This window comes from Neolamprologus multifasciatus, chromosome 19, assembly GCF_963576455.1.
Source record: "Neolamprologus multifasciatus chromosome 19, fNeoMul1.2, whole genome shotgun sequence".
Classification (NCBI taxonomy): Eukaryota; Metazoa; Chordata; class Actinopteri; order Cichliformes; family Cichlidae; genus Neolamprologus; species Neolamprologus multifasciatus.
The window spans coordinates 29,100,559-29,388,916 of record NC_140457.1 but is presented as its reverse complement, the minus strand read 5'-3'; the positions used below and the strand labels follow the sequence as shown (position 1 = coordinate 29,388,916).

General features: G+C 41.4%; 12 protein-coding genes, 1 long non-coding RNA gene and 1 pseudogene across 20 annotated transcripts in view; 5 read left to right on the top strand and 9 right to left on the bottom strand.

Moving 5' to 3' along the window:
* Positions 1 to 6,734: 6,734 nt before the first annotated feature.
* Positions 6,735 to 41,141, bottom strand: dapp1 (dual adaptor of phosphotyrosine and 3-phosphoinositides). The gene is made up of 9 exons (XM_085143572.1): positions 40,810 to 41,141; positions 37,497 to 37,619; positions 36,662 to 36,795; positions 36,359 to 36,489; positions 35,776 to 35,823; positions 35,516 to 35,578; positions 26,401 to 26,486; positions 17,119 to 17,206; positions 6,735 to 13,751 (listed from the first exon to the last, which is right to left on the bottom strand). Exons 1-9 carry the CDS (start codon positions 40,866 to 40,868, stop codon positions 13,728 to 13,730), a joined length of 756 nt encoding a protein of 251 aa, XP_084999698.1. The 5' UTR covers positions 40,869 to 41,141; the 3' UTR covers positions 6,735 to 13,727.
* Positions 41,142 to 44,589: 3,448 nt separating this feature from the next.
* atp10d (ATPase phospholipid transporting 10D) lies at positions 44,590 to 90,536 on the bottom strand. 3 transcript variants are annotated; one of them, XM_085143415.1, is made up of 24 exons: positions 90,047 to 90,536; positions 86,195 to 86,366; positions 84,885 to 85,228; positions 84,589 to 84,783; positions 78,137 to 78,341; positions 77,041 to 77,126; positions 76,589 to 76,695; positions 69,205 to 69,336; positions 69,002 to 69,114; positions 68,564 to 68,816; positions 65,543 to 65,757; positions 63,962 to 64,135; positions 60,602 to 61,256; positions 60,383 to 60,480; positions 57,501 to 57,627; positions 57,211 to 57,395; positions 54,653 to 54,932; positions 54,410 to 54,486; positions 54,004 to 54,129; positions 53,544 to 53,744; positions 52,949 to 53,029; positions 52,725 to 52,829; positions 50,840 to 51,027; positions 44,596 to 45,284 (listed from the first exon to the last, which is right to left on the bottom strand). In XM_085143415.1, the coding sequence occupies exons 3-24, from the start codon at positions 85,163 to 85,165 to the stop codon at positions 45,101 to 45,103; spliced, it is 4,068 nt and encodes a 1,355-aa protein (XP_084999541.1). In that variant the 5' UTR covers positions 85,166 to 85,228; positions 86,195 to 86,366; positions 90,047 to 90,536; the 3' UTR covers positions 44,596 to 45,100. The 3 variants fall into 3 exon arrangements, with proteins under 3 accessions (XP_084999542.1, XP_084999541.1, XP_084999540.1); XM_085143414.1 differs by lacking the exon at positions 86,195 to 86,366; XM_085143416.1 differs by lacking the exons at positions 84,589 to 84,783; positions 84,885 to 85,228; positions 86,195 to 86,366; positions 90,047 to 90,536 and adding an exon at positions 80,643 to 81,593 and having other exon boundaries at positions 44,590 to 45,284.
* An 18-nt stretch (positions 90,537 to 90,554) lies between these two features.
* Positions 90,555 to 97,527, top strand: commd8 (COMM domain containing 8). Its single transcript, XM_085143417.1, has 5 exons — positions 90,555 to 90,687; positions 92,190 to 92,345; positions 93,008 to 93,160; positions 94,900 to 95,055; positions 95,445 to 97,527. Exons 1-5 carry the CDS (start codon positions 90,622 to 90,624, stop codon positions 95,463 to 95,465), a joined length of 552 nt encoding a protein of 183 aa, XP_084999543.1. The 5' UTR covers positions 90,555 to 90,621; the 3' UTR covers positions 95,466 to 97,527.
* Positions 97,528 to 117,686: 20,159 nt separating this feature from the next.
* On the top strand, positions 117,687 to 138,180 carry gabrg1 (gamma-aminobutyric acid type A receptor subunit gamma1). The gene is made up of 9 exons (XM_085144503.1): positions 117,687 to 118,488; positions 124,760 to 124,920; positions 126,234 to 126,301; positions 126,816 to 127,036; positions 127,232 to 127,314; positions 128,022 to 128,159; positions 128,301 to 128,453; positions 130,962 to 131,161; positions 131,245 to 138,180. Exons 1-9 carry the CDS (start codon positions 118,451 to 118,453, stop codon positions 131,524 to 131,526), a joined length of 1,344 nt encoding a protein of 447 aa, XP_085000629.1. The 5' UTR covers positions 117,687 to 118,450; the 3' UTR covers positions 131,527 to 138,180.
* Positions 122,416 to 124,657, bottom strand: LOC146496801 (uncharacterized). The gene is made up of 2 exons (XR_014871335.1): positions 123,316 to 124,657; positions 122,416 to 123,074 (listed from the first exon to the last, which is right to left on the bottom strand). It is a non-coding gene; the product is annotated as an uncharacterized LOC146496801 (long non-coding RNA).
* Positions 138,181 to 140,016: 1,836 nt separating the features above from the next.
* Positions 140,017 to 149,176, bottom strand: LOC146496799 (glucosamine-6-phosphate deaminase 2). Of its 2 annotated transcripts, XM_085144511.1 has the most exons (7): positions 149,055 to 149,176; positions 148,566 to 148,704; positions 148,375 to 148,476; positions 145,788 to 145,970; positions 143,334 to 143,518; positions 141,737 to 141,911; positions 140,017 to 140,721 (listed from the first exon to the last, which is right to left on the bottom strand). In XM_085144511.1, exons 2-7 carry the CDS (start codon positions 148,687 to 148,689, stop codon positions 140,663 to 140,665), a joined length of 828 nt encoding a protein of 275 aa, XP_085000637.1. In that variant the 5' UTR covers positions 148,690 to 148,704; positions 149,055 to 149,176; the 3' UTR covers positions 140,017 to 140,662. The 2 variants fall into 2 exon arrangements, with proteins under 2 accessions (XP_085000637.1, XP_085000636.1); XM_085144510.1 differs by lacking the exon at positions 149,055 to 149,176 and having other exon boundaries at positions 148,566 to 149,048.
* A 4,305-nt stretch (positions 149,177 to 153,481) lies between these two features.
* On the bottom strand, positions 153,482 to 158,418 carry cox8a (cytochrome c oxidase subunit 8A). Its single transcript, XM_085144516.1, has 2 exons — positions 158,212 to 158,418; positions 153,482 to 153,814 (listed from the first exon to the last, which is right to left on the bottom strand). Exons 1-2 carry the CDS (start codon positions 158,326 to 158,328, stop codon positions 153,719 to 153,721), a joined length of 213 nt encoding a protein of 70 aa, XP_085000642.1. The 5' UTR covers positions 158,329 to 158,418; the 3' UTR covers positions 153,482 to 153,718.
* Positions 158,419 to 166,750: 8,332 nt separating this feature from the next.
* rrh (retinal pigment epithelium-derived rhodopsin homolog) lies at positions 166,751 to 187,410 on the top strand. The gene is made up of 7 exons (XM_085143807.1): positions 166,751 to 167,149; positions 169,043 to 169,233; positions 174,838 to 174,937; positions 178,462 to 178,615; positions 185,954 to 186,122; positions 186,509 to 186,687; positions 186,884 to 187,410. Exons 1-7 carry the CDS (start codon positions 167,038 to 167,040, stop codon positions 186,987 to 186,989), a joined length of 1,011 nt encoding a protein of 336 aa, XP_084999933.1. The 5' UTR covers positions 166,751 to 167,037; the 3' UTR covers positions 186,990 to 187,410.
* A 10,096-nt stretch (positions 187,411 to 197,506) lies between these two features.
* LOC146496796 (oxygen-dependent coproporphyrinogen-III oxidase, mitochondrial pseudogene) lies at positions 197,507 to 198,698 on the bottom strand (annotated as a pseudogene).
* On the bottom strand, positions 198,058 to 236,562 carry enpep (glutamyl aminopeptidase). Its single transcript, XM_085144500.1, has 20 exons — positions 234,202 to 236,562; positions 232,795 to 232,936; positions 231,751 to 231,885; positions 231,520 to 231,640; positions 227,854 to 228,008; positions 218,406 to 218,519; positions 218,178 to 218,312; positions 217,581 to 217,646; positions 217,396 to 217,461; positions 216,203 to 216,363; positions 212,776 to 212,858; positions 211,099 to 211,235; positions 210,856 to 210,911; positions 210,605 to 210,755; positions 204,742 to 204,815; positions 201,717 to 201,821; positions 200,965 to 201,138; positions 200,316 to 200,456; positions 199,676 to 199,757; positions 198,058 to 199,518 (listed from the first exon to the last, which is right to left on the bottom strand). Exons 1-20 carry the CDS (start codon positions 234,837 to 234,839, stop codon positions 199,372 to 199,374), a joined length of 2,883 nt encoding a protein of 960 aa, XP_085000626.1. The 5' UTR covers positions 234,840 to 236,562; the 3' UTR covers positions 198,058 to 199,371.
* Positions 236,563 to 236,685: 123 nt separating this feature from the next.
* On the bottom strand, positions 236,686 to 251,759 carry lrit3b (leucine-rich repeat, immunoglobulin-like and transmembrane domains 3b). 2 transcript variants are annotated; one of them, XM_085144504.1, is made up of 6 exons: positions 251,528 to 251,759; positions 247,444 to 247,818; positions 247,285 to 247,370; positions 244,465 to 244,758; positions 244,324 to 244,383; positions 236,686 to 238,945 (listed from the first exon to the last, which is right to left on the bottom strand). In XM_085144504.1, the coding sequence occupies exons 1-6, from the start codon at positions 251,635 to 251,637 to the stop codon at positions 238,575 to 238,577; spliced, it is 1,296 nt and encodes a 431-aa protein (XP_085000630.1). In that variant the 5' UTR covers positions 251,638 to 251,759; the 3' UTR covers positions 236,686 to 238,574. The 2 variants fall into 2 exon arrangements, with proteins under 2 accessions (XP_085000630.1, XP_085000631.1); XM_085144505.1 differs by having other exon boundaries at positions 238,750 to 238,945; positions 244,314 to 244,383.
* A 1,790-nt stretch (positions 251,760 to 253,549) lies between these two features.
* fam241a (family with sequence similarity 241 member A) lies at positions 253,550 to 258,319 on the top strand. Its single transcript, XM_085144515.1, has 2 exons — positions 253,550 to 253,897; positions 256,597 to 258,319. The coding sequence occupies exons 1-2, from the start codon at positions 253,748 to 253,750 to the stop codon at positions 256,885 to 256,887; spliced, it is 441 nt and encodes a 146-aa protein (XP_085000641.1). The 5' UTR covers positions 253,550 to 253,747; the 3' UTR covers positions 256,888 to 258,319.
* A 3,349-nt stretch (positions 258,320 to 261,668) lies between these two features.
* On the bottom strand, positions 261,669 to 271,703 carry jkamp (jnk1/mapk8 associated membrane protein). Of its 2 annotated transcripts, XM_085144509.1 has the most exons (7): positions 271,550 to 271,703; positions 269,261 to 269,340; positions 267,980 to 268,134; positions 265,361 to 265,567; positions 263,330 to 263,511; positions 263,128 to 263,204; positions 261,669 to 262,841 (listed from the first exon to the last, which is right to left on the bottom strand). In XM_085144509.1, exons 1-7 carry the CDS (start codon positions 271,551 to 271,553, stop codon positions 262,623 to 262,625), a joined length of 924 nt encoding a protein of 307 aa, XP_085000635.1. In that variant the 5' UTR covers positions 271,554 to 271,703; the 3' UTR covers positions 261,669 to 262,622. The 2 variants fall into 2 exon arrangements, with proteins under 2 accessions (XP_085000635.1, XP_085000634.1); XM_085144508.1 differs by lacking the exon at positions 271,550 to 271,703 and having other exon boundaries at positions 269,261 to 269,350.
* A 7,646-nt stretch (positions 271,704 to 279,349) lies between these two features.
* Positions 279,350 to 288,358, top strand: part of baz1a (bromodomain adjacent to zinc finger domain, 1A) — a 38,155-nt gene continuing 29,146 nt past the window's right edge. The window contains exons 1-7 of one of the 3 annotated variants that reach the window (XM_085144495.1): positions 279,350 to 279,479; positions 279,791 to 279,930; positions 283,892 to 284,170; positions 284,292 to 284,453; positions 284,537 to 284,635; positions 287,230 to 287,317; positions 287,404 to 287,526. In XM_085144495.1, the coding sequence (XP_085000621.1) occupies positions 279,818 to 279,930; positions 283,892 to 284,170; positions 284,292 to 284,453; positions 284,537 to 284,635; positions 287,230 to 287,317; positions 287,404 to 287,526 (864 nt within the window). In that variant the 5' untranslated portion in view covers positions 279,350 to 279,479; positions 279,791 to 279,817. Of the gene's footprint in view, positions 279,931 to 283,891; positions 284,171 to 284,291; positions 284,454 to 284,536; positions 284,636 to 287,229; positions 287,318 to 287,403; positions 287,527 to 288,358 lie in introns of all 3 variants that reach the window. The other 2 variants (XM_085144496.1, XM_085144494.1) reach the window with 2 other exon arrangements.

Sequence of the window (288,358 nt, the reverse complement as noted above, 5' to 3'; positions counted from 1 at the left end):
GTAAACAATGAATAGTTAAATTTGTCCTGTGAGCAAACACTGAGTGACAGTGGGAAGAAAAAACTCCCTTTTAACAATAAGAAACCTCAGGCTCAGGGAGGGGCGGCCATTCTCTACAACCAGTTCGGGGTGAAGGGAAAAAGGGAAAGAAGAGAGTAAAGAGAGACAGAATCAAAGGCAAACCAGAGAAATAATTACTAATGATTAAATGCACTAGAGGTGTATAAACACAAAGAGATTGAAAAGAGATGAATAAAAAAGAAATGCTCATAAAGGAACAGTGCTCTTTAATGAATTCAGCACAGACTTTACATTGTAGAGGTAACAGGGAGACACAACAAGTTATCAGTTAGCCATCTAACTATACTGTAACTCTAAAACTTTACCAACTCCACTTTACTCTTAGTTCACGACACCACCCTCTAGTGGTGCAATATGGTACGATCATTACAGGACACAACATCTCTCTCTTTATGAAAAGAGTTCCCCAAATAGCGTAGTACAAAAATAAAGTAATAATAATGGATTGGATTTATATAGCGCTTTTTAAGGCACCCAAAGCGCTTTACAATGCTACTATTCATTCACTCTCACATTCACACACTGGTGGAGGCAGCTACAGTTGTAGCCACAGCTGCCCTGGGAGACTGACAGAGGCCATATCGCGCCTTTGCGGTAGGGTAAAGTGTCTTGCCCAAGGACACAACGACCAGGACAGAGAGCCCAGGGATCGAACCGGCGACCTTCCGGTTACAGATACGCTTCCCAACCCCCTGAGCCACGGTCGCCAATTCACTGTTTAGCAAGTCACACATACACTTGTAAACTTAAATGTCGCAATAGTTATAACATCAGAATACTACAACTAGCAAAGCTTAATAAGCCTGAAACTATGGCCGTGTCCAAATTCATGGGCTGCATCCTCCTGAGGACCCGGCCTTCGCGGTCTACGTGGGCCGGGTCCTCAGAAGGTCGGGTAGGCCGCAAGTAAACGGCTGTGGAATTGGACGGTCCAGCCTTCAGATTAGCGTCACCGCTGTCTGGGTGGAGTTTAATAAACTCGGCCGTCTGCTCCTTGCTATCTAAAATATAACAGGACACTGGAGGAAATTCTCGACTGTCACATACTTCTGTTTAATGTTTAGTCAGCTGTGTAAAAACCACCCGGGGGATTAATAAAGTTTTATTTTATCTAATCTAATAACTTTAATCTCCGCCAAACCGATTTACTCACAAACAAATAAAACACTGAAAAAGCCCAACAATAACATTTTTAGGTTGTCTAAGTGACTTATATATCATGTTTAACCTGAGTAGCAAAACTCCGCGGTGATCTGAAAATGATGTGCCGGGAGTTGTGCCGTTCTCGGCTTCAGTGACCCTCGAGCTTCCGGCGAGCTATCGAGCTGGTGGGTAGCAGACGTCTCCGAAAACGTCGGAGCACTTTTGCAAATATGCGATATCTTGATAAACCGAGCAGATATTTGATGTTTACACAGCTACTTTCTCACCTGAAAATATGTTAAAAGTTTATTTTGTGACCCACAAAGATTAGTAAGAGTAATTTTAAAACTTAGTAGCTGCCGCCATTGTTGGAAACTGGAGCTTGGCTGGGCCGCGCTATGAATTCTGGGATATGGTGGGCCACGAAGGACACACCCGACCCATCCTTCAAATTCAGAGAAAAGGAGGACGCATTTGTCGGCTGCATTCGGAGGAGTCTACGAATTTGGACAGCCTTCGGCGCGTCGCTGTGACGTAATCGGTCTACAAATGCGGCCTCAGGAGGAAGCAGCCCATGAATTTGGACACGACCTATATTGCACTCCAAAATAAAATGAAAAGAAATTATTATTCCAGTTTTTCCATGACAATTTTTTCTTAGTGCATTGGTGGCAGAAAATCAATTCTTTTCAAACCCAAGATAGAACAAGTAATAACATTTCTCTAATGTTCTTTTTCCAAGCAACCTATAGTCTTTGTGCCAGCGAGGCTTGTACTTGACGCGTGGCAGTCTTCTGGCAGTAGGTGAGCCAGTCTGAGTGTGGTGCAGCCTCGCAGTGTCAGCGTTCTTTTCAGTCACTGGGCGACAGCGTGCTCGATGAGTCCAAATCTTTCCATCACTCAGCAAGAAGGCATTCGAGCCTTTGGCTTTTGTTACTGTTACAGGAGGGGTAAATCTGGGATGTCCTTTAGGGACATGGTGGGGTTTGCTTATCCTCACAATCTCTCCTGGTAGAAAAGAAGGTTTCCGTGCGTGACGCCTACCATCAGTGTAACGTTGCATTTTCAACTGATAAGTGACGTGCAACGTCATCCAGTGGAGACACAACAGGAGGCAAAAGGAGGACATCCAGTTTAGTACGCATCTTCCTGCCATACAGGAGTTCATAGGGAGAGAGGGAAGTAGTTGCATGCGGTGTTGCACGGTAAACTTGAAGCCAATCCAGCACAGTCGCCTTCCATGGTTTTGACTGCTGGATTGCTGTCTGGATACAGGTGCGGAGGGCACGAAGAAACCGTTCGATTGCTCCGTTTGCAGCTGGGTAGTAGACAGATGTTCTGCTGTGGGAGATGCCTCTATTCTGGAGGAATGAGGTGAACATTACAGAGGTGAACTGTGTAGCATTGTCAGTTACGATGTTCTCTGGGTTGCCATGACGACTAAAGACAGATGAGAGGAACTGAATGACATCATCAGTAGTAGCAGAAGGTGAAAAGGCAAGCTCAGGCCATTTGGAGTAGTAGTCAGTCAATGTTATGACGTATCTACAAGCAGGTATTGCAGTATCAAAAGGCCCAACAATGTCAAGACCAAGTTTTTTCCACGGTCCATCAGGCAGTGGGACGGGTTGGAGAGGAGCAGGATTAGTATGTGCAGTTTGGTGATTGGACTGGCAAAGGAGGCATGAGGTTATGGCAGACTGAACTTGTGAGTCCATTTTTGGCCACCAGTAGAGATCTCGTAATCTTTGTTTTGTGCGCACAATCCCTTGGTGACTTTCATGTGCCAGTGCAATCAGATGAGCATCAGATGGGGGAGGGGCTCTCAAAACAGCATCAATATGATCCAGGTAGTTTTGAACACCTGGGAGGTCTTTACGGATTACAGCCATCATTTTCTGAAAAGCTGAGGGGACAGAGGCCAGTCCATAAGGTACTCTGCAGAATCTGAAGAGTCCATCATGAGTAATGAATGCTGTCTAATCTCTGCTATCTTTATGCAGGGGCAGCTGGTATTATGCATTTGCAAGATCAATTGTAGAAAACATTTTCGCACCCTAAGTGCGAAAATGGACATTGAGATGTAAGCTGGCAAACAATTCATCTACATGTGGTAAGGGGTAGCAATCAGTGATCACAGCTTTGTTTGTTTCACGGAGGTCTGCACACAGCCTTATTCCACCCGTTTTCCGTCCTGTCACAACAATTGGGGATGCCCATGCTGATGCATCAATCCGTTCAATGACACCAGCTTTGAGTAAACGATCCAGTTCTGCTGAAACTGAAGCCCTCACAGCAAACGGGAGACGTCGCAGCTTCTGACGGACAGGTTTGACTGTTGGGTCAACTTTCACTTTATGCACAAAGGCACGCACACAGCCAATATCTGGGGCAGCAGGGATGCAAGAAGCAGGTGATGGGTTTGTAGACATCACAGAAGCAGTAGGATCAGTACATGGAGGTAGAACAGCCTGCAATGCTGACATTCAGCGCTTCCATCAGATCTCTTCCAAGAAGAGGAGTTCCTTTCCTTACAACAAAGAACACAGCTGAGGCAGATGCATTTCCTCTGCTCACTGTGACTTGCACGCAGCCTAACACAGGGATTGTTTTCTTTGTGTATGTAACTAGTTGAAGGTCAGGTGGTTTTAGTGGCGTATCACTGAAGTGCTCTTCGTAGATGTGGTTAGGCAGGATAGAAACTGCAGAACCTGTGTCCACAATCAGTTCAATGTCCTTAGCTGATGAGGTAGGTGTGCTCACATTTATGCTGCATTGCAATCCTTTTGATGCATGAGAAGGATCTGTTAAGTAAAGGACTGTGAGTTTTGGTAAATGGACTTCCCGTACATCTCTTGTCTTGGATGAACAGCAGACACGAGCAAAATGTCCAATTTTATGACACAGTTTACAAGTAGCTTTGGCAGCAGGACACTGATGACAGTTGGCTAAATGACTGTTTGAACCACATCTAAAACAGTTCTTAGATGTTTTTGTTGCATGAGATGGCTTTGCAGGGTGAGCACTGTATTTATGTTTCCTCTGCATGGAGTGCGAGTGAGACTGCACAGCTTGGACTGGAGTACTGCTGTCTGCAGCTATGGATTTAGCTTGTTGAACTGCAGATTCCATTTGTGTTGCCAGTGTAACAGCTTTATCTAGTGTCAAATCAGGTTCAAGCAAGAGTCTTTCTCTTATGCTGGGGCTAGACACATGTTCAACTAGCTGATCACGGAGCATTTCTTCTGTCCTGTCATCAAACTCACATTTAGAAGCAAGGTCACGCAAGCTGGCCACATACTGGATAACAGTCTCATGTGAAGCTTGTGTTCGCTTTCTGAAGGCATATCTTTCCACAACAACATTTACCTTGGATGAAAAGTGTTGTTCTAGGGCAGTAACAGCAGAGGCAAAAGTATCACCTGTATTTGGCAGTGAGTAGAAAATCCTTTGTCCCTCTGTTCCCAAGCAGTGAAGTAAAGTAGCTCTTCTTCGTGCTTCAGGCCAAGCATTCCCTGTTGCATTGATCACAAGCAAATAATTGTTGAACATACGCATCCACATGTTGAATGGCAAAGCAGGATCTCCAGGGCAAGGCATAAACATTGGCGGCGGATGGACGTTTGCAGCCATGATGACTCAGCAAAAAACTAAGCAGAAATACGGCTGTATAAATGTCTCGCAGCCGCTGGCGTGCGCACTCACAACCATGGCTGAGCGTAAATGGAGTCATGTGCCGACGTATTTTACCTCCACAAACAGCTGAGACGTGGTTTGCGATACATGTGGCAAAAAAGTGAGGTGTTGTGGCCACTTACCAACCTTGAGACCTCAGAATTAGGGAGATATTCAAAAGGGCTGTTGGGGTGGGTGGTGATGGTGGGGGGTTATAAATACATTTTACAGTGTTTATTTATCGGATAAAATACGTTAAATGTCACCGTTATTATTGGCCGGCCCGGAAACAGTGGGGGTGTCCAAATTCAGAGGCTGCTTCCACCTGAGGACCCGGCCTTCGCGGTCTAAAGAATCCGGGTAGTACGTCACGAGCTCCCTCGGTGGAGTGAAACTCTGCCGTCTGCTCCTTGCTGTCTAAAATATAACCGGGCGCTGACGTAAACTCTCCACCGTCTCACACTTTGTTTAATTAGTTTTCTGTTTGACGTTTATTCAGCTGTGTGAAAACCCCGGAGGAACCCTCCCGAGGGATTAATAAAGTTAAATTTAATTTAATCTAATAACTTTAATCTCAGCCAAAACGATTTACTCACGAACAAATAAAACACTGAAAAAGCCAAACAAGAACATTTTTAAGTTATCTAAGTGACTTATATACCGCGGGGGTTTGAAAACGATGTGTCGGTCAGCTCAGATATGTGAAGTTTACGCAGCTACATTCTCACCTGAAAATATGTTAAAATGTTTTTTTCGACCCAGAAAGAGAAATAAGAGAAATATTAAACTAAGTAGCTGCCGCCATTGTTAGAGACTGGAAATGGCTGGGCCGCCCTATGAATTCTGCGATATGGTTTTTCAATTTTGTTGTCCTGGAAAATCGGGAGAAATTCGGGGAAATGGTGGCTCCGGGAGATTTTCGGGAGGGGCTGAAATTCGGGATTCTCCTGGAAAAATCGGGAGGGTTGGCATGTATGGTTGTGGCAACATCACTAACTTTGTCAAATACCTCAGAGTAAATCATATCACAATATATGACGAGCGTATGTTGAGACGAACTGAAGAGGAGGAGAGGGACAGGGTCTGCTGGGGCGAGACAAACGTCTCTCGGAGTCCTTTAGTGCTGCAGGCAGGCAACATGTTCAAATAGCACAACTTCAGATTTTTTATTTCTATATGATGAACTCTGCATTGTTAAGTGATAAGAACAAGTAATCTGATGTCCTGTAATCATTAGGATGCTGTAATTTGAGATACAATAAATAAAATAAGTTTTTGTACAAAGTATCGGATCAGTATCGTCGATACGACCCTGGATATTACCTGGTATGGGATCGGAAAGGAAATCAGTGGTATCGCACGTCACTAACTCTAACTCTAAAACTTTACCAACTCCACTTTACTCTTATTTCACGACACCACCCTCTAGTGGTGCAATATGGTACGATCATTACAGGACACAACACACACGTAACCCTGCAGTCTGAAAGCAAAGTTTGGATAATGAGGTATGCAGTCTCTAAGACACAGTGGGGCATAATTATTCAAGATTTTGAATTCTCTCTGCTGCAGCTGAAGGCTTCTCAAGCACCTCACAGAGTGACCTGATGGAAGTCTCTGACTAACTGTGTGAAGACGTGATTAAAGCCACTTTTTTGCAGTTACTTTAATACCACCGGTTTGTATCTCTGAAGTAAAATACTGTGCTCAATAGTAGTGAATGTTGCATTGAGCATCTTGCAGATGCTGAGTCTAGCAGAACAAGCACAGGGATGAGTCAACTGTCAGAGGCCATAAGAAGTCAATTCTAGTGCTGTTTCTGTGCGATCACGCACTCTAAATCCTGACTGAAACCCCTGAAACCGTTCCTATGCAAATGATCAGTGAACTTGACTACTACTCTTTCAAGAATTAAAAAAATAAATAAACCAGATGCGTCAGCCTACGGTTTGGGGAACAGGTAAGCCATCACCCTTTTACCTGTTGCCACAAGGAAACTGAGACTCTCTCTTTCTCCTATTCTCTCTGCACAATAAAGGGAAGGTCTGTATGTAAAAGCAGTCGTCTGACCAGACTGCTTCTTGTGTATGGCGTGGCAGTGTGATTTTCTGCTGTCTTTAATGAAGAATGGTACTTTTGTCATGGTACTGCGTCTGTGACCCAGTGTTTTGCGTGTTTCCGTTTTCTTCTTTGGTTAGTGTTATTTTCTCAGTGTTTCCTGGTTTATTTTGAAAGAGTCTTTGTCACTGTGTTTAGTTTCACTTCCCCTGTCTAGTCAGCTGTTTCCCCGTGTGTTTTCACTTCCCCTGATCCTGTGTGTATTTAAGTCCTCGGTCTTTGTTCATTGTCAGGTCGTCTGTTTTCCCTCCACGTCTCATCACAGTACTCATAGTCCTCACAGTATTCACAGTCGTCATAGTTGATTCATAGTTCTACAGTCTTGTCACAGTTTTCATAGTTTTTTAGTTTTCCTAGTTTAGGTTTCAGTCTAGTTGTCGCTCCTTGTTTTGCCTTTGCTCGAATTTTATGTCCATGTCCACCAGCCAAAATAAACGGCTCGCTTTTCTTTATGATGGGGAGCTGAGGTCCCCTGAAACTCTGAACCTAGATTTGCCCCTGACTACTTATACGTGATCTAAATTACATTTTCATCTAGGTCCAGGAAAAGAGGTTAGGAATAGAAGATAGGAAGTACCTTTAGATAGTGATGGGATGCACTGTGCCAAGGCTTTGGAGTGTGTGTCGAGAAATCCAGGAAGTATTTAATGAAGCGCAAATTGAGGCTTGCTTCTTTAAGAGTAAGTGATGTCACTGATGACGTCTGAAGCCTGGCTGGTTCAGAAAGTGGTGGTGTGATTTTTGCTCATATATGAAAAGCCGTGGATTCTTGTAAACTTTGTGTGTTAGTGTTTGTGCTTGGGATCAAGAACTGGTTCCTTGGAATCGTTAGTCTGCCTGTCTATCAGTGCCGCTGATCGATTCTTGCATTCTCACTACGATCATATGGACATTACTTTTATTTTTATTGTAAAAAAGGATTTAGACAGAAGAACGGAGACGGAGCTTGGTTTATAATGGAACGTGTATTCAGCAGTAGTTAGCCATCCAAAACATACCACAATACTCTTTTCTTCTTCTATCCTTCTATCACTATCAGTCACAGAGACCCCTACTGGTAACTGAGTATATGTTCATATTCAATCCCCCTGTAAAACAACCCTTCACCATCTTAGCAGTGTATGTAAACATAACACATCCCACAGATCTAATATTATCTACAGCTACTCTTAGTACCATTGATGTTAAGTTAGACTCTTTTTCTCCAATCGATCTTTCTGAGTTAACTTCAATAATTACTTCCTCCAAACCATCAACGTGTCTTTTAGACCCCATTCCTACAAAACTGCTCAAAGAAGTCCTGCCATTGATTAATTAATTCTTCGATCTTATATATGATCAACCTATCTCTAATAATCGGCTATGTACCACAGGCCTTCAAGGTGGCTGCAGTTAAACCTTTACTCAAAAAGCATCTCTAGACCCAGCAGTCTTAGCTAATTATAGGCCAATCTCCAACCTTCCTTTCATATCAAAAATCCTTGAAAGAGTAGTTGTCAAACAGCTAACTGATCATCTGCAGAGGAATGGTTTATTTGAAGAGTTTCAGTCAGGTTTCAGAGTTCATCACAGCACAGAAACAGCTTTAGTGAAGGTTACAAATGATCTTCTTATGGCCTCTGACAGTGGACTCATCTCTGTGCTTGTCCTTCTTGACCTTAGTGCAGCATTCGATACTGTTGACCATAATATCCTATTAGAGCGATTAGAACATGCTGTAGGTATTACAGGTACTGCACTGCAGTGGTTTGTATCATATCTATCTAATAGACTCCAATTTGTGCATGTAAATGTAGAGTCCTCTTCACACACTGAGGTTAATTATGGAGTTCCACAGGGTTCAGTGCTAGGACCAATTCTGTTTACATTATACATGCTTCCCTTAGGCAGCATCATTAGAAGACATAGCATACATTTTCACTGCTATGCAGATGACACCCAGCTCTATCTGTCCATGAAGCCAGATAACACACACCAATTAGTTAAACTGCAGGAATGTCTTAAAGACATAAAGACCTGGATGGCCACTAACTTTCTGCTTCTTAATTCAGATCAAACTGAGGTCATTGTACTCGGCGCTGAAAAGCTTAGAAATATGGTATCTAACCAGATTCTTACTCTGGATGGCATTACCTTGGCCTCCAGTAACACTGTGAGGAACCTTGGAGTCATTTTTGACCAGGATATGTCCTTCAATGCACATATTAAATAAATATGTAAGACTGTGTTCTTCCATTTGTGCAACATCTCTAAAGTTAGAAATATCCTGTCTCAGAGTGACGCTGAAAAACTAGTTCATGCATTTATTACTTCCAGGCTGGACGACTGCAATTCATTATTATCAGGATGTCCAAAAAACTCACTGAAAAGCCTTCAGTTAATCCAAAATGCTGCAGCAAGAGTACTGACAGGGACTAGAAAGAGAGAGCATATTTCTCCTGTTTTGGCTTCCCTTCATTGGCTTCCTGTTAAATCCAGAATTGAATTCAAAATCCTGCTCCTCACATACAAGGTCTTAAATAATCAGGCCCCATCTTATCTTAATGACCTTGTAGTACCATATCACCCTATTAGAGCACTTCGCTCTCGCACTGCAGGCCTACTTGTTGTTCCTAGAGTATTTAAAAGTAGAATGGGAGGCAGAGCCTTCAGTTTTCAGGCCCCTCTTCTGTGGAACCAGCTTCCAGTTTGGATTCAGGAGACAGACACTATCTCTACTTTCAAGATTAGGCTTAAAACTTTCCTTTTTGCTAAAGCATATAGTTAGGGCTGGACCAGGTGACCCTGAATCCTCCTTTAGTTATGCTGCAATAGATGTAGGCTGCCGGGGGATTCCCATGATGCATTGAGTTTTTCCTTTCCAGTCACCTTTCTCACTCACTATGTGTTAACAGACCTCTCTGTATTGAATCATATCTGTTATTAATCTCTGTCTCTCTTCCACAGCATGTCTTTATCCTGTCTTCCTTCTCTCACACCAACCGGTCGCAGCAGATGGCCCCGCCCCTCCCTGAGCCTGGTTCTGTTGGAGGTTTCTTCCTGTTAAAAGGGAGTTTTTCCTTCCCACTGTCACCAAAGTGCTGCTCATAGGGGGTCATATGATTGTTGGGCTTTTCTCTGTATCTATGAAGCGCCTTGAGGCGACTTTTGTTGTGATTTGCCGCTTTAAAAATAGAATTGAATTGAATTGAAATACAAGCACACACACAGATGAATCGACAGAGACATGCACCCCCACCTGTACTGATACCTCCACATTCACACAAATCTAGGCTCAGCATATGGTTCTGGTATTCATAAAGTAGGTCTAATGTGCACAGTTCAATGTTGTTATAATATGTGAACATACGTGTTGACATATGTGTGATCTGTGACCTTTGGAGTGTGCACGGCGTCTAGATGTCTGCCGTATATGGACAAGGGAGCCTTCCCTTCCAGAGGGGCACCTTAAGTACGAACAGATGTGGGAGCTGTGACATACAAATGGAGTCAAGAGTGTTGTTCTTCTTGTTGAGGATGGACATCAGCCAACTGCAAACATCTACTTAAATTCAGTTGTGTAAATCCACAAAGAGGAGCAGGTCAGCTGATCGCAGCCTGCACACAAAGCAAACCCAGTGGAGCTTATTATGAGAAGTGACTGTGAGTTGTGATTCTTTTCTCTAAGCTGAGCCACTGTACAGAACTTATGGTTCCCTAACCTGCTGACTCCTACTGTGACCCCTGACTGAACTCATTAACTGTTTATGTGTGGAGGCAAAGGCCCCTCTGAAACGCAGGCAACAGAAAACAGTTATTTTAAAAATGATCTTTTGCTGCATGTCTCCTACATAACAGATGACTGAGTACTTTCATTAGAATAAGAGTAATATTTGTACTATCGTCAATTTTACTTCATTATTATATTAATGTAGCACAAGGTTCAGTTACCCTTGTAACATATGGTTAGTAGATTGTCCTTCCTGAGAAGAAGGGACAATTGATATGCTGGACAAAGGATGTTGAATATGGAGCTGTCAGGCAGGAGGAGAAGAGGAAGGGCCCGAAGGGAGCAGGCAAAAAAAGGGTTGCTTTCTGATCGACTGTGCTCGGCAGACTTCTGCAGCAGCTCCTGGAGTTTCTGGTACTTTGTGTTTTTCTTAATAGTTTGTTTTTTAAGATTTTCTTTTTTACATTTTTCATGGTTGTGGGTCATGCTAGGCAGTCGCTCTGTACTTACATACACTTGGGACCAGCTGCTGCTCTGCAAAACAAGCTGCTGTCCGGAGCCAGACTGGTCATCTAGCAGAAACTCAAGAGGAGACATTGCAGGGTGGAGCAAGAGTTAAAGCAACGAGAAGGACATGTAAACTCCGTTTCACTGGGTATCGTGGGGAACATGAGGTCTTTGCTAATAAGATGGATAAATTTTGGGCACTGATTATGCTTAACGGAGACGTGGGTGCACCCTGACTTCAGTGCCCAGCTTTTTCAGTGTTCGGGTTGACGGAGATGCCAAGATGAATGGTAAGAAAAAGACTGGAGGGATTGAAGTATTTGTTGAAGAAAGGTGGTGCAGTTCAATCCATGTTACCATGAAGGAACAGCTTCCCTCGCCTGACATTGAACAAACTAATCCATAAGGCTGGAACCATCACTGGTCAGAGTTTGGAGGCGTTTGAGTCAGTGAGGGATCGGAGCTCACTAAACAGACTTCTTTCCATCATGGATAATCCATCTCACCTGCTCCACTCCATGCTTCTGAGGCAGCAGAGCTACTTTTACCTTACACTGATTCGACCCTACTACCAAAAAGAATGCAGGAAATCATTCCTACTGTTCTATTCAATTCAATTTTATTTATATAGCGCCAAATCACAACAAAAGTCGCCTCAAGGCGCTTCATAGATACAGAGAAAAACCCAACAATCATATGACCCCCTATGAGCAGCACTTTGGCGACAGTGGGAAGGAAAAACTCCCTTTTAACAGGAAGAAACCTCCAGCAGAACCAGGCTCAGGGAGGGGCGGGGCCATCTGCTGTGATTGGTTGGGGTGAGAGAAGGAAGACAGGATAAAGACATGCTGTGGAAGAGAGACAGAGATTAATAACAGATATGATTCAATACAGAGAGGTCTGTTAATACATAGTGAGTGAGAAAGGTGACTGGAAAGGAAAAACTCAATGCATCATGGGAATCCCCCGGCAGCCTACATCTATTGCAGCATAACTAAGGGAGGATTCAGGGTCACCTGGTCCAGCCCTAACTATATGCTTTAGCAAAAAGGAAAGTTTGAAGCCTAATCTTAAAAGTAGAGATAGTGTCTGTCTCCTGAATCCAAACTGGAAGCTGGTTCCACAGAAGAGGGGCCTGAAAACTGAAGGCTCTGCCTCCCATTCTACTTTTAAATACTCTAGGAACAACAAGTAGGCCTGCAGAGCAGGAGCGAAGTGCTCTAATAGGGTGATATGGTACTACAAGGTCATTAAGATAAGATGGGGCCTGATTATTTAAGACCTTGTATGTGAGGAGCAGGATTTTGAATTCTGGATTTAACAGGAAGCCAATGAAGGGAAGCCAAAACAGGAGAAATATGCTCTCTCTTTCTAGTCTATATCAAACTGCATAATAACTCTGTATACCGTCAGCCCGAGACTTCGAGGACACCAGAACGCAGGAGCATCTTGATCGTGTCAAACCTGAACCACCAGCATCCTGTGAGCCCTGTACTGGCCTGGCCTTTGCTACGAGCCTCCTGCTCTGCTCTAACATATGGATGGATGGGAGTTAACTTTAAACTAGATTTTACTCCAATACACACATGGACAGCTGGAGACCCAATAGCTGAGTTGACATTCCTGTTATACTCCTTTGATATTCTCAACCTGGGGAACCTGCATAGTTGGAGCATTGTCATGTAAGTTCTCTGAGGAGGAATCACTGGCTGATAGCAAACTTTACATTACCAGGTCCCAAGCAGACTCACAGATGCAGAACGTATAATCCCTGCTTTAGAATGAACTCCAGACTTTTTACTGATCTAATTTAAGAAGAAATTTACACTAAACGAACAGACTGTGGCTTTTCAAGTGGTTTTAATATATCATATTAAATTATTGTACTAAACAAATTAGGTACACCAGTTAAATTGCTTGTTAACACAAATGGCAATCACAAGACAGCAACTCAGTGCATTCAGACACGATCAAAGCAACCTGCTGAAGTTCAAGCTGAGTTCAATCAGAATAAGGAATAAAATGGTTAAAGTGTCTCCTATAGTGGTATGGATGATGGTGCCACACAGACTGGTCAAAGTATTTCAGAAACTTCTGATCTACTGGGAGTTTTTCTCACATCTGTCTGTACGAATTACAGATAATGATCATAAAAAGAGAACATATTCTGAGTGGCAGTCCTGTGGGTGAAAATGTGTTGTTGATGGTACAGTGGAGCCACACTGCTGATGTGAAAAACACAACTTCCAAGATTCAGTTATCTGAGTGAATGAGTGACCATGTTACCCATCAGCAGGTACTGGTCTGTATTTGATTAACCCATACAATCTATAGATACACCTTGCTATCCAGGTTAGCTAATTCAATTCAAATTTAAATTAGCTCAGTGATTGTTTTCCTTCTGTTTGTCCTGTTGTTCATTATTGTGCATCCTGTTGATCTCAGTCCTTCACTGCAGGTTGGTCTTCCTTCCACCTTGTTTCAGTGACAGCCATCATCTGCCTTTTCTTATCTGGGACTGAAAAAAAAAATCAAAATGAAACTAAAGAGACACAAAAAATTGAAACATTAATTATAATTCAATTCAATTCAATTCAATTTTATTTATATAGCGCCAAATCACAACAAAAGTCGCCTCAAGGCGCTTCATAGATACAGAGAAAAGCCCAACAATCATATGACCCCCTATGAGCAGCACTTTGGCGACAGTGGGAAGGAAAAACTCCCTTTTAACAGGAAGAAACCTCCAGCAGAACCAGGCTCAGGGAGGGGCGGGGCCATCTGCTGTGATTGGTTGGGGTGAGAGAAGGAAGACAGGATAAAAGACATGCTGTGGAAGAGAGACAGAGGTTAATAACAGATACGATTCAACACAGAGAGGTCTGTTAATACATAGTGAGTGAGAAAGGTGACTGGAAAGGAAAAACTCAATGCATCATGGGAATCCCCCGGCAGCCTACGTCTATTGCAGCATAACTAAGGGAGGATTCAGGGTCACCTGGTCCAGCCCTAACTATATGCTTTAGCAAAAAGGAAAGTTTGAAGCCTAATCTTAAAAGTAGAGATAGTGTCTGTCTCCTGAATCCAAACTGGAAGCTGGTTCCACAGAAGAGGGGCCTGAAAACTGAAGGCTCTGCCTCCCATTCTACTTTTAAATACTCTAGGAACAACAAGTAGGCCTGCAGAGCAGGAGCGAAGTGCTCTAATAGGGTGATATGGTACTACAAGGTCATTAAGATAAGATGGGGCCTGATTATTTAAGACCTTGTATGTGAGCAGCAGGATTTTGAATTCAATTCTGGATTTAACAGGAAGCCAATGAAGGGAAGCCAAAACAGGAGAAATCTGCTCTCTTTCTAGTCCCTGTCAGGACTCTTGCTGCAGCATTTTGGATTAACTGAAGGCTTTTCAGTGAGTTTTTTGGACATCCTGATAATAATGAATTACAGTCGTCCAGCCTGGAAGTAATAAATGCATGAACTAGTTTTTCAGCGTCACTCTGAGACAGGATATTTCTAATTTTAGAGATGTTGCGCAAATGGAAGAACGCAGTCTTACATATTTGTTTAATATGTGCGTTGAAGGACATATCCTGGTCAAAAATGACTCCAAGGTTCCTCACAGTGTTACTGGAGGCCAAGGTAATGCCATCCAGAGTAAGAATCTGGTTAGATACCATATTTCTAAGCTTTTCAGCGCCGAGTACAATAACCTCAGTTTTATCCGAGTTAAGAAGCAGAAAGTTAGTGGCCATCCAAGTCTTTATGTCTTTAAGACATTCCTGCAGTTTAACTAATTGGTATAAGTTTATTCATTTTAAGATTACCTACAAATTTAGCTTGTTGGCTAACACTTTATACCCAACACTGTATAATAATGACAAACTATTAAGGTATTAAGCATTAGTACAGTATAAGTGCTTAATTCATTGTTTAAAGAACATTACTCCTCAGTATGTAATTTATAAATGTTTATGTTTAGGCTGTGTAAAATGCTCAGGAGACAATTCAGCACATAACAGCAGCGTGCAAGGTGCTAGCAGGCACGGCATAAATCGAATGCCATAACCAAGCAGCCAGCATAGTGTACAGGGACATCTGTGCTGAGGACGGTTTGCAAGTACCAAGGTCAAAATGAGACACGCCCCCTAGAGTGGTTTAAAATGACCGAGCTAATATCCTGAGAGAGAGAGAGAGAGAGAGAGAGAGAGAGAGAGAGAGAGAGATAGATAAACTGACCATGACAAGGGGCTCCCTCAAGATTTCAGTCAGAGAAGTGAAAAGAATGATCAGAAAAGTTGTCCAAGAACAAGGAGCGCTACAGAAAGAACTGGAATCAAGAAGAAGACATGTTGAAGCTTTCATCACTCATAAAGGCTTTTGTACAAATGTTTCCCTGTGATATTTCTAAATATTACACATAATTTGATTTGTGGATATCTATGGTTGATTTTTTTGCATGTGTGGAATCGATTGGTTATTACTGACATCTGGTGTCATGTCAAAAGCACCTTTAGAAATATGTTTATTTTGAAAGTTGGTGACGTGCTTATTTAACCCACTGTATCAATGTACATCTAAATTGTTTGTGAAATATTTCTAAACAATACCATGAACAAGTTATAAACAATTCTAATCAAGAATCAACTTTTATATCTGTATTTATAAATTATGAACCACGGAGCTTTTCAAAGGATAGACTTAGTACTTAATAATCTCTTACTTATGCTTAATAGCGTGTCAATATTATAAAATCTTACCACTTGTTTAAACTTTCCAGTATGTACAATGTTGTGAAAAACGTTTTCACAGGATTGTGTCCTGTGGTAAAGACCATGTGATTCAGTAGCTTATTGAACCACCGTTAGCAGCAATACTCTGACATAATAAGGGTATTCTTCATTTTTCAAAGGACCACAGCGTCCTGTAATAACTTTCTTCTCATATGACTGTACGCTCCGGCAAACACTCCAGAAATACTTTTCCCCTCTGAACTCCTGTTACGTTATGAATAGTTGTCTCCTTTTTAATATACATGCAGATACACCCTGCATCTCTACGTGTATGGAACTTTCATAGTATTTTATAAATAGTCAATTAAGAGTATATGTTCAAACAACCATGAGAAAAGGGGACAATCACAGTTACCAACACTGACACTACACACAAATGTCCACAAATAGTGAAAACATTATGAACCAAACAGCAGTAGCAGTAAATTCTCCCAAACAGTGAGGCAACAACAGCAATATAACAGTAATTATCAGTGTTTGTTGGCTCTGTTAAATGGACCAATATGAAAAACAGAAAAGGAAACAACGGCTTTCACCGGATTTTGAAGCCTGGGTTGTGCAACTAACACAGATTAGTCTGTCACTGGTACACTGCTTCAGGGAAATTTTGCAACCACAGCGCTTGAACCGTTTGAAAAACGTTCACTGGTAACTGCTGTAATGCTCGTCTTTATGATGAGAGAGATATAGTTAAGGTATTCTCTAATACTAGTAGTATCAGGATTGTTCCTCATTTTTTGTCTGGTATAAAAACCTTTTCTTGCATTTAACAGATCACTGTGCAGTTGTCTCAAGGCTCTTTAAATAACTTGGATTTGAAGAAATGTTGTGTTTGTCAGTAATAAGGAAGTGGCCTAATGTTACACAAGCTATTACAACACTTCACACAATGCTGGTACTGCTTAAAGTACAAATCCTCCTTCACAGCCAATTCCACTGAGCTGTGACCTCAGCCTTATAAATATTAATGTCCCCTCAACATGTTGAACCTTCTACTGCAACATCCCATTTTCAGAAAATGTTTGATTTTAATTATTTTAGTTGATGACAAAAACATTCCTTCATGTAAAACATGCAGTTTGGACAAACTCACCAGTTTCCACCTCAAGATCTTGATCCACTCGTCTGCCTCCACACCCGTCTTAGCACAAAGGTAAAATGTTCGATCTGGAAACACGAGACTGTGGACACAGAGAGCAGAAGGATGAGTTTTACAACATCCTGTGACTGTGTACATGTGTGCGTGTGTTTGTGCATGTAAGAAAAAACATCCATCCATCTTCTTCTGTCTGTTGAGGCGTCCCATTCAACTGACTGACTCACTATCTTACGGTAAAAAAGACCTGTAGGGCCAGATTTACTACAATGGATGAACTAAGAGACACGGCACTTTATATAACTCATTCATTCACACAAGCACTTTTTCTAAGCTGCTAAGCGCTTACTATCTAGCATTCATACACGCAAACTGGAAGAGGATTGAACCACCAACCTTCCAGTTGGTAGCTGACCTGCTCTACCACCTGAGCTACAGCCAAACGTATCAAATCAAATCAAAATGTATTTATATAGCACATATTAAAACAACAGTGTTGACCATAGTGCTTCACAGGCAGTAAAAGCATGAGACAATTAAAACAAACAATAAAAGAGGACAACAAACAATAGGTAACAACACAACAAGCTAGAACAGCAACTAGTTAGAATCAAAGACCAAAGTAAAAAGATAAGTTTTAAGACGGATTTAAAAGACTGTGTTGACTCAGCAGTACGAATATGAACAGGGAGGTTATTCCAGAGTCTGGGTGCCACGGATGCAAAGGCCCGGTCTCCTCTCGACTTCATTCGAGTCCTAGGTTGTGCTAGGAGCCTGTGATTGGATGATCTAAGTGCTCTGTTGGGATTGTATAAGTGGAGTAGTTCAGAGAGATAGCTGGGCGCTAAATTATTCAGAATTTTAAAAGTGAACAAAAGAATTTTGAAATCTATGCAATATTTAACAGGGAGCCAATGTAGTTTGGCTAAAATTGAAGTTATGTGTTCATAGATTCTCGTACCTGCTAAAAGACAGGAGAGGAGTGTTGGAGGCCCGAGTAGAGGGAGTTACAGTCGTCCAATCTGGATGTGATAAATGCGTGGACAAGCTTTTCAAGGTCCTTTAAAGGAAGGAACGGCTTTGCTTTGTAAATACATTCCTTCACAATGCAACCCAACAACAGCAGTGCAAGTCAGTGTAACGTTACAAACAAGCAGGCCTGCTGAAGGTATAAAAATGTGTAGCGATACAGTTGCAGCTTAAAACTTGTAACGTGCTTATTTTAAGTGTGATTGGTGCTGCTTTTCTCCCCCTGAAGGGAGTATGTACACAGCTGTGTTTGTCTGTTTGCAGGTCCAGCATCCACAGTTTTCAAGATATGTTCAATTTTGTGTGGTGGTCGATACAAATAACAGTTCGAGCTGATTTAATTTTGGTGAAAAGTAAAAGTCAAGTCAAGTAAAAGTTAAGGTTCAGGGTTGTGCTCTATGAGTCTTGTAGTTTTTTTGTTGTTGTTTGTTTATTTTTTGCTAGAGCTGGAGCAGCACAAGCCACATATTTGGATCTGGATTTTTAAAGTTACTGTCATGGTCTGCAGTGGGTGGCTGGAATTTCCATAAGGCTCCTGAACCTACCTGGGATCCGCCCCTGGGCAGGGCCAACTCCTCCAGCTCCTGCACACCTGGAGCCTATTGCAGGCAATCAAGCCAGAGGGATTTAAGCCACACGTTGATGTTCATTCACTGCCAGTTTGTCATCAACACATGTTGGTAACAGGCCTTATACTTCAAGTTCTTGCTGTGATTTATCTTGTTAACCAGACTCTCTTGTGCTGCAGTTGCTGTATTCACCTTGGCTCACGCTCCACCTCCGGACTCAGGATACTAGTGATGGTGAGATGAAGCCTCATGATGAACTGAAGCTTTCCACCCAATTGGTCGACTCATGGTTCGAAGCATTGTGATGATTCATTTGCTCTACTGCGCCATCAAGTGGACAATTCAAGTGAAGCGGGCTCTGTGATTATAATGATGTGTAAACCTCTAAACTGAATAAATAAATTGTTTTCTTGGTTATTTATCCTGAATATTGTCTCAGTATGTGTGATACAAAAGAGAAAGTGGAAACTATCAGGACAGAGTTTTGGTATGATTGTGTAACTGTTAGCCTCAGACAGTCAGTCAATAGTATAATTCAGATCATAGATCAGTACATTTGCATATTTTTATAACTATAAAAAGAAAGCTGACACTTTCGAGACTTTATCTAATGTGTAAGCATCACAGCAGATGCCTTAGATTAGAATCAGTGAGCTGTCGGCTTTCAGCCCCGACCGTGTCCACGCTGTCTGGTGAGAAAGGCGACATCTCACTGATTCTGATGCGTCAGCGCTTTGTGTTTACGTCTTTGTGCAGAATCGGTGTACCTGCTCTCATTTACTGTTTTAGCTGTTTGGTGGTGGTTGAAATGTAGTAATATTTATATTAAAAATCGATTCAGGATTTTAATGAATCGATATCACGTTATCCAAGCTAGAATCGATTTTAATCGATAATCAAAACCCGCTAGTACCTGTGTAATCATGCTTATGTACATCTGGACAATGACACAAACTAGTATTTGGCGCTTCACTTTTTAATAAACTAAAAGACAGAAATCAGATTATAGGATCTGTAGTGTTGTTTATTTATATTATGGTGCTTATCATTTGTGATATTTATTACTGTGTGCATACTTTATTAGGAGAGATAAAATAAAAAATCTCTTCCTTCCTGGTTCCATCGATTAAGGAAATGCTCAAGTAACCATGTAACACGTACGTAATCCAATTCCACAACACAGTGTGACGGGAAATCAGCTGTGTTTTTCTGCCCATTTTATTTCGAATCTGGCGCGAACCGGTGAACCAGTCCCTGAATCAGTCACGTGGTACGGACTGCCCGCGAGGCCTCGAACGTCACTGCTACGTAATCAAAGCAAGCCTCGACACGCGCTTCACAGAAACGCCCCCGAGATTACCCGACACACGATTCGACGCTTCGACACACAGGACACATCACTACAGGATACCAAGCAATCATTTTGAAAATCTCTCTGTGCCTCACCTGCCTGCCCTCCTGCCATCACACTCCATCTGAAGCCCCGGATCTCAGGTCAGCCTTTCCACGCCACTCAGCCCCCCCTGGATTCTCATCACCCCCCTCTCAACACTCCATGTCCCCTACTGCAAGTAAGAATTGCTACTCTTACAACTTGCCACTTCAGAGCTGCCTCCACCACCTCCCTAACTCCACTATCTTCTCTCTTCAGTGCTCAGCTCCACTCTGCATCTCAGGCCTCATTCCCTCGCCCTAGCCACGTTTCCCAGGCCACGCCTCGTCAAACTCCACGTCTTATTGTTTTGTCTTTGCTACGTTTTTTGCACTTACGCCTAATAAATTGTCACATCATCTGCTGTCTCAGCTCTGGGTTTCTGCACCTGAGTCCTGTTCAGTACAGGCCACTCTGCCCCGTGACAGTTACAGTGCATCATTATTGCAACCTGTGTAACTATCCAGCTTCAAAAGGTACACTGATCACATTCCATTCAGCCAAAGAAGTGTGTCTACTAAACAAATTAATGTAACAAATGTTTCAGGAAAATGGTCAAATTAATGGACCAAAGATGTGTTGTTGGCTTGCCCAATTATTTTTCCACAATGGCCTGTGTGGCAAACAAAATTTTGCAGGGGGAAAACAGAGGTTTGTTTTTTTTGTTTTTTCTTTTCATATCCATCATAAAATTTTGCTTGTAATGTTCAGGTTACTTTATTTGTCCCAATAGGTTGATTTGTTCTGCAGTCATGAGTCATCCATTCTCACATGCACACTGTCAGTACGACCATAACAGACAACAAATGAAGCTAATGCATAACTTATGCATTATCTTTCGACCCCATCACAATCCCAAACCGTGAAGCTCTCCTGTGTATAACTGGAGTAAAAGTTCCTGCATTGCATTCTGTGAGGCCTGCAGTCTATTCTCCTCTCAGCAGTTCTTGTTGCAGCATTCAGCCTCAGTGCTGTGCAATCTTAAGAGTTGTTAAAAACCTGTCTGGCAGTTCTCATTCCAGACATTCCAGCGCTCCCAAGGTGAGCACCAAACTGGCCTATGTTTTCATTGGCCTCTGCAAAATCGCTCTCTCCCTGGGCCACTCTTACTTCCCCAACTTCAAATGCATCAAGTCCAATTTCAGTTACTAGAATTGCTACTGTTGTGATTTTTAGGGGAAAAAAAGTTCTCAAATCCTATGATTTACTATGCAACAGCATCACAAACAGCAGACAACAGGAAACAATAGCGAACAAGCTGTTAATCGTGACAAAGAAGACAAGGAGATCGAGGTTTTAAATACACACAAGATAATGAAGGAAGGGAGAACAAACACAGCTGAAACTAATAATGGTGGATGAGAGAGACGAAGTATAACTAAAAACAAAACACAAGTGTCAAAAACCACCCCAAAAAACATGGGAAGTAACATAAACATGAAAATATCTGACCCAGAGATGGGAACCTAATAAAGAATGGGGACAGAAAAGGGAACTAAGGTTATCTGTAACTAAAAAAAAAAAAAGCTGAGGGGATAAAGAACAAAACAATAAGGAACCAATAAAAGGAGTGAAGGATTAACAGAAACTACAATTCAGTTCAATTCAGTTTTGTTTGTGTAGTGCCAAATCACAACAACAGCTGCTTCAAGGAACTTTACATTCTAAGCGATTTGGCAACAGTGGGAAGAAAAAAGTCCCTTTTAACAAGTGGAAACAGGTGGCAGAACCAGGCTGAGGGAGGGGCGGGGCCATCTGCTGTCACTGGTTGGGGTTGAGGGGACAAAGACAGAAATAAGACATGCAGTGGAAGAGAGATAAATAATAACTAATGATTAAATGCAGAGTGGTGTACAAACACATAGTGAGTAAGAAAGGCGAGTGAAGAAGAAACACTCAGTGCATCATGGGAATCCCCCAGCAGCCTAGACCTGTCCGGTCTTTAAGTCTGACGTTATCAGCCATGTCTGGGTCCAAACACCGCTTCAGGTCCCAAAGTCAAACAAACACTGCAGCATCACTGAGAGTTAAAAACTGTCTAAATTCTTTCATCTTTAATAAAACGATCAGCATTGCTGCTTTACCAGGTGTAACAATTAAGTTTAACATCCAGGCATCCATGAAAACAAGATTTATTACATTTAACAGAGTTAGAAGTTAGCAGGAAGTTAGCTCGCTAGTTTCCACCTAAGCATGATATACCATGTTCTGACTGAGAGATTTCTGAAAAATTAAAACGTACAGCTCTGCTATCACTTCCAACATAAATGAAGTGGGGGCGACTGTGGCTCAGGGGATTGGGAAGCTCATCTGTAACTGGAAGGTTACCGATTCAATCCCCCTGCTCTCTCTGTCCTGGTCGTTGTGTCCTTGGGCAAGACACTTTACCCTACTGCCTACTGGTGTTGGTCAGAAGGGTTGATGGCGCGATATGGCAGCCTCGCTTCTGTCAGTCTGCCCCAGGGCAGCTGTGGCTACAACTGTAGCTGCCTCCACCAGTGTGTGAATGTGAGAGTGAATGAATAGTGGAATTGTAAAGCGCTTTGGGTGCCTAGAAAAGCGCTATAAAAATCCAATCCATTAATTAATTAATTAAATGAGACAGAAAACTAAACAGCAGTGATGTTTGTAGGGTTACTGAAGTTTGGCTAGCTGGTATATAATGATGTGCTACGTGATCGCTAGCGACACAGCTATGTTAGCATAGCATAAACACATGGAGCTGAAGCTGGAGGATGAACGCTAACTTTTTTCCACTCAATAAAAGTTAACGTGAGGGTTCCCGATGGTTAGGTAAAAGGCAGGATGCTGTAAACGGACCAAACTTCAGTCAGGAGACGAACTAAGACACTCCACAGTCATCCCCAAAAGAAACAACCCAAAGTCTCTGAATGGTCTTCGTCCTGTGGCCCTCACCTCCCTGGTGATGAAGGCCATGGAGAAGATCATAAAACAGCACAGCAGTAAGTGCAACTGACCCGCTGATGGACCCACTCCAGTTTGCTTACCGTGCACGCAGAGGTGTCGATGACGCAAAAATCTTCATCTTGGACTCCATCCACAAACATCTGGAGCTTCCTGACTCCTCCGCCAGACTTCTGTTTGCTGGTTTCTCATCAGCCTTCAACACTCTGCAGCCTCATATCCTGGCCACTAAACTTTCCTCCCAATTTCACGTGGATGATCAGCTGATCCTGTGGATATTGGACTTTTTGACCAACAGGACTCAGAGAGTTCAGGTCAACAACTCTCTCTCCGGTCTCCATTCCACCTCCACTGGCTCCCCCCAGGGCTGTGTGCTCTCCCCCCTGCTCTTCATCCTCTACACTGATGACTGCAGATCCACACAGCCCAACTGTCACCTGGTGAAATATGCTGACGACACAGTTCTCCTCTCACTGCTGTCAGGACCCTCACAACACCACGGGCCCACTCGGCAGGAGTTTGTAGAGGGTGTGACAGCTCCAAACTTGAACTGAACGTGAGCAAAACCAAAGAGATGGTGGTGACCTTCTCCAGTAGGCAGAGGGATCTGGCTGCTTCAGTCACCACCACCATCCACGGGAAGCCAGTGGAGGGAGATGAGGAGTACAAATACCTGGGAACCATCTTTGACAACCTCCTGAAATTCTCTGCCCACACAGAGGAGATTCTCAGGAGGTGCCACCAACGGCTATACCTCCTTATAACTCAACTCCTTTGGAGTCAGCACAGCCATCATGATGACTTTTTACTATGCCTTCCTGGAAAGCATCATGACCTTCTCCCCACTCTGCTTTTTAACTCCAGCCAATAAAACCATTTCCCACACCAGAAACATAAACTACACTCTTTTTATACTGCCGACACTTTACTCACTTTTACTCACTTACAGTTATTTATTCATCTTTCAGTCACTTTAATTTTAAAACGGTGTAGTTTTGAAACTGTGTATATAATGTATATTCTGTGTGTTTATTATCTCACTCTTACTGCCTGTCTATGCCCTGTCCTTATCTTTAAAATCATGCTGCTCTGGTGTATGTTAATTGACCCTTGGGAATAAATAAAGTCTTTCTGATTCTGATTCTGAGATAATCCATCCACAATACAAAGTTAGTCATGAATACATTGCTGCATGGGCTGTAGTTACATCGTGTTGTTTTAAAAACTGAGCTTTAAAATCAATAGCAGCAATAAAAACCGAGAGAAGCCGACAGTGATCACTGACTGTTTTTAGGGGCTTGTTCGCATTAATGAGAACAAGATACAAAGCATAAAAACATGTTAAAAAAAACAACAACAGCCTTATTAGACGCAGAGTAGTTTGGACCCCGAAGCAGGGTTCACCACGTCATCACGTAACCTCCTAGGACCTGGCGTCCACATATGTGGACATCACATTTCGGGTTGTCTAGACCAAAATACAAAATTTGGCTCTACAAGGGCCTGATATCCATTTATGAGGACATCGTACTGCCACTCTTCTATCGAAATTTAAAGCAAATGTCATCATACGTGGATCTCATTTATCTCAGAAACAAAAATCAGGTAAAAAAAACAATTTTACATTCATCTGGTCTCAATCAGCCCAAATGGCAAAGAGAAATGAAAAATGCATGCCATGAAAGAGTTCTGGTCTTAGGAGGTTAAAGACTGGATTTCAGCATAAATAAGGGAGGATTCAGGGTCAGAGTAAACAACTCCATTCACACAGTCATGACATGCATGTTGCTCATTATGTGGAGAAGCTGTGCAAAGGAGGGCTGAAGATGGATGTTGACTCAAACGTATTAGTTTGCATGTAGACAGCTATGCAGACAGAAAAACACCGAGAAAAGACCAGGACAGACTTGACACAAAAGGGTAGACACACATCATAAATACAAGAAATCAAAAGCTAGAAATATAAATCATGTAATATCAGAGGCACTAGGAAAACAGAGCCTCAGATTAACTAATACAGAAAACTAATACAGCACAAGAACACAAGTTAGCCTATCTTAATGATTTTAATCAAACCCAGGACTATGACACCATCCGCTGCAGGGTTTTTTGTTGTTTTTAGATCTACTGTCTCCCACCATGCCAACATATGTTAAATGTAGGCCAATAGAGTCTTTGGATATTGTTTATGCAAAAATATTATTTTATACTGTCAAACTATGTTGTATTTGGCATTTTTCACAGATTCAACTGAAAAAAAAACAGAAACACATAAGGTGTTGCTGTGACAACCTGTTTCCTTGAAGGTCTTTTGAGATTTAAAACTGGTTCTTTGTTGTCTTTTATGGACACTGGTTCACCCATTGACTTAGTTGAATTAGTTGCCTTTTGCTTGAGTGATTGATTGGTCCATGATAAGTGGTTAAACAAAAGAAGAAAAACACATGATCAGCTAGACTGGACTGAAAATGACTGAAATGGCAGCCAATGACAAACAAAAACATTGAAAGACCTCCAAAAAGCCTGGAGAACTACTCCTCAAAACCATTCAAAGAAATTACGAGCAAATCTGACTGCTTGGTAATAAAATATAAAGAAAATCATGGAAAACTGAAGCTATAATATTTGGCCCCAAACACAGAAACACTCTGCATCCAAACATGGATTTCACACTTCTGTGAGAAGTCATTTTTAACTCCTCTTTATAACCTTGTGTTTGTCTGTTCATAATACCTATTTATAAACTGAGTGTTCTCACCTGTAGATGGACAGATTTAGGACTCTTTCATGCTAAATATTCTTTAGAAGTTATTTTGACATTTTGCTAAAACACATTAGACCCCCCCCCCTTTTTTTTTTTTTTTTAATAACCATGCAATAGTTTTCACTGTCACAGGTACAATTTGTGCTTTCCATTTTGGCTCAATATCTCTTAAATCAACTTTTTAACTTGTGGTGGCTCCGAGTGTTACTGAGCCTAGCCAGCAATTTACGTGTACTTTGCCTTGTTCCTTCCATACAGAGATTTCTCCATATTTTCCTAATGTTATATTTTTATTTTGGGTTCCAGATTTTAACCAAAGTTCAAAGCTTGTAAATCCTCCAAAATGATTATTAATTATGATTATTAATAACAATATCTGAATATGAGCGTGGGTTAATAATTTGGTAAAATTGTACCAAATCAGGCTGAGAGGTAAGGCAGTGAGAGTTCATGTGTTGGCCACATCTACAAAACGCTGTGTTGTGTTTCAGTTAACTTTCCAATATCCACCTTAAAGTAAATGATCACTTTCTCTTTATTCTAGTTGTTGGGTCACTTACCAAAAACAGTTGACTTTATCCTGAGAGTAGTCAAACTGGACTGCCGAGCAGGACCTCAGATCTAAGGTTCGAATGGGCTCCTCACACTGCAACAGAAAAATGATACTACATACTTACTGTGCACATAAACAGGTACATTAAAAAAACCTTCCCTGACATAAATGTAGCAAAGCCTTATTTTTGTAGGACAATTTTTAACTGCAGCTGCTATTTATTTTTACCTCTTCCAGTAAAAGTCTAGCTATGTCCTCATTCCAGCTTCTGTACATCGAAACAGCTTTGTATGTTACATTACATCAGTAATACAGGTTACTGTGTTTGTTTACATTTTGTTACTGCTTTTTATGTTTTAATGTGTAAGTTCAATAAAGAAGATGTGTATACACTCATCTGCCTGCATTGCTAGGTGTCGGGCAGCTTGTGTATTCTTTATATCACTAATATTTTTAGTGGTGTGCAGCTCAGTGCTGAAATATCAATTCCTCCAGTACAAGATATTTGTGTTCTAGAATAGTCTCATATTAAAGTATCAATATTTTAGTTACTTGGGGAAAATTGGACTTTATCATTACCAGGAACATGGTAGAAAGTACTGTAACTATATTTTTGGAATAGTATAAACAATTTGTAGGAACTACTTCTTCTTCCGCCTGTCATAATACTATATATACATAATATATATATATATATATATATATATATATATATATATATATATATATATATATATATATTATGTATATATATATACATAATACAATACTGGCTGATCGTAAGCGGAGTCATGTAAATAGTGAAGATGCATTTTGTGACACATGCAGCAAGGCCACAAACCTTGTCAAACACAATAAAAATAAATCGTAACACAGAATATGATGAGTTTATGATAACAAACTGAAACTGAAGAGGAGATCAGGTTCTTCACTTCCATTCAGTTGTCTTAGATTTTAGCCAGGTAAGGAGTAGAGCATTTAAAGTGGATTACAGAGGCTATTATTCAAATATACAGCGCACTTGTAGTAAAACAGCCAAAAATAAAAATGTAACTCAAAATATTTCATACATAAGACAGATAGATAATAACACGTATCTATAAATGTTTTCTCAGCTTTATTATTATTTACAGTCACATTTGTTTTTGATTATAAAGTGAATATTTTCAAATGTAGGTATTTCATGTGTTTCATGTGTGCGTTGCATGTCGTATTGTCTAGCTCGCGTTGTCACAGTCTGCGTCTCACTTATGTTTCCTGATTTATTTTGTCAAACCCATGTTTGTGTTCGGTGTGTTTAGTTTTAGACCCGCCGTGTTCCCCACGAGGGAACAAGCATCGAAGGCGTTTGGAAAGGGAGGGGGGATGACTCACTCATACACGTATCAGTGTGTGTGTGTGTGCGTGTCCATAGTTCAGCTGAGACAGTGTCCTTCGCCCTGCCAGGCTAAGTAAACAGTCTTCCAGCCAACCCAGGTGGGCTTGCATGGAATGGGAAGAACAGACTAAACACAGTCGTTATCAGGGTGTTGTTGTTCAGCTCCAGCCTTGAGCTCACAGCTGGCGCCGAAGGGATAGCCGCATTATGATGGTCATGAGAATTTCAAAGCTGTTCTTAACACTCCAACACTGGTCTCTCAATCTCCTGTTGGAGAGCCGCGAGTTTCTCCATGATGTTATCAAACTTGCGCTCCGTGGTCTTGTCATTCGCTCAGAGGTCTTATTCTGAGCCTTCACAGCAGCCGTAAGCTTCTCCAAGATCTTATCCATGCTGCACTCAGTGAGCCCATTCTGAGAAGCCGCGCCTCGTCCCATCGTTTCAGTCCCAGCGGGCAGCCTTGTGGGGTTTGAACAGCCGGTTCCGCTTTCTTAAATCTTCGATAAGTCAGGGCCAAGCCAGCTCCAATCAGCAATAGGATAGAATAGGTAGATATCTTCAGCGTCCTCGATCGACAGTCCCGCCAGGCACACCATCCTCCATGTCTGCCACCCGTCCATCGTGTATCCGGCAGGGAAAGTCCCTCCAGGACACTCGGGCTCTCCGAGCCCAGACTTCTCATTGAGAAAAGGGTGTCAATAGCATTCAGAGACCAGTTGATCAAATCCATAATTCTCTTTTAGGTTTTAGAGAACAGACAGTGAGAGACTGTTCCAGGGAAAAGAATAATGCACATGAGACAGACAAGGACAGAGAGGCTAAGCAGGGAAGATAAGGGTAAGGAGGAGAGGAGAAAAATGCGACCGCCTCCGCTGAGAGCCAAAAGAGAAGGCAGTAGTAGCTTAAAAAGTTTACATAATTAGACATATGCTATGTAGTAGCATTGTGGTATTTAAATGCATATTATGCTGCACATATGCATGTCATGACTGTATTTTTTGTCTTGTTTTTAGTTTTACCCTTTTGAATGTCAGTAAACCTGTTGACAACGCTCATCGGTCTTCAGAGTGGTGATATAAGAAAGGTGTTAATGCCCCTGCATCAGACATGCACCCATAACGGCACACACACATATTAGCTGCCTAGATTAATCGATTCTGACTATTAAGGACCCTCAAATGTACTTGCTATGTTTTTTGCTCACTACTGACTTCGCGGCTTTAAAGACATTATCTCCCTCTGCTGGTAATGCAATTTCTGCATGCAGGAATGGATTACCATTTCATGTTTTGGAGAAACAAAGCATGAAAAGGAGACGGTGGAGCTGCGCGTCTATGCCGGTTGATGTTTAAGAGTATACCAGATAAAAAACATGGAGAAAACATAACCTTTCTTGCTCAAGAGGGGTAGGGAGAATGGATGGAACAGTAGGGTTGGCAGAAATTGCGCTATTTTTTGGCACATAAGGCAAGAGTATTAATGGAAGTAGTCTCCTAGTTACTGCCACTCCTATGTTCATTAGGGAACCACTGGCTAGCACTGTAATGCCCCAGATCTGTCATAATGATGAATATAGTTATGTGATTGCAATCTGTCTTACAGGCCTCCATGTTGCACTGAGGCATGTAATACAACATGAATGTTGTACTGTACTGAAATGCTTTTGTAAGGAAATACAGCATGTATACAACAAAACCAATCAGTATTTGCAGTTGTCTCTTTGTTGTCGTGGCAACCAACACCCATGAGCATGTCTGAACTTTGTCATTGAATTGTTTTTTTTGTTTGTTTGTTTGTTGTTTAATTAAAATATAGGCACATAGTGTGGAGTTGATTTATATATATATATGTGTGTGCGTGAATGCGTGTATATAATTCCCCACTTGCCCTGTAGTCGGTCGGTCTTTAACCTTCAAGCTCGGGTACTCTCCCTCTGGAGAGGCTGTACTCATGGATCTTTGTTGTTTAATCCTGGATAGTGGTTGTGACATTCACTAGTTTTAAGCCTCCTTCCTTCTGCTTAGCGTATAGTCTCAGGGTGCTGGACTTGGGGTGAAACCCTCCATGCATGGTAAGGAGCTTCTGTGTCTTGATGTCAGTGGCTTCTGTTTCCTCCTTTGGACACTTTGTTATCCCAGTGATTTCCTGGATCTTGTTTTTCCCATTCAGCTGACTCCTCAAAACTTGCCTTACTCTCTGCAGCTATTTGGTGGGTGCCCACATAGCAAAATTGGTATGGCCTGGATCTGGCCCACAAAATGTGCTTACACATGGCCCACATACTGCAAAGAATGACGGCCCTTTGGTGGCCCAGATCTGGTTTGCCAGAGGTGGCCCACACATGGGCCAGCACAAGGCCAGTTGCAGACAGACTGTTGGTCCTGTGCTGGCCCATATGTGGATCACATGTGCAGCCACGGGCCAGTTGCAGACACGCTGCTGGCCCAGAACAGTTTCAGCTCTGTTCCCAAATGTCAGCCTAATGTTTACCTTAATCAAGCCATGTAATAACAACATGTGCGGAACATAATAGTGCAAAACTAACATAAAGAAACTCTGTTCAGACAGTGAATGGACTGATTCTTATATAGCGCTTTTCTACTACAACATGCCACATTCACACACACTTTCTCTAAACTGAGTGCTTCCTAACTTGTTCCTACACATTTACACTCTTGACATGCAGACTGGAGGAGCTAGGGATCAAACCACTAACCTTCCGATCAGTAGGTGACCTGCTCTACCTCCTGAGCTACAGCTACCCAGTGGTAAACATGAGTAAACTCTCACTAGCTTTTGGATAAAGCATACACTCACGAACCTGTCAAACCTGCATTTGAAAATTTGGCTACCATAGCAGTATAGTACTGCAACATGGCATTTGGGTCTTCTAACTAAAATAGGAAAATAGGAACATAAACAGTGCCATCATAGCCAGACCTGGCCCACATGTGGTTGACACCAGTCAACCACATGTGGGCCTGCCATGACACTAGTCAATCAGAAGTGCCAGCTTGATGGTGGATCCAGGGAAGACCTGTTTTCTATGAGCCTGGGCCACATAAACCAAGCCATAATCGGGCCAGATATGGCATGCCATCACATAAACAGTGCCATCATTGCCAGACCTGGCCCACATCTGGTTGACATACCACTTACCATGCCAGAAGTCAGCCAGCCAGCAAAGCTGGCTTGACACCAGATCCGGGCTAGACCTGTCTGCTATGTGGGTGGTTGTGACTTCCCTAGTGGCCTCTTGACAGTTTCTATTTTCCTGTGGGATTCCCAGGTGCCTGTCACTGTCCTCAATGTCTGCAAGGTTGCCTTCCGGTAGTACAATCCCTTTCAGTACTGACTACCTTCCCTCTCTTTGTTATAATATGACACCACTTCTCCAGTCCAAATGACATGCCAATGTTGCTGTAGATTCTAGTGGTATGCATCAGTAAATTGATATCTTGGCCACTCCTGGCATACAGCTTGGTGTCATCGATGTAGAGGAGGTGGCTGATGATTGCACTATTCCATAGACAATATCCATAGCCGGTCTTGTTAATGATCTCAATGAGGGGGTTGATTAGAATTAGTGAACCTTTGACTGCTGTTAGCCAATCTATTAGCCGCAAGTAACAAAGCCACTCACATACTGGTGCAATGATGAAAGTCCTCATAATTAAACTAAGCACTAAAATACTTTTAGATATCTAAAGGTGAACTTAATCTAACTTCAGACCAACGTAAAACAGTCTCAACCACTAATATTCTTTTTTCTCCTCTTCTTCTTTTTACATTTTTTTCTTTTCTTTTCAGCTTTCAATATTGTTTTCATTTCTTGACTTCCTTTCAGTGTAGATAAGCATTGGCAACACTTTTTAAGCAACTTTTCCTCCAGAAGTTTCCTCCATTGAGTTACTGAGGGATAAGGTTAAATAGCCCCAAAAGTTACCTCCTGTCTCCTAACCACGTTTCACAGACTTTATTAACAGGGGCGACCGTGGCTCAGGGGGTTGGGAAGCGCATCTGTAACCGGAAGGTCGCCGGTTTGTACCCTGGGCTCTCTGTCCTGGTCATTGTGTTCTTGGGCAAGACACTTCACCTACCGCCTACTGGTGTTGGCCAGAGGGGCCGATGGCGCGATATGGCAGCCTCCCTTCTGTCAGTCTGCCCCAGGACAGCTGTGGCTACAACTGTAGCTGCCTCCACCAGTGAATGAATAGTGGCATTGTAAAGCACTTTGGGTGCCTTGAAAAGTGCTATATAAATCCAATCCATTATTATTATTATTTTTAAAGGGAAATTTCATGACAACTTCTATTTGTAAGAGTGACAACAACTGGTATAAATGGACATGAGAAAAAGAGAAGTGCGATGTTCTGAGAACCTAAAAACATTTACACAAGACACAACAGAGTGCAGTGGATGTCTGCAGTACTGACATTGTAATTCTTCTTTTTACTATTCATGTACAAGTATTGAGTATATTGATCACAATATACTTCTGATGGTAAATCATACAGTTTATGGTCAGACATTCTTTTTAGATTAGTGGCTACTCTCTCTCTCTCTCTCTCTCTCTCTCTCTCTCTCTCACTCACGCTCTCACACACACACACACACACACACACACACACACACAAACAGATTCTTCAGTGAGATTTCTTATATTCAAAATCATGAATAATGATGGGTTAGAAACACATTTTTTTAAACTTTCCACATTCCTGCAGCCAGACACAGACACTAATCTGCCAAGGTCATGTCGGTGCACACAAAATCCCTTAAAGCATTAAAACAGACACTGTCATTATTTAAAATGCATTTCTCGTTCAAAATATTAATCAGACTTCTACTTTCATTATATTGTTAACTAAGAATAAAGATGATTTATTATTAGCAAGAGCATGTATAGATAAACGCTGTTTTAGCACTCTGTATTTTAACCTAAAAGGCTGGATGTTGAGACCTTTTACCTTCTCTGAAGATGTGATGACAGGTAATACACTTTCCCACCTATCTCAACAATAGAGAGCTGTAGACGATGCTAGCTCACAATAGACTTATACTATACGCATACCATTATACATACATTTTACTGAACAAGCACATACACACACCAACATAGAGTAAACGTATACATTTTGTAACGGTGTCAAAAACCCTGCCCATCACATTCACACTTAACAACTCTAAAGTAAACCTAATGCAAAAGAGTTGAAGGATGAATAACAGTAAGAAGTAAAGGGATCCAGACAAGAATGAGTAAATCAGAAATGTGAAAAAATAACCATGACAGTGGTTGATTGGTCACTTATGGGGCACAATTATCAGCTCACAATATCTAACTCCCAACTGTTATGTGCCATCTCCTTTTTCTTCTTTTACTATGAGGAAGAGTGTTGTAATTGATCTCTTCCAGTTTCATAAGCACTCTGTGACCAAATTAATAGATTTATTATGTATTATAAGTTTAAAGCTACTAAATATTACATCAGCCCGTGTGTACATATAATACACTGTTCTTGGTCTCATTGTTTTTCAGCCACACGACTTGGACACGTTGAAGTAACTGAGCTGACCATGAACTCCTGTAGTATTCTAGTCAAATGTGATGTTAAAAGTTGTCTGAAATTAGTGGATATAATAGGATGATGATCTGCACTCCGTCGTTACAGTTGTTACATCAATTTGGAAAATTTATTTTTTCTTTGGAAAAATGTTTTATTTACATAGTGCTGTTAGTGTCCCCCTGTACTCTGTGATTCTTATGCCAGTGTTTGTCCTATAGCAAAGAATATAGTTTGTAAGTGCCCTTCAATTATAGCACTTGGTATTTTCAGCAAACCTTATGCAGTAGTTGGAGATGTGTAATATAGTACAATTGTGTACTGTGGTGTGTGATCACTTTTCTACATATCTCTAAAAACACAGATTTACTCAAAAAAACAGGCCACATTTCAACTGAAATAAGTGCATCCGGAAAGTAAAAACAGTGCTCCAGTTGTTTTATAGGCCTTACCTGACGTTATACTGTAGTGACACACATTAGATGACCCCACACAGTCATGCAAGTGCTTTCCTGAGGCCTCTGGCTATCATTACTGCGAGAGAGTGTTCCAGGGAAAAGTAAAAACACAAGACAAGACAAGGACATAAGAAGCTAAGCAGGGAAGATAAGGGAGAAGAGAGGATAGAAAAGTGTGACCGCCTTCGCCGAGAGCCAAACGAGAAGAGGGAGAGGGAGGCTTCGTTAAGCGAAACAGGACGGGAGCAACTCAGGTCAAAAATAGGACAGATTTTGTGGGTTACCAAACAAACGAGGCCAGATGTGATGTTTGACACATGCAGCCTGGCATCTAATATTAAAGATGTAACTGTGCAGTCCATTCAAGTGAACAAAGTTATCTGTAAACCTAAGGCAGAGAAAGTGACTCTTAAGTTTCAGCACTTGGGTAACAGTGAGGATTTGGCATTGGTTGTTTTCAGTGACGCTTCTTTTGGTAACCTTCCTGATGGCGGTACTCAAGGAGGGGCATTAATCGTCCTTATGGGTAAAGGGGGAAAGTTTTGTCAGGTGTGTGGTCAGAAGTACACTGGCAGGAGAAACTCTTGCCATGTCAGATGGAATAGACACTGCAGTCTTCCTGGCAGCACGTTTTTCTGAGCTTACAACTGGTAACACTGGTCTGAACGCTGTTCTGTGGATCTGTGTGACTGACAATCATTCCTTGTTTGATGCACTCAAGTCCACTAAGCAGTTTACAGAGAAGAGACTGAGGCTAGAAATGAGCAGCACTAAAGAGCTCATACAAGCCAACAAAATCAGACAAACCCGTCTGATTTTGTTGGCTTGTTGGTCAGATTCCAAATCTCAACTTGCTGATTGTCTGACGAAAAAGGGAGTTTCACCTTTAATCCTTCTACAAGCACTAGACTCTGGATACTGTGATCCTTTGTTTATTAAGGTTTTTTGCATTAAAATGCACTGTTATTTATTTTGTGTAGTTATAGTATGCTTTAGTTAAAGTGAAGCACATCTGAATTTCTTGAATGTTCATCAATGTTGACAAGTTGTTGTTTTTTGTAGATATATATGTATCTATATAATAATGGATTGGATTTATATAGCGCTTTTCAAGGCACCCAAAGCACTTTACAATTCCACTATTCATTCACTCTCGCATTCACACACTGGTGGAGGCAGCTACAGTTGTAGCCACAGCTGCCCTGGGGCAGACTGACAGAAGCGAGGCTGCCATATCGCGCCATCGGCCCCTCTGTCCGTCACCAGTAGGCAGTAGGTGAAGTGTCTTGCCCAAGGACACAACGACCAGGACAGAGAGCCCAGGGATCGAACTGGCAACCTTCCGGTTACAGATACGCTTCCCAACCCCCTGAGCCACGGTCAATATATATTTGTGTATATATATATATACATACACAAATGTTTTAAACCTGTATGTTTATATCTTTGTTTTAAAAGAAAGAGAGAGATTGTTAACTTGTTATTTTCTGTTATATCGCGAGAGTGCGGTAGCCTGCGGTGAATTGTGGTTTGTGTGCGTGTGCGGGAAAACGTGGTGTGGAAATGAAAAGCTTGTGTTGAGGCTACGACGTCGTGTCTTTTGAGTTTACACCAGAACCAGTTTGGAATCAGTGAGAAGATAAGATGTACATCCTTGGACTATGAGAGGAAACATAAGCTTTCTGAAAGATGGCAGTGCACCACGGAGCTGAGCAGACTTACCACTTTGTCTTTGAAGTATTTGAGTTCATATCTGTTGAGCGTGAACCACCTTTGCTTCCAGTTCTGCAGAAAAGATTGACAGTATATATAAAATCAAAATCAAATCAATTACTTCAGTGTTACTTCATCTCAAACTCTGAAGCCATGTTTCTGAATTATTCTTGTTTCACAGTTACATAAGATTTCTGTCTGCAACGAAACACAAACAGAAGTATTTGTGATGAGAATCTGTTAAGTTCTTGCATGTCAACTGCTGTTACCTTCACAATTGCCCCTTGCTTCACCAGGAAACCTTCCTTTGTCCCCAGCTGAAAAAATAGAAAATACATTTTAAATTGTAAACATTTCAAGAATAACTGTGGTTTATTCCAGTTTAAGCTGCATACTGTGAACAAGTCTTGGTTATATAATCTTTAAGTTAAAATAACTTGTATGAATACCCATTACAATAATGCAACATATTTAGATTTTATTTAAAGTAATGTGACGTACAATACAGAGTAAAGGTCACCTAGAAAATGAAAGTTTATCACACCAAAGGTTGCTGTGGTCAGATAATCATTGTCCGTACATAAAGACTGAGGGAGAAATCTGAACTTATTGCAGTTGTTGAATCCAAACGTGCTCATCACAACTGCAGCGCCTGATCATTTGAGCACAAAAAAGTCTCCATAATAAAAAAAGACTTTACGAATTGTTCAGGCATCATCAGAGCACACTACTTAATATCTAAACATGTGAGAGCTGCGAGCTTGTATTTATGACGAAAAAAAGCCCCTCCCACGAGATTCGTCAGATGTTGCTCACATGAGGCTACGTGGGTGTTTGCAATGGTTGTCGTACCGAAGGTGCATTTGCTACCAGATCGTTTTCTGTGCGTCCTGTCTGTATGGCAGTGTGAACTCGCACAGATTCATAAATAGATGGCTCCTCCACACGCCATGGATACGGACACTTCAAAACAATGAGGGTTCCTGGTTAAGAGACAAAGGTTGGTTATATGCCCGTGACTTTAAAACACGGAAGAAATAAAGATGGACGTACATTTCTGTTTGTCAGTATACTTCGTGGGTGTGTTTTAATGCAGTCTTTATGTGTGCATCATAGCTAGCATTACGTTTTTGATGAAGATCATGGTCTGCATACCTGTGTCGCTGCCCAGCAGAGGTTGGTTAGCGAAGTGGTTGACAAAGTCTTGAAGGGTTGGAAACTCATTAAAACCAAACACATAGCCACTGCTGTTTCGTGTCACCTGAAAATGCTTCACTGAATCCTTTGCCCTACGTCAGACGACAAACAGCATAAATGTTTCACTTTAAAAGTCATTCACAAGTAGAAGTACACTAACCACAGACCTTCAAAACATAGCAAGTACGTGTTTCCTTTCTTCATTGTTGTTAAGATTCACATACTTGCTTTTAACAAAGTGTTTCTAGGTGGTTCACTATCACCTCTCTGTCTCCCCACACACATGTGTGTGTATTTATATCCTTGTGGGGACATCTCATTGACATAATGCTAGCCCTAGCCGCTTACCCTAACCATCTAAAATGAATGCCTAACCGTGACCCTGAATCTAAGCATAACCTAATTGTAATCCTGACACTAAAACCACATTTTGAGTCTCAGAAATGCTTCAAACTCGTGGGGACTGTTTGTCCCCACAAGTACAGTAAACTACCAATTTTTGGTCCCCATGAAGATGTTAATACCCGTCCACACACACACACGCTTTGTGTGACTAATACTAGAATACTTGGTGAAAACTACAATGAAAAACTTAAACCTTTAACCTCGACATTAAGGGGATCTGGTGACTGTTATTACTAAACACACCAGTGAGAAACCAAACAAGACATGGGGAGCAAGGCAAATGTAACTAAAAGTAAACAATAAAGCTATAATCAGGTAAGATAACTCTGCATCTGTTGTGACATCATTGTTTTGTCACTGATTGTCTGCACTTCCCTCGTTCACTCACCTAACGGACAGGGCGAAGCAGTCGGATCCCTCATTACTGTTTCTCAGGAGGTAACTTCCATCTGTCCCATTGGACAAGAGAAGGGCCTCTGCAGCATGGCGAGACAGGTCATAGTGGTACCACCTTCAAGGCAATAGTAATATGATTGTTTTATTTTTAAAATATGAAATAAAACCATTGTTAGATTACGGAGCCCCGCAGGGGACATGGGAGAAAAAAAAATTAAGACGGACTTTTGCGAGATTGCAAACGTTTTAGCCGCATTCTTCGGACGCTGGCTCGAAGCCGACCGGGAGGTCGAGGCACGATGTGCCGGGAAAGCGGTGTTCCTCCCGGCTGTAGTAGGTCTCGACCTCCCATTAGCTTCAAGCTAATGGGAAGAATGCGGCTAAAACTTTTGCGAGATCTCGCAAAACTTTTGCGAGATCCCGCAAAAGTCTGTCTTAATTATTTTTTCTCCCATGTCCCCTGCGGGGCTCCGTATTAGATAAATGATATAAAAGGTCTAATTTTATCTACATTTTGACACGCGGCCCATCTTTTAGCTACAGTTCATTCTGTGTCAAATCGATTTCTAATATTTCAACAGAAACAACGTCTTTATACAACAGCATGGACAAATCACAGTAATCATCTGAGCTTGTGCTCAATTTACAAAGACTTGGAAAAACTTATTTGGGACCTAAAGCTGCTTGCTCAGTGTGACATGCTGAAACTTTTACATACAACACTGTACAGCAATGTTATTTCTCCATTTCACAACCATAAGCAACATTGGTGAGTGTTAAAATGTGACGATTTTGGACTTTAACAGAGAGTGAAGCTGGAATTAATCCTGGTCTAAAAAATGCAGATTTAAATAATCTGCCGTGGGCTTCATCTAATGTTTTTCCTGAAGACCAGGTCGGAATTAAAATGCTGACTTTTATAAGGAAAGTGTACTGCTGGGACTTCTGTCTCTTATGCAGAACCTGTATGCTTTTTACACTGTTATGCAAAATTACGTGAAAGAACAGGTTTACGTGATGATTCAAGGTCATCTCTGCAGTACTGTGAGCCTCAGACTGTATGAAAATATAAAGGGAACTGGTAAAAGGATGTGAAAGTTCTTAATTTGCATTAAAAGTTGCTGGGACTGTTTAAAAATATCACTGAAGGCAACAGCTCAAGAAAAACCGCTAGATTCAAAAGGTTCTGATCGTATTTTAAAACCAGCTGCAGGATTATCAGTTTCCACACTGAACATTAAGTTTTTCCATGTCTTGTTTGCAGAGTGGCAGTCCTGAGTGTAAATGCACCATCTGGCCTTTCTGTGTGGAGTTTGCATGTTCTCTCTGGGTACTCTGGCTTCCTCCCACAGTCTAAAGATGTGTGATAGTGTGGTTAACTGTTAAAGGGCGTTTAAGTGGTTGTCTGTTTCTCTGGTAGCCCTCTGCCTCCCTGACAAGGATAAGTGGAAGAGAATGGATGGATGTTTGCAGGTTATTGAGTTATCATATAAGACTGTTCCAGAAACTCCACCCTGACTTTATTCAGTGCATTTATAGTAAGACCTTGTTTGTCAGAGCAGTCTGTGGATACATCCTGAGGATTGTGGAATTTGTTGCGTTTACAGAAAGCTTCTCTAACAATTCGTGAAATATATAAGCGCACGAAACGTTCAGTCATCATGTGTGCAGCATCCTTGGTTTAACATTATATTTGTCCTTCCTCAAAAAAACAAAGTATCAACAACGTTAGAACAGACCATCGGTATGATCGAGTCATAAGTTATTAGGCCAGTATGACGTAACCGTTAAATACCAGCTGCGTGTTTTCACTGGTGTCAAGCCAGCCTCCACTTTGTTTTACGTTCCCTGTGTATTCAAAGTATTATGGCAAAAGACGTGGAAACCTGATTTCAAAATAAAAGATCCTGAAGCATGACTTCAGAAGAGCACATTCATAAATATCAATTAGTCTTGTTTGCACACTCTAATGTTGGATACAAATGACATACCCTAGTATTCTAGTAGCAACATGTCAATATTAAAGCCATCTCCTTTTGGATTTCAAAGTAAAAGCCCTCTAAATGTTTATTTTTTAACTACCTTTTCAATTAGTTCAGAATGGAAAATTCACGTTTCCACAGACTAGTTGCAGTCTATCTTGACAGTATACAACCCCATAGTGATACCATGTCAATATCAATCATTCTTATTTTCCCTTTCAAAATAATGACCCTTTCAAATTGACCATATATCGGTGTGCGTTTTCAATGACTTCAGAAAGCTATAAAATGGAAAATTGCTGTTTCCACAGAATAATTACTATCTATATTGACAGTATTCCATCCCACAGTGTTACCAGGTTAATCTCACGTCATTATGATTTCGCCTTTCAAAATAAGAGCCCTTTCAAATGACACATATGGGAAATAATCTTTCAATGAATTCTGATTTCTCTAAAAGGACAAATTCTTGTTTCCACAGGAGAATTTTAATCTGGGTCAAGAGTATGCAAACCCACAATGATACCATATCAATATCAAGTCAGTCTGATTTTGCCTCCCAAATTCGGAGTTGAATCTCGGGCGCAGTTTTAAAGCTTTAAATCGAAGCGATTTTGTCGGCACCCGACTTCCGTAAATCAAACAAACAAACAAACAAACTGCTTCAGGGAGCGGAGCGGGCAGTCCTGGACATCTCTGAAACGCGCCACGGCGCTTCTTTTGGAATTGCAAATATTGTCCTGAGTGGGTCTGATATGTGCAGGAGGGACCAGAACACGACAGGAAACTCCACAAAACATTACACGGAGAGAATTTAAAGCTGAGCGAAGTGTTAATAGACTGCACAGTGAGTCGGTACTGGAACTTGTTTTCGGCATGTTACCACTGACAACATTCCCCTCGTGCAAAGTGAATTAGAAGTGTCCACATAACTGACGTAACAACCTGTTAACGCGGAACTCAGCTGTTTAATTTTTGCTTTTAGAAAACGTTATATGATAATCATTTCTGTTAGTAAGTTACAATTCTTGTAGATTTCAATCTCACACTGTTTTAAACACTGATTTAAGAAGCGCATCCTGTCATTGCTAACAAAATACACAACAGAGACAGAGACGATGAAACATGTCACAATATGGTCTAAAGATAAACGAGTTAGCTCTTTGTCAACTTTACTGTGTAACAACAGTGGTATAAAGCTATGGTCTTGCTTTTTATCCTGCTCATAAAATTGGTGCGCGCTGGTGAAGAATCGCGTAAAGTTCGCTTTTAGCAGTTTAATGTTTTCCAACAGGTGAAAGGTGTTTATCAACCTGGCCTTACCCAAGACTCGCTAACTCGTCACTCAAGTCCTCGAAAGACGCATCACTGAAAGAACTCATCTCTCCAGCAGATTTCAGTTAACCTTAGTTCGGTGTTGGTCTAACTGTGGAGCGGCCAAATAGAGAAGTAAAAACTGCTCAGATCAGTCACGCCTACAGGAAATACACGCGCTCACCAACCACTGAATTAGGCACACGAGATACTCCTCAGGGATATTGGTCTGTATCGACGCCGTGCAGCTGCCGCAGATTTGTCACCTGCACACCTGTCACCTGGAATCTCCTGTTCCACCCACATCCCAAAAGTGCGTTAATGGTTTGAGGTCTGACGATTGTGGAACCCCCATTTGCGTTTAGTGAACTCGCTGCCTTGTTCAAGAAATCAGTCTGAGATAGTCTGAAGTTTGTGAAATTGTCCAGCAATCAGAAGATGATAAAGGGATGGACACAGCAGACTGTGGTGTTCAGTGGCGGTCCTAGCCTGTTTGGGCGAACACTCCCTCTGGCGCTTCCCCCCCCCCCCCCCCCCCCCATACACACGCACACACATAAAACAGATTAAGGATTGTAAATGAACATAAAACTGTTGTCGGAACCACACTGAATTTCACCAGAGAAACACACACAGACACACACTTATGAAGAGAGAGAGAGAGAGTATGCATTACATGCAAACAGCTACCAAACAGCCATCATAATTCATCATACAATGAGAACAGGACAAATCAACAACTGACAATGACTAATTAATATTAAAATCTGTAATGTAATCTGTAAATCTGTATTGTTTGGAGTTTAGTCTGTTACTGTTGCTATTTTTACCATTTCTTCTTGAAGCAACTGTAACCCACATTATTTCCTTAGGGATTAATAAAGTATTCTGATTCTGATTGGTTCAGGATGAGCTGCCATTATCCAATCACACATCTGCTTACCTGTATCTTTTGCTCGTTTCTCCTCCTCTTCTTTTCTCTTTTTTCTAAACTGAGCACCTGATGGCTTTGAGCTTTTCTTGTCCATCTTCCATTGGTTTTAATTTTGCACTCCAGTATGAACACAAATCCCCCAACCCGAGGATCAGCACAACATAACCTAACACACCTACACCTAGTTCACAGATTCACTTTGTCTAGGGTGTATTTCTGGGATTTCACACAACCCTGGATTCAAATCATGAATACATGATGGGCTTGGATTTACAACATTATGAATGAAATGTGCTCTATTTGGAAGCAGCCGGTGTTGTGCCAGAAAGTGATTGCCGTCCGCGGGAGCGCACGCAGCTGCTTAAAGCTGCAGCGCCCGGATTACTTGAGTTGCCAGCTACTTCTGTGCAACTGATATAACGGGGGGGGGGGGGGGACCTCAAACACTTTTATGCCTTTGTTATTAGGCAAAGGTATGCATTTATGGAACTTTAACGTTTCTTGTAACCGAATTCTGACGCTTATCAGAAGGTTGCTTTCAGTGTGTAGCGCAGTCACGAATGACTACACGCATCACGATGGAATAATTAATGCCTACAGGTTCAGTATGTCTGCTCTCGTTGTTCATGTTTGTTATAAGACTGTCGAATAGTAGTTAAAACAATAAATACCTATTGTGCCAGTATCACCATGACTCTTTCTTGTTTGTTCAGAATAACGACTGAGAACATGGCATTTTAGCGCTACCAAAAAGTGATTGTGGCCTATAACTCGTCACTGAAACAATATTTCGGCTTCAAACTTGTTGGATATATTCCAGAAGGGTTACATGTGATATATTATATCCCACAAACTCTCCAAGAACTGCTGAATAACTTTTACAGGAACAATAAAACTGATAATATGCAATTTCCAACCTGCCAAAAAGTGATTGTGGACTATAACTTGTCACTGAAACAATGTTTCTGCTTCAAACTTGTTGGGTATCATCAAGAAGGGTTAAATGTGACACACAAGAGCCCAAATATTCCCTTAGAACGGCTGAAAAACTTTAAAAATAACATTAATACCGATAATATGTCATTTTCAACCTGCCAAAAAGTGATTATGGTCTATAACTTGTCACTGAAATACTATTTCTGCTTCAAACTTGGCGGATGTCATTCAGAAGGGTCATAAGTCAAATATTACATCTCAAACAGTCCCTCAGAACTGCTAAATAACCATTAAGGGGAAAATAAAACTGATAATATGCAATTTCCAACCTGCCAAAAAGTGATTGTGGTCTATATCTTGTCACTGAAACAATATTTGTGCTTCAAACTTGTTGGGTATCATCCAAAAGGATGATATGTGGCACATCATATCCCAAACAGTCTCTAAGAAATGCTGAATAACTTTTAAAGGAACATTAATACCCATAATATGCCATTTTAAGCCTGCCAAAAAGTGATTGCCGCCTATAACTTGTCACTGAAACACTATTTCTTCTTCAAACCTGCTGTATGTCATTCAGATGGGTCATATGTCAAATATTATATCTCAAACAGTCCCTTAGAACTGCTGGATTATCTTTAAGGGGAAAATAAAACTGATAATATGCAATTTCCAACCTGCCAAAAAGTGATTGCTGCCTGTAACTTGTCACTGAAACAATATTTCTATTTCAAACTAGCAGGATTTCATTCAGAAGTGTTAAATGTGACACATTATATTCCAAACAGTCTCTAAGAAATGCTGAATAACTTTTAAAGGAACATTAATACCCATAATATGCCATTTTAAGCCTGCCAAAAAGTGATTGTGGCCTATATCTTGTCACTGAAATACTATTTTTGTTACCAGTGTAATTGTATTATTGTTTTACTCACAGTAACTTCACCACAATCCTAATGCAACATTGCACAGTGACTGGAATACTACTCTAAACTGTATAAATTATGTAATTCCATAGTTTACAGTAATTTGTTCAATACATTTCTGGTCATATTTAGTATCACAACATTCCACTAGTCCTCTCCAGTCAGCAGAAGCACGACAGCAAACATGTATGTGTATGAGAGGCAAACAGGTGTAGCAGTGAAGATGCAAGGAGCAGAAGTAGTGAAGGCAGGTGACTTTAAATACCTGAATGCATCCAACGTGAAGAGGAGAGGTGAAGAGGAGAGGTGAAGAGGAGAGTGTGTATTTAAACTGGATCTGCCTTTTAATCTTATTTAGTATAATAATTGTTTTATCTATGTCTTATTTTGACTTCTGTGTTTGCTTGTTTTATATTTTATTTTTATCTATAATAAAATATAAAAATTTATTTTTATATTATTTTTTTAAGTTATTTATCATTTTATATGTAAGTTACTATGTGTGTGTGTGTGTGTGTGTGTGTGTGTGTTTATCTGGTTAAATTCAGTTTGGTTCAGACAAGTCTTCATGATAAAAATCTTTAATATGTTTTTGAAAACATTTGTTTTGAAACATGTAAATAAATTATTTTGTTTCCAGGTTGTGCATCTGTTCATTTAGTGGCGCAGCAATTACTGACATCAATACTTTGACTTTAAATGAGAGCTTCTGTTCAAACTGCAGGACAGATGAAAACCTGGTTGGATTCACTACAAACATAAAAACAAGGAGCTGAAAGCTTTGAAGAAAAAATAGAATAAATGTTTAAATATTGATTTTGGCTGATTTCCTGTTCATCCTCACTGGTTTGCCAGTTAGTTACTAGTTTAGTTATGCTGGTATTGATCAGTCAAACCTGAGAAACTGATCAGCTTCTGTGTTTGTCTTACTGTCAGAGCTGATTAGAGCATCATAAGACATTTATCTTGACAGATAGATGCTTCACGCTCTGCTGCAACTGAAGCAGCTGTCAGTAATTTTTCCAGACCATGGTCAAATTTGCTTACACACCTAACTTCTTACGTCAAATCGCCGCACAGGTTCACAGGATTCTCACTCTGCCAAATCTCATCAGAATCCAACTGACGTACAAGAAAACGCATCACCACAGCTGACACATGAACTGTGTGTGAGCTTGACACCAGAGCGTTTGTTCAAGAAAAATTATATAAAGAGAAACATTTTTAAACAGACACTGAATGAATCACATGGATGGATACTTTCACATACTTTATTCATAAAATCGCAGATACAAACTTCACATTCATACAAAACGCAGCCAATTATATTCAGTGTTCTTTGGAGTCAAAATCGTTTATTGAACAAAACTTCAGTTCTGGCTCTGATACACGTCAATGCGGCACATTAACAGAAACCTTTCCTTCAGCTTCAGGTACACTGTTCTCAGGGGAGATTGTGCATCAGTAGAGGTATCACGTGCAGCTCTCTGCATGTGCGCAGCTCTCACGCTAAGCTGGGCTCCAGGCCGGGGTTGTCGGCACCCGCCGAGAGCCTGTTGCTTCTGGAGTGGGTCGTGTTCCAGCGCTGCATTCTCCTGCGGTAATTTTCAGAGTCCACTGTATCCATGTGAGCTGATTTCAGAACTGTAGATGGCTGCAGTGTGTTGTGTAAAGCTTGAATAAACAGCCTGTAGAGAAGAGCACATCAGTCAGTCCTCTGAACTGTGGCTGCACGTGATTCAAACTTCACTGATTTTGCCTTTTTTTCAACTCTAAAGCAGTGGCTCGGGTTAGACTCTGCTTTATGCTGAGAAAAGTCCTAATTTAGAAAACAACATGTAATGTGACATTTTGTGCGGCCAAGTCTCACTCCTGACATACATGATGGTGTTACAGGTTTGTTGCCTTACGATTCAGTAATGTCAAACCTTACACCCTCAACATTGACTGAAAACAGCTCAGTTAGTTTGTGAGTAAAGAACGATACTGAAGACAACAACACATCACAACAACACATCACAACAACACATCACAACAACACATCACAACAACACGTCACCTCAAGGTCCTCTCACTCACTGATAAGGGAAAATAAAACTAACCCACTCTGAGTTTGATCATTTCATTCCAGTCAGTTTTAGGAACACACACACACACACACACACACACACACACACACACACACACACACACACACACACACACACACACACACACACACACACACACACACACACACACAAACCCCTCTGGGTTTTTTAAAAATGTGGACCAAAAGAAGGAAGTTTGGCCCCTCCAAACAAAATATGCACAATATGACATTTTATTACTTCTTCTTTAAACAAATAGACCAGGCCGTTCGAGGTAGTCCACTCCTGGTATGAACTCCTGATTCAGCCGCTTGTTTTCTTCCAGTTCAAAGGGAAGTTTCGCCTGCCCTCAGACTTACTAAGTGAGGAGGATATAATATGTTTGTGTGAATGGGCTGAGCCCTACTGAAACCCCAAAACCATGAAACCCAGCTGGTTAGCTGGGCTTGGACTAATAATAAAAACAAATAAAAACAGAATAGGGCTGGCTATCAGTGTAAAATCATGCATATGTTACTTACTACACACACTATGTAAAGTATGTTTTTAATCATATAAAGTTAAAATAGTTTTATGTGCTCCTGTGAAAAACTGAGTACAACTCATGATTCAGTGGCTTATAGCAGAGGTCTCCAACCTTTTTTGCGCCACGGACCGGTTTATGCCCGACAATATTTTCACGGACCGGCCTTTAAGGTGTCGCGGATAAATACAACAAAATAAAACTAGTACCGGTACCAAAAAAAAGAAGATTTATTCATAACACACGTGAAAAGACCCAGGAAAACCGAGTAAACGATAAAAACGATAACAAAATAACGCTGAAAACCGATAAAAACCCTGAAAACTATACATTTCACACCTGAGCCTCAACTCTCGCGGCCCGGTACCAAACGACTCACGGACCGGTACCAGTCCGAGGCCCGGGGGTTGGGGACCGCTGGCTTATAGAAAGTCCTTCAGCATCAACTTTAACATCTGTATCATCACTGGGGAGGAATTCTGCTCCACTCTTCTCTTTGTTTCTTCAGTTGTTGAGATTTCCAGGCATTTGTTTCTGCAGCGCTCTCTCAACATCCAACCGCAGCATTTCAATTTCAGTTCCTTGTTTCTTTTCTTTTTGATGATGATGTTACTGATAGTGAACTTTATTTTATTCATAAGGTTAGTTAGTAGAGTTTCCAACCGTCCTGTAAAAAACTGAATCGTCTCGTATTCAGAGAAAATATTACGCGTTTCGTGTTGAGGTGAAAAGGAACAGTTTGTCCTGAACTTCAGCTACAATGAAAAAGACACAAAGCTGGAGTTTTTCTGTCTTTGCTGCACAGCTGCCTCTTCTTCTTTCATTCTCCCCCTCCCTCTCCTGTTTCTACTTCAAACATGAAAACTGATCAATGATCAGCTGATCGTCTCTCTTGTTTATTTATCGCCCACTTTGCGCCAGAAAGAGGAAACCAGCCGATGTCGCGCTAAACAACAGCAGCATGTTTAAGCTTGATCAGCTGTTGTTAGAATTTATTTAATATTAATTTCTAGTATCAGCTGATGTTTGCTGGAGCCACAGCTGTAAAGCTGCTGGTCATGATGGTTTGGACATGTGGTGAGAGGGAAACATGAAGATGAAACCAGGAGACGTCCTTACTGAATCATCAGAGCTGAACAGCTGATGGAGAAACAGGTTTACCTTTTAGGTGACATGAATGAGTTGAAGGGAAGTTAGAAAAGGATCCTGGTGTTATTTGTCTCTCAGAAACAGTTCATAAGTAGCTGACAGCTGGTAACTGTGCAGGGGTGGATCTAGGAAAGTTTTGCCAGGGGGGCAGGTAGGGCATTAACAGGGAAAGGGGGGCACAAAGATATACTTTCTTATTCTCATTTAAAATGTCTCACTTTAATGAATAATTATCTGAGTCTTACAACCAAAGTTTTTATCTGACGTAAAATGTATAGAAATCATACATATACCAACAAGACAGTACATCACTGTCACCACAGCATCTGTTTTCATTCAAAGGATTTATGGCTTTAATACCTGGGGGGCCGGTCTCTAGTCAAAATGCCCGGGCTGATTTTCTGTCCCAGTCCAACCCTGGCCCAATCTGACAACAAGTTTAATGGCATGTGTAAAAAAATTTGGCTTATGAAAAAAAGCTCTTATTTTCATATTTTTAAATTCTAATGAAACTGAATTAACACAATGTTTAACATTAGAATCTGTAATTCATGCTTTTACTACATCACGCCTGGATTACTGTAATTCCATTTTAAGAGGAGCTGAGCACTTTGTCACGCTTACAGTTAGTGCACAAAGCTGCGGCTCGATTTTTAACTGGTAGAAGGAAATCCGACCGCATCACTCCGGTTTTGGCCTCTCTACATCAGCTTCCAATCAAATTTGGGATCCGTTTTAAAGTTTTTTTTATTGGTTTTTAAATCTTTAAATGGTTTGGCACCTGTTTATATGTCTGATTTGTTGAAGCCTTATGTTCCCACTCGTTCCCTCTGGTCAGCTGAGCAACTGCTGGCTTCAGTCACTAATTCAGGCTGAAACTCAGAGGAGAGCGGCGTCCTCTGCTGTGGCCTCGTTGCTTTGGAACAATCTTCCTCTTCATATGAGACAGGCTACATCAGTGCTGTTCTTTAAGTCCAGATTAAAAACCTATTTTTATTCTCTGGCTTTTAACTCTTTGGTCACTGACATTTTTATTAATTTTATTGTTTTGTTCGGTTCTTATATTATTATTATTATTAATAGTTGTATTGTTCAGCACTTTGGTGTGTCTTTAAAGTGCTGTATAAATATATATATAAATAAACGACGCTGGTGATGATGATGATATTACTTCAATTTCAATCTGAAAAATGTTATGAAAGTTCTGTTCACCCCGTGCCGCCCTTAGACTCACCCCAAATATGACGGCTGTCGTCAGCCTTCAGCTGTATAATTTAACCAGTCTGGTATCAGACTAAGTTAACTGGTCATCTGCATAACTTCTGAGGCTTCCTGCAGAAAACTCTCTGTGTGTGAATGGAGCAGCGACAAAGTTCGTTTTTCTTCCCGTTGGAGTTGATCAGGTGCTTTGATGAAGGACTCGCCACTCTAGATTTTTCCCAGTAAAGGTTTTACTGGTCATCACTGGAACTGTGCTCCTGTTTGGACGCCAGAAACACGTTTTCTTTCACTCAACCTGAGCTCGGTTTCTCGGTAACGCCTCTGCCTCTTCGTGGTGTGTAAACTACGGAGCCCCTCTGATGACATGGTCCAAAAAATAAATAAATTGTGGCCACAAAATAGCATAACGTGCCCACGAAATACTTTTTGTGGCCACAAATTGGGTATAATGTGGCAGCAACTTACGCATTTGTGGCAACGAAATAGATAACGTGCGCAGATCATATTGATACAATTCCTGGACAGCTGTGTAGAGACATGAGCATGAGAGTAGGCTAAACCTATAGACCGTGGACAGAGACGGTATGATGAAGTTTTATTTTAGGCTGGGGATGAGCTACAAATGCTGAAAAACCTGCAATGGAACCATTATTACGGAGAGACATTTAAACAGGATACTGCGAGCCCAGTTGCTTTACAGACTTAAGTACGACCTGGACGCCGGGATCGATTTTATTGTCAGGACCTGGGAAGGATCACGGTTATCGGTCAAGTGTTTCATGGGCACAAATTAGCATTTCGTGCCCTTGAAATAGTATTTTGTGGCCTCAATATATTTATTCTCCGTAGTAAACAGACCGGTGATCTGGGAATCCATCCTACCAGGAAAAACATTCTACCCAATGTTTCTGCGCAGACGCGGCGCATGCGCGCAACACCAACGCCGAATTAACTTCTTTTTCTCTCACCCATCTGGAATACTTCTTAAGGTTATGGTTATGGTTAGGCGTAGGGTTAGTCGCATGTCACCGTGAAATTATAATACGGGTAGGACGTTTTGTCGGAGTAGGATGTTCCTCAGAACCCCGGCTCCATGTTAAACTCCATCATCACTGCGATCAGCGTTTCTGTTCCAAACTGAAGGCTGTGTTTATAGTGCAGGTCTGTTTCTGTAGCAAATGCGGGTAAAGCACTCGCGGTTACTTCGTTTAACACGTCGACACACTACACGGCCTCGTGGGAAACGAAACATTGTAGCAAAGAATTTTTTGTGACTTTATTACTCAATGAATTGTTGTCGCCCTATTTCAGTCTTTGCCTAATTTTACTGTAACGAACTTTAATATTAAAAGGTGAACTGCGTCTAGCTGTCGGGCTTTTCCCCGAGCATCGCACAGAACTGTGCACACCTGAATGTGCCAAAACCAACAAACTGCCAAAACCAGACCTGTGAGAATCTTATTTACAACTGTAGTTATGTGTGTAGGGGTGTGTACTCTTTACACACATATATAATACATGAAACTGTATGATTTCAGTTTTCAAACAACCATATAATTAAAGGTTAATACTTAAAGTGCTGTTGGCACTGATTTATTTTTGTAAATAATTGCCTACAGCTTATTATAATATGTTTATACTGGAATATTTTATTTATGTATTAATTTTGATTGGTCCAATTAAAATTAGTGTTTCCAAAAATAGAAATTTGGAGACTCCAAAAGACCACTGGAAACCATGGTAACCAACATTATTTTAACTGAAGCATATGTCTGGTTATAAACCAATTAAAATATTTGTATTTAAAAACGATCCTGGATATCTGGTGATGTTTTAGCAATGAAAGTGACGTCAGCTTTCCTGGGTTGTTGACTTTGTCTGTGTTTATTTTCCACGTGCTTCCGGTTTTCTCGTGTTCGCCTCTGTCTGTGTGCGTTATGTTCAGTCAGCCAGTCGTCTCATGTTCATCCTGCCTTCACAATAAACATCCTCAACCAGCCTGCGAGTCCTGCGTTTGAGTCCACTCTTCTCCACATCCACACAGCGAACGTGATGCCACATTGTTTAATTGAAATATGGAAACCACTGAGTGACAAAACAAATTCAGTGTATAGCTGTGACGGTGATGACGACATCGGCACCTCCAGGTGTCATTAGAGCAAAGCTTCCCAAAGGAAATACACTACCTGTACATGAGTTTTTGTGTGTGTGTGTGTGTGTGTGTGTGTGTGTGTGTGTGTGTGTGTGTGTGTGTGTGTACCTGGGTAACAGAGCTGCCACAGTAGTGAGAACACATGTGATGTAGAAAAGAGAGTGGGACATTTGGAGCAGCTCGATGCTCAGAGGGTTGACAGGAGGGCTGCAGGTCACACAGAAGCCACTGAGGAGCAGTACAAAAGCAAAGTAGGAAGTGCAGCTGAGCACCAACACGACCACGTGAATCCATGTCTGCAAAGAAGAAAAAGATTCAAAACTGCAGAGCACAACTAAAGAGCGAGAGCTGCTCCTGAATCTCTCCATGTTCAGTTCTGACTTGGATCACATTTTTCCTCACGCTGTACACCAAAGATCTCCAACCTAAATGAGCTGAGGGCCACTTTAGTGTTCAAGTCGTACAAAAAACAAAACACCCACAAATATTTCCAAAAATGTAGTTATTCTTTTGTTTTTTAAATTTCAAACATTGTATAACAAACTGCAAACGTGAGTGCAGATTCTTTCTCGCACTCGTAACTAACTGAAGCCTTTCATTGAACCACCAGATAAACACACCGGTCCTCTCTTTGTGGACACGTGCAGCACTAATTGTGTTCGTATGTAACAAATCAAAGTGCAGACATAAGTGTACACATTAGTGTGCGACTCTCACTGAACTAACAGCCGATCCTCTGCATGTTTGTGCTCTCTGCTCATGTTGCCTTCATATTAAATCACTTAAAGAATTTATTTTAAGATTGCACACAACAACAAACAAATCTTCAAGGGACAAACTGCATTCGATTTCTTCACGTCAACAAGTAGGGGTGACCTGTGCCGTGAGCAGAGATGGGTAATCTGATTACTTTTTCAGGTAACGAGTAAAGTAGGGGATTACTATTGGAAAAACGGTAATTAGATTACTGTTACTTTCCCGTAGGAACGCTGCGTTACTGCGTTACTAAAACCGTGATTTTTTTGCGAGAATGTCTCATGACAGTGACGGAAGCGAGTGCGACGTTCGTGACAACAGCTGTGTGCAGATCAACAATGGATCATATATCGAGTGCAGAGAGAGTATGAGCGTGCAGCGTTTAAAGCGTGGAAGTACTGACCTTACTTTGAGTTTGATTCCATAAAAAGTGACAAAAACATTAGTGTCCGTTGTGCGTGGGAAGAAAACTTATTTTTACAGCGAAAAAAACCCTAAACTTCCAAACAAGCACCGAGTAGCTACGACGTAATGGGAAACTCACAGAGAAACTCACGGATTCTTCCACTGACCGCTGCACACCTGCACCAGGGTAACCCTCCGCCTACCCCACTCCTGCTTACAGGTGAAAATAGAGCAACAGGACCGCTAGTCTTTGACTTTATTTATTTTCTGCTGTGTTTTACTTGCATCTATTTAAAAGACTGAGTGTAAACACAAACAAATATATTATTTTATGTGCTGGAATGTGCAGAAAATAGGTTTAAATGTTAAACTAATTTCTTCCAGTCAGTGAATGTTGCAGATAATTAAATGTTTGCTTGATGCATAAAGTTAAAAGATTAAAACTAATAAAACAAGTTTTAAAAAGAGACTTTTCCATTTGATTACATTTTGTATGATGATTATGCAGAAAAAGTAGAATTGGGCTGAAAGATCTATCACTTTATCACCTATTCAGGTTGTAAATCGTGTTTTTAAAAAGTAACTAAATAATTAATTACTTTTGAAAATAAGTAATCAGTAGAGTAACGGGATTACTTTTTTGGGGAAGTAATCGGTAATTAGTTACCGATTACTTTTTTCAAGTAACTTGACCAACACTGGCCGTAAGTTTGAGACCCCTGCTGTACACACTAACATAACACACATAACCTTTAAGCTACACACTTGTTATTGTAACGGCAAAGTAACTGAGACACAATCCAGCTGAAGTATAAATGGTTGTGAGTCTGACCAGTGTGTTGCTCTCGATCACTTGGTGCAGCAGAATAATGAAAAGTGCTGATGCGTTGATCGGTGAGCCAAAGGACAGCACCCCAACATCTGACCCTGCGTATGCCTGTGAAGACAGAAAAAAGTCTCACATGAAAATCTTAGAACATTAGGAGAAGACAGACAGACACACATGCATGTAAATAGAAGAAATGTGATAAGTGACGATTTGCACGGTGTACTTACAAAGTAAGGCACAAAAAAGCAAACGAGGCTTTGGTAAAAAGCATCCAGGACCGTGATCCAGAACATGTACGGAACAAACGTCTGTGAACACATCACAACCATCTGTTACACTTTCAACAAATATGAGTGTTACTGACGTCACACATGCAATACTTGTTTGGCCACAACGTGAATGAAACACAAAGGAGCCGTGCTTAATGATAATGAGGTAATGAGCAAGGCCAGAGGTGAAACCAGCATGATCATATGAACCAGCAGGGGGCGCCGGTCTTTTTGTGCATTTTGATTTTTCTACTATATGTAATGTACACATGTATGGCTATGATATGCCCTATCTTCTGTTTCCTCTTTCTGTGTAAAATGATCACAGAAATGTAACTGTTGACATATTAAAGTGAATTTATGTGTTTTTCTGTTATACAGGACTGTTGTGATCATGTTGATGCACATTATGAGTTAACAGTGTTAGTGTGAAGCCTGCATTAGTAGGTATCAGAGTTTCATCACAGCAAGTGTAGAACCAGTTTACATTCAGTGATTTAAATACTTTGAAAGCCAAATAAATGTAGCAATCAATGTGTGTGTTTGCAGTAACCTTGGACGTTTGTGCATCCTGGTAGAGCTCGGGCAGCTCCATCAGAGTGTCAGCAGGTAAATCTTGGTTGAGGATGCCGTAAATGAGCGGAGGAGCTGATGTAAAGATTAGATTGAAGAGGATGAGCACCCAGGAGTTGGTCATGACACTCCCAGAAAACCCACAGAAGAACTGATACCAGAACAGCAGGTTCACATACATCTGCAGGTAAGAAACACACAGTCAGCAGTGAGGAATGTCCTTAAACAAATAAACAAAGAAACAAATATTTGGATGCAGCAACATAACAGAGACAAAACTGCTGTAAGACTAAAAAAATGATTTGCTGTTGTTTTCTTGTGAATTACATCAGCTGATTTTAGGGATGACAGTGTAACTGCTGTGAGTTCAACACCTGCCTTAATTTTAAACGTCAGTCAAGCAGTTTATAACCTTTTTTATAAAGCTGTCAGACTCTTACCACATTCTTATAGATGAAGTATTGTATCATGTTTGCAAGACGAGAGTAACACCAGTGGCCATGAACCAGCAGCAGCTTGCTGAGGTGTTTAAACCGTGAAATAGCAAAATCACTGGACATCACAGCCTGGAGACAGATTCAAAACAACAAAAAATGACCACGGAGCAAAAGAATGAAAGAAGAAGAAGAAAAACAAGCGTTAACCTCATTTAGCGCCTACTGCTGAGTGAAAGCAGACGATACGGGCTAATGCAACATCACACTGACTCTAATAGAACCACAGAAAGCTCTCTGTCATAGTGTTGGATGGGAGGCTGAATAAACCTGTACTAACAAAGAGCAGCTTCATAGTAACTGTAAAGACCTCAGTTTGACAGTATCATTGTTATTGTTTTCTTTGTTATACCTGCATTCCCTCCTGTCCAGATATCCCAATGCCCACATCAGCCACCTGAATCATGCTCACATCATTGGCTCCATCACCTGAAACAGCAGCATTGTTTTCCACTAGTTCAAGCAGTGATTTGATAAATGAAGCTGACAGTACTCATGCAATGACAATGGAAAAGATCATCTGTATTTAAATGTTTAACAGAAAAGGGTTATGAAATGTCTTTATGGAATAATAAACAATCAGCTGAGTTCTTACCCACAGCCAGGGTCATGACACCGAGATGGTCCCGGATCAGCTGGACCACTTGGCTTTTCTGCAGTGGAGTGGAGCGGCAGCAGATCACCGCCTTGCATCGCCGGCTCAGCTCCAGGAAGTTGCTCCTCAATTCGTCCTCCAAGGCCCAACCCAGCGTCCGGCCATCTATGACCAGAATGAAGCTGCTGGACACGGATTCCCCATTTCCAGTAAGGGCAGTGAAACTCTCACCACCCTGGACTTCCAGTATGAGAGCCTCAAATAAAGCTGCACAAGCATCCTGAAGGAAAAGAAAGGACTGTTGTACCTGAGCAGAGCGTAGCTGAGTTTATTGCAGTCATTATAAACTGTTTCTTGGTGAGCTGCTTCCTGCGAGTGAGTTCACACATGGCTTCTCCTGCCCAGTGTTTTATTGGACTTGACTGATTGTTGGTGTTCAGGATTTTTATCCTGTGTAGGTGTTTTTTAATAAGGGGGGAAAATCCAAACCTACATGGCTCTGTGTGAAAAAGTGAATACCCCCTAAACCCAATAACTGGTTGGGCCACGCTTAGCAGCAACAACTACAATCAAGCACTTACGATAACTGGCCACGAGTCTTTCACAGCTCTGTGGAGGAATTTTGGCCCACTTGTCTTTGTAGAATTGTTGCAATTCAGTGACACTGGAGGGTTTCTGAGCATGAACCGCCTTCTTAAGGTCCCGCTAGAGCATCTCAGTCTTGTGAGACTTCACCAGAGGTGCAAGCATCACATTTATGTCAAAAACAGTGAAGATAAAACACAGAAAAATATGAAGGAGATTTTCCTGGGCTGGATTTTTATAGTAGATGAAGTAGTGAAGTGAAGCAGAGCATCGTTACAGAGGTTTTGTTAGAGACACAGCTAAGCGTTTTGTAATTTGGCATAAAATGTAAAAGTTGAAATTCACCTGCTCTTTAATCTTTTGCTCTTTTAGCTGTTTGGTGGTTGTTGAAATAGTTTTGTGAGCTTTAAGCTTTAACCTCTTAAGCCCCAACGCCCCCTGATACGGGGGCAAAAGGTAGGAGATCAGGTAGGCTTGGGGCTTAAGAGGTTAAGGTGTTTCTGGCAAAATACATTTATATTGAAAAATCGATGTCAGGATTTAATGAATCGATATCGCTTTATTCAATATAAAATCAATTTGAATCTGGAAATTGATGTTTTTAAACCCACCAAGTGTCTTGCTTTTGCTGTGTAGTAAATTGTCTTGAACGTTCCAGCGAATATGTTTATGCTACAAACCTATCACTGAGCAAGCCCTCAGGCATGGATAATTTGAATCTTTCAGCAGCTCCAATGATTGGCTAACTATCTGAGTTGCAGAAAGCAGTTTCTGCTGCGTATTGGTACTTTTTTTTTAGATTTTTATTATTTTATGCAGTAAAATAAGCATTTTCTTTCCTAAAACAATGAATAACAATATAAATAAAAGTAGAACACATTCATTAGCACTGGTCTACAAATGTCTATAGAAACCTTGTCCAGAAGAAACAACCCATCACGATGTACCAACAAAAAGAAAGAAGACATGCTCTAAGGCTCTTCTTTGCTGTACACTACATTCATCTCACGCACAGTTGATAGTGTATCAATCAGCTGACAGTGTAGACAGGATTTATAAGAAAGGTTTTTGAGGGTTTTATGACTTAAAATATATAAAAATAATAAAATAATCATATAAAAAGTTTCCCTGTGGGTGGTCTATCCTTCAAGCTCGGCTCCTCTACCAGAGGCCTGGGAGCTTGAGGGTCCTGCGCAGTATCTTAGCTGTTCCCAGGACTGCGCTCTTCTGGACAGAGATCTCCGATGTTGTTCCCGGGATCTGCTGGAGCCACTCGCCTAGCTTGGGAGTCACCGCACCTAGTGCTCCGATTACCACGGGGACCACCGTTACCTTCACCCTCCACATCTTCTCGAGCTCTTCTCTCAGCCCTTGGCACTTTTCCAGCTTCTGGTTTTCCTTCTTCCTGATGTTTCTGTCACTTGGTACAGCTACAGCTCTCACTACAGTACAGCTGGTTTACTCTCCTGCCTTCTGTCTCTGTGGATGCTTCTTCGAGTTCTGGCCAAGGCTGTAAGTCTTTATTTGGGAGTTTCCAAGGCACGAGCAGCTCTTAGGTACCTCTTTCTTCAACTTTCAACTTCCCTCCGTGCTACCTTGATCTTGGCCTCTCGACTCTCCATGAACTGCACTGCTCCTTTGGGCTGTTCATCATTGAAGCATCTCTGTGATCACTGCTGCTGTGGTGTAGATCAGCTGGTTGCAGTACGGACTCTCCATCATGGTGCATTTACATCTTCTAGTAGACCTTCAGAGGGTACTTAACATATTCTTGGTAACCACTACGGAGCTTTTCCATGATCCCATCTTTCAGGTCAGTTTCTGATGAGCCAAACGCACCTGAATGACACAGGAAATCATTCCTCCATCTCCCTGTACAACTCCTCCATCTAATGCAGAGTGCACAGTGAAGAAGACCTTACACCCTTGTGCACATGCTCTACAGTAAAATAAAGACTTTTTCACTCACTGACCTTGCTTCCACAGTTAGCTGTCAGCAGTTTGTCACTGGCACACAGAAGTTTGCAGGCATAAGCGATGTTGATGGCTGTTTCCTGTTTGTCTCCAGTGAGAACCCAAACTTTAATCCTAGCCCTCTGAAGAGCAGCAATGGTCTCTGGAACCTCCTCCTGGAGTCTGTCTACAATCCCTGTGGTACCTGAAAACACACGCATACATATAATATTATAAATTATATTATGATATAAGTACTGGTATTTCAGCTCTGATATCGAATGATTCAAGTCTGAGCTGCAGTGACTACCCAGCAGAGTGAGGTTGGTCTCAAGCCTCTGAGCTGACTCCAGAAGAAGCTCCTCTCTGTTCTCTATGCTGCTCTCTGCCAGCATGTGTGCTTTCAGCCACAAGTCATACTCGTCCTCCTTCAGAACCTGCAGGTAATCAATAACAGATCAAGCAGATATTAGTAACTACAAAGTCAGTAGTTGGCTGTCTGTCATGTATTCAAACTGACTGTGGGATCTTTCAACATGAACGGGAAATGAGGCCAAGAAGCAACAGTGGGGAACAGAATCACAAAGCTCCAGTTGAGACAGTTCAGTTGGGTCACACATTTTTCTGCTGGAGCTCATTTTTAAGGCCTCTGGCGGTGCTATCATCCTGTTCCTCCTTGCACGAGGGAACAGCTTGTGCAAGGAGGCCCTGCCCTTCAGACTGTGCAGTGACACAGAGCAAACCTTTTGTACTGTGCTCAGGTTTTCTGGATTTTAGTGTCATTTTTTGGAGGGCTATATACTTTTAATGTACAGCAATTTGGTGAACGCTGTTGTTTTAAATGTGCCATATAAATAAACTTAGCCTTCGTCTTGTGTTAGCTTAGTTAAAATCATTAGTGTTACAGGAAAGTTTTAACCCGGTTATATTTACTTCAAGAGAAAAATTATAAGATCATCATTTAGCCTGGAGAAATAGTTTGTTGCTTTATAAGAAAGCCCTCCGCAAAGCCAGAACAGCTTACTACTCATCACTGATTGAAGAAAATAAGAACAACCCCAGGTTTCTCTTCAGCACTGTAGCCAGGCTGACAAAAAGTCAGAGCTCTATCGAGCCAACCATCCCTTTAACGTTAACTAGTGATGACTTCATGAACTTCTTCACAAATAAAATTTTTATCATTAGAGAAAAAATTACCAATAATCATCCCACAGATGTAATATTATCTACAGCTACTCTTAGTTTCATTGATGTTAAGTTAGACTCTTTTTCTCCAATCGATCTTTCTGAGTTAACTTCAATAATTACTTCCTCCAAACCATCAACGTGTCTTTTAGACCCCATTCCTACAAAACTGCTCAAAGAAGTCCTGCCATTGATTAATTCTTCGATCTTATATATGATCAACCTATCTCTAATAATCAGCTATGTACCACAGGCCTTCAAGGTGGCTGCAGTTAAACCTTTACTCAAAAAGCATCTCTAGACCCAGCAGTCTTAGCTAATTATAGGCCAATCTCCAACCTTCCTTTCATATCAAAAATCCTTGAAAGAGTAGTTGTCAAACAGCTAACAGATCATCTGCAGAGGAATGGTTTATTTGAAGAGTTTCAGTCAGGTTTCAGAGTTCATCACAGCACAGAAACAGCTTTAGTGAAGGTTACAAATGATCTTCTTATGGCCTCTGACAGTGGACTCATCTCTGTGCTTGTCCTTCTTGACCTTAGTGCAGCATTCGATACTGTTGACCATAATATCCTATTAGAGCGATTAGAACATGCTGTAGGTATTACAGGTATTGCACTGCAGTGGTTTGTATCATATCTATCTAATAGACTCCAGTTTGTGCATGTAAATGGAGAGTCCTCTTCACACACTGAGGTTAATTATGGAGTTCCACAGGGTTCGGTGCTAGGACCAATTCTGTTTACATTATACATGCTTCCCCTAGGCAGCATCATTAGAAGACATAGCATACATTTTCACTGCTATGCAGATGACACCCAGCTCTATCTGTCCATGAAGCCAGATAACACACATTTGACCAGGACATGTCCTTCAACGCACATATTAAACAAATATGTAAGACTGCGTTCTTCCATTTGTACAACATCTCTAAAATTAGAAATATCCTGTCTCAGAGTGACGCTGAAAAACTAGTTCATGCATTTATTACTTCCAGGCTGGACGACTGTCATTTGTTAAAAACTTTCCTTTTTGCTAAAGCATATAGTTAGGGCTGGACCAGGTGACCCTGAATCCTCCCTTAGTTATGCTGCAATAGACGTAGGCTGCCGGGGATTCCCATGATGCATTGAGTTTTTCCTTTCCAGTCACCTTTCTCACTCACTATGTATTAACAGACCTCTCTGTATTGAATCATATCTGTTATTAACCTCTGTCTCTCTTCCACAGCATGTCTTTATCCTGTCTTCCTTCTCTCACCCCAACCAATCACAGCAGATGGCCCCGCCCCTCCCTGAGCCTGGTTCTGCTGGAGGTTTCTTCCTGTTAAAAGGGAGTTTTTCCTTCCCACTGTCGCCAAAGTGCTGCTCATAGGGGGTCATATGATTGTTGGGTTTTTCTCTGTATGTATTATTGTAGGGTCTACCTGACAATATAAAGCACCTTGAGGCGACTGTTGTTGCGATTTGATGCTATATAAATAAAATATAATTGAAATGAAAACTTCAGTTACACTGAAGGATCAGATATTAAGTTATGACTGGACAAGATTAGTAACAAATTTAAATGCTAAATTTAAAAGCATTTACCTTCCCTTCTCACAAGTCTCTTTTATGTGACCTGCTTCAAACAACAAGAATGCACGGGCCAACGTATCCAATGTTTTTTTGCGTTCTGATGTCCAAAACACAGTTTCAGCAGAGCCATGTTAAAAATCTCAACATCACATGTGTAGTAAGTTTAACTGGATTCTCTAAGCACTGCAATTCTCTTTTGCTTCATCAGTTCTCCATCATGTCTTTCCTTGATAATTTACAAGCAGCTTGAGGACAAAAGATCATGAAAGTGTTAAATCTTCAAACTGATTTTATGGCTGTCTGGAGTGCATCAAAGATCTTTGCATCCAGCTAAAGTGAGAAACCATTAAATGATATACTACATTGTGAAAGAGTGTATTCATGGACATTCTGTACAAAGCTATTTTATTTCACTTCTCAGAGATGTTACCTTTTTAGCGATGCAGAGTGTGCGGAGGCCTTCTCTGGCGTAAGCATCCAAATGTTTTTGGGTTTTTTCTTTGATGTGACTGTACACCTCCGTCTGATCTGCACCGGAGAACAACAAACACACATATACAACACAAAGGAGCTCTGATGAAAGACATTGCTCTTATTATAAATTTCATTTATTCTAAAAGCATCAATCTTAAATACTCATTTTAATTACCTGTGGGGCTTTCAGCCAGGTCCATGATGACTGAGTCCGCACCCTTGGTGAAAACCACCACCTGCCCCGTCAGAGGGTGGCGAACCACTACGGACATCCTTTTCCTGTTGGAGTCAAAGGGCAGGATGTGGAGCAGCTGGATAGCCAGGGAGCCGATTCCTGGCAGATCCACGAGCAGGCTCTCTGCAGAGCGACCCCTCAGGGTACAGCGGTACGCTCGTGCTGCGTGGACCAGAGCTGCCTCGTCTGGACTCTCTGCCTCATACACCAGCTCATCAGTTACCTCTTCAACACATTCCTCTTGTCTGGTCAGGTCTTGCATGCTTTGTCTTTCCTCATCAGGGTTTGTCTGTGTGTCCTTTGAGTCATCCTCTGTCTCTTGGTCCTCCACATCTTGTTCTTCCTCCTCTCTGGCAGATAAGTCTGGTTTAGAGTCATTTTCCTGGCTTGAGCCTGACATGTCTGTGGTGTTGCTCCCGGGAGTGGAGAGAGTGAGAGAGCCTCTCTTCCCCCTAATAAATAGCCTGCTTTTGAAGCTGTGAGGGCTGCCTTTGATTTGGGAAGGGGAGAGAGCGGAGAAGGGAGAGAAGCTGAAACGCTGAAACATCAACTTAACTTCTTCCAGAGACTTCAGAGGTGTCCGTTCTTCAGGTATCTGTAGGAACAAGAAAACAGTCAGCTTCTAAAAAAAGTCAGGACGGTTTCCCCTGAAATTATTCTTTGAGTTTTTACACCACTGAACACTTTACTGGATTTTTAATTAAAATGTAAACGAATCAAGTCAGAATCTTTGCCATTAGTCGAATCTCTGCACAAAGTGAAAACCAGCTACAGCTTTGTTACTGTGGAGTATTTTGTGACGAGGAATAAACATCCATTAGACTCAATAATAGATATCGTGGTGATGGAAAGTGGAAAATCATGTCTCGTGATTTTCATGTTCAAAATAATGTTCAACCATTAAATTTTTAAGCATTTAGGCTCTTTGAGTTATTTATATGATGATTAAGAGAAAGTAATATGCAAACATATTTCAGCGTGCCGTATTGTCAGAACACGTCCGAAAAATCATGTTGAACCACTTTGAGTCTGGACTCTGAAGTCATTTCCAGGCCATGGACAGGTTGTAGATGATTTTGTGAATTGGTGTGATGAGTCCTTCCTTTCACTTAATGTGTCAAAAACTAAAGACATGATTGTAGATTTTAGGAAGTCCTCTTATAGCTCATCACCTACTATCATTAAAACTGCTGATATTGGGATCGTTGAGAGTTATAAATATCTAGCTGTGGTACTTGACCATAAACTGTGTTTTGAATCTCATGCTGATGCCACTACGAAAAAAGTTCAACAAAGACTTTTCTTTTTAAGGAAAATGAGATCTTTTAATGTCTCATCTGAGATGTTGTCCTTGTTTTATAGAAGTTTTATCGAATCTGTGACGTCTTTTTGTATCGCTGCCTGGTTTGGTAACCTGACGGTGAAGAATAAGAATCGGTTGGGACTTCTGGTAAAAACTGCAAAATTTCAGGGCACTGGCAAGATGGACTTTTGGCCATTTACAATAGAAATGTGCTTAGAAAGGCTCATTCTATTATTAACTGTGTGAACCATCCACTTCACAGTGAGTTTGAGTTGTTGCCTTCCGGCCGCCGTTTTAGAGTACGAGGAGGACTAAAAGACTCCAGGTCTCTTTTATCCCTACTGCGTCTTGTCTCCTTAATGGCAAATATTTGTCCTTGAACTTTCTATCACTATTATTGTTATTATTATTTTATTGTTCTGTTTATTTTTATCCTGCTGCTAAACTAATTTCCCCTTGTGGGACAATAAAGAAATTGAATTGAATTGAATTTCCACACTCGTCTTCAGTCAAATCAACAAGGAGATGTTACTCAGAGTTATCATTCCATTATTGATGTAACTTATATATTTGATTCCTTATCAGTTCTCGCTGTCTCTGTTTGAGGGTCACCATCATCTGTAAGCAGCGTATCAAAGACTTCACAACCGTGAATATTAACATCGTCAAATGTTTGTTATGGTCAGTGTTTGGGTCATTACTCAGAAAACATAATGTGTTACGCAGAACACCTTTCTTAAACGGGATGGAAGTAATCTGTTACACTACTTGTAACATTATTTTTGCATTTTTCCATAAAATGGTGAAACGCATCGTCTCATATATACATGCAGGACACACATATGATCTTTCTCTTAGCAGTGGCATGCAGCGACTTTTACAGAACAAAGATGCTGCTGACCCTGCACCTGCTCAACTTGGTCGGAGCCACAGCCTTCAGCTTCTTCCTGTTCAAATGGAGTTTTTCCTCCCCACAGTCGCCAAAGTGTTTGCTCATAGGGCTCGTCTGATTGTTGGTCTTTCTCTGGATTATTGGTCTTTATGTTACAATATTAAGCCCCTTGAGGCGACTGCTGTTGTGATTTGGCGCTGTATAAATAACTGCAGCCAGTAATGTTAATGATGGATACACATACTAATCGACAGGCGAGGAGCTTTATGGCAGCGCTGTTTGACATGAAAGAGAGAAATCACTTTACTTTGGTACATTTTAAATATTGTCAACATTGTTTATATTTGACACGTCCTGATGGAAAGCCACTGGTATTTAGATATGAACACAAAGCCAGCAGCACAAAGCAAAGATGAAAACAAAGAGCCTTTAACTGCCACAATGACTCTACTGTAGAAACATGAACAGGTGGAAACAGAGGCTGCAGCCTGACTGCTCATCCGTTTATTACCTTTATTACCTGTTTAACACCAGCGTCTGGCAGCCTGACTGTTGGTCTTTGTTCAGCTTTAACAGAAATCTGGTTCTTGGCTAGCTTAGGTTTAGTCTGTGCAGGTGTGCAGGGACTTGTGTAGAGCTGAAGCTGTGTTAGCAGCGTAATGCAGTTGTTTCTGTCGTGGATGCAGTTTCATGTCTATATCTACACTGTAGAGCGAGCCACTGTTTTCCTCCTCTAGCATACAATCTGAAATCAGCTGATTGTAGCACAAGTGCAAGTGGAATGGATAAACGGCTTCAATAGGCAGGCAGACAACAGTCATCACAGTCCTGACACACATTTGTTTTTCTATCCAAAATGTCTGAACAACATTTTAATCCTAGTCAGGAAATATCAAGTCCTTTCACACTAATATTCTAAAGATTATGACGACCTATAAACATCACACTGAACGACATCACTCTACAGACTAAACTAAGCAGAATATTTAAATAGGCTCGTCAGTACAGACAAAAGAGCAAATTGTTCCAACAAAACCATGTAAGTCATTTCATTGTAAATCAAAACAAATGTTGGAAACACATCTTTTATGTGTTGTTTACTCACCACATGTCGCGGCTGGTTGGGCGAAGAAACCACCACACTGTTACAGATGGCCAGAGCCAGGAAGAAGTCCGTTATGTACGTGAGCTCCATGCTGGATGGAGTCTCGGACGAGGAGTGATTCGTCAGCCAGTTCAGCTTCCTGCCAAGTGCGGGGTCTGGTACCACCTCCTTTGCCTGAACACAGGAGCAACAGGTGCTTACCCAACATGCCAACAATAGGAGTAATATGTAAAAGCAGTGGAGTAAATGTAGTGTGAGAAATATGCAAAAAACTAAGAATTCAAAAAGGGGGCAAAAACAGCCAGTAATTAATACAACTTTTTATAAGGTCTATGAAGTGAAGTCAGCATACCAAGGGAATCCTTTGATTATCAGGATTCACTTACAGTAATATTTGCAGGAGAAATGATCCCACAGAGCTGATTATTACAGATTTACTCAGGGATTCTCCCACATTCAAATGAAATAACTGCCACTTCCAACATCTGACCAATCACAAGACATCAGCAGAGCAACTGAATTTAAAATGACGATAAACTGTTCTCAGTTAAACACTCTGCTCTGTTTTAACTGCAGCAACATAACAGCTACAGAGTGTAAATTAAAGTCTATCTGAAGACGGGAAGGAAAGCTGGCAAAGGTGCTGATTGTGTAACAGACTTATCAAAATGTAATATTTGTCTTTCACAAACAGGATGTGATGCGATCAGTATTTCATTAAAAGAATGTTTAAAGGACTTGTGGTGTTTTTAAGAGTTTGAAAGTAAAGAAGTAATATAAGCACAAAGACAGGACTAGACTATGTTTTATTGTATTTTAGGTCAACAAGTACAAATAGGTGTCCAATCCTAGATTTGTATATTAATACCGACAGAAGAATAAAACTGCAGCCAGTAGGAAAAAAGAATTTAAGGAATAAAGCTAAGGATCCAGATTTTGTAGATTATATAACACAAAGACATTAGATTTAGACATTTTCTGGTAAGTGATCAGTCAGACGGTGATGATGTCATACCTGCTAATCTCTAATCTGGACCATGACCATGAGTTAGCCTTGCAGCATAAGGAGATGGTCTCATATACATGGACCAGGCATGAAATTCCACCAGTTTGACTTTGAGGCTCGTCTTTTAATTAGAGGTCATTTCAGGTAACAACACCGTTTGACCACATGCACCACTGTCACCACATCTGTAAGCTGTTTGTCTTCTCTGTGACAGCAGAGGATGTTGGTGTCGTTGGGTAGTGAACCCCAAAACATGAGGGGATCCTCATGCACCTGGTTAAGCAGTGTGCCAATGTGTGTTGTTATAGCAAACAGTAACTACTATAACACAAGTCTCAACATGTGCCATTTAAAGTATTGATAACGTCACAGTTAAAGAAGGACTGACGAGATTTGTTCAGACTTTTAGCTGTGTTGTGTTTGGAGACATGGCCTCTGATTATATACACCAGAGTCTATAAATGATAAAATTACAAAATGTTTGTTTTATAAAAACATCTTTTAACATGAGTATTATTCTAACAATACAAAGATGCAATTTTGCATCAAACATCTGATGTGTGTGAGAATCTGACCATGCGGCTGCAGAAGGCACCGGTCCTGGGCTGGACGTGACCCGACAGTTGATCCTCCTCCATTGGCTCAGCAGTAAGCGTGTGGAGAGACACAGAGCTGCGGTTGCAGCTGAGAGAGCGACAGCTCAGAGATTTCCCGCTGCAGCCTGACTTCAGAGTCACAGAGCAAACAGCCGTCTCCGTGTTTTCTGATTCGTACACCTCAAGCCTTCGAGCTGACACACATAACAACACATCAACAATGATACCGTGCAGGCTGTCACTAGCATACCTGTAGTTTAAGGATAATGTGCTGTACTGTCTAAAATCTAATAAATCTTTATGCATTTATGATCAGATGTCAGAATGTTTTATTTACTGGATGTTATTCTCCAGTTCAAGCATTTTTATGTTAATTTAATTAAATTAAGTTTTTTTTTTTAGTTTAGTTTCATTATAGTGCCAAAAAACAACAACTGTCACCTCAAAGTGCTTCAAATCTCTGCTGATACCATTTAGACCCTCTTTCTTTCACTGTATTAAACAATAATAGAGCATAGACCATGGAGCAACAGCAGCAGACTGAAACTTGACTATGTCGTTAAATTAGAAGAAGAGCTCTATTTAATGCTTAACTGAAATGGCCAATAAATTATTAATGAATATCCGTCCATCCATCCCGGCCACTAGGGGGAGTAGCTCATAAACCAACAACCCGAGATGTCCTCAGCTACCTCCTCCTCAGAATGTCGAGGCTTTTCCAGGTCGGCTGAGAGAGATAATCTCCAGTGAGTCTCGGGTCTACCTCCTCTCACTGATAAAAATGATCAACTCAATCAATGGTGAAGTCCAAAACCCACAACAAGTCAGAAATATTACCAGCAATGTAGACCAAGTTGTCAGTGTGATTGTACGGATGTGGAAGGTGCATTAGGAGAGTGGGATTCCCCATATACCCACAGTACTTTCCACAGGACATAATAATAATAATAATAATAATAATAATAATAATAATAATAATAATAATGGATTGCATTTATAAAGCGCTTTTCGGGGCCCTCAAAGCGCTTTACAATTCCACTATTCATTCACTCTCACATTCACACACTGGTGGAGGCAGCTACAGTTGTAGCCACAGCTGCCCTGGGGCAGACTGACAGAAGCGAGGCTGCCATATCGCGCCATCGGCCCCTCTGGCCATCACCAGTAGGCGGTACGTGAAGTGTCTTGCCCAAGGACACAACGACCGAGACTGTCCGAGCCGGGGCTCGAACTGGCAACCTTCCGGTTACAAGACGAACTGCCAACTCTTTGAGCCACGATTGCCCCACATGGTCATATGCTTTCTCTAGGACCACAAAGTGTAACTCCTAACTAAATACCTTTGAGAGGATAAAGGTCTGGTCTAGTGTTCTACAAGACTGTTGCCCTGAATCTGAAGTTAGAGTAACAGGCTCTCTTCTCCAGTATCCTGGCATAGGTCCCCAAAGTCAGTTTCTTCTATAGAAGGTTGTCTGTGGGACTGAGGATATGTTCAAACTCGTCTTTCCACTGCCTGACTTTATCCTCAGTTGAAGTTGGCAGGACCTTAACTGCATTATGCTTGTTTGAGCAGAGCACTGCTTTCGCCTCCTCAGTCACCTCAAAGAACTGCTTTGAGGTGACTGTCTGTGAAGGTTCTCAGTCATCCAGGTCATCGTAGTCAAAGGAGCTTGCAAAGAAAAGCTTCTGGACTTCTTTAAGTTGCTTGAAGACGTTTCACCTCTCATCCAAGAAGCTTCTTCAGTTCTAAGGTCAAATGGTGGTTTTGAGTTCCCTCCCCAGACGCCTTAACGCCCACTCACACCCTGGGCCATCTGACCTCAGGAATTCGCATGATAAGGTGGGGCCAGGTTTCACAATGAACTCACCCGAAACTCTGGCTGATTGGGACCCACACCCAGTTTCACACCTTGGCTCAGGCGATTAGAGGATCATCAGGGGGTCCTTTTGTCCCTCTGTGGGGGGAAACTCCCACTAGGTTTAAATCTGGGACTCTCCACCATTTGACCTTAGAACTGAAGAAGCTTCTCGGATGAAGGTGAAACGTCTTCAAGCAACTTAAAGAAGTCCAGACGCTTTTCTTTGCAAGCTCCTTTGACTTTGAGGTGACTGGTAACTACTCCCACACCTGAGTTCAGCAATTTCAGCCATTGCCAAACCTGGCCTGCTTTTAATTGTTAGCTGCCTCCAGAGTCTCACAGGCTAACCAAGCTCAATAGGACTCCTTGTTCAGCACATAAGTGCAAATGACAGTCTGCTCCCATTCAACAACCCAAGGGTGCCGGAAAGCAACCCTCTTGTCCTCTGGGAAAACCAGGCAGCAGGCCGGGGGGATAGACAGACCCTTGTTGTTTCCTCAGGCTACACCTGACCGGGCCCCACAGGCTAAAGGCCGCCTACCAGGCACTCTCCCTGGGCCCCCAACCCAAACTTGGCCTCAGGGTGGGGGTGTGGCAACTGTATCCTGGCCAGGGTGAACTAATTGCTTGGTTTTCTTCATTTCACAGGAGTCACTGACTTGCTTTTCACCTGGCCTTCACCCAGGACAACTTTGCCTAGTGAGACCTTACAGAAAACAAAGCCCCTGACAACACAGCTCCAAGACACACAGTCCTCTACGACAGTAAGGTGGTTTTCACAGAGGGATCAAAAACAAATACACTACGGAGAAGCAAAAACATTCAGATGAAAATGTTTTTGTTTCGTGGTGTTCTTTGTTTTACTCCTTTGTGTCTGTGGAATTTCATGAAGAAGTTTAGTTTGTGATATTGAGTGACAACGATATTCTAGACAATGACATCAACTAAAGACAACATTGTACAAAGTTTAAGGCACTAAAGACAAGGTGAGCATCTTGTTTGTATGAATGCTGTTGTGTACGCACTCATCGTCCTAGCTGCATTCCTACTGTAATTACAGAATCCCCTTCAACGCTGAAACTATGTTAACAACAGAAGTCAATGAAAGTCAAAGCATTCTAGCAATAATAGCGGTTTCTACCATTTTCCTCATGAGGATATTCAACTCCAAAGATACTGCAGCGGCGAAACACCATCTTATTTTCTGTCAGCGTTCCTGTTTTATCAGAGAACAGGTACTGAATCTGACCGAGGTCCTCGGTAATGTTGAGAGCACGGCACTGGATCCTAGAGTCCAGCTGATTGTTGTACAAGGACAGGTCGTTGTGGATGAAGTAGATCTGGCCTAGTTTCACAATCTCAATGGACACGTATAGAGAAATTGGGATCAGCACCTGTTGAACAAAAAGCATTAATCCTTCTAACGTGTTAACGAGTAAACAATTCAAGCACAGGTTCCTGTGATTTTACACCATCAGGTTTGTGTCATTTTAAAGTTGTTTTGGTTATCCTAGAAAAGACCACGATAGCAGCAAATGAGAGGCTTTGATAAATGTGCCCAAGTCTGAAGTTAGCATACCTGCAACACAATGACCATAGTCCAGAATATGTAGAATCCAGCCAGGGCAGGAGGCGTCTCAGTGTCGACCTGGAAGATGGATCCTTTAAAGCTGTTCATCCAGAGGCCGTGGCCTGGACACAACATACAATGTGCACTATTACAAAGTTTCAGAAGAATACTGTGACCAGTCAAAGCTGAGATACAACAGTGTCAGTACAGACCTATAGCAGCAGTCAGGCACATAATGAAGAGTAGGACCACACACCAAAGGATGTCTGTGTTCAGGTGCTTCTCCAGCTTACTGCGCTTATACCTCGGCCCGCTGTTGTTCATCATGGCTTTAGTCTCATGACCTGAGTCCATAACAAGAGAAGAACACAGCCATCTTTGAAGACTTTATCTGTTGAAATTACATAAGCAAGACGGGAACAGCACTCTTTATTCATACACGAGTCAACGTGTTTTACAGCCTGTAAATCTTTTAACGCAGCTTCCTCAGTCGGTTTGGTCAAACTCTGCAAAGTAATAAGTGATAAGTGTGTACAACTAATAACATTGTTTTTGCTGTAAATAGCTAATGGAGCTTGGAAAGTTTTTAATATTGAGACACGGCAGCTTTTTATTAACTAAAATTCATGAAATTCTAAAGTGGGAAATCAGGTAATTTGTGTTTTTAAAAACCATTAATAAGGACGTTTTGAGGAGCTTTTGGTCTACTACACTTTGTCAGGTCCTATTTAAGCGATTTCTTGATTGAGACTGGCTGTAATCAGGCCTTACAGTTATTACTGTAGGTTTTTACACAGGGCCATGTAGGTAATAATAAACATGTCCATTCAAGTGTAAGAAACATGTAAAAAAAACAAAACAAAACAGGAACTCGGGAAGCGGGCAAACATTTTTTCACACAACTGTAAATGTCTTCACTTCCTTTTACTCTACAAGACAGAGCAACTTCCAACAGTCAAGATTTAATCGAGTCATTACAAGTGGACATTTTAGCCAAATCTTTGGCAAAGATTTTCTGGTCTCTGGCTTTTCTTTGATCATGTATGACATCGAGAAGCCAAGATTAGACTTATTATGAACAGTGGCTATTTATAATTGTCTTTTCCTGGAACAGTTTAAGAACACAGACCCTACCCAACTGTTGGTTGGGGATATTTCACAAAGTAATAAACAGTGATGATTCCTGGGAGTGGGGTTACCATGGACAATAAGTATGAAAAGACAGATGGAGGCACTAGTATGGTTCCCATATAAAGCCTCGAGCTGGGCGTTTTCTCTGTCCCAGTCTTGTTTTAAAGCTGAATGTGATGAGCCAGGGATGGGTCTGATATTGAAACTGCAGTCTCATGGATAACAACTTGTAAGTGGGAAATTCTCCATTTAGAATGAGCGTAACTTAATGTTCTGTTTAGTGTGACTTCGAGCCCATAAGGTTCAAGTAAAAGAGATAGCTAAACTGCTTTTACCACATAAAAACTTACTATAACTAAACATACAAGTTTTTCAAATAAAAAGAGTTTATGATATTATGCCTGAAATCTGCTCGAGCCACACTTCTCCAGTTTTCCATCGTCAGGACCTTAGCCCTGTTGTTCTCAACTACCTTTGGTGTTGACTCTCAGTGGGAAACTTAGTGCATACGAGGTGCAGATGTTCCTGTATACTGTTGCAGCCAATTGGTTGTGTATTATTGGTCTCCTGTGGCTGGAAGTACACCCTGGATGGATCTTGAATTTGGCCACAATCTTCATCCTCATCTGTCACTGCAGGTGGCTGGGCATCATCGAATGCCGTTCCACTGCTCTTGTCTACTACGGCTGGATTATCATATTCATACAGCTCACTAAAGCTTCAGTAATATATCTCTTCTAAGTTAATACAGCTACTATACAATACTGTGACAAAGGCACCATAAATAAAGCAACAAAGTAAGAGGCCGGGGGGTCACGTGGCCAAGCCTTGAGATGGCAGCTTAGTGGGGTCGCTCTCAAGACCGTGTACAAACTTTCCATAAAAAACCCTTGTATATGCTGTTAGTGTGGTCTGGAATATACGGCACTGACATGTCAAACGCTTCATCTGTGAAACAGTGTGAAGTCTTTACCCGAAGACGCAAGACAGGCGCTACACCATCAACGTCCAACACAGATGCTAACATGGCTAGCATAGCCGAAGTTTTGGATGAACTCAAATCACTCCGGTTGGATTTTGGAGCCAAGTTGGACAGCATCGATATAAGACTGACTGGGATGGCGAGCGCAGTGACTGCACTGGAGGGTAAAGTCTCGGAGGTAAAGCAAGACATATTGAACCAGGGGGCTCATATCGAGGAGGCCGAAACCCGCATTGCTGAAGTTGAAAGCACACTTGAGAAAACAGAAATGTCACTGAACTCGGCTATCAAACGAATCGCACTTCTTGAAGCCAAAACAGATGATTTGGAAAACCGCGGACGACGAAAGAACCTGCACATCTTCGGCATAAAAGAGGCAGCAGAGGGGCAACAATCCCTCTTCGACTTTATTAACATTGTGCTAAGTGGCTGGGCCTAGCGACAAGTCATTCACACTGGAGCGAGTGCATCGCACGCTCCGGGAAACCAAACCAGAGCAGAGCGGTGCTTGTTCATTTCTTAAAATTCCAAGAGAAGGAACTGGTATATCGGGAAGCAAGAAAATAACAAATTACACATGATGGGGCCAAGATCACATTTGTGCAGGATCTGTCTGCGGAGACGGTTCGGATCCGACGGGGATTTCACCCGGTTGTCAAACTGTTTATTGATATCAATGCCTTCTGTGGATTCCAGCACAACCCCTGCAGACTCGGGATCCTGTACGGTGGAAAGATCCACCTCTTCTCAACACCTCAAGAAGCCGAAATATTCTACAAGAATCTGCCGAAGGAAACAGCAGAGGATGCTCATCACCAGTGAGTCGGTTAAACAACAGGTTCACCATTAAGACACTCCATAAGACGGCCTCTGCTTCAACATAACCGACCAGTAATTGAGTCACTGATAAGAGACAGATAAAAGAGCTCGAATTTATGTGGGACTTATGTTAACACAGACCTTCCCAAAGTGTGGGGCCCGCCCCCGAGGGGGGGGCGCAGAGCCATTGCAGGGGGGGCGCTGTATGAAAAGGGGGGAAAAAACAAAACACTTGGACACTGCTAGCACGGGGCGCCCACAAAAACGCAAAGCAGGAGATGAAGCATCGCTGAATATGTTTCCAAACCAACTTCATTCTGAGCCAAAGACTAGAAAATATGGTGAAGCAAATCTGCCCTTTGGCTTCACCTGCACAAGTGCTGAGGTAGGTCTCCCTGCAGGATTGGTTTTCCCTGCGTCAGGAGCAGCGCTGGGCTGTTTAAATCACGGACAAACAGGATCCCACAGCTGTTTATGTTTTTAAACCCATTTTGCACAGAGAGGCATTTTTTGAAAAATGTATTGATATCAATGTTGAATATTATTACACGGGAAAAAAAGACTACACGTAAAATAATCACAGCGTGACGCCTCTGCCTTTGTAAATGGAGGGACAGTAACTGCGTGTAAAACCTGCAGACAGTCAGATTAACAGTATTTTGTCTCTATCATTCTGCAGTTCATCTCATGTAAACAATAACGTGGCGCACAGCGCGACGTGAAAAAAGGCACATACCTTTGACGTTGCGTGACAAACTCTGTATTCCTCGTCCACACGTGAACGCAAAAAAGGAGTTTAAAAAAATCTCAGTTTTCGGTGATTCGAAACGCCGTTTACGTTTTCAAAAATACCCGTGTAGGTGCTGATGTAGCGTAAAAGAGTTAGTAGTTTATTTTATTACTACCTGTCATTTATTGCAGATTACTTGTATTTGCTTAATTGGTTACTAACGAACCTTTTTCCTGTAAAACAAAGGGGGGCCCAGCAAAAAAAGTTTGGGAACCACTGTGTTAACATAACTGGGCGTTTTTAAGCGCATATTCGTTCTAAGTTTAATCGCAATCGTTTTTGGGTTATATATTAACAGCTGAACCTTAACTATACCGTATCTCCATGTTAGAAATAAACCTGATGAATATCTATGGCCCCAACGAGGATAACCCATCCTTCTATGGAAATCTATTTCTCACAATATCAACCTTGGAGAGCCTTTATATCATAGAGGGGACGTCAATTGCGCCCTGGACCCTAACCTGGAAAGGTCGTCTCAAACTGACACTAATCATACACAGACTAGAAAAATACTTGTTAACTATATGAAAGAATCCAAACAACAGGGAATTTTCATGTTATTCTAGTTCGTATCGAAGTCATTCGCAGATAGACTACTTTCTTATCTCTACAGAGTTACTACCTTGTGTTGAGAACTGTTGGTATAACAGTATTGTGATTAGTGATCAGGCAGCAGTATGTCTATCAGTTAGATTGGGTGAAGTTGATCAAGGTGTAAAGCGATGGAGGATGCAAACATTTTTGTTAAAGGACCCATCATTTGTGAAATTTATAGAAACTTGCATTGATCAATATTTTCAAATAAATAAAGATGAAACCACAGCTAGTATTAGGTGGGAAGCATTTAAAGCTTACATAAGAGGGGAAATTATAAGCTACAGTAGCAACAAGAGTAAGCAATATAACCAAGAATTAAAATCGTTAGAAAGGCAAATTGAATCTAATGAAACAGAATTTTACCAGAGCAATGATCCCACTAAACTAAACAATCTGACTATTCTAAGAGCCAGGTATGATAAATTAACAGCAGAGAAAGTGGCAAAAAGTTTAATGTGGACCAAACAATTATTTTATGACCAAGGAGAGAAGGCAGGAAAATTATTGGCCTGGAGGATAAAAAAGATGCAAGCAGAAAAAGCCATCACCCACATAAAGTCCAAATCGGGTATAATAACAACACATCCTTTAGAAATAAACGAAAATTTCAGAGAGTTTTTATCAATCTTTATACCAATCTGAATATACAGGAAACAGAGAAACACGAGATGCATTTCTTGATCAGTTAAAATTTCAAACCCTCTCAGAAGAGGATAAAACAGCCCTTGATAGTCCTTTAACGATAAAAGACCTCAGAAGCCATAGACGGCCTGAATAGCGGTAAAACGCCTGGTCCTGATGGACTTCCAATGGGACTCTATAAGACATTTAAAAATAAATTAATGCAGCCACTTCTTAACATGTATGAGGAGTCATAGAAGTCCGGGATACTCCCAGACTCACTGAGATTAGCTACAGTAACCCTTTTATTGAACCAAATAAGCCTCCGACTGAACGCTCCTCTTATAGGGGAATTAGTCTTATGGGATGTGATACACAGATTTTGTGTAAAGCACTCTCTAGGAGACTAGATAAATATGTGCCTAATTTGATAACAGACGAACAACAAGGTTTTGTTAAAACGAGACAAGACTATCATAATATAAGACGTGTCCTCAATGTACTTTATGAGAAAAACAATAGAATAGAATTGATAGAACTTTATTGTCATTGCACATGCACAGGTACAGGGAAACGAAATGCAGTTTGCATCCATCCAGAAGTACTTTAGCCATGATATAGATATATTACTATATCTATTAGCAATAGGGAGGAGACTGTGCTGCTATCACTAGATGCGTGCAAAGCCTTCGATAGAATAGAATGGAATTATCTCTTACAAGTGCTCCCCAGATATGGACTAGGTGAAACATTCCTGAAATGGATCCGATTATTGTATACACATCCAACAGCACAAGTTTTAACTAATAATAACGTATCAAAACCCTTTAATTTACAGCGATCAACCAGGCAGGGCTGCCCTCTGTCACCAACAGAACCTCTGGCCATAGCTGTGAGAGCAAATGCAGGAATATCAGGGACAAGAATTGGAGGAAGAGACCATCTAATTTCTTTATATGCAGATGATATTATATTTTTTTGACTAATCTGAAAGATAGTATCCCTAATTTAGTAACATTAATAAAAACATTTGGAGAATTTTCAGGATACAAAATTAACAACTCTAAATCAGAATTAATGTTTCTTAATGAAGAAGAAAGAAGAAGCCCTGTGGTGGCCACCCCATTTAAAACAACTACAACAGGCTTTAAATATTTAGGCATTAGGATCACCCCAAGCCTCACGGACATAACCTCAATAAATTATGATCCCCGTGTAGAAGAGGTCATGGAAATGCTAAACCGTTGGACAAACCTGCCTGTATCTATGATAGGCCGGATAAATATCCTAAAAATGACAATTTTACCCAAATTTTTATATTACTTCCAAACACTTCCGTTGCCTCTACCAACTTCATTTTTTGACAGTTTAAACAAACTATTTAACCAATTTATTTGGAATAATAAGAAGGCAAGGCTCCGCTTACAACTACTTTACTTGCCCTATGAAAGAGGAGGTCTCCAAGTCCCCAACCTCAGATGGTATTATATGGCTGCCCAACAACACCTCCAGCCTGGGTTGACATTGAGCAAAAATCTGTTCCAGATCTTCCCTTACACACTTTTCTATATTCTTCAGACACTAAGACATTAAGAAAAAATACAGGGAACCCTTTGTTGAAAAATACAATTATAATTTGGCATGCAGCTCATAAATATGTGGGCGATCCTCCATCGCTTTCGCAATTTACTCAGCAGCAGATAAGCTGGATGCCTGGAGAAGCGAGATCCAAGAGGACATAGATGAAAATGACTGGAACCAGGCTTGCTTAAAAGCATAAAAACAAACAATAAACACACGCTTTAAACTACTGCAATATAAATTTCTCATGAGAACCTATATAACACCTGTCAAGCTTCATCATATGTCCAATGATATTCCGGATCTGTACTAAATGTTTAGTTGAAAAAGGAACTCTTCTTCATTGTCTATGGGAGTGTCCTAAAATCCAGGACTTTTGGAAAGATGTTATCAAATATCTGTCCGAAGTGTTTAAGGTAAAAATCCCTTTAAAAGGAAAACTCTGTGTACTTGGAATATATCCAAGGGAATTTAAGCAATCGGAAAAAAAACCCCTAAATTACTGGACTATGGACTACTTCAAGCCATTGCGCTATATTGGAAGAGTATGGATGCTCCCTCCATGGGACTCTGGAAGAAGGAAATTGCAGTCTCTCTAGGCCTGGAAAGACTAACATATATTGCCAATCACTGGGACTTTGTGAGTATGTGGAAGCCATATATGGATATTTTAGGGAGTGGAGGTGAAGGACATTTATGAAAAAGAAGGGAAAGAAGAAGGGAAGGAAGGGAAAATGTTGTCTATCCTAACCCATTGTATTTTTGCATTACTGTGAGAACGATGCTCATTTCTACATTTGAATGTGATGTAGGCAGGTTTGATGTATGGATGGGTGTGTGAATGTGAGGGTGTTCAACATTTGTTTGTATTGTACTATAAAAAACAAAAACAAAGTAAGAGGCCAATATGCGCAAATTAACGAGTAAAATGTTGTGTTGAAACAACATTTTCAGTTTTTCTTATGAAAAGAAATTCCATTTCTTTCATGGATGTGATTTGTTTTAAACTTTGGAAAAATGCCAGAGTAACTGTTAATGTTCAGATGTGACAAAAGTAAAACTGCAAGCTTACCAGCATAGACTACGATGCCTACCACCGTCTCAGTGTTGCGTATGGTGCAGCTCCTGAGCAACAGGTTGCCACTATGGAGGCCTGCACGAACCCCATTTGAGTGCTCCCTGTGAAACAAAATACACACAAACTCATACAAAGACAAAAACAGTTGAATACCAGCCTCTCTATAAGCAGTGCTCATTCTGACCACTTGAACTGGAAACTAAAAGCCGGTCTGAGGGAATCCCTGAGACATGGATATGGACTCTGGGAAAAGTAAAAAGGGCTGACATCCAATAATAAAAAAAGACACTCACTTGTCAAACTCACTTGTGTTCCTAAATAATCCATCCAGGCAGCTGAAAAAAGTCTATTTTTGATCATCACCGTGTTTCCATGACAAGGTGACGTCAACTCCAAACAGACAAATAAACAAATGTGTTAAAACTCTAAAATAAAACGAGACTCACATGTAACCTCGAAACCTGCTGAGGTCGTTGTTGGGGTTCTCACACTCAATATGACTGTGGAAACTCTCAGGAGTGAACTCTTCTCCCTGCAACACAGACACTTTCTATCAAACATGCAAATGAATACATGTAGAAAGTCAAGCAAAGACACAAACACACAAAAGAAAAGACTAGCACACACTGTTGTGTAAGAGTCCCTCTTATTAGTGGCATTGCTGCAAAGCAACAGCTCCTTTGTGTGCTGCAGCTTCTATTCAGACTGTTGGAATTTGATGCAGTTTCTGAAATGTTCCACTTTTTCTATTGATAGAGTCACATTGACTTTGAATGGAGAGAACAGCCTCTCTTCCCTTTAGGCTGAATTTCTCCATTTGTCCTACAGACATTGTTGTCACACCAAACTGAGCATGAGTGTGCCTACACAACCACCTTCTGTCACGATCCTGGGTCATCCAGCATTTTGAGTTTTTTGTTTTTATGTTTATGGTTTGTGTTTAAGTTCATTAGGTTATCTAAGTTCATTTGTTCATTCCCCTTGTGTCTTCTACCCCTGTGTTTAGCCTCCCTTTGCCCTTTGTGTTTCATGCTGCTTGTCTTATGTTGTCAAGTTTGTATTGTCATGTCTGCGTCTCATGTTTCCTCTTTTATTTTGAAGGTCCATGTCCTACATCAGTGTAGTCAGCTTTGCTTCCTTTGTCTCGTTAGTGTCAGCTGTTTCCCCATGTGTTTCCACTTCCCCTAATCACCCTTGTGTGTATTTAGTCTGTGTGTTTCGGTTCATTCTTTGTCAGGTTGTCTGTTATTCACGCCATGTTTCTAGGTTTCATGTTGTTTGTTTAGTTCTCCCAGATTAGGTTAATGTTAGTTTTATTTCAGTTTGCCCTTTGTTTGTACCTTTTTTTATCAGCCTCATTAAGCGGCTCGTTGTTCATTCAAGTTTTGTTCCATGTTTCATTTTGTCTGCATTTTGGGTCCTCTACATCACTCCATACGGTCTGCCTCCACCAGACTGTGACACCTTCTACAGTTTTTCAGTTATTTTAAAACAATTTCACCAAAAAAAAAAAAAGTATGTCAGACGTGTCAAATGTATTACCTGCAGCGGGAAGTCTGAAACGACTTGTCTCTGTTTCAGGTTGGTCTCCCCATCTAGGTTGGCAGTTTCAATGTAACAAACCCCATGAGGGTCAGAGGAATACAGCAGCAACATGTCAGCTGGGATGATTTCATTACAGGACAAATGAACAAAGTCCCCAACTTGCACATTTTTCCAGCACTGGTCAACGTAGCATTTCTGTGTGCTATGGGACAAAGAGAGAGAGAGAATTAAGAATCAATCAAAGAAAACATAAGTTTGTTGGCACCTCTTGTGGCTGTAATCCCAGAACCAGGTGGTGGACACCGGAGATTAAAGAAGCCGTGCCAATGAGCACCCAGAGGCTCCAGCACCCTGCTGACAGGTACCAGCAGGCCAAGAGAGCATCTCTGGCAAAAACCTTCAGCCAGATGATGGCAGAAGACTTTTTGGTTGGCTTAAAGCCGTTCTGCCAAACTGTCAGTCAAGTCAGGAGGGGTATTCTAAACACAACACACCATTGAACCGTTCGATACAGTGCTTTGGGTTCCGTACGCATATGTATCGAACAATACAAAATTTTTAATTTATTTTATCAACTTTTCTTCTGACTGTCTGTGTTGAGAGCTCAGTGGATCTGCGTTCAACTACTGCGTCTAGGCTGCACAGGATCTCATTCAGATCTGGCCTTTGGAACTATTTTGGTTTTCATGTGAAGTATGACCCTGAAGGTAAGCGCGTCATGGACAAAAGTAAAACAGTATGTCGGATGTGCCAGCAATGCTCAATTGGTGGAAACTAGTGCGTTAGCACAGTTAGCTCGTTAACGTGTTGGCCGTCCAGCCCCACACACGGGGCGATCCGCGGTAACTTGTTAACGGAGATTTGCCGTGTTGTGGCGTTAACGTCATTTCAGATTAACACTGACAGCACTAGTGGGAACACAACGAATATGACTGCACATTTACTCCGACATCATCCTCGTGCAAAGAACCAAAAATTTTGTGTATCGTTGCACCCCTAAAAAATAAAAAAATAAAAAAAAAAAAAAATATATATATATATATATATATATATATATATAGTAATTTATTTATTTAGTAATTATTAGACAAAGACATTAGACAAAGACACGAGTAAACACTTTCTAAATGAAGGTGATTAATTTCAATTTCTTTGATGATTTGATACATATAAGTGTGAGAAACAGTCAAAGGAGAAGCACTACCAAAAACTGATTCAGCTTGATTCACTAATGGCTCACTGCACTGCGGTCGCCAGCTGTGCACTAGTATGACAGTGTTTTAATGTTAATTCACCACTGCCAGCTGTTCTGTTTATCCTGCAACAAACTATTTTAATACAAAATTTGAATAACACAAATTAGTTTGTTTTAGTTTGTTTTGCAGGACGTTTCACAATATAAACATATATAATCTATTAAAACACATTATATATGGTTCAATATGTAATGAAAAATGATTATTTTACATGCACTCTTTATATCTGCGGTTTATTAATTGTCACTGAGCAGCCGTTAGCTTTAAATCTGATCTCTCTTCTTTCCTCCGATGTCTTTCTTGCAACTTTGTCCATCTGTTAGTGAAGTAAACCCTCTTCTCTCCTTAGAAATACAGCAGCTAGACCTTTAGCTGGCAACACACTGTGCAGCAAACTGCACACAGACAATTCGTCGTTTGGTGATGTTGAGCTAATATTAGAAACGTTGCATTTAAAATGTTAAAAAACAAAAAACAAAAAGTTACTCCCTCCAAGCTCACTCTTCTTCTGTGGGGCTAGAAGTGCAGCAATCACAACTTTTTTATTTATTTTTTTAGACGAGTACTTCTGACTACAACACTATCGGCCCACTTTAACCCCCGAGTATAAACTATAAATGACACAGCTGAACTTAAAGTAATGACTTGTTTTGTAAGTGTGAGGAGTAGAAATGTGGGGAGTGAAAGTAAAAAGTTGTCAGAAAAATAAATACTCAAGTAAAGTGCAAATACTTAAATTAGTATTAGTACTTAGTATTAGCAGAAGTGAGTAACAAAGTTTATTTGTGATTACTGTAAACACTGCTTTCTGTAAAACCCGCTGTTGTGTTTTTTGTCAAAGTTACATTGTTAGAAGTTACTTATGAATATTTCTGAAAAGTTAAACATCCAAAGAGTCGTTGGACTTGTCAGTTCCTGTTTTGTGGAACCTGCTTTAGTGGAAGTCGACCCACCTTTGACCACATCTGGTTTAACAGCACAGAACAGGGCGAAATACACTAATGCATAATTTCCCTGTAGACTACAACATAGTTGATATGTGCATGTTTTTAGCCAATGCTGTGATATTTCAAGGTTCATCCGTGACCATAGGAACTGTAAAAAAAATTAATTAATACTATATTACCTGCGAATATATTACAGCTAAGTGCTTGAAATGACAAATACCATCTTTAAAGGGAGCAGTATATTCAGTATATTCAGTATATTCAGTATATTTAGGGCCATTATAATAAAATTGACCCTACCTGCTGTAAACACGACACTGAAGCCCATTGATCAAACAATCAGTCTTAAACCTGCGGTAGTCTTCACAGATATCCTTCAGAGCTGTTAACGACAGCACCAGTACAACAGGAACCAGAGCGATCTCTGGCTGAAAGGCTTCCACAACAGGGACAAAGTTTAGTGCAGCAAGGAAAATGAAGTAGACGTTAGCGAATCGGTGGAGCTGCTCAAAAACATTCTTGGGCAGAAAGGACAGAAAGGAATACTTTGTTGTCCGGATCTTGTTGCTTGTACACAGCTGCAGGAGCTCCTTCAGTTCCTCGTTCTCTGTGAAGGAAGGTACCACAGTCCTCTTCATCCGGTGGTGCTCCTTGGTAGCATGAGGGCAGGATGGCTGCTCCGTGCTGTTCATGAGTCCACTGATCCAGCCGATAATGTTTCTCAATTTGTCCGTAAGCCTTAATTTTCCATGACTGCATACAGCTCTAATCTTTTATTCTGTTCTTTCTTCTTACTCATCCTGCTGTGGAACTGTTTTCCTTTTCCTATCATACCGATCACAGCTGTGGAAGCCAAGGTGGGAATGATCAAAAGACAACTGACAGAACTCACTGCCACTCCTCTAAAGGGAAGCAATGCTGTAAAGAAACTCAAAGTTCAAGTTTCACAACTGCCAGAACAGACCGATCAGATACATCAGACAGCAGAGTCACAAAGCAAAGATTGTTTCCTGACAGTTAAGATCAGATGAGTCCTTCTCCACTGAGCAGTTTTATATTGTTTTTCTGTTTGATTGTAAAATGTGAACTCTACAGTGCAGTCACTGGAAGCCCCCATGCCCCCATTGGCAGAGGTTACAGAAACCATCTATGTAATGAACCGCTGATCTGTACCATAAGTCATCCTTGCGGGTTGTCGAACTATATGCGCAGTCGCACTATTACAGATGTGCTCAGAGGCCCCGTAACGTGGATGGAGCGGTCTGTCGCGGCAGGAATAAGTTGTACAAAGTCCATGTAAGTTACGATAATACTTTGATAAGTATGATAAGTGTGTTTCTAATGTAAGGTATGTTGCTGCGTTTGTATTGTGAGCTGTCTGAAAACCTTTTTATTCTTTACTTACGTTACTTACTTATGTGCTATTTTTTAGCTTAGACATGTGTGTCATGCAAGCTAGCAGCAAACGGGCCGAAGTGTTTAAGTGTTTACCGGAGTTTGCACCCTTGGCAAGCGGACTGAGGTATGTGATGAGAGGTGATCTGTTGTTAGATTTTATTTAACCGAACTGTGTAACCCCTTGATGCTGTTTGAAGTAACCCCTTTGTTTTATTTAATCTGTGACTGTATATCTCAGAATTACTTGTTTGAACTTACCTGAAATAACTTAAGCTCATTGTTGTTATTGCTCATTGTTATAGTTCAAAAGGACTGTACGGTTATCAATTTTTTCTTATTTTATAGTTTTCACGGTGCTCAATGTCCAGAGAATGAGCCGTATGTGGTGAGGAAATAAATGGCTGGTTAGAGACTCTTCTGCCGTTCTTGATGCCAAGGGCTGCTACAATCTACTTTTTAAATGTATATTGTGACTGACAGCTGAGCATGTCTTCATTTGACTGATGAGAGTGAAAGTTGAACTATGGTTGCCATGAGCACAGGATTAAGAAAGCAGTCAGAGGGCTTGAGCACTGTCACTGCTTAGCTTTATAAGATTTGCACAGAAAATCAATACTGCTGCAAAAACAGCTGATTGTGAGCAGAGCAAACATGCAAACTCCACACAGGAAGGCTCGATCAGATGGGGATTAAAATACAGAAAGCTTCACTTCCTGCCCAGCCCACACCTTTACAGGCAGCACTTCAACAAGTTCATTCATTTAGTATAGCTGAAGGTCCTTAAAACAAAAGAGCTCATAATAGACTTCAGGAGGCACAGACAGGTGGGAAGTAACAAAGTATAAGTACTTGGTTACTGTACGTACATAAAATTTGAGCCATCTGTACTTTACTTTTTTCTGCTAGCTTTTTACTTTTACTGTCTACATTTTGAAACAAATATCTGAACTTTCTACTTCAAAACAAACTGGTTACTTTTGGTTCAGCTGCATCACTCACAGCGTTTATACCCTGGAGTTAGAGAGGACCAGAATGAGTGCAGGTGTCCTGTTGTGTTTGCGGAACTACAAAATCTAGCTAGCGGGACAGAAGAGGAAGAAGTACGAGGGGAGTGATGTGTTTTTTAAGTGTCAGGTCACTTTAAATTCACCGTTTCTATCAGCTCAACAAACATCAGCAAACACACAAACTGTCTGCAGTTGTCACAGTGTGTTGCTAGGTAAAGGTACGGTTGCTGTATTTGACAGGGAGAGAAAAGAAAGAGCGCTAACTTCACTCAGAGATGGATCACACGTGGGATTTGTTTATTATCTGTTTTGATCATTCTTCATATTGTGAAATGTCCTGCATACCAAAATATACAAACTTGTGTTATTGAAATGTTGCATGAAAGTACTCAGAAGTTTTGTGCAGGAAAAACAGGTTAGTTTGCAACAATGCAGAAGTAAAGACGTCGATGGGACGTATCAGTTGGTTTTCGTTGTCAGTGGGAGAAACGTTTCGTCACTCATCCAGGTGACTTCTTCAGTCTCAGCTGACTGGTGGAGGCAGCTACGTTTCTCCCACTGAAAACGTCCAGATGAACAGAATCAACTTTTTGGAGATGAAGATGTTGTTGTAGATGTTGGTGTAGCAGAAATTAATTAGCATTTAAGCTGATGATACTTGGATCCATTAACTGAATGACCTACTCTCTAGTATAACAATGGTATAAACACTGTTTACTGTTTAGCTGTGGAGGCAAAGTCACCCTCTACAATATCAGCAACAGAAAACTTATTTTTTTAAATTCTCTTCCTCTGTTTGTGAGCTACACAACAGATTAAAGCTTGCATGAGAATTAGAATAATATTTGTATTCTCATGTGCTAATAGTGTTTTATATTAATATAGCACAAAGTTCACTAAAAGAAGAATTGTCCTTCAAGGAACTAGCCTGTACTCACTTTTACTTGAGTAAAGACGTTTGTACCTTTCACTGGAGTATTTTCTAACACAGGTGTCTGTACTTCTACTTAAGTAAACAAAGTCTGTACTTTTGCAATCTGTGCTCCTGTCATTATAAATAGAGGTGGACCCACAAACACCATCGCCCTGGTAAAGAAGACCCAGCAGTGGCTGCACTTCCTCCGTGTCCTGAGGAGGACCTGGACCAGAAGCTGCTGCTGGCTTTCTATGGCTCTTCAGTGGAGAGCGTGCTCTCCTCCCAGGGTGCCTGGACGTTTGTTACGCAGGAGCCACAGCTGAGAACAGCAAGGCTGCACAGAGGGTCAATAACACAGCCCAAAACAATCATTGGCTGCCCTCTGCCGCCCCTGGAGGCCATCGCCAGCTCCTCTTGTCTCAGGAAAACCAGCCATCAGGCGACCCTCAGACCCCGCCCACCACCTGTTTGATCTGCTGTCGGCGCCTCAGGTCAATCAGGTCCCACAGCTCCAGACTCACTAACAGCTTCTTCCTCTGGGTCATTTGTGCTGTTACCAAACACTACCCCCCACTCCTGCCCACTCATCTCACCAGTCTGAATCCTAATGATCTGAGTCACCATCACTCAGGCCGCTCACATAAGGACTCCTTTTTGTTGCACTTCCAAGCAGTAAGCAACTTTTTCTCTAATGTGTGCCTCACATCCCTCCTGATTGTAAAGATTTCTCCTGATTGCTATTTATATTTTATTCCAGCACAGTTGGTGTGGGGCACCCACTATTTCACTGGAAATGTACAATGACAATAAAGCCCTATTCTATTCTATTCTATTCTAGTCCGTGGATTATTCTTATCTATATTAACGCAAGTAAGAAAATTGCATTTCCTGATGAACTGGTCCTTAAACTAAAAGGTTCACTCACCCACAGAATACTCGAACTACATTGTTGTTAACCTTCTTGTCAAACAAGTAGCGTCTGAAGTCTTCCAGGGCGTCTTTGATGGCGATAATTATGAGAACCACCAGCAGAGGAATCATAGTAATTTCCTTCTGAAAGGCTTCAACCACTGGCACCCAGTTTAGCAATGTCAAGAACAGGAAATAGAGGTTTGCAGCCCTGCAGAGAGGAGCAGAGGGGCAGATTAGTACATGGCAGTAATGTCTCAATCTCATCTCAATAATAGGTTTGAAAACCAAAATAAGTGTCTCAGGTCTGACCTGTGAAACTGCTCGAACAGATTCATGGGAATGAAGGTCAGCAAGGTGTATTTGGTAGTGGAGATTGCATTGCTTTTGTAGTTTCTGGATACACGTTCAGAATCCTGTTGGTGACGCCCATTGCGGGGAAACACCGTCCTCTGCTTCCCACAGACCCTCCCCCGAGGGCTGTGGGCGCTCAGCAAGCTGCTGTTGGGCAGCCCATCAGAGTACCAACCCCGCCTCGAGTCTCCAGCTAGCAGCTGCCGACAGCAACGCTGCACCCAGCGCAGCCGCTCCATCCAGGCTTTTTATGGCGTTTGGCTTCTGTGTGCTTCACGATGATCTTTTACAAAGTCACCATCCTAGAAGGAGAAACGACAGAATTATTATTCTACAGATTACAGTTAAATGTCAATCAATGGCCTATGTAACATTCTTGATATTTATATTGAACTACTTGTTTATATATATATTTAGGTTTAAACCTTTCAAACCTGTGTGTGTGTGTGTGTGTGTGTGTAAACAAACTGTCTTTGTGTGAGGAACGTGGAGCAGGCAAAAAGACAAAGAAATAGAAAGATTTTAGGTTTCTTATGCATGATAACCAGATGAAGTCAGTTTTGAGTGTATTGTGTTGATAAATACAGACGTTCACATGTTGACTGAGTAAAAAGACAAAGTACACAGATGTCTTGTATTTCTTATTAATGGGGTAAAAGCATAATGCCACTGATGTGACACCATGAGAATCCTGCCATTAAAGAAGTTCCCCTCATGTTTCATGATGACACAATGTCAGTTTGGAAATACACGGAAACTCTGAGCATCTGAGAGGAGGCCTGACATGCTAGGACAGCAGAGGATCTCAGTTCCCCATTTGCTGTATAAAAAAGTACGAAACATTAAATAACACTTTTGAGTGGACTGATGGCACATCTACACTCTGAACCTGAATGTGAAGCTAGAAGCATTCCTCCTCACAACAGCAAAATGATACAAAACGAATAAAACAAGCTGGAGGAGGGTTTGAAATGAGAGCGAAAAATGAAAACAAACAAATATGCAATTTTATTTTTTTTTACTTTTTTTCTTTTTTTTTGGTTCAGCCAATTCAGAAAAACACTGAAAAAGTTGTTGAGACAATGTACAGCAAGATGATGTGCAAGCTACTCCAGAGGTAACTGTAGGAGCGACTTTGGCTGATTGTAGGTGAAGGAGCCGGGCTGCCACCAGCAGCAGAGCGCCCCAAAGAAAATGTGTGTTTATTTACTTATTAATGCATTTTAAATACATAGAAATGTTTTTATTCCTTTTCTAAGTGGACTCACCTCAAAAGCACGCTTTTAGTTGCACATTATTGTTTCAACATTTATCAGAGATTGTTAGTTCTTATAAGCAGGTCGTCATCCAAGCCTTAATGTGTTTCAGACATGTTTCCAGTTCAGTGTGTGTCACCTGGCTTCAGACAGACAAAGCTGGGTGTCATCTGAATGATTCTGCCTAAGGGGAGCATGTATAATGTACATTATTAGGAATTAGGCCCAGCGCAGCACCCTCTATAATTAAACTTAGTGTCTGGAGGAGACTCCTCCTTTACATGAACAAACTGGATTAGCTATTATCTGTTAGCCAGATATGATTCAAACACGTTAGCTAATGACCTTTAATACCTACAGCATGCTCTGGTCTCTGTAATAAAATATGATGGTCAACAGTAATAAATGCTGTACTGAGGTCTACCAAGATAAGCATAGAGACGAGTCCACTGTTCTTGCCCATAAGATCATATTAACATTCACTAATGCTAAACCTCTAAAACCTCTGCAGATAATCATTAAGCTGTCTTATGGTAAATGGTAAATGGACTGGTTCTTATATAGCGCTTTTCTACTCTTCTGAGCACTCAAAGCGCTTTACACAACTTGTACATTCACCCATTCACACCCATTCGCACAAGCACATTTCTCTAGGTGCTTTTCTAGATAACATTCACACACATTCATACTCCGATGGACGCATCGGAGAGCAATTTGGGGTTAGTATCTTGCCCAAGGATATTTGGCATGCAGACTAGGGGAAGCCAGGAATTGAACCACCAACCTTCTGATCAGTAGATGACCTGCTCTACCACCTGAGCTACAGCCACCCCCTTTATAACTACTCTCTCAAGAATTTAATTGGGCCAAGGCTGCTGGGTAAAGTTATGGCTTACTGAGTGAATGGTCTGTGGTCTGTTGCCCATTAATAGATAAAAATAGGTCGTATTTAAGATTGAAGGATTAATTAATGGTAGAACTTCTTTGAGCAGTCTTGTATGAATGGGGTCTGAAATACACGTTGATGGTTTGGAGAAAGTTAATTACTGAAGTTAACTGGATGATCCGGGCATGTTAAGGATTATTGAGAATTATTATTATTAATCCTTGTGTCATCCTTAAATTCTGCATCCTTTCCCCACCTTCCTGAAGAAAAATGCACACACACACAAACTCTACCATAAAATCCTCATATAGCAATATTTTTTCTACAAACACTCACACACAGACACACACATCCTCTCTCAATCCATTTATCTGTTTCTCTCAAACACACACGTATTCAAAGCCCATCAAATTTGTTCATACTTCACAGGTTCTGTTATTGAAGTTATCAGTGTTGTTGTGGTTTGCACAATAAATGTTTCCAAATCACTCTCGGGGCTCCCTGGTGCTCACACGGCTCCGTAATATGACTGGCAAAAATACAAGAATGTCAAATATCACCACTTTTCTTTGAAATGAAACCCTGACATGACAGAATACATGGTTTATATACTGAATAGAAGTGAATGGAGCATTTTTGTCCAGAAACGTGTGGAGAGCACTAGACAAAAGTAGTGATGCAACCAAATTAATTGTGTTGCTCATCTTTGACATGTCCAAGACTCTAGTCACCACCAAACTATTTATTATATAGAAAATATTTCGGATTTTGTGAGTTTTTTCAATAAAATACTAACAATTCAAATGCTTAAACTGGCATTTAAATGGTTACAATCCTGAAAATAATTTAATGTTTGATCACTTTGAACAGGGCTCAGTTTAATTGATTTGTTGTATGAGGGTTTTATGGCACATTTTGCTCGTGTACATTGTTGTACACGCCAAATGAAAAACAAAAGGCCTGTGAGGCACAGAAGGCACACACGTTATTATTACTCTCACGTCATAACTTTCACTGTAACTGTAACCCATTTAAACCCTACACTGTAACCTTCTACGTAACCTGACGTGCACCTCCACAGAAATGTAGCTACACGTCGGGTCACAGCACACAAAAATGACGTGCGTGGAAGGTTGCGGTTGCACGTCCTGGTTCGAACCACACAGCGGTTTTTCTACACTACTTCTGCAAAAATAACTGTCCCGTTTGCGGCCTTTCCAGAACATGAGTTGTGGTAATTGTTTTAAACAATTGACCCTAATGACCATGTCGGTTTTACGACTATTAACCTTTACACCACAGATTCATTAAGTCCCCATTTAAGTCTTTACAGTACATCAAATAGAAAATTAACGTTTACTGCTCGGCACCGTTAAGCCTGTTTGCACAACTTAGAAGCAGTGGCGGAGAGGACGGTGGGGGGGGTGTCTTACTGGGCTTAAGCCCGGGTCATTTTTTCAGAAGCCCGGGGTCTTTTGGAGTGTAATTTTTTCATAGTTAGCTGCCTGACTGACAACTGTATGAAACAAAAACTACACACAATATTCGGAGCACATAGTGCACACTGTGGGAATTTACGACTGTGCGTAAATCCCCCCTAATATTGGTATGATCCGAGCTCAGACACTAAGCGACTGAGCGAGGGGGCGGGGCCAGCTGCTGCCTGCGAGTGCGCTGTTGGAGAAACGCAGACAGAGGAGAGCTGAAGTTTGAGCAGGTACCAAAACAAATCATTCGTACTGTACAAATAATGTAAATATGACGGTGAATCAGGAAAGATTGATGTCAAACTGATCACTTGACCCATATTACGTTACTTCTCTTCAAGTGAGTCAACAAATGAAAAGCCGATCAACAACAATGCTGTTTCTTTAGAGAGTCTTAGCTTAATGTGTGTTTATTTCATATTTTCATTGTTTCCCTCCACGGCGAAATAAATCGGTTTCAGTAATGTACTGATATACAAGAATGGACATAAGGAGCTTCTGGTAGATGTTATTTTATATATTATGCTTTGTATGTTGTTCAGTATATTTCAATGCAAAACAAGAGGAACTTCAACACACAGCAGTATATTCACAGTTGAAACCAGATATTTACATATTTTATTTAAATATTACATATTTACAATATCTGGTTTCAACTGTATCATAGGGACTCATGTATCTCGTACCCAGTGTTTCTTTTTAGGTTTGTTATTTTTCAAATTCTATATTTATTAAGTTATGCAGCTTTTTTGCACAACAAGGATAAATAATTATATAAACGTTTCTGAATCTAAATAGTGGACTTTGGTAGAATTAAAAAATAAGTGTAGTGCAGGTCTATGATGATTTTTAGTGCTGCTATCATCTAGTTCTGATTCTGGTTCTGTCTTGGTTAAGTCCTCAGTAGTCCTGATTTTGAACTGTTGCAGTCCTGTTTTAATTCCGGATCAGTTCTGGGTCTGGTTGAATTGGGGTTTAGTCCTCGTGTCTTGATGCAGCCCTGACTTTGTTCTGCCTTGCTGCTCATGTCCTGCACATGTGATATATATTTTTCCCTATATGAAGTCATTCTTTTTTGAACAAAGCTCAAAACAGAGCCAATTAATCTTTCTTTTCTTTTCATTAATCCCCCCATCACACATGCATACTACCATTTAAGGCTAAGCCCCGGGTGCATCAAATGTCTGCCTCCGCCTCTGCTTAAAAGTGAAAGAGACTGTAAAGACTTTAAACGACTCGAAGTTGTGGAAACAGCTTTAAGTGGACGCGACCACAATCAGCTGTACACACTGTGTTAAGCGATTACACAGAGGTATCGATACTCGGCCAACTACAAAAGAAAGTGTCTCCGTCCAGCAACTTAGAGGCCTACAGTTGTTCGTTGCTTATATTGTTGCTACTGTAATGAATGCACAAAGTCCCCGAGTGCGTTCACGCCTCTATCTGAAAAACAGACATTTTCTCCAGCAGTGATCGACAGAAAACACGTACCTGCTGTTTATTTCCTCACGCCGCCCAATTTTAAGTTACTACCAGCAGTAAATGCAGCCTGTAGATTCGGTCACATCGTCGACAGTACCGAGAAACAAAGCAGGATGTGAGAAATTGTCGCTCTGCCACGAAACCTTTCGCTCTACAGCGGAATGTCGTCCAACCGAATTCCCAATGCAAAGGCACAAATGTCATGTTGTCTTCAGCAGGAGCATGTTAGTAGCTTTCACTGAAATAGTCTGCGAACCATCTTTAATCTATGAACCAGGCAGTGTGCTTTTTTTCATCCAAATGATCTGACGGAAGTACTGTGGGAATTCACATTTGCAGCTATCCCCTGAAAATGCTTCCACATTTTCAGCAGTCGCGGCTACACTACATTATTAGGCTGTCATCAGTGTGACAGTTTTACTCGTGATATATCCGCATAAAACATTTGTCCTGGATTTTCTGTCTATTAACTATTTGCTTGAACTCTTTGGAGGCGATTGCGATATTTGGGTTTATTTTTCCCGAAGTGTTCTGAACGCAACCATGTAAGTCACGTGACTGACATCAGGTGATCAGTAGTGCTGATGGCGGAACTAACTGAAAACATGGTGGTTTTACTGAGTGCATTAGCTAACAAGGACTGCCGAAAAGTAAGTCGTGAAACGCGATTTAGTTTTCTAAATGTCCACCAGAGCCACGGGCGATTGTACCTCGATAAATACGAAGATATGTAACTCAATGTTTTATATTTCTTTATGAGAACTCCGATATTTCAGCGAAGGCGTTTGTTTAGCAGCCCACATATTTCTTCTGATTGTTCTCGCTACATGTGTTATCTGAATGAGCATCTAGACCTGTAGCACCATGCTAATAATGGGGTGGCTGCAGCTTAGGAATTAGAGGCAGGTGTCGTGACAAGGTTGGTATCCCCGACAGAATTTGATCCCCCTCCGTCGGGAGCGCCGGGCTGTCCAGATGTCGGGCAAACAGTGTCCCTCATTCTTGATTTTCTGTTCACAAACACTTCTTATAATGACTAACTACTCCTGAAATTTTGAAGGTTTTAGCTCTTTATACAGTAAAGTTACAGGAGGAAGCAAATAATTATCAGCTGAAAGTTTTTCGATAACACGTGAACACAATAAATGTGTTTTCAGTTGTAACCCACAAACTTAACGGTAACGCAACGACTTCCACAGCCACCTGTCCAGCGCGCGCTCCCGACGCCGGGGAAGCAACCTACCTTGGCACGACATCTGTCATATACTGATCAAAGGGAACATGTGTTTGTATAAAGAGCGCTTTGAGTGGTGATGGGTCAGATGATACCGAACCGTTGGTGCGTGTATCAAGCACAAAGGGTGGAAGCCCGGTGGGTGGATTGCTGGAGGAAAAGTCACATGACTGATGTAGCTGGTGATAAGGTGTCAAATTATATTTATGGGGAAGTGCAACTTTCGACTCATTTGCATCCGTGCTGAGAGGAACAGAGGAGCCTCTTTGGTGCTGTTCATGTTTTTCGCTCGTCATCACCAGAAGTGACAAAAGTACAAACTTTCTTTACTTCAGCAGAAGTGCAGATACCTGCGTGAAAAACACTCCAGTAACACCTAAAGTACTCGAAGTAAAAGTGAAAAAGTGGAGGCTCAAAGTAAGAAAGTACAAAGTAATATTATTATTATTATTATTATTATTATCATTATTATTATTATTATTATTATTATTATTACATGAGGGTTGTTATATAAGGGTTGGCAATATAGCCACAAAATCATATCGCAATATTTCAAAGAAATTTGCAATAATGATGACATGTCTGAATATAAAAAAATAAACTCATTGGGGATTGCAGCTTACAGATGGCAGTGTTTATTAGTGCAAAGAAAATGAAGGGCATTTCCATCCTTTTACTTACTGTGACTGATGACACACTACCAAAGAGGAAAACAGAAAGACCTAAGAGGATAGGATCAGGTTAGGGACGGGGTGAAGCACATGATGTCCTGCTGCAGCCCCTAAAGGCAAGCAGTCAAAAGAACAACACAGTAATGTCAAATATGTATAAATGAAGTTAATGGGCCTAGTAGAATGTTTCATGTGTGGCACCACCAAGCGCCAAACTAGGATCCTCACAGAATTTCCTTGTGTTTAGCTGTGCCACAGGGTGGTGGATGGTCTGTGTGGGCGGGAGCCTCCTCACAGGGGGGATTACAGCGCCACCTGGAGCCTGCAGGAGTGGCTGCAGCTGCTGGACTCGCTGACAGCTCTGTTCCGTCTGGCAGTGGTCAACAACATCTCTGATGAAGTGGTGAGAAAGTGAAACAGGTTTAAAGAGGTTGGGAAGGATATGAACTGGAGCGTGGTTTAGGTGCAATGATGTTTTCTGAGTACAAACTAGCCCCAGTTTGGTGCATGCAGTCGATCGGTCCTTCACTCAGCATTACCATCCATCCAAAATGATAATACAGCCATTTGTGATCAAAGTTGCTGCTAAAAAACACGATGAATGAGCAGGTGGGAATAGCAGGTGTGGGAGTGAGCTGTAGTCAGGAAGTAGAGCAGGTTGGTGATTGGCTGCTTCAGTCTACGTGCTAAAGTATCCTTGGGGAAGGTACTGAACCCCAGGTTGCTCTCTGATGCAGTCACTGGATCAAAAGCGAGAAAGGTGAATATAAAATCGAAGCATGTTGTATAAAGCAGTGTAAAGCTCATGTAGGTTAGACAAGCACTATGTCAGAACGAATCTATTTTAAACAGCTGATTCTGTTCAGATTTTACTAATGTTACATGTCATGAGTCAGCTTTTATGAAACGGAGACTTTAAATGTTTGGTTTCAACCATCAGCATGACCCTAGTGTAATATAGGAAGAAAATGTCTTTACTTTTAATAATAGTTACAGTTCAGCTCCATGTATGGTGAGCTTCCTTTAGGTGAGATTTTCAGCTCTCCTCTGGCCGATTGTGTGCAGGTGCTGTCCCAGTTGTCAGATGTGAGCAGCAGCCAAGCTGAGGTTGTGTTGAGTGTGCTCAGAGCAAGAGAAGAGGAGATCCGCGGCGCCCTGCTGGACAGAACCAACGCCATCTCCTCTGCTACTCTGCAGGACTTTGATTGGCAACTTAAGGTGACTCGTTATTTTTCAGTATGAAGTGGAGATGTCATCTGAATTTCAGGAGCGGGACCACTCCTCCTTCACGCCGCCTCAGGCCTCAGGCTATAGAAACCCCCCTTCTCCAATACCTGCTGTTCTCATTTTCATGCCCCACCCTGCCCCCCCATCTTTCCCTGTCTTCTCCTCTCTTCCTTTCCTTCATTCATTTCTCGTTAGTACATGGGGATCTGCCCGCACTGCAAAAACAGCAATACTTGAAACAAGCCAAATATTCTTAAATCTGACAAAATTTTCTTGTTTTGAGCAAAAAAATCTGCCAAATGGGGTTAAGGTTAGGTTAGGTTAAGGGTTAGATTCTAGTCAAGCAAAAGTTGCTTGACTAGAATTCTTAAAACTAGCAAATTAACCTAACTGCCATATGCCTTTTAACTAGACAAAATAGTCTAAAATGTATGCTTATTTGAAGAAAATGTGACTTATTATAAGTAAAAGACGCTTTGATATTTAGAAAATCTGTACCTAAAATGAGTATTATGCTTTCTTGAACAAGCTGTTTCAGACATGTGCCGCGGCCCAAGAGCCGTCGCCAGTCCCCTTCGAGGCCTTCCCCAAACCGCAGCGCCATCACACTTCCTCATCGCCCATCGTTAGCCAGGATGTGGTGCCAGCTAGTGAAACGGACTTCCTGTTTACTGCAGATATCGTTCTAATTTAAATATCACTTTGTAGCTTAACATTCAAAACTGAATGAAAAGAAGCAAAAGCATCTGAATATTTACAGTTGTGGATCTCGACCCGGCACTCCCAGCACAGGAATCAGCTCTGTTTAAAAAGTCTGATTCCTGTGAGTGCTGCGCAGTAGAGGAGACTCGCTCAGCTTTAACTGCTTCTCAGTCTAAAATAGAAAACATGTTTTGAGTTATTTCACACTTTTTTGATTACTACATATTTCCACATGTGTTCGTTCATAGTTTTGATGCCTTCAGTGAGAATCTACAATATAAATAGTCATGAAAATAAAGGCAAACCATTAAGTGAGAAGGTGTCCAAACATGTTACTGGTAGTGTAGTCATGGGTTTCTGTGTGTACCAACACGACCTCTACAAAACCCAAGTGATGGCCTTCACCACACTGAGAATGGCACAGGCTCTAAAACTTAACAACTGAACAAACCCAGCCTCGTGAAGCAGGTCAGCTAGGATCTGAAATATTACGTTTCAAATAAATTAGCTAAATGTTTTATCTTTATTTTGTAGTTTTGACATCTTAGTCTTGATTGAGTGGGTGTGTCCAAACTTTAGTAGTTTTGCTTTGTGGTTTTTGATCAAATAGAAATCAGAACAAGTTTTTTCCCCACAGAGGTGGTTATCACTGTTTCAAATGATAATATGAAATTTAAACTTTCCAGATAGTTGTTCATGTCCATGACTACCACCATATAAAACTTTACTGATAAGGGATTATATGGATAATTTTATGCAATGACAAAAACAATTCTAAACAAATATTGGCAGAGCACAGTGGCCTGTCAGCCTGTCAGCAACGCTGGGATCATTTATAGCTCATGTTTCATTCATGTAGAAGGCAGTTTTTATCCCACTGATTGGTCAAAGACAGCCGCACGAGTCAGTGAGCTGACTTCTTAATATTTCTGTTTATTCTGCTAGCATTGGTTTGACAAAGATCAGATTTCCTTGTAAGCACAGACATTTCATCTCTTCTATGTTGTTTTTCTCGTCTATTCCTCCAGTTAGCTCTGTCCAGTGATAAGATATCATCTCTCCACACGCCTCTGCTCAGTCTCAGTCTAGATGTGCGAGAAGATGGAGTCCTCCGGCCCGTCACTGTGGAGATGAACAGAGATGAGCTAGGCATGCTCATCAGTTCATTAGAGTCTGCTAATAAGGTAAAACATATTAAATGCATTAGAGATATATACACACTACTATATACACTTTTCTTAGGAGTGCATATAGTACTATGGCCCTTTGCAGCATCTATTTAAACATATCCAAGTATCTTGGGTGTGAAGTTATTTCCAAAGTTGTTGTGCAAACAGTAAATATTTGCACTTCCTGCTTGATCGACTTCAGAGTCACGAGAGGGCTAGAGCCTCACGCAGCTCCAGATACACCCTCGACATGTGGTCAGTTTGTGTTCACATTCACATCTACTGCCAGTTTAGGATCATTAGTTAACGTAACACGCTTGTCTTTGGCCTGTGGGACAAACCAAGAAGTTGACACAACGTCCTCAACCCAGTCGTAATGATTTAATGGTCTTCATGTCTTGCAGGTAGTGTTGCAGCTGAAATGATGGAAAGATTGTGGATTACTAATCTCCGTGAAGACCACAGAGCATCCAGAGGAGGGATATTATGTTCCTCAAGTGTGTGAAAGAGGAGCCCCCATATTTTGGACAGGGTCCTGCAGGTTCCAGCCATAATGATGTGATGAATGTTCCAGCATGTACTGGAGCAGTTGGATACCTATACTTTGTTTTTCTTTTTTAGTTTTTTGCACCATGTTCAATAAATGTTTATTTTGCATTTTGTACTGTTGAATTAAGTGGTGTTTATTGATTTTAGCAGCAGTATTAACTGACATGTGAATCCAAAGTACCATAAAGAGATCAACTAGTTTTCCCTTCAAGAGGGAAATTTTCACTTTTATGTGTATTTTACAGTCTGTTTAATTTCATTTTGCATTATTGAAATTGGCACTCCCATATTCACACATTACTAATCTACATTTGGTATCTAAAATGTAACAAAAGTGAAGAGTTTAAGAAATGTTTTACATCAAAACTACCTGCTGAAGTTCACACCAAGCTCCGTAATGGGAGGGAAGGTGATTTCAGTGACTCTCAGTGAGTCATGGTTGCTGGTGCCAAACGGTCTAAATATTTCAGAAACTGGGATTTCTTTCAGGTTTACAGAGAATCACCAAAGTAAAGAAAAATATTCACTGAGTAGTAGTTCTCTGGGCCTTATTGATGCCAGAGGTCAGAGGAGAATAGTGAAATTGCTTTGATATGATAGAAAGGCAACAGTAACTCAAATACCCATTACAACTGAACCTGGACACAGCAGCAGTAGACCTCCATGGGTGCTGCTCCTATCAGCTAACAAAGGGACAGTGAGCCTGCAGTTTGCACAGACTTACCAAAACTGAAAGATAATGGTGATATTCTCCAAAAGTTGATTCTGTTCATCTAGACGTTTTCAGTTGGAGAAACATTTTGTCCGGTGACTGGATGGATGATTGAGATGCATCAAGATATTGCTGATATCGGTGCCATAAAAGGTGTGAGGGATACTTCTTTGGCACACTTTGGACCCATTAGTGCCATTTGAACTTTAAGCAGTACATTGTGTTGTTACTGACGGTAATTTAATCACCACAGTGTACCCATCAGATGGGGGCACATCATATGACAGTAATGTAGAACTACTTTCACTGTACTCAACAGGCTCCACAGTCACCAGATCTCAGTCAGTTAGTGGACCTTTGATAATACTGGAGTGCTGTCATGGATGTTCAGTTCACAAATCTGCAGCAAGTCTGAGATTTGTTTTTATTCTAAGCTGAACCACAGTTAAAGAATTATGAGGCTTCAATTCTGTTTTATTCATACAGACCAAATCAAAACAACAGTCACCTCAAGGCGCTTTATATCATAAGGTCGACCCTACAATAATACTTACAGAGAAAACCCAACAATCATATGACCCCCTATGAGCAGCACTTTGGCGACAGTGGGAAGGAAAAACTCCCTTTTAACAGGAAGAAACCTCCAGCAGAACCAGGCTCAGGGAGGGGCGGGGCCATCTGCTGCGATTGGTTGGGGTGAGAGAAGGAAGACAGGATAAAGACATGCTGTGGAAGAGAGACAGAGATTAATAACAGATATGATTCAATACAGAGAGGTCTGTTAATACATAGTGAGTGAGAAAGGTGACTGGAAAGGAAAAACTCAATGCATCATGGGAATCCCCGGCAGCCTACGTCTATTGCAGCATAACTAAGGGAGGATTCAGGGTCACCTAGTCCAGCCCTAACTATATGCTTTAGCAAAAAGGAAAGTTTGAAGCCTAATCTTGAAAGTAGAGATAGTGTCTGTCTCCTGAATCCAAACTGAAGGCTCTGCCTCCCATTCTACTTTTAAATACTCTAGGAACAACAAGTAGGCCTGCAGAGTGGGAGCGAAGTGCTCTAATAGGGTGATATGGTACTACAAGGTCATTAAGATAAGATGGGGCCTGATTATTTAAGACCTTGTATGTGAGGAGCAGGATTTTGAATTCTGGATTTAACAGGAAGCCAATGAATAATAATAAAAACAACACATAGAACAATCATATCTTATCAGTTGCAAATCTTAGCAATATATCTAGCTAACAATTAAAGGCATCCACTGGGTGGTCTCTACTGGCTCGTTGCTCTTAAGGAAGCGGCTTGGGAGCAGGGCTAATCAAGGGCAACAGGTAAATGTTTTACAGGTCACTCAGGCCATGGAAGAAAGCATCACCAAGTGTTTTTTCCTTCCACCCTTCAGTCCACTGAATAATCCACCACTATTTGCTTTTGCTGCAGCAAATTGTACATGCAGTGAGCGGTTACATCAAAGTAGGTGTTTTAACAAACACACCCTTGGTTAATAAATTTGACATACGACAACTCAGAATTTGAGTTCATGACAACCTGTGCTCATTGTAGGATTCTGCCTGTCAAGAGACTGTATAGGTTATAGGTTAGTGTAGCAAAATCTGAGGTTCACACGTTCAGTGAAGCTGCTTGGAAACTAACATACATTCGTTAAAAAACCTTGAACTTTTTCCATCTCACTGGCGAAGATTTCAGGTGAAGGCCGAGCTGCAGATGAAAACTCATTTTGACAACAAATGAAGGGACACGCTCATTCAGCTGTACTTCTTTAGTAGGTGATTGTTCTGTAATTAACCAGCAGACGGCTCATGCACATGAGGTAGGAGGGAAGTGCAGACAGCTGGGGCAAACTGACACAGGTGCAGACAACACAAAGAAGCAGGAAGTAAAACCAAACAGACTGGACAAGAGATAAATGGCTCCGTGAGAAGCAATGTCAGGAAATGAGAAGCAATAACTAAATAGAGGAACAAAGACACAGAACTAAACTAAACATATTCACAGCAGGAACACTGACTAATTTAGCATATTTAGTAGGAAGGGTAAACTTGGAAGGCTTAAGAATCAGGATATAAAGATATAAAGATTGGAAAGGTTCGTGATTTGGATTGTTTGAAGATAAGATTTCATTTTTAAATCACAGTGAAAATTGCTAATCTATGTGCTCTGATTTCCAATTCCTTCTTTGAATTAAACTAATTTTTAAGATGCAACATATTTTGGATATGCAACATCAGTTTAATTGCATGTGGAGTTTGTGATTTTGCAGGATGACGGAGCATGACTGGAGCTAAAGGAACCTTTTCTCTGTTTTCCAGACATGCTTGAAGACCCTGCCCACATCACTGACTTCCTAAAGAAGACCACAGACAAATCATAAAAACCATGACTGGTAACCTCAAGCATATTTTTTGTTAATAATGAAATAATAATTAGTTATCAGCGAAAGACAATAACTTTATTGATCCCAGAGGAAAATTCATATGTCTGACATTGAGCTCATATGCTATCCCATGAGAACTGAAAAGCCCGAGAGCTGTGGTGATTTTCTGTATCTCTGGTTTACCACAGACAGAGAGAGTCTTCCAGTACGAATGTTTTTTTGTTCCATAAAGATGTTATAAACTGGGTGATCAGAGTTATTGACGATGACTTCTAACGTCTTTCTATCACCTCCCCAGGCGTGTCCAGAGTCAGCTTTTCTCGCTAGCTTGTCCACCTCTTTGCATCCTTCTGATGCTGCCTCCCCAGCAGACTGCAGCAAGTTTCATTTATCATAGACAGATAACAACAGGACATCATTACCAGCTATGAGATCCTTAGACTCATGGCACTCTCAGTATTGGACATAAACAGAACATAAGGGAACATGTTTGTAATGGTCTTAAGACCATTACAAACATGTAATGGTCCCTGGTCTTAAGAACATTATTTCCACTGCTAATTAATTACCGTTGAGCTCAAAGGTCCTATTAATAAACGGTTAACGAATGTGTATTTATGAAGACGATTTGTGAGACTGGTAAACTTACGATGGTCTTTCGTTCTACACGGTGCATTTCAAGCTCCTGTACCCATCCGTCTGTAAACTGTACCTGGGCTTGTTGCAGTGACCTGAAGTTACTAAACTTCATGAGTGTATGCACTCACTCCAAGAAGCGTATGATTATAAATAAGAGCGTGGTGAAAGTTGGGCAGCACGCTAACGTATTTTGTCCACTCTGTGTGCTCGTAAGGGTCTAACCCTTTCACTCCTTTGATTTTTTCCTGGTATCTTTTCTTTGACTTTTCATCAAGTCTGTCTTTGCACGGACCGACATTGTTCTCCTTTGTTTTGTACAGAACTCTTTTGGGGCACAAAGAAAAAGCAAGAAGGAGAATGAACGTTTTGCGGTGCTGCATTTGATGCGGTACTTGGATTGTTTTGCCACGAGTTCCCGGTATGCAATGCGCGAAAGTCACGTGGTCTGTCAATCTCTATTGGTTGCGCACAGACAGATTGGTGTGCAGACGGCAACCTGGATCTCAAAACCGCCAGGACAAAGGAGCTGGTAGTCGACTTCAGAAGGAGGAAGTCTGAGCTGCAGCCCGTCAGCATTAACGGGGAGTGCGTGGAAAGGATGTCCATTTTCAGGTTCCTTGGTGTGCACATAGACACAGACCTCCAATGGAGCTCAAACACCTCGGTGGTTTTAAAGAAGGCCCAGCAGCGTCTCCACTTTCTGAGAATCCTCAGAAAAATGGACCTGAAGAAGGATGATGATGATGCTGATCGTCTTCTACCTCTGCTCCATTGAAAGTGTGCTGATGTAACACATGGGGACACTAAAGCAATCGCGCCAGAATGTCCTGCTAAAAAGAAAGATTCTTTAAAATACAAGGAGGAGCAAGCGAGTCAGATACCACGGGCATAGAGATAAAGCAGGTCTGATCAGAAACAGTTTATTACTGGGCCAGGGAGCACAAATAAAAACACCCTTAAAATGTACGTAATAAAATGTTGTCAATCTACTAAAACTAAATAAAACAATTCTAAAACCCATAAAACGACCATTTTCTACATTCACTAAAACCCTGCTATAATTACGCCACATGTCCATTATGGGTCCATCAGCAGGCCAGGCTAGAGCAGAGTCCACGCCAGCCCCGTCTTCAGCAGACAAGGAAGAGCCTCCCATCTTCTTGTCCTTCCACGGGTCCATCATATCCCAGCCCAGCTTGCGCTCTGCACCCGAATCCATCGTGCGACCACAGCTCCCCTTGCGTCGGTGTCCTGTAACAAACAAATAGGGGCCAGAACAATGGTCCCAGAAGCGGCCCTGGCTCATGGCCATGGCGACCCTTTCCCAACCCAGCTGCACCCAGTAAACAACAGTGGAGACTAGTGATGGGACGTTCTGTATCGAGGCTTCGAAGCTTGTGTCGAGTAATGGAGGGGGCATTTCGCGCGTATCGAGGCTTGCTTCATTTATGGGAGGAGCTGAAAATGATGCCGTCCGAAGCCTCGCTGCCCGGCTGTACCACGTGACTGGTTCATGAAGTGGTTTGAACTTTGCCGCGAGATATGACAGCGATACAAACCCCTCAGACTTCATTCAAAATGTGGGTGTTTGATGGAGAGTTGCGGTTAGTGAGAGTTTGGAGGTTTATGAGAGAAAGTCAGGAGAGAATGGAGCCAGCTAAGAAGAGGAGGATGTCCTCCCCTGTGTGGGAACATTTTCATCTTATTCCTCCCAACAAGGTATGTAAATTTCTACAGAAGATGTATTTTCATAATACTGATGGTGCAATACAATTTATGTTAAGCAGCTTTACTTTTGTACAAGGTGAAGTGTTTGCTATGTGCAGGGAGCTGGGATATAACAACACCTCATCCATGCTGAGGCACTACAGAGCTTTGCATGAGAATAGGGGAACACCGATTATGGAGCAAGACCAGGTGAGCCATCAAATGCCATGATAATATAGCATGCAGTAATGTTACTAAATGATATAACAATATTATACAGCTGTAATAAGTGACGTGTGTGATATTTATATTTGTGCTTTGTTTTTATTGTCTTTCCTCAGGAGAACAATCTCAAATAGATGAAGACCTGGTTACCATGGTGATCGAGGACTCCCAGCCATTTAGCATTGTGGAGGACAAAGGATTTAAAAGATTTGTTAAATCATTAAATCCTAGCTATGTTCTCCCCACTAAAAAGGTCATAAAAGCAGTGAAAATGTAGTTTTTACAGAATAAAATGTGGGCAGGACTGAGGCTCAAAGCCTCAGTGTGTAGCTGTCCATACCTGAACGTTACAAAAGCACAACTACTGTCCCCACCCCACAGTAAATGATCGTTTCCATTTTAAGCATTTCCAAATGACCATTTTCCATACTGCCAGCATAAATATACACAGTATACTGTGTATACAGTATACTATAATGTGTAGCCGGTCCACAGTGGATTAACAACTATGTCACATAAAACACTAAAGACCATGCAAATAAAATGACACTCATAAATAAACTAAAAATCAGAATAAAAACAATATACAAGATAAATACACATTTCCACTGTGTGACACTGACATCCTGCATCTGTGTATGGTTCTCCAGCTGCACCACAGTACACAAAAAGGCACTTCAGACGGTCATTAAAAAATGGCCCAAAAAATCATTGGACATCCTTTTCCCTCCGTGAAGGACCTGTACAGCATTCGCTGTCTCAGGAGGGCGTGCAGCGTCCTACAGGACTGCACACACCCAGGACACCGGGTGATTGCGCTGCTGCTGTCTGGCAGGAGTCAGACTGCTGAGGTGCTGGACAAATAGACAAGAGGTAAGCCGGGGGTTACTTCTTGACATCCAGCCTTTTATGTTTAAAATGATACAGAGTGCAAAGTTTATCTGTGTGTACTGCAGTTAATAGATTATATGTTTCGTAGGAAAATATCTAAGTTGACAAGCAGGAGAATAAAAAAACACAAGTCAAGGGAGGAGCAGTGAAATGTTTCTAATACCTGACCTGTGTGTGTGTGTGTGTGTGTGTGTGTGTGTGTGTGTGTGTGTGCTGGGGTGGTTTGTGGAGTGAGGAATGCAAACATGGCACTGTTGTGTTTTTTTATGAGAGGAGTTTTCACGATTTATTATTTAATAATTGTCAGGTCTGTTTTTTCCACACAGTTTCCACCCCTGAGTGGAGTGGCGGCATACCTGCGTGCCTCCACGCCTGCTGGCAGTTGAGCTGTCAGTACTTAAGACCAGCGCTCACCACTACTCTCTGCTTACCTACAGTTAGTTCTGGTTGTCACTGAGTATTCATCAAAACAGATTTTTTTCATGGTGGCTCCGGATCCACATGCGGCTCTTTAGTCCTGATACTGCGGCTCTGCGTGGTTTGTATTTAGCTGAAGTGTATTTTATTTATATTAGTTCTTTTTTAACTTGTAGTTCTAAATTGTTAGATTATTTTCATATTGAAATATAAAAATAAAATTATATTCTATTATTTTTTCATCGCTCAAAATAAGCGTCACACTCGTGGAAGCCGGTGTACCCGCCGAAACGCCGTGCATTTATCGAGACTTTCAATCCCAGGTAGGCCAATTATGGATCTTGGGATCCACATTATGTCAGCGGCTGTTCTCCACCGTGAACTATGTTCCAAACAAACACGCTCACGCCTCACAGACGACAGCTTACAGTCAGTTATGCAGATAGATAAACTCCTCGACAACTGACAGGTGTATCGTCCCTTTTATTGACGCTGCCTTCAATTATCAACAGAGTGAAAAAGCGATGCTTTCTGTAAAACAACAAAGAGGATGGGTGCAGATGTTTATCCGAACATGCTGAGTCAGTCTTTTCTCAAAGTGTGCTGCATTACTAACTCACAGCTAATAACAAACAAATCTTGGCATGAAAGAACTGTAGTGACTCCTGCTGGTGGGAAGAAGAACTACACCAGCACACTCCCCGTCTGACATCTATTGGATGTCATCACCATCTTTAAGGATCAATGTCTCTATTAGTATTTCGCAGCTGGAGTACAGTCTCTGTCACTGGTCTTAAGAAGGTTTTAGATGTTGCTCCAGAAGTGACCTTTACCCCAATCTTTCTGACATGTCCTTTTTGGCTAGGAAAGGTCTCAACAACCACCTTCATGGGCCAGTGGTTTCTTTTAGCTCGACTGTCCTTTAGAAGAACTAGATCTCCCTTTTGAAGATTTGGACTCACAGATTGCCATTTTCTTCGCTCTTGGAGTGTCGGCAGGTACTGTGTTTTCCAACGGTGCCAGAAGACATTTGAAAGATGTTGCACTTGTCTCCATTGGCGTCCGAACAAATCTTTATTGTCAAAGTGCCCAGGTGGTGTAGGTGGTAATCCAGTTTTCTGTGTAAGGACGGTAGCAGGCGTTAGAAGAAAGGGGCAATCTGGATCTGACGAGACTGGTAGTAGCGATCGAGAGTTTACAATAGCGGTTACCTCTGCTAGAAGGGTAACGAGAACCTCATGGGTCAACAGGCAAACTGGGTTGACAGTTAGCATAGAGTCCAGTATGTGCTTCACGATGCCGATCATTCACATTTCAACTTTTAACTATTTAAATTTTCAGCTTTTTCCTTTTAAACAAATTTAAAGTGAAACAACACAAAACACTGCAAACCACAACACAATTAAATATAAATTAAAATATGAAAACAAAAAGAACATGCATATTCTCTGTCATATGGACCTGCATGAATAAACTTTCTGAATCCTTTATCATCCACAACTGAAAATAGTTGTGGATGATTACTATACCTTTCTAATGTGACGTTGTTGTCCCTGGCTCTCTTTCTCTCTCTCTCCTGCTCTGTTCCTGTGCTACTGAGTGTATCTACAGCCCCTCCCCCCTCTTCCCACCACAAAACACAAGGCTCGCGTGGGGAGTGAAGCGGGAAAAAGTGAGAGAGAGAGAGAGAGAGAGAGAGAGAGAGGGTAAGAGAAAGAAAGAAAAGGAAAAAAACACGGTTCACGTCAAAGAGCCGGCTCTAAGAGCCGTTTCGTTCGCGACTGACACATCACTGCTGTACGCACGCAGCCGGCTGTAGCTTTGCAGCTCACAGCCCGACACACGCCAACACAACAGCAGAGAGAGCACAGACGTTAAGGCGGCGAGGCGTGATTGCGGGTGCCGCTCGGGTGCGTCCGCCTCCCCTGCAGCGGCGCTGCAGACCACGCCCCCCCACACACATTAACCTGGTAAAATACATATTTAGACAGAATTTTGCAAATATCTATTTTTCATCTTTTAGCAGCATAGAGCTTTTTTTCCAATTATTTTTAAAAGTCAGGTCAAGGCTCCAAAAGCACAAAGGAGATATAAGGGCGGCGGCTCACAGCAGTTTTGTTTGCTGGATCATTTTAGTTCAGCTTTCCTTTTGTTATATTTCTTTAAGAGTTCAAAATGTGTTAATTACTTAAATAAAATGTAATTTTCTCTGTAGCACTTCATGGATTTCATAAGCAACACACCGTAGTTGTTCACACAAAGCATAAAGGTAAAAAACAATAACAGTGTTATCTTCATCTTAGATTTCAACAAGTATTTGCGGCTCCGTGTTTTCTTTTGCGTGGAAACCGGCTCCAAACGGCTCTTTGGTGTTAAAGGTTGCTGACCCCTGGACTAACCCATGTCTACCCAACATCTGCTCATAAACTCTGTCTACTAACATCTGCTCCAGTTACCAGTTACATCTGCCCTCGTTACCAGTCCCATAGTAAAGTAAAGTCCTACTCTCAGCTCCACACTCCTGCCTTCTTTCTCCCTGCCTCCGAGGTTTTCACCCTCTCCTCCTGTGTTTGGGCCAACAGCACAGTTTCCTTGGACAGCATGCTCGCCAACACACCGGAGGTTGTAGTTGTTAACCCGAGCGCTGACTGACCCAATACAGGAATCTCATTCTTGTTGATGTTTGATTTGGCAGAATCCCACTGCTGACACAACCCTCCCCTTTTGTTTGGGCTTAGGACTGGTGCTATATTTTACATGCTGCACCTTTAAAACACACGGTTATAACGCTGGATGGCAGAGCTTCCAAATGAAGCTTCCCTGTCCTCGTGTTTTCATAGTTATTTGAGTACTCTTTATTTTATTAGAGCTGTAGGTAGTCTCTCTCAGTTTTCAGTAGCTCACACTCTAAATTAATATTAGTTCTTGTTGTTGTAAATAAAGAGTTTTTGATAAATATGCTCACCAGTGCCTCAGTGAGTTTTCTCCATATCAAGTGTTTTTCCCAGGTTGGCCTCGGCCGTGACATTAATAGCAGCACCGTGTTTCCTCATCTATTCAGCATGTCAAACAGACAAAGAGCACCGCACCAAAGCAGTAAACACTTTTATTATGAGACACAGAAACTGAATATTATTATGATTGGTTTAAAGCTGGTGGGAAGCAGCAGTTTGGTTTCTCCCCTTATTTGGAGTTGGTTCCCACCCTTGGATCATCTTTCACCTTCTGGAATAGACAGAAGAAAAACACCCCCTCTCTTCATGCAGCATGTATTCTCTGGGGTATTTTTCAACTAGACTGATAATGCTCGGGTGTGGCATTCTCTTCAGCACTCTATTATTATATTTATTTGTGTAGTAAAAGATAAGACATACATGTGTGATTACAAACTACGAGGTAATTGTGAAATATAAAATAATGAGGTATATATGTATTAAAGTTTTACATTCGAACACACACAGCCCAGACCTTGTCTGAGGTCAGAGCGACGAATGATCATAAATGAATTATATTGAGTCTGTTGTTAGCAAACACAGAGAAAAAGCATCCCCATGTAAACAAATTAAAAAGAGATCATGTTGAAATGGATGAGAAAATATATTCCTCTGGTTTGACCAGATTACATGAAGGAATTAATCATAGATCATGTTAGAGTGCAACAAAGAGAAGAAGAAAATGTGATGAAGTGATTTTAAAGTTTTTATTTTAAATCATGTATTTGAAAAGTCAGAGAGACGAGGCGTAAATGCTGTAGTGATGTCAGACACCAGAAACTTGGTGGTAAAAACCTGGATGGTGGTTCAGGATTAAATAAACACTTTCTGAAGCTTAAATTATGCCAAACAATTGACGAACAACAAAACATGTCTGCATAATCATTTCCAGTTCCCTGGAGGACAGCGAGGAGAGTGTGGATGCTCTCCAGGAATCCACTGACCCTTGCTTTGTCATGAAGAAGGCCCACAGCTCCAGTTGAAATTCTACATCGGGAATTCCAATCGCTAAGGGAATGTTTGGAATTCCGCCAACAGCAGGTGGAAACACTCACTGCTGAAAACGCCTCGCTACGAGACTTCGTCATGTGACCCAGCTCAGTGAAGAAAGTAAAATAATAATGATTTTAAATAATAAAAGACACTATAGCATGAGCGATCCCCTGGTGTTTTCAGGCATCCTGGAATCTGCTGAAGAAGACGCAGAAGTTTCCATTAAAACCTTCATCAAGACCCACCTGAAGCTTCCACAGGACGAAGAATAACACATTAGCCATATTATATTTACATTACCAAAGTGAGATGACTTTAGTCTCATGAACAACATTAGCTAATTGTTATTTACTAACTAATCTTAAATGACTGTTCAGTATAGAAATGAAGCCCAACAATCATGTTTTACAGTCCTGTGGTTTCAGCCTCAGCAACAAATCACACAAAGCTCATGTAGAAACAAATGTACAAAATATGTTCTCCTTCATTTCTGTCAAACAAAGCTGTATGAAACGTTTCCAGCTGTTAGTATCATGGTTGCTAGGCAACCTGGGCAGCACGACGGAGGCTAGACCGTCCCATTTCACAAGCCTACAAGCCTCGCACTTCCGGCCTCAGCAGTCTTTGAGTACGCGGGCCTTGGGGACGGTTAAGGCTGCGGGCCTTGGGGACGGTTAAGGCTGCAGACCCTGAATTGGGACACAGCCTATGGTTGCAGCTTTTTCAGACTTCAGACAGAAGAATATTTGGCTAGTAAAGCTATGAAGAAAGAGCCCAGATACTTAAGGGCAAGTAGAACCAACCTAACGGTGCCTACCTTCTACAGTCGCATTCCACAAATATTTTGTCACGGACCCGGCTCTGGGGACTCGGGGTCCGTGGGCAGTGGGGACTACAACTGTTGTTATTATTATTATTCCATCCATCCATCCATTCGCTTCCGCTTCTCCTTTTCAGGGTCGCGGGGGGCGCTGGAGCCTATCCCAGCTGTCATAGGGCGAGAGGCGGGGTACACCCTGGACAGGTCGCCAGTCTGTCGCAGGGCCAACACACAGGGACAGACAACCATTCACACTCACATTCACTCGCACATTCACACCTAGTGGCAATTTGGATTATCCAATTAACCTATCCCCACAAGCTGCATGTCTTTGGACGGTGGGAGGAAGCCGGAGTACCCGGAGGGAACCCACACAAACACGGGGAGAACATGCAAACTCCACACAGAAAGACCTGATGGTGGAACTGAACTCAGGACCTTCTTGCTGTGCGGCAACAGTGCTAACCACCGTGCCACCGTGCTGCTCTATTATTATTATTATTGTCATTATTATTATCATTTGGTGTGTCGTCTGCACTGCCTCCTATCTCATCCGTATGTAGGCAGGTGTGTGTGTGTTGCTGTTTTCTGTGGCCACGTTACAGGCACCTTCAGGCCTGGGGGGCGTGGCCTGGCTTGAGGACTGGCCACGCCCCTGCTCCTCATCTGGGCTCGTCGGGGGAGATGAGCGATGGAGCTTCCACCGACGGTGGTTTATTGCGTTTGACTTCTTTTTTTTTTTTTTTTTTTTTTTTTTTTTCCCGCCTGTCCCATTTGGTTCTTTAGCCGTCAGAATTGTTGTCTGAAGACCAACAAGGATACCCAATGGATTTATTTTGCCAAATGGATCATCATGGCATTGCCGTATTGGTCCATTTGATCGACCTTTGTTTTTATTATTTATTTTATTTTCAGTTGTTACAGACGGGACAGACATGAGTGAGGGATAGGAAAGGGAGAAAGAAAGAGGAAGGAAAAGAAAAACAGAAGGGGAGAGGGACAGTGAGAAAGGGGGGAAGAAAAAATATCTCCGGGATCACCTGTTGAGAGAAAAAGAATAGAAAACAAGCAAAAAAAAACAAAACAATGCAACATACTATACACAACACCATCGCATTAATCTAGCTAAGTGTAAACAGCAGTAAATACTAAATATTGAATGTTGTTGTGCAGCACGCAGGACAGACAGCGCACAATGTGCTTTGAAGTAGCAGCCAAGAAAGGTGTGATTTAAGTCTACGAATAGTGAACACCCATGTGCACACCTGTGTGGATCGGCGCGCTTGTATTCAAATGGTTTCCCCATGTAATGGTCTGCTAGAGGATGTAGAGAGCCATAGCCCCGTCCCCCAGGGCATGAAGCAGGCATGGAGGAGATCCAGGCCCCAGACATCCAGAGGCCCCAGAGTGCAAGAGCCCAAGGAGGACCACCGGAGGGGCATCCGTGCCACCTTCATGGGAAGGGCTGAGGATCCCCAGATGAGGGGTCACCCAGTAGCCACCGGGCAGAAGTTAGAGGGGGCTGCACCGGCGTGCCCGCCGGCTGTGCCAGAGTGAACCGAGCTGCAGGCACAGAGGCCGGAGGCCCGAGGGCCCCCCGCGCCCCGGAAGAGGCCTGACCGAGCAGCAGGTGCCAGGCCCCGCCAAGTAGCCACCGGGAGTGAGCTGGCACATGACCTGAGCGCCCAGCCCTGGACACCAAGAACCAACAATGCACCGACCCCTGAGGGCATCAGTCACCGGCAGGGAGTGTGGTGAGGGGAGATAGGCCTCCACACTTTGGAGGGCCTGGGAGTTCCCAGAGAGGTGAAGTCTAAGACCCGACCTGACATATAGACACAGACAAACAGGCACACACAGACACAGACATGCATTCCCACCCTCATGCACACATATACAAACACTCAGCACTCACCCAACGTAGGAATAAACGTAAATGGACATGTACACACAATCATACTCCCCAAACATACTCTATACCCCGGGTCCAGGTATCCTCACCCCCAGAGATGGAAACGGCACCCAGACCCAAGAGATGTTACCCTTCCCTCCGGGGTGGAGGCAAGCAGACCGCCCCAGGCTCCGCAGCAGCAGGGAGGCCAATCGGACAGCCAGCATCTCTTCCCAGCCCCCCCGCCCCGATGGCTAGCAGAGAACGGGGGTGTGTTAAGACCCCATGCCTCCCTCCTCCCGCTCAAGTGTAGTGTTGCTGCGTGTTGCTCTAAAGTGTATTTAAAACAAGGGAGAGCATGGTGCTGCTGCCAGAGAGCAGCAGGTGTTAGCACGGCCCCTCCCGAGAACCCTCAATGTCTACATGGATTTAAAATTGAGAGGTGGGTACCGGCGCCAGAGGCAGGTTTGAATACACAGACCGTCTACTGGACGCCGTTAACGTGCCCACCCTCAAGGCCCTATATATATATATGTGTGTGTGTTATGAGAGTGTAAGTAATGTGGATGTCTAAGTTGTGAGATAAAATTGAGGCACAGGTGGCCAGAAGAGGACAGAGGGGGGGGGGGGGGGAATGTCTCCCCTGCACCCTGGTGACACACCCGCACCCCAAAGCCCTACCTGTGTGGGTGGGTGTGGTGGAGCGGGAAGAGGGAGGCAGCCGGGGATGGGGAGGAAAAGAAGGGAGGGGAGGGTGTCCCTCCCTAGGGCCAGCTCCCCCGCTGACCCCAATATGCACCCCCGTCCCCTGGTATCCACCAAGGCAAGGGAGCCCAGGCCCATCCAGACCGGGGCCTACGGCAGCAGCACCGCCAAGCCCCACAGGACCCGGGGCAGCCCACCCCACCCCACCGCAGAGGAAACTGTACCCACCCCAACATTCAATCATCTTCCAGACTACACAAGACACAGACACCCAGGTTAAGTTTATTCTCCACCTCTCCTATGTCTCTCCCCCACCTGCAGAGTGGACTCCTGCAAAGATGGAACAACCTCCCTGCCAGTTCAAGAGCCCCCCGGTTAGGCCGATGCACAAGAGGCCCCCTGCGCCAGGGCTGAGCCCCCGTGCACCCACCCGCCCACAACCTCGGCGACACACCGACGAGGACTGAAGCCCCCAAGGCCCAGCCAGAGCCCCAGCACGGAGGCGAAGCACCCCCGAACCCCAAACCCCCACGCCCGCCCCGGATCCACTCAGGGGCAGCCAGGCCACCAGGCCAGTAACCTACGTCCGCCAGCACAGACCATCCTCCAGCCCCGCTGCACGTTTTGCATTTGACTTCACGTCAGTCTTCTAGCACAGTCAGAAAGTGTGAGTGTATGCCTGCGGGGATAAAGTGTGTAACGGCTGCCTCTGTTGTTTTCCCTCAGGAGGAATGTGGGACGAGAAGGAGCAGTGAGCACGGAGAGTGCAGGGACACTGGAGCAGAGAGCACCACACGGGGACTTTTCTGGGAAGAAGACACAACACGGGAGTCTGGGAAACTGGAGAATTTATTGTTGCTTACTTCACCACTCTGTAAATAAACACTGTTGCAGTCCGGCGTTTGGTCCTGTTTCCCCACCAGACCGTGACATATTCAGCCTGTCATGGCTGTAATTTTACTCCATTATAACTCAGTTAAAAATCCTGGTTGATTTAAAACAACAACAAAATAAACCTTTGCTTGGTTGTTATCTTGTAGTTGTATTAATTACAGGAATATCTGTAATAACCATTTTTACAGATGAATAAAAGTTTGGACATTTTGTGTTAAATGTAGACGTGTCTATTCATGCAGTGACTGCTGTTCTACAGCCACCACATGTAGACAGAGATAGATGTGTGTTTGTGATACTGGTTTCAGTACCTATATATATAAATGTATATATACATATATATATGTATATATAAATGTATATATACATATATATATATACATTTATATATACATATATATATGTATATATAAATGTATATATATATACATATATATACATATATATGTATATATATGTATATATATATACATATATATACATATATATACATATATACATATATATACATATATATGTATATATATGTATATATATGTATATATATGTATATATATACGTATATATGTGTATATATATACATATATATACATATATATATATATGTATATATATGTATATATATGTATATATATATACATATATTCACTGACCGGCTGGAGCAGCATCTAATAATCAACTCGCAAAATAAAATAAAAATAAAAACAAACCAACAAACACAAAAACACCAGAAATTATAATACAGACTTATAATTTGCACCGATGTTTTTTCGAAATTCTGTACACGAAAAGTGAGCCTTCGGTGCGCCTGCTCGCTGCTGAAGTCAAAGTAAACTTTATTGTCATCTCTGCTACATACAGTCCAGTATATAGAGACGAGACGACGAGGCTCCAGTTACAGCAGTGCAAGAAAACAAACAATAAATATAAGAAGAGTAAGAAAATAAATATACACTTTAGGACCAGGGGTAAAGGGATCAATAACAATTTAAAATTTACAGTTTGATGATTTAATGTCTCACACAAGCCGTCCAAAGGGGAGGGGGGCCAGTTGCTTCTGTTAGGGATAAGAGAAATATTTTTTAATGTGTATCTGCTCATTATATTGTTTTATGTACTTTAATAAAGGCTTGTAGAGCAAGGCCACTTTTAACTCACAAACTAAGTGTTCAGCCAGACTGAAAAACAGGAAGTTTTAGTGCACAGGTATATTAATAGATAAGACACTGAAATGAGAAACTTGCCATATAAGCAATGTTTGAGACTGTGTGACGTGTGAAGTACCAAAATAACACCTATATGAAGCACAGTTCATAATTCACGTCGGCAGTAATGACACCCGGTTACGCCAATCGGAGGTCACTAAAATCAATATTGAATCGGTGTGCAACTTTGCCAAAACAATGTCGGACTCTGTAGTTTTCTCTGGTCCCCTCCCCAATCAGACCAGGAGTGACATGTTTAGCCGCATGTTCTCCTTAAATTGCTGGCTGTCTGAGTGGTGTCCCAGAAACGATGTGGGCTTCATAGATAATTGGCAAACCTTCTGGAGGAAACCTGGTCTTGTTAGGAGAGACGGCATCCATCCCACTTTGGATGGAGCAGCTCTCATTTCTAGAAATATCGACAAATTTATTAAACCCCTCAAAACATGACTATCCAGAGTTGGGACCAGGAAGCAGAGTTGCAGTCTTACACGCCTCTCTGCAGCTTCTCTCCTCCTGCTACCCCCCCAAAAACCCATCTCCATAGAGACTGTGTCAGCTTCCAAAAAGACAAAAAACAAACTAAAACCAGCAACAAACAACTTAAACATTTACAAAGAAAGAACAATACAGTATCCACATCTGAACCAAAGAGTAAAACAGTGAAATGTGGATTATTAAATATTAGGTCTCTCTCCTCCAAGTCTCTGTTAGTACATGACTTAATAATTGATCAACAAATTGATTTACTCTGCCTTACAGAAACCTGGTTGCAGCAGGATGATTATGTTAGTTTAAATGAATCAACACCCCCGAGTCATTCTAACTACCAGAAATCTCGAAGCACAGGTCGAGGGGGCGGTGTGGCAGCAATTTTTCACACCAGTCTATTAATTAATGAAAGACCAAGACAGACTTTTAATTCATTTGAAAGCCTGATGCTTAGCATTGTCCACCCCAGCTGTGAAACTCAGAAACCAGTCTTACTTGTTATCATCTATCGTCCACCTGGGCCTTACACAGAGTTTCTGTCTGATTTCTCAGACTTTATATCTGATTTAGTTCTGAGCTCAGATAAAATAATTATTGTGGGTGATTTTAACATCCATGTAGATGCTAAAAATGACAGCCTCAACATGGCATTTAATCTGTTGTTAGACTCAATTGGTTTCTCTCAAAATGTAAAAGAACCCACCCACCACTTTAATCACACTCTAGATCTTGTTTTAACATATGGCATAGAAACTGAACATTTAACAGTGTTTCCTGAAAACCCTCTCCTGTCTGATCATTTCTTGATAACATTTACATTTACAATAATTGATTACGCAGCAGTGGAGAGTGGACTTTATCAAAGTAGATGTCTTTCTGAAAGCGCTGTAACTAAGTTTAAGAATATAATCCAGCCACTGTTATCATCGTCAATGCCCTGTACCAACACAGAGCAGAGCAGCTATCTGAACGCTACCCCAACAGAGGTCGATTATCTTGTTAATAATTTCACCTCCTCACTACGTACGACTCTGGATACTGTAGCTCCAGTGAAAACTAAGGCCTCTAATCAGAAGTACCTGACCCCGTGGTATAATTCTCAAACACGTACCCTAAAGCAGATGACTCGTAATCTGGAGAGGAAATGGCGTGTCACAAATTTAGAGGATCATCATTTAGCCTGGAGAAATAGTTTGTTGCTTTATAAGAAAGCCCTCCGCAAAGCCAGAACAGCTTACTACTCATCACTGATTGAAGAAAATAAGAACAACCCCAGGTTTCTCTTCAGCACTGTAGCCAGGCTGACAAAAAGTCAGAGCTCTTTTGAGCCAACCATCCCTTTAACGTTAACTAGTGATGACTTCATGAACTTCTTCACAAATAAAATTTTTATCATTAGAGAAAAAATTACCAATAATCATCCCACAGATGTAATATTATCTACAGCTACTCTTAGTTCCATTGATGTTAAGTTAGACTCTTTTTTTCCAATCGATCTTTCTGAGTTAACTTCAATAATTACTTCCTCCAAACCATCAACGTGTCTTTTAGACCCCATTCCTACAAAACTGCTCAAAGAAGTCCTGCCATTGATTAATTCTTCGATCTTATATATGATCAACCTATCTCTAATAATCGGCTATGTACCACAGGCCTTCAAGGTGGCTGCAGTTAAACCTTTACTCAAAAAGCATCTCTAGACCCAGCAGTCTTAGCTAATTATAGGCCAATCTCCAACCTTCCTTTCATATCAAAAATCCTTGAAAGAGTAGTTGTCAAACAGCTAACAGATCATCTGCAGAGGAATGGTTTATTTGAAGAGTTTCAGTCAGGTTTCAGAGTTCATCACAGCACAGAAACAGCTTTAGTGAAGGTTACAAATGATCTTCTTATGGCCTCTGACAGTGGACTCATCTCTGTGCTTGTCCTTCTTGACCTTAGTGCAGCATTCGATACTGTTGACCATAATATCCTATTAGAGCGATTAGAACATGCTGTAGGTATTACAGGTATTGCACTGCAGTGGTTTGTATCATATCTATCTAATAGACTCCAATTTGTGCATGTAAATGGAGAGTCCTCTTCACACACTGAGGTTAATTATGGAGTTCCACAGGGTTCGGTGCTAGGACCAATTCTGTTTACATTATACATGCTTCCCCTAGGCAGCATCATTAGAAGACATAGCATACATTTTCACTGCTATGCAGATGACACCCAGCTCTATCTGTCCATGAAGCCAGATAACACACACCAACTAGTTAAACTGCAGGAATGTCTTAAAGACATAAAGACTTGGATGGCCACTAACTTTCTGCTTCTTAACTCAGATAAAACTGAGGTCATTGTACTCGGCGCTGAAAAGCTTAGAAATATGGTATCTAACCAGATTCTTACTCTGGATGGCATTACCTTGGCCTCCAGTAACACTGTGAGGAACCTTGGAGTCATTTTTGACCAGGATATGTCCTTCAATGCACATATTAAACAAATATGTAAGACTGTGTTCTTCCATTTGCGCAACATCTCTAAAATTAGAAATATCCTGTCTCAGAGTGACGCTGAAAAACTAGTTCATGCATTTATTACTTCCAGGCTGGACTACTGCAATTCATTATTATCAGGATGTCCAAAAAACTCACTGAAAAGCCTTCAGTTAATCCAAAATGCTGCACCAAGAGTACTGACAGGGACTAGAAAGAGAGAGCATATTTCTCCTGTTTTGGCTTCCCTTCATTGGCTTCCTGTTAAATCCAGAATTGAATTCAAAATCCTGCTCCTCACATACAAGGTCTTAAATAATCAGGCCCCATCTTATCTTAATGACCTTGTAGTACCATATCACCCTATTAGAGCACTTCGCTCTCGCACTGCAGGCCTACTTGTTGTTCCTAGAGTATTTAAAAGTAGAATGGGAGGCAGAGCCTTCAGTTTTCAGGCCCCTCTTCTGTGGAACCAGCTTCCAGTTTGGATTCGGGAGACAGACACTATCTCTACTTTTAAGATTAGGCTTCAAACTTTCCTTTTTGCTAAAGCATATAGTTAGGGCTGGACCAGGTGACCCTGAATCCTCCCTTAGTTATGCTGCAATAGATGTAGGCTGCCGGGGGATTCCCATGATGCATTGAGTTTTTCCTTTCCAGTCACCTTTCTCACTCACTATGTGTTAACAGACCTCTCTGTGTTGAATCATATCTGTTATTAATCTCTGTCTCTCTTCCACAGCATGTCTTTTATCCTGTCTTCCTTCTCTCACCCCAACCGGTCGCAGCAGATGGCCCCGCCCCTCCCTGAGCCTGGTTCTGCCGGAGGTTTCTTCCTGTTAAAAGGGAGTTTTTCCTTCCCACTGTCGCCAAAGTGCTGCTCATAGGGGGTCATATGATTGTTGGGTTTTTCTCTGTATCTATGAAGCGCCTTGAGGCGACATTTGTTGTGATTTGGCGCTATATAAATAAAATTGAATTGAAATTGAATTGAGTTTATGACTGAATGTTAGAGCTCTTGCAACTGGCGTTTGAGCTGTGCATGGGTCTCTCTCTTCCGGAAGATGATTGAATGAAAGAAATATCAATATTTTAACACACTATGAGTCGGTTTTCTCTGTTCTGTCATGGGGACAAAAGAATCGGGGTTTAATACTTCCAAATAGAGCACATTTCATTTATAATGTTGTAAATCCAAGTCCATTATGTATTCATGATTTGAATCCTGGGTTGTTTGAAATCTCAGAAATAAACCTTAGACAAAGTGAATCTGTGAACTAAGGTGTAGGTGTGTTAGATCATGTTGTGCTGATCCTCGAGTTGGGGGATTTGTGTTCATACTGGAGTGCAAAATTAAAACCAATGGAAGATGGACAAGAAAAGTTCAAAGCCATCAGGTGCTCAGTTTAGAAAAAAGAGAAAAGAAGAGGAGGAGAAACGAGCAAAAGATACAGGTAAGCAGATGTGTGATTGGATAATGGCAGGTCATCCTGAACCAATCAGAATACTTTATTAATCACTAAGGAAATGATGTGAGTTACAGTTGCTCCAAGAAGAAATTGTAAAAATAGCAACAGTAACAGACTAAACTCCAAACAATACATTATGTTACAGATTTTAATATTAATTAGTCATTGTCAATTGTTGATTTGTCCTGTTCTCATTGTATGACGAATTATGATGGCTGTTTGGTAGCCGTTTGCATACTATGCATGTGTGTGTGTGTACAACAGTTTTATGTTAATGTACAATCCTTAATATGTTTTGTGTGTGTGTGTGTGTGTGGGGGGGGGGGGGGGGCGCCAGAGGGAGTGTTCGCCCAGGGCGCCAAACAGGCTAGGACCGCCACTGCTTGAAGCTGTTGTGTTGCACTTTATTCTGTGTTTTTATGGAATAAAAACATTGAGATGATGAACCATCTGTCTTTTTTTTTGGGGGGGGGGGAGTACATTTTACCTTATATGAATGTTTATCAACTAATAATAATTACATTTTATTAGTAATTATCAGGTATTACCAACTAGCAAACAAGAGATAATTCTACCTAATTTCAATGAGTAAGTAGCTGTTGAATTGAAACGTAAATATGCGGTAAATTTGACCCAATTTAATTAATTATTTCATAGCTTTTTATTGAAGCTATTTTATAGATATATTGATTTATTTATATTTCAATATATTGAAATAAATCTACTCCAAAAAGTCAATGCAAATTGTTTCCTCAGATTTATTGGGTAAATTCTATACCTCTATGGGGTGGCTGTAGCTCAGGTGGCAGAGCCGGTCAGCCACTAATCAGAAGGTCGGTGGTTCGATCCCACGCTGCCTCCTGGCTGCATGCCAAATATACTTGGGCAAGATACTAACCCCATGTTTACCACTGGTGGTGGTCAGAGTCCGGCAGCTTCGCCTCTGTCAGTGCGCCCCAGGGTAGCTGTGGCTACAATGTAGCTGTGTGAACGTGTGTGTGGATGACTGAATGTAGTGTAAAGCGCTTTGGGGTCCTTAAGGACTAGAAAAGTGCTGTACAAATGCAGGCCATTTACCATTTAGATGACTTCTTACAGTGCGTATATATTTCACCTGCTGACTAACGGAGAAATCCTGGAGAGTATAGAGTGGAATTAATGCAGCTGCCTTCCTCCTTAAAACTCCATTCATGAACAACACAGCACTGAATCAGTTCATCAGCTGTTCAAGCAAAGGTTGACGGCCTGTGGTTGTTCCCAGCGGACCGGTGGGCGGGCTGTGCACAGCAGATCGCGCGCATTATGGATAGATTGCACTGCGCTGCAGCAGGCTACATCTTCACGATGACCTCTGTTTTCTTCCTTCTTCCTTACTGATGTTCAGAGGAGGTCACCCAGTCATGTGATGGCTTGATCCCTGTTTTTACACCCACATCCAAATGTCCTTGAGCTAGACACTAAAACTCATCACGCATTGGATGCATCTGTCTGTGAATGAGTGTGCGGGCAGATAAAGGCTTCGAGTGTGTAGAATAACATGCACTGAAGCCTTGATTGTGACTTGCAGTGTAATACAATAAAACAAAACCCGTCCTTTGAGGCATTGTGGTAAAACGGTTACGTTTTAGATCATTGAATACAAACGCACGGATGACACCGCTGGGCTATCAGTGCAGCATCTGTCCGAACTCTGTTGCTACCACTGCAGATGAACTACAGCAGAGTCAGCTCTTTGGCGGCAGCCTCCACCCCCTCCACACTTATCATGGACCCATCTCACATTGTTCCGTCGCTACACTGAGCATCATCGGTAGGATTTATAAGCGACCTGACCAAATTCCGCGATTTCCATTTTTGGCGTGGACAGCGCTGCGTGCTTCGCTCCAGAGGAGAGGATAAAACTAGGATAAAGGATAAAGACAAAGACATGTATCTGTGGCTGCTCTACGTGTTTCTGGGTGTCTGGTAAGTGTGTACTGATGCAAATGAGCAGCGATGTCTCGATCGGGGCAGTTAACACCGACAAACGAGTTGAGATAATTGCTGCAGATGCCGCCGCCTCTGCGCTCTGTCCTCCACATAATCCGCTGCGTTTTTCTTGTGCTGGTTTTATAGCAGGATGCTCTTTGAGCTGTGGTGTTGGAGGAGACCACAGCTCAAATAATCCTGTTTTGTCAGCAGAACAGTTTGGTTTCATTTCAGCGTTTTTCTCCGTCGCGTCTAATAGATTTTTATTTGACCTCCATACAGGTTTGTTACTGAGGAGGTAATAAACCAGAAGGCTTTATCTGTCTGGTTACATCAGTAGAATATCTCGGGGCTCTTCGTGAACACATAGCTGATTATTTAGTTCTTGGACAGACGCAAAAGTCTTCTTATAATCAGGACTTCTGTCACCAAGGTGTAAATTATGTCATGACTCTGAATCAGCTTCAGCTTTATTAACACAACCCTGGCGCCAGTTCTCTGAAACAGTCACTTTAAGCACTTTGTAAGGTAAAAACAAATATTTGAGAGAGACTCTTCAGTTGATGTACAGCAGACCCAGGTTCAAGGAGCCGCATCCATCTACTGTGACCAGTTGGGGTTTGATAGGAAAGAGAAAAGAAGAAACGAGAGAGACAGAAGATTAAAATTAATGCAGACGCCAAAAGAGGGGAGTGGAGAACTGAATAACTGCTCAATGCATCATTGGACGTCCTCCAGCATCCTACAGCCTTTAGCTACAAAAATGAGGCTTGGTCCATAAGTATAGTTAAAAGTATTATTAAAAGGAAGGTTTTAAGCCTTCTCTTAAAAGTAGAGAGGGTGTGTGCTCTCTAGCTCGGAGCTTATTCCACAGGAGCCTGACAGCTGAAGGCTCTGCCTCACACTCTACTTTTGGAAACTCACCAAACCAAAAATAAGCCTGAAGTCTAAGAACAAAATGCTTTACTAAGGGGCATTTTAAGACGTGATATGGCCTGATTATTCAGGACTTTGCATATGAGAAGAATCATTTTACAAACAATTTAACACAGAGTATTAAAAAAAGGATATCTGTCCCACTCTCACTCGTTTTGGATCAGCTGAAGTCTTTTCAGGGAACTTTTTTTAACCTGTCCTGTCCAGCAGTTGTAGCAAGCAGATGAATGGTCTGAATGCTTTGTTGTGCCAAACATATTTCCCAACAGGACCAACGCACGTCTCTGTAGGCTCCTCTTGGTAATGTTTTGGTTGTGTTATTATCCATATTATTGTCTGTGTGGATATTATGCTGGAGCAGACAGTGGGTCTAGAACAGATTGGCAAAAGATAAGAGAAAAAAGTGGAAAGAGAGATAAGAACGGTGATGGGGGAAAATCCAGGATGGAGCAAACAGACAATCTGGATCTGTAACAAAGCACTCACAAGCGATACACGACACCTGAAAGACAAAACAGGAAGGTACACAAGCAAATATCTATTTTCACTGTGTGTGTTGGTGTGTGGGTGCATGTGTGTTTGTGAGTGATGAAGAGAGTGGATGTGAGTGTGTGTTATGAAGCCTGTTTGAAAGGAAAAGGTCAGAAATTGCAACAATGGGAACTTTCAGGGAACTTTTAGAAAAGCCTGCTAATAAAAGTCTTTTAAAAGGAGTCTGTAAGAAATCATAGTCGGAAATCTGTGAATTCCAGCCTAGAATGAACAAATGCATGGTCATGTTTCCCAGCAGCCTGAATGAGATAGTTCCAACTTTAGCAATATTTTAGCAGAGATGACAGACGTCCTGGATATTTGTTTATTCTGGATATTTGTGGCTGTTGCTCAGGTATAAGAACAGGTCACCTACTAATCTGAAGGTTGGTGGATCAATCCCTGTCTGCTCCAGTCTGCATGCCAAATATCCTTGGACAAGATACAAACCCCGAGTTGCTCTTTGATGCATCCATTGGAGTGTGAATCATTGAAGACTCCAGTGGACCCAGGCTCACCCAAAGTGGGAGCACTGAAGATTGAAAAGCAACAGAGAAAATAACGAAACAAACAAAAAATATGTGTAACAGCTCTGTGGAAGCTCAGGAATTGTGCTTTACTCTAAAATTGTAATAGTGTTTCTATACCATTACTCTGTGTTGCACGCCTGTCTTTTTATCTGCTTAATATTGCTAAAGGAGAAGCATTCTGTCTCTGAGTGATGCTGAAAAGCTGGTTCATGCAGTTATTGTTTCTAGGCTACTTTAAAAGCCTTCAGTTAATCCAAAACACTGCAGAAAGAGAACTTCCACTAGAAAGAGAGACCACTGAATGATGTGGGTGCAGCTTTCATGTGGTGTGGCCACTGGAGTGAAGTGTGGGTCACTGGCAGGTCCAGGAGGACCCCGACCACTGAATACCCAGTTTTTTTCTCTACTGTGTTATATTGAGCCTCCCACTCCAACAGCTTACAATCATGATGCCAGGTCTCTCTTGAAAATTAGATTTTTAATCTCAATGAGATTTTTTACCTGGATAAATAAAGGACTAAAAAAAATAATGTGTACCACGAAGTAGTCAACCCCCAAGATCCACCTGCTCCAGGCTCTCCAGGATTGCAGCCAGCACATTATCTGCCCAGGTGTTGCTTTGGGGCAACTGTGTGTAAAGCAAATTGAACTGCAATGAATTGATAACATCATCCAGCATCCTGCCCATAAGGCACTGGAAAGCTAAACATCCTGAAAGGAAGAGTGTAAAATGGTTGTAAAGCATATGGATAACATCATGTTTCCGTGGTCTCTGGCAGAAGCTCTTGTTATATCCAGTGTTGTGAAAAAGCACGCAGTACTAAACTAGTCCAGCAGCTTGTTGACCCAGGCCACAAACATCAAACTGTGAAACCTTATTGACCATGCACTAATGTAGATAAAACCATGCTGGCCCGTCTTTCTTCATGACTAAATCTATGGGTCTACACCACACAACACTCTTCTTTTACTCTTCTCCAGCGTAGCTTTTCCTTCTGAACTGTTCTCTTGTGTTCAGGGTCCTATAGGTCCTACGATCTCTAGGGTTGTGAATACACTGTCACACTCAATATAGTGTCGTATTAGTGTGGTGTAGCACGGCATGGCTGAAGAACACATCAGCAAACCACTGTTGCAGAGCTGCAACATGTTCTCTCTGGGCTGTTGTGAGATGGTCATGACAAAGGAGTGAGGTGGAAAAGTTTGAATCTGGTACCTCAGACCACAACTCATCTCTGTCTGTCATGAAGCTCACTGTTTCAGAGGCACTCGCTCCCTCCAAGCTTTCAGAAGGTTAAGATGGTGTATTTGTGTTGCTCTACACCTGTCAGAATATAATTGGCATTTCCCACTTTCCATCTGATCACAAATGTCCTTTGTCACTCAGTGAGTAACTTTGAGCTGAATGAAGGGAACAATACAAGCACCAGTTTAAGCTGTCAGGGTCTAGATGCCCTGTTGTACAGACACTGCTGACAGTCCCAGGCCTGAAGCAAATTCTGCTGTGATAACCATCTGTGTGTCCACAGACCATCCTGTCTTCCTTCTCTCACCCCAACCAATCACAGCAGATGGCCCCGCCCCTCCCTGAGCCTGGTTCTGCTGGAGGTTTCTTCCTGTTAAAAGGGAGTTTTTCCTTCCCACTGTCGCCAAAGTGCTGCTCATAGGGGGTCATATGATTGTTGGGTTTTTCTCTGTATCTATGAAGCGCCTTGAGGCGACTTTTGTTGTGATTTGGCGCTATATAAATAAAATTGAATTGAATTGAATTAAAGCTTTGCTTTCAGGGCCAGGGCGTGTTAGATCCATTTTGAACACACAGTCATGCCAAAGTGGTCAAATGGGGCCTCGGTTTATGATAAAGGAACTGGCATTCCCTCAGATACCCAACAAATAGAATTCTCATAATCTATTCCACAGTTTTATCATATTAAATGTAACCAAGTATCTGGTTACAATGAGCCAAGTGGAAAATACATTCCTGATTGCTTTTTAGCATTAAAACTCGGGGTTTTCTTCAAGTGTCGTTACTCAAGAAAGCCCGTCTCTAATCGCTGCAGAATAGCGCTACATTTATGCTGTGAGTCATCCGTCTCCATCATCTTATATAGCATGACTGAAGGAGCCATGTGAAGCAGAGGTGGCTGAGCTGTGGCCCCACACTGGGCCACAAGGTTTTCCTGCAACTGGTGCTGTGTCCCAATTCAGGGTCTGCACGCTTGAAGTACGCATTTCAAGTGCGATTACGTCACCGCCACGCGACGGCGGCTGTCCCAATTCGAAGTGTACTTCAAATCCACACTCCAAATGCGCCGTCGATTTCCCCAAATATCAAGCGTGGTCCGGTGCACGCTTCGTGGTCTCATATATCCCACAATTCATAGCGCGGCGGTGAGTGTGGATAATTTTGCCGCAAAATACGGCAGAAGGGAGCGGCCAAGAGTGAACTGTCAAAAGTAAGTACTGAACATGACGTCACTTATTCATGTGCGAATGTTTAATAATGAAGAACATTAAAACATTGCTGTTGGCCACATGTCGGCAAAGTTATGTGACATTAGTGATGTTTATACTTTCAGCCTCTCTCTCTCTCTCTCTCTCTCTCTCTCTCTCTATATATATATATATATATATATATATATATATATATATATATATATATATATATATATATATATATATATATATATATATATATATATATGTATATATATATATATATATATATATATATACACATATATATATCATAATAATCTGACAATACTATAATATTGGCCATATTATATTTACATTACCACAGTGAGATGACTTTAGTCTCATGAACAACATTAGCTAATTGTTATTTACTAGCTAATCTTAAATGACTGTTCAGTACAGAAATGAAGCCCAACAATCATGTTTTACAGTCCTGTGGTCTCAGCCTCAGATACTCAACTAATCAAAGTGATGTCATGACAAAAATGAATGACCAACAAAACATTTTTTTCTCCTTCATTTATGTCACACAATCTCCCGTTTCTCGCGGTTAGTATCATGGTTGCTAGGCAACCTGAACAGCGCGACAAAGCATAGACCGTCCCATTTCACAAGCCTCTCACTTCCGCACTTCTCGTACTTATAGTACATAGTACGTGTAGTGCGCGTACTTCAAGCGTGCAGACCCTGAAATGGGACACAGCCTAGGAGAGTTGTTTTCACTACCAGTGCCTGCAGCTGCACCCAGTTAACGAGCAGCCAGGTCCGCCACCAGAACAGACGTCCCACAAGGAACAAATGCAAATACCTTCTCCAAGAGAAAAATGAAAACTTTATTTGTGAAGAAGTTCATGAAGTCATCACTAGTTAACGTTAAAGGGATGGTTGGCTCAACAGAGCTCTGACTGTTTGTCAGCCTGGCTACAGAGCTGAAGAGAAACCTGGGGTTGTTCTTATTTTCTTCAATCAGTGATGAGTAGTAAGATGTTCTGGCTTTGTGGAGGGCTTTCTTATAAAGCAACAAACTATTTCTCCAGGCTAAATGATGATCCTCTGAATTTGTGACACGCCATTTCCTCTCCAGATTACGAGTCATCTGCTTTAGGGTACGTACTAAGTTCCTACACTTGGCCTTCCACCAAGTCTGCACAAACAACTCTCAACAACTTTTGTACTGATTTTATTCTGAGTGCTCAGTATGCAATTAATTATTAAAGTGATCTAAAATGAATTACAGTCCCCATGCCGTTTGCCAGGGATTTATTCATGGATTTATTACTTCCAGGCTGGACGACTGTAATTCATTATTATCAGGAAGTCCTAAAAACTCCCTGAAAAGCCTTCAGCTAATCCAAAATGCTGCAGCAAGAGTCCTGACAGGGACTAGAAAGAGAGCAGATTTCTCCCATACTCCTATAATACTACATTAAATACATTAAATCCAGAATAAAATTTAAAATCCTGCTCCTCACATACAAGGTATTGAATAATCAGGCCCCATCTTATCTTGAAGACCTGATAGTACAGCCCAATTGAGCATTTTGCTGCCAGACTGCAGACTTACTTGTGCTTCTTAGGGTTAAAAGTAGAATGGGAGGCAGAGCCTGACAGGCACACCTGTGAGGTGAAACCATCTCAGGTGACGACATCATGAAGCTCACTGAGAGAAGGCTGAGGGTTTGCAACGCTGTCAACAAAGCAAAGGGTGGCTGTTCACAGGAATCTATATATATATGTGTGTGTGTGTGTGTGTGTGTGTGTGTTTGATTTTTACAATGTTTTCTCTTCCACAGTTCAGCTATTGAACCCAGTAAACAGGACGAGGAGGACTATGAAGATGTGCCCATAAATAAGACCTGGGTGTTATCACCAAAGGTCTATGAGAGCGATGTAACGCTGATCCTTAACAAACTGCTGCAAGGTTATGACAACAAACTACGGCCTGACATTGGAGGTATATCACTTCAATTTAGCTGACCTAACTTCACAATTATAGTTCTCTTAAGGGACTTTTCATTGTATGATAAAGATATTACAACATTAAGTCCTGTAACACTGTGTGGCAGGCAGAGTTTGGATCCAAATGCACTTAGAAACAAAGGGAGTAACTAAAGAAGGCAACTTTGTTTGCTCTAACACCATACTACAACAGAAACAACCAAAAACAGGCTACAGGTGGAAACAGAGCTGGGGTCGATACAGACCAACGGGACAGGGGAAGAAAACAGGATACAGTGTACACAGGACAAGAGACTGTCAAAATAAAACAGGAAGTACGATAAACAAAGACTAAGACACACAGGCAGGACAGTGAGAGCCGGGAAAAGACAGACATGACTGACTGAGAAGACAGAAAGGGAACATCAAACACGGAGACAGGAGATAAACAACATGAAGACCAGGCGGACTAAACACAGGACTGAGGGAGGAAGGACTCTAAGATCACTAAGAACCGAAGGCCATGAACCATGAACCTCAGAATCACATAGAATATTCTGAATAAGCAGTAATGTGCAGAAACACTGGATCCAAGACCCAGAACCATGACAATTATAGTGATTAAGTCTGCACTGCATGGTTCCATACGTATTTAGATAGACTCTTATGAATTCAGATTTAATAATAAAGATTTGCATCCTGTACTGATGACAAAAACATTTATTTTTTTCTTTATTTTTTAATTCAAAGTTCGGTAAGAGTAACGAGTCACCTCATTACTGTTAGTAAAGTCTGTGAAGAATGCTCGGCCACCAAATAATGTGGCTCTGCATATGAACCTGTGTCCTGTGTGAGCATCAGCTCCCCTTCAGCTTCTCTCTTCCACTGTCAGCTTGTGCAGAGTTGATCTTCAGGGCAAGTTTGAACTTTTGGAATAATAGTATTATTATGTTATTCTATACGATATGAAGCGCCTCGAGGACACTGTTGTTGTGATTTGGTGCTATATAAATCAAACTGAATTGAAAATAGCAACAACAGAAGGTATTTTGGTCTGTGATTTAACAGATAAGCCTGGTCTATGCACCTGTCACTGATTCACTGATGTTTATAAATGAGTTCTGCGATATTATCAAAGAGACGGCGACCCCTCGGCTCATCTTTCAACTCATGCAAACACGAGAGTTGCTGTTTAGAGTTAAATTAAGACAAATCTTAGAAAAGGTCAAATCATTTTCCATCATTTCTGCAATTCTGACCACACACAGTAAACATAACTTCACCCCCACCTCCAAATAAATGATGTGCAGTATCTCTGTTGTGTTTCAGTGAGGCCCACAGTGATTGAAACAGCTGTGTATGTCAACAGCATTGGACCCGTGGACCCTATCAACATGGTGAGCCTGCCTCTCAACATATCTCTAGATTCTTTATCCAGGGTTATTGATGTCTTTACAAACCTGAACAGTATCTGGACGACTTGTGTTCATTCTACAGTTTGAATGCTCGTTCAAAGAAGTCCCCTAACAGTTAGTTTTTCCACTTCGACCCACTGAGGAAGAGTCGTCCTTGTTGAAAACTCTGTTTAAATAAAGTGAAGTGTGGTCCACAGTGCCAACAATGTATTAAGGGGAAATCTCAATATTTAAGATTGTAATTGATTTCATTATTAAGCAGTTTTAACACTTATTTAATGAATGTTGATCATTTGATTTCACTCTCTATGGTCATCAAAGTCATTCAAAGGCATTTGAACAAACCTTTGTCATTTTTAGAACATCTCAGTGAAAAAAGTGATAAGAGAACATCTGAGTCAAATATGCAACACGTTACAGAGCAAAAGCAAATTCTTCTAGTAACTGTTTACAAATTGTTCTGCTTTGTTTGCACGATTTCCAAAATCTGTTGCAGGAATACACAATCGACATCTTCTTTGCCCAGACATGGTACGACAGCCGTCTGAAGTTCAATAGCTCAATGAAGCTGCTCATGCTCAACAGTAACATGGTAGGCAAAATATGGATTCCTGACACATTCTTCCGGAATTCCCGAAAATCAAACGCCCACTGGATCACTACTCCCAACCGCCTCCTTAGGCTGTGGAGCAATGGGAGAGTCATGTACACATTAAGGTAGGACAGTTTGCTGACGTCTTTGAAAGTATTTGTCCTTTGTGCAGCTTTAGTGTGTACATCTGCTTTTTGTCTGGTAGTTTTTTATGTATTTACGCTCTTAAATAAAGACATACGCTGACTTTGATACTATCAGGCAGGGAAAAACTATTCCCACATATTATTTTTCTGCTGACATAATTCTGTTTTTGTCAGGTTGACTATAAATGCGGAGTGTTACCTTAAGCTGCATAACTTTCCAATGGATGAGCACTCGTGTCCACTGGAGTTTTCGAGCTGTAGGTGGTCGAACATATTCCCCTCTCATTGTTGAGTCTGTCATCTCAACTGCAGTTTCTGTAATTTATCAGAAAATCATACCGACTGAGCCTTTATTCGCCCTCTCCGTGCCCACTGCCCCATCTGCTTCAGGCTGGCTACTTTAAGCTTGTGCCAATCTATCATCCACTTCACCAGGAGAGAGAGAGGAAGCCACACAGTCCCATTTCTTGGACAGACTTAATGAATTATGCACTTTTTTCTGTGCTGTCATGTCGTCCGTTTCATCCTTCATTTGTCACTTGCATTGTGCTTTGGCTGCTCATCTCTTATTGTCTTGATCTTCTTCGTAGTTTCGCTTCCTCCATGCTAGAAGAAGGACAAACGCATTACAGACATTTGGTGTAAAAATAGCTTTTCATACTTTTTTTGTTTATCTTGTTGTGACAATGTTAATGAAGTCTGAGCATGTCAATGCAAATTGATCTTAATCAGAGCCACTGTGTTTCCTAAACATTTCTTTCTTTCTTAAGCTTTATTAACATGTAACCCATAACCTTAGAAGTATTAGAACGACATCCTTAAATATGCATTTTGGATCATTTAAACCTTCGAACATGTAAACATTATAGAAGTCAGAAGTCAGATGAATGTATAGTGGTTGACCTCAGGTGGAGCACTCATTTGTACACAGTTATTTACACTTCTGTTTCGGTTTGGGCTGTAGATGGTTATCCTAAAAACGAGATCATGTATCGGTGGCAGAGGCGAGCAGTAGAGGTGGCGGACCAGCGGTACTGGAGACTCTACCAGTTTGCCTTTGTGGGGTTGAGGAACACCTCTGATGTCGCGCACACGCAATCAGGTCAGAGACTGTAACCAAGTTCACTATCATAGTATCAGTGCTGACTTTAATCTTGTGCTACAAGCTGTCGTTGTTTTACAGAGCAGAGAGTCGACATCATCACATGAATTTGCTTTTGCCCTTCATTTATTAAACTTTCAGGGGAATATGTCATCATGACAATCTTCTTTGACCTGAGTCGGAGAATGGGTTACTTCACCATCCAGACCTACATCCCCTGCAGCATGATTGTGGTTTTGTCCTGGGTCTCCTTCTGGATTAACAAGGACGCCGTCCCAGCACGAACATCTCTAGGTCTGATCATTTAATTCAGGCACAGATAAAATCAGGCTGTACATGTTTCTGTAAATGACTGTAATATCCTTTAATCTTTGAAATATTTCTATATAATGAGCAGTAATCAGCTTCTGAATATTGTTACTATAAATTATACAGCACACATTCTGGTATCTGAAAGTTGAGGGTTAAGTATTCTCCCTGTGATGGTGTCACTGGTTTCAGGTATGCAGGACTAGAAAAGGAGGATTGCATACTCTCTGCCCAATAAATAAATGTAACCTTATTTTTCACAATCAGTCTTAAATGGAAGGTTGTTTACTGCGTTGCTTTTTCAGTGGAGTAAGTGTTTCATCACTGCTCATACCAGCGTTCCTCCCTGTCCAGCACATCCTGGCCATACGAGGTCGTGCTCTGTGTCATAGCCAGAGGTTGTTCGGTTTGCTGAGTGTAGAAGTTACAGCGTACACTCTATTATCTGGGTCTTTGTGATATGATGCCTTCTTCTGTGCTCACTGCGTCTATGGGGATGGTGTTCGCCCACCCAGTGTATATTCCAGTGGACGATGAGCAGTGTTGAGGAGTAACGGAATACATGTACCGCCGTTACGTATTTAAAATACAAAATATGAGTAACTGTATTCCGTTACAGTTACCGTTTAAAAAGGTGGTATTTAGAATACAGTTACTTTGTTGAAATAAATGGATTACACGGCGGTACTTCCCTGTTTCATATTGTGGCGGGTCAGGACTGTTTGGGTTTTGTTTGACAGCTACGTTCTGTTGTTCCAGGCAGCGTTACGGTTGCCATGGTTACAGGGTGACGCTCTCTCTCTGCGTGTTTCCTGGGTGAGAGAGGCCTTTTTGTTGTGCTAAGCTAACAGGCAGAATGCTACAGGTATAGCTCTAAAGAATGTAGCATCATGGGCAGTGTAGTCCTGCTGCAGGGAGAATGGACTGCCATACACGTTATGTGTCTGTGAGCGAGGGAGGGAGAAAAAGGAAAAGTACGAGCTGTCATCGAGCAGAAACGGGAGCTGGAAGCATGTAAATATAATAATAACCACTGCAGCCAAGAAGAGAGCCTGACGAGCCCAGCTGTAAGTAAGTTATTAAGACTCGACTGTACACCGTGTTCGTGTTTTCCTCTGAAACAATAAGTTCTGTTGGAGCAGCCTTTCAACGCCTCTCTCTGTCTCTGCTAGCAAAGTTGACCCAGACAACAAAGTAAAGCTAGTTTTCAGCTACGAGCCGACACAGAACCCACCGTATTAGTCAGAGGTCCCTTTACTACGGTTCGGAGCCGCGGACCTTCAGTAACAGTAATAAATCACAGCAATAGTACATTCATGTAGTTGTAAACAGCATGATAATATATTAAGTAATCCAAAGTATTCAGAATACGTTACTCTCATTGAGTAACGTAACGGAATACGTTACAGAATACATTTTGGGGCATGTAATCTGTAATCTGTAATGGAATACATTTTAAAAGTAACCTTCCCAACACTGACGATGAGTCCAAACTTAAAAACTGATCTATGAAGCGCCTTGAGGCGACTGCTGTTGTGATTTGGAGCTAAAATTGAATTAAATTGAATTAACAGGTGAAGATGGCAAAAGTACACATATGCTGTACTTAAGTAGAAGTACTAGAGTAAAAATATACTCCAGTAAAAGTTGTACTTTTTTGTATTTTTACTGGACTCTTTCACATCCTGCTGGTCTGAGCAGGGAGGCGAGGAGAAGAGTGCTCATAGCCATCGATCAATGGTTATGGCGATTTGTATATTAAGGATCATGAAGCTGACCTCATGGCCCGTGTTAGTCACGTGTTAGTCACGTGTTAGTCACGTGTTAGTCACGTGTTAGTCACGTGTTAGTCACTGGTGCCAGTTTGGTAATTATGCAGATTTACTTTTTTTAAGGCTGCAGTCAGCCGAGACTAAAGAAGTCATTGAATGATGGAACCACTGAAAATGCTGCTTCATGTTGAACAGAATCAGCTTTCTGTCTTGTATGCTTCCACTCTTGCTATGCTAACTCTTTAGAAAGTTTGGAAGCATTGTGGTAAACTCAGGTAATATTATTTCACTTCCCCTGTCTCATGTGTACCATGTGCTCGTGAGGAGGAGCATTCACAGTGATATAGTAAAAGCACACATTAGTGACTGAACACTCAGCTATTACATATAAATTAGGTGAATAACATAAATATGTTTTTATTTTTCCTTTTCTTTATCCTGTCATAATTTAGATGAAACGAAAAGTAATTTAACCAAATAAATGAATATTTGTTATGTTTTCCTTTGGACAAAGTTAGAAAACAATGTCCAAGTAAAGGCTGATGTTGCACATTAAAAATATTACTTGTCTGTTTCCTTTCTGTCTTTAAGTCTTACGAGGTGCTGCTGCTTCAAGTCAAGCTAAAGAAACACGTCCAACATTGAAACCTTTTGTGTTTATGTGTTTATGAATATTTGTACGACTGATATTCTGCCACTAAATTTGTCTCAATCCATTTAGGCATCACTACAGTGCTCACCATGACGACTCTCAGTACCATCTCCAGGAAGTCCCTGCCAAAGGTTTCCTACATCACCGCCATGGACCTTTTTGTCTCCGTCTGCTTCATCTTCACCTTTGCTGCTCTTATGGAGTATGGCACTCTGCACTATTTCACCAGCAACAGACAGACAAAGAAGTCTAAAGCCAGCAACACACAGGTACCAGATTTTTATTTGATGCCTTCTTCATTAAAGAGCGTCGAGTACTAACACGGGAATGACTGTGTGTGTTCCCTCTGCAGCAGAAAGCATCGAGCATGGTGAATATCCGACCCGGCCCGTCGCTGCTGCAGATGAATAACATTGTACCCTATCATGGGGAGGATGATTATGCTTATGAGTGTTTAGATGGAAAAGACTGCGCCAGCTTCTTCTGCTGCTTTGACGACTGCCGTTCAGGCGCCTGGCGTGAGAACAGGATGCACGTGCGAGTTTCCAAGATCGATTCTTATTCACGAATATTCTTTCCTACTGCTTTTGGCCTTTTCAATCTGGTTTATTGGATAGGTTATTTATATTTATAAAACTGGCACCTCAACCAGAGTGTATCATATACAACATTTCCCAGAGACTGAGCTACTTGTATATAGTTAGAAATAGGAGGCAGTCATTTTAACGGCTTACTGTTACCAGCCGTCCGATTCCAGCAAGATGCAAAAGTCAAAATAGGAAAAGCATCCTGAATTTCATTGAAACTACAGTTGTGGACATTTGGAATTACATCAAATGTTTGCACAGGTTAAACTCGAGAGAACACGGAGGAGTTTTTGGCGTCACTTTTTAATATCGTTTGTTTATTCCTCGCCACTGTGCTGTTGACATTGTAAAGTAGGAAGAAGAAGGAGCATTGTAGCTGTAATATATAACGGCAAACTCTTTTAGAAAAGCCAGTAGCTCTTATTATATAACTAACCTGACTGTCAGCAGGTCAGCAGCCAATATTTGAAATATCAGCAGTGTGTTTGAGAAACGTCTGGTCCTATTGGTCATTAGAAACGACCACGGGCTGAAAAACTGGAGCGTCACGATCGGTGAGGTCGACTGGACCAGCTGCTCAGAATCTAGGATAAATTTGTAGTATTGGCCAAACGTTGAGTTGTGGAGATGCGGTGGTTTTTACAGACGCCTGGTTTTATATGATAACGTCATAAAGATGATGCACTGCTGAAGGCACAATTCTGAGTTCAAAGGAAGATACAAACTTGCATTTCCTTTTATACATTTTTGCTGCGTATAAAACACAGCGTGACTTTTGCCGCATGACAAAGAGCAGTGTGTCCTGAACCGTTTTCAGTAATATTGTCTTAGAGTTACATTTTCAACATTTTAATGGCAGCTTTCAACAATTTAAGATTTTTACTTAAAGCTTGCTTTGTTTCATATTTTTCCTCAGAAATGAGGCTCATGAATCTTGTAGCTGTCTATGTTGCAGTGAGGTAGAAAGCACTATTCACCATATATCACTGTTTAAGTCACGCCAGTGGAAATCTGGACTCCTGTTCTCAAAATTATGATCTTAATATTTTGGACTTCTGTTGTTCTGCAATACTCAAATCAAAATTAGGGCTGTGGCTAAAATCATTCACTACTTGCTGGATATTGGACTGTACAGTAAATGTCTCAGTTTGTAGTGCTGTCAGGAGTACGGAGAGAAGTTACCCTTGAAAGTGTTACGAAGTTGTGATATGATCCACAAACATGAACAAAGGCTCCACATACAGACACAAAGCAATGTGAGCACACAGGAGCTGAACGTGATAAATTGTGTAAAAATGTATGTCAGTATTTATTCAGATTTGGTTTAAACACATTTGTAAAATAGTTTTACGTGCTTCACGTGTGTCTGGATCGGTGTACGCATTAGTGCCACAAAAGTTACACACAAATCACTGCACACATGTGTAAGTCTTAGTTTATGCTTGTGGATCATATCGTACGCATTCGTAACCACTTTAAGACAGATTTCTCTTCATGATGCCATCAAAGTATCCCACAAAGCCTCGTGAAAATAGTGTAACCTGATGGCCAGTACCTGAGCATTTCCTGCCATCGTGCTCAGCACCAACAGAAAAACGTCAGGTGGAGAAGAGGAAAGAGAAGGCGGTGCCTTTGGTTGAGGATTCACTGTTAAAGAACTATTTTTGGATTCAGCTACTTAAAATAGCCACATCAAAAAAACCAGGGACTCACATCCACAGAAATAACAGACTTGAAATCGCTCTGCAGTTTGTTCATTAAGGTTTAATTGGGATAGCTGCAGTGAAGCGTGACAGCAAAGGGAAGTCAGATTCAAACCCAGACCTCTAAGCCATGCGGAGTCACCTCACCGCAGCGCTGCAGTTTTAATTTGCGACACATAATGTAAACCATGAAGCTCAAACTTTGTTTTTAAAAGGGCTCAGTACTACACAATGATGATGTTAGCCAGCGTTAAGTTCTAGTATTGGATTTTATATAAACAGACTGTGTATGCTGATACATTTAGGATCGGGTCATTTCCTACTGCAAACACAAAGTGCTGAAATGAACCCACAACATTATGAAAAATACTGAGAATTACATGTAACTGTTGAAGGATACAGCTTTCATTCCTAAAGATACTCATTCTTAATAAATGTACTAGTTATGGTTTAAGGAGCTCCAAGATGACCTGGATGACTCAGAACCTTCACAGATATACTAGCTATGCTAGCGCATACTATGTGTCTGCATAAAGCTGGTAAAGCATTATAAATAAATAAATAAAATTTTATTTATATAGCACCTTTCAAGACAGAATCACAAAGTGCTGCACATAAGATTACAAGTCATAAAAAGATTTAAAAAGAGAAAATAAAACAGGCATAAAATTAACCAAAAGCAGTTTTAAAAAGGTGAGTTTTGAGTTGTTTTTTAAAAACAGCGACTGAGTCCACAGTTCTTAATGTTTGGGGGAGAGAGTCCACAGTCTCGGGGCCACAGTGGCAAAAGCTCCGTCACCCTCAGTCCTCCTCTTAGTATTTTTTAAAGCAAGTAAGCCCTGATCAGATGACCTCAAAGACCTGCTGGGACATCGGGCTGTAGCAGATCAGAGATGTAGGCTGGTGCCAGTCTGTGCACAGCTCTGTAGGTCAAGAGCAGGATCTTAAAATTGATTCTAAATTTAACAGGAAGCCAGTGTAGCTGAGATAATAACGGTGTCACATGTGAGTACTTGCAGGATTTTGTCAAAAGCCTCGCTGCAGCGTTTTGCACAACCTGCAGATGATCCAGAGAACCTTTGCTTAGACACAATAAACAATTTTAAAAAGAGATTAAAACAAAAGTCAGATTCAATTCAATTTTATTCATGAAGCACCAAATTACAACAACAGTCGCTTTACATTGCTGGGCAGACCATTCTTATTCTTTAAACGTCAGACTTGGAGATAATATGAATAGATATGCTACAGCAAACTTTCCCATAAGAAAACTACAGAAAATAGTTTAGTACATTTTCAGATACACCAAAGAAACATTAAATGACATTTAGTAGAATACTGTGTATAAATGTTACACTTTAGTTTCTTTGCATAAATTCTGTGCATGTCTTGTTTTGCTGTGGGGTGTGTGTGTGGGGGGGGGGGGGGGGGGGGGGGGCTGCAAATGTAATCAGGTCTCCATGCACAGTAGTCTTAGCCTTGCCCATAGCATTTCCTTATAGCCATAACACAGTTCTGACATGAAGATGATTTACTCGCTCGAAGGTGACTTGTCGTTCTCAAAGAAGAAGCAGAAGTGGTAAACTATGCAAACATTGACAGTGTAGTTATTGTTAAAGTGTGTTCATTTCTAGTTAACCGTCACTGATCGAACCAAATTATGTAAAATTAGAATTACTGCAATTATTAGTATTAACAAAACAGTAAATAATTAGATAACAGATCGTTAGTAATGACGTTTGAGCTCTTAAACCAAAAACCAAGCAGAAGTCTCGGATCTTCTATTGCAGTCAAATATGTCATTTTTGAGGATTCAGGTCAGAATAATTAAAAGATGAAACATTCAGATGAAAGAATGCAGCGTAGACGTTGATGCAGCCTTATAATCCTGTTACTGTACCAAAAGGAAGTGACATAAACATGGTTTACAAAACTGTGGCCTGACTCATCGTGACAGTGCTTTTAAATACCACAGGTTGCATTTCAATATAGTGCTGATGAGATAAAATGATATTTTGCTTTTGATTACTAATCGTTCATAAAACAAATGTGCATTTTGTCAAAGCTGTGTCTTTAGTGTTAGCACTGATAGCTTGTCTATGGCGAGATAGGGTCTTTCATTCGCCACAGCTTCAACACACCCCTCTTGTAACTTAAGATGATTCCAATGCTTTTTATTTATTAAAACAAATATAACAAATGTTTATTGCTTACAAATACCTGAATGATTGCCTAAATATTTGCTCTAATGATTGAATAATATTTTCCACAGCATTGTTTTGTAAAGTAGCTCATTTTAAAAAAAAAAAGTGCTGTTTTCATTCAGCCCAGAAACCTCAAAGCATGTTGTGTGATCATGAGCATTGTGAGAGGAGGACTGGTGTAGAGCTATGTGTTCATTCTACTCAAGCCATATTAACACATCTAGCACACATCTGTGATACAGTGCCATTCTCTGTAAGTGTTGCTCATACTGTATTGTGGCTACTATCTCAATACACTGTGACAAAATAAATCAGTGCCTAAAAACGGTTCCAGTGGTTTTACATGACTGGATGTTGGGAAAACCTCACTAATGTTTATCATGTGAAAAACTGTCAGTCCTGCCACTGAATTCGTGTATTTATTCCAGTCACACAGTTACTTTTAGCCATGCTTCTTGTGATAGTTAACAACTTGTTGTTTATGCAATTGAATATTTTGTTGATGATATTCCTCATATAAAATTATTTATCTGTTTTCTTTTAAACTTGTGCTGTCCGGCAGTTTTAGCAAGCACACTTCTGGACTTTGTTGTGTCATACACCAGCGGTCCCCAACCCCCGGGCCTCGGACCGGTACCGGTCCGTGAGTCGTTTGGTACCGGGCCGCGAGAGTTGAGGCTCAGGTGTGAAATGTATAGTTTTCAGGGTTTTTATCGGTTTTCAGCGTTATTTTGTTATCGTTTTTATCGTTAACTCGGTTTTCTTGGGTCTTTTCACGTGTGTTATGAATAAATCTTCTTTTTTTTGGTACCGGTACTAGTTTTATTTTGTTGTATTTATCCGCAACACCTTAAAGGCCGGTCCGTGAAAATGATGTCGGGCATAAACCGGTCCGTGGCACAAAAAAGGTTGGAGACCGCTGTCATACACATTTGCTTTGCCAAGAGGAGCGCTGTAGACTCTGGGTTCCTCTGTTAATCTTATTTTATCGTGTTATTCACATTATTATCTCAAAGTCTTATTATGCCAAAGGTGACGGGTGGTGAGGGCCAAAACAAAATCAGGATCTATACAAAAATCTTTGCTCCGTTAACCTGACTAACCTGATCTTTGTCATCTCTCTGATGATGTCACAGCATCACAGACAATGATTTTCTTTGTTCACTTAGTCTATAAATAAACAGGTTAGGTCCATCATTCTGTTGGTTTCTTGACAAGTTCAGGTGGTTGAGACATCTGACTCGGGTGGTTCTTTGGTGAGGTGTTTTGGAAATATAAACCCTGGAAGAAGCTCAAGAAATGCTGGAGAGATTATGTGTCATGGTTCACATAATCTCTCCAGCATCTCTCAGTTTCTTACCAGAAGAAGTGGAGAAGATGACTTTGAGGAGGGAGGTCTGGGCATCTCTGCTTAGAACGCTCATCCCGCAACCCTGAGCCAGCTTTGACAAGTCAGACAAAGGAACAGCATCAAACTGACCAGCAATGGCAGCAGTGTCTTGCTGGAAAAGCTTCTCAATTGCTTCTCAAAAGGACTGCCACATTAACGGCTCCAGTGAGAGAAATTTAATTCAGTTCAAACAATGCCAAATCAGCTACTTATTGGAAGGTTGGTGGTTCAATCCTTGGCTTCCCCAGCCTGCATGCCAAATATCCTGGGGCAAGATACGAACCCCAAGTTGCCGTCCGATGCATTCATCGGAGTGTGAATGTTGGTTAGTTTGCACTTGAGTTATATATGAGTGGGTGTGAATGGGTGTATGAGGCATGTTGCGCTTTGAGAACTCCAGGAGAGCAGGAAAGCGCTATATAAGAATCAGACCCCAGAATGTGAGGCTGAAGGACGGTGGTAGTCTGTAGCACGGGGGCCCCACAAGGAACAGTGCTCGCCCCTTTCCTCTTCACCCACCTACACTGCAGACTTCAGTTATAACACGGACACTTGCCATCTCCAGAAATTCTCGAATGACACCGCCATTGTGGCCCGGGTGTTGGAGGGAAACGAACTGGAATACAGGGGGGTCATCAACGACTTCGTCAGTTGGTGCAAACAGAACCATCTTCGCATCAATGCCAGCATGATGAAGGAGCTGGTGACTGACTTCTGCAAGAAGCCACCTCCTATTACACCAGTGAACATCCAGGGTTTGGACATTGAAACGGTGGAGGAGTACAAATACCTGGGTGTTCACCTCAGTAACAAACTGGACTGGACCACAAACACAAACGCACTTAACAAAAAGGGTCTAAGTCGTCTCCACCTGCTACAGCGGCTGAGATCCTTTGGGGTGAACAGGACACTGTGGTGGCGTCTGCTATTTCTATGCTGTGGTCTGCTGGAGTGGTGCAATGGCAGAGAGGGACAGACTCAACAAACCGGTCAGGAGCACTGAGCAGCTCGTTCAGCAGTCGACTTTTGCACCCAGTGTAGGAAGGAGCGCTACCGCAGGTCATTCTTACCAGCAGCTGTCAGACTAAATTACACAGTTTAACATGGTCATCCTACTCATCAGCTTGTTTCACTGTACATTTTATATATAGTTATTTGGGGTGCAACGATACTCGTATCAATATTGAACCGTGTGGCGTTAACCTCATTTCAGATTAACGCTGACAGCACTAGTGGGAACACAACGAATATGACTGCACATTTACTCCGACATCATCCTCGTGCAAAGACAAGTGGAAGCAGACAAAAACAACAAGCACGCATGCTACAAACTTTACCCGAGTCATTTAGACAGCCGTTAGCACATGATTCTCCTTATGGGGACCTGATATGTTTAATATGCTGCTGAGAATATAGCCCAGAAGAAGCGTTTAGTATAGCTTTTATTTTGGAAAGAGACATTTCTCTGTAATAAACTCTCTTTTCCAAAGATGAGTGATTCCTCAATCAGATAGATTTATTTATTACTTTGTTTCAGCAACATTAAATTTAAAAACTGTACTTTTGAGTTAAAATATATATTTATAATTTTAATAAATGACAAATTAAAAAGGCATCAACATTTTTTTTTTGTATCGAAAAAATATCCAACTGTGACACAAAAGTATCGAACCGAACCGTGAATTTTGTGTATCGTTGCACCCCTAATAGTTATGTACAGTTTTTCTATACATATTCTGTACATTGTTACCTGTATGTACGAACTTCAATTGCTTATGTAAATAGGACAACCTTGTGTCTTCCTTTTATATTTTATATTCCCCTTGCTATAAAAGCTGTGTAACACCCACATTTCTCATCTGTGGGATAATAAAGGTTTATTCTATTCTACTACCAGTCAGAAGTTTGGACACACCTTCTCATTTAATGGGTTTTTTGTATTTTCATGAATAATTACATTGAAGGCATCAAACTATGAATGAACCCATGGGGAATTATGCAGTAAACAAAAAAGTGTGGAATAACTCAAAACATGCTCCATATTTTAGATTATTTTGCTTTGATTCTGCTCTCTTGATGAGCTTCATGATTTCGTCACCTGGTTTTCCAACAGTCTTGAAGGAGTTCCAGAGATGCTGAGCACTTGCTGGCCTCTTACTTGTGGTTGCTAGCATATTTAAAAGTTGTAATGGGAACCAGTTGGATTCGGAGGAAGAGACACGCTCTTTACTTTTAAGATTAGGTTTAAAACTTATAGTTTTAGCTTATAGTTAGGGCAACACTGGCAACACCTAGGCCAAGTGTTTTTGACCCATTAACACAATCTTTTGGGTCATTTGCTGGTTTGCTCTTTAAACAAATTATGTAAATCAACAAAGGCAGCTACAGATAAGTCTGGGGTCCTCTTCTTTGCTCTCCCAAAGGCAATAAATTCCTCTCCCTTTGGTTGACACCACTGGCTATATGGGACAGAGCAGCAATGTATCATATCATATCGCTTCATTTTATTTTATTTATTTTTTTATTTTATATAGCGCCAAATCACAACAAAAGTTGCCTCAAGGCGCTTCATAGATACAGAGAAAAACCCAACAATCATATGACCCCCTATTTATGTGTTTCCCAAAGTACAACAGACAGAACCAATATCAATGATAAAACCTTGGGTGTAATAAATACATTTTTTAAAAATAGTCTTCAAATTTACTTAAAAAACACAGATTCAGTTCAACTGATCATCTTGTTACATTACACTATTCTGCTGGTAAACATCAACTGTAGAATCACTGTGAACATCGTCTGGTAGGGGTACACAAGACCACTGAGACCAAGATCATGACATATATGCTGACATTATATTGTGATTCTGTCTTCCCATATGGGGACATCAATGTTCAGGTATAAATGTGTAGTTTTGTATGTATCAATATAGGGTCAACAGGCCCTTGCCTTCTAAGGCCACATCCAAGTGAGAAGGACCCATGAAGCAAAAAGTCAAGCAGCAGTTATTGTGAAGCACATATACAAGAATGTGTTTCAAGTAAAGTTAAGACAAATTAAATTTATGCTGCAGTCACACTGCATTTCAGTACGCTCAGGTGTAACAGCATTAATTAATTACATAGGAATACACACTCGTCCAGTAAGTGTATGAAACCAGCACCTTACATGTCTGGGACACACGTTATGAACCCCTTGTAAAAGAAAACTGGGTGGAGTTTTAATTGTTCTTTGGCAGCGTGAAAGAAAATCATCCCAACAGAAGGTTTTCTAACAGGAGCATTAAACCACTGGGAACATCACCTCAAAACCACTCATGGTCTCCACATGTGAGACACTCAAATCCACCGACTGATAATTATTGTTTCTCTTTAATTAATTGACGAGGACCCTAAAATATATCTACATGTACAGTGTTTATTTGGCTGACAAGATTTGACCAACATACACATCACATTTGCTTCTTTTGTTGAACTGTTGTCTGCACATTGTTGCCTTCTACTTTGGGAATGAATATGGACAAAGAGTCTAGGTTCACTTCAACCACCAAACAAATTTGGGCGTTTTGTTTATGGTCATTACTTTATAGAAAAAAGTAATCCTGAAAAAACGAGTTAAACATTAACTAGTTTTAATTAGTTAAAGATTAAACAAAACACCTCGGATAGGTAAACTTGTGTTATAACTACATCGCGACATAAATGAAGAGTGACCTTTCACTAATAATCAGTAACAGTCTGAAAAGAAAAACATTCAAAGTAAGTTTCTGAATAAGCAACATGCACAGTGAAGGACTCAAACACCAGCTCTTCAGACGTGGAACAGATGTTGAATCCAGAAATCATTGGTCACAACCTTCAGTTGTCTTCATTATTCACTGGCTCCTTTACTGGTCTTTTATGCTGAGCACTGGGTCCACCAGTTTATTATGGACGTGCATTAAACCTACAACAACAATGAAAAGAGTAAAACAAACTGCTGGGATGTGGACTGTCAAATATCCAAGCTAATGCTAATCTAATGCTAAGCATATATAAGTAAATATGTAAGTTTGCAGCTCTCAGGCTACGTCCACACGTACCCGGGTATTTTTGAAAACGCAGATTTTTCTCTGCGTTTGCACCTTTCGTCCACACGTAAACGGCGTTTTTGGTCACTGAAAACGGAGATTTTTAAAAACTCAGTTTTTGCGTTTACGTGTGGACGAGAAAAACGGAGAAAACGCAGCGTCAAAGGTGTGCGCATTTTTGACGTCACACTGTGCGCCACGTTATTGCTTCGGTGAAATGAATTTCTACAATACTGTTACTTGTTCTCTCTGCAGTGTTTAAATGCTTACATATACACACACAGTTACTGTCCCTCCACACATACGACTCGGTTCTGCTTCTATGCCCCAGCTTTGTTTACTTTTTCCCACAGAGGCTTCTAGACTTCTGATTGGCCAACATTTCTGCACGGTTAGGAATATAGCGCCACCTGCTGCTTTGGCATGTTCCTAGCAGCGTTTTCCTTCGTTTCTGTGGACGGGATTATTTTTTAAAACGAAAACGGAAAATCTCCGTTTTCAAAAATACCCGTGTACGTGTGGACGTAGCCTCTGTCTATTTGTGTAGCTAAATTTAAACACAAGTGTGTTAAACAAATGTACTAGTTAAGGTTTTCCACACATTGTTGATTTTATTCTACAAGCTTTTGCATTTTTCAACATATTTAAATATGTTGCATGAGGAAAGTTGTATAAAGCAGTCAGGTAGAGAAACATATATCATTTGTTAGCTAAAGCTAAATTGTTTGATCGCTTTAAGTATGACATTTTAGTCCTTTTGGTTCACATACCTGTACTTATGGTACACATTTAAGTCAGTTAGCATTTTTCTAATCCGTTACCTGCACTGTAGCTTTTTAGTTAAAAATAACCAGGTATTAGAAACAGGCACACAACAGGAGTGACTGGTACCTTTGAAGTATTTGACAGTTTTGACTCGGAGTTCCAAGGTGGCGTCCTCATCACAGACAAAAATGGTGCGTGGGTGCTGCTGGAACGCTGATACTGTCCACATGTGGTTAACTCCCTCCTCTATGGCTTTGTAGAGAGCAAAAGCTTTGTGTGCTCCCGTGATAAGAATCATCACCTGAGCAGAGGAAAAGTGTGTTAAAGTTTTATTGAACTGAAATGACTATATTTAGCAGCAGCCACAACCATGGTTATTCAAGCAACTTTATGTTGTAAGCTAAAGAAACTAAATATTAGAGCGAAAAGTCCAAAAATCAGACAGCAAACAGTGTTTGCTCATAGGAGAGGAAACAGGATGGGATGGTAATATAGCTTCTTTAAGATTAGACCTGACTGCAAGACACTTTATGTCAGAAGAAGGGTTTTAAATTCAATTCTGGATTTAACAGGAAGCCAGGGAACATAATATGGGAAATGTTTGACTAATAATACTCTTGCTACTGCATTTTGGATCGACTGACGGTTTTTCATGGAGGTTTTAGAACAGCCTGATTATGAATTACAAGCCTATAGTTTAACTAGTTCATGTACATAGCAATGAAAATGTATCCTCCGTGTTCTGGTAATATCGACTAAGGCAGAGATCAGCGACCTGTGGCTTGCCAGGCCATGGGGCTCTTCTCCTGTTTGGTAGGAGGAGCTAAAAGGCTGTTCTGATGTTGACGGTTGCCAAACCCTATCTGAGGGAAGTATAATGTGAAAGTAAAGAGACTGGTCTCAGAACCCTGTGAAAGAAAATGTTCTGAAACATGGAACGAAATATGTACAAAACCATTCTCTCAGTTATAATTAGAGTTCCATGTAGAAACTCCATCTGTTTTACTGTTTCGATTAAACTACTGTTTTTGTGATACAACTCTTTGTATTTGCTCAATTCAGGATTACTTTAATGAAAATGGCTTTTTCTTCTTTTTTTTCCATGTTAAAAATGAGTCGACACATTTTATTGTGCAGCATTATAAAAGTCAACTACAGATTATTCAGAGATTGTCTTTTGCAACTTCGTGTGTGATCCAGTATGTGACAGGAGTGCTGGACTTTTTTCATATATAAATGAAATACAATAGACACTGTTTTTTATGCATCTATCCCAAATTAGATCCTGATTCGTGCCAAATTAGATCCTGATTCGTCTTTAATGGTGAGAGAGTGAAAACGTCAGTTTGTAGTAGTTTGTTGGAAGTTTGGGTTTAAAAGGGTTGGAAAGAAGGTCAGTGGAGCATTTTTCAAAAAGTACATCTTGACAAGTATTTGATGTATGAAGCTAAAATTTCACAGCACTTATTATTTATGTTCAAAGTTTTTGCACGATAACATTTTTGTACAAACTGGAGACGGCCGAGTAGAACTACAACTTGAGACGGAGTCGCTCTTACAGAAGAGAAACAGTCTCAATAAACATCAGCCGGTAAAATATCCGCTGTCAAAATCCTCCGTGCTGGCTTTTCTTCAGGCCTTTACACACATAAGAGGTAAAACTTGTGCAAATATTTAGCATGTAAAGTGTGTAAACAGGACAAAAAAGGCCCTTTAATCTGACCTCCTTGGCATCCATGACGGTTCCCACACCGACAGTCAGAGCCATCGTGGGAACCTTGGAGAGGTCGTTGCCAAAGAAACGAGCATTTGCCACAATGGTGTCCTTTGCGAGGGTTTTCACTCTCGTTCTGGAAACCAGGCTGGAGCCAGGCTCGTTGAACGCTATGTGACCATCAGGACCAATACCTACAGAACAATATTCAACAGCATAAAATGAAAAGGTTTACAATCATTCGAAGAATGAATTGATCCCTATGACATAGTAGTAGGTGCACATAGTTTTTTAACTACTTCATTCCTTTAACAACACAGTCAAAGATGCGACGGCTACATATTTTTCTAATTTCATCTAAAGTGGCCGAGAGAATTCAAACGTTTCATTTGCCACAATCAGCCGACCTTACTGTTCAAAAAGCTCGTACGCCATCTGACCCTGAGTTTATAAGAGACTCGTTCTCTGGCGCCTGGCTGTGTCCCTTAATCAGACTGTTATTGACCCTGTTTTTAAAAAGTACAGTGCATTTATGTGGACCTCAGATCCCGAGGGTTTAAGGGGCCCATCGAGTGCTCATGCTTGTGTTGCATCTGTCCCCTCAATCACTCTCTTTTATCACCTCACACACTAAGGCAAACCAACATATGCAACCAACAAGCAGGGAGGAGAGCAGGTGGGTCTTCTTCCACCCCACTTTCCTAAACCCTATCTGGGGCCGGGATGGCTGTGCAGGGGGTGCTGCTGCATCTGGGGGGGGCACCTGTCCGTCCGCACTTTAGAGGGTGGGTGGATGTGGAAGGATGTGTCTTTGTGCAGTTTCTGTGTGTGTGTGTGTGTGTGTGAATAAGCCTGGGTCTGGTGCTCACTGAGCCTCGTTTCCTCACGGTGGCTCTAGCTCAGGAGCAGGTCATCTACTGATCGGAGGGTTTGATTCATGGCTCCTCCAGTCTGATGCCAAGTGTCCTCGGATATGCCAAGCTGCTTTCCGATTCATGCATCGGAGAGTGAATGTGTGTGTGAATCTTAGCTAGGAACCACTGAAAGCACATAAGAAAGCGCTTGTGTGAATGTGGCATGTTGTATAGAGCGCTTTGAGTGCTCCGGGAGAGTAGACCAGCACTATACAAGAATCAGTCCATTTACCTCCCTGCGACTCTCTACTGGTCATTGTTCACATTATATATGTTTGTCTAAGGATCTTGGAAAGAAACCGGCTGGACTTAAGTTTTATTTTTAAAGAAACTTAAAGAAGCCGAGTCGCTGTCTTTCCAGGCTCCTTAGACTGCCATGACCTGGATAACTGAGAACCTACACAGACCTTATATATGTTTCCATGTGGGCACATCCTACCTTTGAACACATCTCATACCATTGTTATGCAGATGTCACATGTCTTTTAAAGCCCAGAATATAACCAAATGATCCTTCATTGAAAACTGCATCCATGTCCCAAAGAACTGGATGACAGAAAATTATCTGTCTTTGAACAAACGCAAAAAACTGAAGTTCTGATCTGTGCCCCTGATAACTTTGTTCCCACAGGAATAAAAAACGTTCAGTGAGAAAAATCTGGGCTTGGAAAAGCATGTTGGCCATCTCGTTCAAAGCTGATCATCTTTCCTGTTGTTGTGTCTCAAAGTCAAATAAAAATGCTTACGCATGCTTTCATCTCGCCCTGATCCCTGTAATTTGTTATTCCTCTGCCTGAGCAAATCATCTTTGGATTGTCTATAGATGGTTCACAATGCTGCTGCGAGGCTTCACACCAGGTCCTCTGAAAGGTCCAGTATGACACCATGTGACACATGCGAGCCCTCCACGGTCACATGACTCCACATATCATTGAACTGCTTCAGCCATACAGCACTTAATAAATAAACCTTACTTACTTACATAATGCAAATTTAACAACAGAGCAAACAACATGGAACAGAATTTGTAAACCAAACAATTTGTAACAATAAAGCTATTTTCGGCTGTTTACCACAGCCGGTGTGTCCAGTGAGCATATATTAAATTATCTGGCCACTGGGCACATAAGTAATGCTATCTAGCACGTTAGCATAAACATTGCTACATTCAAGACGAGTAAATATTGATGGATGATGAAGAAACGAAAAAAATAGTTCGAATGAGGAGCTGTGTGTGATAGACAAGCACAGAAAAGAACAACTGCCTTGAGTTCAGCCAACTTTGCACAATAACAGCGAACGAGATGTGGCAAAGGTACAGTTTACTCTAAGCTAGCAGGGTTTCCTTCTAAAATTTGTATACCATTGGTGTATTACTTATATTAATAATATCCCAACAGAAAAACGCCACTCCACTTAGAAACAACAATAATAATAATAATAATAATGTAGTGAAACAGCCACACTCTGCAGTCACAACACTTTCACAAACAGTTTGCACACCACGCAGCGCTGCTGTGCAATCTATATTAAAAGCCACACGTCTGACCTCCAACAAACAACTCGATTCCTCCAGCTTCAGCGATCTTCTGCTCATAAGCCTGACACTCTTCCTCCAAGTTCTGTGCATTTCCATCAAGAATGTGAGCGTTGGCTGGATCAATGTCAATGTGCTTGAAGAAATTGTTCCACATGTAGGAGTGGTAACTCTCCGGATGAGCACGAGGTAGACCTGAACAGCAAAAACGTGTTTACTGAGAGTGACGTTAGTAAGAAAAGCAGAATGAAAAAGAACTAAATAGCTCAAAGTAACTAATCATGTGGAGTATCACTCTTGATCACTCAGTTTGATGAAAATCTCTTCATACAACTAATGTTAGTACATTCTGTTACTGCTAGCCCAAAGCTACTGAGTATTTTAGTCCTGTGGACGACAATGAGAAATAAATGGTTTAGTGAGCAGTTCTGAGCTCGAGGTCACATGTTTCTGTGTCATGAAACTGTCTCTTTTTACTTGGCTAAGTCACCACTGACACCTGAGCTGAACACATAACCTGATCATGAAGTTATTTAAGCAGTCTAAGAGCAAAGTGCTCTGTTGGGGTGATGCGGTACTATGAGGTAGGGCTGGGCGATATGACCCAAAATTCATATCTCGATATTTTTTACCTGGACGGCGATATAAGATATATATCTCGATATATTTTTTTAAAGCCATAAAGTAAGAACAAAAAGAGAGTTCTTAGTCAAAGCTGTGTCCCAGATGTCACACAGGCACTTTTATTAACATAGAGCGTAGATGTACAAAAATTTACTCAAAAATAAATTATCAGCATTTATTAAATAATAATGCTCCATAAATAAAAGAAAACAATGTTGTTTTTGTGCATAACAAAAAGCTCACAATTGTGCAGTCAAAATGTAAACTAACAGACGATGAGCATAATAACAAAGACAGATTTCACAGCTGCTCTGTTCCCAAGTTCTACTGCGTGACTGACAGCCTTGAGTTTGAAATCCTCGTCGTAACCACGTCTCTTAACAGGTGCCATTTATGGTCCTTATACACAGTAGGGTAATATTACGTTGAAGCACAGTACGTATCACTCCGCGAGGCTCCTCGGTAGCCGTAATGCTCTGACAATCCATCAACCGGTGCAGCACCGTAGCTTACCAAAGTCGTACTAAAACATTTTTTGACAGATTGCTGAGCGCTGTGTACCACATAAAATCGGTTCGCGGCCATCAAGCACAACCAGAATTCATACATAAGGCGCGCTGTCAGCTTTTGAGAAAATGAAAGGATTTTAGGCTGTGCAGCGCCTCTGGGCTGCATGGCGTTAGCGTGGTTAGCTCGTTAGCGTGGTTAGCTAGCTAACACATTGATGGCGTCCAGCCCCACACACGGGGCGATGCGCAGTAACTCGTTAACGGAGATTTGCCGTGTCCATCTTGTCTCTGCCTGCAGGTGAAGCGATGGGGGAGGAGGGGGAGTTGTGTTCAGTGAAGGAGAGGCGAGGCCGAGTAACGTTGTGTAAAGAGAAAAGTGGACGAAAGAGAGGCAAATTTGCGGCTCCACAAGTATAATTATAACGTAACATAGACTATATCGATATAAAGGATATTGTCACATCTTATATCTCGTATAAAAATATATCGATATTTTTTAAAAACTCGATATATCGCCCAGCTCTACTATGAGGTCCTTAAGATAAAAAAAATGGGACTTTGTATACAAGGAGAAGGATTTTAAATTCAATTCTGGATTTAACAGGGATCCAATTAAGATAAGCTAATATGGAGATCTGTTAACATTTTAATTGATGCCCAATGCCACTAAATTATTGTGTCTCCTGCCATCTGGTGGGAGACGGCTGCATAAATCTGTTCATCTGTGCCTCATCTTTTTGTTAACACTATTAGAATGAAATCGCAGATACAAGCAGAGGAAATTAACTTTCTCTGAAAGGTGGAGGGGCTCCCCTTAGCAACAGGGTAAGTTCAGTCCTTCAGGAGGGGTTCAGAGTAGAGCCGCTACACGACATCGAAAGGAGACAGCTAAGGCTGGCGCCTCCTGGATAAGTTAAAATTTTATTTATGAGGAATTTCAAGAAGGTTAAAGGAATGTTTGGCTCAGCCCCGACTCGTTATCAGTCTGGATACAGAGCTGAAGAGAAGCCCACGGTTTGTCTATTTTCTCCAATCAGTGATGAGAATATGATATCCTAGCTTTATGGGGAGCTTTTTATAGACAACAAACTCTTTTGATGCCATTTCCTTTTATGCTTATGCGTTATCTGCTTTTAGGTAAGTGTGTGAGGGTTAAAACAGAGAATCAAGTAGTTCTGATTTGAGTGATGCTGTAACACTATTGATACGATGATAAACGTCTGTGGGTCTGTTTTAAAACTGGCTGTAACGTTTTTGTTTCTGTTGTCAACTCTGACATATTAACTTTAATGCAGCTCATTAATCACAGTTAACACACTGTCAGCAGACTTGAGCTGCTAGTTTACACTGCTGATTTGGTCTCCCAGTACACGGCCCCACCTCAAAAACACTTACTCCAAACAGCCCACTTAGAGTTACCCAACTAATACTGAGGAAAAAGCTGAGTCAGTTCTCCTTTAACTCACCGACATATTCATCCATGTTAAATGTTTTCACATATTTGAATGAAATATCACCATGTCTGTAGTATTCAATTAACTTCTGGTAACAGCCATAAGGAGTGCTACCTGTGAGAAAGGAGACATCCTTAGTGGGGAAACACAGACGTCACATTTCAGGACTCATTTTTCGCAGCATGAATATTGTTGTTACTCACCTGTCGGTAAGCCCAGAGTAAAGAATCTGTCAGCAGAAGGCTTAAACTGGACTATTCTGTTGCGGATGTATTTAGCTGCCCACTCACTGGCCAGATCATAGTCGTCGAGAATGACCAGCCTCATAGTAGTAAGCTCTCACTGAGTGTGTGAGAAAAACACAAGTTGGAAAAGTAAAAACTAGCAACTAAGTGTGCGCTTAGCTTATTTCAAATGCCTCCTCCGATAAATATTTGTATCTGAACAATCTGTCTGTGTTCCTGTGCAGAAAGGGCCGATGATAAACAGTCATTAGAGTCCAAAACTATACTTTAGTAAATGATCGGAAGTACTTGCTAATGCTAACAAGTGAAGCAAGTCGACCGGAGCGGAATATTTCGCGTGGTGTGTACACGTAATACTGCACAGTCTCGGGAATGTTCCGCACAGGATCGGGAATTACAAATCCGCAGTTAACACGAGTCTAACATCAGAGCGATAACACAGGTTACCTGCAAAATCTGCCGTTTGTCAGATCAGGAAGCAGGTGATCGTCACGTGATCATCTGCCCGTCAGCTGATACGTGTGGAACATATGGAAGTCCGCGCGGACCAAAACATGTTATATCGAAACTGTAGCAGCAGTATTACAAAATTGAATATTCTTCTTACGCTGAATAAAGCTGGCAGTCTTTTCTCAAACCCTGCTGGTCAACAGCACTGGTGACAGTCCGTGTTTACCTGCGCCTCAAAAATCCAACGTTGTCAGAGCGCCCAAGGGCAGCTGTGGCTACAATGTAGCTGCCATCACCCGTGTGTGAATGTGTGGATGACTGGATGTAGTGTAAAGCGCTTTGGGGTCCTTAGGGACTAAGTAAAGCGCTATACAAATACAAGCCATATACCATTTATTGTTGATAATCTGAAGTTTTCATTTGCCAAAAATCTGACACTGACTAACTGTTCTGATGCAATCCTCCACATGTATACGTCCCCACGTGGTTGGATTTTTTTCACTGTTGTGTGACCATTATGTTAGCTCGAGGTAATTCTTTAACATCACCTGGAAGTCCTCGTTAGACTTTCCAGTAAGAAAGTTTGTTTTCAAGAATTCTTCGACTATATCTTTATTAATTACAATAAAGCTAAGAAATAATTCTGCATAGAAAGAATAAGAACAACTTTCACATGGGCCATTTGGCAGATTTTAAGACCTGCTTGGACTTACACAACCCACAACCCAGAGGGTTTGTTCCCTCTCCCAGCATCAAACATAGGAGACATTGAATGTGGAAACTACTACACTCAACAGAAACAATGAGAAGAAAAGAACAACTTGTGGTTCCACTAATTGATTTCACATTTAAATGGTAGCATCCAGCGCTGACATCGAGCAGAGTGAATGGCTGAGCACAGTGGCTTCAAAACACGAGACCAAATTTAGATTTACATAAATGGGATACAGTAAAGTTAGTTTGTGTACATGGAGATTTTGTAGCCATCTGTCCACAACCACGTACAGTACAGTCATAGGTTTGGACACACACACACACACACACACACACACACACACACACACAGGCTTATCTAGCAATGTCTGTTAGTACTCAGCACAATTCATCCACTTTGTGCTGAAGAGTTAAATGGTGCATCTTTTATGTGAGTGCATACAGAGCACACACTAATTAATGAAGACTCTCATTTTGAAGGGAGTTTCATTTTAATGGAGAAATTATATCAACTAAAAATCACACACTCACAAAAAACACAGGTTACATATAAGTTAGAAATTGATTCGCATGTCATTGAGTGAATTAAGTGCAGTGTTGGGGAGTAACGGAATACATGTACCGCCGTTACGTATTTAAAATACAAAATATGAGTAACTGTATTCCGTTACAGTTACCGTTTAAAAAGGTGGTATTTAGAATACAGTTACTTTGTTGAAATAAATGGATTACACGGCGGTACTTCCCTGTTTCATATTGTGGCGGGTCAGGACTGTTTGGGTTTTGACAGCTACGTTCTGTTGTTCCAGGCGGCAGCGTTACGGTTGCCATGGTTACAGGGTGACGCTCTCTCTCTGCGTGTTTCCTGGGTGAGAGAGGCCTTTTTGTTGTTGTTGTGCTAAGCTAACAGGCAGAATGCTACAGGTATAGCTCTAAAGAATGTAGCATCATGGGCAGTGTAGTCCGTGCTGCAGGGAGAATGGACTGCCATACACGTTATGTGTCTGTGAGCGAGGGAGGGAGAAAAAGGAAAAGTACGAGCTGTCATCGAGCAGAAACGGGAGCTGGAAGCATGTAAATATAATAATAACCACTGCAGCCAAGAAGAGAGCCTGACGAGCCCAGCTGTAAGTAAGCTATTAAGACTCGACTGTACACCGTGTTCGTGTTTTCCTCTGAAACAATAAGTTCTGTTGGAGCAGCCTTTCAACGCCTCTCTCTGTCTCTGCTAGCAAAGTTGACCCAGACAACAAAGTAAAGCTAGTTTTCGGCTACGAGCCGACACAGAACCCACCGTATTAGCCAGAGGTCCCTTTACTACGGTTCGGAGCCGCGGACCTTCAGTAACAGTAATAAATCACAGCAATAGTACATTCATGTAGTTGTAAAAAGCATGATAATATATTAAGTAATCCAAAGTATTCAGAATACGTTACTGTCATTGAGTAACGTAACGGAATACGTTACAGAATACATTTTGGGGCATGTAATCTGTAATCTGTAATGGAATACATTTTAAAAGTAACCTTCCCAACACTGATTAAGTGTTTTAATCACAAAACATAAGTTAGTACTTGGCGCAGACAGGTTGTTAGCGAGAACAGTGGTGAGATGTTTGTGGTCTTGTTGTTGATCACCAGGAGGCATTTTGGCCAACTCCTCCTCCTCCACAGCTTTAAGGTTAAAGAGGACATGAAACGCTACACGTATAAAGCCTCTCTTCTACACAGTCCTCATTTATAAAGTGCTTTACAAACCCCAACATTACAACTAACAGTTGGATTTTCCTGTTTGAGTCCAACTAGCCAAACAACTAACAGCCACTCAGGAGGTCAAGCTGGTCATCTACTGATCAGAAGGTTGGCGGTTCGATCCCTGGCTCCCCGTCTGTGTACCAAAGATCTTTGGGCAAGATGCTAACCCCAAGTTGCTCTCCGATGCATCCATCAGAGTGTGAATGTGTGTGAATGTTAGATAGTGAGCACTTAAAGCTGAAGAAAGTGACTGTGGCATGTTGTGTAAAATACTTTTAGTGCTCTGGGAGAATACAAAAGTGCTATATGTACCATTTAAACAGACAGTGGGCAGAATATCCTTGTTTTCTTAACATGAAACTCACCGCTGCAGTCAGGTGCACCACGAATGTGATCCCCTTAAACTGATTTTAGTCTTGTTAGTTATCGATCCTATCATAAACAAATTATTACCACAACCAACCACATGATGTGACGTGCTGTACAGACAGAAGATGGTGCTGAACATGTTTTTAAAAATCTAAGCTTGACATAGTGTCATTTCCAGCAGGGCTCGGTGTATATCAGCCTTTATGTGTTTCCTGTGCCCTTTAAGAGACTGGCTTGACCATTACCTTAAAGTGCTTCTCCTTTGTTGCCTTGGCACTATAATTTGATTCATCGTCATGCTGGAAGATCCATCTTCAGTCTTCTGGCTGAGGAAAGGTTGTCATCCAAGACTTTACAGTACATGGACATATCTGTTTTAGTAGGATGAACTTGTCCTGCATCTTCAGCCAGGCCTGAACAGTTTTCCATTAGGTCATAGTACCAGGTACTTCTTTAGTACCTGCTGGGCCAGGGTTCCAAGCTATCCGAGCAGGTACTAAGATGTGAGTTCTTCACACCGCATGTCACCGATTGGCTAGTCAGTAGCATCACTCGATGAGTCATGAGAGCGCCTTGTTCACGAAAATTAAACCACCATTTTTTTGAAACCCGGCAATGAGGGAAACTGCTACAAAAACCATCGCTGTGGTCCGAGTCTGCCGAAGAGCAACAGACCGAGCAGCAGGTATTTTCTTGCTTCAACGTCCGCCTTGGTTGGAGCTTTCGTGTTGCATATTAATGACATCGTTGGACACACAGAGGCGTGTGCAATGGAAGAAATTGATTCTGTGGAGTGGTGTGCTTCATAATAATCAGTCGCGATCAGGAACATCTGTAACTGATTATGGTCTGTGCCCATCACTGCGAGCCAGAACTGACGGGGCTGTTGGGGAATTAAATAGTCATTTCATTTGATGATACACAAATCAGTGGATACGCTTTGAGTGTTTTTCTGGATTTTTGGTTGACATTTTCTTTCCACTAAATCACAACTATAAAAATTATCAACTGTTCATTTCTTTTTAAGTAAGCAAGCCTACAAATTCAGCAGGAGATCAAATTAAGTTTTTCCCCAACTATATATCCCATCTGACTGATGACCATGTTACACAACAAACTTCTAAAGTGGCAAATGTGTTTTTTCCTGGTAAAACATGTTCGTGCCAAAGTGAAACTTGGACTAACCACTGATCAGTTCGGCAATTCAAATAACCTGAGGAAACATCTGTTGACTTCTCTTTAGAAGCCACTAAAACCTAAAAGATTCCACTCTAATAAAACCTGTAATCATGAAGTATTTATCAGTGTAGGGAGTTTTTATACAAGTATTTGGGATAAATTAAGGTTAGCTAAAAGTTCTTTCACAAACCTGTCATTGCTCATGTTTAAGGTGTAGTAAAACTGAAGCACTCTTCATACCTTTTCTTCTTTTTTTAGATTTCGTGACAGGATTTCTTTTTACCCCCAGAGAGGTGGGAAACATCCCACTCACAAAGATATACACTAGTCTTATTATATTTTCCTTTTTTTTTTTTAAGTTAATGTAAAACCTTCATCAAAGACAAACAAATACACAGAAACAGTAACTGTCATTTATAATTTAATTCTGTAACATCTTGTGAGGAATGCCAACAGATATCCATGAACTCAATGCATCAGAGACAATCTTGGGGGAAGCTGCTCTGTGTTTAGGGTGTGGAGTGGAACTGTCAGAGAGGTAGACGAGGTAAAACTTGTTCCATAAGCGTCTCTGCAGTTAGAATAAATGTGATGGTCCAAAGCTGTCACTGAACACATGCCAAGAAAACTCTTAAAATGGCCATGCTACTCTTTCTTCTTGTAGTCCTCCAGATGAGCCAGGATCCACCCCGATGGTCCCAGGATGATCAGGGCGAACATACCCAGTCCAACAGCAGTTTCCTGGACATCAGAAGGTGAAAGAGAGGGCACATTGTCAGCTGTGAACCCGCACTATCACAAGGGCTTTGTTTTTCTTTTTTTTAAGGGGGGGGTGGGGGGGGGGGGGGGGGGGGCACTGTAACAATTCATTGAGTAACTCAAATAATTCAACTATAAAAAAACAAACAAACCTCAAATTCATTGATGCTTCACACACAGCCCTGTAGCATGCCAATGTCTCAATTTTGTATACATCTCATTTTATTTGACTTTGAATGTTTACATATTTTTGCATTTAGGAAAATATTTTCTTTAAAAAAAAAAAAAAAGTAATTTCACTGCAGCACATACACTCAAAAAGTTGTTTTTCTGACAAGTGTAGTATGCAGTTAAATGTTTCAACACTGCAATTTCTATAATGGAAACCAATGAGCAGTTCATTCTGGAAGTTTCTTTTCTAATTTGAATTTTTTTTGCTCACGTCACAAGTAAAAAGTATTTCCTATCCCATTACTCAATTAATCCATGGAATAACCAATAGATTACTCAAACACTAAAGTAATCAATAGCTGCAGTCAGAGTCGAGAAGGACCAGGGCCTTATGGAGTTGTACAGTATCTCACGAAAGTGAGTACACTCCTCACATTTTTGTACATATTTGATTAAATCTTATCATGGGACACCACTGAAGATATGAGCTTTGATAGAATGTAAAGTAATCAGTGTACAGCTTGTATAACAGTGTAAATTTGATGTCCCTCAAAATTACTCATCACACAGCCATTAATGTCTTAATTGCTGGCAACAAAAGTGAGTATACCCCTAAGGGAGGACGTCCAAATTGCCCCTATTTAGCCATGTTCCCTCCCCTTCGTCATGTGACTCATTAGCGTTACAAGTTCTGAGGTGTGATTGGGGAGCAGGTTTGTTAAATTTGGTGTTATCATTGTCATACTGGTCGCTAGAAATTCAACATGGCATCTCATAGCACTCATAGCATAGCGTGTATCCTCCAGCTTCACTGTGCTAATGTATTTATATTATGCTAACATAGCTGTGTCGCTAGCGATCACATAGCACATCATTATATACCAGTTAGCCCAACTTCAGTAACCCTACAAACGTCACTGCTGTTTAGTTTTCTGTTTTCATTTATGTTGGAAGTGATAACAGAGCTGTACGTTTGAATTTTCTCAAATCTCTCAGTCAGAACATGCTATATCATGTTTAGGTGGAAGCTAGCGAGCTAACTTCCTGCTAACTTCTAACTCTGTTAAATTTCATAAATCCTGTTTTCATGGATGCCTGGATGTTAAACTTAATTGTCACACCTGGTAAAGCAGCAACACTGATGATTTTATTACAGGTGAAAGAATTTAGACAGTTTTTAACTCTCAGTGACACCAGTGTTCGTTTGGGGACCTGAAGTGGAGTTTGGACCCAGAAACAGCTAATGATGTCAGACTTAAAGATCGGATTGAAACCAGACACTAGGGCTGCAACGATTCATTGCCATAATCAATGTCGTTGACTATAAAAAAATTTTGTTTTACTCTAAAACGGGGGTGAGCAACTACAGTCCTCGAGGGCCGGCATCCTGCAGGTAAATTCAGACATGCAGTTGTACCGAAAATAATGATACCAAACAAGGAAAAGTCAACAGTTTTTAAAAGTGAAAGATAAGAGGTAAAATTAAAAGTAGTCAAAACCCTTGACCCCAGAGGCTTTATGCTAATTCAGCTCAGAAGCTCTGACATACAGATGAACAGAGGAAGATGTTTCAGCAGTTTGAAAACTTAAGTTTGTGAAACATTGCAAAAACCACTGAAAGTCTTGGTTTCATCTCCTCCTATATCAGTGCTTATGTGGCGATATTGTCTGGGTAGCGACACCTGGATGATCGGATATCCTCGTGTCATAATAAATGTTATTCCAGGTTCAACATTGCAAGTAGGGCTGCTCAATTAATCGAATTTTAATCTCGATTACGATCGGGGCTTTCAACGATCATCAAAAATGACTGAGCCGATTATTAGCCCCTCCCTCGTGCTTTACTCTCGCGCTGCTCCGTGTGGCAAATCGAGCGCACCCCTCTGCATTTCGAACACGCGTCACAACAATTAAGAGCAGCGGTCTCCAACCTTTTTGCGCCACAGACCAGTTTATGCCCGACAATATTTTCATGGACCGGCCTTTAAGGTGTCGCAGATAAATACAACAAAATAAAACTAGTACTGGTACCGAAAAAAAGAAGATTTATTCATAACACACGTGAAAAGACCCAGGAAAACCGAGTAAACGATAAAAACAATAACAAAATAACGCTGAAAACCAATAAAAACCCTGAAAACTATACATTTCACACCTGAGCCTCAACTCTCGCGGCCCGGTACCAAACGACTCACAGACCGGTACCGGTCCGAGGCCCGGGGGTTGGGGACCGCTGATTAAGAGGACCCGAGGGAAGCTCGGAAAGCTAAGCAGAAGTTATTTGGAGAGGAGAGTGATGCTGTTGGTTGAAAAGAGGTAAAAAAACTTGAGTGGTGTGGAAACATTATGGGTTCATGAGTCAGACGTGGATCAAGTAGACACAGTGTGTAAACTTTGCTACAGTGTCGTAGCTGCACCACAGAGCAACACTGCAAAGTTCACTAAACATAGATGTTTACATTTTTCATTTATTGCAAACATTTGCACTGTTATCAGTATTTGCACTATTTTATATTATTTTTTGACAATCTTTAAAGTCATTATTCAATACATTGTTATTGTTAAATAAATATCGTCAAATAATCGAGATCTCAATTTCAGTGAAAATAATCGTGATTATCATTTTTGCCATAATCGAGCAGCCCTAGATGCATATGCTGTTTTTTTGCAAATTTGCAGTATAATATTTATTTTTGTTTTTCCTGCAGTGTATAAAAATTGGTGTATTTCAAAAATAAAACTATGAAGACACTTAAAATAAATTTCCTGTGGTGGGAAACTATTTTGTGCAACTTTTTTGCATTTACAGTTTTGAGGGATAAGCCTCTTAAATTTCTCTAACTAGAAATATATGTAAAAAAAACAAAAACGATTTTCAATTTTTTTGTAGTTTATTGCACTTTATGTAATTACTATGCACTTAATGCAGACATATTATTAAAATTTGGGCTATAATGGTTGTATTGATGTATAGCAACTTGAAATGCTCCCAAAAATGGCTCCACAGCATGTAAACATATAATATAAGCTCTGGTGGACTTGGTTCTATGGTAGGTCTTAAAGGGTTAATGGCAGGTGTCTGTGAAACAAGGTTGCTGCCATAAGCGAAACGACTACTACAACGGCCTTAATGGCCCCATTACTTCGGGTATACTGGGGCCAGCAGTAGATATAATTTTCGGCGGTGAACATAAAAACAGCCTTGTCGCAAGTTGAAATGAGCAGAAAGATTAAAAAAAAAAGGAAAGTTTACTTCAAAGTTTCTTGAAAAGAAAACGAGTCTCAAGCTTGTATAGAGGGAGGTTGTAACACCTCCCTCTATACAATATGATAGTCTCCGATCTTCTTCACACTTGCTTAAACTGACAGAAACGACACCTTAAAACAGGTGTTGTGCCAAAAAGTGATCGCCTGCCAAAAACTGATTTCCAATGTTTGCGTGTATTTTTTATGTGTAATATCTATGTTGGTAAATAGACTTCGGTGAACAGCGTTTACAAAGGGGCTATATATGGAATTAAAAAACTATCTGTTTTTTCAAGTATCTTTACAACTCTGTGTTATTGTACTTACATTATAACCAATCCGGTCCTTTATCCTCACTTTAAATATTTTTACAGAACAATTGTAATATTTGAGCCATTTCTGCTGTCCAACTACTTCTTACAAAAGACATTTTTAATGTTAATTAGACTTTTTTTTTTAACGGTATAAATAAAGGTTATATAAAAGTCACTGCCAAAGACTGATTGCGGCTTCTACCTTGTTACTCTAATGTTGTTTGTGGCTCAATATGACTTTATGTCATCCATGAGGGATGCATTTGACATACGTTTCACATATTATAGCCCAACAAGTGACTTATAGCAATTTAAATACGAGCAATCAGATTTTGGCAAATACCGGAAATCAGTTTTTGGCAGACACCGGCCGCGCAAGGTTACACAAATTGAGGCGCACGACCGGCCTACAGCACGTCAAAGCGCGCCGCCAAAGCCCCCCGTGTAACGGCGGGAACGTTACACCCTGGAGTCTCTAACATTATAGAGACTTAGTTTAGTTTATTATATTTTAAAAAAAAAACCCACTTACAGTCAGAACAAAAAACACATTAAGCTCCGACCGCTGCACAGACAGTGACCTCGTCAGCCAAGGACAAACCATAGCTGCTAACACATTTAAGCGACCTATCGATAGATCAGACTTACAAAGGAGCCGATCTTTTCCTTCGCTGGTCTAGTGTAGATGCTGGCTCTCTGAGCCACGACGTGTCCCCTCAGGACAGGAGCAGCACGGCGGGCAATCACTCCTAGAACTCCGGGCATGTTGACGAATAATGGCTACGAAATGCGTTGGTTTCTTCTCGGCTAAAGAGCAGCTCTTCTTCGCTGTCTTCTTCTTCTTCGTGCTGTTAACTGGCCGTTGGCACACAGTTGAACTGGTGCATTGCCGCCACCAGCTGGAGCTCATTTAGAACACCTTATATTCTGTTTAATGTCCAGCATCCTGTTTGATGAAGCATGTGTTTGTAGTGGCTGTGATGATCATATATCTCTGAATTTAAAAAAAAACCCAACCTATTCATAAAAATATTAATAACAATTAATAACAGAAAAATAGACAAATAAACAGGCATGAGCAGAGTGTGACAGTTTTTTATTTTTAAATTTAATATTTACATTTAATATTTTGAATGTTGTGGTCCAAATTTAACAATGTTCTGACAAACATTTGGTAAATCATTATAAAGAAAATAAAAGTGGTTCAAGTAAGGAGCCTTGGGGTTCTCCAACCATATAATCAAGGTAAAGAGATTTCTTACCACTGTTAACAGGGGGCATTAAAATATGACTGAAAAATGATTGTGAACTGTTGGCAAAACATCTGGTTAAACATATGACATTCAGACATTCTCAAAAATGTGATTTATAGAGCACCAAATCACAACTTAACAGGCCTTTATATTGTCAGGTAAAGACACTGCACAACACATTGTGGGGAAGACGGGGAAGCTTAACTTTAACAGACTTGTGTTTGCTGCTGAATCATATACTACAGATCCATAATATAACACTGATGGTAGTTGATTAATGTCTCTGCCCCTCAAATCCCAAATCTATGTAAACTAAACAGCAGATTATATTTAAAAGCCAGCTCTCAACATCAGTTGCCTCACGGACCTGTTAACTGCAAGGCATATATGTCATTCAAATAAAAAATAACAACAAAGAAAAGCTCCCTTTTAACAGGAAGAAACCTCTGGCAGACCCAGAGTCAGGGAGGGGTAGCTATCTGCTGGGGTCACATATAAAACTGGGACATATGGGCTTCTTCTGTGTTCCTCTTTACACATGGACGTGGACATAGAATACATTTGTGGATCTGTTTGAAATTTGTGAAATTTGTCCCAAAAGCCGATGTGGGCATGTGATCTACATCAGCCAAAGACCACACACGTATTTAAGGTTGTGAACGAGAGGAATATTGCATGTAGTCTTAGACATTTGTATGTAAAAACGTTTTTTGAAAGACAATATGATTTGTGCAGCTGAACTTTATAATATTTTCCGTCAATAATCACAATCTTTATCAGGTTTGGATGTGCACATTTGTAAAATAGTTTTACGTGTGGTCAGATTGCTTTGTATTTGTGTGTGCATTGGTGTATGCATTTGTTAGTCCTCAAACGTTACACACAAATCATTGTATACATCTGTACATCGTAGTTTATGCTTGTGGATCATATTATATCCCTTCGTAACACTTTTGGGGCTTGCCGCACTTTCAGAAGGACATCTGTAGTAATGAAATATATTAGATGTTATTAAGAAATGACCAGACAGAAGAGTTTTCAGGGAGCACTATTATACCTTCACCTTCTATGCCATATGTCAGAACAAGATCCAGAGTGTGATTAAAGTAGTGATGGGTTGTTTTGCATTTTGAGAGAAGTCAGTTAACAAAAGATTCAATGCAGAATGAAGACTCTCATCGTCAGCATCTACATGCATCCCAGTCTGAGATGACTGCAGGTTTCAACAACCTTCACCAACAAAACATTTGCACAATTACTTAAAGTAGCACCACTGGTGGTTTCTTGATCATTAATATGCAAATTGTTATCTACATGGATGTAAAAACCCATGTAGATCTGAACTGAGCACTAAGAAGATAAAAAGTCTGAGAAATCAGTGAGAAATTCTGAGGAAGTGTTAGGTGGACGATATATAACAAATGAGTTTTCCAAATGAATTAAAACTATGTCTTGGTCTTTGGTTTATTAATAAACTGGAGTGGAAGATTGCTACCACACCCTTAACAGTTAGTATGACTGTTAGTATAAATGTTTGATTCATTTACTAACATAATCATCCTGCTGTAACCAGGTTTATTAGTGTGCTGCTCGGCAGACCCATCACTAACCCCAGCAGTTACATTGTCTTGTTAAACTGTTGCCTGATAACTTATTTCCCCAAACTAAGGTTTGGACCTTAGTGTATCGATCTGTGGACCCAGAATCCCACTACAGAGTCTTGCTCTGGTTAAAAAGTCCAGGCTCCGATCCAGTAGGCAGTGCAGAGCTTAGATGGGAGCCAATGGATGAGAGGACCTGCCCAGTTCTAACCGCCGCTAGCCTCCAAATATGGTAAATGGGCTGCGTCTTATATAGCGCTTTTCTACATTTAAACCCTTTAAATGCCAGTTTAAAAATTGGAATTATTAATAATTATTTTAATAAAATTCACAAAAAGGAATTATTTTCTCTATAATAAACAGTAGAGGGTGGGGAATTGGGGGTAATTACATAGATAATAATTCATGTTTTGTGGTTTTTTTGTAAAGAAATTGTGCAGTCGTTCAAATGTTTAAACTGGGATTTAATGGGTTAAAATCCTGAAAACGTTTGATCATTTTGACAATGGCTCAAGTTAATCGAGTGATTTCTGAAAAACAAAGCAGAAAAAGCTTTATGAGGATTTCATGACAGATTATGTGCACAGATTTTTGTCCACGAAGGTGTCCAAAGATTGCAAATTTTAAGCAGTTGAAAAAGAATTAAACACAATTAACTATCAGCGAAATCACATGTAAATTATGACTCTGTGTTTAACAATTACAGCACACATAATACCATTTTTTAAAATCAAATCAAGCTCAAGCTTTCTACTTCTACAACTGATAGTTGCACTACCCACCTCTGCTTTTTTGTACCCAACTTGGCTGTTTTGAGGTGGCAAAGAGGATTATTATCCATTAACACAAGGAACTTTGATCCCCAAATAATCTCTGAACGGTTCTTCCCATTTTAAAGCAAGCAATTCAAACTTTGTGCTACTGTAGTTGTGGTCATTTTTCTCAGCCTGGTGTAGCCTGAGGCTAGCATGAGCTATGACCCGCTTGGTGTGACCCTGCTGCTTACACAATACAGGCTGTAACCATGTTGACAAGCATCTGTCTTTACTATGAAGGGTTGAGTGAAACTAGCAAAACCCAAAATGGAAGCAGAATTAAGTTTGTCGTTCAGCTGCTCAAAAGCTAAATCACACTCAGGAGGCCACACAGCAGCTAAGTGTGGACCAGGTCTTCCTGTTTGCTTGGCACCTGTACTTCTGTTAAAAAGTCATAAAGTGGAACAGCAATCTGTGAGATCCCCTGAATGAATCTCCTCTAATTGCTGCAGAACCCTAAAAATGACTCTTTAACAGAGCCTGGGACCTTCCACTTTTTAACAGCAGACCTTGTATAGTTGTGTCCACACACTTCACCTTGAAACCAGATTCTGCCAGTCGCTTAAACACAGTCTCAGGCCTCTCTCAGTGTTGCTCAACGGTCCCTGAAAAAACTAAATGTTATCCAGGTTCACAAGAACGATCTAAAAAACGAGATCACCGATAATTACCTGCAACAGTATTTGATATGTGGCAGGTCCATCACAGATACCAAACAGCATTCTGGTGTATTCACTACACCAGACCAAATGGAGGTTACATTGTGCTTCTCACACACACACACACACACATACACATGCATGCACACGCGCACACACACACGCATGCACGCACACACATGCATGCACACGCGCACACACACACACACACGTGCACGCACACACATGCATGCACACGCGCACACACACGCGCACGCACGTGCACGCACGCACACAAACACGCATGCGGACACACACACATGCAGCTCTCCAGCATCTGTTAACATTTTTCTTGCAGACTGTAAACTGTTCAAATCTGAGGAACTTTTGAACGAGAATGAGGATTGACCAAATGATGTTTTGTATTTTGATATCACCATGAGCTACACCTCTGGTTACACCGCCTGTGCTGCTGGCTTTGAGAATCATTCTGTGTACTAACTCTGCGACAAGACCCTCGATGCATTTAAAAGTCAGTTTCGAAAAAGAGAAATCCACACACTCATCAACAAACGCACATAGATTACTTAATTTAATAGACTACTCATACAGTAAAAACACTGAAACTACAATATTGTCTCTAGATGCAGAAAAAGCGTTTGACAGAGTTAACTGGAAATTTTTATTTGCAACTTTACACAAATTTGGTTTTGGAAACTCTTTCATTAACTGGCTAAGAATATTATATAATTCCCCAACAGCTTGTGTCAGAACAAATGACCAGACATCCTCCAGCTTCTGTCTCCTGAGGGGCACCAGACAGGGATGCCCACTCTCCCCTTCACTGTTTGCAATTTTTATCAAACCACTAGCAGCAGCATTTAGACAGGCTACAACAATTAAGGGCATAAAATGTAAGAATGTAGAACAGAAAATCAGTCTCTATGCGGATGATTCTTGCTTTTTCTCCCAAACTCACAAACCAACCTTTCTAAGGTAATTATTCTAATCAACTGGTTTTCAAGAGTTTCAGATTATTCAATTAACACTCATGGGAAGGGTCGCCACTATAAAAATGATGATCTTGCCAAAAATAAATTACTTATTTTTAATGATCCCGAACAAACCATCACAAGATTGGTTCAGATCTCTGGATTCACATATTTCTAAATTCCTTTGGAAAGATAAACCCCGCGTATCATCTTAAAAACGCTTCAAAGAACCAAGGATAAAGGAGGATTAGAACTACCTAACTTTCAACAATATTTCTTGGCCAACAGGCTTCAGTACATTTCAGGATGGTTAAAACGTACCTTCTTAGATGAACCTTGGCTAGATGTTGAACAGGCACTATGCAATAATCTAGAGATTTCAGATCTACCATTTATCAGCTCAAACATCAAATGACATGAATGCTTCAAAAGCATCAGCATCAGCTCTTCTCTGACAGCATGGTGGGAGTTTCTAAAAATAACGGAGTCTTCATTAATCCCATGCAAACGTACACCTATCTGGAATAACCCGACATATTACAAAACAATAATATGATTAATTTTCCAGATTGGAGTGGTAAAGGAATTAAATACTTAGAAGATATATTAGAAGGAACAGACTTTATTCCATTTGACAGACTAGTTACACAATATGGGATCAACAAGAAAAGATTTTTAGAATATCAACAAATTAAATTCATAGTAAAAAAAGAAGTTTAACCTCAGTCAAGTTGAACTACAAACACCACCAAGCGCGGTACATTTTCTTACTCTTAAATCCCCTAAATTATTATCTAAAATATACAGAACACTTTATAAAATAGATGAATCAATATCACTTCCTATTGCAAAGTAGGAAGCAGATTTATCAGTTGGCTTCTGGTCTCATATTTGCTTAAAACCTTTAAATTGATTAGAAATCCCAGTCTGCAATTAATACAATACAGAATAGTACATGGAGTGCACTATTCAGGTCATCGGATGTTCCAGATGGGCTTTACATCCGCCAACAACTGCTCACACTGTCAAACCAATACACCAGACAATTACATCCACGCTCTTTGGTTCTGTCCACCAGTGCAGAAGTTTTGGCGCGAGATATGTGAAGACTTATCAAAGTGTCTGAAATGTAACATTCCAACCTCCCCTTTAGTGTGTTTGTTGGGAAATTTGGATGATGTCACTACAGATCCTAATACAGTCCACATGTTTTTTACTGCCTTTGCATAGCCAAGAAAACGGTCCTCATGAACTGGAAAAATAAAAATAATCATAATTCTAGCCAATATAGAAACTATCTAATAGATCACATTAGTCTCGAGACAGCCTCTGCCACCACATTAGATCAATTCCTCTGGGCTCCTTTGATCGGCTCCAGGGCTGGACTGGGACAAAAAATCGGCCCGGGCATTTTGACTAGAGACCGGCCCACCAGGTATTATAGGAAAAACCGTAAACCCTTTGAATGAAAACAAACGCTGTTGTCACAGTGATGGACACTGTCTTGTTGGTATATATGTATCAGTCTAATAAACTTAAACCTACACCGTCCTCCCTATTCTGGTATTCTAAACAGTACCCGAAAGTAGACTGCTTGGTCGAGTTAACCTCCTGAACTATCTACAACACATGGTGAAAACCTGAAATTAAGACAGAGACTAGAGGTGAGACATGATCATTACTGATTACTGATGACAGATTTAGATATATTTTCATAAACCATTCGTTTGCCACATCAATAAACAGCATGGCAGGGCAAAATATTTTTTCTAACATGGCAACCTTTAAAAAGTGAAAGGAGACAGAAAGACAGGTGAGAAAGAATCAAACTTAATTGACTTTTTGATGGCATTTTACACACAGTACTGGTGCAGTATCTAGAAAATGTGGGAAAATACTGGCATCATATTCAGTACTTAGCTACTTCTGAAGAAATTATGATGGGACCCTAAAAAAATTACTATGTACAATAATGGATTTCTATACATTTTACATCAGATGAAAATGTTTGTTGTAATTTATTAAAAGCTCGACATTTTAAATGAGAATAAGAAAGAAAAGTATTTCTTTGTGCCCCCCTCTCCCTGTTAATGCCCTACCTGGCCCCCTGGCAACACTTTGCTAGACCCGCCCCTGCACAGTTACCAGCTGTCAGCTGCTTAGAAAAGGATCCTCGTGTTATTTGTCTCTCAGAAACAGTTCATAACTTCAACTCATTCATGTCACCTAAAAGGTAAACCTGTTTCTCCATCACAGCTCTGATGATTCAGTAAGGACGTCTCCTGGTTTCATCTTCATGTTTCCCTCTCACCACATATCCAAACCATCATGACCAGCAGCTTTACAGCTGTGGCTCCAGCAAACATCAGCTGATACTAGAAATTAATATTAAATACATTCTAACAACAGCTGATCAAACTTAAACGTGCTGCTGTTGTTTAGCGTGACATCCGCTGGTTTCCTCTTTCTGCCGCAAAGTGGGCGATAAACAAACAAGAGAGACGATCAGCTGATCATTGATCTCTTTCATGTTTGAAGGAGAAACAGGAGAGAGAGGGGAGAGAATGACAGAAGAAGAGGCAGCTGTGCAGCAAAGACAGAATAACTCCAGCTTTGTGTCTTTTTCATTGTAGCTGAAGTCCGGGACAAACTGCGTCCCTACTCAGCTCAACACGAAACACGTGATATTTTCTCTGAATACGAGACGATTCCGTTTTTTACAGGAGGGTTTGAAACTCTAATAACTAACCTTATGAATAAAATAAGATAAAACAAGTTCAACATCAACAATATCATAGCACCCACCCTGCTGTATAGAAACTCCGTCATGCTAGCTAGTACGCAGTACGAGTTATTGTAACTGACGGTAAAAAGTCAGCATAACGAAGATAAACTCCACCTAAACTTGGTTTATATCTGACCCAGATAGACTGCAGGTCATAACTTCTTACCTGAAGTTCAGTTCATCGTCTCGGGTCTCTGCTCCTCCTGCCTTTCCCTCATCCACCTGCTGGCCTCCACCACTTGCTAATGTTACTGAATCTGTGGAAGCTCAGCCATAGCCACCACCAAACAACTGAGTTATTTTTACACATCTCCCAGCATCTGGCCAATCCACCAGCTTTCAATAACAATAACAATAACAATTCTGGACTGTGTCATAAAATACTTATTTCAGTGAATCACATGCATATCGTAGCTTTTGTATAATGTGTTTATTCTGGATTTTTGGTTGATATTGTGTGTTTAGCATAAAAATTATTGGCTGTTCAGTTCAAACTTGTGTTACTCTCTGAGGTTTGTGATTGCTGCATATGTGCATCAGATTTAGAAATGCTCCCATTCAGTGGTCCATGGTATGGCAGGTAAATGACCTGCACTGGTACTTCTTCAGGGACCCCAACAAAATGGAAATCTTTGGGACTGAAAAAATAAAACACCAATTAAAAGCGGTGTCTGGAACAATAACGTCAACCAGTGGGACAGAGAAACAGGGCTTTTGTCTGCATAGAGTCCCTGCTTCAAAGTAACAAGTCTTCTGATCTCTCACTCCAAATGGAAACAGTGTTTAGCACCACTACTGTTTGAATATGTTTTGGATAATTCCTTCTACAAAACAGGGCCTCATGGTTCGATTGGAGTTTCCTGAAGGCTCTTTCTGTTACAGTTCATTAACTAAACGTTGCCACACAATGTGCCTCTGTGAACCCACAGGCACATGTAATCCAGACTGAACGAGACTTTATTGTTCCTACTGCATGCATTCTCTGTGAAACAACCAGTCATCCGTTTGAGGTATTTCAGTCTTCGATTCTGTGTTGTAATGACAAAGCTCATTGACGACATAACTTGCCAGCCACTCCATGTGAGCGGTAATCCTCTCACAGAGCTTTGTTACCAATGTTACGTGCAGACTGCTGCCTGCTAACAGGGACAGAGGAGCAGTGGAATGCAATAATCCCATAAACCCTGTTCCTCACGGTTTACCCACCACTTCTCCACAATAGCATCATACAGATTTTAGTTAGGACAGCATTTTACAAAACTCCCTGCCTGCTTTCTTCTTCTAATTTTCTTCAGTTTAAAGTTTAAGGATCACCATCATTTTTAAGTTTTTAGTTTTTAACTTAATCAGGTATTTTTTGTTTGTTTGTTTTTATCTAGAAGGTCACTAAATGGGGATGGACTCTGGGGTTAATATTTCAAATGAAGATGCACCTTATGGGGGGAAGAGTGCATTTACCCAACTGGAGCATAACATTGTGGCTGGATATCTCATCACTGCAGGTAACAACGAACAACCCTCATGCTGTGTTTTGCCATGTTTGCTCTGCGTTATGTTCTTCAGTTTTGCAGTTGTGTAAATGCAGTCATTGTGTGGTTAAGAGGGATAATAGTCTGTTATAATCATTTGAATTTTAATGGTTAAAGCCTAAATGTGTCTTTGATGTTCTTTCTTTACCAGTGAGATGTCAAAGGATTCATCCAACCAAGCCAAGCGAAGCAATGTGGTTTCTTGACAAAACTTGGATATCAGTATTTATTGAGTTTTAACCAGCTTCTTATTTTCATATAATTTTTACATTTTAATTTGATTGATGTATATTATTTTATGGAAGGTCATCTCCTTACAAGCTTAAAGAGACGTGGTCGTGTTTATTCTTCAGCGTATGACTGGAGATAATCACTATTGTAACCACTTAGCAGCCACCAGGTGATTAGATAGAATCATGCCAACCTCCTGGGTATCATGTATGTCTGTTTTGTATTTGCTATTTGCAGGACGGATCAAACTATAGGTTTTAAGTGAAATCAACCAAGACTTGTAGTCAAAAGTTAATTCTTTGTCTTTCTCCCTGATGCTAATGCACACACCATCTCCAGTCCATATTGGATTCATTTTCGAAATAAGAGTCTATACTAGGTTACAGGATGTTGGCACAATGCTCTGTTTTATGCTGGGTTGCAGATGAATGGTCAAAAACATACCTTTGACCTTTATTTGACCTGCTAATTGAAAGGTTGGTGGTTTGAGCCCCTGTCTGCTCCATCTGTTGTATCCTTGGGCAAGATACTAACCTCAAGTTGCTCTTTAAAAATCCATTACAGTTTGAATGTAATGAACAGCGTGACTGTTAGAAAGAGCACAGAAAAAAGCGCTCGTGTGAATGAGGCAAGTTGTTGTAAAGTGCTCAGAGTCCTGTCCACACTGATAGATGATTTTTCTTGACCTCCATAAAAAAGGACTGCACTTATAATTGGCCATCTATTAATATGACATTATCCCATAAGTTTAAAACTACACTGTTGTGAACATGGACTACAAAAAGCCTTTTGAAATAGTATGCTATGTATAATAATGACTAATCATCTCCTAAACTAAAGTCTGGGCTCTATCACGCATGCATAAACACGATTATTTATTTACAAAACTGTTCCAGTTACTTATTGTCAGCAGATTAGACATGTGACCCCTCCGGGCTCCAGACAGCAGCTCAATATTAACCAACATTAGTCCAACTAATGTTAGCCTTGAGTTGACCGAGAAACGGTTTGATTACATTCTTGAATGATATGAGACTTTATTTCGTAAAAGGCCAAGACTTTAAGCTTCTTCAGGGCCACGTCCCTCATTTACAAACCAGCCTAAGCAAAACTGACTATTTGACCACCAACCTGGACCCCAAACAGGAGAGGCCTGGTGTATGATGGATTTTTATAAATATTAAATATAGTAATATTTGCTATTATGCTATTTATTTTGTCATTTATATTCATAAATATTAAAATTCTGCTGCAATTTCTTTCAGCTGGAAAACATGCTACATGAGTTTGCTATGTTTTATCGAATCTAAGGCCCCAGAGAATACAGTCTGCCTATGTTGACATATTTAAATACATTACAGTATCCTTTTAGCTTTTTATTTACTTTCTCCTCCTCTCCTCCTTTTATTTGGATGAAGATATTAAATCTCGTATTAAATCTTGGGGAATTGCACTCTCTGAGTACTCTTGTTTGTATTTCTGTCTTTTTTAAAAGCTACTTTTATCCTTTGCCATTGTTTAATAAAGAGCCAACAAATAAATGTTTGTTGTATCCTACTACAGTGACAAATACGGTATCTTAAACTTCATGTTTGACTTTCACTCTGTAACACTGTCTTTCTTTTCGTTTCTCAGGTGTCATCAGTTTAGCGAGCAACATTGTGGTGCTATTGATGTTTGTCAAATTTAAGGAACTTCGCACACCTACCAACTTCATAATAATCAACTTGGCTTTTACTGACATTGGAGTGGCTGGTATTGGCTATCCCATGTCCGCTGCTTCAGACATCCACGGCAGCTGGAAATTTGGCTATGCTGGTTGTCAGGTGTGTAGAATACGACTGCCTCTGATTCCACTACATGCACATCTAGTTTTGTCATTTTATGCTGTTTGTTGTTTAGGTTATGTTCAACCAACTGCAGCTATAGACAAATCTAGCACTTGTTAACATTGTTAGTGAACCCAGTCGCAAATAAACTAGGCAGTTTTTACCCATGTCTGTGTCAATGTGTGGAGAGTATTTATGAGCAGTGTTGGGGAGTAACGGAGTACATGTACCGCCGTTACGTATAATACAAAATATGAGTAACTGTATTCCGTTACAGTTACTGTTTAAAAAGGTGGTATTTAGAATACAGTTACTTTGTTGAAATAAATGGATTACACTTTCCTGTTTCATATATTAGCCTATGCCCTCTCGATTTTTGGTAATTCGATGCCGGTGGAAAACAAAACACACAATAAGAGGCTCTAATGCCTGTCTCAATCTCGCAACCCATGTCACCTCTACTTGCGGTCCGCATAATGACGTGAAGAAATATTTTTTAAAATTAATATTCAAAAAATGATTTAATATGATGCAATAGGCAGAGTGTTACAGGCATCGCCCTAAAGAATGTAGCATCATGGGCAGTGTAGTCTGTGCTGCAGGGAGAATGGACTGCCATACCCGTTATGTGTCTGTGAGCGAGGGAGGGAGAAAAAGGAAAAGTACGAGCTGTCATCGAGCAGAAACGGGAGCTGGAAGCATGTAAATATAATAATAACCACTGCAGCCAAGAAGAGAGCCTGACGAGCCCAGCTGTAAGTAAGCTATTAAGACTCGACTGTACACCGTGTTCGTGTTTTCCTCTGAAACAATAAGTTCTGTTGGAGCAGCCTTTCAACGCCTCTCTCTGTCTCTGCTAGCAAAGTTGACCCAGACAACAAAGTAAAGCTAGTTTTCAGCTACGAGCCCGACATGAACCCACCGTATTAGCCAGAGGTCCCTTTACTACGGTTCAGAGCTGCGGACCTGTTTTATATACGCGCCGAATAGTTTTCTACACGAGATCGCTGCAAAAAGTGCAGCCTTACCTAATGTCCACCTACTGTTACTCATTTATATTAAGATTTAAACATCTAGTTGGTGTTAGTGTGGAGAGTAACCTTCAGTAATAGTCATAAATCACACAGCAATAGTACATTCATGTAGTTGTAAAAAGCATGATAATATATTAAGTAATCCAAAGTATTCAGAATAAGTTACTAGGGCTGCCACAAACGATTATTTTGATAGTCGACTAATCAGATCATCATCCATTGGATGTAAAGCGTACAGCTTATTGGACCAGCAGCATCTGCTCTTATATAACTATCATTAGCTTACAGCTTTATGTGTTTAAAGTCTGTGCTAACTAAAAATAAAGACAAGATGATAGTTTATTAAAGTTTAATGAAATCTGCAGATTGTTCCAGTGAAGTTTAATAAACTCCTTGCTATCTAAAATATAACAGGACACCGGAGTAAATTCTCGAGCATCTCACACTTCTGATAATCAGCTGTCTGCTTGATGTTTATTCAGCTGTGTAAAAACTATAACTTTAATCTCAGCCAAACCGATTTACTCAGGAACAAATAAAATACTGAAAAAAGCCAAACAATAACATTTTTAAGTTATCTAAGTGACTTATATATCATGTTTAACCTGAGTAGCGAAAGACGGCGGTGGGTTTGAAAACGATCTGCCGGGAGTCCGGTGTTCTCACGGCTCTAGTTAGCCTAGCCCCCAGCTAGCTATCGAGCTAGTGGGTAACAGACGTCTCCGAAAACGTCGGAGCGCTTTTGAAAATATGTGGTGTCTTGATAAACTGAGCAGATATTTGAGGTTTACACAGCTACATTCTCGCCTGAAAATATGTTAAACGTTTATTTTGTGACCCAGAAAGAATAATAAGAGTAATATTAAAACTAACTAGCTGCCGCCATTGTTGGAAGCTGAGCAGGGCCATGCTACTTCTTCTTCTTCGGGGTTTAACGGCAGCTGGCATCCTTGTACATGCAGTGCTGCCATCTTCTGTTTCAGTCCGTTATTACACTCTTAAATCCTACTACTTATTCCTGCGTCTTTTGTGATCTTACAAAGCTTCAAACGACGCGTCGACTATTAAATCAGTCGTCAATGTAATCGCGACTAGTCGACTAATCATGGCAGCCCTGCATGTTACTCTCATTGAGTAATGTAACAGAATACATTACAAAATACATTTTGGGGCATGTAATCTGTAATCTGTAGTGGAATACATTTTAAAAGTAACCTTCCCAACACTGTTTATAAGATAAAATCTGAAATAGCCTCTTTGTTACATAATGTCTTTTAAAGTTATAAAATGTGTTCCACAATCTCACTGTCATGAAACGCAGTGTGTGGCAGGCAGGTTAGGACCCAAATGCAGGCCTCTCAGGTTGGACTGAACTTAACTTTATTGCTGGAAAGTACAAATAATTAAATCCAAAGAACTTAATGGAAAGATACTTATGCATCCAAACACTGGACGCCCTGAACAAATGTGACACACACCAAGAAGGAGATCATGACTAGGGATGGGTACCGGTATCCGGTGCCATGATGACACAGGTTCTGACATAAATGATAGTAACCAGACCGAAAAGCAGCGCACATTTCGGTGCTTTATTTCGGTGCTTTATTTCGGTGCTTTATTTCGGTGCAAACTCAGCAGCCTGCAACAAGTGCTTTAAGGTGATACTGTGATACTGTCAAAGGAGGTAACACCTCAAATCTGATGAAACACCTGGCGACGCATAGTGTTTTTTTAAAGCCGAGAAATGCACAGTATTTGATAGCTTGCTGCGAGACCTCACACCGAGCACATCTCCTGCGGGTGTGGTGCCTGTTATCGGACTGGAGTTAGCAACATCCCCCAAAAACCCGAAGAGGAGAGTCCTGGCCCCTAGCCCTGCCAGTGTAGCAGAAATGATGAGGATGATGATGCAGCAGCAGCCGTTCTTCTCTGCGTGAGTAGCTTAATGTTGTTCGTGTGTAATTTACGTTGAGTAGGCTAACCACGTTATTACATTAATGCATGTAAGGTGAGCTAGCAAACATCATCATAGCTACATGCGGCTGTCTTCTTGTTTGATGGCAGATACTCCCTTCACCCTGGACAAAAAGGCTAAAATGACCAAAGAAAAAGTGGAAAACAGTTAAACATGAGAGGTTTTTGGACAAATTTTGTGTTTTTTCCATTGTTTAAGCTGCTTCCAGCCAAGAGTGATACCATATATGCCCTATAGCTGCAGAAAAGGCTAACATTGTTATCTTTTTACAAAAAAACAGCTAAACATGAGAGGTTTTTGGACAAATTTTGTGTTTTTTCCATTGTTTAAGCTGCTTCCAGCCAAGAGTGATACCATATATGCCCTATAGCTGCAGAAAAGGCTAACATTGTTATCTTTTTACAAAAAAACAGCTAAACATGAGAGGTTTTTGGACAAAGTGTGTGTTCTCCATTCTTTAAGCACCGGTTCGAGCACCGTTTAAGCACCGGCACCATTTCAAAAGTACCGGTTTGGTACTGGTATCGGATAAAACCTAAACGATACCCATCCCTAATCATGACAACGGACAGAGGAAGATACAGACAATATATACATAAGAGGGAATTGGGGCAGAGAGGAAACAACTGGGGAACTCAGCTGGACATAATCTCACTGACGAGACCTGGGAAGCAAAACCGAACACGATCCACACGAGAGGCTGTCAAAATAAAACAGGAAGTACGAGAAATGCACACCAAGACTCAGACTGACTAATTAAAGATAGAGTGAGAGCGAGCGACACAGAGAGAAAGACAGGGGAAACAGATAGTCTTGACTCCATGTTTATTTGCCTGGCTTCATACAGAAAACAGATCCTGGCTGCCCTCACCGTAGGAACAGGGATGGGCGCAGGAACCTGCCAGAAGCCAGCTCCTCTCACCTGAGGAACTATTACAGGTGCAGAGGTGGTCTATTCAATTCAATTCAATTTTATTTATTCAAATCACAACAACAGTCACCTCAAGGTGCTTTATATTATAAGGTAGACCCTACAATAATACATCTGGTCTTTGCTGGCATCACCCTGGGAGCCAGGACTGGTGCAGGTGATGGCTGGACGCCAGCTGTCACCACCTGGAAACCAGAACATGGATCGGCTGGGCCTCAGTCACCAACACCCAGGTGCATGAATGGGTGCAGATGAAGGCTGAAGGCAGAACCGCCTTGGGAGCAGGGACAGGGACCGGTCGAGCTCTACCTATCTTAATACGGGGAACTGAGATGGGTGCAGGGAAAAGCTGGGTCCAAGCCACACTGGGAGCAGGAGCAGGCAGAGCATATGGCTTACGCGAGGTCACAGGTGGAAGAACAGTCTTAGAAACAAGCAAAGACGAGGTACCACAGTCTTTAGAGGGAGCCCCAGAGGGCGCAACAGAACCAGTTCTGCACAGGTTCACAGCAAACAGTCTTCAAAGAGGTCCCCTGCAGGGTCCTCAGAAGTGACACTAACTCTAGAGTTGCTACCCGCCACTTTGCAAACAGGTTCAAAACAAGACAAATCATGAGCAGACTCAGATACACATTGTACTGGTTCAGGGTTTGGTTTAAAACATGTATAGTTTGATTAACAGTAGATGAGAGTTCATTATCCACCAGCGCAGTAACATCACATGAAGTTATGGTTGACCCAAAAATTCTGTTTTGTTTTACTTTGTTTACTGGGTCAACTACAAGATACACATCTTTTATGCTGGCTGACTGAAGCAAAACAAACAGTCTTAGATTTTGCTGGGTTAGTGGCACACCTGGGAAACACAACTGGACTTAAACTAAGAAAGGCCAAGAGCAAGAGACACAGAGAGACACAGGGAGCGACATGACTGGAGAAACAGGCAAATGAACATGGAGACAAGGCTGACTTGATACAGAAAACGAGGGAGAGAATGAGAGAGGAGGAGCGAGCACCAAGGGAAACAACAAGGCAAGAACTCAGCAGCATAACCAACTAAATCTAAGACTGCTAATAGGAAATTTCAAAGAAATAAACAAGTTGATAATCCAACTCAAAACACTGATGAAAAGACACTTAAATTACTTATTACAAAATCTGTGTCCAGGCTGATTCACAGTCTTTTAGCAGATTTTTTTCACAGCATTGTTATGGCATAATATTTCTGAGCCATGTAATCCTTTTTTTGAACGTATTAACAGAAGTGAGGAAACTAACAGCCATCATCTGCATTTGTGTGGCTTTTTTCTTTGAACCAAGACAATAATTTTCCCCGACATGGCTGTAATACACCACTGCAGACAACATACCTCACTGCTATGTTGAACAAACACAAATAACTAGACCAGGACTGAGAAAGGACATTTGGTCACAGTGTAAAAATCTGAATTTTATAACTTTTCCAAGTTTCTACAAGTTTCTGTTAAATCATAGTAACAGAATTCCAAAAGCCATTGTACCACAACATGTTAGCATCGTGGTTCTTGCTTTAATCTTTTGGATGCTAACAATTCTTGCCTCAAGCACAGGGCCATGATCATAGCCTTCTCGTTAAGAAGGAATTTAAGTACCTGCCTTTTTCTTTGTTTCTGTGTCTCCAGATCTATGCAGCTCTCAACATATTCTTTGGCATGGCTAGTATTGGCCTGCTGACCGTGGTGGCCATTGATCGTTACCTTTCCATCTGCAGACCAGATATAGGTATCCCACTTAGAGAGCCTAATATTTGCATATATAATTTACCCGACCACATTGTTATACTCCTTTTTATCTGTTACAAAATTGACAAAGATATTCATGATCAAGGGTTACCATGTCGTCTAATTCCATCATTCATAACACAACCAGTTATACTGGTCACAAAGTGATGTGCGATTAATCTCATGTTCCTTCTGTTGTCTTTTAACGACTGCTTAAATTGTTCTATTTTATTCATAAATCGTTTGTAAGTTCACCAAAATACAGACTCATTGAAGATGTTTTGAGGAAGTACAACCCAAATTTCAAAAAAGGTGGGACCTCTTATAAAATGTAGCAGGGAAAACAAAAACAAAACATTTCAAACACACACACACACACACACACATATATATATATATATATATATATATATATATATATATATATATATATATATATATATATATATATATATATATATATATATATATTGACTGAGTTGCCAGAAAACTTATCAAAGATGTGATCAGAATGTGTCTGTGTGGCAAAAGTGAGTTTTTAGGATTAGAAGAATGTCATCAGCATACAAACTGATTTTGGGATTATGTAATTTTTTTTGCTGTACCGCTAATCAGTTATTGTTCACTGGTGGCAACAATAGGGCAGATGGCAATAGTGGCATCCTGGTCTAATGTCTCTGTTTAAATTGAATGAGTTAGCTGTTTGCTCTTTAGTGATTATGGATGCTGTTGGAGTGTTATATAGGATTTGGAACCAGAAGCCAAAATGTTTCTCTTTTCTAAATCCAAAATTGTTTGTGGTATACACAATGAAAAAAAATCAAACTTTTTCTACTCAGATTTGATGGTTTCTTTTGTTTTGTGTGCTTGTAGGTCAATTGTGTTAATTTATTATGTCTGAATTTTAAAATAACTGTAGGTCACAAAAGAAGAATGGAAAGAATGATGCCATACCAGACAAGATAAATATTTGTAATGATTAAATATAAGGGTAAAATGAAAAGTAATTAAAAAAATGGCCAATTATACCCTAAACCGCAGAGGGTTTAATTCAATTCAGTATTTGGGTCAAGGTCAAGTTTATTTATATAGCACTTTTCCAAACAGTCTTAACAATGTAAACAGGGAGCCAATGAAGAGAAGCCAGTATGGGAAAGATATGCTCCATCTTTGTAGTCCCTGTCAGTACTGTTGCTGCAGCATTTTAGGTTAACTGAAGGCTTTTAAAGGAGTTTTTAAGACAGTCTGATAAAAATGAATTACAATCGTCCAGCCTAGAAGAAATAAATGCATGAACTAGTTTTTAAGCAGAGCCCTGGCTTTTTGTCAGCCTGGCTACAGGCTGCTGACAAGAAACCTAGGGTTGTTTTTATTTTTTTAATAAGTGAGGAAAAGTGAGATGTTCATGCTTTCCGAAAAGCTCTGTCTTTTTTTCTTTCTTTTTTTTAAACTTTTTTTCCTATAAAACAAACTATTCTTACAGGCTAAACAATGATCTTCTAAATTAGTGAATTGTTTCATCTTCATCTTATAACTTCAGCTTATGAACTGCTTTAAGGTGCACGTTTAAGAGTTATACCACAGAGTCAAGTAATTCTGATTTGAGGTTTTCGTTTTCAGTTTGGGTATCCAGAGTCGTATGCAGTGAAGATGTAATTCTATTAACAAGATAATCGACCTCTATGTGACTAGAATGGCTCAGTTACAGCACTTTCAGAAAGACATGTACTCTAATAATCGTGTTAACCACTGCTTTGTAATCTGTTGTGGTATATTTAAATGTTAATAAGAAATGATCTGAAAAATAGTTTGGTTTTTTTTGTTTTAGTTCAGTTTCTATGCCAATATGTCAGAACGAGATCTAAAGTGCGATTAAAGTGGTGGGTGGGTTCGACGGCGTTGTAACGATAGAAATGGTAATTAGTTAGATTACTCGTTACTGAAAAAAGTAACGCCGTTACTTGTAATGCTAACTGAAGTCTGCAGTGTACACCCCCAAGGGTGATGAGGAAAGGGGCGAGCACTGTTCCTTGCGGGGCCCCCTTGCTACAGACTACCACCTCAGACACACAGTCCCACAGCCTCAGGTAGTCAAGAATCCACTAGGATAGCTGATGGTCTACTCTCCCTGCAGCTTCCCCATTAGCACTGAGGGCTGGATTGTGGTGAAGGCACTGGAGATATCAAAAAGCATGACTCTCACAGTGCACCTAGTGCCCTCCAGATGCAGCAGCATCATCCACCCTGATGTTCAGCTGGTAGGCAACCTGCAGTGGGTCTAGGTCTCTCCTGACTAGTGGGTGAAGGTGGTGAAGTATGATCCTCTCCATGGTCTTCATCAGGCGTGAAGTCAGTGCAACAGGTCTGAATTGTTTTGGTTCTTATTTGTTAAACCCAGCTCCAGAGACAGTGTTGCATCTACGTCAGTTCATGAGAGCAGGGCTCATGATGTAAATTAGCTTTTATATGTTTAGTGTTTCATGTCCTCTTTAAAGCATATACAGGGAGTTGGGCGGGTTGGGAAAGAAACTGTGTTTGGCACAACAAAGCATTCAGACCATAATTCTGTTTGCTACAACTGCTGGACGGGTTTTTGTTTTTGTTTTTGTTGTTGTTGTTTAAAACAATATCAGCAGTATGCAGTTTAGCAGACTGCTGATATATTCTATAAAGAGTATATGCATGTAGGCGCAGATAGTGACGTTTCAGTTCCAGTGTTTCCCTTAGTGTGTGCAGGTGTATATCTAACCTTTGTATTAGTTGTTTTATTTTGGTACTTTGGTCTCTGTGGTGCTTTGCATTTCATTATAGCTCCTCCTAGTCTCATTACCTAGTTTCTGTTCACCCCAGTTGTGTTCATGTTCTCTAATTGCCCTCAAGTGTCTGTTTTTGCTCCCTGTGTCTTCCCTGCCCACATTATTAGTTTCCTGTATGGACCGTGTTATTAGGATTTTGGACTCTTCTGCCAGTTGAATAAAGTTACATGTCAGATTATTCAGTTGCCTTAAGAATCTGCATTTGGCTACTCCTTATGCAAAGCTATGATTGGTGCCTTGTGAAATGACAAATGTAACAAAGAAGAGCCAGGATACTTGAGCAGCTAGAATTCCACATTGGACTATTAGAAATGACATTATGACCACTCACAGGTAAAGTTAATAATACAAATTATCTGTTCATCGTGGCTCCTGTTAGTGGGTGGGACATATTAGGGAAAATTTTGTCTTCAAACTTCACGTGTGAGAACTAGGAAAAATGGACAACTGCAAGGTTTTGTTTATTTATTTATATTTATGCACTATCCCAGCTTTTGTGGAATTGTGGTTGTACTTAAAAATCAACAGTTTGCTAATCTCTATTAAACATTTATTCAACTATCTGCAGCCTAAAAAAGCGCTTACTTTCTTAGTTATGAATTTAATGAGCAATTGTTGTTAGCGCTACAATCGCTCATTAAATTCAAAATGACTTTATTGTCGCACTTTCCTGACCTTCATTTTTTCTATGCATCATTTCTCTCTCCAGGTGAGAAAATGACGGTACGATCATACAATCTTCTTATTCTGGCAGCATGGCTGAATGCTGTGTTCTGGTCCTCCATGCCAATTGTTGGCTGGGCTGGTTATGCCCCTGACCCCACTGGAGCTACATGTACCATCAACTGGAGACAGAATGATGCGTGAGTCTTTAAGGGATGATGTACTTGATATTTTGGATAAAAAGCTACTAAAAAAGAGTTTGAACAGATATTTGCCTCTTCATTAGCTCAGGTTTTTTTCAATAGCCCAAACAGTCCACCCCATTAAAGCCATTGGTGTTTCTACTATCACAAGATGCAAAGGTAATGTTTTGGTGATTTGACACTATATAGCGGTTTTGCACATAACATCATGCACACGTTGCTCAACAACTGTCTGCCATATTGGATAAGTGGTAGCGATCACGTAAATTCACTGATACATAGTATACATAGAAATGATCACTATTTTCCCCTCATAATGCCTATATTCTGCTGCATGATTGGGTGCAGCAATGATCAAGGACAGAAATCCCAGGTCAGGCTTGCAGGCAGGTCCATCATCTTTAGCCTCAAATTCTGGAGGCTTAAACTGCACTCTGTTGGGTCAAGCATTGTCATCTTGTAGACTACAGTTTTGTCCTAGACTGTGGAGATATGGGATTGTCACTGGCTGCAGAATCTTATTTTAAGATCTCGCTCCACTGAAATTGCCTCCAGTAACAACAAAAGCTTTCAGCCTTTTGGTTAAGCAATTACCATAGCATTTTCTGTGTCCTCTCCACACTTTGACCCTACAGTCCAGCCGCAGTAGGCCAAAACTGTACCACTGAACATGATGTTTCTCCACATGTTCAGCTTACAGTACACATGTTGTCAGCACCAGCATAAACAGGTCTGATTGTGAAGGGCCTCCTGGGTGTCACATGAGACTGGAGATTGACTGTATGCTGTCTTTTAAGTGGTGGCAGGTTAAGGAAACTGTCTTTTTTGGTCTCATCCTCTTGGGATGCCCACTTTGTGGCCTGTCTGACATTTCCCTTTAAATGGAACTTGACCTTTAATTTCGGATGGTGATATGGCTCACTCCTAAATAATGCTCCAGCTTGGTTTTCCAGCATTCCAACTTGGCCTGGCACATGGCCTATCCAGATTAGTCAAATATGTTTGGAACAGACACTAACTATATGCTGACAGCGAAACAACTAGTAACTCAGTGTTCCAACATTCGGAAGAAGGGACTACTCTCACGAGGTACAACACACATGCTATGGCAAGGGGGAGCCAGGACGACAGGTCAGGGAGGAGATGTCATCATCATCACCCACACCAGAGATTGGGTACCAAGAAGAAGGATCTTTGAGTGCGAGAAGAACTGACCTGAAAGATAGGATCATGGCAAAGCTTGAAACCTGGATCCTCCGTAGCCGGTTACCAAGATTAAGTGAAGTACCCTCAGAAGAGCTACTAGATGATGCAAATGCAGCACTACGGAAGATACTTACCGCCACCATTACCAAGAGTAACCAGATGATCTATACTACGGCAGCAGTGCTCAGTAAGAAGCTTGGCTACAAGTTAAAAGTACCCTTCATGGAGAAGGAGACTAGAGGCCAAGATCAAAGTAGCACGGAGGGAGGTTAGTCAACTATTGGAGCTGCAGAAAGGTGCAACAAAGAAGGTGCCGAAGAAGTACAGCAAGCTGTACATACCTGAGGCCTTGGAAAATGCTGGAGAAAAAACTCACAGCCTTGGCCAGCTACTTGAAGAGATACTCCAGGGAGATCGAAGGCAGGAGAATAAACCTGCTGTTCTCCACAGAACCAGCCAAGGTGTACTCACAGTGGCAGAGGAACAATATGAGAACATCACCACCAAGACTGGAGATGGAGCAATACCGCAAGAGCATATGGGAGAAGGACACAACCCATAACGGCAATGCTCAGTAGCTAGTGGATCTGAGGGCAGACTACAGCAACCTCCCTGAATAGGGTCCAGTAACCATCACAGTAGCAGACATCCAAGACAGGGTCTCCAGTATGAAGAGTTGGACAGCACCAGGCCCCGACATGGTTCACGCCTACTGGCTGAAGAAGCTGACTGCACTCCACAAGCGCCTGGCAGCACAAATGAACCAGCTGCTAGTTGACGAAAGACACCCAGAATGGCTAACAGAAGGCCGGATAGTCCTGATCCCCAAGGACCCCCAGAAGGGACCGGTTCCGTCCAACCACCGGCCAATAACCGCAAGACAGATCGTGTCAGGTGTCATAGTGGCTAAGATGAATAAGTACATGGCTCAATACACGAGTGGGGCACAGAAAGGAGTTGGAAACAATACCAGAGGAGCGAAACCCCAGCCACTGGTAGACAGAGCAGTCGCCTGAGAGTGCAAGACTAGGCTGACCAACCTGGATTGATTACAAGAAGGTCTTTGACTGGATGCCCCACACCTGGATCTGTAAGTGCTCAGAATTGTACAAGATCAACAGGACCCTAAGAGCAGTGGCGGTCCTAGCCTGTTTGGCGCCCTGGGCGAACACTCCCTCTGGCGCCCCCCACCCCCAAGACACACACACACACACACACACACACACATACATACAGACAAAACATATTAAGGACATTAACATAAAGCTGTTGTACACACACACACACATATGAAGAGAGAGAGAGTTTTCATAGTATGCAAACAGCTACCAAACAGCCATCATAATTCATCATACAATGAGAACAGGACAAATCAACAACTGACAATGACTCATTAATATTAAAATCTGTAACATAATGTATTGTTTGGAGTTTAGTCTGTTACTGTTGCTATTTTTACCATTTCTTCTTGGAGCAACTGTAACGCACATCATTTCCTTAGGGATTAATAAAGTATTCTGATTCTGATTGGTTCAGGATGAGCTGCCATTATCCAATCACACATCTGCTTACCTGCATCTTTTGCTCGTTTCTCCTCCTCTTCTTTTCTCTTTTTTCTAAACTGAGGACCTGATGGCTTTGAACTTTTCTTGTCCATCTTCCATTGGTTTTAATTTTGCACTCCAGTATGAACACAAATCCCCCAACTCGAGGATCAGCACAACATGATCTAACACACCTACACCTTAGTTCACAGATTTGCTTTGTCTAGGGTGCATTTCTGAGATTTCACACAACTTAGGATTCAAATCATGAGCTTGGATTTACATCATTATAAATGAAATGTGCTCTATTTGGAAGCAGCCCCCCCCCCCCTCCCCTTTCGACGGGTTGTGTGTGTAAACTCAAACTGTAAATTATAAATTTTAAATTAGTATTGATCCCTTTACCCCGAGTCCTAAAGTGTATATTTTTTTTCTTACTCTTCTTATATTTATTGTTTGTTTACTTGCACTGCTGTAACTGGAGCCTCGTCGTCTCGTCTCTCTATATACTGGACTGTCTGTAGCAGAGATGACAATAAAGTTTACTTTGACTTCAGCAGCGAGCAGGCGCACTGAGGGCTCTCGCTCACTTTTCGTGTACAGAATTTCGAAAAAACATCGGTGCAAATTATAAATCTGTATCAGGATGTCTGGTGTTTTCGTGTTTGTTGGTTTGTTTTTATTTTGTTTTACTTTGCGAGTTGGTTATTAGATGCTGCTCCAGCCACCAGAGACACCCCCGCCGCCCCGCCCTCTCCTCCCAGTGCCGCAAGCAGCAGGCGCACCTCGCAAACGGAGGGCGTCCTTACTCCCAGCAAATGGGCGATAAAAAACCTATCGGTGCCTGTACCATTCCCAATATGCGGTGGCATGACGTCGGGGCAGCATGAGTACGAGCATTTTTTTTTTTTTGCCGATGCCCGTGATGCCGCCCCACACTACGATGCCGCCCCGGGCAACCGCCCGTGTCGCCCGTATCTAAAACCGCTACTGCCTAAGAGCCTTGATCAGCAACTCAATGGGGATGTGGCACACAACACTAGAGGCCAACTACAAGTCCATAGCGCAAGTCGCCCTCAAGTGCGGGATGTACCAAGGAGATGCTCTGTCCTGTTAAATATCAACACTTCACCAAGTTCTTGTGATTCCTCAAAGCCATCTGATGGAAGACAACACACTGCTCAATAGACCATTTTACACTTCCGGAAGGGAGATGCGTCCTGCATGACACGCTGCCGCGAATCTCGAAATGCCTAACAATTTTATTACAGGCTGTCCCACTCTAGTCTAAACAACAGTGTTACACAAGCATTAAGTAGTCACGTTGCATAGCGTACTCAGAGGTTTTTGTCCATTAGCTGCAAAACATCTTTTCTCAGCTCCGGCGAGGCTGTGACCTTGCCTTACTCCCTTCTAGTAAATTTCCACTGGCAGATGGTTCCCTGTTATCAGCTTCTGCAGACAAACGTGGGTGAGAGTCTCCAACATTCTACCACTAAAGGACATGTAGTCTAATGCCTTTATTATCAGGGCCATGCCCATTCAATGCTACACTATATAATTATATGACACTTATTAATATAAGCATTGAGACACTTCAGATATTTTCATCTTAACAGTCCCCACTGCTGTTCTACCTAGGCCTGAATCCTCTCAGTGAAATCAGTGACAGGACTGACTATGGATACCAACTACAGAACTAAGCAGTTGTCAGCCACCTCCTCTACATGCATGACATCAAGCTGTATGCCAAGAGTGAACGAGACATTGATTCACTGATCCACACCACCAGGATATACAGCAATGATATCGGAATGTCATTCGGGCTGGAGAAGTATAGTCGGATGATAACAAAGAGAGGAAAGGTAGTCAGAACTGAGGGGATGGAACTACCAGAGGGCAACATTGCAGACAGCTTTAAGTACCTGGGGATCCCACAGGCAAACGGGAACCACGAAGAAGCCACTAGGAAAGTTGCAACCACCAAGTACCCGCAGAGGGTCAGGCAAGTCCAAGGAGTCAGCTAAGCAGTAAGAACAAGATCCGGGCTATCAACACCTACGCCCTGCCCGTGATCAGGTACCCTGCTGGGGTAATAAGCCAGCCAAAGGAGGAGATAATAGCCCCTGACATCAAGACCAGGAAGCTCCTGACCATAAATGGTTCCAGTCCAGCACCCTGAGGCTGTACGCTAAGTGGAAAGAAGGAAGCCAGAGACTGTGAGTGTCAGCACCACAATCCAGGATGAGATAACAAACATCCATGAATCCAGTAAGATGGACCCAACCGACCGCATGTTCAGTGAATACCTCAGGCAGCAGAAACCCAAGAAAGAGGAGGAAGAGGAGGAATGATCATGGAAGGACAGGCCCCTGCACGGTATGTACCACCGGCAGATAGAGGAGGCATTGAGAAGTTCTGCTGGTGGCTGGACAAAGCTGGATTGAAAGACAGTGCAGTGGCACTAATCATGGCAGCACAGGAACAAGTTCTGAGCACAAGATCCATAGAGGCTGGGGTCTATCACACCAGGCAAGACTCCAGGTGCAGGCTGTGTAAAGATGCCCCTGAGACATAACTGCAGGGTACAAGATGCCGGCAGGCAGGGCATACATATAACGCCATAACCAAGTGGCCAACATAGTGTACAGAAACATCTGTGCTGAGTACGGCCTGGAAGTCCCGAGGTCTAAATGGCAGATGCCCCCTAGAGTGGTTGAGAATGACCGAGCTAAAATCCTGTGGGACTTCTTGATACAGATGGGCAAAATGGTGATGGCTAACCAACCAGACATAGTAGTGGTGGACAAGCAGAGGAAGACGGCTGTAGTGATAGAAGTAGCAATACCGAATAACACAAACATCAGGAAGAAGAAAGACGAGAAGCTGGAGAAGCGCCAAGGGCTCAGAGAAGAGCTCGAGAAGATGCAGAAGGTGAAGGTAACAGTGGTCCCAGTGGTAATCAGAGTGCTCGGTGCAGTGACCCCCAAGCTAGGCAAGTGGCTCCAGCAGATCCTAGAAACAACTACCAACATCTCCCTCCAGAAGAGCGCAGTTCTAGGAACAGCAACGCTGCGCAAGACCCTCAAGCTCCCAGGCCTCTGGTAGAGGATGTGAGCTTGAATGATAGACAGCCCAACACAGACAGAATTTAAATACATTTCACAGCTCTGTTGAAGAAGCTGTCTCTCAGTCTGGTGGTGCATGTTTGTATGTTTCTGTACTGCTTTCCAGAGAAGAAAGCAGTATACACAGTCCTTTGCCAAGGTGGGTGGTGTCTGCAGCGATACATCTGGCCTTCTTCTGGATTCATCCAGCATATACCAAGTCCAGATGTGGGAGTGGACTTTCCACAATCCCCTGTGCTGTTTTCACCTCCCAGGCCTGTTTTTCTGTCTTGTGCTGTGCTACTGCCATACCATACTGTTATACTAAGACAGAAGGTGCTTTCTATTGTGGCTCTGTAGAAATTCACAAGCAGCCAAGAAGAGAGTGTGATCCATTTTAGCTCCCCGAGGAAGAAGTGCCTTTGTTGGGCTTTCTTCACCAGGTGTGATGTGTTCAGCGACCAGGTCAGGTTAGATGTTATGTGGAGACCCAAGACCTTGATGCTGTTGTTATCTAAGAATCAGGTGTTGGATCTCCTCTCTATAGTGAGTCTCATCATTGTCTGATATGAGACCCACCACAGTGGTATCATCCAAAAACTTAATGACTATGTTAGTGAAATTAATGGCAGAACAATCGTGAGTGAACAGAATGAATAAGGCCGGACTGAGCACACAACCCTGTGGTGATGTTCAAGACCAGTGTGGAAGATGTCCAGCTCTCTATTCTCATCATCTGAGGCCAGTTCGAGAGGAAGTCCCTGATCCAGTGGCACAGCGATGTTGGCACACCCAGGTTATAAGGCTTCAGAACCAACATCGTAGTATAAGAGCTGGAATGTTCGAAGTGGGTCAGGGCTCAGTACAGTGCTAATGCGACGGCACCCTCTGATGCATCCTTTTCAGGAAAATCCTGTCAGTTGGTCAGTGCATGCCTTCAAAGTCCTGCCTTCCTCCTTATCTGGTCCTGTAGCTCTGTTGGTGTTAATCCTCCTCAGGGTGGAACTCACTTGGTTTAGATGAGGGATGATGCTCGTTAGCTCCCTTATATAGCAAAAAGTTCTTTACACCGTGCATCATGATCATCATGCAGCCTGCTGTACCATTTGCTCTCGTCACCTGTAGGCTGCCCTACCTTTTTCACCTTTTGCATCATCAGGTGACAGTACTGAACTGAACCATGACACAAAAAATAATCAGGAAGGGGGCAAATAATTTTTCTCACTTACATTGTAAGCATGTTTGCCTTAAATAAAACGGAATTTGAATATTTAGGATTTAAACCCTGTTTTAAATCCTAAATGGCGCCTTGAGGCGACATTTGTTGTGATTTGGCGCTATATAAATAAAATTGAATTGAATTGAATTGAATTGAATTGTTTAAAATGTTAATATGTCATTGCTTAGCTGAGATAAAACAAATCTAGCATGTCTCGGTATGAGAATGCTTTATAACTATCTGTGTTTTCCTTTCCCAGGTCTTTTATTTCTTATACTATGGCAGTGATTGCTGTGAACTTTGTGGTTCCTCTGTGTGTCATGTTTTACTGCTACTACAGTGTGACAGTCACTGTCAGGAGATACAAAGCAAGCAACTGCCTGGACTGCATTGACATGGATTGGTCTGATCAAATGGATGTCACCAAGGTGAAACTGAGCCGCATTTTTAGGCTTTGTTTGTTAATGCCACATGCATCTGTATTTATCAAATGCATGTTTAAACAGAGAAAAATAGTTCTGGTTAAAATTTGTTTTTTTGTTTTTTTACAAATATCCGATCTATGTTGTTCAATATTACAACATTTCCGAGTTTGGTAGGCTAACCATTTTTTTTTTTACCATGGTTATAGCTTTAGTTCAGACCACAGTGTTCTTGAAAATTGGAAAGTAATTTAGTTGTATATAATAAATGTGAAATTCAGGAAAAATATAGACTCCCGTGTGGTTTGTGGTCCACATGGGACACATAATTTATACTACATGGAATAAATTTGCATGTTTTATATAATGTTGTTGTTGTTTGTTGCTGACAGATGTCAATTGTAATGATTGTCATGTTCCTGGTTGCCTGGTCTCCATACTCCATGGTGTGTCTGTGGGCATCGTTTAGTGACCCAAAGACTATCCCTGCAGCAATGGCTATTATTGCTCCACTCTTTGCCAAGTCCTCCACCTTTTATAATCCCTGTATTTACGTCATTGCCAACAAAAAGTGAGTGTTCTCTCTTAAGTATGCTATGACAATAGTTAATATTTCTGTGCTACTAAACTTTTGCATAAGAAACCAATATGTGGGATAAAGTGGGATATTTCTGTGTCACATTAACATTTTTATATACTGTGTACTTCTGTCTGTAGTGTGTAGTGATGGTGGTGTGTAGAAGGACTTAAATCGCCTTTTCTTGCAGGTTCAGAAGAGCCATTACAGGCATGATTCGGTGTCAAACAAGACAGCGAGTCACCATCAATACCCAAGTTCCCATGACAATTTCCCAACAACCTCTGACGCAGTGAGATGATGTTGCATTCAGCATGATGTCACATTAATATTAAAATAACTTGGCATTAAAACGCTGTGTAGAAAAATGCAATAATGACACCAATGAGTGACGGTGCTTCCACTGTCAGCTCAGCAAATATTTTGTCTCCCTTAGTTTCACAAAATGTAACCTACAAAGTCTTTAAAAGGGTGAGAGCCATAGATGAGCTGCTTAGGCTGGGCCAAGCACCTGGGTCTAATGGGCTAAGCCATTTTTTAAAGATTGCAGCTTCCACTATCAAACACCCATGCTGATGTTTTTCTGATAGCTTGATTGAAAAGCAGCTGTAGTGTTTCCTTCTTCTCCTTTATTGGGACTGTAACAGGGCTACTGTCCCTTCTATCAAAAGTCTTAAGAAACCTGTGAATAAACACTTAAAAAATAAAGAAAAACAACGTTTGTATTCATGCCTTATTTTTTTGTCTGGTCTCTCATATGTTTGCAGGTACACTTAGCTTGACTACATGGCCCATATTATTTTTATGCTATATATAAATTACATGAATATGAAAAAAATCATTGTTTTTCTTAACAATGTAGGTCTTTATTCTTATGATGAAGTACTTCTTGGGTGCATCTCTGGAGTACACCAAGCCTTTTCCACTCTTTCATAAACATGACGATGCCCCCCTCCCCATTTCTCCCACATTCTTACTCTCTGTCCTGGTGTGAATATGTGTGATGGGGTACAACCTACCATCCTGTGGTTAATGTAAACATAATGTGCACTTTATTAATCCCCATAGGAAAATTAAAATGGCCTGTATTTGTATAGCTTTACTAGTCCCTAAGGACCCCACATTCAGTCATCCACCCATTCACACACACATTCACTCTCACATTCACACACTGGTGATGGCAGCTACATTGTAGCCACAGCCACCCTGGGGCGCACTGACAGAGGCGAGGCTGCCGGACACTGGCACCACCGGGCCCTCTGGCCAACACCAGTAGGCAACGGGTGAAGTGTCTTGCCCAAGGACACAACGACCGAGACTGTCCAAGCCGGGGCTCAAACCGGCAACCTTCCGATTACAAGGCGAACTCCCAACTCTTGAGCCACGATCACTTTGATTACTCCTCTGCATTTAACCCATTCACTCAGAGAAGCAGTGGGCAGCCACCAACCCAGTGCCTGGGGTGCAGGACCTTACTCAGGGTGGGCGTTCAGTGGATTCGAACCACAGACTTTCCGATCATGGTTTGGCCACTATACCTACTGAGCTTGGGGCAGGGATACCTTGTAATCCCTCAGGTCAGATTCAGGTCACCTGAAAAAGAGGATTGTGGTTCCCTCAGCGGTCGATTACCAAGACCATGTGAAGTACCCTCTGAAAGTGAATACAGCATTATTGTCCCTGCAACACCACAGCAACAGTTATCCTTGAGACGCTTGGCAACAAGTTAAAATGCCACAGGGAGATGTACCCTCCATGGGGAACAACGCTACAGGCCAAGATCAAGGCACCATGGAGTTTGCTCCTTATTGGAACTGCAGAAAGGTATGAAAATGTAGAAAGGGGTTCAAGTAACAAGTAACAAAAAGATTCCTTAGAAACTGCCACGCAAAGACTCGCAGCCTTCGCTAACCACTCGAGGAGGTATACCAGAGAGATAAAGCCCAGAGAACAAACCAGTTGTTTTTCCACTGAGCCATTCAAGATATACTCTCAGTAGTAGGTGAACAATGTGAGAAGAGGCCTAGAGATCGCTTCTACAGTAGTGTAAAGTCTACAGTGACTGTAGACAGTTACGTCTTTTCATTGGCCCGGAGTCTACGATGGCATATGGGCCAATAGGAGTGCTGAATCCCACTGTAGACCAAGAGCACCTGGCTGCAGACACTGTGGAGCTCCACAGAAACCGGAAACACTCCACCTCCACACTAGGCGGAAACACATGACTTCAAATTTGAACAGAGTTACATTGCACCAGCTGTGCCTCAATATGCGTGCTTGTGTGTACACAGTGCATATAAAGAGTTTGAAATATTACTCTTTTTGGGTCACAAAATACACTTTTAAGATATTTTCAGGCGAGAATGTTGCTGCAGCCACTGTGGAGCTCCACAGTGGCTGCAGCAACACTTGATCTGCACAGTAACCAGAAACGTGTGACTTCAAACTGGAACACGGTTACGTTGCACGACCCATTTCTCAATATGCGTGCTTTTCGTTTTCAAACCCCCGCGGTCTTACACTACTCAGGTTAAACATGATATATAAGACATTTAGATAACTTAAAAATGTTTGTTTTATTTGTTCCTTAGCAAATCGGTTTGGCTGAGAAGATTAAAGTTAAGCTTCATTACTGGACTGTTTTATTTAATATTTAAATCATACTTGGAGAGCTGTCACTATATTTTGAATTTCACCTGTCATATCCCCTGATGTATGTTCTGATGTGTATGTTCTGTTCTTATTTAAACAGCTGACTCTGAATTAAATCTAACATTAAAAATAATTAATTTCAAGAGGAAACATTTTCACCAGGAGCAAAAACTGAAAACTTACAATAGACAGCTGCTTGGGTTTGGAAGAGAATTGAACAAATATTTAAAATATAATTGGATCATGTTTGGAGCAGCCCTCAGAATCTCCACAATGGAAAGGATGGTTTACTATTACTCCATTTACAACAATGATTATGGTGTTTCCCTAACAGGATGATAATGTTAATCACAGTAGAGACAGGAAGATGTAGTTCAGCTATATAGAAAATAATATCAGAAATATTAAACTGTGGGATATCGTTGATCTTGAGGGATAACCAGCTGTGTAGTTCTAACCAAAAAGCATCTGATGCAGGACATGAGAAAAACAAATGGTGTAATGTTTCACAGGCTGAATCACAGGAAGAACACAGGTTAACCTCAAACTTAAACCTCTTCTTTAGAAATTCAGACACAGGGATTATATTATTAATTATATTAAATAAGTTTCTTTGACTTTAGGGAAAACAGGCCACTTAATAAATTCAAAAAACACTTTTTCCATGAGTGACTGATCCCCGTGAAAAGCTTGCAGATGTCTACCCGAGTCAAACCCATGGAAAATAATTGATTTGAAGTTCATACTGATAAATGTATTATTACATTTACTATCATTTAATTCAATTCAATTCAATTTTATTTATATAGCGCCAAATCACAACAAAAGTCGCCTCAAGGCGCTTCATAGATACAGAGAAAAGCCCAACAATCATATGACCCCCTATGAGCAGCACTTTGGCGACAGTGGGAAGGAAAAACTCCCTTTTAACAGGAAGAAACCTCCAGCAGAACCAGGCTCAGGGAGGGGCGGGGCCATCTGCTGTGATTGGTTGGGGTGAGAGAAGGAAGACAGGATAAAGACATGCTGTGGAAGAGAGACAGAGATTAATAACAGATATGATTCAATACAGAGAGGTCTGTTAATACATAGTGAGTGAGAAAGGTGACTGGAAAGGAAAAACTCAATGCATCATGGGAATCCCCCGGCAGCCTACGTCTATTGCAGCATAACTAAGGGAGGATTCAGGGTCACCTGGTCCAGCCCTAACTATATGCTTTAGCAAAAAGGAAAGTTTGAAGCCTAATCTTGAAAGTAGAGATAGTGTCTGTCTCCTGAATCCAAACTGGAAGCTGGTTCCACAGAAGAGGGGCCTGAAAACTGAAGGCTCTGCCTCCCATTCTACTTTTAAATACTCTAGGAACAACAAGTAGGCCTGCAGAGCGACAGTGGACAGTATCGAACGCTGCACTGAGGTCAAGAAGGACAAGTACAGAGATGAGTCCACTGTCAGAGGCCATAAGAAGATCATTTGTAACCTTCACTAAAGCTGTTTCTGTGCTGTGATGAGCTCTGAAACCTGACTGAAACTCTTCAAATAAACCATTCCTCTGCAGATGATCTGTTAGCTGTTTGACAACTACTCTTTCAAGGATGCTTGATATGAAAGGAAGGTTGGAGATTGGCCTATAATTAGCTAAGACTGCTGGGTCTAGAGATGCTTTTTGAGTAAAGGTTTAACTACAGCCAGCTTGAAGGCCTGTGGTACATAGCCGATTATTAGAGATAGGTTGATCATATTTAAGGTTGAAGAATTAATCAATGGCAGGACTTCTTTGAGCAGTTTTGTAGGAATGGGGTCTAAAAGACACGTTGATGGTTTGGAGGAAGTAATTATTGAAGTTAACTCAGAAAGATCGATTGGAGAAAAAGAGTCTAACTTAACATCAATGGTACTAAGAGTAGCTGTAGATAATATTAGATCTGTGGGATGATTATTGGTAATTTTTTCTCTAATGATTAAAATTTTATTTGTGAAGTAGTTCATGAAGTCATTACTAGTTAACGTTAAAGGGATGGTTGGCTCAAAAGAGCTCTGACTGTTTGTCAGCCTGGCTACAGTGCTGAAGAGAAACCTGGGGTTGTTCTTATTTTCTTCAATCAGTAACGGATAGTAAGATGTTCTGGCTTTGCGGAGGGCTTTCTTATAAAGCAACAAACTATTTTTCCAGGCTAAATGATGATCCTCTAAATTTGTGACACGCCATTTCCTCTCCAGATTACGGGTCATCTGCTTTAGGGTACGTGTTTGAGAATTAGACCACGGAGTCAGGTACTTCTGATTAGAGACCTTAGTTTTCACTGGAGCTACAGTATCCAGAGTCGTACGTAGTGAGGAGGTGAAATTATTAACAAGATGATCGACCTCTGTTGGGGTAGCGTTCAGATAGCTGCTCTGCTCTATGTTGGTACAGGGCATTGAAGATGATAACAGTGGGTGGATTATATTCTTTTGGATTATATACAAACCTTTCTGTATTCTTTTATAGGACGATCTGGGTTGTGTATCTTCGAGAAAGATACATAATCCAAAAAAGCACCTCTCGAATCCAGCAAGTCAGTTACAAACAAGATACCACTCTCAAACCGGTTCCTGATAAATAATGACTTTTTGTTTGGTCCATAGGGTCGACATAGGTTCCATAGGTGTGAGGAGAGAAGTTGTGTGTAAACATCATTTTCCAAAAAGAAAGTATCTGTTTGTGAAAACTAGATATTTTACTAATCTCAAAGTCACATCTTAATAAAAAATAAATTCCTTCTAATTCCTTAAATAAGGATCTGGGTATGTGAAACCACATGGAATCAGACTGAGATAGACAAGCTCTGAGCCAGTTCATCTTAAAAGTTCCTACCATTGATTCTAAGTCTAAGGCTCTAACACCACCTCATAATCTTCAACCAGAAATATGACAGAGAATGACATGGGTAAATTAATTTAGAAAGACCTTCAGCCAAATATAGTGATATCCCTGGTCAACCAACGACTAACGGATTTCTTCATGTTGACGATATGACTGCAGATGTTGGTGTCTTCTCTTCTGGTCATATTTTTAAAAATCACTATAACTAAATATTTAATTTCTAATTCTGCCCTTATGGAAGCTATATTAGAATCAGAACAGGTGTTTACACTACACAGTTGATTCGCGAGGACGTGTAGGCTAACGGGGCTAATTTAGAGGATTTTGCTTCAAAATTGGATGTCATACTTTTGCGACTTCGGGAAAAACCGGCGTAAAACAAAAAACTGTACTTAAGCTGCGAGAAACCGCCTTTGTCCGCCGATCAACGGACCCTAACCCTGACCCTAACCCTTTAATAAACGCTAAACAGAATTGATATTGTCCTTGCAACATTGGAATTTCATAAATGCACGAATGGGTTGGTGCGCAAAAGAATAACGTCACAATAATGTGATTGGTCACTTGCAATGTTGAACCTGGAACAACATTTTCATGATGATCTGGGAACAACACCAACACGACGATATCAGATCATCCCTGTGGCACCATCTCCATTTACTCAATATCTACGATTCAGGGAAGACAACCTGGTGGAGAGATGCAACTGGCCGCCCCATCAACAGGGTATTTGGAGTAACAGGATCTACATCAGCCACATCTGAGGAAACATAGCCCAGGGGCTTTGAATTCAGAATACCCTCAACTTCTGCAAGGAGGGTCTGCAGAACCTCCTCAGTTACAGTCTGTGCCCCTGAAGTTGTCTGTAGAGCCTGCTTCAAGGAGCGAATCTCTCTCTCCCAGCAACCACCAAAGTGGGGGGAATATGGTGGGTTGAAGTAGAATCTCACCTGCTGAGCAGCTAGGTGTGTCTGCAGTTCAGGCTGTAGAGCATCAAAACCCTGCTTCAGCTCTCTCTCCCCACCTCTACAGTTCATTCCTTGGTCAGAAAGCAGTTCAAACGGCTTCCCCTTGCGTGCTACAAATCGCCGGAATGCCATTAGGAATGAATCTGTGCCAGTGGTGGGCAGGAGGTCAAGGTGGACAGCTCTAGTGGTGAGGCATTTAAAGGTGGTGCCCCATCGTTTCTCATGTCTTCGGCCCACTTGAATAGTATATGGGCCAAAACAGTCCACACCTGTTGAATAGAAGGGGGGCTGATGAAGCTGAAGCCTTGAAGGGGGCAAGTCCGCCATCTTAGGTGCCTCTGGCTTGTCTCTCCTTTTCCTGCAATCAAGACAGCCTTGCTGGTGCCGCTTTACTGCTTCTGTCCCTCGTAGTGTCCAGTAGCACCTCCTAGCTTCTGCAAAAACTCTCTCTGCTCCAGGATGGCATAAGGCTTCATCTGTATCTTTGATAATTAACTGGGTGATCCTATGTTTAGGATAAAGCACGATAGGGTGGATGATGAATTGGTCCTGGTAGGGACTGTGGCGAAGATGTCCCCCTATGCAAATGAGTCCTTTATTTGTATCCAACTCGGGAGCCAGAGCGAGCAGACGGCTGGATCTTGGGAGTTGCTTGCCCTCTTGTAAGTGGACCGACTCAGAGGGGAAACACTCTTGCTGCACTTGTTGCAGCAGCTTGGTTTCTGCTCTTTGGTAGTCCTACGCTGTCAGAGGGGCATCTGCTGGCTCACGCAAAACTTGTGCTGTAGCCTTAAGGAGGTCCTTGAATGTCTGAAATTGATTGGCTTCGGGTAAAGGTGGGCTGCATGGCGTGATGACGTGTAGACAGGTGAATGGCTTCCGTAGTTCCTCATCATTCAGGGGTAGGAGGTGTGGTTTCTCGGGCCACTGATCTGGAGGCTCATGGGGGAATGGAGGACCTCGGCACCAGTGGCTCCACTCGCCTAAGTCAGACAGATGCCTTCCCCGTGTAATGTCATCAGCCAGGTTGTTGGCTGAGTCAACATATCTCCAGGCTGCCCAGTCTGTCAGCTCCTGTATCTCCGCCACCCGAGTCCCGACAAAGACTTTTAAATCGACAGGTGTCTGACTGTAGCCAGGTTAGTACCGTGATAGAGTCGGTCCATAAAGCGACATGGCGAAGCGAGGCTGTTAGTTCAGTAGTAAGCACTTGTGCCATCTGTTAATGCTGCACTTAATTCCAAGCGGGGTATGGTCTGTTGCTTCCGGGGTGCTACTCTGGAACGTGCTGTCCGGAAGTCAACTTCCACGGTGCCACTTGCATCCTCACTCCTCAGGTAAGCCACTGATCCATAGGCCCGTTCAAAGGCATCACAGAATATGTGGATGTCACATTGGCAGGTGCTTGAATCAATGCTGGATCTGGTGTAGCAATGAGCTAATGAAATGGTTTGCAGCTGGGACAGTTCCTGCTCCCATTCATTCCAGGCCTGGAGAAGGTCATGAGGAAGGTTGGTATCATCTCAGTCAGTCCGTGAAGCCCACATCTGCTGAACAATGATCTTAGCTCTTGTGGTGTATGGCACAATGTAGCCAAGTGGGTCGTATTGACTCGCTAAAACCTTGTAGACTGTGCGCAGGGTCACTTGAGCATGATCAACAGGGCGGAGCTAGTAGTACAGCCTGTCTAAAGAGCAGTGCCAATGGAGTCCCAGTACAGCTTCTTTCTGATCAGATTTGCTATGTGTGATCCAGAGCTCAGCGCTGTCTGATTGAAGCTCTGGGGGGAGGTGGCTGATGATTGAGGGCTGGTTACTGGCCCATTGTCTTAACTCAAAACCTCCCTCATCCAGAAGCTTCTGCAGTTTGTCCACAAGTACTTTAGCTTCGACCACTGTCGCCGAGGTCTGGATGCAGTTGTCAACATAGAATGACTGCATCACAGTCTCACAGACGTCCTCCCCTGGGTTGCTGTGATCTAGCACGTGCTTTTGTAGGGCAAAGATAGCACAGCATGGGCTACATGTGGTGCCGAAAGGGAGTACTCTCCACTCGTAGACAGAAGGGGGGTTGTCACGTTTACAGTCTCGCCAGAGGAATCGGAGGAGTGGCTGGTCTTCTTTTAGTAGTCTGACCTGATGGAACATGGAACTGGAATGAGCAATTGAACACAACTGGATTCTTGCCGTTATGCTGCACCATGTGGTGTGGGATATACAACCTAGCAGGAGTGTTGTCAGCTCCAGGCTCAAGCTTGACAACAAAACCTTCCCGTTGTAGTCTCTGAATCTCAGTTGTGTAGGAAAGGACCTTCTCTGGTGACTTCAACAACCTCCGCTCTGTACTGTAGAGCAGAGGGAGCACCTCCTCCTTAGGCGCAGACAGGGTAGGCATGTTAGGAACTCATAAGAGTGGTGCTGCATGCCGTTGAACTCCCCTGATCTCTACTCTCTCCGTTTTAGTCTCGAGAAGCCTAATAGCGTCTTGGTCTTTTCGTGACCTGGTGCCGACTTTGGTACTGCGCCAGGGTAGCACATCCATTTGCCAAAGTCTTTCAACATCTCGCAGCAGGTCTACACCTGGGGACTGACAGGTGGTGAAGTAGCACTGTTGCTCTCTCAACTGCTTCATTACATCTTGAGTCGGCCCTTGTAGGGTCCAGCCAAGGCGTGTCTTGACAGCTTCAGTCCCACCTAGGAGCTCCACTGCGGTGACCAAATGTGGGTGGTCTGATCCTATTAGCAACACTGGTTTAGCGTTGTCAATTTCTTGAAGCACCAGACCCCTGAGATGATGATATTTCTACTTAAGGGCATTCACTGGGTCAATGTGCTCTGCTAGCCCAAGCGTCTCGGCTGTGAAAACTTGGTTGATTTTGAAAATCTGTCTCGGCTGGAAAGTAGGAGAAATGCTGAAGGAGACAGCCTCCCCTTGGAGAACATGGAGGTTTTGTCTCACGGTTCTCAGTGGTAATTCTTTGGGTTGCCCCTTTAACCCTAACTGCTGCGCAGCGGTGCTAAGAAGAATGGTCCGCTCAGACCCATCATCCAAGACAGCGTAAGACTCTAGGACTAGATCGCCATTCCTCAGTAAAACTTTGCTGATTTTCAATAGGACTTTACATGCTCCTAGTGGTGTGTCAATGTACAACACTTTCTCTCCCACTCGTGCAGTACCTGAGTCTGTTGTTGCAGAAGAGGCCTCGGAGGCTTGCACATTTTTAGATGACCTGTCATTGAGTTTGTGGAGGACAAGGAGATGTCGTTGGTTGCATGTCTTACAGCGCATCTTTAGATCGCATTCTGCAGCATGGTGGGGCCTCCCACAGCACCAGCACCAGTTGTTACTCTTGATCCAGTGCTGTCTTTGTGCTTTGTGTTGCTGTCTGAAATTTGAGCAGCTGTTTAAAGAGTGGTCAACGCTGTTGCAATTAGGACAATACTTCTTCCCATTGTGTTTGGCTGCTGCCACTGTTGGAGGGCCACCAGATTCTTGGGGCTCAGTGTTCAACAGTATTGTGGTTGTCTTACCAGTGAACTTCCTCTTCTCCTCTCGGAAATACTGCTTTCTTTGAGCTGGACCGTGCCGTGTCGACTTGCACCTGCAGCTTATTATATATAAGCTGGTGTGAGAAGTCAGTCAGTGTAGGAATGGGAATGGTTTGAGGATGAATATATCGACGGAAGCTGGACCTCAAATCATCATCATAGCGCAAACATTCTGAAGGTCTTGAGTGCCAGTTGATGCGGCTGTCCATACTGGTGGTTGAGGGCATGCCAGCGTGTTGCTGTATGTTCTAAAGGGAATGATTCCCCCAGGAATCAGGGGATTCCTGGGGGAATCCTGCATTGCCCCGTGCGTGGGGAACCTGCATCCTCCCATGCAGGTAGCGCATGGGAGGACTTTTTAACAATCACATTAAATGGCAATGGACTGGTTCTTATATAGCGCTTTTCTACTGTTCTGAGCGCTCAAAGCGCTTTACACAACTTGTGCATTCACCCATTCAGACCAACATTTTAGTACACACACATTCATACTCCGATTAATGTATGGGAGAGTAATTTGGAGTTAGTATCTTGCCCAAGGATATTCGGTATGCAGACTAGGGGAAGCCAGGAATCGAACCACCAACCTTCCGATCATTAGATGACCTGCTCTACTGCCTGAGCTACGGCCTCCCCTAAAATAGAAAAAGGTCTTCAGACACTACAGTGCAGCTCCATGTTATAAAAGCAGTATTAAATGTTGCCGAGCTGGTCGATCAGGCCAGCTTTATAAAATAGACGTTTTTGCCCATACTCACGTCCAAACCTGGGGGTGCTCTGGTCACACCCAGTCTTTGGGGTTTCGTAACGCGTCCAGCATCTCAACCTCCCGGGTGCCATTGGCAGGCTCGTGCATGTACTCCCACTTTGCAGGGAGTGGGAGGTACATGAGGATGCTCTCAATTCTTGAGCTGGGCGTGGCCAGGCCAAACTTCACTCCCCTGTCGTAAACCGGGTTAAACTCCACATACCGGCCTTGTCGAACCTGCTGCCAGTCCCTCTCCTCATCAGTAAAAGAGTCATCGAGATGTTTGTACACAAAGGGCAGATAGCAGGGCACCACAGTGAGGGTGCAGCGCTTGACGAAGCTGAACACCTCCTCCTGATTTGGGGAGTCCAGGTCGTCAGAGAAGATTCCTCCTATACCACGGCTCTCTCCTCTGTGGCGGATGTAGAAGTACCTATCAAACCATTTATTAAAGTCGGGCTAGTATTTTGTGGAATTGAAAGACATTACAAAAGTTTACCCCCAAACCCAGGTGACATAAGGCTTTAAGCAAAAAAAGGATGTTTAACCATGTCAAACGCCTTAAAAAAGTCCAAAAACAACACTAAGCTTTCTGTCTTTATTAGTTGATGATAATCAAGCATATCAAGGTTGTGTACATTTCTTCCTTTTATAAAAGCCGACTGACAATCGTCCACTAAAAAGCATTTATTCATCTCATACGTTAATCAATGTGACAGTTTACACAGTTTTGCTTCCTCTATGATGCTTACTTGTTTACTGTTTCATAAAGAGTCAAAAGGGGAATGTCTTCAATTTAGACTTTTGAATGCAGGGCTTTTTTTTTTTTTTTAGCAATTTTGCAAGGACAAGGGCTTTATCAAATGGTAATAATCAGTTATGAATTTCATCCTAATCTAACTAACCTATTCTAAACTAGAGCTGATTTCTGATACCAATCTTGAGCTGAATGAGAGAAAAGAGAGCAGATACACCCAGGACACAGATGCACTGATTTCCATCCCATGCCTGATAAAGTCCAAAAGGGGAAGCACTGTCTCGGTACAAAGTCCTCCAACTTCTTTGATCCTATAATCTAACACAGCAAAAATGAGCGGAGAAATAGCCAAAAATTATCATTCCAATTTGTACGTCCACAAAAATTGGGCAGTGGTTAATCCTCTGGTGCTTTTCACTGAAATTTCTACCTGTGAACTCCAAAGTGACGATGCTGCTCTTTAGTCATTTGTGTGAAACTAGAGAAAGAACCCCAAATCTTCTTAACAGCTGCTGTTATACTCATTTATGTTCGATGAGAATTATACATGATTAACTATTTACAGATATACACATAAAGAAATACTCTGATATAGCACTCTGTATTACTTTCACCATATAAACTCTTTATGTTAAGTCCTTTATTCTCCTCTTGGATGGAGATAAGCCAGTGGATTTTAATCTTCTTGACAATGGTAATACATGTGTGTGAAACATTGCATATGTTTATTAAAAGGCCACCATCAAAGTTAAAGGTGGTTCAAAGAAATTTTAGAGTGTGTGTGGGTTTTTGAGGAAAGAATAATGCATATTCACAGTGATAGAAGCCAGTTTCCACATATGGGAGCATGTTCATTTACATATTGAAAATTCACATTTGTCAATTTCTGAAAGCAAATTGATTCCAATTTCTTTTCCAAGTTAATTTAGTGTGTATACAATACAGGTATCCTGGTAGCAAGTGCCAGAACCTCATGTTGTTTTTACTGATGAAAATCAGAAGAACCCTCGGATTAGTAGGTCCCTGCTAAAATCAAAGACAAATCACCGAATTGTGTCATTACAAAGTGCCGGTTTCAACAAAGTGTTGTGGGTGCTCTAGTTCTTTACAGCAACAGTATGAATGCCTGTGGTGTTTTCCATCAGGCAACGTTACTGTCCAGCCACTCCTTGATCTCATTTTCATTCCTCCTAATCCATTCGATATTGTTCCTCACTGTCTCAAGTGCCTGCTTCCTGGGCATCTCACCAGCACCAGCATTTGGAGTTAGGTTGAAGAAATGCTCCATCTAAAAAAACATAAAAAGGCATAAAAATGTACAATAACCCTAAACACAAGGTGTCAACCTGAAATTGTCAGTAAATAATATCTATTAGCTACAATTAAAAATCACTGCCGAGTTTGTATAAGGGCAAAGAGAAAGTTACATAAAAGCTCAGGCTAACCTTCCATAACTGGAGCTCTGTGTTGAATCTGGTGGTAATTCTATTGAGCAGGCGACCAAGGTTCCTGTCATCGATGGTGTACCTGGTAAAACAGTGTAATATATCATTTCCAGGAGTGAGTTTAAAGAAATTCTCTTGTCTTTCCAGTTGTGCCTGTGTGACTGGTGCTTTCATTTTTGGGAAGTGGACAAGTCCTGATAAAATGTCTGCATTCGATGACCTGCTAGAACACAACTAAATTCAGATTATTTCTACCAAGCGTTCTCCCTCAGATACCTTAGGACTTTACAGAGGAACTGACAGTTTAAACCTTTGGGATGAATCCCTGTGAGTAAAATAAAAGACGTGCAGTTTCCCTCCTCATCTGGTGGAACATCAACTCAAAGTGGTGACATGGTGGTGTAGTGATTAACACTGTTGCTTCACAGCAAGAAGGTTCCTGTTTTAACCCCTACTAATTAGTATTTAATTCAAAACACACTTAACTCTATTAATGTTATAACAGAACAATAGAACTAGACCAGTCTGACCATTTACCAGCCCTACTGTTGGTCAAACATAAATAAACAAATGAATCTACCATCCAAAGTTATGATCATGGTATGCGTGCTTACTTTGTGTGCTGGCTTATTGTACTGACCTGTTTACCAGATAGTTCCAGTTGAGTGTACTCCACTCCCAGGCCATGCTTTGGCCAAGTGGATTATAGGATACGTATTGGACCAAAGTAAACAAATCCTGACTCCTCACTACGCTCTCATCTTTTGTAGCCTCCAGGAGCCTGTTAGACAAGAAAATGTACTCTTCCTCAAAAAGGGGAACGTTTATCTTAGTTGCTTAAGCCTAAGTTTAAAGGCAAAAAAGCCTGTGCCAAAACCAGAAAATTACTTCTCCAAAAGTTGATTCTGTTCATCTGGACGTAGCGTTTTCTGGGAGAAACGTTTCGTCACTCATCCAAGTGACTTCTTCAGTCTCAGCTGACTGCAGGTTTCCGCAATCTTATAAATAGTACATTTGCATAAGATTGGGGAAACCTGCAGTCAGCTGAGACTGAAGAAGTCACTTGGATGAGTGACGAAACGTTTCTCTGATTGAGAATGCATCAAGACAGAAAATGACTTGCACTGTTATTAATTCTTATACTTAGGACATCAGTCTACAGAAACATATTTTCAGTGAGTCTGAATTACAGGCACAGACCTAATGAAATACGGGTTAGCTAAATATCACGTAATGAAACTCTAGAAGACATGATAAGTGAACCGGTCAAAATAAATCAGTGTTATTACCTATAAAGAAGCTCCACGTTTTCCACAGATGCCAGTCCATACAGCAGCTTGTCCTTCTCTTGGGCCAAAGACGTCTCTTTATACCTCTGTAACATTATGTTCCAGTTTTCTTCACTGCCTGAATTCTTCATGCCGTATCGATATACCAGTAATCTCAGGTTGACTGCTACGCTGCTGTAGATCAACAGATAATTACATTGTGCAGTGAAATAAGTTAAATTATTGTTGTTTGGGTTTCTTTTTCAATTTAACCTTTATTTATACAGGTAGTAGCATTGAGAGCCAAGAGAGACCTGTTCCAGACAAACATATTAAAATTACAACAATAAAAAAGCTACAGTTGTCTTATGTAAACAGTCATATTAAAAACAAGAACAAGTTCCCAGAGATGATTTCACAAAAACATTTGTACGTCTTTTGAGGTCTGCAAGTGAAATCAAGTGAGAGAGCTTCAAATTTTTCTGCAATGTATCCCATGAAGACGGGGCAGAAAAGCAGAGTGGCTTCTTCCCACGCTCTCTACAAACTGATGGAACGGTGAATGTAATGATGTCCTGAGACCGCAGTCTGTAACTGAACTGTTTGCATAAACAGTAAACCAGAAATAGATTTGAAGTTAAATTGACACCAACCATCCTGTTCATTGGTGTCAACCAATTAATTACTGTGTTAAAATAATAATGAGAATAGAAAATATATAAGTTTTGAATAATATATTTTCTGTCTGTTAGTTAGAACACTGGAGAACTTGCCTAAGACTTCCACTGATCCACTGGTCAAAAATCCGAGAAGCTTCGTTCAGAGCATCCTGATCTCCCATCTGACAAGCGATGCCAAGCACCGTCTCCCTTAGTAACCTGCAAAATATAACATCATTGAATAGCCTCAGAGCCCTGACCCTGCTCCAACATGAGATAAGACTCATTTGTGCCTGAACACAACTCGCCAAGGACTTAGTTACTTATTTGAACTGTCAATTTTCAAAACCAATACAGCACCACTTGTGCAATACCTCGCTTTTCATTACTTTTATGGACAGCATTATGCATATGTTATTAGCATAGGTGGGAAGTAACAAAGTAGCAATACTTTGTTACTGTACTTAAGTAGAATTTTCAGATACCTGTACTCGAGTATTTCTTTTTCTGACACGTTTTTACTTTTTACTCCTAATATTTTCAAAACAGACTCTTTAGGGTCAACCGTATCATTTATAGGGTTTATACTCAAGGCTTAAAGTGGGCGTGTCCGTAAGTTGTGTTCGTAGTACTTCAGAATCTATCTACCGCTACAGAAGAGGAGTGAGCATGAAGGGAGTTATGTTTTTTAAGTGGCAGGTAATTTCATTTTTTTATGACCATTTGGAGGTGTTGGAGCTATTTGTTCTTATTTTTTATTATTTTGAAATTAGTTAAAGTTTGTTGTTAGTTTACTTATATTTTGGGGTTTATTTACAAGTTTATTTGTAGGTTAATATTTGTTTTGATGTTTGTTTGTTGTTACTTTGTTAAATTAGTCAGTAAGAGCTGTAGGGCCATTTTTGTTTCTATAAATAAAGAGACTGGTATAGGACCAGCATGCACTGGGGTGGACCTATGGTTTTTTACCAGAGCAGGAGAAGCAGCAGGAAGTAACAAAAAAATGGATCTTGTTATTGCCAAACTGGATAAATAAACCATAAAAACGCAACTTTCAAGTTTGGACAGTGGACTTCTTTTGCCTGCGTACGAAATAGTGTCTCAGTGCAGCAGTGGCTTGTGGACTTTTAATTGTGGGATGTTTGGTTTGTCAAACAAAAGGAATTGCCACAACAGGAGGTATAGATATTTAGCATTTTGTTACCCAAATAGATATTTCTAGATACAGTTGACTGGGACTGAATGTTTCCTGTATGATGGATATTCAAGAAATGTGTCTTTGCTGAGTCAATGTTTTGATTCTTCAAAGGAAATACATTTTCCATCTAGTATAACATGTTCTAGATTTGTTTATCTCTTTCTCATATCACAATGAAAAAATTAAATATCTGGATTGTTTTAAATGGGTGTCAGTTTACACGGGATAAGTGAAGACTTAGTTATTTTTAAGAGTTCCTATCAGACTGTCAGAGAAGTGTTTATGTTGAGGTTTTTAAAGCAGTTATGACGCTTAACACTGGAGCTGATGAAAGTCACATTAGAGATTTTTACTTTTCCACAAAATACATGTTCTAGGTCCAGCCAAGGCCTGTGTAATAAGCTTGGTTTAGTTCATTCTGAAACATATAGCAACCTATTGGATAAGAAGCAGTGATAGAAACTTCTTAGACCACCATTGTGTTTTGATTTTTACAAGTTTTTATACTCATCTGTCATGGTTGATTTTTCCATAAAAAATTCAAATGTTGGAGTCTAGTGATCTAAATATAAATATATTTGTTGGCCTTTTTTTTTAGCTTTATTAGATAGATGCAGTTAAGACTGATAGGAAAGCAAGAGGAAACATGCAGTAAAGGGCCAGACTCGAACCCCAGCCGGCCACTCTCAACCATGTGACAGTCGTCTGTGCATCCGACGGAGCTAGTGATCTAAACCAAGTGTGAGAAGGTTTATTAGGGATCAGTGAAAATAAGTCGTTTATTTTCGGTAGAATCATCATTTTAATGGTGGCAGCTCTTCTCATGAGTGATATGGGTTAAGTTGTCCAACGTGTGAGATCTGTTTTTAATAAAGGATTATGAGTCAACCTTACCAGGTCTGAGAGCTTGGCAGAAAACTGTATACCTGGATATCTAATGTTACCTGACTGTAGTGGAGTGCTGGTGGTGTTTTGAAAATTACAGTTCTGTTGCAGACCTGTGGATTTACTTCTGCGATGGAGTAGTTTGATATGGATGATAACTTATAAGTGTGATCGTCTTTACAAGCGAGGTTTGTGAGTTCCTGAGGAAAAGTGACACATCATCAGCATATAGGCTTGTCTTATGGTGTGTATTTTCAGTTTGCTGCTGCTGATGGCTCAATGAAAATAACAAGAAGTGAGGGTGAAGCAGACAGCTCTCTCTGGTGCCCCACCGTAGGTAGTGAAGTCAGATGATTTGTCCTAACACAGACATGTGGAGAGCTGTAAAGTCTTTTAATCCAGTCTGTGAAGAATAAAATATATCCAGCTTAGAAATTCCCAGTTTACTCGATCAAACGCTTTCTCCACATCTATGGAGACAACTGTGGTTTCTAGTTTGTTGATAGAGCAATAATCTATTAATTTACATTTATTATTTGCTGAGTGTCTACGCTTGATTAAACCTGTCTGGTCAGAATTAATTATGAATGAGTGATTTTTTTCTAATCTTGTGGCAAGGACATTGCAAAGTATTTTAAGGTCTACATTTATAGTACTAAATCACACAGCAATAGTTACATTACAAAATACATTTTGGGGCATGTATTCTGTAATCTGTAGTGGAATACATTTTAAAAGTAACCTTCCCAAAACTGTGCAAGACACCGGTGACCTGCATTAGCTAACGATCCTCCCAGTCAAACAGCAGACGGTGAGTGTGGGAGGGTCGTAACACTAGTTATTAGGTTACTTTTTCACACAGGGCCTGGTGGGTTTGTATAGCCTTTTCACATCCATCATGTTGTATTTACCTGGTATTCAGTGCATATTTACCTACATTGTTAAACATTAAAGTTTAATTAACGATCTAAAACATTTAAGTGTAAGAAAAATGTAGAAAAAGAAAAAGAATGAGGAAGGGGCTGATACTGTTCGACAGAACGATTAATGTTGTACCTCTCCGTCTGTGTTCCTTTATCCTCCCATCCAAGCTGTGTGGCGATTGCTTTAACATGGTCACGAAACAGTTGCTGGAGAAAAGAAGCAAACATTTTTGTTGACTGTCACAGGAAAACCAGTGCAGAAATGTCACATTGCAATATAGAAATGTAGTTTCTTCTGAATCAGTGATTACTGTATTTTTACATATTTAGACTCTAGTCTAGAGCCACCCCTCATTTCTTCATATTTTGCTGAGAAAACTGGAACATTTTAAACATTAATGAAAATACAGTATATAAGACAAGAACAGAGTTTCTGCATTTGTTACAGACATGAAAGTCAATCATTCTTGTACACATCAACAACTCGTTTAGACAAGACTTGTTATGGGGGATTGGCTTGTATATTATGTATTGCTAATGCTTTCAGCTTCAGGTACATGAGCTAGTGCAGTGGTTCCCAAACTTTTTTTGCTAGGCCCCCTTTGTTTTTCAATAAAAATGTTCGACAGAATGGCAGATAGAGACAAAATACTGTTAATCTGACTATCTGCAGGTTTTACACGCTTACACACACACACAGTTACTGTGTAACTGTATATAAGTTACAGTTACTGTCCCTCCATTTACAAAGGCAGAGGCGCGACGGTGTGATTATTTTACATGTAGTTGTTTTTTTCCTGTGTAATAATGTTCAACATTGATATCAATACGTTTTTCAAAAAATGCCTCTCTGTGCAAAATGGGTTTAAAAACATAAACAGCTGTGGGCTCCTGTTTGTCCGTGATTTAAACCGGGGGAACAAATCGTGGCAGGATCAGCCTGATGTTATTTGTATCCTGCTGTAACTTTACTGTATAAAGAGCAAACATCTCCAAAATGTCAGGAGTAGTTAGTCATTACAACAAGTGCTTGTGAACTAAAAATCAAGAATGTGGGATCCTGTTTGTCCGTGATTTGAACAGCCCAGCGCTGCTTTCTGGCAGATGTCTTCCATCAGAGATTTCGGATGTTGTTTCTGGAATCTGCTGGAGCCACTCGCCTAGTTTGGTGGTCACTGCATGCGGATTACCACTGGGACCACTGGTACCCTCACCCTATGCACCTTCTCCATAGCCAGTCAATGATCTCACTGAGGGGGTTCAGGCCTGTGCAGAACAGCAGTGGGGACAGCGCATCTCCTTGGTAGATCCCGCACTTGATGGAGACCTGTGCTACAGGCGTGAAGTTGGCCTCTAGTGTTGTACGCCACATCCCCACTGAGTTCTTGATGAAGGCTTTTAGGGTCCTGTTGAACTTGTACAAGTCTAGGCATTCCAGGATCCAGGTGTGGAGCATCGAGACATAGGCCTTCTGTGCACAGGTTGGTCAGCCTAGTCTTGCAGTCTCAGGTGACTGCTCTGTCCACCAGCAGCTCCTCTGGTTTTCCTGTATTCCTTTCTGTGCCCCGCTCATGTTTTGAGCCATGTGCCTGTTTATCTTAGCCGCTATGATGCCTGACAGTAGCTTCCATGTGGTACTGAGGCAGGTTATTGGCCAGTAGTTGGTCCCTTGGGGATCAGGACGGTCTGTGTCACCATCCTGGATCTTATGACCCGGCGGTTTCAGTTTTTGTGTTTTGTTATTTTTGTATTATGGTTTGAGTCCACGTTTTAGTCCGTAGGTTGTTATGTTTAGCTATTGGTTGTCAGATTTCCTTGTGTAATTGCTCCTATGTCTCCCTCTGTATAGTTCTGAGCTCCTGTGCCTTGTTTCCCCTCATGTTTTATCCCGTCTTTCCTCAGCCCATGATGTCTGTGCTCTCTCTCTCCCCTCCCGTCTGTGTCTCTGTGTTCTTCCTGTGTTACGTTTAAGGTCCACATCGTGGGTTAGTATTTTCAGTTCTGTTTCATCCCTGTCTTGTTATGCGTAATTGTCCTCAGCTGTGCTCCCCGTGTGTTCCCACCTCACTCATTACCTTCTGTGTATTTTTGTCGGACTCTCCCTCTGTTCCATGTCGCGTCGTCCCTCATGGCTGTGTTTCTTTGTGTGTTTCCCCGTGAGCTAGTTTATTCTTTCCCAGTTTAGTTTAAATTAGTCTTGTATGCCTTTTCCTTTGCCAGCAAATCAAGCTGTGGTTTTTGAGTTCATTCCTCGTGTGTGAGAGTCTGGATTTTGAGCCCAACTCCTGCCCACACACAGCCGAACCTTGACAGTCTGGCCTTCAGTTGGCTATTCTGGGTGTCTGGTTCATTTGTACTCAGACGCTTATGGAGTGCTCTCAGCTTCTTCAGCCAGTCGGATTGAACCATATTGGGACCTGGTGCTATCCAACTCTTCAAAGTGGAGACCCTTTTTTGGATGTCTGCCACTGTGACGGTTACTGGCTCCCTCTTGCCGTAACATTTCTGTTGTACCTTGTCAATCTCTAGCCGTGAGAGCAGTTCCTTCTTCCAAATGTTGGAACACTGAGCTACTAGTTGTTTCGCCATCAATCTGGATTCTGGGTATCAAAGATTCTCTCACTGGTGTCCGAGGCAGGCTTGGTTAGCACTGTGGTGATCATTTTAAAGTGTCTTTGTGCTGGTTTTCATCTTTGATTTGTGCTGTCTACTTTGTGTTAAATACTAAGAGAAAGATCACATGTGTGTCCTCATTAGGGATTTGTGCTGGTGTCAGGGGCTGTAGCCTGTAGGTTTGAATTGTTAATTGGCAATTATGAGATCGTAAGTTTGAGATCATTTTATAGAGTAACATGAATTGTAAATGGTAAATGGCCTGTATTTGTATAGCGCTTTTACTAGTCCCCCCTAGGGACCCCAAAGCGTTTTACACACCCAGTCATCCACCCATTCACACACTGGTGGAGGCAGCTACAGTTGTAGCCACAGCTGCCCTGGGGCAGACTGACAGAAGCGAGGCTGCCATATCGCGCCATCGGCCCTTCTGGCCAACACCAGTAGGCGGTAGGTGAAGTGTCTTGCCCAAGGACACAACAACCGAGACTGTCCGAGCCGGGGCTCCAACCGGCAACCTTCCGATTGCAAGGCGAACTCCCAACTCTTGAGCCACGATCGCCCCACAAAAGTAACTTAACTAGTATTATAACAAATGTCTTTCTTCTGCGTGCCATTAAGTAACGTACTGCATTACTTTTGAGAAAAGTGTTCCATGTGATTCAATTCAATTCAATTTTATTTATATAGCGCCAAATCACAACAAAAGTTGCCTCAAGGCGCTTCATAGATACAGAGAAAAACCCAACAATCATATGACCCCCTATGAGCAGCACTTTGGCGACAGTGGGAAGGAAAAAACTCCCTTTTAACAGGAAGAAACCTCCAGCAGAACCAGGCTCAGGGAGGGGCGGGGCCATCTGCTGTGATTGGTTGGGGTGAGAGAAGGAAGACAGGATAAAGACATGCTGTGGAAGAGAGACAGAGGTTAATAACAGATATGATTCAATACAGAGAGGTCTGTTAATACATAGTGAGTGAGAAAGGTGACTGGAAAGGAAAAACTCAATGCATCATGGGAATCCCCGGCAGCCTACATCTATTGCAGCATAACTAAGGGAGGATTCAGGGTCACCTGGTCCAGCCCTAACTATATGCTTTAGCAAAAAGGAAAGTTTGAAGCCTAATCTTAAAAGTAGAGATAGTGTCTGTCTCCTGAATCCAAACTGGAAGCTGGTTCCACAGAAGAGGGGCCTGAAAACTGAAGGCTCTCCCTCCCATTCTACTTTTAAATACTCTGAGAACAACAAGTAGGCCTGCAGAGCGAGAGCGAAGTGCTCTAATAGGGTTAGTGATATGTGTAAGAACTTTTTTGCTTTCCTTTCAATTGAGTAATGACCCCAACACTGATCACATCATCTGACATTTACAAACATTTGAGCACTCAGCATGCAACGTCTTTGATATGCTACTTAGAGATGGTGCTGACAAACCCAATTAGAATTGATAAGGGAATCAATAGGGAACCCAATCGATAATTGTCATTTCTAATGGAATCGGAATCACTAAATTCTTATCAATTCCTAACCTTAGTGATATGTCCCAGTAAAAGTACAGTGTAATCAGATATTAGGGTTGCTATCCACTTTTATCATATCGATTCTCTAACTAAACATAAGAAAAAACAAAAATGGATACATTTCTGTTTAACTTTAGTAGTGTGTTGATAAATGTAACATGAAAAGCTTAAAAAACAGAGACATTTCTTCATGACCTCATACCACTGAGCCATACAGCAATACTGGTAAGATGACTTGATCTGAACAACTATAACAGTTCCACAGTTCATACCGTCTGAGTTGTTGGTATAAACCTTTTCATCAATTCAATTCAATTTAATTCAATTCAATTCAATTCAATTTTATTTATATAGCGCCAAATCACAACAAATGTCGCCTCAAGGCGCTTCATAGATACAGAGAAAAACCCAACAATCATATGACCCCCTATGAGCAGCACTTTGGCGACAGTGGGAAGGAAAAACTCCCTTTTAACAGGAAGAAACCTCCAGCAGAACCAGGCTCACTACCAAGTTAAATAATTTGGTAACCAATGAAATCAGCTCTGCAGGACTTGCACTCATATTATTATTCTTCAGATTGATCTGGGTTTTAACCTCTTCCTCAGAAAAAGTCTTGAAATTAAATATTTAAGTAAATTTGTATTAAAATCAAACAAATCTGTAACATACGGCTTTAGATGTTTATAATCATGAAACTCCTCTACTGTTATTCCATCACAGGTAATCAGTTGTGAAGATGTTCCTATTCATTATCATCCAATACCCTTTAGCATCCTTACTTTTATAGTTAAGTGCATATTAGTTTCTTTTCTATACTTAAGTTTAAACTTAAGTAAACTTTTACCCTGATGGGGGTAAGGCTCAGGGTGTCCTGCCTTAATCTTTTCTTCTTACACTCATGATACTATTAACATTAACAGTTTTCACCATACCATATCTAATATTGCAGATTTATCACCTTCAACTTTGTTACTAATGTATCCAATTTTTAAATTTTTTTTTTTTTTTTGGGAGGGGGGGAGGGGTCAGAAATTATATCCTTAGACACATGTAACCCACTAAATACATACCTAATTGGATGATCTACACTATTAACAAAACCTTTTCCTTCCTTCCAACTTCTTTTTATTCCTTCCAAGCTCAGTGAGAAGCTCGTCAGAGCTTGTTAACTACATTCTTCTCCCACCTCCACCTTTTCAACGCAAAACAAATTTTCCTCCCCAAATTAGGAGGTATCTGCTTTAAGGCTGTGACAGATGTGGCAATGCCAGCTAACACCAGCATCAGAAAGAAGCATATGAACACTGACAAATGCCAAGAGCTTCCAAGTGCTGTAGCAACAACTGGAGAAGATGTGGAAGGTAAAGTCCAACACAGAACACCCAAGGAGACACACACGTTGTATATATGGCATATATAAGTTAATAAGTATTTCTACCTATCTCACTGTTATGAGCATTATTTCCTGGGGACATTTTCTAAATGCTACAGGTTGATATTATAATGTAGAAGAGAGATTAAAACTATCTCACCTGGTGTATACAATGGTCATAATATCAACGAAGCATGTGAAACTTGCACATTTCATTGCAGATGGAAACTCAATGTTTTACCCAAAGCACAAGAATATCATCTAAATTGCAGCTATAAAAACTATGCAGATAGTGGGATTAAAAGTTGGAAATGAGTTGAGACGTATTAATATTATTTATTAATAACAGCAATAATAAACTGACAGGTTTATATACTGTGGCCATATTTTGTTTGTGTTTCTGATTACAATGATTATTTGCTTTTAAATAACTGAGCGCTTAAATGTGAATCATACATAGAAAGACAGAAGCGTTAACGTTGTGATTACCTGAAACTTTGGGTAGAGGAGAGCATTGCTAGACAACATGTTCCGGACGTAGGCAATGGAGGCATCCACACGGTCCCAGACTATATACCCCGTCTCATTTGTCAGATACTTAGTGAGGTTGAAGGCGTGACCGTAATCTATAATGTCCGCTCTAAACAGTTAAAAGAAAAAAGATTAGTATTCTGTATTTCCGATTAGACATCAATTATTTGTTTATGCAGATTTCTTTGAGTGTTTTGATGATATCCAACCTTGCAAGAGCAAAAACATCATCAATATAGCTCGTGCGATCAGCTGCATCAAACTCCTGGGGGGAAAGAGATTCAGAAAGAGTAACAGTGAGCCCCATGAATACTGTGGTATGGTTTGGCTCTGCCTGTTCATTTTCTAACTCCTCCATAATAAGAGTTTAGCAACCCAGATAAAATCTATAATATGATTGGTTGAGTGTAGAATAGATATTATTATATTCAAGTGGGGTCTGAAAGGTTTACCAAATGGTTGGTTTGAAGCTGTTGACTAATAGCAGTCCACATGCGGTCATCATGGTTGACTCTGTAGAATCCAATATGATCATCGTTGACCTTTAGCAGCCCATCCGCTAATGGTGAGTAACCGGTGATGGTTTTCTCTGAAAGTAGTCATTATAAGAAGGTGAAGGAAAGTGAAGGAAATATTATGAGCAGTACTGTTTAAAAGTTTGATGTTTAAAGTTAATTGTTACTTCTCTGGTGGGGGCAAAGCCCCTGGTTGAGAGATACTAACTAAAGCTCGCCTCAAAGCACAGCTCAAGCTCTGGAACCAGTGTCTATCTATTTCCCCCAAGATGTGCCCTCAGTGGGAGGTGGCAGACTGGGATGAATTTACTTGCATCCTCTTGGTTCAATAACTGCATGTTCAGTGTTTTACCCAGTGGATAAAAGGGTTGCCTCCCTGTGCCATCAGATCAGGGAATGGGTCCCCACTGTTGTAACTATGCACCAAATAACAGTTCAGAGTACTCAGCATTCTTGGAATCACTGGGTAGAATGGTGACCAGTGCTCCACCTGTGGTTTGTTGTGCTGGGGCACTTCAACACTCACCTGGAGGCTTGTGACCGGGAGGAATGGCCTGCCTGATTTTTCAGTACTGATCAGTACTGATTGCCCAATTAAATGGTAAATGGCCTGCATTTGTATAGCGCTTTTCTAGTCCTTAAGGACCCCAAAGCGCGTTACACTACATTCAGTCATTCACCCATTCACACACGTATTCACACACTGGCGATGGTAAGCTACATTGTAGCCACAGCTGCCCTGGGGTGCACTGACAGAGGCGAGGCTGCCGGACACTGGCGCCACCGGGCCCTCTGACCACCACCAGTAGGCAAACACGGGGTTAGTATCTTGCCCAAGGATATTTGGCATGCAGCCAGGAGGCAGCCTGGGATCGAACCACCGACCTTCTGATTAGTGGCTGACCTGCTCTGCCACCTGAGCCACAGCCACCCTAATTAATTCTCTTAATGCATGAGTCATGAACTCTGGGTATATATACTGAGCTCTCCATTAGGAATATAATGAGGAGCTCAGTTATTTAAGAGGGATTGGGAGTACAGTTTCTTCTTCTCCATATTAAAAGGCGCCAGTTGAGGTCGTTCGGGTATCTGACAAGGATGCCTCCTAGACAGGTGGAGGCATCCTTGTAGAACAAGCCCAAAATACCTCATCTTGGATGAGGTATTTTGGGCTTGTTCTACTGGCAGGAGGCCCCAGGGCAGACCCAGGACTCGTTGGAGAGATTATCTGTTGGCAAGCTTGGTAATGACTCGTGTCCTCTTGGATGAACTAGAGGAGGTGGTTTCCCTGCTTTGATTGCTCTCCCTGCAACCCAAACCTGGATAAGTGGTAGAGGATGGATGGATGGATGGATGGATGGATGGATGGATGGATGGATGGATGGATGGATGGACAGTTATTACCATCCAACTGGTTGCACTTAACATAGATGTTTCTCTATGTAAGAAGGTACCAGATAAGTAAAAACTAAACTATGTACTATCAATTGCAGCATCTCAACTTTGCTTTTAGTGCAAAACATTTATATCACTGTCCTGCCTGCTGGTTGTGCATTTGCTTTTCATTATAATAAATGTTTTGTAGATGAGCACAAAAAATTTAAGCTGAAATACCTGCGGTGTTTTTGTCAAACATAAGCGACATGTTTTTGTCACTTTGAAGAGAATGCCATTGGACTGGAATCGTCCACTTGTACCTGGAACAAAAATACATTTATAGTGATCAATTCACATACATTTATTTTTACTTTTTATCTATTCTGTGACTTAACTAACATGTCCTTATTTAGTCTTTTTCATCAAGAACAAAAAATACTCTCCTTTACTGCTAAATGCTCCAATAAGTCACAAGAAAGTCTCTAATTTCGTCTCTCCAAGATCTCCAATCTTCCTTTTATCTCAAACATTCTTGAAGCAGTTGTAAAACAATAAACAGATCGTCTGCAGCAGAGTGGTTGATTTTAAAAGTTTCAGAGTTCATCACAGCACAGAAACAGCTTTAGTGAAGGTTACAAATGATCTTCTTATGGCCTCTGACAGTGGACTCATCTCTGTGCTTGTCCTGCTAGACCTCAGCGTTCGATACTGTCGACCATAATATCCTATTAGAGCGATTATGCTGTAGCATGCTGTCATTAATGTCGACAAATCAAAAGGGGTTTTCTTGAATTGTACAGGTCAAAGTCTTTCTCTTTTCACCCAGGTATAAACTACATCAACTCATTTCTTTAGTATTTGTTCTGAGGGTAACTTTGGTAAAAGATGCCGGGGAATATTTGTCCACCTGTCAAGTTTGTGCCCAGAACAAGGCAGTCGCCTCCCTTTCTTCGGGACTTCTTTGACTTCTTCTAACGGACTCTGGACTTCATCACCTGCCTTCGTCCCTCAGCAGACAACACAGTTATACTAATGCCTTCAAATAATTCCTGTGGTTAGTTGTTCTGGATCAAAGACTCCAATTCCATTCTGGTATCCATCCTTAGACCAAGGCAGAGTGCTATCACTGTTCTGGGTCTATAACCCTTTTTTTAACTTTGTTATCTCTTTAATGTTTTAAACTTTGTTTCCTAGTCTCTATTGGTATAGTTTAGTTACTGTGTGATTATGACTTGTATTTATTTTATGTATCTCCAGGGTAATTTAGACAACTTTAGATATTTTAGCTTTCTTTAATACGCTTCTCTTGAGCTTTAGCCTTCTCTTTGTTTTAGTATTTTTCTTACTTAGTCTTGTTGTTGTCCAGTCTGTCATAGTTTTGTCTCTTTGTTCTGTGTACAGCGTCCCCATGTTTGGTTCCCTTCGCTCTCTGTGTCTCTCATGCTGTCTGTCTCTGGGTCGTGGTATTCGCTTCCAGTGTCAGCTTTGTGTTTTGAGTCTGGGTCTCTTTCTGTGTTTATTGTGTTTCCTGTCTTATTTTGATAGTCTTTGTCTCATGTGCTTTGTGTTTAGTTTTGCTTCTCCTGTCTCGTTGTATCTAATTCGTTCCAGCTGTGTTCCCCTGCTGTCTCCAGTCTGCTCATCACCTGTCTGTGTAGTTATTGTTCGTGTCCAAATTCATGGGCTGCTTCCTCCTGAGGCCGCATTTGTAGACCGATTACGTCACAGCAATGCGCCGAAGGCTGTCCAAATTCGTCAACTCCTCCGAATGCAGCCGACAAATGCGTCCTCCTTATCCCCGAATTTGAAGGATATATAAGTCACTTAGACAACCTAAAAATGTTATTGTTGGGCTTTTTTCAGTGTTTTATTTTTGAGTAAATCAGTTTGGCTGAGATTAAAGTTATTAGATTAGATAAAATAAAACTTTATTAACCCCCCGGGTGGTTTTTACACAGCTGAATAAACATCAAACAGAAAACTGATTAAACAGAAGTATGAGACAGTCGAGAGTTTCCTCCAGTGTCCTGTTATATTTTAGATAGCAAGGAGCAGACGGCTGAGTTTATTAAACTCCACCCAGACAGCGGTGACGCTAATCAGAAGGCTGGACCGTCCCATTTCCCCAGCCGTTTACTTCCGGCCTACCCGACCTTCTGAGGACCCGGCCCACGTAGACCACGAAGGCCGGGTCCTCAGGAGGATGTACCCATGGATTTGGACACGACCATTGTGTGAGTTCCTTTTTGTCTCTCACCGGAACGTCAGCTGACCTCCCTTCGTGTCTTTCCCAGGTTCTATTGTTCTAGTTCCTATAGTGTTGTCCTACTTTTTTGCTAATGTCAGTCTTAATTCCCTTTTGCATTTTGTTTGTATTTTGAATAGTTATTAATCAGCATTAATAAACAATTCGCCCTTTGTTAAGATCCCATCTCTACATGTGCATTTGGTCCTGTTTTGCTAAACACAATCTGCGTCTATGTGACGTCTATTCCAACCTGTCCACCTGGAGCACCAACTGGCCTTGATATAGTGCCCGCACATATCCCTGACATCCTCTGACACTGGCCTCTCATCTTTTGAGTCGTCACTGGGGTATCAGTTGCCTTTGTTACCTTCTGTTAAGGGTGAGTGCACTGCCCCATCTGTTCAGCACCACTTATGCTGGTGTCGGGAGCTCTGGAAATCTGCTCAGGCCACCTTGCTGGGCACCGTGGAGCAGAATAAGCAGCTATGCTGAACCAAGGAACCTCACTACCAGCCAGGTCAGAAAGTTTGGAAGAGGGCTGTGATATTTAGTGCAGCAGTCCCCAACCTTTTTCACCACAGACGGTTTAATGTCAGACAATATTTTCATGGACCGGCCTTTAAGGTGTGGCGGATAAATACAGCAAAATGAAATGATACGATCAAATGCTCCAACAACACTGAGAGTAACATCCTCCTCTCTGCCCCTTTATGCTCTCTGGTCGCTATGGTAACGTGTAAATATTTCAAAATATTTATTATTATTATTATTTATTTATTATTAATTAATTAATTAATTATTTTTTTATTTCAAAATAAGACACACAACTACAACACGGGAAAAGACCCAGGGAAACCGAGTTAACAATAAAAATCCTGAAAACCCTAAATATCACACCCGAGCCTCAACTCTCATGGCCTGGTACCAAACGACTCACGGACTGGTCTGTGGGCCAGGGGTTGAGGACCACTGATTTGGTGGACTTGGAAGGCTACATGACTGCTTATCAATCAGAAGATTGTTAAAGCTGCAAATTCTGCATTTCTGTCCAGAAACACAAAATACAAATAATGACAGAGCCAGTAACAAAGTCAGAACATGGCACAGTAGAGCACACAGCACTGAGGGCAAGAGGAAAACTGAGGTACAAATACACATAAGCTGATGACTACCTTACTAACCTGCAGATCACGAGAAACTAAAAATAAAAACTAAAACTCTCAAGAATAAAATCCACAAAGAGCCACAAAACAGATAAGACTTATAAATGCAGAGAAAACTCAACTAAAACCACTAAACAAACTGCAACTAAATACTAACTAGAACGAGGACAAATACTGAGACACAAATGGGTCAATGACCCGAGGACCATCAACAAGATGCTCGCTGTCATGGTTATTTTTTTCTTTCTCATACCCAAGATCTGAAGGAGGCTGGCTAGTATCAGCGTTGGGGTCCAAGAGGAAACGCTTCTGGCTCAGTCTGGCATCTGTATCAGAGACAGACAGGTCCAGCACAGGATAACCCATCTGTTTGGTCCATGTATCCATGACTTCTGCAATCGGCAGCAGACTCACCTGGATGCAGAGAGGGTAAATTAGCTATATGCTAAAAAAAATGTAAATACTTTTCAAATACACTTTAATGCTCTTAGATTAAGATATTTATAATAAATCAATATTAATGTCTTTGTATTAAGTAAATATCCGAGGTTGGGATGCTGGTAGCCAGTGGTAATCCTCAGCCTTCTGGTAGATGCAGCTGGTAGAAGGTATGGCATCATTTTGAAATCCTACGTCACGTCATTCTCAAGTTATTGCATTCACGAGACATTCAGAAAACCTGACCTCTGATCTTGACCTTGAGGTTGAGGTCTATGAGAACTGAACTCGTTTGTGATCTTTAGTAGATGCAACTAACATTATCAGTTTCAAAATCATGTGTCTCTTACTTCTTGAATTATCACGTTAACAAGAGAATCAGAAAACATCTGACCTTGACCTCAAGGTCAGATGTCACAGCGTGACTCCTCCGAGGAAAGCGGCGCCCACGCTGCCGTCATATGGACAATTCTGAGCAACTTGTGGTGGTGAGTCGAAATGACAACATTTCCCACACTCCTGAGCCAATAAACAGAAAGGACTATAATCTCACCTCAGACACCTTCGGGATCTCTTTTCTCGATGAGGATTTGATTGGGAGGCCAGTTTTGGTTTAGCTCCTCACGAGCTAGGTAATGACAACATTCCTCTGAGATTTTTAGTCCTAATACTGTTCATCGTGGTGGAAATAAGCTAAAACCCACTTTTGCCAAGTCTGTTTTTTCTAAACCTGGCCACGTAAAGTCTGAGACTGTGAAAACTGTTAAATCAAAGACTGTTGAGACTGTTAGACGTGGTGGTAGGAAGCTAACAAACATTTTAGATGAGTCTGTGTGCCCCTCTGTAGGTCTTCCTTGGTCTCTTGTGTTCTGAGGGCCTCTGGATGTCTGGAGTTTTGATCTCCTCCATACCTGCTTCATGCCCTGGAGGATGGGGCTGTGCCCCCCCCCCCCCCCCATACCCTCTAACAGATCATTACATGAAGGAACCTTTTAAGTCCAAACATACATTGGCAAGAGATGCCCAGAAGTCGCTCGTTTTGGCGTTCTTGAAATAGAAGTCTTTCAAATATTTCTGTTGAAAGAGAAAAAGACTTGATCAGCTGCTGGGAGATTTGAAATTATAATTAATGTTAATCAAAAGAGCAACATCAATTTTTTAAATACTAAAAGAGCTGTGAGTCTATGACTTACTCGACAACCATCTCTGAACTTGTCTCTGCCCATCCAGTCCTCCAGCATCCTGAGAATAGATGCTCCCTGGAAAAAAGTTGAACAATTTTCATTACAAGGTAAATGGACTGTGTTAACTCCTCCCACTTCTTTTGATCTTTGGGCTGAAGGAAGAACAATACTCGGTGTATCAATGCTCAATCAACAATCCTTTATTCCATACAATTCAACACTTTAAGAGCACAAACGATCCGGATGGGGCGACATGGATGAAGAGCTACATACTAATTATACTCTCTATAATAACAAGTATGGTGCGGCTTACAGCAGTATAATAATTCACTCATTCCGATTATAGGCATAGGATAACATGTGATAAAATAACAATCTCACGACTGATATCCATAGAGCAATTTTAATGTATTGTTGACAACTGACAGGACTTTTATAGTGCGATCTACACCCACCCATTCAAATATAATATCCAGTATTTATTCTGTTCATCTTAAGTGCTTAATCTGTCACACAGTCACGAGTGATACATGTTGATCTTGTTTGCATGTAGTGCAACAGTATGGTTAACTTTTATTGTCTGAGTGCTTACAGAGAGTCTCATACCTTGTTGTATGAGATGGCATCAAACACAGAGGTGATTTCAGCTGGGGTTGACACGTCTACAATGATCGGATGAGAGGACAGCAGAGCGTCATCCACCATGACAGGAAGCACATCACTGATGATCATGATGTCTCGCTGTAACCACAGCAGCACAGGTACTGAGAACTTGCAGGTGACTGGCAGTAATAGCTCGGTGGGTCTTTAATGTGCCTTTAAAGGAGAACTCACCATGCCCCAGGTTGGTTCTGCTAATTCCACTCCGATGTACTCAAAGAAGCTGGCAAAGCCCTCATTGAGCCACAGGTCATCCCACCAATCCATAGTTACAATATTCCCAAACCACTGAAAAAAATACAACTGACATGAGTTTCAAGAGTCCACACAAAATAAGAAATTGGCAAGTGCAATGATTTAAAACATTCAAATAAAATAAGATATATATGTAATCTAAACTAAGGCATGAAAATGTGTTTCTGTCAGGCTTTCTGACATTAACAGGAGACAGAAAGACCTCACAGCTTTCTGAAGTTTTGTTTTCATGCAAAGTTTTTGTGGTGCTGAAAACAAGACGTTATGATGGTGCAGATGTTTCTTAATATTAATAATAATTCAGTGTCCAACCTAACAACCCTCAGGTCGGTGGCTCGGAGTTTTACATGTACATTTTAGTTGGTTTGTGAAAACGCTTTTATTAATGCAATTTAAATAACACAACATTTTGTATTATTTAACTTTCAGTTAAAAAAAAATGTTACAAAGTCTTGAAATAAATATGGTCTAGCACACGCCAGCGCCTTTAGACTCCCGCCTGTTGCTGCCGGTATCGCTTCCATGTAAAATATGATGGCTGCCGTCGGCCTGCAGCAAACTGTATCATTTAAACATGTATCAGACTAAGTTAAGAGTTCATATTTATTTTAATACTTCTGACGTGACGGTCAAGGTAAGCGACTCATGTTGTAACTGACGTCAGACGCCGGAGATTTTGGCGGAAAATTAAAGCAAATGGTAGTTTAGATTTGAACAAATTTCTTTAAGCTTCAGTATTACCAAATACACTCATCAATTGTCTCATAACTAACAATATTTGTCTAAATAATCACACCCATCATCAATCATCAACACCCTGGAGAACAACGGGGAGAGTTTAGAGGCTCTCCAAGATTATATTGATCAGTGCTTTCAGGATCTCGTGATGAAGAAGGCCCAGAGTGCAGCTTCCCCGGCCAAATCTGAGACGCCGTCGTCGAAAAGACAACGCCCGGCAGATTCCCCCGGCACAACATCGCCAGCTGGCAAAGATATTGCCGACATACTGGAGTCAATCGACAAGCGATTGTCCAGTTTCGACGCAAGGCTGTCCCTGGTGGAGATTCTTCACGGGGAATTTAAATGCTTGCGAGAATCCCTGGAGTTCAGCCAGCAGCAAGTGGAAACGCTCGCTGCTGAAAATGCCACGCTAAGGGAGTCGGTGAAATCTCTCACAGAAAATGTTACCCAGCTCAATAGAGAAAATAAAAAAATAAAAGAAACGGTTATTGATCTACAAGCTCGTAGCATGCGTGATAATCTAGTATTTTCTGGTATTCCAGAAGCCGCTGGAGAGGACGCGGAGACCACGGTAAAAAGCTTCATCAAAACCCACCTGAAGCTGCCGGAGGACACGGTGAAGAACATCGTCTTCGATAGGGTGCATCGCCTCGGCCCCATGCGGGCTGCGACCGGGAGACCACGTCCTATCGTGGCCAAATTCGGCCACTTCAAACAAAAGCAACATGTGAAAAGCCGCGGCAGGGAATTAAAAGGGACGGACTTCAGCGTGAACGATCAGTTCCCCAAAGAGATCCTGGAACGACGCAGGGTCCTCTTCCCAATCCGACGCGGCTTCATCCAGAAAGGCTCCCGCGCTGTCATCGCTGTGGACCGGCTGTACGTGGACGGACAGCTCCACCGCGACCCCAACATCACTCCGTGGCTGTATTAACTTCAGACCAGATAAGAATCCGCTACACCCTTTCCCTATCCACTCACACTAACTTGCATTAACATCTGTTTAACTTACCGGTATCAAATCGCATCTTAAGTGTGATTTCATAGCAGTATTAACACCGTCACTCTCCGTCAGTGATTTAATTGGAATGTTTACGTTTTCTTTTTTCTCTTCTCGTTTTTTTTTTCTCTCTCTTTTCCCCCTCTTGTTTTTATGCTGCTCACCCTCGTCCTTGGTTTCTTTCTTTCTTTCTTTCACTGCTTCGATCACCTGCTTCCACACTCATCCACAAACAACATCATTTATTTCGACACTTACTCACTGCACGATCACGCACAGTCATGCGCTCAATGGCAGCACATTTACATCAGTCAGACAGCGCACACAGACCTACAGGATACACACACTTAAGCCAAGCATACTCATATTAGTAAATATGCAAACACATAGTCAGACTCAGGGAGCATCTCGCCACACATTTTTTCTCTCTCTCCCTCTCCTTATTTATGAACAAGTGATGTATTCTCTCCACCTGTCTAAGCGACACACACAGAGTACACCTCTAGTTATGTACAGACATCTATGGGTGCACTAAGATTCGTTACATGGAATGTAAATGGAGCTGGCTTCAGAGAAAAGAGGTTAAAAATATTTAACCAACTCAAAAAACTACAGGCAGATGTTGTCCTTTTACAAGAGACCCACAGACCTCTTAGAGGTTCGAATGAACTTAAAACACCTGAGTTTCCTAATGTGTTCTCAGCTTGTTATAATTCTAGACAAAGGGGAGTAGCAATTTTAATCCATAAAAAAATTAATTTCACAGTACTCGATACAGTTATAGATCCAGAGGGCAGATTTTTAATCATTAAACTATCTATACTTGATAAAAAGCTATGTATTGTAAGTGTATATGGTCCAAATGTTGATGATCCCTCATTCTTTCACGGTTTTTTCAGTGCACTCTCTGAACACTTAGATGGCACACTTGTGCTTGGAGGCGACCTCAACCTTGGACTGAATGAAGAAATGGATAGGCTCAATACAGCAGGAACTCAGCGTAATTGGCAGTCCACAAATATAATCAAACAGTATATGAGCGACTTTGGTCTTTGCGATGCATGGCGCTCCCTTCACCCCACCAGTAAGGAATATACTTTTTTTTCACATGTTTATCACTCCTACTCTCGTCTAGATTATTTTTTGGTCAGCAGCTCACTGCTGAGTGACGTTTCAGACACTGAGATTCACCCTATAGCTGTCAGCGATCATGCTCCTGTATCTTTAACACTAATGCACAAGAATAATACTATGCCAAGTAAAAACTGGAGATTTAATACATCACTGCTTAAAGATGAAGACTTTATTAAATATTTTAAAAAAGAGTGGACTTCATATTTAGACTTTAATGACACTCCCGGAACATCAGCTTCTGTTTTATGGGAAGCAGGGAAAGCTGTGATGAGAGGTAAAATAATTTCTTTCTCATCACATAAAAAGAAAAAAGAAAACAAAAATATTCAGGAATTAGAAAAAAACATCAAATCACTAGAAGAAGCCTACGCGTCCCACCAAGATCAGGAAACATTGAACAAAATACGCAAAACAAAACTAGAATTAAATGAGATAATTGATAGAAAAACAAAATTCTTAGTACAAAGACTACGCTTACAAAATTATGAACATAGTAATAAATCCGGTCAATTTCTAGCAAACCAGCTAAAAATAAATAAAGAAAAAACAACTATATGTGCTGTTCAAGATTCATCTGGGAACACAATATATGAACCGAAACAAATAAACAACATTTTCAGGGATTTCTATAAAACGTTGTATTCACCACAAATAAACCCATCTAAAAAGGAAATTGATCAATTTTTAGACAACATAACTCTCCCAAAATTATTAGACTCTCAAGCAATGGCACTGGATTCGCCACTGACATCAGGTGAACTCCAGGAAGCCCTGATAAGTATGTCCAATAATAAGGCTCCAGGTCCAGACGGCTTTCCTGCAGAATTCTACAAAGAATTCTGGACGATTCTAGCACCAGTTTTTTACAGAACGTTGTTAGAAATCAAAGAAAAGGGCAGACTTCCATCAAATATGAATTCTGCAAACATTAATCTCCTGCTAAAACCAGGCAAAGACCCTGTATATCCCTCAAGCTATCGTCCAATATCCCTTATTAATGTAGACCTCAAAATAATCTGCAAAGCTCTCTCGAAGAGACTAGAGAAAATAACCCCCCTCTTAATTCATCCTGACCAAACTGGTTTCATAAAAGGTAGGCACTCATCAACAAATACACGTAGATTACTTAATTTGATAGACTACTCATACAGTAAAAACCTTGAAACTACAATATTTTCCTTAGATGCAGAAAAAGCGTTTGACAGAGTTAACTGGAAATTTCTATTTGCAACTTTACACAGATTTGGTTTTGGATCTTCTTTCATCAACTGGTTAAAAATATTATATAATTCCCCAACAGCTTGTGTCAGAACAAATGACCAGACATCCTCCAGCTTATGTCTCCTGAGGGGCACCAGGCAGGGATGCCCACTCTCCCCTTCACTGTTTGCAATTTTTATCGAACCACTAGCAGCAGCAATTAGACAGAATTCAGCAATTAAGGGCATAAAATGCAAGAACGTGGAACATAAAATCAGCCTTTATGCTGATGATGTGTTACTCTTTCTCCAAAATTCACAAACCAATATCTCTGGGGTGATTGAATTGATAAACTCTTTTGCAAGAATATCAGATTACTCAATTAACTGGTCAAAATCTACAGTCCTTCCTATTAATTGCTGCTTCCATAATTCCTCTTCTACTCCACTGCAATCGGGAAATATAAAATATTTAGGTATTAATATTTCTCCCAAGCTTGCAGATCTAACTAAATTAAACCATACCCCACTTTTAAAGAAAGTAGAAGGTGATCTGGCTAGATGGAAATGTCTACCCATATCACTCATGGGAAGGGTTGCTGCTATAAAAATGATGGTATTACCAAAAATAAATTATTTATTCTCAATGATCCCAACTAAACCGCCGCAAGATTGGTTCAGATCTCTAGATTCATATATGTCCAAATTCCTTTGGAAAAATAAGCCCCCACGTATAAGCTTAAAAACACTACAAAAGACCAAGGATAAAGGAGGATTAGAACTACCTAACTTTCAGCACTACTTCTTAGCCAACAGGCTTCAGTTTATCTCAGGATGGCTAAAACATACCCTTTTAGATGAACCTTGGCTAGATGTAGAACAAGCACTTTGCAATAATCTAGAGATTTCAGATCTACCATTTATCAGCTCAAACATCCAACGACATGAATGCTTCAAAAGCATCAACATCAGCTCTTCTCTGACAGCATGGTTGGAGTTTCTGAAGTTGACAGAGTCTTCATTAATCCCATGCAAACGTACACCTATCTGGAACAACCCTGACATATTACAAAACAATAATATGATAAACTTTTCAGATTGGAATGGTAAAGGAATCAAATATGTAGAACATATACTAGAAGGAACAGAATTTATTTCATTTGACAGACTAGTTACACAATATGGGATCAACAAGAAAAGATTTTTAGAATATCAACAAATTAAATCCATAATAAAAAAGAAATTTAAACCGGGTCAAGTTGAACTACAAACACCACCAAGTGTGGTTCAATTTTTTACTCTTAAAACCCCCAAATTACTATCCAAAATATACAGAATGCTTTCTAAAACAGATGAATCAATATCACTTCCTATTGCAAAATGGGAAGCGGATTTATCAGTTAACTTAGACCAAAACTTCTGGTCTCAGATTTGCTTAAAAACCTTTCATCTAATCAGAAATCCCAGTCTTCAATTAATTCAATACAAAATACTACATAGAGTGCACTATACAGGTCATCGGATGTTCAAGATGGGCTTTGCATCTACCAACAACTGCTCACACTGCCAAACCAATTCACCGGACAATTATATCCATGCTCTTTGGTTCTGTCCACCAGTTCAGAAGTTTTGGCGCGAGATATGTGAAGACTTATCAAAGTGTCTGAAATGTAACATTCCAACTTCCCCCTTAGTGTGTTTGTTGGGCAGCTTAGATAATGTCACTTCAGAAAAGAATATAGCCCATATGGTTTTCACTGCCCTATGCATAGCCAAGAAAACAGTCCTCATGAACTGGAAAAATAAAAACAATCTTAATTCTAACCAATATAGAAATTATCTATTAGATTACATTAGTCTTGATACAGCCTCTGCCACCACATCAGATCAATCGCTCTGGGCTCCTCTGATCAGCTCCATCACCTAGTGGGGGTGGGGGGTCATATTTTGGTCTCGCCTTCACTGTTGTGATTGGTGTGGGGGTAGGGTCAGGCTTAGGGCGTCGGGGGGTTCCCCGGGAGCATCTTTCTTGGGGGGCTCAACCCGGGGTAGCGGTCATGGCCAATTAGGGGCTCTGTTGGCTCTTAGGTGACGGTTTCCTCGTGGCTACGTGCAGCGGGGCTAGGGGAGGGTCTGTGCTGACTGACGGGGGTTACTGACCTGGTAGCCTGGCTGCCCCTGGGTGGATCCGGGACGGGCGTGAGGTTCTGGGGGCGCTCCGGCTCTGGCCTGGGGCCCTGGCCGGGCCTCGGGGGCCTGGGTCCTGGTTGATGTGTTGCCGGGGTTGTGGGCCGGTGGGTATATGGGGGCCCACCACTGGCGCAGGGTGCTGCCGGTGCGCCGAGCCACCAGGGGGGCTCTTCAACTGGTGTGGGGGGGGGGGGGGTTGTCACATCTTGCAGGAGCTTTCCTCTCTCAGGAACTCTCTCTGCAAGAGGGGGAGATACAGGAGAGGTGGAGGAAGATCTCAGCCTGGGCGTCTATTGTCTTATGTAGTCTGGAAGATGAGTGGATGATGGGGTGGGTGCAGTTTTCTCTGTGGTGGGGTTGGGTGGACTGCCCCGGGCTCTGTGGGGCCGGGCGGCGCCGCTGCACTGGGCCCCGGTTCGGATGGGCCTGGGCCCCCCTTCCCTGGCGGGTCGCGGAGTATGGGGGTGCCTACTGGGGTCAGCGGGGGAGCTGGCCCCAGGGAGGGGTCACTTGCCCCTCCCTTCCTTCCCTCCCCATCTCCAGCTGCCTCCCTCTTCCCGCTCCACCACAACCACCCACACATGCAGGGCCTTGGAGTAGGGGTGTGTCACCAGGGTGCAGAGGAGGTAACCCCCCCCTCTGTCCCCTTCTGGCTGCCTCTGCCTCAATTTTATCCCACAACTTAGACATTCACATTACTCACACCCTCATTACACATACATATAGGATCTTGGGGGTGGGCACGCTACACGGAATCCCAATTACCATCAGGGTGTACACCTCACCCCTGGCGTCGTTGCCCACCTCTCAATTTTAAATACACGTAGACATTGAGGGCTAGCAGGAGGGACTATGCGCTTACCTGCTGCTCTCTGGCAGGTAGCTCCATGCCCTCCTGGGTTTTAAATGCACCTTAGAACACACATACATCAACACTACAATGAGCGGGTGGAGGGAGGTTAGGAGTCTTCTCTCGCCCTCGTTCTCTGCGGTCGGCTGGAGCGGGGGGCTAGGAGGAGGAGTTGGCCGTCCGACTGGGGTCCGGAATGTGGGGCCTCCCTGCTGCTGCGGAGTCGGGGCGGTCTGCTTCTCCCCACCGCAGGGAAAGGGGTAACACAACCTGGGTCTGGGTGCAGTTCCCCCCTCCAGGGGCAAGGGTACCTAGACCCGGTTCGTAGAGTACGCTTGGGGAGTGTGATTGTGTGTACAGCGTCTCTTTATGTCTGTCTCCACGTTGGTTGAGTGTGGAGTAAGTGCATATGAGAGCATGAGGGTGGGAATGGATGTTTGTATCTGTGTGTGCCTGTATGTCTGTGTCCATATGTCAGGTTGGGTATCAGACGCCACCTTTCTGAGGACAGCTCAGGCCCTCCAAGGTTTGGAGGCCTATCTCCCCCCACCACTTCCCCTGCCGGGGGCGGACTCCCTCAGACATCGGTGCGTTGGTGGTTCTTTGTGTCCGGGGGTGGGCGTCCGGGTACACACCGGCTCACTCCTTGGCGGCTGCTTATCGGGGCCTGGAGCCTGGGGCTCGCTCGGGCCACTTCGGGGGTGGGGTGCCCCCGGCCTCTCGGCCTGGGGCTCGGTCACTCAGGCACAGCTGGCTGCCGGCGGAGCTCACGGGCACGTCACTGCAACCCCCCCTGGCTTCTGCTCCGTGGCTGCTGGGTGACCCCTCATCTGGGACTCTCCTCAGCTCTTTCTGGGACAGTGGCTCAGCTGCCCCTCTGTTGGTCTTCCTTGGTCTCTTGTGTTCTGAGGGCCTCTGGATGTCTGGAGTTTTGATCTCCTCCATACCTGCTTCATGCCCTGGAGGACGGGGCAGTGGCCCCCCACACCCTCTAGCAGATCGTTACATGAGGGAACCTTTTAAGAAAACAAGCGCGTCCATGCTCACAGGTGTACACACGGGTGATCACACACACAAACTACACCCTTTTTGGCTCCTACCTCAATGCATACTGTGCTGTCGATCTTACATGCTGCACAATAATGTTTAATATTTAGTATTTACTGTCATATTCCCATATATCATTGTGATGTTGTTTGTTGTATTACTCTCGTTTTCTTCTGCTTGTTTTCTTTTTTCTTTCTCAACAGGTGATCCAGGTGATCGATATATGTATTTTTTTTTTTTCTGCTTATTCTGTTGATTTTTGTTTTTTGCCCTTCTCCCCCGTCCCTCTTCTCAACTGTTTTTCTTTCCCTCTTTCTTTCTCCCTTTTCTTTCCCCCAGTCAAGTCTGTCCCGTATTCAGCAAGTGAAAATAAAATAAAGAATAACAGGTGAATCAAATGGACCATTACGGCAAAGCTGGGATGGTCAATTTGGTAAAGAAAATCCGTTGGGCATCTTTCTTCGCCTTTAGACAATAATTCTGATGGCAAAAGAGCCAAACGGGACAGGCAAGGAAAAAAAAAAAAAAAAAAAAAAAAAATATTTTAATACTTCTGGAGGTTTATTGCAGACACTTCTCTGTGTAAACGAAACAGCAGGATTTTGGAGTTTTTTGATAAGGTGCTTTGATGAAGGACTCACAATTTTTTCACAATGAATGTTTTAATCGTGATTAGAGGAACAACGCTGCTGCTTTGGAAACTTTTTAACAATTTTACTTTCACTCAACCTGAGCTCACCGTCTCGGTGACGGCTCTTTGCTCGTGGCGTGTGTAACCAGACTCCGGCTCCACGTTAAACTGTGCCAGCGACGTCATCACTGCTGTCATTTTTTGATCCGCACTGTTATTAACCATAAGATGAAATCCCCGCTGAGCGGGCTGAGCTTGCCCTACAGAGCTTCACTATGTTAGTTTATGACCCAAATTAATGTTGGACTCTGTCGTTTTCTCTGGTCCCCTTCACTCTTTACCAAGAGGGAGATTCTAGTCACACATTCTCCTTAATTTCTTGCTCAGTTAAACTGACTTGAATTAAACTGAATTGTATCATAAAGTTGGCCTTTCAGTAATTCATTCTAAAATGTTTCTTTTAGTCACAACATTCAAGCACAAAATATAAAGTATGCAATTTAGCAAAGTGGAAGAAAACATTTTCAGGAAAAAGGTTTATTTCTCTATAAAATCAAAATATATCAAAACAGTACCTGGTGAACCAGTTCATGTGCGATGACACTGGCAACTCGCTGCTTGTTGTAAGAGGATGACTGGTTTTCATCATAAAGCAAGTTGGTTTCCCTGTAGGTGATAAGACCCCAGTTCTCCATGGCACCAGTACCAAAGTCAGGAATGGCTATCTTATCTGGATCCAAACAGCAGAGAGGTACAAATCACCACACACATACATGATTACCTCCGATGACCACTGGGACCACTGTTACCTTCACCATATCTTCTCCAGCTTCTCGTGTTCCTCTTTCCTGCTGTTGCTGTCATCACTACGTCTATCTAGGGGCAGGGATAGCTCAGTAGGTAGGGTGGTGGCCCCGTGATCGGAAGGTTGGGGGTTTGAATCCACTGAACGGCTACCCTGCGGTACCCAATGGCTGCCCACTGTCACTGAGTGCATGGGTTAAATGCAGAGAGGAATTTCCCCACAGGGATCAATAAAGTATAAAGTAAGTAAGTATAAGTATATGACTACGCCCGTCTTCTTCTGTTTGTCTGTCTATGTCTGGTTGGTTAGCCATCACCAGTTTGTCCGTTTGTATCTGGAAGTCCCACAGGATCATACCACAGTCATTCTCCACCACCCTTGGGGGCGTCTCCCATTTTGACCTCGGGACTTCCAGGCCATATTCGGCACAGATGTTCCTGTACACTATGCCGACCACTTGGTTATGGCGTTCCATGTGTGCCCTGCCTGCTAGCATCTTGCACCCTGCTGTTATGTGCTGGATTGTCTCTGGGGCATCTTTACACAGCCTGCACCTGGAGTCTTGCCTGCTGTGATAGACCCCAGCCTATCACAGCAGGATCTGTACTCAGAGCTTGTTCCTGTGCTTCCATGATTAGTGCCTCTGTGCTGTCTTTCAGTCCAGCTTTGTTCAGACACTGGTAGGATTTCTGGATGTCAGCACTTCCTCTATCTGCCTTCCATAATGGTTCCTCCTCTTATTTGGGTTTCTGCTGCCTGAGTACAGCCTCGGGGTGCTGGACTTGGGGTGAAACCCTCCGTGCATGGTCAGGAGCCTCCTGGTCTTGATGTCAGTGGCTTCCATCTCCTTCTTTGGCCAGCTTATTATCCCAGCAGGGAATCCGATCATGGGCGTGATAGCTTACTGAACAGTAGATCTGGGCTATCAACACCTACGCCCTGCCTGTGTTCAGGTACCCTGCGGGATAATAACGAGTACATAAGAAAGATGGCCACAAATGACCACATGGCCAGTGAATACCTCAGGCAGCAGAAACCCAAGAAAAAGGAGCAAGAAGAGGAACCATCATGGAAGGACAGGCCCCTGCACGGTATGTACCACTGGCAGATAGAGGAGGTGGCTGATATCGAGAAATCCTACCAGTGGCTGGACAAAGCTGGACTGAAAGACAGCGCAGAGGCGCTAATCATGGCAGCACAGGAACAAGCTCTGAGCACAAGATCCATAGAAGCTGAGGTCCATCACACTAGGAAAGACATAGTAGTATACGTAGTATACAGAAACATCTGTGCCGAGTGTGGACTGGAAGTCCTGAGGTCAAAATGGGAGACGCCCCCAAGGGTGGTGGAGAATGACTGTGGTATGATCCTGTGGGACTTCCAGATACAGACAGACAAACTGGTGATGGCTAACCAACCAGACATAGTGGTGTTAGACAAACAGAAGAAGGTAGCAATACCGAATGACAGCAACATCAGGAAGAAGGAACACAAGAAGCTACAGAAATACCAACGGCTCAGAGAAGAGCTCGAGAAGATGTGGAGCGTGAAGGTAACAGCGGTCCCAGTGGTACACGGAGCGCTCTGTGCAGTGACCCCCAAGCTAGGCGAGTGGCCCCAGCAGATCCCAGGAGCAACATCCGAGATGTTATAAAAAACCCAGCAGCGGCGAGAGGGGGATTTGTATTAAAAACAAAAAAACCCAGAGAGACAGAGTTAAAACAAATGTAAAAAAATCTCCCTCTCCCCCACTGGAGGCTGGTATGTGTGTGTTTTCCCTCAAACTCTGACCTCTGTATGCCCCATATTTCATCCTGGATTGTGGCTTTCATGCTCACTAATTCTCACCCTTCCTCGTTCCACATGGAGCCTTAGGGTGTTAAGCTTCAAGTGGGACCCTCTGTGCACTGTGGGGCGTTTTCATGTCTTGCCATCAGTGGCATCTATCTCCTCCTGTTGCCATATTATTATTCCAGCTGAGTTTCTGATAAAAGTCTCACAGCTGTATGCGTACAACAACCGTGTGTGAAAAGTGGCCTATAAAGAAACCTTGTCATGCAAACATCGTCGGATCTGCCGTGATATGTTTACAATGGGACTTCTGCTCCTGAACCTCTGCACACAGCGTCTGCAGATCGGGGCTGTACGAAGTCACTTTCATCTTTACGCAGGACTGTAAGTTGTCGTCTGTGAGGCGTGAGCGTGTTTGTTTGTAACATAGTTCACGGTGGAGAACAGCTGCTGACATAATGTGGATCCGAAGATCCATAACTGGCCTACCTGGGGTTGAAAGTCTCGATAAATGCACGGCGTTTCGGCGGGTACACCGGCTTCCACGAGTGTGACGCTTATTTTGAGCAATGAAGAAATAATAGAATATAATTTTATTTTTTAGATTTCAATATCACAATAATCTAACAATTTAGAAGTACAAGTTAAAACAGAACTAACATAAATAAAATACACTTCAGCTAAATACTTCTAATTTATTTTCCCAAACCACGCAGAGCCGCAGTATAAGGACTAAAGAGCCGCAGGTTGCCGACCTCTGTGTTAGTTGGTTTCAGAGAAAGAAAAGAAAGCTGCTAGCATGACCCAGCTAATGACCTGACCCGAATCCAACTAAAAATCTATGGAATGAACTAAATCTCAGAGCACATAGACGGTGGAGCCTTCGGGATTTGAAAACTGTTTGTGTGAATGAATAGGCCAAAATTACACCTGAGCAATGCATGCAGCTAGTTTCTCCATATACGAGGTGTCTTGAAGTCATCATCATCAACAAAAGTTATTAAATTAAAGAATACATACATTTCAATGCTTTTTCCTTGTGTCGTTTCTCTTTATCATACTTTATTTGTGAACATCTATGGCTTGATTTCTTTGTCTAGATTGCATGGGTTTTTACAGACTGGTGAGAATTTCATATTAATAGCACCTTTAGAAATATATTTTCTTATAACACTAGTGACATGTTCAATCCTTATTTTACCCACTGTATACAAGTACCTAGATATTCCACAGGTCAACAGGAACCATGATAAAAAGGCATGAAGGTCAATATCAGCCAAATAACACAAGAAGGGAGCTGAGAAGCCAGAACAGTATTGATAAGATCCAAACCATCAATACATACACCCTATCAGTCATTAGATACCCAGATGGAATAATAAGCATCTGCCAATCATGTCAAGACATCATGGGTTTACACTATCGAGGTACAGAGGAAGAGGATGGCATCATAAGGACAGCACTCAGCCTCTGGTCATGGCAGCATAAGAACAGGCCCCAAGCACCAAATCCATGTGGAAGGATATATCCAAAGTGGTCCCAGGATTATTAGGCTAACACACATACCACCCGCCTTGGGCTCAGAGGCAGATTTTTTTGTTGTTTTTTGTTTCATATCACAGAGGTTGGTTAGTGTTCCATTTACCCAATTTTGAGATGGAGTATGTCATGTTGAAATATTCCTCAAAGTAGTCAAAAATGAGCTTGGTTACATTTACTGCATACAAAGCTGTGCTGATCTGACTTGGCTGGGCCCAGATTTTCAACTGCAAAAGAATGAAAAATACAAATAAGTGTGTGACAGTATAAATCCAACAGTGTGAATGAATGAATCTTATCAATACTCTGCAATAGTGGCATATAAATGTAAACTCACGGGAATTCCTCTGGCTGAAGTTCTCTCTACGTAGGCAAACTGGTGCACAGCAAAACATACCAAATAGGTGCTCATTGGAACAGACTTCTGAAAGGTGGTTTTAATTTTATTGCCTGGTAGTTGCTGAGGGGAGCCCTGGAGATAGACAGCAAAAATTTATTTGGATTTTCTGCCCTATTATGACAAGAAGAGCACCATCTCAACAGTTGTGCTTTGAGATCGTCCTGTTGCAGGAACTTGACTGTCATCTGTGACAGGTGTACAAAGAATAAGGTTTACACTACACTCAGTTAGATGGTAAAAAATGTCAACCTAAATCACTCACCACCACACCAACTGAACTTTTTTATCACATGCTAAGATAGACGATGTTATGCTAATGGGTGCAAAGGATGATAATGCATAAAGACACAGCTAGCTTAAGTGAGAGGATTTTCTTGCTTCCTCGCTATTAAACAACTGGCGTGTAAAGTGCTTAACACCAAAACAGTTGTTGACCTTGAAAATACTAAAATGCATAGAAATCTACTGGAAAATTGGTAAATATCGTTAAAACATTATAAGGTTTAAAAATGTATCAAATTACAGTAAATCATTGCGATTTAAAAAAAAAATCTGTTTTCCTCTGGTCATGCTTGATTACTAATGAACTCTACAGTTGGGGCCAGAGCTGTCTCTATTTCACAAGGCAGCTGAGGTCTTTCAACATCTGTTGGACAATGCTTAGGATTTTCTAAGAGTCATTTGTGGCGAGTGTGGATGCTGTTGCACGCTGGGACAACATCCATCAGGCTGATATCGTCCAAGATAAATATAACGCTGGACAACAACCCCCACCCATTCCATGATGTGCCAGCCAATCACAGGAGCGCGTTCAGTGAAACTGAGATTACCTAAATTCACCACTGACTGTTTTGCATTTTCAGGCATGTATACTTTTTCTACAACTTTTACTCACTGTACTTTTACACAAATACCAATTGTTTCCAATTTAAATACAGCACATAAAGTCTATTGTGGTGGTAAACACACATGCTGACTTACCTCTACTGGCATGTTGGACAGTACGTTGTAATTAGCATCATGACTTATTGAGACGGTGTAGGTGGCTTTCTTGTTAGGTTCATCAAAACAGGGAAAAGACTTGCGGGCATCCGTTGGCTCGTGATCCGTAGCTGCAATCTTTCTGGTGTTCAAATCGAGGACAGATTATTGAAAAATGTAACTTTATTATTGGAGATTGTTTGAAACCAAATGTTCTACAATCTTTTTCAACAAATTTTACTTTGAAAACTAATAATATGTGACAATTTAAACTAGTTTAGAACAGTCATATTTGATTAATAACATCTTTGAGTTATTTTGCTCAGTTAGTTCTATACAAGCTAATGAAAACAAATGCCAATCCCAGCAGTACCAGGAGACTACAGGGGTTTTCCATTTAAAGTAGGACGCATAACCAAAATGTACATCTGTTTAAATCCCACATAATGTAGTGACTGAAGAAGTAAAGACCAAATAGCTGGTGAATTATAAAAAGTCTTCTATTGATAGTTTTTACCTTTTTTAAATATTTAAGCCACGTTACAGTCTTCAGAGTGACGTGTTGATTGGTCAATATATTCTGTTGATCAATATATAATATAATAATGTTGGATTTTATCTGCATAAAATAATATTTTGCGTGAAAATCAATCTACCTCAATAAAATATGTCATAGAACAAAATGACCTGGACCTGTTTAGTGTAGAAATCCCATCAAAGAAGGAGCTCAGCTACATAAGAAATACAAGTAAAGTCATCAGTAAATATGTATGTAAAGTGAAATATGATAGGATGACTAGACTAAGTCTAAAATGATTGCAGATGTTTTGGTATACAGTGGTAAAGATATTCTGTATCTGGTCTTGTGATAGCAAATCTGAAAGAGATGTCAGAGAAAGTTTTCAGCTCCATGTCCGATGAGCGATGCAGAGGGCAGGATCCATTAATTATCCACATCCGCTGAGCCGCAGTCATGTGGACGATATCTGTGTTGCTTAAGGATCCAGGAAAGAAACAGTTAGTAGAAGACTTGCTGTTCCTCCTGTGCCACAACCAACGACTCTGGTTTTTATCCAAGATAAAACCAGATAACACCAATTTTTACAACCATCATAAACCTGCTCTTGGTTGCTTCTCAGAAGACAAGTTTTACACAAAATATTACTCAATAATTAGTGTTCATTCTTAGCGGAACTTATTTTATTCCAACATTTGCAACTCATGAACTATTGCATAGAATGTCCACAGTTATTTAACACCTATTAATACCTCCAGAAAAGACTGTAAGGCGACTCTGAATTTTTGAAAGATGCAACTATTTCATGTGTCTTATGCCTTCTTGCTCTGTTCTTTTCTAATTCTTGATTAATAAAGATGTCTGTGTATGAACTGAATCACATGACTTACTTGGTGATTCCATCCTCCATGTAGGTAACTCTGTAGAATCCCACCAAAGAGCCATTGAGCCAACCCTGGAAGTCTAGACTGAGGGTGTAGACCTCCCCTGTTTCCAGGACAGGCAGCTCCTCTGTGGCCTCCACCACCACATACTGCTGAGCTTTGTATTCAAAGCAGCTTTTCACTGCCACTTCCCTCTGCCCTCCTTGGCTACTCAGCACCTTCAACCTTGGCAAGGTACTGACAAATGTCTCCCTGATGTGGAGCCAGAGATGACGGGTGGGCTTGGTTACTTTAAGCTGGATATCAACAGTGCCTGTGTAGGTGTCATCCTCGAGGTTCGGCTCCAGGTGCAGATCGTAGTGGACGGGATTCACATAGTCAGGTAAACGGAAATTCCTCCAGTCCCCACTGGAGTCAGTGGAAGGCAGGCAGGGCCCTCTGCCAGGTGAAGGGGGCTGGGTAGGCCCCGCTGTGGGGGCTGGTGTGGTGGTGGCAGCAGGAGTGGTGTTGTTTGATCGCGAGAGACCCACCCCGAGGCCCACTGCCAAACAGCACAACACCACTGTTATGCAGATGATGACTGCATGCTTGCGTTGAATAAAGTAACGCTTCTCTGGCTTCTCCATGTTCAAGCTGTCAACCATGGTAACTCCCAAAATGAAAAGTCCCCCTGACAAAAAACCCCAAAAAACAAAACCAAACACAGCTTTCTAAAGGTAAAGTGTTTAGCTGACCAGAGGTCAGAGCTGCAGGCTTTGGCTGCTGAATTAGCTGTGTGAACTGAAGGCTTGCCTCTGTGGTGCTGAGGGGTGGAGAGAAAAATGAGAAGTGAAGAGTATGAATCTTTCAGACGGCCAGAAATCTGAAGGATTTATTCTGTCCTTTGAGCTTTCAGCACACCTCCTGTTAAACATCTACAATCTTCCTGTAAATCAGCAGCTAAAGCTCTTTTTTTATCATCTATGCTAAGCTGCAAAACTGAACATGTTGTTCTCACGTGAAACAATACACATGATGCCTACATCTAACATGTGAACCACTGTGCATGTCGAAGTGTTGTCTGGTTTGAATCAGCATCAGAGTCAAATTTCAAAGCGGCTTCAGCGCAGCACAATCTGTCTTCTTACAGTGCACACACTGCAGAAACACTATGATCTGCACATGAGTCAGCATGTGGTCTTTGGTCAAAACTGTGATTGCAACAGAGACGTATGTGAAGCCAAAACAATGGTTTTATTGAACTGAGCCACGGTAGAATTTCCACAAATATTCTTCCCCTGCCCAGTTCTGTGAACTCTGGAAAAGACATTACTGAAATATCAATTTCTATCGTTTCTGTCCACAGAGATGATGTTTTGACTGGAAAACTAGTCACGGTGTAGAACTTTCATTGAAATCAACTACAACTAAGTCTTGGATATTTGAGGGTGTTCATGCACAAATTCCTGATATTAGGAACACACCCAGAGAAATTATGATTACAGTACAAAGTGTGCACTGGAACTACAGTAAGTGTTACGTCTGTTTGTTATAGTTTGTAGTATATAGTACTATAGTTTATAGTGGTAGTAGTTAGACATTTTGAAGTGGGGAATTGTCCATTCTCACACACACACACACACACACACACACACACATCTGGTACGCTGAATAGCCTCAACCAATGTGTCTTTTGGAAAGTAAAAACTTACAAATACTTGCTGTATTTGCTGTACTTAAGTAGAAATTTCAGGTATCTGTGCTTTACTTGAGTATTTATTTTTCTTGCAACTTTACTTTTACTCCCTCCATTTTTACACAAATATCCGTACTTTCTGCTTCTTACATGTTGAAAGCAGGCTAGTTATTTCAGGTTCAACAGTATCATCCATAGTGTTTATACTCAGGGGTTGAAGTGGGTCGGAAAGAGAGCAGGTGTCCGTCTTCTATAGCTACCTCTATAGAAGAGGAGCGAGTATGAGCTGAGTTTTATATTTAGTGTTTCTATCACTTTAAGAGAGTTAACTTCACTCAGAGATCAGGAGAAAGATAAAGACAGGACAGGAGAGGAAGAAGAGAGGTTAGGTTTAAAGTGATGTTTGATAAACTGCTAATTTAAAGCTTACATGCGATGTCATTATTGGATTTCATATTGTGAAGCATCCTGCAAAACTTTGTCTTATTCAAATGTCGCATGAAAATACCGTGTAGTTTTATACTGGGTAGTAAAAAAAGTTGCTTCATTACTGCAACTTTTACTGGACGAGTTTTTAACACCGGTGTCTGTGTTTCTACTTAAGTAAAGAAAGTCTCTACTTTGATTATGTATTTCATGACCTTCCAAAACCTCCCATAGGTGACTTCAGTGAGCACTTGTGATCTTTGTGAAAGCATGTACTTATTATATTTATGTAAGTGTTTCATAGAAAGTGTTGACACCAGGACGATATGCAGTAAGTTTTGTTTCTACTGTAGTTAAAGTGTAAAAACCGTTTAACAAACAACTCCTGTGACAGTGAGCATTTTGTGGATTTATTGGCCCTGTTATTTCATACAGATAAGACAGTCGTAAATGTTATGGCTCCCTTATCCTTGAACTGTGGATAGGATCTGCATAAGAGACAACAATCACTGTCACTCAAAATTTTAATCACCCGTCTAAAGTCAGGATTCTTTCATGACATTTATAAGACGCCATGAACCTTTTGTGTGTCTTATTTTTCGCAGACATAAATCTGCTGGGCTCAGGTACAGCATGTTTTACCATTACCTCACCAGGATTATCACAATGAGCTTATAGTGCAGACAGTGAAGTAAAAGGTGTGATATGGATCTGCATGAGTGAATAAGGCTGAGAGAGATGGCTGTTGATACACTGTACAGGTACAGGCTGACACCATGATTGCCAGTCATCAATATAATAATAAGCATACTGCCAAAATGACAACATGGTTTCTGATGATGAGAACAGCTAAACTGATGGCTGCAAGTCTGTCGCCCGACTCGTGTTCAAAGGAAACCTGTACAGAAAAACATAGAGATACTTTGGTAAAAAACACAAAAGCCTGTCTCAAGGTTTTTGACGCTAGAAGTCAACATAGCGTTCTCTCTGTCTTCTTCCACATGTTCAGGTTCTAATGCATATGTTGCCGACACCAGCACAAACAGGCCTGACTGTGAAGAGCAGTCAGGGCCTCCTGGCAGCCCTATGAGACCGGAGATTGGCTGTATGCAGTCTGTTCCAAGTTCTCTGGGTAGAGACCCGTTGGCCATATTGTCCTGCAAGCTTTGACTGCAACTCTGTAGAAGACTGCCTATGGTTCCTGAGTGCTGACAGGGTAAAGAAAACATGGTGGGAGGCCCACGTTCCAGCCCCTCTCTGGCATGCCCCATTATAGTAACTTAGCATTTGGTACTAGGGCTCCCTCCACATCCTGCTGCATCTTAGTTTTGAAGCATGCCAGGTTGAATTCGTCCCATGACATGGGCCCTAGCGTTTTCAGTCAAAGATGTCTTGCTGGGAGAAGACAAAACTGACCACTGTAGCAGGGTCCATGCTCACATATGCTGCTAATCATATCTGTTATTAACCTCTGTCTCTCTTCCACAGCATGTCTTTATCCTGTCTTCCTTCTCTCACCCCAACCAATCACAGCAGATGGCCCCGCCCCTCCCTGAGCCTGGTTCTGCCAGAGGTTTCTTCCTGTTAAAAGGGAGTTTTTCCTTCCCACTGTCGCCAAACTGCTGCTCATAGGGGGTCATATGATTGTTGGGTTTTTCTCTGTATCTATGAAGCGCCTTGAGGCGACTTTTGTTGTGATTTGGCGCTATATAAATAAAATTGAATTGAATTGAATTAATCTGGTACAAATCAGGCACCTGGTTGTCAGCGCCTGGGGTACCAAAAGCTCAAAACAAGAGTCAATAGCAGAATAAGGTGTTTGACTGCAGGGAAGCCTTGTGAAGTTTTTCATGGGTGCATCCCACAAACGTAACTCTGCTGCTCAACTCACAAATGCATTTTCCTTATAAACGTGGCCCCATTTAAAGGGAATAAACAGGCTTTTCACCTGTATAAGATTTATTGCCAAGAACACAAACAGACACATTTTGAAATTTGAACTGAATAAAACGTTTTGTCACAAAAATGCAGACTGCGTCACAGAAACAATACGCACATTTTTGTCTTATGTTTTTATTTAGCGAGTAATTCACATTAACTGCTGCAACACTACAGCTTTAACAAACAGTAACGTTTATTTCCTTTATTTTCCCACCGCCATGACCTCCGCTCTGTAACAAACACTGAGAAACTTCAGCAACAGTAAATCCAATTACAATGGGCAGGTAGCCACAGACTAGATCTATATCATGTTCCTTTCTCTTTGCATCTGCTGGTTTCATTTAGTATTTTCTAACGTACTCATCTGCTCCAAAAAAGTCACGAGGCTTTGAGGTTTCTTGGCCTGGTTACTGGAAAACGGTGTGATACTTGATAGTATCTGATTATCCTTCACCGAGGGGACGTTGGTGATAGCTGAGATCTGGTATGGTTTCCTGTACTTTGATGGGGATTTGGAGGAAATCTTTCTGGACTTCTTTGGAAGATGGGGTAGTTTTGTGATTCCCATGACTTTCAGTTTAATCAGGGCTTCAGAAATTCCTGCCATGTTCCGGGCTTGGCAGCGATATTCACCAGCATCCTTGTATGACAACCCGTTCAGGCTGATAATCGACCAGCGGACCCCCACCCGCGGAGATTCCTGCATAACTGGAACAGAGAGAGTTGTACAATCTTAGCTCTCAGCACCCTACATTTAGCTTTTTGCTTTTCACTTAAAAGAGTACTTTACAAAGGAAGTCTTACAGGCCTGGGTACTCCTGAGTAGGGATGGGTACCGGTATCCGGTGCCATGATGGCACCGGTTCTGACATAAATGGTAGTAACCAGACTGAAAAGCAGCGCACATTTCAGTGCTTTTTTTTTCCTGAGCTGTGATACACTTTAGATTCTAGCCAATCATTTTACGTTTCTGAGGATAGTCCGGCGGGTCCAGGTACGTACGTTCTTTTAGAGCAGAGCTACAGATTAAAAATGTCCAAGGCGAAGAGGTCAAAGTCTGGCTGTACTTCACAGCAAAAGATGCAAACTCAGCAGCTGCAACAAGTGCTTTAAGGTGATACTGTGATACTGTCAAAGGAGGTAACACCTCAAATCTGATGAAACACCTGGCGACCCATAGCGTTTTTTTTAAAAGCCGAGAAATGCACAGTATTTGATAGCTTGCTGCGAGACCTCACACCGAGCACATCTACTGCGGCTGTGGTGCCTGTTATCGGACCCGGAGTTAGCAACATCCCCCAAAAACCCGAAGAGGAGAGTCCTGGCCCCTAGCCCTGCCAGTGTAGCAGAAATGATGAGGATGATGATGCAGCAGCAGCCGTTCTTCTCTGCGTGAGTTGAATGTTGTTCGTGTGTAATTTACGTTGAGTAGGCTAACCACGTTATTACATTAATGCATGTAAGGTGAACTAGCAAACATCATCATAGCTACATGCGGCTGTCTTCTTGTTTGATGGCAGATACTCCCTTCACCCTGGACAAAAAGGCTAAAATGACCAAAGAAAAAGTGGAAAACAGTTAAACATGAGAGGTTTTTGGACAAAGTTTGTGTTTTTTCCATTGTTTAAGCTGCTTCCAGCCAAGAGTGATACCATATATGCCCCATAGCTGCAGAAAAGGCTAACATTGTTATCTTTTTACAAAAAAACAGCTGAACATGAGAGGTTTTTGGACCAATTTTGTGTTCTCCATTCTTTAAGCACCGGTTTGAGCACCGTTTAAGCACCGGCACCGTTTCAAAAGTACCGGTTTGGCACCGGTATCAGATAAAACCTAAACGATACCCATCCCTACTCTGGAGTCCCTAACAAACCAGAGACCCAAAGAAACTTTGGAGTTACACAAGATGTAGTTAAAAACTTTAGGAATGAGCTTATAAAATCAAAAGTTTCACTTGATTAAAATTTGGCCCATCTCATGTTCAAAATTATTTTCTCATGCACCTCTGGGCTGTTTTCATTGTGCATGCCATGTGTAGCTCTCTCAATGGAAGTCCTGTTCTGGGTGCTCGCACTTGTGCTTCTGTGATGGATGGATGAGTGGTGAGTAAGAAAATATTATGTCTGTGTGGCCAAAGTCTCCTGTACTTCTGATGCAGTCACTCCAGCTCACAATAGCCTCATAGTTCAGCTCACAACACAGCCCAATCCTGTGAATCTGATCCAACTTTAGCTTTAGAAAATAGGAATTTTTCATATTATTAAAAATGCTTTGCTGCAGCAGAAACCCAGTTCTCATCGCCACCAAAGAATCATCCATCCATGTTCTTACACAACATGAAGATCATCTCGAACGGGAGATTATTTCAATCACTACTATTGGTGATGCATAACTGTACTCATTGTACATTTCATTGTGTTTCTATATAATATTAATTATCCTGAGTCAATTTGTCACAGAGATTTGTTTAGAAACAAGTTTGTTTCTCATCAAAGGAGCTAAACTCACTAAGTTGTATTGTGATCACTACTGAACCGCTGTTGTTATTATGGTACAGTTATTTTGTTTGTAGCTTGCTTGTTATGCTGTCGTGCTGTGTGCAATAGTATTTTATTGTTTATTTTATACTTTATAACCTAGATGTATAAGTTAAGGAAAAGACATTTTGTAATATTTACTTTATGTCTGTTTTTAGTTTTATGGGGAAAAAGATGTCAACCATTGGACAAACAACGAAGTAAAAATCCCTGAACTTACTTCTGCCTCCAACATTCGTTAGCTGTCAAAGAGTTATGGTAATCATGTGACTGAACTTATGGTAAATCCTGCTGAAATAAAATAGCATAAACTGCATGAAACATGAGAACTATATTCATATGTGATGGAGTTACTGATAAATCGTGTGAAAGTACAACATAGAAAAGGAGAAAATGATGTGATTTTAATGAAGTAACCTCCTCCTTAGTTAAAGTAGGTGAAAACTCAGAGAGAGAGAGGCTGGACATTGGTTGACTGCATATCAACAATGACTGGAGAGAGAAAGAGAGGGAGGAGGGAGAAACTATATAACAACCCCATGCAGACAGAGTAAGTTGTCCTTCCTCTAGTTCTGACGATGTTCAAGAAACATGGCCTGAAGATCTGGCCCTGGGAGTCCATAGATTAAATTAAACAGTACTTGTCACACTAAGGAGATACTAGTGTCAGGCTGATCCATGCTCCAGTCCAATTCTCCCACCCACATTTCCTTGACCTCAGTGATGTTTTTATTGAAGTCAAGAAAAAGGTTAGAAATAGGAGTCGGGAGACAGGGGAGACTTTGAGGCACACCCTCGGGCCAGTCAGAAAGGTGATTGGGGCAGAGAGGAAACATCTGGAAACACAGCTGAAACTCATCAGGAAAGCAAGACAAGAGAAGCAAAACTAAACTAAGCACCTGAGACCAAAGACTGATCATCTGTGTTTGGACTTTTTTAGCTTTTTCATTTGCTTTTTCATTTGCTGTAGACTGATGCACGAAGCTAACAAACAAAGAAAAAAACAACACTTAAATGTCCAGACATAACCAGTGTTGGTCAAGTTACTTGAAAAAACTAATCAGTAACTAATTACTGATTACTTCCCCCAAAAAAGTAATCCTGTTACTTTACTGATTACTTATTTTCAAAAGTAATTAGTTACTTAGTTACTTTTTAAAAACACGATTTACAACCTGAATAGGTGATAAAGTGATAGATCTTTCAGCCCAATTCTACTTTTTCTACATAATCATCGTACAAAATGTAATCAAATGGAAAAGTCGCTTTTTAAAACTTGTTTTATTAGTTTTAATCTTTTAACTTTATGCATCAAGCAAACATTTAATTATCTGCAACATTCTCTGACTGGAAGAAATTAGTTTAATATTTAAACCTATTTTCTGCACATTCCAGCACATAAAATAATTTTTTTTGTGTGTTTACACTCAGTCTTTCAAATAGATGCAAGTAAAACACAGCAGAAAATAAATAAAGTCAAAGACTAGCGGTCCTGTTGCTCTATTTTCACCTGTAAAGCAGGAGTGGGGTAGGCGGAGGTTTACCCTGGTGCAGGTGTGCAGCGGTCAGTGGAAGAATACAGCAAGAATACAGTAATTCCTTACTTTATGCGTTACTTGAAAAAAGCAATCGGGTAACGCGTTACTGCCCATCTCTGGACATAATACTCGTCTCATGAACAAAATATAATAAAACACACACCTTCCTTCATTTGTCCTCACAGCCATTGCGTAATTGTAATGTTAAACTGTACAGTGACAGGGGAGAAGTCATTTACTTATTTAACACAACTTCCTAAATCATACTTATTTAACAAAAATAATGAATGGTATTTGTGGCGCGGGTGTGGTCTCTGGCCCACTGCAGAGGAGGGGTGGCACAGTGAGCTCCCGGGGCGGCGCGGAGGCGGGGCTGAACAGGTGTTTGGGACGAGTGACTGATTGTGACTCTTCTTATGTTTCCGTGACAGTGGAAAGAGAGCGGAGTGACCACTGAGCGGGAGTGTCTGTGTCCCGCGCTTCTAAGCCGAAAACACAGCTATATGAAAAATAAGTGTGTGCCACCATACCCACGGTGTGTGTGTGCAAGTGTTGGGGTCCGACGTCACAGTGTTTAAAGTATTTCAAAAACTTTATCTGTTTGTCAGTGTCAGTGAGTTTTTGGATGTCTATGTTATGAGACAGGGAGTGCTTTCATGGCTTTCATCTGGGGTCCTAAGATCCACAAAAATATTTTAATTAAAACAGGCTAGTAACATCTTGTAACATGTTTTTTGACTAAATTCATCATGATATCTACTACTCATTACAACTATGAGGAGAGCCAAAAACAGAGCCAGAAGCTCTGAGTCAGACTATGACAGCTCTGCTCTCAGCTTTATGATAATAATGTACATTGTGCACGTCTTCCTATTAAAGGACCAAAAAGCTCTCCAGAGAGTGATCCGTACTGCAGAACACTGCTGCAGGATTGCTCTCCCCCCGCTTCAGGACACCTACACCAGGAGATGCCGGACTAGAGCAGCACAGATACTGAAGGACCCGTCCCATCCTGGCAACAAACTGTTCCAACTTCTGCAAGAAGTCCGGGCAAGGACAGAGAGACTCAAGAGGAGCTTCTATCCCCAAGTCATCCAGGCCCTAAACACACACACCCGCCCTCCCACATCATCTATAATTGACTGAGACAGGACTCTCTTCCAGTCACTCTAAACCCATCAGCACAATGTACATTTCAAATCCTTTAATTTTAAATATGTTTATATTGTCTATTCTGTAAAATAGTCAGATGTCTATTCATATTAACGTACAGAATTCACCTGCTTGCTGCTACTACTGCACATTGACCCAATGTATATACTATATATAATGTTCTTCCTCTACCCCCCCCCCCCCCCACCCCATTTTTGCACATGTCGTGGAGCGTGTCAGGTTACATTTCACTCTATGTTATACTTGTATAACTATGCACGTGACAAATAAAGAACCTTGAACCTTGAACCTAAGACAGGGACTTTTGCTTTTATGTAGGCAAGTTAACTGATCTGCATATCAGGTGATGCTGCAGAGTAAACTCCATTGCTACTTCTACTATTACTTTTGATATTAATTATTAGTGGTAGTAATCATAATATTTCCAGTGCTGTAGTAAAGTAGTGTACAAGATTACTGCAGTGAATAAATAAAAAAGTAATAAAGGCCATAATATTGACATTTTAAATTCATCAGTAATGATCCACTTAAAATTCCCAATCTTTAAATTTAGTGCATCGCAGTACTGAGTCTCACATGCATTAATGTCCTCTGACAGTATTAACTGTCAGTTGTTCAAAACTATTGCAACCATGGAGTTAGGGAACCAAGGGATAAAAACTGGTGAAAAACAGTCAGAACAATGAAACAGCCTAGCTACAGAAACTGTTCACTACACTTCTGTTCTAAATACTTTAAATACCTTCTCCGTTATGGATGCAGATACAGCACTTTAAGTAGTAAGAGCACTGTATGAAATAAAAATGTTTATCAGAAGCAACAATGCACCTGCACTTACAACTTTCCAAAATCCTAGGCAGCTGTTCAGAGTTGTCAAGGTTGTCTTGTTGGCAACAATCTGTACAGAAAAACAAATCACAGCATGACTCAACTAATCCTCAAATGTTAGTGACATTACTTGACACCCGAGACAGCTTACTTGTGTAGGTTGAGGTTTTGATCCAAGTCAGTGTTGGCGTTGGGTAGCCAGTGGCGTCACAACGTAGGATTACATTGCTGCCCATTGGGGAAATTACCCTGGTGGCCGCAGGCTGGACTGAAGGCCTCATACAGCGGGACAGCTCAGCTTGGGTCTGCAGCAACTCCGACTGACTCAGAGACTTACTGCACATCAGCAACTGGTCCATAAGAACTACAGTACTCCCCAGGGTCATGGACAAAGACATCAGCATGGAGATCTGGCAGTCACACAACCAGGGATTGTCATGGAGACCTGGGTATCCAAGACAGTTTAACTTATTCACATTTAATGTCATTAGTTATTGTTTATTTAACCTTCATTTAACCAGGTTAGTCCTACTGAGATCAAGGGAAACCTGGCCAAGATTGCAGAAACATAGATACTTGGAACTTTAACCTCACGCCTTAGTTGCATTGAAGGAGTTTAAAGTTTTGGTCAGGTCATTACGGTTAACCTTGTCTATGTGCAAGTGTTTTATACAATACAACTTTATTTGTATAGCGCATTTAAAACCAGCGGTACACCAAAGTGCTTTACAGTAATACAATAATTTAGAGAAAGGAAACAATAACAATTTTAATAATTTTAAAGGTAAGTAATAGTATTTTAAAATCAATACGGTATTTGATGGGAAGCCAATGCAGGTCAGCGAGGATAGGGGTGATAGAATCAAACCAGTTCCAGTTAAGAGGCGTGCCGCCGCATTTTGAACAAGCTGCAGCCTGTGGAGAAGGGTAGATTGGAGGCCAAAATAGAGAGAGTTACAGTAGTTTAATCTAGAGGTAATAAAGGCATAGATAGGTTTCTCAAGATCCTTACAGGGCATGTAAGGCTTGGCCTTGGCAATTTGGTGTAATTGGTAAAAGCTAGATTTAACTACAGTGGAGACTTGTTTATCGAGTTTAAAAGAACTGTCCAAGAGAACACCCAGGTCGCTTGCAGTGTCAGAAAGAAAGGTAGCAAACAGCCCAAGTGAGCCTGTTAGTTGGCCACTAGGAATATGGCTGTCGAAAAAAACAATTTCCATTTTCTTTTCATTTAAAATGAGTGCGTTACTCAATAAGCAATCCTTAACTTCTCTCTTACAATCAAAAATCAGTGTAGTGACGGTAAGACATCCTCAGTCAGATGAAAGTAAATTTGAATATCATCTGCGTAACAGTTAAAGGAAATTTGATATTTTTCAAAGATGCGACCTAGACGTAACAAATAAAAAGAAAACAACATAGGGCCCAACACAGACCCTTGGGGCACACCACAGGAAAAGGGGGCAACAGAGGAAGAGTAACTTCCCATCGTAGCAGCGACGGACCTTTCAGAAAGGTACGTCCAACTTCAGAAAGGTAACCAACTAAGAGCACTACCCTTAATGCCTACCATGTGCTCTAGCCTCGTTAAAAGGATATTGTGGTCCACTAAATCAAACGCTGAGGACAAATCAAATAAAACTAAAACCGCTGAGCGCCCTGAATCAGAGATTAAAGGGAGGTCATTGAAGACTCTCAACAATGCCGTTCCCATACTATGATGTGTTTGAACCCAGACTGGAATTTATCAGTGATGCTATTCACATCTAGATAGGCCTGTAGTTGCAAAAGGACAATTTTCTCTAGAATTTTAGCCAAAAAAGGACGTTTGGAAATCGGCCTATAGTTTGCAGGGTCATTTTGGTCAAGGCTACTTTTTTTAAGAACAGGTTCTACTACCGCATGTAGTATTTTACAAGAGTAAGTTTGATGTTGTTCTGACTGTAATTTATTCCAAGCATTTATTGCCAGAAATCTGCATGCTTCCCAATTCAGTCGGTATTCTGGGGACTACAAATTGCAGAACATCCATCGATCTGTGATTTTAACTTTCATGTTTCCAACAAGATGTTTCCAAGATTAGTTTTATAAATATTGAATAATAACAGGACGCTCTTTTTTACTTACAATACTTTGACTTACGATACCTTGAATGACTTCTATCTGTACAACTGCCTGTGGGATCATTTGCAAACCACTCAAGTGCTGGTTGAGAAAAAACAATGGTTGATAAGCCAGTATCAAATAAACAACACTGCTTCTTATCAAGAGTTTCAGTTATATCATTTATGACCTTGAGCAGTAGCAGTACTGTGATTTTTTATGGAAACCTGACTAAAAGGAGACAAGATGGAGTTAATGGCCAGAAAATCTTTAACCTTATTACTGACCAGAGATTCAAGCACTTTACCAGAACTGAGAGTTTAGAGATCCATCTATAATTATTTAAAATACTAGGTTCACTTTTCTTTTAATAGAGGAGCAACAATGGCAGATTTGCAATCCGAAAAAACTTTATTTGTAACCAAGTAGGTTGAAAATGTGAGACAGTGGTCCAATGATAGTTTCAGCTGCTTGTTTTAGGAGAGCTGGTTTTCAAGTTCTTTTAGCCCTCATAACCTCTGTTGTTGTAAAGGGAGTCAAATTAAAAAAAACCTGGGTACTGCTACTGCTTCTTTCAGTCGAATTGTCAGAATTAAATAAAATTTAAAAAAAAAAAACCAGAAAAAAAATATTAAAGAAGTATACTAGATGGAAAATTAACTAGATTATGACAAGATAATAAAAACTTTATGGCCATCCAGAATTTCTTTGGATTTTTAAGGCACTCTGTTGTAGAAAAATAAAATTCAAGTAAAAGTACATTTTGTTGTGGGCAGTCTATCCTTTGACTTAATGATGACCACAACTAATAGATATCAACTGCACAATAAAAGATTATGTCTTACTATTGCTCCAAAACATACTGTACCCAAAATTCTTCTTTCCACTTGCCCTTCACTTTGTCCTGGAAGAGGAAACCAAAGATCCAGCAGCTCAGCTGGTAATATAGTCAACCTATTGGTAGAAAAGGAAACGAGAACTGAAAACTTGAGCAAATCTGTTTAAGATTTTGTGAAATTGGACCAACCTGTTGCTGGACAGATCCAGATATGTGATGTTAGGAAGGAAGAGAGCAGCATGGGCTGGAAGACTGGACAAACGATTGTTATGTAGACCCAGAGTCTGGAGACGGGGCATGTCTCTGAGTCCCTCCCAGGGAAAGGATGTTAGGAGGTTCCCATCAAGACGGAGCTCTCGCAGGGCTTTCAGGTTGACAAAGCTGCTTGGGTGGATCAGTGTTATTGAGTTATAAGTTAGCCATAAGAACCGCAGCTCTGACAGGTTGTAGAAGGCTGCCCTGGACACCTTGGAGATCGGCGTCTTTTCTAGACGAAGTTTGACCGTGTCAGCTGGGACGCTAATGGGAACAGCTGTGATTCCAGGGTCACTGCACTGGACCAACCTGATGAGTTAAAAACAGGAGTAAAGTCTGAATGAATAAATCGTATACAAACAGGCAGATAAAACATTATGATCTGTAGTGACAGTAGGGGACAAGTTAAGGCTTGAGAGGTGGAGGTGTGCACAGGAAGAAGCAAGGCAAGTGCAAGTGTGAATGAGAGAGAGGTGGAATAGAGGTAATGGACTGGTTCTTATAAAGCTCTTTTCTACTCAAAGCACTCATAGTACTCATTCATCCATTCACACCTATTCATTCAAGCACTTTTTTCTATGCTTTTTCTATTTAAGTTCTTTCTGTCACGGCACTGGATCGGTGTCCCAGTGTTTGTATTTTTGGTTTACTGTTCTTTGATTATTGTTATTCATGGTTTTGATTATCTTTTGTCTTAGGTTCTTCGTGATCGTACTTCTCTCTCCCTCAGTGTATAGTCTCTATCTCCATGTTTTCTCGGTGCCTTTCCTGTGTTCCTCGCTTCATGTCGAGTCACCCTTGTCTCTGTGTTCATTCATCTCCTGTGTCTCCCCTGTCAGTCGTGTCTCCTTGTGAAGTCTGTGTCTCTGTGCCTGTCTTATGTTTCCTGTTTTACTTTGACAGTCTCGTGTCCTGTCTTCAGTGTTTTCAGTTTTGCTTCCTCCCCATCTTATTATGTCAGATTAGTCCCAGCTGTGTTTCGCTCCTGTTTCCCATTCCCTCATTATTCCCTGGTGTATTTAAGGCCTGGGTTTTCCTCTGTCCATTGTCGTGTCATTATGCCTCACATTGCTGTGTGTTCCCCTTCTTGCTCCTGGTAAGTCCTAGTTTTCTGTTTCTGGCTTAGTTTCTTAGTTTTGAGTTCCGTGTTTCTAGTTTCTAGTTTTCTTAGTTCTTTTTTGGAGATCTTGATTCAGCAATAAAGCTGCCTCCCTTGGTTTATTCCTTTGTTTTTGAGTCCTGCATTTGGGTCCTATTCTGCCTGCCACACCACACTAGCCATCACAGAATGATGCAACACTTTTTAGCCCTGTGGCTATGAAATTAGTAACAATGTAACAGACTTAAAGTTAGGTCCACTCCTAATAAGTCTTTGTTTTCTCTGTCTCTCCCAATCACAAGACTTTTTAATCAACAGCAATGCTGACTTCTGGACTCAAATCTGCAATAACACTTTCAACTGCATCAAAAACACAAACTTACAACTCATGGCACACTGCACAGGTGACAGATTACACAAAGTACAATTTACTGAATTAAACAAATTTACATTCTACTCTCAAAACACCCCTGATACTTACTTGCATGCCATTTGGCACTGCACCCCAGTTAGACACTTTTAAATTCAAATTATGGATCATCTCTCACATGTATCTTAGGTGACTTATCTATGCAATTGCAAGGTTAATACACTTTTGTTTCATTTACACCTCTAATTATCACCAAGAATGTCATCCTTGTAAACTGTAAGTAAAAAAACTTTATAACAATAAAGCAATGGAAAAATCTCCTAACAGACTATTTATATCTCTAAAAGCTTGAATTCAGGAGACAGACAGATTAGCCTTAAAACGTTCCTTTTTGTACATAGTCAGAGCCAGAACAGATGACCCTGAATCCTCCTTTAGTTATGCTGCAATAGCCCTAGGCTACTGCCATCTTCCAATGATGCGCTGTTTCTTCCTCACTCAATGCTGCGATAAACTGTTACATATTTTCTTAGCTCTCGCTTCCAATCAAGTCCTTCGGCTTGTGCGATCCTGATTCTTTTCATCAATGATGCATTTTGACGTTCCACTTCTCCATTTGCTTGAGCCCATTTTGGTGTAGTTCTTATATGTTTGATTCCATTAGTTTCACAATATTCTCTGAACAGCTCAGATTTGAACTGTGGGCCGTTATCAGATTTGATGGTAACTGGTAGCCCATGTCTGCTAAATATACAGTCAATAGAGTCAATGACTTTTTCAGCAGTTGTAGATGACATTACATCATACTCATAATACCGACTGTAGTAATCTATCAGTACAAGTATTGAGTGGTTCGAAGGTAGCGGTCCCAGTAAGTCTACCGCCACATCTCGCCATGGTCCATCGGTAAAAGTGTGTTTCTCAGTGGTTCAGGTGGATCTGGTCTGGCTACTATTTGACATCTGTGACAAGCTTTACAAAATTTTTCTGCAGCTTTGTCCATCTCTGGCCACCAAACTTTTGTTTTGAGATGCTGTTTGGTTCCAACAATTCCTAAATGTCCTTCATGAGGTCGTGAAAGTGCTTGAGCTCTGAGGTTTTCTGGCAATACAATGCGAGTTCTCCGCAAAACTATGTAGCCGATGACACACAGTTAATTTGCAATGGGTGCATATGTTTTGCATTTTTCAAAGTGTCCATTTTCAATAGCTCTTCGCACTTCTGTTAATTCTGAGTCTGTAACAGAGGCTTATTCAACCTCTCTTGTTGTGAGTGCTTTTGGAGTAGCATTAACTGCAACAAATCTCACATATTCGTCAGATTCATGCTTATGTATCTCTCTGAGGATTCCTCACTCACTTTTTTCACTCATTATGTGTTTATACACCAATTTGAATTTAATCACAAGTTATTATTCATCTCTGGCTCTCCACAGTATGTCTTCCCCTCATCCCAACAGGTCATAGCAGATGGCCCCGCCCCTCCCTTGAACTGCAATAAATAACTGGAAAAATTGGGGTGTTCTAAAACTTTTGACCAGTAGTGTAGGTAAATCAATTCTATTCCCACTGAAGGAATGTGATATAACAAATGTAAATGGCATCACTGTTGAACTGTAACCTGACCAAGATGGCAGCAGTATGTCTTCTTGTTGAATGTTTAATGAATTTTAGTGCCTTTTTTCAACAAGGTTTTTAAGGGTTATTTAAATTATTCTGTAAATTTTTGGAAAAGAGGCCTATTTTGAGGCCTTGTGTTACTAACAGAAGTCGTCTGCTGTCGGCCGGAGCCATCTGCACCACACCAAGGTCTGTGTTGCTAGCAAGAGTCATCTGCTTTGCACCAGAGCCTGAGCTGCTGGCTGGAGCCTTACTTGCCATTCTAGGTTTGTGCAGCTTGCGGACATATACTTAATTCTGCGTCAACAATTGTTGTGTGTTATGGATAATAGCTCTTTTTGTAACTTTATTTTGCGTATTGGCAAAATATATATATATATATATATATATATATATATATATATATATATATATATATATATATATATATATATATATATATATACACAAAGTTGACCCAGACAACAAAGTAAAGCTAGTTTTCAGCTACGAGCCGACACAGAACCCACCGTATTAGCCAGAGGTCCCTTTACTACGGTTCGGAGCCGCGGACCTTCAGTAACAGTAATGAATCACAGCAATAGTACATTCATGTAGTTGTAAAAATCATGATAATATATTAAGTAATCCAAAGTATTCAGAATACGTTACTCTCATTGAGTAACGTAACGGAATACGTTACAGAATACATTTTGGGGCATGTATTCTGTATTCTGTAATGGAATACATTTTAAAAGTAACCTTCCCAACACTGGCAGTATCTAATGTTATAAAATAGCACTGCTGTTCAGCACTATTGGCACTACTGATACTCGGTTGTCACAAGAGTACTGCAATGGGATGCCACATACTAACAAAATGAGCAGTGATCATTGAGAAACAGATTACATAACACAGAAACACAGAAATTAAATTTGAGCCTCACTTAACCTGAGTTCTGCTATTCCACTTTTCCCATTATGGCAGGAACATAAGGATGGACAGGAATGGGCCGCTAACAGAAGCGACTGCAAAATGTGAAAAAGTACCAGCAGATGCATCGTTTGTCAAATTAACCTTACAAAGAGACGGCCTTTTGTATATCCATGTTAGTAGCTCTATCTCTCTGATGTTGTTTCCAAGGTGCAGAGTGAAAAGGAATCCCAGATTAGCTGGGATTACGCTGCTTACGAGTGACATGTAATCCCACACTTCAATCAGAATAACACATTAAAACGTCGGGGCCAGCCTAAGGCTTTTTGAACCTTGTGGGGGGTCCGCCCGTGCACCGTCTCCTAATAGTTTTGTACATCACATCGCAGCATAAGCATTAAACAGTCCTGCTAATGTTTACACACACACACCATGCTGGGGGTGGAGGTGGTTGAGAGGAAGAGGAGTGAAGGGGCACTGAAGTATTGTGGTTAGCACAGGACGGTCAACATCAGCTGGAGCCTTTGGAGTTTCCTCCCACAGTCTAATGTTAGGTTAACTGGTTGATTCCATATCATTATAAGTAAGGTAATACTAGTGCTAACTAAGGTAATACTAGTGCAGACATGTTAATTAAATCAAAATAACATTACCAGTTACACGGAAAATTACACCCGTGACAGCACTTTATTGTATCAGTGAATTAATGGAAACACCATTTTTACTTGTTTTATAAAACATGTACATAGTGCATTGTATGCATTTACTGTCACATGAATGCACATCACCTCAAAACTTTAAAACTGTACTGCTACATTACAAAGCATGTCACATAACTCAGCAGAAGCACATTGAGACACCACATACAAGCACAGGGCTCCTCTCTGACGGTGATGCAAAATGATGCACATCCACACCGGTATTTAATGGGTTCTTCTTTAGACTCAGATTTTGTTTAATCATGCTGATAAACTAAATTATCACATACCTGAGGAAGTGTGATTATGAAATCATTACATAAAATAAAATGTGGTGGTTAGCAACTGTTGCCTCACAGCAAAAATGTTCTAGCTGTGAATCCGCTGTTTGGCTGGGGCCTGTCTGGGGCTTTCACAGGTTCTCTCCGGGCACTCCGGCTCCATCACATCCAAAGACTGTGATTAAGTTAATTGGTGTGTTAGCCCTGTAATAGACAGGGCGTGTGCCATCTGTTTCCCTGGGACAGCAGCTTCAGCCCACCCAACATCACATGGATAAGCAGAAGAAAGTTGATGGGCCTATTTCCAAGCAGACATTTGGAGATTTACTGAAACTGCACTTAAACATGACTCCCAACTGTAAAATTGTATGAATTAACTAATGTGTGCTTATCTACCCAAAATGTTAGTAATAGGAACACAAATTTTTGACACACTACCAGGAAAAAAATATATGAAGATGGTTAAGGCCACATTAAGACAAAAAATATTATTGATCATTTTGAGAATAAAGCTGAAATTCTATTCCAGAAATTCAAGGAAAAAGTGGAAAACTTACAGTTGTTTCAAGGCAAACTGCTGCTATACCCTGTACAAAATGTCTTGTGTTGATGAGTTAGTGAAATCATACCTCAGAGTCAGTTTTAGTTTCAAGGAAATGATTTAAACACAGTGTGGTGATGGGTATAAGGAGGTGCAGAGCGTTGCATCTAGTCACAAGGGAAAAAACACACAAACATGGAAGAGTGAAAAATGAAATGTTGCCAGTGGACAGGATATCGATGGTTAGTCCCTCGTGCAGTAAAGAGGAAGGAGGACAAGACATGATCAGACAGTTGATCAATTGTCACTAACTCATCTACACGAGGCTGTTTGTACAGGGTATAGCAGCCTTGAAACCACTGCGTCTCTATATTTCGACGTATTTCAGCTTTATTCTCAAAATGATTGATAATAATTTTTTTCTTAATGTGGTTCTTTTTTAGTGGAGGAAGCATGTTTCCATAGAAACAAGCTTCCATACTATTTGCCGTTTTTCCGAGCACTTCCACGACTGTCTGGCTCAGTGTTCCACACAAGTGAAGGGAGATAACAACGCTGTCATTACTTCCCTGCCCTGTGGGTGGCGCCCTGTCACAGGCTCGATGAAGTTTAGACGCTTAAAAAAATCTGCTGGCTCCCGAGATCGAGAACGCGCTCTGAGTCGCTCCCCCAGCATGTGTTTACTCCTAAAAGTTCCTGTCACTGTACTAGCAGGAATATGTCTGCTGTGACGCCTCCTGTAAATGTCCGGCATGTTTCTCATCGACGTGAGTTAGAAGAGCTACCAACGGAAAACCGGAGAAGGCAGCATATTCCTCCGCCTGTCCAGGGTGGAAGGCAGGCACCACTACACAGCCAGCGGCACCGGGTAAAGCGGCCGAGCGGCGTTTGTTGAGCTAGCTGTAGCCGCCTTTTTCAGATTTCATGCTAACATTGTGGCAACAGGGCCGAGTTGTCAAGATCTGGGAGCGGTTTCACCGTCGGCTCAGCCTGCCGTCAGGTTTAACTTTGTTTTTGAGGTTTATCTGTTGTCCTAACGTAAACACTTGAGTCAGATTCCATTCAGATGTTATTTTATTCGAAGAATTAAGCAAAGGATCCGCGGACAGGACAGGACGGTCATATAACTTAAGTCGGGATATGTAATATCATACAGTATGAAGTTAACGATCCCGTGTCATCTTGTAAGACGCATTGCTAACACGCCATTGATCATTGAACCCACAGTAAACTTGATCGGTCAAAGTACACCAGTGGCAGTGGGCCCTACTTTAAATATCACAAATCCTGTTATTTCTAATTGTTTTCTTTATTATTTCATTTAATAAAGAAAACTGCAGCTATTGTGGTGTTATTAGTTTAGTAATCGAGTTTTTAATCGACTGCTGCCTTATTAATGAGCAACGATAAATGTTCCAAAGTGGAAAAACAGGTATTTCAAATACGATCTGCTCATTGTTTTGTGTTTTGGACATTTCAGTGTTTTAAAATTTCACTGCATCCAACATCTGTCAGAGAAACATTTAATATTTTACAGCATACACTTTCCAAATGCAAAAGTAAATAAATGATCTCCAATAATCGGAGGCAAACAGCCCTGACAGCAGTGTGTTTGTGTCTGCATGTTTAATGAGAGTTATCAGCACTCTGAATCCTGTGCTGCTGAAAGCGGATGTTGTAATGCTGTAGATGTTAATAATAACTCAGTGTCCAGCCTAACAGCCCCAGGTCAGTGGCTCAGAGCCCAGGTACATTTTTATTGGGCTGTAGAAAGAAAAAAAAGCCTTTATTCTTCTATTTTTCTAAAGCATTTGCTCTGCGGCGTGTAGGAGGACCACATTAAACTCTCATCATCACTGCTGCTGTTGATTTTTCAGTCTTCCTGTTGAGAAACTGGTGGGCTCTTTATCCATATTTTCATTATTGCAGGTCTGCTATCATTAGCGCTGAAACAATGAATTTTTATAATCGAGTTATTCCAAGTACTCGATGAATCAGCCCTACATTAGGCTTGAGTTGAGTTTTCTTCTATATGAACTATAAATGTGATGCTTTTTCACACAAGTGCAGACTTGGAAATGTAAGCTCGTGTGTCGATGTGATACGTGCCAGTGAGCAAAGCTTTGATTTGCTTGACAAAGGTCTTAAATGATCGTACTTTTTGAGCGCAGTCTTGGCCTCAGTAGGCGTGAGTGTGTTTGGTAGGGACTACACCCGGGCCTTGCTGTATTTTTCCCATCTTGTCACCACTGTTTACATCTGTAATGCAGTGTTTCCCACAGGATTATGTAGCATTTGGAGCGGTACAAAAGGCCGGGGCCACCCACAGACACTTTTTAATTCATTATAAATACTACCTCATTAATCGTCATAGTAATTTGTATCTTCCTAGATGAATGGATTCAGCATTAAGCTTTGAACTGTATCTAAAGGGACACTTACTTTATCCTCATCCAAACAAACACATAATCGTGTTTGATCAGCATGCCACTGTGTTGCTTTGTCTGTAGAAACGCTGGAATGAAGTTTCAGCTTGACTTGTCCAATCTTGTCGAGTCTTACTAGTCCTGCTGGTTGGTTTGCTATCTTGGGTAAGAAGCTGCCTTTATGGAATCTGAACTGTTACAAAGTGGACAGTATTAGAACTGTGCAGCACAAATGGAGGCTGTAGAGAGAGACTAAACTACTACACAGTTAACGTCTGCGTAGATCGACTTCTAGACTCAGTTTGTAGCATGTTCCATTAGGCGTTAGTACCAGGTACTTTGTTTTTTAAGTACCTACTCAGCTGGGGTTGCGAGCAGTCTGAGACGATCCACAAATGTGACATCAGAGGACTGCAGGTCACTGACTGCCTAGTCATTGGCATCACTAGATGAGGCTTGAGAGTGAAACAGATTTATCAGTAAACAGTAATTTTGTAGGACACAACTTTAGACCACAAAAATGGGAGCTCTACTAAGTTGCCTGACTTTCTTTAAATCATAACAGAGCGCCTTCTTTACGCTGCAGCAGAAACTGCTGAATAAGAGTTCATTAGTGTGATAGTCACACTGCTCTTTAAACCGCTCAGCTCACTTCTCTGGCTTAAAACAACATCATTACAGATACAAAGAAATACCTGAGCATTATAATTCTGTGCTTCTCAAAGCGTCCGCTGTCACTGACTGCAGCTCTCTGCAGCTTCAGTCTGCTCAGCGTAGCACAACAAGAACTACCAGCTCTCCACAGTGCAAAAACATCGTGGCTGTCAGTTTCTCTACATCCTGTCTATGTATAGTTTAACATTTTTATTTACGTTTACTATTCATCTGTTCACAAGTTGAATTATTGTGAGTAAAAGTAACCTCTGAGGTCAGGCGTGCGCATACTCGTTTCTCACAATGTTTCTTTTCATTTTTTTCACTTAGTCGAGTAAGTAGTTGACAAAAATCTTCACAATCAGACATTTTCTTGCCCAGTATATTACAGGATGCACTATAAGCTGTCTTACATTTATACAAGTGTTACATTCATTTACCTTCCATCTGAATTCAGGAATTCGTAAATATATCTTTGTCTCCACAGACTGATGTCAGCCAGAACCGCCCTCGAGCTGATCCCAGTGCAACCTGGCCCCGCACGAATGACCCCACTACCAGAGAGCCTCTGTTGGACGACTGTGAGCGAATGGGGACTCTGTTTGGTTCGCTCAACAAGTGTCTGCGGGGAATGGGCTTCAGCCAGATGTACTTTGGGGACAAAATAGTGGAGCCGGTCGTGATCGTCTTCTTCTGGCTGCTGCTCTGGTTCCTGGGCATCCAGGCCTTAGGACTGGTGGGAACTCTGTGTATTATCATCATCTACATCCAGAAATAATGTTGATGATTTGAGTGGTGCTCGGTGAAACTCTGCAGAGGCCTGTACTTATACACTCTTGGTGATTTACGATGCTTTATAATTCTGCAAGTGATTGTCCATCTGGAGCCTTCACTTGCTTTCCACAGTTGATGCAAACGATGGAGACTGATTAAAGAAAACAACAGCACAGAGCCAGATTAATGGATTTGATCATCTCGCAGTATTTACCACAGAGGACGCTGCGTCAGTTTGTGGCTGGTTTGATTGCATGCACGTTTATGTTCATGTACATTTTTGGGAGAAATATTAAATGAATCCTACAAAGATGATTCACTAATGTTTGCAGTGCACAGTTCACTGTGAATTGTGTTGAGTGTAATACTAAAAGTGTCGCATTTTGGGCCAGATGTGGTTGTGATTGTGTCTTTATTTGGACAGAGAAGGGCTGATTTATCGAGTGCATGAGTGCTGTAGAGGCCTTCATGCTGTGAGCGCAGTAGCTGAGCTCTGTCTCATCGTGCTTCATTCAGTCTTCATTCTGCATCCACATGTTTCTGCATCAGGACAGAGGAGGAGAATCCCGATGCAGGAAGTTACAGTGAGCTGATGGGCTTCCAGTGTTTCAAAGATCATTCCACAACGACACAATCTGTTGTGTTTTCTGTCTGCACAAATATGGCAACTGTTTTCTTTCTTTCTGATTTTACAGTTGTTATGAAGCAAATTGAAATGTACTTTCCAGTGTGACAACAATGAGACTCTGAGCTGCACGATGTGAGTTCACATATCGAGTGTGACGATATGGAATTTTGACTTTGATGCTTACCTGCACCCTCACACAGCCTGCTGAGAACAAACCGTGTTGTGCATATTTAAGAGTAACGGTAACATGAACAACTTAGCTGTTACGCTCAGATTTCAGGTTTATATGGTGGAATTGTGATAACAGCGCCCTCCTCTGGTTGAATCCTGCGCTGCACCTGGCCTGTCAGATTTATGCAGAGAATCGCTGTCAGACCACACAGTGCTTTGTCCGTTCTAACAGAATTTGCCGTGATATCATTTATCTAAATTGCCATCGAGCTTTGAACTCCCATCAGCTCATCTGAAGAATGAATCGGTCATGCTAACAGTAAACACAGTGTCATTGCCAGAAACACTTTTAGTCTCCTTTGCAATGATTCTGCAGGATTTTATTAGATGGTTAAAATTATTTGAATAGTTTTAAAGTGAATATAATTAGTGGAGTGTTGTCATCCACCCACATAGTGTGACATGCATGCTGCTGGGAAAAGGAGAGACACTGAAAAGTTTATTTCCGCCTCCAGGATGACAAGAAGAGAACACACAGTTCACCACAATGTAATCAGTTTACTTAAGAGTGAGGTTATCTCACTGAGCAGGTCATGATTTAGTGGTTCTGGAGTTTTTTTCTTTGACTTGAAAGTGGTTCATGGAAAGTGGAAAAATTAAGCTGGAATGACACACTGGTGAACTTTGAGGACTAATTCCTGCCCCATGCAGCTGATCAGAGCCACTGCATGGTCTCTGTGTGGGCACTCGAGTATTTCAGCTCAGTCTTCCACTTTGTGTTTGCTAGTGTGGTCGAGTCGCTGTGAACATCAGGCCAGATGTTGTGTGTTCCTAAACTGGAACAAATAATTTACTGCTGTTCTAAATGCGATAATGAAGATATTGTTATTTTGTTAAACACGTGTGTGTGACAGCGTGTTCACTGGAATCCTAACATCACACTTTACTGTGTGCTGTGCAAACTAATCTGTGATCTCTCGGCTTTCCAAAGAGCTGAATGCTTAAAACAGCAAATGCTGATGTGAGTAAACCCGGACTCACCTTTGCTCTTGTCTCAGGTTATTTAAGTATATTTGTGTTCAGGCGTGCAGGTGTCTACATTAACTACACTCTAATCATGGGGAATGCATAATCACAGATGGTAAACTACTGATGGCCAAGCTACATCTGTCCCTCCTTTAAGATGCTGCAATCAGCTATTATCAAAATGAATTATTTTTCATATGTCATTTTCACTGACAGGAAACATGTCATCTAATGATATTCCAGGGTGTTAATAAAATGTTTTTAAAAATATTCTCTGGTTGTACTGTGTTTAAAAAAAAAAGTTATTCCCAAAAAGTAACAAATTACTCTTTACTTAAAAAAAACATAAGTAATCACACCATGTAGAAAGTAATTTGTTACATTAGTTCCATCATATTTTTGTTACTTGGCAACTTAATATGGAAAGTTGTCTGCAGTTAAACAGCACAAGCTTACAGTAAGTCTGTAGGTCTGTAAGACTAGAGAGAGATCAAAGTGCCAGTACATCGTGACACCGTACACTGAGCATCGAGCTGCGTCTGGTTTGTCACGTCAGCATGTTGTCTTTGCAGGTGCTTGCAGAACTTCAGTGTCATGTTTTGCAACAGTTTCTACACTGGCACAGTTTATATCTTATTGTCACATCGTTTTTCATTTGTGTAATAACTGACTGTAATACGTCTGCTCTGCTCCAAAGCGGTACATCATTGCTGCTTGAATGAGCTGAGCTCAGGCAGTCGTTGCAAACGTTGACCTTATAAACCCCAACAGATCATTTCTTCTCTATGCATCTGTCATTCAGATTATTAGTACAGCAATGTTTTATATTGTTACATTATTGAGAAATGTAATAGTTCAGCTGTGTTGCACTGCTTATAAATATTTTTAAACTGTAAAATTTGCAACATGTACATCTAGTATCCATATTATTAGAGGCCCCCAACACAAACACTCTGAACTCTGAACGTAATGTAGCTGAAATCTGTTCGCAACAATCCGCAGTAGTCATCAGGGTGGACGTCAGATCCGTTCTACAAGTGAAACGTTGTTCTTCACTTTTATGTGTGTGAGACACAACTACAGATTACACTTTATATCACATCACAGTGGATGGTAATCAGCTCGTGCTGTCAGCGTGACAAATAAACTAGAATATAAATCTCAAACATTTATACACCTATGGCAAATTGAAGTAAATGTAAATGTAGGTGGTATTTCTGTCAAATGTACTGCTTATTTTTCATAACTGCAACACTCTGAATACAGTGGTTCCCTTGCTAGGTTCACTTTTCGCGGCCTCGCTGTTTCGCAGATTTTTTTTTTTTTTTTTTTGGGGGGGGGGGGGTTCTCTGGGAAATGTGAACTGTTTTATTGGTTTGGCTGTCAAACATCTAATACACCATGGATCAGCCTTCGCCTAGTCTCCTCGCCTAGATGTGCACTTCTTCTGTTGCAACATAGTGTTTTATTCTATTTTGTATAGTATGTTATTCTACTGTATCTTCTATTGTTCTTTTCTTTTTTGCTGCTTTTAACTTTAACTGTCGTCAAAAGAGCTTGCAAAGAAAAGCGTCTGGACTTCTTTAAGTTGCTTGAAGACGTTTCACCTTCATCCGAGAAGCTTCTTCAGTTCTAAGGTCAAATGGTGGAGAGTCCCAGATATAAACCCAGTGGGAGTGTCCCCCCACAGAGGGACAAAAGGACCCCCTGATGATCCTCTAATCGCCTGAGCCAAGGTGTGGAACTGGGTGTGGGTCCCAATCAGCCAGAGTTTCGGGTGAGTTCATTGTGAAACCTGGCCCCACCTTATCATGATTTCCTGAGGTCAGATGGCCCAGGATGTGAGTGGGCGTTAAGGTGTCTGGGGAGGATCTCAAAACTGGATTATAGATGGCAGAGAGTTGGTGTCGTAAACCACCGCCTCTGTTCAAAGATGATCGCTCACAGTGGACATAGATGCTTCTTTCACTCCTCTTTCAAACCATCTGTCCTCTCTGTCCAAAATGTGAACATTGGCATCTTTTGAGGATCTGGGACTCTCCACCATTTGACCTTAGAATTGAAGAAGCTTCTCGGATGAAGGTGAAACGTCTTCAAGTAACTTAAAGAAGTCCAGACGCTTTTCTTTGCAAGCTCCTTTGACTACGATGACCTGGATGACTGAGAACCTTCACAGACAACTTTAACTGTCCACTTCCTGCCATGACCAAACAAATTTCCTACGTGTGGGACTAATAAAGGTTTATCTTATCACATCACATCAGAGGAGTCACCCCGTGGTATTCTGAAGATGAGTAAAGACAATAGATATAAACACACAGAAGCAGCACAACACTGGCTTTCACGGTCCTCGAGGGACGTAGCCCTTTGCTGTGTGGGTGTGTGTGTCAGTGATTTGAGTGTAATGTTCCCAAATTTGTGTGCATTTCATTTCCAATACCAGTTTTACCTCTTTGATGATACGAAATGTTCCTTTGCTGTAGTTTCTCTTCACACACATGCACACAAAGTCATGGTTGATGTGATTCGATTTACAGGAGCGTAACTTCTGATTAAAATTCTGTGAGCTGTGCCACTGTGCTCATGTGGACCGGTTGTTCATTCTAACTAACGACACAAAAATCTTCACGTTTAGTCAGATCTGTCAGCGTATTTACCTACCATCCAAAATGTGGTTACTGTGGACGAGTTCATGATTGCATTAACTGTAAGATGAGAAAACATAAACACTCAGGTCTGCTGTAGCTGCATTCTTGTGGGTATGTGCAAAAGCTCAGTATACAAATGAAGAAGTCACAACAGGAAACAGTCTTTTTGAGGATTTTTCCACATTTCCAGATGCAGCAACCTTCCTGTTTGTCATCTGACAATCTGAGAGAAAAACAAGCTTCCCACCTGCCGGGTTACAGGACGTGTGACGAGTGCAGTCAGCCAAATTGATCCCAAAGATCTGCACAAAATCATTTTCAGACACCTTTATTCATTTACAAAGAAACAACAACATATGTTACAGATGACTGTGAGCAGATCTGAGATTAAAGTGCATCCTCACACAGATCGACCTGCAGTAACACAAGTGTACACTTTGATATCAGGTAAATGTTTGAGACCAATAAAACTTGAATCTCATGGTAACAAAGATCAATAAGTCAGCAACACAAAGATAACATTCAAAATTTTAGTTTTAAATTAAGTATATGCAGATAAACATACTGAACACACTAATATTTACAAGCAATGTGCAGTATATACAGTATATACAGTATATACAGTATATACAGTATATACTGTATATACAGTATATACAGTATATACAGTGTATACAGTGTATACAGTGCACTCTCACCTCCACAGGCCTGTGAAGGCTGAAATATGAAACCCCGCTACAGGAGTCAACATACAAACCTTTTCAAGTAAATCTGTCGGAGCGACTTTAACACCAATCAAAATTTAAAATAAAGCTCGATGACTTCATTCCACACCTGGCTAACATTAAAAGCAGCGACCCGTTAACGGTTTAGAAATCATTGAGCGGTTGCTGCAAAACTCAACCTTACTTTAAGAAACAGCTGCTCAGCTCCAGTGGAAAGATCTAATCTTCTACACTTAAAGCAGGAGTGCACACACGTGACTGTACACGCCAGACTTCTGGGACCACATCACTGTCATGTCAGACCTGTAGACGCTTCACATGAGAACTGAAGCTGAACGTGAATGAATTACTGAGCTTATATTTCACGAGTTAAAGAAATGAACAAACTACGTTTGGCATTTTGAGTGCGACTCCTCACTGACTGAGATTTTGAACTCTGCGTAAAAATAAACAGACAATTTTAAGACACTGGACAGGGGCGACCTGCTGTGGCTTCTTGTTTTTTTCAACAGTTATTTATTGAACTCCTGATAAATCCAGCTCAGTGTCCATTGCCGGCCTCCAAGAGGATGCGGCTGGGCTCGGTGAATTTGGCTGTGACGATGTAAAACAGAGCGGGTCCTGGCACGAGGGCCAACAGCGGCAGGTCCTGTTCCAGCTTGTCCAGTCGGGAGATCGAGATGATGCCGTAAGCATGCAGCAGCCAGTGGCTGAACAGGACGATGAGACGTTTCTTCTTGGCAACCAGATTCTTAAAAGACTGTGTTCAAAGGAGAGGTTATGGTAAGAGTGGACAGAGAACAACAACAACAACCATCTACAGTCTGGAGTTTAACCAAACTAGTGTAATTCCTAAATGGTTAGTGCCCACACAGTTAGTTTGGAGGAGTCATTTTGCTGTTGTAACTTTATACAAGTCGATGAATAAACACTGTAAAGAAGTATAATTATTATCCAATCTCATATAAATTGAAGAACTTCTTGATCACAATTTTAAAGTTAAACTGGGAAATAAGAAATGCCCACACCACAGTGACTGTAATTACCTGTATCTCAGAGGCAGACATGTAAACAGCCAACGTGACCAGAGACAGGACCAGGATGATGTAGGGGAACGCATAGTCTGCAACAATAACACAGTCGTCTTTACTCAGAGTTATTCAAACAAAGAGGGCATGAGTCATAGTCTTAAAGCTGTAAAACAAAAGTGATACCACAGTGTGAACTAAGAGTCCCACAGGTACTCACAGAGCAGTCCTCCTCCTATAGCCTGCAGCACAGTGAGGATCGGGAAGAAGTACAGAGCAGCATAGATGCTCTTAAAACGGTCGGATTTGCCCAAACCACACGCCATCTTCTTCACCAACAGAGGACGCAGCAGCATCATTAGTATCAGGCAAAATGCATAGTAGATCAGCACGATGGTGTAGCTGAGAAAAAGGACATTCAGGAGCTCGTGTTACGCTGATGCAACAGATACAGAATGAATGACAAGCCTGAGATGACCTCTGACCAGTCTGTGCACCAGTTCAAAAGGAAACAAAAGTTAAAAAAGAGAATAAAGAATCAGAAGCATGTTGATCGGTTTACTCATCCAGCAGGCGTCTGTTCAACTTGTCTAATAAACAAAGTAGCCTGAATCATTCGTCAGTGTGAGGCTACTCTCCTGCTGCTGTTTTATATCGAATGAACCTCCCAGTGTTTCTCCTGTCAGCACGCTGCTGCCAGCCGCCATCACCCAGCATCAACGTGTCCACCTGTCATGATCTGCAGTGTAACAGGAGGAAAGTAATCTCCATCTAAGAGCTCATCTGACTGAAACACTAAGATCCAATAAATAACCTCAATCTTTTGAATAAAGACTGGGTATGCTGGCATCTCCTCAGCTTGCAGCCTGTACGTTGGGGTTTTTTAGGGCTGCACGATTTTTCATAAAATGAGAATCACGATTCTCTCACGATTTTCTTTTCCAGTATAAATATTTATTGCACTTATTAACTGCACATCAACTTTGTAACAGTTGAGACTGAACATAAAAACAATAAATAAACATAAAAACAACAAACGTCTCACGTTTTGTCGTTGCAGCAAAATGTTGTACTGCTTGAAATTGCGTCTCCACCGTTGCTCGACGCTGCGTGTATAGAGCAGGTAGTGCAACAAGAGAAAAATAGTTGTGGGACAGCACTGTGTAGCGTTTGTCTAGGGTGTTGATCGTTCTCCTAAATCCCTCGTTTTGCACAGTGTTGATGGAGCCATATGTTTGGTCAGGTGATAAGTGATAGCCTCCGTAATTTCTTTGTGCCTGCGGGAGGTCGACGGGTATAGGGAAGCGCTGTGTAAGGTTCCCGTTATTGATGTTTGGGTGGTTGACCGGGACGGATTTTCTCCTGTCACTTTCTTGGCCTTTACAGCTTCGTCATATTGCACCTTATGGTGACGTTTGAGGTGGTGATATAGATTCGTAGTGTTAGCTTGCGGTGCTGCTTCTATGGCAAAACACAGCTTGCAAATGATATTTTTTTGACTCTCGGCAAAAAACTTCCACACGGAGGAATGAGAACCTTTTCTTGGAAGTAATTTTACAGTGGCCATCAGGAAACGTTTCCTCTGCGCTCACAGTGTTTTCTCCCCTCGGGCAGTTTCACGTGCTCACCGTTGTTTCTTCCCTGCCTGATGGCTGCTGTATCACGTGGTATAAGGCTCCGCCCTTGTCATTTGTTGAGCAGGAAGAGTGAGCGCTTGTTTTCATGCAGATTACGTCCCAGATCAAAATGCGGTACAATCGTCATCTTTTCTTTCTTTTTTTTTAAATCGTTGTCATTTGGAAATGAGATCGCACTTAAGTATGAATCGAGATCGCGATTTTCTAACGATTAATCGTGCAGCCCGAGTTTGTTCCCTGTGCCTCAGGGTCAGGGAACAGTTCCTGACGAACGACAGTTCAGAGTACCCAGACTTCTTACAGTTGCTGGTGGGGGTGTTTGAGAGTGCTCCATCTCTCTGCTGTCACTCATGTAGGCATCAACCGTGAGCGCTGAAGGGATTGACTGGGAGGAACCACCTGCCTGACCTGAACCGTGTTCTGCTGTCCATAACTAAGCTTTTTCTTATTTAACGTATAATTGTATTATTCAGTTAGACACATACAGAGCTCAGTGTCCCACAGTATGGCCTTGATGCTGCAAACACACCTTTGTCCTCTTCTGTGGAGTGCTGGGAATTATTGTTTTATGGTTAATTGTAGAATTTGGCAAAATGATTACTGGTAATACTCACAGTGGGTACACAGCTTCCTGCGTGCAGTGTAATGTGTTGACATAGTCTGGACTTGGGTTGTACAGCATCGTGTACCAGTCTGAAAGCATTTGCACTCGACAAGAACGGATAGTGAGCATTCCCACAGGCTCTGTGACCAGCAGAGTGACCACAGCTGACATACTGCACTCCAACATGGCGGTCACATGTTGTAGTAAAGCACTGGAACTGCAAAGGAAGAGCGTGAGATCAAATGACAGAAAGACAACACACTGTCCTCACAGACAAGAGTACTAAAGGGATTGTGTGCTTGGAACAAATACTCTCTAAGTCAGACGTGTTTCATACAGCTGTGTTAGCAGAAGAACGCATGAAGTTTTAGGTTCTATAGAAATCATACACAGGTACATTTATCTGATTCTTCTCTCACCCCAACCAATCACAGCAGATGGCCCCGCCCCTCCCTGAGCCTGGTTCTGTCGGAGGTTTCTTCCTGTTAAAATTGAGTTTTTCCTTCCCACTGTCACCAAACGACTTGCTCATAGGGGGTCATATGATTGTTGGGTTTTCTCTGTATGTGTTATTGTAGGGTCTGCCTTACAAGATAAAGTGCCTTGAGGCGACTGTTGAAGTAAAACTGAACTGAAGCCAAAAATTGTCACACAACAGGAAAACCTTAAAGACATAAAGCCCTGGGTAACTAGTTATAGCAAATTCAGACAAATCAATGTTCTGAACAAGACCTTCAAAATTAGACGTTTATGAGTGATGCTGAAAAATTAGTTTATACCACAACTTAACAGCAGCACAATTTGAATTCCTTATTATTCAGCTATCAAACACTAATTAGACTCAAAATACCACAGTGACTGAGACAGAAAACACGGGGGGGGGGGGGGGGTGCACACGTGTTGAAGAACAAAACAAATAGTAATATTAGACAAAAACAACCCAAGTAAGTACAAGATGTGCTGAGGGCGAAACCTTCTCCAAACCTATACGGTCTTATGTAAAAGTAAACCTACTAACTGCTGTCAAGCATTTACAATAACTGGCAATGAGTCTTTCACGTAACTAGAAGCTCATTTTTCTTTACAAAACTGTTTTAATTCAGCTACACTGCAGGGTTTTTCAGCGTGAATGACCTGTTTAAGGTCAAAGTGACTACACCAGTCCAAAACCTTCATTTTTTCATTTTTAAGCCATTAACAGGAGGACTTGGTGGTTTGTTACTGATCATTGTTCAAGTGTGTTTGAGCTTCTCCTCCATGATTTTCTGGTAGAGCGCAGAATTGATGCCTCCATCAGTTACAGGAAGTCAAGCAGGTCCTGAAGCAGCAAACAGCCCCAAACATCAAACTAACACCATGTGTTACTGCTGCCATGTGTTCTTTTTATGAAATGCTACGTTAGCTTTACAACAGATGTAATGTGACTTCAGGTTTCTTCTTGTCAGTGCACAGCATGCTTTTGCTTTGTCCAAAGTCTCTGGTGGGGGGGGGGGGGGGGTTTCCAACATAGAACCCTGAAAAGTGCATTTTATATTTACTTGATTTATCTTTGTCTAATATTAAAATTAGTCGTAGTTCCCTAGATATAGCTAAGCTATATCATTCAACATTATACTATGACAGGAATAGAAAAAAGTGTAGTTCAACATGAAATCCTGAGAACTTGAATTTGTTTGAAAATATAATAGTAAGGTCTCCACTATTGAAGGCTTGTAGAAAGAATTTCAAAGATAGGCGGCTGAAATTTAAGGGATGACAATCAAGAACCTAATTATCAGTCTGCTCGTCTGTGGATTCTGCTTATCGTTTCCTCTGACACTACAGTCAGCTCATTCAGTCCGTGTGCTGCAGGAGGACAATAGTGGAACAGTCTGCAGCGTAGATGTGGACATTATTTTTGTTGTTATTGCACAAAAGGACGACAGCATGTTAGCAAAGTTCAAACTGCATCCAGAACAGAAACAACTGCATTAAACTGCTAACAGAACATCACAGACAACGCTAACGCTAAGCTAGCCAGAGCGATAGTAAAGCTGAGTAAATGCTGACCGGGCGGGGGCGGAGTCACGTTAGCCCCGTGTTCATTTTTATTTGAAGTGTTTTTTCTATTTATTGTTTCATAATGACGTTCTTATAATGCTACAGTTATAAGATGGAGCGTTTGTGTTTTTGTCATGAGCTGCCACAGTTGAACCTTTCAGGTACGTCTGGTATTTTACATATAATCTAATGTTAGGCCTGAGTGCAGGCTTAAACTGCTTATTTGCCTTTTTTCAGTTACATGTTTTCATATAAGCAAAGGTTAGAACAGCAGTTTATTGCACAAGTCTGAATGCTATAATTCAAATTTGGGACTATTCTATTTCACTTAATAGAAAAAGTACATTACTGCTACGGTTTACATATTCTTTACATTTGCTATTTTATATAGTAATATTTTATGTTTGGCCTTTAGAGATGTGTTTTATAGATATGTTTACAATATTAATTACACATTAGACCAGAAGTGCCACTGAGTGTTCATTATATAAACTCTTCATTAAGTGATGCAATATGACTTATAAGTGGACATTATCACTTTGGTCATTTCACACAGAAGTAACTTCCTACAGCAGCAGCTCAGTCTCACCTCTTCTTCCCAGAGTACCATTCAATAAAGAACCAGTGCAACACAAGAGGCAACATGGCCATAAAGCCCAGATAGAGCCAGTCATAGATCTCAGGAGACTCGATGCAGCGCTCACACACTTTCTGCATGCTGGCCCGCTCTCCTCGAGGACAAACCTGCCAAAACACATTATTGTGAGTAAAATCTTAATCTCACCCAAATCCACTCTTAAAGTTGTCTTTCATTTAATTGCGCTGCTATATTCATTCAAATCCACCATTCATGCTTTTTTAATACTTTGAATACAAAAAATCTGAATGAATTCAAATGTTTTATTTTAACCATTTTTAACCATCAGTATCAGTTTATGAGAGAAAACAGAACAACTGAACTTTACAACTTAACATCTACAGTTACTCCTTTGTGTTTACAACATATAAAAGTAGTCAAATTAAAAACGTGATGACCTCAGATTAAAGAGGTGACCATAAAAACGACTGACCAGTCGCAGGTGTCACAGCTGGTTTATTTAACGCTTTCTCTGGTGTGTGGGGAGACGTTGACACGCAGAGTTTGAAACACTCTTCATTTTGCAGTGGATGACTTTCAGCTGCTGGAATAATTTCGCGGCCTTTTGCTGCAATAGTTTTACAGCATGTTTTGCAAATTACTGCATTTTGTTCTGCATCATCCTTGTGAAAACGAGTCGACAGCGAGTCTCGTTCACTCGCTCGTCTGTCACCATATTTTTCCCTAACTGGTAGAACATAAAGACGCGTGCTCAGCACAGTGCGCCAGGTGGAAAATTTTCCAGTTGGGAGGGGGGATTAATGATGCATTTGCAGCGTGTGGGAGGAAGAAATGATTCATTATCTATTTTACACTGGTTATTTTAAATGAAAATAAGAACACTGGTAGAGTAATGAGCTTAAGTGCTGGCTAGTTATGACCTTTCTAAGTGGAGACGGCATGTTCTCTCTGTGCCGGTGAGAGTTTGGCTTCTCCAGCTTCCTGCCACATGTCAATTCATGTCTCTGAATTAATGGCTGTCTGTCCCTCTGCACTGTTCCTACAATTAGTGACAGTCCGGGCTGTGATAGGCTCCACTGGCTCACAACTCAAACAAGCAGGATGAGCACTTCCACATTTCCTCAGAACAGTCTGCTGCACCACAATGATCTCAATATGAAAACCTGAATTATTATGAGCCGCTCTCTCTTTTATGATGCAAGGCACAAAGACACACATCCACATACTGTCTATCCAACAGCACATCAGCAACAGCTAATGTTTAGTACTCACACCACATTCTCCCTCCACTGAGCCGTTGACCATCATCCTGCCACAGTACAGCCCTGGACATGTTGAACTCACGGCCACAGCTGCAAGCATACAAAACCATTGTGAAGTGTGCAAGCATCAATACTATAACACAGTATTTTCAAACAATCAGGATGCTTGAAACTTAAAAGTTTAGCTGTAAACTTTCTTTTAGCTTTGTGGTATAAAGTTCATTTAAAACAGGCATGTCCAAAAGGTCTGGCCCGGGGACCAATCACGGCCCTTTCTGCCTACCTTAAATGTATTATTTGTGGCCCACCGCCACAAACAGGATTAATAAAGTGTAATTTCTCTGTTCCTCATGTTGTCAGCAACATGAGATGTAACCAGTGAGTGTATAAACATTTTATACACCAACACAATACACACAATAGTAAGTCTCTTTAAAAATTAACCTGAGATTCAGCAGCTTTACTGAACTTTCAGGTGTTCCAGACAGCTGGATCTTTGTGTTCATTTACTCTCCGTATGCAAATGAAAAGTAGTTTTATTTTGTAATTCTTGTGTTATTGAAAATATTTTGTTATTATTATGATTTTTGAAAGAATAATGATTATATCTCAAACAAAAAGATTGTTGGTCCTGGGTGATTGCCTTAATGTTTCTAAGGGACAGACTGGATGAAGATGACGGGTAGCTCCTGTGACAGGTTGAACTTCCTGAGTTGCCGCAGGAAGTTCAACCTGTTGGGCCTTCTTCCTTCTTCTTCTTCTGTATGTGAAGAATATTGTACTTCCCATGAAAAGATGGATCCTGGGAATCTAAGGCAATCCACAGTGGGTCCACAAGTACTGTGGGGGGGGGGGGGGGGGGGGGGGTTCTCTAAAGGTCCACTGTCATCTCCACAGTCTTGAGCAGGTTCAGATCCAAGTGGTTCTTACTGTGTTGTGTGTATGTGACTTTAGGTCATCATACAGCCCATTACAAAGTCAAAGGCAAATCCCACAGAGCACCACTGCACCTCCAATCAGAATCATGGTTAGGTTGTCTGCGTCGATGAAAACCAGGGAAAATAAACTTTGGACAGTCCTCTCTACGTATAACAGTTCCTCTCTGGTAAAATGATGGGAGGATAACAGCAAAAGACGGAGCAAAAAACACAGAAACATGCAAAGCATGAGGACACAAAGCACTGAGGCTCCATCTGCAGCGACATCTTGGATCTTCTACTGAGCAGCACCTGTGGTATCATTTCAAAAATCCAAGATGCCGTCTTTCTTGAGTTATCATACTCACAAGATTTTTTAATAAAGTTTGACATCTGACCTTGAGGTTGAGATCACTAAGATTTCAACTGTGAGATTTTCAATGTTAGACCTTTGGTATGAATTTGAACATTTCTTCAGTTATCACATCCGCAAACTTGGGTGTCGACCCTGGCCCAGCAGGGGGATAAAGATACCCGTCAGCTTTTTACAGCTGAGGGGTAAAAAGCAGAGGGTTAAAAAAATAGCAGGCCTACAAACAAAGTCTTTTTCTTAAGAAATGGAAAAAAAATTCTGCAGGACCCAGAACCTGAGAGAGCATCTGACCCTCCAATCGATCTCTCTCTCGTTGGCTGGAGCCTGATCAGAAATGGTCACAGCAGAGGTTTGCTGTCATGAAGCAATTTTTAAGGAAAGGAAACAGGAAGAAAAGGTATACCAAATCACACAAGAACTGAACTTTTTTAAAAAAGGAGCGACATGTCTATTGGAGTCTAAAATCTTTGGTTCAAACTTGCACATAGAAAGTGTGTATAGAGGTTAATGACTGATTCTACTGTAAAACACAATGGATGCTCTCTCGTGGTTTGGCGCTGCAGCCAGTGGCGTTGGAGATGTTGTCAAAATTAATGTAATTATAAACACAGACATTACTGTACTCTCTCCTCTCGGTTTCAGTGGGATAACTGCGCGTCTTATTTCTGAGTTAAGCCTCACATGCAACACAGCAGCAGAGACAGGACACAACAACAAGACCCCCCACTCACACGTACACGTTGCGTGAGCTTGAGATTAACACATGTCCACTCCAGTTCTTAGGAAAACTGTACACACGCTGCTGCAGTGTATGTAACTGGCATGCAATATTTCTGTCACTTAGATAAGCTTCAAAGGCCGGGCGGTTGTTAGCTAAACTGCCAAGCTCACAGCTAAGGCTAACTTCCACATTTTATAAAAATACATATTATGAGAAACGCCGCAAAGTCTCTCGACACCTTAGGTATCATGGGAGGAAAAGTGAGGGTAAAAGGCGACCTCAACTTACCCATTTTGAGAACGATATGACTTGTAAATCTGCCTTTTAAAACCACAACTTAATCGTGTTTGTTTGGGACTGCTGTAACCGGAAGTGGACCGGAACACTTCTTTTGTTTAGCCGACTGGTCTGCGTGCGGTGCTGCCCTCTGCCGTCTGTCGCTTTTCACTCCTTCTTGACATCTGTGGGGTTTTATGACATTTGTATAATTGTCACCTTCTGAGCTGCTGAATACTCAAAAACATCTTTTCCTTGCGTGCTTTTTCTGTTTCTTATTTTTTAAGTGGGACTCAGCAAGTGGAGGAGCCTCAATATTAATTACCATGGTTATTTCAGTAAGATATAAGCAGATGTCTCATAAGCTAAGCTAACTGACTTCATTACTAAATATATTTGTTACTGTGTTTATGCACTTATCACTTGGATCTCATAACTCATCAAAACAGTTTGTACTTTTGTCAGTCAGAATTTTAGATCTATTGCGTTCCTGAATACTGTCAATCATTTAATTAGTTTTTACTATCAAATGACTTCAATCTATGTATGAGGGAGCAACGCCAGTAACACATTGTCAAAGTAAATGGGGTCTTTTGCACAGGTCAGTTTGTGTTATGAAAAAAGGCATAACTGTTTTGAGGACATTCATTAAAGTGATAAGCGTCACTTTTCTGTGAGAACTGTGCCATAGTGATTGAGAAAAACTGTAATCTACCAGAATTTTCCCACACAACCATCTTTAGGGTTTACAGACACTGGCTTAAAAAAGAGAGATGCAGAGAGTGGCAGTTCTCTGAGTGAAAATACCTTGTTGATGTCCGAGGTCAGAGGCTGACAGGAAGGCAACACTAACTCAATCAACCACTAGTTACAAAAGAGAGAAGAACATCTATAAACGCAACTGGCATACAGTATTACTCTCACTTAGTTACGCTTCACTTATTATTGCTCTTTTGTACATATTTGAGTCTGAAGTAAAAGCTAATTCAGTGCTGGACAGTATTCAGGAAAGTGACAGATGAAATGTCATCAACAGAACCAAAATTTCTTTAGCACTGAAGCACGTGTAGAAAAATTAGCTTATAAAAACAGTAAGAAGGGCTAGTGTTGTGGGGACATGTGTCACTGATCTGACAATTGCAGTAAGAGTAGAGCAGAATCCCCAAAAGTTGATTCTGTTCATCTGCACGTAGCGTTTTTGAACAGATGAACACAATCAACTTTGGGGATTTGCTTACATGGACGATTGAGCATGCATCAAGTAGAGCAGAATGACTTTTCTGACACGAGGTTTGCACCCAAGATATAGAGAGAAACTGGTAATCTCAAAGTGAACCACCAACTTTCTGATTGGTAAACGACCCACTCTACCCGTTGTGCCAGCAGCCATACTAAACAGATTACGAATGCTGTGGAGAACAGAAAGGAGTCAGAGGGCACAGCAGCGGCAACAACACCTAGGCCTGATACATCCTAGATTTATGATATAAATTGGAGGTTTCATCAAATTCAATCCACATGGTGGAACCCACGATGTCGCTGCTCCTGTGGGGGAAGATGACACAGCGACATAGAACAGGACAGCAGGTCAGAGTAACCTCCTCACACCTCTACAATGGTGCTGGGAGGCTCTGGACAGCCCTGAAGCAAGTCTTCAGGTGTTGTAGCTCTCAGTTGAGTCCCTCACCCTCTCCCGCTCCTCGGTCGAGTTTCCTGGATCTGAAACTGGTGAGTAAGCACTGGTTTCCTGTACATCTCTCCACCCCTCTATATTCTTCCACTGGGTTTGCTGTTTAACCTTCACTCTTTGGGTAACCCACAGTCTGTTTTCCATATAAAACTCATGTGGGCCCCATGTAGACTATTCAATTCAATTCAATTCAATTCAATTCAATTTTATTTATATAGCGCCAAATCACAACAAAAGTCGCCTCAAGGCGCTTCATAGATACAGAGAAAAACCCAACAATCATATGACCCCCTATGAGCAGCACTTTGGCGACAGTGGGAAGGAAAAACTCCCTTTTAACAGGAAGAAACCTCCAGCAGAACCAGGCTCAGGGAGGGGCGGGGCCATCTGCTGCGACCGGTTGGGGTGAGAGAAGGAAGACAGGATAAAGACATGCTGTGGAAGAGAGACAGAGATTAATAACAGATATGATTCAATACAGAGAGGTCTGTTAATACATAGTGAGTGAGAAAGGTGACTGGAAAGGAAAAACTCAATGCATCATGGGAATCCCCCGGCAGCCTACATCTATTGCAGCATAACTAAGGGAGGATTCAGGGTCACCTGGTCCAGCCCTAACTATATGCTTTAGCAAAAAGGAAAGTTTTAAGCCTAATCTTGAAAGTAGAGATAGTGTCTGTCTCCTGAATCCAAACTGGAAGCTGGTTCCACAGAAGAGGGGCCTGAAAACTGAAGGTTCTGCCTCCCATTCTACTTTTAAATACTCTAGGAACAACAAGTAGGCCTGCAGAGCGAGAGCGAAGTGCTCTAATAGGGTGATATGGTACTACAAGGTCATTAAGATAAGATGGGGCCTGATTATTTAAGACCTTGTATGTGAGGAGCAGGATTTTGAATTCTGGATTTAACAGGAAGCCAAAACAGGAGAAATATGCTCTCTCTTTCTAGTCCCTGTCAGGACTCTTGCTGCAGCATTTTAGATTAACTGAAGGTTTTTCAGGGAGTTTTTAGGACATCCTGATAATAATGAATCGAGCCTTACCTAGCCTATACCTAAAGATACAGTGAAGATTAGACTATGAAATAAGACGTTACCGTTAAGTTTTGTATTAAATTGAGTACACAGATAAACTATATGAAAACACCACTGTGTGTTGTAACCGAAACAGGAAGTGGTACTGCACCGCAGAGAGCCAACAACAATTCCTTATCTCCAAAGCAACCTCCGTCTCACCTGGACTCCAGCCCTTTGGCCCCTCCTCCGTCCGTGTCTGTGGGAGGTCCGATGACACCTCTGCATTTGATTATTAGTTTTTATTCATCTCTGGCTCTCGTTCACTGTATGTCTCTGTCCTGTCCACACACCCCAAACCAGTCGAAGCAATGGCCTCCCCACCCAGAGCCTGGTTCTGCCAGAGGTTTCTTCCTGTTAAAAGGGAGCTTTTTCTTCCCACTGTTGCCAAAACGCATCCTCATAGGTGGTCATAGGTTTTCTCTGTATTATTGTAGGGTCTTTACCTTACAATATAAAGCGCCTTGAGGTACAAATGGGATTTGAGTAGTACCCAGTAGTTCAACCTTTAGTTGAATTGTTAGTCTGCATGCATATCGATCCCTCTTGATCGATTGGTTCATTTGCACTTGTGCTACAATCAGTGGATTTCAGTTTGTGTGAAAGAAAAGATCGTCTACAGCATTGATATGAATGTTACTTTTATTTTATTTTTAAATGACGAAAGGTAAAATGAGGTAGGTAATTGCGAGACAGTGTGTTTCAGCTATTTTATCAAGTAACAAGTAGAGTAATGAATTACTTTTAAGAAAAGTCTTCTGTGTAATATGTGTAATATATTACTTGTTTTGACCAACGACCCCGAGAGTGTTCACAACAAAGATGGGAAATACCTCACACATGCACAAACATTTGACATGCATACAATTCATTTGCAGAATATAATGTCTTTGATATGTTGCTGCTTAGAGGTGGCGGCAACTCCCAGAGTGAAACCAATAAGAAACCAGTAAAACCAGCAGGTTTAGGAACAGCTTCTTCCCCACAGCTGTCACCGTACTGAACTCTGCTGAACCTTTCCATCCACACTCACGTAACCCTTCTACACTCCTCCTCCCCCCATCCCTCCCAGTGACCATGATCATGACTGTCATTCATTCTCAACATTCACCATATGCTCACATTGGTTACTGCTATAGTTTAGGACACTGACATAACATAGTCTCTGTTATAGTGCCCACACTGTTCACTATTATAGTCAGAGCTCTACGCTTCCACTGCTGTAGAGCTCTGAACAGCAATATAGAACATCTGTATGCTATAGAGATCATCTGTATATACATATATATACAACATTACATCTGTACATTTGTCTGCAGTTCATCTGTATATTTGGTCTCTACTTAACTTATCTGTATATAATCTGCTCCTATTGCACTTACTGCTCTTGCACTTCTGATTAGATGCAAACTTCTTACCCTGTATTTATCCGGTCGTTAAGTCTGACGTCACTAGTCGTGTCTGGGCCTAAACTCTGCTGCAGGTCCATATATCAAACGATCACTGTGGCATTACTGAGAGTTGAAAAACTGTCTAAAGTCTTTCATCTTTAATAAAATGATCAGCGTTCTGCTCTACCAGGTGTAACAACTGAGTTTAACATCCAGGCATCCATGAAAATGGAATTTATGACATTTAACGGAGTTAGAAGTTAGCAGGAAGTTAGCTCGCTAGCTTCTATCTAAATACAATATAGCATGTCCTGACTGCGGGGTTTTGGAAACAAATTCAAACGTACAGCTCTGTTATCACTTCCAACATAAATGAAGACAGAAAACTAAACAGCAGTGACGTTTGTAGGGTTACTGAAGTTTGGCTAGCTGGTATATAATGATGTGCTACGTGACCGCTAGCGACACAGCTATGTTAGCATAATATAAACAAGCTAACTTTTTTTTCCACTCGATAAAAGTTAACGTGAGTGTTCTCGGTGGTCAGGAACAAATGTAATCACATGGCAGGATGCTGTAAAAGGACCAAACTTCAGCCAGGAGAACAACTGAGATAATCCACCCACAATACGAGGTTAGTCATTCATATACTGCTGCATGGGCTGGGCTGTAGTTACATCCTAAGGTTTTAAAAACTGAGCTTAAATAAATGATTAGCGGTAATAAAAGCCGAGGGAGGTCAATAGTGATCACTGACTGTTTTAGGAGCTTTTTGAGATTAAATAGAAGAAAATACAAAACATTAAACATGTTAACAACACAAAAGCCATATTAAACGCAGACTACTTTAGGCCCGGAAGTAGGATTCGTCACGTCATCACTTAACGACCGGATACATGTGAAATAACAGTAAAGTTGAATCCTGATTGTTTTTGTGATTTGGCACTATATAAATAAAACAAAACTGATATGAATTCAAATAAACTAAATTTTGAATTGAATTAATTCATATATAGTGTAAAGGACCAAACACCCAGCAAGCAGAAAGGCCATGACACACACGCAAGAAAGCGAACAACACCAACAAAAACAGGGAAATGGGCGGCAGCAGCAGAAGCATTCAGGGAGATGAGTTTCAGGGTGCTGTCTCAGTGCAATCCAGCCTGAATCCTCCTGTGGTTCTTGTGTTGACAGAGTTAGAAGAAAGAAAAGTGCTGCCCACACCTGTACAAGCTTGGGATAGGTAAGTGCATCAGGACGTGAGGCGTGGTTCATGATATTTGACAAGTGTCATCAGTTACTATGAAACTGTATAATCAATATATACTAATATTGTAATAGTGTATTGTCAGATTAGTGTAGTACAGTTGTTTAACACTGTAAGAGAAAACAGATGCTAATAATCACCAGGACCACAAAAGCACTGTTAACAAAACATCCTACATCCATCCATTCGCTTCCGCTTATCCTTTTCAGAGTCGCGGGGGGCGCTGGAGCCTATCCCAACTGTCATAGGGCGAGAGGCGGGGTACACCCTGGACAGGTCGCCAGTCTGTCGCAGGGCCAACACACCCATTCGCACTCACATACATTCGCACATTCACACCTAGTGGCAATTTGGATTATCCAATTAACCTATCCCCACAAGCTGCATGTCTTTGGACGGTGGGAGGAAGCCGGAGTGCCCGGAGGGAACCCACGCAAACACGGGGAGAACATGCAAACTCCACACAGAAAGACCCCGGCCTGATGTTGGAATTGAACTCAGGACCTTCTTGCTGTGCGGCAACAGTGCTAACCACCGTGCCACCGTGCTGCCTTTGCTCTTCTAATCTTTATTTACAGCTGTATGTCACAAAAATACAGTTTTTCCCTGATTGTTGTGCAGTTATCATTTTATCATACTAGGTCATACATACCAGTGTATAACAGATCAGACAGCTACATGATGTCTTACTTAGCTAGTATTTCACTTGGCCAGCCCAGTAAAACTACGTTTTGAAGCCCTTTTTTCTGATTTAATATCGTTGGTATTCCTGGTTAATAATATGTTTCTTAGCCTGACCTGTCTTCTGTTTAAAACACTACTAATTCTCTGTGGATAATCCACTACTATGTTTTCATTCACAAATTCATATGATCTAAGTGTGCTGATAACATACAGTGTCATTCTTCAAAAACATCTAACTCATGCGCTGATATGAGCGCGGCTGGCGCATTTTGCCGACTTCCGGGAACTAATGCGAGGAATTAACCATGACGACGCGAGCCTCCAATCTGCGGCTCTGTGTAGCTGCGGAAAGTAGGTGGGGGGCGGGGGGTGGGTGGGTTCATAAAGCCTGGTTGGTTGGCAGTTAGAACATGGCAGGTCAGCGGACCAACAGCCTTTGAGGAAGACAGGAAAACCCTCCCACCAAGACTCTGGATGGTGCATTTGGGTGAAGCAAACCAATCCAGAAACAAAGTCTTTTAATGGTTTAGCGGTTTTCTCTAATTTGCTGTTGCATGTTCTGATCATGTTCTGGAGTTTAGTTTAGTTCCAGTTTTTGTTTTTATGAGTATTTGCTTTATTGCTTTAATCATAGTTCATTGCTATAATTCTGAAGTAAATATTCTTGGTAAAATTTCAGCTGCTCGGCCGCACAGGCTGCCATTTTTATACGTTTTCTATGTTTCTATGCACCGTGTTTATCTCCCAACACTTATGTTACTATGCAGCCACGAAATATGGTGAGACACTGTCAAGGACATCTTAACAATGTGCTATTTTAATATTTTTTTCTTTTCCCCCATTTTAAGTATGTTTTTTTTTTTTGTTAAACTGTACATTTAATAAATGTAAAGGCTTGGATAAAAGTCATTTGTTTGGAAAAAAAAAACACATTTTGTGTCTGTGTCACTGGGCTCTTTGTAATTAATACTTTTCTATACGGCAAATAATAACAAATGAGAAAAACGTAGGTAAAAATAATAATAAGTTGTTGTCCCTGACACATTAGTAAATCACAGCCCCCTTTGAACCAGTAACAGCAGAATCAGTAGACCAAAAACTAGATAGACAGATACTTTATTGAGCCCACTGCTGTTACAGCAGCATGATAAAGAGTAAAAATAGTAAAGTCTACAATGAACAACAAATAAATAACACAGTTAAAATAAAAGTGCCACAGGCACCTGGTAAGAACCTTATACGATGAGATTTATAGGAATGATAAAAAACAAAGAAATGTAAAAATGAAGTTAGTTAAAAGAGGTAAAAGTAAGACTAGCATTGTGTAAATGATGCAAAGTGCACTAAATTACATGTACACTATAAATCTAAGAAATACAGCTGCATGAAGGTATAGTACAAAAATACTTTTGGGATCATCTGAATGCATAGTTATTATACAGCTTTATAGAGATATTGAATTTACAGATTCAATATCTGTGGAGTAGAGACTGTGTGATGGGTCAGGGAGAGCGGTTTGGAACTATTCGGAAATAATTCATTTGTTCTTTCTTCTGATTTTCCTGATTTCATAATAAAACTTACATGTTTACGTACTACTTTAATAACATTTCAGATGCAGTATTTATATTTGTAACAGACTAATTTTAAATGGTGGTGTTAGTACTTTTTATTTCGTGAAGAGTGCAGATTAAGCGAAACCGTAATATTTCCCAGCTCTTTGTGGGTCCCTGAAGTACACGAAAACTTGGTCAACAAGCCGCCAGTGAGCGGCTTTTCAGCCCGGACTTCTTCCTCAGATTGGACGGCGTATTATCGCTTCTTTGTTACACAACTCGGTAAAGACCACCAGAAACGTGTTTTTAGCTGTTCTCCACTAGGAGCGAGTGGATGTGGGCTTTGTGATTTTTATTTTACTCTCTAAGAGTTGAGTGTGTCGATTTACACGGTGAGGAGTACACTTCCATGTGGTCAGATTATCAGCGCGTCTAACAAAAGACCCGCTCACCTCCTCTTGTCTCCTACCACTCGGTTAATCTCCGCCGCGTTCACAGTCCGGGTTCCGGTTTTACTTTACTTTGAAGGGTTTGGTCAGAGTTTACGTCTGATATTCGGATATTGTGATCCAGTTTCCTTCTTATTTTCTAAGTGCGGCCGGTGGAAGCGGAGCTGAAAGATGCCGCTTCTCCACAGAAAACCCTTCATCCGACAGAAACCCCCGGCGGACCTACGACCAGACGAGGAGGTGTTTCTCTGTAAAATCACGCACGAAATCTTCAGGACCTACGAGTAAGTACCTTACAGCCACTTGTCTCACCTGGAGGGTCCTTTAAAGAGTCACTTGAACTGAAGTTTGAACGATGTTTCATTGACAGTTGGTGCTTAGCAAACTTCCAAACAAGATGAACAAAAAACAACTTTGTTCTGAAAAAACAAAACAAAAAACTTTTATGGGCTTGGGCGGGGGCATGCTTCCCCCCTTCTCCCGCGCCATTAAAACGTAGGTTAAAGCAGGTAGTCGGGTTTGAAGGTGGGATTTGGCAGGTGTAATGTTATCCAAGTGAGTTAGCCAACTGAAGCTAAAGTGGGTTAGCTGGGTAAGCTAACACTGAAGCTGTCAGTGAGCCGGCGGTTAGCTCAGCTAGTTTTAGCAGTTAGCTTGATGTGGTGAGGCTCGGTATCCGTTCATAGTGTAGGTCTGTTGAACCCACCTGCTGAGGTCCAGCGCACTAAGAGTGCTTTTTAAGAGCACACACGAAGTTTGCAAACTTACTCGGTCATTTTCCCGAAGGGAAAAAAAATCAAAGAAGTTCTCTGTTTTTACTCCAAACTGAAGTTACAGTTCCGCTAAACTCGACGTCAGTCTGAAGAAACTCGGGCCAAATGGACCGTGGACGTCTTCAGCTGACAGCTTCAGTATATAGTGGTACATTTTAGGTAAGCGTACTTAAACATATGTAACTTTATACATCTGCTCCACTGTAACATAGTGGCAAATATGACACGATACGTCACAACTTCTGTTTTTTCTGACAGCTTTAGCAATAAAAATGGTGTAAAACAAAAAGTGGCACACCTCAAATTTATATTCAAGTAAGACAAACTTTTCACTTTGTTTCTCTCTTTTTTTTTTTTATAGAGACATGCTTACTTGTTTTGGCAGAGAGTTGAAATATGTTCAGATTGTACTAATTTTTCATTTGATGAAGTTAACATGGTGTAATCACTGACTACATTTACATGCACACTTGTATTTCTGAGCATTATTCATATTGGGATCCTGTACAGGTCTTAGAGGAGCCTTTGTTATGACATTGACAAAACTGAAAATTACTTATAATTAATTACATATAATTATTATGATTGATGGATCTGCTGGTTTGTTTTCTAAGATTAGCGCCTGCATATTTGTATCCCTCCTATGTATTGAACAGTTCCTAATATTTTAACTGCCTCTAGTTAAAAGTTAAAAAGCCAAGTATGGTTCAAAAACAGGTTCACATTCTGTGGACGTCTTCGCACTGAAACCCAGAAGTGACTACAAGGCAGTTAACAGATGTTGCATAATTGATAAAGGCAAGCTTGGGCTTCCAAATGTGCGTTTTTTTTGAGGGGGGGATGTTGTAGCCTAGAGAGACGATCGGGAAAATTAAGTTAAAGTAAAACAAGAACATACAAACAATGTAAAATTACACTAAAGAAGGAGCAAATACACCTGTCCACGTATGCAGCTGATGGCACACCGTAACCTGTATCATTTGTGTTTATTACGCTCTCTGTACAAATGTTCACTCAGTTTTAGATCAGATTTAGTTTGTTGGGAACTGTTCTCCCTTTCTGGGAGCTGATCAGATCATTTGATTAGTTTTAATCAAGTAGATCAAGTAGCGATGCGCTGTCGGCGTAGGAGGAACTAACTGAGTAGATTATTAAAATGTGTTAGAGTTACAAACTAGAAAGAAACGGAGTTTATTAAAGAAACTTACTTGGCCAGTCTCTCCTGCTACATTTTGCAATTTTGGATTTTAATATATATTTTTCATTTGTCTGAGACAACGTTGCATTGGCTTTAGTAAGGGATACCAGCCTCTGCTTCATAACAGTCAGTCTGTACTGTACAAGCCTGAACTACAAAGCAGAAGGTTGAATTATCCAGATAACTTTACTGTTAACCCCGGAGCTTTCTGTGCTTCGAAGATGCTTCAGCACTTCAAAGCATCTTCAGTTGCTGCTTGTGGGTTATTCTGCATTCAGTTTTGTATTGAATAATGGAGAAGTATGCTCTGTTAGGCTGAGATCAGATGACTGACTTGGCCATAACAGAACTTCTAAACATGCTGGTTTTCTATAGAAAGCATTTTTCACCAGGGTCAATCTTATTAGTACTCTGAAACATGTATAAATGTTTAGCAATTAATGTAATGCTCAGTGCTTTTAAAGTCAAATTAAAACGGGGATCTTCAGATTCCAAGATAATATAAAAATTTCAGGTTGAGGTTCCAGAAAGATTATGTTACTGGAAGTGCTTCCTTTCAGCAGATGATGTGAAACTAGAGCTTTTTGGAGAAGACCTGTTTATGTAGAGATGCATACAACCACAGAACCCAGCCTCCACAGTGAAACACGGTGGTGGGAGTATTATACTGTGGAGAGATCAGAGCTGGGAATCTTCTTAAGGTGGGAGGAATCAAGAAGAGAGAATGATGGGAGAAGATTTTGAAAGACAGCCGTGTCGCGGGTCTGTGTCGACGCTTTGTCTTCCAAAATGACGACGACCCTAAAAAATGACGATACAACAATCCCCTCCTGGTGAAGAACTGCCTGCAGAAGGACGAAGTGAACTTTACTCACTTGCTTCAACAAAGTGCTGAACTGAATGTTTGGCAGAGCTGTGTTAAAATCTGTTTAATAATCTGTTAACAGCTCATCAACACTTTGGGTCTAATGATGCTGTCCTCGTGTATATCTGGTGTCGTCATTATCGTTTGCACTGCAGATGCAGTCCGCTCTGTTTTGCAGCATTTAGATGACTCTGAGCAGAGAGCATTACTCGCCATCAGCAAACACTAATGGCCCAGTTCCACTGGCAGCAGCACACAGCCATCCTATAATGATGCCTCCACCATGTTAGACGAGGTGGTGTGCGTTGGATCCTGAGCTGTTAGACTCAGTCTCCATTCTTTTGTCTCTGTGGTTTCACAGAACTCTGCATGCTTTCACACTTGGTGTGACTTCACCCTTCATATGGATACAATCTTCACCAACATGAAATCAGCTTGAACTGTTATTGGTTTTTACCGTCACACGAAATTTCAAACTATCTCAAACTGTGGAGGCTACACTGCTGTAAAAACAGGCAGACAAACGGATTCTATTAAATACTTCCTCCATTCATTTGTGATTAAATAACAAGGCAGCGAGGCTCATCGTGAAGCTGTTAACCTACACACAACCTCTCACACATACTCTTACATCACTCTCACTCTTCTGCAGCAGCTGTGTTGTTTCATCCCTTGTTTTTCTCATAGTATAGTTTTATCATTCTCTGTAAAATCAGCCAGTGTACTTATCCATAAAAGTGACTGGTTAGATGTTTCCTTTCACATGAACGAGCAGAGAAACCCTGGGATAGCTGAGTCAGTAGATCACCACCTTCATGTAGCTGCGTATTCTGATGGCACGTGTTAGCGAAGTGAAGCCAAAGAACTGGACCAGGCTCAGGTTGTTTCAGTGGTCCTGGATGTTGGTCCTGATTGCTCTGCGCTGGACCGTCTTGGTCTGCAGCTGATGGTGTTGCTCCTTGTTTTGAAGAGTAGATTTGGTGTGACTTGAAATGCCACTCTAACCAAGACCTGAATCAGGTGAAGAACTGATCCATTCGTGCTCCTTTGCAGTGACCCTACCAAGCCTACAGAACAAAACGAGGACAGCCGTCACCTGCTGGAGTTGGTACTGGGATCAGTAACTGACTGAACAGCAGTTGACAGCCAAATAAATAAAATAACTGTGTGAGGAAAAACTTAAAATAATTTCGAGCAGCATATGATGGGGTCATATGTGTCAATCCTGCCTTATAGAGAACTGTCTGCAGGCTTCTGGTCTTTGGATAAGTTCTGAATAAGGACAGTGAACGAGATGAGAGATACTTGATGTGTGTATGTAAACATTCTTGGAGTTTCTAGAAGCTGGACTTGAATATGAAGAGGCTGTGTGCGCATTAATATCTGATCGTGACCCTCCTCTTCCTCAGTGAGTTCTTTGAGAGGACCATTCTGTGTAACAGCTTGGTGTGGAGCTGTGCTCTGACGGGCCGAGCGGGACTCACTTATCTTGAGGCGGTGGAGAGTGAGCGGCGGGCAAGGCAGAGTCTGGAGAGCTTCCCTCAGTCTTTGGTGGTGCCTCTGCTCCACCTTGCTGCTTTGAGCCAATGCTGCAGGCTGACGGAGCTCTGTGAGGACGTCTATGCTTTTGTCAAAGACCGGTTCTTTCCTGGGGAGGTGGTGGACGTCAGTGGATGTAACGGAGCCAGGTACACATTTGAAATATATCCATGTTTGTGTACTTGCAGATTGTTAGCCTCCATCTTTCTATGTTAAAGAGCAAAGGTGAAACCAGGTGCAGTGAGGTCATTTTCTGTTTTTGCTTTTCAGATACGTGTGTGAGATCCTGCAGGCACACCTGCCTGATTCCAGTGTTAGTCGAGCACCAGACGTTAACGGCCACGGCAAGATGGCTGACGATGACACGATCGTCATCAGTGATAGTGATGACGAGCACAGCGCCTTCCAGAGTTCCACAGTACAAGTCAATGGGTCAGTAGGTGAAGGGTCACGCCAATGTTACGATCTCAAGTTACTGAAGTGTGATCTAAAGTGTGTGTGTGTGTGTGTGTTAGCAGGAAGAAGTCTTTGAGTCCATCAGTGTTTAAATACACAGTGAGGATGATGAAGAACAAACACAGCGAGCCGTTCACCGTCAGAGCCAATCAGATCAGGTGAGAAGCTCCCAGGTACAACTCGGGGAAAGTGTTCTCATAATGCAATAAAATAACAATCTGCAAATAGCTCCGTTCAACGGGGTAAACGTCGTGGTACATAATACTTTGTGAAACACACATTTCTTACAGTAACAGTATTACTGTGTAATTCTTCAGCTGTGCTCAGGTTCATATGGAAGAAGGTGCTGCAAAAGGTCGCCATAGTAAACTGAGGACGTGAGCTGCTGTTGGATATCACCTGATATCTGTAACACCCGTCTGATGAACATTCACTCATGTTCAGCTTTTTGTAGTCTTCTCTCTGAAACCACTTTAATGACAGAATATTTGTAATTAACATTTGTACAGATCTTTATTCTATTAGCTTCAACTACTTTATCATCCTTACATCAGTAGACGGGGTAATTGGTGATTTGAACCTAACTTGCAGGTCTTTGGGCTGTGGGAGGATACCAGAACATACAAGCTCTGTGTCAGACACTTGATCCTAAATCGATGTGATATTATTGGCAGTTAAAGATGTGGTGTGAGAGGACTTCCTTGTCTGTACACTGTAGGGCTGCCACGATTAGTCGACTAGTCACGATTACGTCGACTATCAAAATCGTCGACGCGTCGTTTAAGATCCCAAAAGACGCAGGAATAAGTAGTAGGATTTAAGAGTGTAATAACGGACTGAAACAGAAGATGGCAGCACTGCATGTACAAGGATGCCAGCTGCCGTTAAACCCCGAAGAAGAAGAAGCTCTGTCCCAGAATTCATAGCGCGGCCCAGCTTGTCGCTACCTGATCCGTACCGGAAACCCGATCCGTACCCCGCATGCGCAAATCTTACGTCACTTCCTCTCTTTGCCAACATTGCGACACTCAAAATATTTGAATGATACGGTTAGCGCCCAGTTAGCTCTTAGCATTTCTCAGCAGTTCTGCCTCCTTTTCGACTACCGGGACATTTAAACAATGGATAATCCGTATACAAACAAATTCATGCTTTTCTCCTCAACAGAGAGCGTTCCCCGATTGAACAAAAGCGCCGTAAAATAAGAAGAATGGCGCCTAATTACAGACTTAATAATATTGACTTAGCAATGTGTCACGTGAAGATTCATCAGCCAGATTAAGTGTTTACTGACAACTGACAGTGATAGCGGACATCATCATCACTATTCCAGTCAATCTTCTCCACACAGACAAGCATAAACACACTCGACTATCACTAAATCAAATTTAACACACATTTGTAATAACGCCAATTCAGTTTACAATAGGGTTCATTCACTCGGTCAGCAGGTGGCAGTATCCTCGTACACTGGGGAGTAAACTGCCATTAAACGAACAGAAGAAGAAGAAAACATCTGCACATGCGCGGTACGGATCGGGTAGACCCGATTTGTACGGTCCGACTTTGCACATGTGCAGTACGGATCGGGGAGTTCCGATCTGTCACTATCTTTTTATTTTTCGTTTTTGTCTACATTGTACACAAATGCTTCATTATTGCAAACATTTTAAGATATACTTATTATTCTAAACATTTTAACAGATACTCTGACCCGTAACTATCGTAAAACGCTTCGACCAGAAGTAGACACCTTTCGCGCATGCGGGGTACCGATCGAGTTTCCGGTACGGATCGGGTAGTGACAGCGCAGCCCAGCTCAGTTTCCAACAATGGCGGCAGCTAGTTAGTTTTAATATTACTCTTATTATTCTTTCTGGGTCACAAAATAAACGTTTAACATATTTTCAGGCGAGAATGTAGCTGTGTAAACCTCAAATATCTGCTCAGTTTATCAAGACACCACATATTTTCAAAAGCGCTCCGACGTTTTCGGAGACGTCTGTTAGCCACTAGCTCGATAGCTAGCCGGGGGCTAGGCTAACTAGAGCCGTGAGAACACCGGACTCCCGGGAAATTGTTTTCAAACCCACTGCCGTCTTTCGCTACTCAGGTTAAACATGATATATAAGTCACTTAGATAACTTAAAAATGTTATTGTTTGGCTTTTTTAGTATTTTATTTGTTCCTGAGTAAATCTGTTTGGCTGAGATTAAAGTTATAGTTTTTACACAGCTGAATAAACATCAAGCAGACAGCTGATTATCAGAAGTGTGAGATGCTCGAGAATTTACTCCAGTGTCCTGTTATATTTTAGATAGCAAGGAGTTTATTAAACTTCACCGAAACAATCTGCAGATTTCATTAAACTTTAATAAACTATCATCTTGTCTTTATTTTTAGTTAGCACATACCTTAAACACTTAAAGCTGTAAGCTAATGATAGTTATATAAGAGCAGATGCTGCTGGTGCAATAAGCTGTACGTTTTACGTCCAATGGATGATGATCTGATTAGTCGACTATCAGAATAATCGTTTGTGGCAGCCCTAGTTCACTGTTCAGTGCTGGAATTGTATCAAGTGTTTTGTTCCATATCTTGACTATACATGTTCTAAAGGTGAAGCGTGACACATTAATGAAACACTGATGTGGGAATCACTGCGCTCAGGCACTGTATAGAGCACTTACACCTGATGGTGATGAGAAAGTGGTTTCTCATTGTTTAACTAATTGATTTATTTTGTATTAAGTCGCAAGAAAAGTGCTCTGTCCAGAGAGAGACTGAAGCTACTCTTCAAGCAGCACTGCGAGCCTCAGAATGGGATCGTCGCACTAAAGGTGAGAATATTACTGCTAAAGTCAGCATCTGATGCAGCTGCAGCTCCCTAATCACAACCTCGCTGTTGTCTCTCGCTGTGTTTCAGCCCTCCTCGATGGCAAAGTACCAGCTGTCTAAACAGACCTTCTCTCAGTTCTTTCCTGACGAGCCCCCCCTATTCTCCTTCAGCCCCTCTTCTAAATGTGGAAGGCGTGACTCACCTGGACAGGTACATATGAGTTATCATGCACTGGCATGCAGTAGGGTTCATGGGGGGTGACAAAGGATTAATGGGGTCCTACCCTGAAGCCGGGCTTCAGAGTCTGATGGCTGGCCCTTAGCCCCTGGGGCCCAGCCAAAGAAGCTACCCGGGTCCCCTCTCCGGTGCCCCCCCTCCCAGATCTGAGGTTATATGTCTCAGTTACTCTGGCTCTTTAAGAAGAGTCCACGTGTCGGTCAGATTCAGGAGGAATGGTCCCGTACAAACGCAGGGAGAACTTGGTCTGAATGTCTGCTGTATGCTGGACTCGTTCCCAGTGGACTTCCAGCTGCTCGTCACAGGTTCTGTTTAGGGCTGTTCGATATAACGATATGTATCGCATGACGATATAAAAACGTCTATCGTTTCCTATCACGCTATCGTTTGTTTCGTGGTGTCGCAAAATAAACTGTTTACGCCAATATGTTTTCATGGTTTTGATGTCACTGTAGTGACTTTATTAATTTCTCTCTTTCTCTTATATTTAATATAACCACACTACGGACGGACAAGCGCGTGTTTGTACGTGTTGTCGTTAGCGATAGTGACGGTAAAACCATCGCGTGGCTCCGCTGTCCACTTGTTTGTTTTCCACGTAAACCTTTCACCGTAAAGCTCAAGACGCTGTTGAGACTTTTGCATGTAATTCAGTTTATTTTGAGTATGCAGAGAGTTTACGGAGGAGAAGCAGAAAAGAGCCGTCAGGTGCTAAAAAATAAACCTTAGACTCAAACTTTGAAAGAAAACGGCGCCGTTACAACTTGTGTCTAAAAATGTATCGTTTCATGCATCGGTTAAAACA

Excerpts from the sequence above, each read along its gene's own strand:
- dapp1 (XM_085143572.1), bottom strand. The coding sequence starts at position 40,868 with ATGAGTTCTTTCAGTGATGCGTCTTTCGAGGACTTGAGTGACGAGTTA. Across the intron at positions 35,579-35,775 it reads AGCAAGGGGCAATTGTGAAG|AACTGGAAGCAAAGGTGGTT; the intron begins GTAACAGCAGTT and ends TCTTTTCTGCAG. Across the intron at positions 13,752-17,118 it reads AGATCTTGAGGTGGAAACTG|TCCCAGATAAGAAAAGGCAG; the intron begins GTGAGTTTGTCC and ends TTTTTTTTTCAG.
- cox8a (XM_085144516.1), bottom strand. The coding sequence starts at position 158,328 with ATGCCCGGAGTTCTAGGAGTGATTGCCCGCCGTGCTGCTCCTGTCCTG. Across the intron at positions 153,815-158,211 it reads AGGAAAAGATCGGCTCCTTT|GAAACTGCTGTTGGACTGGG; the intron begins GTAAGTCTGATC and ends TCTGATGTCCAG.
- atp10d (XM_085143415.1), bottom strand. The coding sequence starts at position 85,165 with ATGGAGCGGCTGCGCTGGGTGCAGCGTTGCTGTCGGCAGCTGCTAGCT. Across the intron at positions 68,817-69,001 it reads CTATGGTCATTGTGTTGCAG|GTGCTGATCCCAATTTCTCT; the intron begins GTATGCTAACTT and ends TTTGTTCAACAG. Across the intron at positions 45,285-50,839 it reads GTGGCAGCTCTGTTACCCAG|GCTGTTTATTCAAGCTTTAC; the intron begins GTACACACACAC and ends TCTTCTCTACAG.
- rrh (XM_085143807.1), top strand. The coding sequence starts at position 167,038 with ATGGGGATGGACTCTGGGGTTAATATTTCAAATGAAGATGCACCTTAT. Across the intron at positions 167,150-169,042 it reads TGGATATCTCATCACTGCAG|GTGTCATCAGTTTAGCGAGC; the intron begins GTAACAACGAAC and ends TTCGTTTCTCAG. Across the intron at positions 178,616-185,953 it reads AACTGGAGACAGAATGATGC|GTCTTTTATTTCTTATACTA; the intron begins GTGAGTCTTTAA and ends TTCCTTTCCCAG.
- enpep (XM_085144500.1), bottom strand. The coding sequence starts at position 234,839 with ATGGTTGACAGCTTGAACATGGAGAAGCCAGAGAAGCGTTACTTTATT. Across the intron at positions 231,886-232,794 it reads TGTCCAACATGCCAGTAGAG|GGCTCCCCTCAGCAACTACC; the intron begins GTAAGTCAGCAT and ends GTCTATCTCCAG. Across the intron at positions 216,364-217,395 it reads TCTGGGCATCTCTTGCCAAT|GTGAGTCTGCTGCCGATTGC; the intron begins GTATGTTTGGAC and ends CTCTGCATCCAG.
- fam241a (XM_085144515.1), top strand. The coding sequence starts at position 253,748 with ATGTCTGCTGTGACGCCTCCTGTAAATGTCCGGCATGTTTCTCATCGA. Across the intron at positions 253,898-256,596 it reads TACACAGCCAGCGGCACCGG|ACTGATGTCAGCCAGAACCG; the intron begins GTAAAGCGGCCG and ends TTGTCTCCACAG.
- LOC146496799 (XM_085144511.1), bottom strand. The coding sequence starts at position 148,689 with ATGAGGCTGGTCATTCTCGACGACTATGATCTGGCCAGTGAGTGGGCA. Across the intron at positions 141,912-143,333 it reads CCGTCATGGATGCCAAGGAG|GTGATGATTCTTATCACGGG; the intron begins GTCAGATTAAAG and ends TCCTCTGCTCAG. Across the intron at positions 140,722-141,736 it reads AACTGTCAAATACTTCAAAG|GTTTAATGCACGTCCATAAT; the intron begins GTACCAGTCACT and ends TTGTTGTTGTAG.
- lrit3b (XM_085144504.1), bottom strand. The coding sequence starts at position 251,637 with ATGCATCTGCTGGTACTTTTTCACATTTTGCAGTCGCTTCTGTTAGCG. Across the intron at positions 247,371-247,443 it reads CTGGATCTGTCCAGCAACAG|GTTGACTATATTACCAGCTG; the intron begins GTTGGTCCAATT and ends TTCTACCAATAG. Across the intron at positions 244,759-247,284 it reads AGTGGAAAGAAGAATTTTGG|GTCTCCATGACAATCCCTGG; the intron begins GTACAGTATGTT and ends TTGGATACCCAG.
- jkamp (XM_085144508.1), bottom strand. The coding sequence starts at position 269,350 with ATGCTTGCAGCTGTGGCCGTGAGTTCAACATGTCCAGGGCTGTACTGT. Across the intron at positions 263,205-263,329 it reads TATAGGAGGAGGACTGCTCT|ACTATGCGTTCCCCTACATC; the intron begins GTGAGTACCTGT and ends TTATTGTTGCAG. Across the intron at positions 262,842-263,127 it reads TGTCTGCCTCTGAGATACAG|TCTTTTAAGAATCTGGTTGC; the intron begins GTAATTACAGTC and ends CTTTGAACACAG.
- commd8 (XM_085143417.1), top strand. The coding sequence starts at position 90,622 with ATGGCGGAACTAACTGAAAACATGGTGGTTTTACTGAGTGCATTAGCT. Across the intron at positions 92,346-93,007 it reads ACAACATCTCTGATGAAGTG|GTGCTGTCCCAGTTGTCAGA; the intron begins GTGAGAAAGTGA and ends GATTGTGTGCAG. Across the intron at positions 95,056-95,444 it reads CATTAGAGTCTGCTAATAAG|GTAGTGTTGCAGCTGAAATG; the intron begins GTAAAACATATT and ends CATGTCTTGCAG.
- gabrg1 (XM_085144503.1), top strand. The coding sequence starts at position 118,451 with ATGTATCTGTGGCTGCTCTACGTGTTTCTGGGTGTCTG. Across the intron at positions 118,489-124,759 it reads TACGTGTTTCTGGGTGTCTG|TTCAGCTATTGAACCCAGTA; the intron begins GTAAGTGTGTAC and ends TCTCTTCCACAG. Across the intron at positions 127,037-127,231 it reads AGAGTCATGTACACATTAAG|GTTGACTATAAATGCGGAGT; the intron begins GTAGGACAGTTT and ends TGTTTTTGTCAG.